Source organism: Phycodurus eques, chromosome 1 (assembly GCF_024500275.1).
Source record: "Phycodurus eques isolate BA_2022a chromosome 1, UOR_Pequ_1.1, whole genome shotgun sequence".
Taxonomy (NCBI): Eukaryota; Metazoa; Chordata; class Actinopteri; order Syngnathiformes; family Syngnathidae; genus Phycodurus; species Phycodurus eques.
The window spans coordinates 5,496,726-5,753,926 of NC_084525.1; the positions used below are offsets into that span (position 1 = coordinate 5,496,726).

At 41.7% G+C, this 257,201-nt stretch overlaps 15 protein-coding genes and 1 long non-coding RNA gene across 34 annotated transcripts; 7 read left to right on the forward strand and 9 right to left on the reverse strand.

The window, feature by feature from the left end:
• The first annotated feature begins 8,750 nt into the window (after positions 1 to 8,750).
• On the forward strand, positions 8,751 to 10,172 carry trh (thyrotropin-releasing hormone). Its single transcript, XM_061669981.1, has 3 exons — positions 8,751 to 8,817; positions 8,922 to 9,142; positions 9,573 to 10,172. The coding sequence occupies exons 2-3, from the start codon at positions 8,950 to 8,952 to the stop codon at positions 10,124 to 10,126; spliced, it is 747 nt and encodes a 248-aa protein (XP_061525965.1). The 5' UTR covers positions 8,751 to 8,817; positions 8,922 to 8,949; the 3' UTR covers positions 10,127 to 10,172.
• Positions 10,173 to 13,130: 2,958 nt separating this feature from the next.
• LOC133401118 (rabenosyn-5) lies at positions 13,131 to 26,260 on the forward strand. 4 transcript variants are annotated; one of them, XM_061673690.1, is made up of 14 exons: positions 13,131 to 13,208; positions 13,298 to 13,350; positions 13,693 to 13,857; positions 13,968 to 14,221; positions 15,409 to 15,543; positions 15,645 to 15,745; positions 15,828 to 15,873; positions 15,939 to 16,100; positions 17,634 to 17,878; positions 18,784 to 18,854; positions 18,978 to 19,064; positions 19,134 to 19,236; positions 19,908 to 20,012; positions 21,158 to 24,667. In XM_061673690.1, the coding sequence occupies exons 4-14, from the start codon at positions 14,056 to 14,058 to the stop codon at positions 22,196 to 22,198; spliced, it is 2,262 nt and encodes a 753-aa protein (XP_061529674.1). In that variant the 5' UTR covers positions 13,131 to 13,208; positions 13,298 to 13,350; positions 13,693 to 13,857; positions 13,968 to 14,055; the 3' UTR covers positions 22,199 to 24,667. The 4 variants fall into 4 exon arrangements, 3 of the variants coding, with proteins under 3 accessions (XP_061529674.1, XP_061529665.1, XP_061529656.1); XR_009768379.1 differs by lacking the exons at positions 13,131 to 13,208; positions 13,298 to 13,350 and adding an exon at positions 25,086 to 26,260 and having other exon boundaries at positions 13,565 to 13,857; positions 21,158 to 23,349; XM_061673681.1 differs by lacking the exons at positions 13,131 to 13,208; positions 13,298 to 13,350; positions 13,693 to 13,857 and adding an exon at positions 13,554 to 13,638.
• Positions 26,261 to 26,811: 551 nt separating this feature from the next.
• On the reverse strand, positions 26,812 to 41,896 carry LOC133401163 (6-phosphofructo-2-kinase/fructose-2,6-bisphosphatase-like). The gene is made up of 14 exons (XM_061673772.1): positions 41,839 to 41,896; positions 33,906 to 34,031; positions 33,727 to 33,823; positions 33,585 to 33,651; positions 32,675 to 32,749; positions 32,517 to 32,573; positions 31,910 to 32,031; positions 31,635 to 31,842; positions 30,794 to 30,940; positions 29,761 to 29,865; positions 29,060 to 29,189; positions 28,927 to 28,989; positions 28,787 to 28,851; positions 26,812 to 26,871 (listed from the first exon to the last, which is right to left on the reverse strand). The coding sequence occupies exons 1-14, from the start codon at positions 41,894 to 41,896 to the stop codon at positions 26,812 to 26,814; spliced, it is 1,380 nt and encodes a 459-aa protein (XP_061529756.1).
• Positions 41,897 to 43,508: 1,612 nt separating this feature from the next.
• On the forward strand, positions 43,509 to 54,613 carry LOC133401136 (UDP-glucuronosyltransferase 2B20-like). Of its 2 annotated transcripts, XR_009768383.1 has the most exons (3): positions 43,509 to 43,558; positions 44,279 to 46,656; positions 54,505 to 54,613. XR_009768383.1 is itself a non-coding variant. In XM_061673707.1 (2 exons), exon 2 carries the CDS (start codon positions 44,281 to 44,283, stop codon positions 45,877 to 45,879), a length of 1,599 nt encoding a protein of 532 aa, XP_061529691.1. In that variant the 5' UTR covers positions 43,509 to 43,558; positions 44,279 to 44,280; the 3' UTR covers positions 45,880 to 46,768. The 2 variants fall into 2 exon arrangements, 1 of the variants encoding a protein (XP_061529691.1); XM_061673707.1 differs by lacking the exon at positions 54,505 to 54,613 and having other exon boundaries at positions 44,279 to 46,768.
• ccn5 (cellular communication network factor 5) lies at positions 48,228 to 80,701 on the reverse strand. 5 transcript variants are annotated; one of them, XM_061673730.1, is made up of 8 exons: positions 74,634 to 80,701; positions 74,475 to 74,553; positions 73,618 to 73,694; positions 58,119 to 58,250; positions 56,722 to 56,938; positions 54,446 to 54,694; positions 50,841 to 51,058; positions 48,228 to 50,702 (listed from the first exon to the last, which is right to left on the reverse strand). In XM_061673730.1, the coding sequence occupies exons 2-8, from the start codon at positions 74,512 to 74,514 to the stop codon at positions 50,424 to 50,426; spliced, it is 1,212 nt and encodes a 403-aa protein (XP_061529714.1). In that variant the 5' UTR covers positions 74,515 to 74,553; positions 74,634 to 80,701; the 3' UTR covers positions 48,228 to 50,423. The 5 variants fall into 5 exon arrangements, with proteins under 5 accessions (XP_061529714.1, XP_061529732.1, XP_061529723.1 ...); XM_061673748.1 differs by lacking the exon at positions 74,475 to 74,553 and having other exon boundaries at positions 80,271 to 80,701; XM_061673739.1 differs by having other exon boundaries at positions 48,228 to 50,699; positions 74,475 to 80,701.
• A 1,347-nt stretch (positions 80,702 to 82,048) lies between these two features.
• On the forward strand, positions 82,049 to 97,471 carry ada (adenosine deaminase). 2 transcript variants are annotated; one of them, XM_061673786.1, is made up of 11 exons: positions 82,049 to 82,172; positions 84,308 to 84,369; positions 85,782 to 85,904; positions 88,015 to 88,158; positions 88,242 to 88,357; positions 92,179 to 92,303; positions 92,920 to 92,991; positions 94,145 to 94,246; positions 95,310 to 95,377; positions 95,471 to 95,600; positions 96,670 to 97,471. In XM_061673786.1, the coding sequence occupies exons 1-11, from the start codon at positions 82,128 to 82,130 to the stop codon at positions 96,772 to 96,774; spliced, it is 1,092 nt and encodes a 363-aa protein (XP_061529770.1). In that variant the 5' UTR covers positions 82,049 to 82,127; the 3' UTR covers positions 96,775 to 97,471. The 2 variants fall into 2 exon arrangements, with proteins under 2 accessions (XP_061529770.1, XP_061529780.1); XM_061673796.1 differs by lacking the exon at positions 84,308 to 84,369 and having other exon boundaries at positions 82,084 to 82,172.
• On the reverse strand, positions 89,199 to 95,459 carry LOC133401188 (uncharacterized). The gene is made up of 2 exons (XR_009768388.1): positions 92,093 to 95,459; positions 89,199 to 90,391 (listed from the first exon to the last, which is right to left on the reverse strand). It is a non-coding gene; the product is annotated as an uncharacterized LOC133401188 (long non-coding RNA).
• Positions 97,472 to 97,770: 299 nt separating the features above from the next.
• pkig (protein kinase (cAMP-dependent, catalytic) inhibitor gamma) lies at positions 97,771 to 128,374 on the reverse strand. Of its 3 annotated transcripts, XM_061673844.1 has the most exons (4): positions 128,359 to 128,374; positions 127,956 to 128,295; positions 101,163 to 101,344; positions 97,771 to 98,357 (listed from the first exon to the last, which is right to left on the reverse strand). In XM_061673844.1, exons 3-4 carry the CDS (start codon positions 101,314 to 101,316, stop codon positions 98,278 to 98,280), a joined length of 234 nt encoding a protein of 77 aa, XP_061529828.1. In that variant the 5' UTR covers positions 101,317 to 101,344; positions 127,956 to 128,295; positions 128,359 to 128,374; the 3' UTR covers positions 97,771 to 98,277. The 3 variants fall into 3 exon arrangements, with proteins under 3 accessions (XP_061529828.1, XP_061529818.1, XP_061529838.1); XM_061673834.1 differs by lacking the exon at positions 128,359 to 128,374 and having other exon boundaries at positions 127,956 to 128,343; XM_061673854.1 differs by lacking the exons at positions 127,956 to 128,295; positions 128,359 to 128,374 and adding an exon at positions 111,099 to 111,326.
• Positions 128,375 to 132,723: 4,349 nt separating this feature from the next.
• ttpal (tocopherol (alpha) transfer protein-like) lies at positions 132,724 to 139,508 on the reverse strand. 2 transcript variants are annotated; one of them, XM_061673820.1, is made up of 6 exons: positions 139,420 to 139,508; positions 138,897 to 139,105; positions 138,005 to 138,248; positions 136,491 to 136,684; positions 135,407 to 135,517; positions 132,724 to 133,455 (listed from the first exon to the last, which is right to left on the reverse strand). In XM_061673820.1, exons 2-6 carry the CDS (start codon positions 139,086 to 139,088, stop codon positions 133,174 to 133,176), a joined length of 1,023 nt encoding a protein of 340 aa, XP_061529804.1. In that variant the 5' UTR covers positions 139,089 to 139,105; positions 139,420 to 139,508; the 3' UTR covers positions 132,724 to 133,173. The 2 variants fall into 2 exon arrangements, with proteins under 2 accessions (XP_061529804.1, XP_061529794.1); XM_061673810.1 differs by lacking the exon at positions 139,420 to 139,508 and adding an exon at positions 139,234 to 139,411.
• A 2,923-nt stretch (positions 139,509 to 142,431) lies between these two features.
• Positions 142,432 to 151,665, reverse strand: hnf4a (hepatocyte nuclear factor 4, alpha). The gene is made up of 10 exons (XM_061684330.1): positions 151,578 to 151,665; positions 149,867 to 150,041; positions 149,646 to 149,740; positions 148,662 to 148,768; positions 148,422 to 148,577; positions 146,936 to 147,023; positions 146,661 to 146,813; positions 145,122 to 145,358; positions 143,724 to 143,846; positions 142,432 to 143,298 (listed from the first exon to the last, which is right to left on the reverse strand). Exons 1-10 carry the CDS (start codon positions 151,663 to 151,665, stop codon positions 143,156 to 143,158), a joined length of 1,365 nt encoding a protein of 454 aa, XP_061540314.1. The 3' UTR covers positions 142,432 to 143,155.
• Positions 151,666 to 180,234: 28,569 nt separating this feature from the next.
• On the forward strand, positions 180,235 to 184,058 carry ormdl2 (ORMDL sphingolipid biosynthesis regulator 2). The gene is made up of 4 exons (XM_061673926.1): positions 180,235 to 180,301; positions 181,726 to 181,899; positions 182,412 to 182,563; positions 183,403 to 184,058. Exons 2-4 carry the CDS (start codon positions 181,726 to 181,728, stop codon positions 183,536 to 183,538), a joined length of 462 nt encoding a protein of 153 aa, XP_061529910.1. The 5' UTR covers positions 180,235 to 180,301; the 3' UTR covers positions 183,539 to 184,058.
• Positions 184,059 to 184,468: 410 nt separating this feature from the next.
• nemp1 (nuclear envelope integral membrane protein 1) lies at positions 184,469 to 195,639 on the reverse strand. Of its 5 annotated transcripts, none has more exons than XM_061673912.1 (9): positions 195,497 to 195,639; positions 194,048 to 194,169; positions 188,927 to 189,143; positions 188,768 to 188,840; positions 188,535 to 188,568; positions 188,369 to 188,423; positions 187,994 to 188,219; positions 186,527 to 186,703; positions 184,470 to 186,010 (listed from the first exon to the last, which is right to left on the reverse strand). In XM_061673912.1, the coding sequence occupies exons 1-9, from the start codon at positions 195,603 to 195,605 to the stop codon at positions 185,818 to 185,820; spliced, it is 1,206 nt and encodes a 401-aa protein (XP_061529896.1). In that variant the 5' UTR covers positions 195,606 to 195,639; the 3' UTR covers positions 184,470 to 185,817. The 5 variants fall into 5 exon arrangements, with proteins under 5 accessions (XP_061529880.1, XP_061529862.1, XP_061529896.1 ...); XM_061673887.1 differs by having other exon boundaries at positions 188,369 to 188,483; positions 188,568 to 188,661; XM_061673904.1 differs by having other exon boundaries at positions 188,535 to 188,661.
• Positions 195,640 to 199,234: 3,595 nt separating this feature from the next.
• cd63 (CD63 molecule) lies at positions 199,235 to 219,807 on the forward strand. The gene is made up of 8 exons (XM_061673975.1): positions 199,235 to 199,387; positions 199,979 to 200,064; positions 209,813 to 210,001; positions 210,073 to 210,147; positions 211,099 to 211,197; positions 211,364 to 211,507; positions 218,104 to 218,187; positions 219,432 to 219,807. The coding sequence occupies exons 2-8, from the start codon at positions 199,999 to 200,001 to the stop codon at positions 219,495 to 219,497; spliced, it is 723 nt and encodes a 240-aa protein (XP_061529959.1). The 5' UTR covers positions 199,235 to 199,387; positions 199,979 to 199,998; the 3' UTR covers positions 219,498 to 219,807.
• On the reverse strand, positions 219,560 to 226,120 carry letmd1 (LETM1 domain containing 1). 3 transcript variants are annotated; one of them, XR_009768391.1, is made up of 10 exons: positions 225,978 to 226,120; positions 225,719 to 225,858; positions 224,726 to 224,841; positions 223,678 to 223,760; positions 223,417 to 223,603; positions 222,477 to 222,578; positions 221,767 to 221,919; positions 221,597 to 221,693; positions 220,722 to 220,822; positions 219,560 to 220,642 (listed from the first exon to the last, which is right to left on the reverse strand). XR_009768391.1 is itself a non-coding variant. In XM_061673958.1 (9 exons), exons 1-9 carry the CDS (start codon positions 226,091 to 226,093, stop codon positions 220,594 to 220,596), a joined length of 1,062 nt encoding a protein of 353 aa, XP_061529942.1. In that variant the 5' UTR covers positions 226,094 to 226,120; the 3' UTR covers positions 219,560 to 220,593. The 3 variants fall into 3 exon arrangements, 2 of the variants coding, with proteins under 2 accessions (XP_061529942.1, XP_061529934.1); XM_061673958.1 differs by lacking the exon at positions 220,722 to 220,822 and having other exon boundaries at positions 219,560 to 220,670; positions 221,776 to 221,919; XM_061673950.1 differs by lacking the exon at positions 220,722 to 220,822 and having other exon boundaries at positions 219,560 to 220,670.
• Positions 225,976 to 229,136, forward strand: LOC133401254 (uncharacterized protein C6orf226 homolog). Its single transcript, XM_061673989.1, has 2 exons — positions 225,976 to 226,506; positions 227,503 to 229,136. The coding sequence occupies exons 1-2, from the start codon at positions 226,367 to 226,369 to the stop codon at positions 227,768 to 227,770; spliced, it is 408 nt and encodes a 135-aa protein (XP_061529973.1). The 5' UTR covers positions 225,976 to 226,366; the 3' UTR covers positions 227,771 to 229,136.
• Positions 229,039 to 256,082, reverse strand: LOC133401224 (DNA (cytosine-5)-methyltransferase 3C-like). Its single transcript, XM_061673938.1, has 27 exons — positions 255,960 to 256,082; positions 252,069 to 252,196; positions 251,821 to 251,966; positions 250,824 to 250,995; positions 250,659 to 250,729; positions 249,458 to 249,563; positions 249,248 to 249,303; positions 247,832 to 247,937; positions 247,430 to 247,492; positions 247,267 to 247,328; positions 246,741 to 246,800; positions 246,493 to 246,642; positions 246,263 to 246,370; positions 242,299 to 242,428; positions 242,086 to 242,205; positions 239,371 to 239,415; positions 239,198 to 239,277; positions 238,787 to 238,899; positions 238,434 to 238,617; positions 237,540 to 237,624; positions 236,416 to 236,561; positions 236,206 to 236,296; positions 235,382 to 235,530; positions 235,198 to 235,283; positions 234,464 to 234,533; positions 234,268 to 234,383; positions 229,039 to 233,528 (listed from the first exon to the last, which is right to left on the reverse strand). The coding sequence occupies exons 2-27, from the start codon at positions 252,190 to 252,192 to the stop codon at positions 233,387 to 233,389; spliced, it is 2,781 nt and encodes a 926-aa protein (XP_061529922.1). The 5' UTR covers positions 252,193 to 252,196; positions 255,960 to 256,082; the 3' UTR covers positions 229,039 to 233,386.
• Between the last annotated feature and the right edge of the window lie 1,119 nt (positions 256,083 to 257,201).

A 257,201-nucleotide genomic window follows, 5' to 3' on the forward strand; every position in this document is an offset into this window, starting at 1 on the left:
TACGCTAAATTAACCCTCCTGACCTTAACAGCTTTCAAATTATGGGTAAAAAAAAAAAAATGCTGGAGCCTTTTCTTACACGGCAGCACTTTGAAACCGTAATCCACACCTTCATCACATCTCGGCTTGATTACTGTACTTTATTACTACTTTGGAGTCAGCCAGTCCTCCCTCATACGTCGCCAGTTGGTTCAAAATGCTCTTTCTTAACTAGAACACGTAAGAGCTAGCACATAACTATTCTGGCCCCCCTCCACTGGCTGTCTGTGTACGACTTCTTTATTGTTTTTTAAATCCTGTTATGTACAGTTTTTTACAATTTTTATTCATGTACTGCATTTTGTTTCAGATGCAGTTGCTTTGTATCAATCAATCGATCAACCTTCACGGCTCCCAGTGCAGAGGGCTCCTACTAAGGAAACACTGACGATAATTACCTGATACTAAAAATAAAATACAATGCATTCTTTGGCTTTTCCTTAATTGTTATATCTTGCAATTCATAGCTGTATAGGCCAAGCCTCTTGGTGAGGAACAAGGCAATTATTTCTTACTGTCACTTCACATGTAAACTATCAATTCAATTTTTTTTTTTTTTTTGAAGAAAATGCTTTGAATACTGAATCCAGGAGACAAAATGAGAATAAAGGATTATGTGGACAGAAGGGGGTGACATGAAGTCAAAAGAAGACATCTTGTTTCCATTGAGGAAGAAAGTGTGACTCGGCTCTCACTCGACTGATTACGGATGGAGAGGACTCGGTGGAGTTCTTCTGCAAGTTGCTGCTGCCTCAATGTTGAGTGTGCCTGATGCGCTCTCCCTTCCATTATGGCACACAGTTCACAGCCAGCACACACACACACGCACACACACACGCACACGCACACACACACACAAACAGAATAAAAAGCGCTCATATCTTTACCGCTTTAATTCTCCCCTGCAGATGTCACACTGCTGCTGCCTCCAAACAATGCGAGAATCTTCTGGCCCTTTAACGCTGGTCCTGTAATTCATGTAAAGTAACACCAGGGATGTGGCTGTTGTCAGGGAAGCCTGTTAATTATCTGTTATTGTACATGCAAGTCTCTGCCTCACAGTTCTGTGGATCAGGGTTCAAATCCCGGCCCCGCCTGTGTGGAGTTTGCATGTTCTCCCCGTGCCAGGGTGGGTTTTCTCCGGGCACTCCGGTTTCCTCCCACATCCCAAAAACATGCGCGGTAGTTTGATTGAAGACTCTAAATTGCCCGTAGGTGTGAATGTGAGTGCGAATGGTTGTTTGTTTGTATGTGCCCTGCGATTGGCTGGCGACCGCTTCAGGGTGTATCCCCCCTCCAGCCCGAAGACAGCTGCGATAGGCTCCAGCACGTGCGCGACCCTAGAGGGGATAAGCGGTACAGAAAATGGACGAATGGATGGATGGATGGACATGCAAGTCCACATCACTTCTGCAAATAAATACCCAGCAAAGAACCTCGACTAATGTTCATGTTTTAGACAGAGGAACATCATGAAACAGGGAGAAAACATGTCTTCAAAATCCGTACAAATGAATGGACGAAACACTGGAAATTCATTTAAATGAGAATGAAATGTATCTGTACACTATGTATTCTGTAATGTGCGTTTTAGAGTGTCTTCTAAAGAATCCTCCCAGGTCTGCTGAGTCACTCTGTCTGTCACTGGACTCCAATTGTTCCTCCGCGCCGTCACTGACGGCGGGAAGGCCGGGGCAGCGGGTCAGTGACATCTGAGTGACGGGAGGCTGGGGAGGCAGTCATGGAGCCCGAAGTGCTTTGGCCACTCTGATGTTGACTTGCACGCGTGTGCATAAAAATGCTTCAGGGTGATCCAATTCACAAGCCAAATGTAAACTTGGGGTTTCGTTGTAATTGCTCAATTTCATCGATGCAATGAAACCACTTGCAACACGAAGCTCGGCCATCATCTCAACTCTGCACTCCAAAAGCCCATTAGCGTTTTGACTGCAGAGTGAGACTCAATCTCACTGGGCGCGTGCAGCAGAGTGGTAGTCTTTGACTGGACGTCTGAAACTAATCGCAAAGCTATTATCTAGGAAAGTAAAATTACATCAACTTTAGAAAACCATCCATGTGTCCTTCGGGCCAAAAGCCCTATTCACAGAAATGAGAAAAAATGATGAAGGACGCAAAACACCGCAGGAATACTTCTTTTTGACAGAAGCAGGATTTATTTTTAGTGTCACGTTGTCCACTTCAGAATAATTGCATTATGTGTGGATGGGAAGTGGCATGGTGGCAGCGTGTGTGTGTGTGTGTGTGTGTGTCCATACTTACTACATGCTCCCTGGTATTTCATAGGGATAGGACAAAATATCCATGGCAGTATTTTTCACATAAAGTATCCATACACCAGCATCAGATCTTGATATTGTCGCTCTCCATCCCCCAACTAATTGCAGTAGTGCACTTGGGTTAGAACACGTTTCATTTACGTATTTTCTCCTGTCAAGACTTCTCACACAACCACTACCCGTAAGTTGGGAATGACCCCGGAAACACCAAAGAGGCAAGATTCACTGAGAACTGATCGTGTGTTCACACCGGGCGCACATTTAACCAGTCGCCTAGCGTGGTTACATACAATGTGCGAATAAGCATGAATTTGTGCCAGGCGACGCGAAAGACGGATTTGACGCGACACGAGTCAGGCGAACACACACCAATTAGTTTCTTTGCAGGTTTAATCGGGTTTCCAACTCTGGCCGCAAATTTGCATGACGCCGCATCGTGATTGCCGGCAATTTAGGAATGAATGAATAAATAGCACAATAATAGCATTGTGGGGTTCAATTAATGAGGTTTTTCTTTTTGTGAAAAAACAGGTGTCCTACAGGTGGCCTTTATTTCTCTCTGACAAGCTGAGGAAATTGCTCATTCTAGACATTTTTGAAAAGCACAGTGCACTTTGATTAAAACATAGATTGGAGAAGCAAATATGAGGGTGCTTGGCTCAAATAATATCCGGTGCTGTAAAATGGAATGAAAATTATGTAACTGTACTAGAAGGTGCTGGGAGCCAAGAAACAAATGGTGAATGGCAGCCCTGAACTGGTATCATTATCATTCATTACCAAGAGCCTCATGCGGTGCGGTATTAGGTTTCAAGAAAAATTAGCTCATGACCTGCTCGATAATGACAACCCAAAACCCCGAGCCGAAAAATATCATTCAGCAAACACAATTTTCTTTCATCACGGCTCCTTGTACTCACCCTACAACACATTCGAAGTCTTCCCACCGAAAACAAATTGGTTCTGTTTGAGGATTGCGGCTTCCGTTTGTTTCATCCATCTCACTTTGAGCGCTTATCAATTCTCCTTTATTGGAGGTAAACAAGCGCTTAGTCGCCGAAATTCAAATAACTGTCGACGCGTGACCTTCAGAGGCTCCCCGAACATTGCAGAGACGCTTTGCATCGTCATCCATGCTTGCGGACAATTCAATTGGTGGGACTGATGAGCCCGTCAGTGCTGCTCTTTACTGTAAACAACTGCTTCGTCATCCCGGGAGAGTCGAGATTTATCGGATGTGTACAATACGAGCTAAATCCAGATGGAATGTCGATGGCTGCGGAAAAACCCAACGCAACCTTGTTACCGAAGACAAAGCTGAAGAACAATTGTCTCGAGCAAATGGGGCCATTGTTTGGTTTAAACCTAACTCGATGGGACCAATGTTGTGAGCACTGATAGAGGTGCGGATGTCTCGCTCAGGAGGAATGTGTGCTATTGTTTTCTGGCGACAGCTCGTCCTCAACCTTCAGAGCAGGCTGGACCGGACCGCGCTGCCATCTCCAGGGAAAAGGTTACTTGTGAGTACTGAGTACCACAATCCGTTGTGATCTCATTGACAGTCCAGGTGGTCTATCCAAGCATGACACAGCAAAATGTTTTGAGAGGAAGAGCTAGTCTTACAATTAAGTGATGCAGCAAGTCTTTAATGACTGGATGAGTTCAGCTAAGTCTTCGGTCTAAGTCGTGAGGTGTGCGGCAGGAAAAGATCCCATTTGACTTAATTGGTCTGAAAATGTTATAACAAATAATGTATCCTCGTTCCTCTATCTACACCAACGATATATAATGACAGGCAGAACAATGAAATGCTCTTCCACTAGACGGCGAAAGTACAATTAACCCATTTGTGACATTTCTTGTTTGGTGGTGTGCCATGTGTTTTTGCCATGAAGGTTGGCAAACACTGACATGCACCACTGTACTTTCACAATGCTGTGTACTTAATTGTAGCTGGCCAATTTTTGCCTCCGTTGTTTTTTGTTTTTTTTTTAGGGGCGGGGGGGATTAAAGTAAAGTAGTGAGGTGGCAAAAGCTTGATTTTGAGACTGAGAGGTTGATGAGTCACCCTGTCCATCGCATCCATTAAAGAAACCATCGCTTGAGCCCCTGTGCATCCGGGGGTCGGGGCTGCTGGGTGTGGTTTCAGTGGCAATTAAGCCGTGTATCCACCTGTTGCCCTTCATACGACAGAATGATAGCTGTGTTCAACTAAACTGGCCCAATGATGATCTTGTCTCAATTGTATTGCACCGAAAGGAGGCTGTGATGCTTTCTGTTTGCCTTCAGATCATGCAGCTTGAGACTCTTTTTAAAATTCTCTTTTGACATTTTTCTGCGCGTGTGGTACACGTCAAGCCCGATTCCTCATAGATCACTGTCATAAATAGCTAGTTGCCCCGTGCTTTAGAGAGACACAATCAAGTCGTCTTTGGCGTAGCCCCTGATGACCACTCCATTCAGAGTTTGAAAAAAAGCTCCAAACTCAAACTGGTGCGAGTGCATGTCTGTCTTTGCCATGATTTGCTTCTTCGAGTGGCAGAGCGTAGATCGATGGACAAAGTAGGCAAGTAAACACCTGCGCATTTTGAGAAGTCTAAAACGAGCAGCAGCGGAACCTCTGATATCGAACACAGGCCCTTACGGGACGCTGATCAAACTTGGGCTTGTTTGGATTTGGATATTTTTTCATTGTTTCCCACAAAAGATAAGAGAGAGAGCGCAGCTGTCCCTCGGCTCAATCAGCAGGCGAGACGTGTTCGGACAGGTGATTCACTTTATTTGCAGATTGGTACCATCAGAAACCGCGTGCAGTCGTCAAACGCCGTGAGAACTAAACACAAATGAAAGCAATGTCAGTTCCAGGATCAAGACAAACAACTGAAGCGTACAACTGTCACCGCTTGCGTTGTGCAAAAAAAATGACCTCGTCCCACTTGCCGAGGGTGCTAATTTAAGTTTCTTCTTTCTCTAGCGAACATTCAAAGATTGAAATGCGAATAATGGAATGATGAACACAAATACATTTACGTATGAAGTAGTACAGTTTGGAGATTCAGGACTTTTCTTTCCTTGCTTTCTGTCTCCAAAGTCAGAGATCAATCTCTAGGACCTCTTAGTGACATCATCAAAATGTATGATAGAGTCACTAACAAAGAGAAATATTTGGTGGTGAGCTGCGAGTGGTGAGGACAATGCCTTGCTCAAGGGCACCTACACAATATCTTCCGTCACTCTACAGGCCATTTAAGTAACGTTTCAACATTCGAAATGTACATACATTTGTCATTTATACAAGAGTTCACCGAATTTAGCCACTTAACATTATGACAAAATGACTTGTATCACACAGACCGTTCAAGTCCGGATTTGTCTGGCCTTCTTCTGGGATGCTGCTCTGTATAAATGCAATTATACTCACAAAGATGCTAAAAAGGCAAAAAGAAGCAAAATTCCCAAGCATAGCCGGGTTTTCTTTTTTTTTTAGGGAGGTAGTGGAGAAGAAAGGCAAAAGGCCATGAGTGATTTCAACTTGCACTGGGTCTCAATGAGAAGCATTAAACTACACTCAACATTCTTCACTCTGGACCTAAATGAGCTCTCCAAGTTAGAGAAACCCAGGGCGATAGAGTTTAAGTCAATGCATCCTCAGAAAAATAAACGAATAAGCTGCCGTAAAATTCTAAACGAGGCCGCAAGTCAGTAAATTGGCAAAGTCTGCTGCAACCATGATAAAGACTCAAACAAAATGCGCCTGCATGACAAGAATGGAATTTTGAGGCTCAAAAACCCCAACTGTACACTCGGATACATATCTACGTTATAAAAAGAAACGATAATGAAAGATTCCAAATATCCCTATTTATTCTAAATAAAATCTGACATTTCTCAACTGCCTTGTTCTAAAGAATTTCACTTTTTCCACTTCCATGAATGAGAGGGGTGGAGGGTGACGAGTGAGGCGACAGGGAGAAGAGATTGCGAGGGTGGAGGACATGAAATACTTGGGGTCAAGCGTCCAGAGCAATGGCGAGTGTGGTCAGGAAGTGAAGAAACGGGTCCAAGCAGGTTGGAACGGGTTGAGGAACGTGTCAGCTGAGTCTCTGCTAGGATGAAGGGCAAAGTTTATAACACAGCGGTGAGGCCAGCCATGATGTACGGATTACCGACAGTGTATGAGTATATTGGTAGAAGGATGATGAGGATGGAGGTGCCAGGCAAGAGAGCTGGAGGAAGACCAAAGAGAAGGTGGATGGATGTCGTGAGGGAAGACATGAGGGCAGTTGGTGGTCGAGAGGAGGATGCAGGAGATAGGCTGACATGGAAAAGGATGACGCGCTGTGGCCTGCTTGAACAAACATATTTATAAATCTGTATTTATCAGTAAACCTTAGGTGGTAAAATGATTTTTTTTTTTTTGCAGCCATTTGAAAATATCAATAACGACTAATAGTCATTTTGATGGCATGGTTAGGATTCTTGTAACGCTCCCGGCAGACATGACGCCGAAAGGCCAGCTCGCGCTTCTGCAATGACGACCGGTGCTGGAGGGTTGCGCTGACGACAAGGGCGAACGCGCCAGCGTGAGGATAAGTGAGCTCTACTGTGTGATTGTGACTCTTTAATCAGGTTGAAGGCTGAAGGAACACAAAGGCGCCTTGCAGGTTATTGACAGATAATAGGATTTCCTGTGCAACAGACACGAGCCGAAATGCGAAGAGAAATAGCCATGCAAAATCCCATTCTTCTACTGGGTGTGCGTCTTTGGGCGAAATGAGCGCGACTGCAAGTCGCTTTGTGTGACGGAAAATGGCGACATATGAGTATAGTTGTTTGAAGAATATATTTCTTTGCACTTACCGAATGTACTCAATGTCAATCATAACCAACATCCAAGTTTTTATGAAATTTTAGCTCTCATTTTTCTCAAAGTGCTACTAAAGGGTGAACATTTTTCTTGTGACAGCGCTCCAAATGACTACAAATAGTTGCAGATCCTGGATACTAAGTTTTACCAATGTATTATTTTATTATTCTTATTATTTATTTTATTGATTATATTATTTATTATTTTACCAATTATTTGGACCAATTAGAGCTCAGGAACAGATCTCTTCGCCGCAGAGTATTTATAAACTTAACAGTCACTTCAAACCACATTCATTTTATATCATAAAGGTTTTACATCATCGTCGTAAGTACCGTACCTCCAGACCACAAATCATTATTTCCATTTAGTGTGATGTTACAAATGCGTGTGCGTTTAAATCCGCATTAATCAAACAAATAACCCATTGCCTGTTGACCCACAAACTACGTATGACAAATACCATCTGGGGGTACATACGCCTTTTGAATAAAAATCAATAGCACATGACTTCCACGTTGGCCAGTCTGAGACGGGCTCAGCAGGAGTCAAGGTCTCGCGAAGTATCGGACGTGACAGCCCATTGAAAGCGTGTAATTACGGTATTAACGAGTCGGTTCACACCAGAGGTTACGCGACACTTCGCTGGTGGAGGGATATGACTCCACGTAATTATTATCACAGCTTTCACACAGGTTATTTTTAGACTTTAATAAAGAAAGTCACAATTAGTGAATGCAGACAGCATTGGCATCAAAAGATTGCATGCACAGTATTAGTCGCCTGTGTGCTACGAGCATAGGCAGTATACACAGGGGGGGGGGGGGGGGGTGAAAAAGTCCTTTGAATTTACTTCATTCGTACATATACATCAGTTACGCATGATTCAAATGTGTTAAACTAAATTAAAATATGTGATTATTTTCTCGGAAAAGAGGGTGTAAGTATGTCAGTTTACCATACTATAATCACGTGCAACCGAAAATTAAGTACTGCCGCTGTAACATTATGCACAGTTGAAACATTAATGCCGCATCGAACCGTGGGAAAATTGTACCACACAGTTTCATACAACTGAACTGTACTTGGGGAGAGTGATTCTTCTTCCACAAGAGTGAGTGCCACACTTTGGAAATCACTGCACGGGATAGTAGAAGAGTCTGATTTTCGCCAGCCAATCAGTCAAGAAGAATACTGAAAACTGTAGAACGAAGCAGCCGTAGCATATCTAAATAATCCCAATAATTGCGAAGGCTCTTTTGGGAATTTCCATGTATTTCAATGAGCACTTTAGAAAGTTGAACACAATCATAACTAGTTGCAGTTAAAACTGTCCAAATGACACCTCAGTTCAACCGCCTTGTTTTTCAAAAGCTGCATTTATCGACATCCCCTCGAGGACGACGGACTGTTGCGCACGACTTGATGACATCAACCGGGACCGACGACGGATCCCGAAAGAGGACTCCGGCGTGAGTGTGACGACATCCAGAGCGTCCAGTATAAAAGATGAGACGCAATGTTGTGTGCCTTACTGGTCAGTGAGCACCACTTTTGGAGGCTGGGAGCAAACATCATCCACAGATCGCCGCTGTCCACTTCAAGAGGAGTGAGGTGAGATGACCTTTCTTTCCTTACAAAGTTTTTGCACATTGCATTTCTTAATATCCCCCATGTGGAAAGTCTTCATTTTCCAAGGACTTGCTGACTTGCCTCAGGTCTCAACAGGCTTCCAAGGGAGACACCATGAAGGCGACATGCCTGTTCTTCCTGGCTTCTGTCTTGGTCTGCAGCTGGACGATGGCGTGCGGAGCTCGCAGCATCTCCGCCGAGGACGAGCCGGACCCGGGAACCGCGGACGACCTCCTCCTACAGAAAGCCGAGAGCCTCCTGCTGCGCTCCGTCCTGAGAAAGATGCAAGCGGAAGACCGCAACGGTGGTGAGCGAATCATAAAACAGAATAGAACAGGAAACAGCATGAGATGGAATGGAATAGAACGGCAAATGTGAAAGTGGAATTTGTTCAATCAATGGAAAGTGGAATAATATGATAAGAAAAATAGATCCAAATGTGATCCCAATTGTTATAGCAATAATTGGGACTGGGGGGGGGGGGGGGACTTAGCACACAGAACAGCGATGAATGAGCATCCAGATGTTAAAACAATATTGAGACCTAAGAAAATATTGCACTCGGGCGTGCACGCCTTTCACTGAAATTGAAATTGTTTTGAAGAGAGTGATGAGCATGAAATATAAATCTCGAACTTTTAAATGACAAAAATGGTGCATTCCATTTCAAAAAATGCCCATAACGCCAGCAGCTTAAGGAAAACGTGACTGCCATTTCCCCTCCTCGCCCCTTGCAGGAGGACCCTCCTCTCAGACGGAGTGGATGACGAAGCGGCAGCATCCGGGCAAGAGGTACCGCGAGGATTTGGACGAAGAGGCTGACGGTGATGGAGAGGTCTTGCCGGCTGTTGAAAGGAGACAGCACCCGGGCAAACGCTCCACGGCGGGACACCTTTCGGACCTTCCCGTGATCGTCGTGCAGGGCGAACTTTCCAAGCGGCAGCACCCGGGCAAGCGCTACTTGGTGCTGCGCAGCCGGCGGCAGCACCCCGGTAAACGGCAACCGGGGGAAGACGAGGAGGAGGAGGAGGAGGAGGAGAATGAGGATGAGGGGGATGATGAGGAGGAGGAGGACCAGCACCCCGGCAAACGCTTTTGGGATCGTTCGGCTCGTCCACAACTGGCCACTATGAGTCCATGTGAAGACGTCTCGGACCCTGTGACGTGCGCCAAAAGCAATCTGCTGCTCGACTTTTTAGACAACATCGGCGTGAAGCACGCCGACGAGAAGCGACAGCACCCGGGCAAAAGGTTTGCGCCTCCTCGCTACGTTTTAGAGGAGTCAGAGTAGATCCATTAGATCCCCTATGCGCCCTTGTTAACGAAACAATGTGTACGGAATGATTACTCATCATTAAAATGAACTAAAAAATACAATACAAATAAAAAGTCTTGACAGATACATTTAGTGTGTTTCATCACGTTGGTTTCTCGGGAGAGCCCGTGCGTAAATGTAGCTGGACTGTGACATGCATATGAATATGAATAAGGTATTGTCATCATTATTGACATAAACTGGGCCACATACATGTCACTGCGCGTCGCCATGGATGCAACGATGGCCAAACGTTACGCCAATTAAGAAAGTCCTTCATCGATGAATTGTTCGTCATGTATTTTCTACTCGTGGAAAATGATAATAAATATGACGCAATTATAGTTTGTCCAAGTTCATTTTGAAGTGCAGCGTCGATGTGTTTCAAATTGGAATGTCGCCGATGTTCTGTTAATGAAGGAATGAATGCATCAATAAATAAGTGCATGCATTGCTTGGAGCCTGGTAAACGTTCCGCAAACTATCAATCAAGTCAACTGATTTAAAATTTTAAAAACATTTTTAAAAAAGTCTGATGATGACAAATTGAGTTTTTTTTTTTTTTTTTTTTTTTTTTTTTTTTTTTTTTGCAACACGGGGGAAATTTCAACACAATACAAATCATCATAATTGAAGTACCTGTCGGCATACGTCACTGGCACATAGATAGATGAACAAATTGACAACACGTGTCGTAAATAAATAATCATTTCGGACCAATTTTGTTAATTATCATGCTAATGTGGCAAATGGAGTGAAAAATCGGTGTGTAGTGAAATCATAAATTGATTTCATTTTAACTGCAATACAATGCAATAACACCTTTCAGTTACAGACACCTGTGACTTAAAATGCCTTTAAATACAATTACTGTGATCAGGTATGAAACATACACCTAGAGGATCAAATTTAAGCCAATATTTCTTTTGGAATCTGAGGTTCTTTTGTAAAATCATGAAAATATGAAAATGTACTTGTGTAGCTTTGCATTAAAACAAAGGGAAACTCTCTCACTTCACTCCGTTTCAATTGATCACAAATTTGTATTTATCCACTACAAATAATGTATCTCTGACGATCCATGTATGCCAGCGACATATAGTGACAGGCAGAACAATTTGATGTTCTTCCATTATCACCATATTTGATCATGTTTTCAGTATACTTTTTGTGACATTTTTGTTTGGCGGTGTACCGTGAGATTTGTCTTATGTAAATTATGCATCTTACCTCCATCAAGGTTCGGAAAACACTGATTTTCCATTCATGTTATATACTAGAGTATTTAAAATAGTATGAGGGTCATTCCAGAATTGGAAGACAATTTAGGCATCCGCATTTTTGAAAAACGAACCACTTAGTTGATATTTGTTTTGTTTCCAAGAAAAACAGGGAACAAACCTTCACAGGTAAAGGCTGCTCAGAAGATTGTGGGGGGCAGCCTCCACATTATCACAGACATCTTGACCAGCAGGTGCAGAAAGAGGGCTCTCTGCATCAGCAAAGACTCAACACATCCCCGCTCACCCTCTCTTCCATCCGCTCCCTTCGGGCAGGAGGCTACGGAGCATCCGATGCAGGACCACCAGGCCGAGGAACAGATTTATTCGGGAAGCTGTTAGACTCAACCCGAACAGTGCTCTGTAGCGCCGCTATCCATCCCGATGCATTCCTACACGTTAGACATTTTATTATTTTACAGCACAAGGACGATGGAAATATCATGTACATATCATGTGCAACTGAAGCCTCCAGCATTTGCATTTCCGCTGCATCCAAATCTTTGCACACATTCACAACTGCAAATACATATTTCTATCTAGGTTTTTTTCATGTTGTTTTTATTTTGTCTTATTTTCATACTCCGTTTATATTTCACAATTCTTGAGACTTATTGGGCTAATCTTGGACCTTAGGTATCAAATTTCGTGCCATACCATGTGTAAATGGCTGTTGGCATGACAACATTGCAAAAGTCCTTGAATATAATTTGATTCTTCCAGCTCAACCATCAATGGTACACGTTTCATGATCTTAGTTGTATAATAAATGTAACAGGTTCGCTTTAGTTTGAGTGAAACACTCCATTATAGCTGAAAATGATGAAAAAAAGTGAAAAATAGAAAAGAGGACTTACATTCGGTCTACCCATGGTCAAACCCCCCAAAAAGCAGCATTGGCTTGATGATGAAATTTCTTTAGAGTCATGTCGTCCACTTGTTTTCTCTTCCTCTGGATCACGGGTGTCACGCTCATTTTTGTCACGGGGCACATTGTAGCTATGGCTTCCCCCGGAGGGCCGTTATGACTTTGAACCCATACAAACGTTTGGTCGCCTCATTATTATGTACACAACAAATTGTTGAATAACTACGTAGCTGTGAACTCAGATGTTAGTTTAAAAGTGATGGCAATTTGCACTTTTGGCATTTTAGCAAGAAAGATGAAGTTGGCGGACAGGATTTGCTTTAAAAGGAGGCGGCGGGCCGGATCTGGCCCCAGGGACTTGAGTTTGACACGTGCTAAAATCGATGGCTAAAATGGTTTTGTAACAGCTGTGTGTATGAGCGTACTTACTACGTCTGTGATAAACAAAATGTTTGCACGATTACAAGGATAACCTATAATTAAAATCATAAGAGGTTAGGGTTAAGGAGAAATGCTGATTTAAAACGGATTTTTATGGACTGTATGCGAAATGTAAATTTCGCCAGCAAGAGGGAAGGACGATAGAAAAATAAACACATTTTTGCGGGTGGTCGAGAGCTATTTGAGATTTTAAAAAATATTTACGAATATTTTTTAATCTGTGGTTACATTTTCTCTTAGGACAATTATAATTTACAGAACAAATGCTTGTTTTGGAAATTTGCAAAGCTATAAATTGTAAATCCTGCCATCTTTGATGTGACTCGGAGAGGTTTGTCTCCGCGAGGATTCCGTACGCCTGTGTGTCACACGACCAGGCAGGCAGGCAGGCAGGCAGGCAGGCACATAGATATCCTCAATATTTAGATACGACGCGTCCGTTTGGTTACGTGCCTACAGCGATGCAAAGGTAATGGGGGCAAAAAGTGGGAACGGTCAATGTTTGTAGACGGCACTTAAACTAAAACAATAACAATTTTTGCAAATTGTGCTGCATAGGGTTACCAACGACGTACAATCAACACAAGGGAACTGTGAATAACCTTTTATAGGTGAGAATATCGTGACTCTTTTCTCTAACTGTTCTTTATTAATAGCACACACTTTAACGTTGACCAAAAAATAACTCAACCTCGTAAAATCGGTTGAGAAATTAGCAAATTATTACTTCATTTCAATGTACATGTATTGCCTTTAAGGGAACATTGTCCCTACCAACATGGCTACCAGCTTGCTAGCTAGTTTTCTCTACAGATCTGTGGGCAGGCAGGCTCGCTTCAGGCCAGCTCAAGTTGTCTAGCTGTCACACAGACTCGAAACACTTACTTTATGATTAATATGTAAGTATGAAACAGTTGACAGTGACGATTGGTCTGTGCTTGTGTGTTTGGTAGTGAGGCGACGACCTTGTTTTGGCCATTCTTTGCTACGGCGAAAACGAAGAATAGGGAGGGCCGTGGTTAGCATCCCCAAGCTAACGTCGGTCGCCAACATATGAGCTCCATCTTAAGACAGCCGCCCGTCTCAACTACCTTTTAATGAATTCGATTTTGCTTGCAGTTGAGTGAAATCAATATATTATGGGGTTATTTTCATAGCGTGCTTGCTTCCAGTGCAACGCGAGCAGTCACGTATTTATGCATTCAAACACGTTTTGCTTGCACCCCAGGGTGAAGGTGGAGGAAACATGGTCCGCTTTCCTCTCACCGCCGGCGTGACACTTGGAGGAGCCCAGCGGGATCGTGGCACATCGCGTCATGGCTGCTAGCAGCTACACGAGCCCTTTTGAGGGCACGGGTGAGGTGAAGGAGGGCTTCCTTTGCCCGCTTTGCTTCAAGGACTTGCAGTCATTCTACCAACTCCAAGAGCACTATGAAGACGAGCATTCTGGGGAGGGCCGCCACGTTCGAGGACAGCTGAAAAGTAGGTCAAGTCCATGCATTCACCCGTTTATTTTCTGTAGCCTTTGTCCTGTTCAGGGTCACGGCTGAGCTGGAGCCTATCCCAGCAGGCAGACGACACCCTGTACCGGACGCAGAGCACATAATAAAGACAGACGACCATTCACGCCGTCACCGAGTGGGAAGTGAACCCACGGTGCCTGCCTGCACCCATGTCAGGCCAACGGACCGCTGCACCAGCAGTGATCCTAAATAAACGAAACGTAGGCGGAGTTCAGGGCGGCAGCACGGTCGGGTCGTGGTGAGCCCGTCTGCCTCACAGTCGAGAGGTCCTGGGTTTGAGTCTCTGCCCAGGTCCCTGTCCTGTGTGGAGTTATTTAACCAACCAGATGTGTGATAAATGAAGTAAAAATGTGTACGTTTGGATATTTCATGGTTTCAAATGTAATTGTGTAATACATTCCTTGTGTCTCTTGTAGCATACGTGGCCAACAACGCTGAGTCAGATAAATCAAGGTGGCACCGTGTGTTGGCACATCCACCTCACAGGTTCTAAGGTTCGAACCTAGAGCCCGGGCTTCCTATGTGGACTTTTCTTTTTACCCCAGTGCTTGCGCGGCTTTTCTCCACGTGCGACATGCATGTTAGGTGAATTGAAGACGCTAAATTGTCCTATAGGTGTGAATGGTTGATTGTCTGGATGTATCATGTGATCGGCCGGCAGCCAGTCCTGCCTCTTGCCTGAAGTCAGCTGGGAAAGGCTTCAGCTCACCCAAGTGACACTAATAAGATAATGATCGGTAGACAATACATCAATTAGCCAGTTATTTACGAAGATAAATGAATTACAAAAATAACTTGGATGACCCAAGTTTAAGAGAAATGGCTTAAATGACTGTAACAAATACAACAGGATTCTTGATAATGCTCAGTTGTTTGGATTTTGGAAAGGAGCAGCCCGTACTTTACCCTAGCTGTCCTCTCGATAGTGCATGAGTGTGAATGATTGCTTGTTTCCGTGTGCCCTGCGATTGACTGGCAACCAGTTCATTGTGTACCCCGCTTCTGGCCTCAAGTCAGCCGGGCAGGCTCCAGCTCACCGGTGACCCTAATGAGGGCAAGTGCTATAGAAAATGGACAAATGGCTGATCTTTCATACAAGGCTTAGGAACTGAAAAGGGAGATTCCAAATTGTCTGCACGTGTGTAGGTTTGGTCCAGAAGGCAAAGAAAGCCAAAGACAAACTTTTGAAGAGGGATGGAGACGACAGACCAGATGCTGGCAGTTATGAGTCCTTCTACTACGGCGGAGTCGACCCGTATATGTGGGAGCCTCAGGAGCTGGGTGAGACTGGAAAAGTGAACCATAAAAGAGCAATACGTCAACCATTTGCTGACTACGATTGACAGAAAATCAGTGGAGACGTAATTGACTGTGTCTTGCAGGAGCAACAAGAAGTCACTTGGACCTGTTTAAGAAGCAGCGTGCCGCCAGGATTGATCACTATGTCATCGAGGTGAACAAGCTCATCATCAGACTGGAAAAGGTTTGCTTGACTCATCACAAAACAGTTATTCACACTGTCATTATTTTAGCTGAAAAAAAAAAAAAAACAATTGTCCTTTTAGCTGACATCCTTCGACAGGACCAACTCTGACGCAGCCAAAATCCGAGGTTTGTGCCAGAGGGCAGGCTGCTCGTTGCGGCGGCAGAATCACTTCAAATGTCCTCCTTTACAGCCGTCGAGAAGTCGGTCGTGTCCTGGGTGAACGACTCCGACGTCCCTTTCTGTCCCGACTGCGGAAGCAAGTTCAACATTCGGAACCGACGGCACCACTGCCGTCTCTGTGGCTCCATCATGTGCAGGAAGTGCATGGACTTTGTCCCCTTGCCACTTGCTCGTATGTACCAACTCCAAAGTCCCATTGACATGACCTGCAGTCACTGGCCGCTTTATTAGGTACAGCTTCAATGGTTTTGAACTGCACTGCATCATACTGAGAGCCAGTGTTTCTAATGTTTGACATGAGAGGCCTCGAATTGGGCTTTTGATTAGATTGGAGTGCGTGAGAGATCCCTCCAATACGCAGGGATGGGTTGTTGTCGTCGATAGCCGCACACTTCCACGTGATTAATACATTGATTAGGTTGTTGTAATTTGCACTTGTGTACAATTACGCTGTATCACACTAAGACACGTTTCTAATAGGGCCTGACCGATTAATCGGTTGACTGTTTTAATCGGCCAAAATTAGCCCTTTTCAAATCGGCAAAAATCGGCCAATTTTTAGCCAATTATTTATTAATTTTATTACACTAACAATTACAACATAAGACAAACATATTGACATTCAATTGACAAACAAACATAAAAATGTCAGATTTTTGCTGGTTTCTCTTGTAAAGTTGAACAAATACTGAAGGACAAGGTATTTTAAAACTAAAATATTCTGCCTGTAATTCATATTATTTTCGGCAGCGTTACGGGACCAAAAAACAAGTCATTTTATTCATTATATATTTTTAAATTAATCGGCCAATTAATCGATTGTTGAAATTTTATTCTGCCAATCGGCATTGAGCTCAAAATATCCTTATTGGTCAGGCCCAAGTTTCTAATGTATGTGGTTAAGTAAGCAGTGCAGTACAGCACTGTAAACTACAACCGTCATCATTTTTGTTACTTGATTTAAATTAATACCTCTCTGACAGTGTCAAGTGAAGAGATGGTGAATTGCTTGTCAATTTCCAAGGAATTTTGGAAATAATATGCATAATAATAATAATAATAATATGCATAAATATAATACTGTTTTTGTCCTAAAACAACTGCAAAATAATACAATTAAAAAGCATGAACATTTTATTTTATTGAACAATGAAATATGTCTCTGAAAAACAAACACACAAATACCATTAAAGATTACTCAATCCCCTAAAACAACACATTAACTAAAAATAAACAAATAATAAATTGACCCCCCCCCCAATCCAAAAATACCATCAAAGTCTCATTCACAATGTTAAATGAAAAGAGCCCCTCTCACTCCCTCCAAAAAGATTTCAAATGCAAATAACATGCATCTTCCCTCAAGCTTCACAAGCCTACCCTCTGCGTTTTTACTAAACTCCTTCAGGCAACAGGCTCTTGATTTTCAACTGGACTAGCATGAAATCGACTTGGTTTTTGTCAGGATTAAGCTCAAATATACTGTACTTTCCCCAAGAGCCAACCTTCAGTTTAGTCAATTCCTGGTTTATCCCCATTACTTCTCATAGAAAGTTTCCATCTTTGACAATCCTCAGAGGTTTGTGATCTTAATCTTATCAGATTGTGCATTACGGGTGTATTCAGTCCATTTTCATTTTACTTGCGTGTTTTATTTTTTATTTTTTTTAATTAAAAAAAAAAAAATCTATATATGAACTGACAGAAAAGCTCATCAATGGGACGCGTGAGGCTCTGAGTGTGCCTTGTAGCCGCAGTCAGTCCCAGTCTCCCGGCGGGATGAGTTCCAGGAGAGGCAGCCTGAGCAGCCTGAGCAGCGTCACCTCCATGCTGGACGAGAAGGACGACGAGAAGATTCGCTGCTGTCGTCACTGTATGGACACGCTGTTAAAGAGGCAGCACAAGTTGGAGGAGAGAGATTTTGTGCCTGATATAGTCAAGCTTTACGAGGTTGGTCTAACCAGTGCTTCTCAAACTGGGCTCCTCGAGCCATAATTTGCAAAAAGTAAACTGTTTAAAAAAAACATACCTGCATATGGGGGCCAGTGCGCAAAAAAAACAGACATACCAGACCAATTACTCCTCCATACCTTAGTTTGGGCCAATTTTAAAAGCTCAGATATGATTGTGACATATCGCGTATGATAAAACATCCTTTATTGATTCATATAGGAAAATTCAGGTGTTACAGCTGTAACAAAACAAATATAATAACTCATAAGAAATCATAGATGCACAGTAAATAGATTTTTTTTTTGCAAAAAATATTCCTCTTAATAAAACATGAAACCAGCCATTGACATTGAGACACCCTTGCTGAGCTTCTACTGTGTCTAGATATATAGATATATAATTGTACAGGTGAGGCAAGGCTCCCTCTGCAAAAGTTTCCAACGTTGCTGAATGAGCGCGATAGCCACATCCAATATAAACGGGCACCATGTCTTTGCCATTGACTCGGTGGTAGCCTTGCAGCGGACTCCTTTCTTGAAGTGTAAAAATGACTGCTCATGTTGTGTGTTTCGTCGTTGGAATTTATGCCTCAGTTGTCAACACTTTCTGTGCTTTTGTAAAAAAGCTCTCCTCTCAATTCGCAGCCATGTTAGGGAAAGCAGTACACGTCAGCTAGTAATGATGGATAAATATTGGATAAAATTCAATTGACTTGGGTTGAATATTTAATATATATACAATTAAACCTAACCTGCATGTTGGTTTAATTGTTCTGATTATGTGAGCGTCCCTCCTGTAAGGGGTCCCTGGACCGTAAAGTTTGAGAAGCGCTGGTCTTTGGGTTCCGATGTGAGGACCTAACTGTCTTGTATCCTTCCTGTGTGTCACCCTGGCATGCATAGAGGCTGAGAAAGTGCATGGAGAAGGTGGATGAAAAGGCCCCAGAATACATCAGGATGGCCGAGTCGCTCAAGTAAGTCCCGTTCAGGCTCAGCTTATTGCACGTTTCCCATTTTAGCAGATGGCCATCAAATGTCACAGCTCTGCGATGTAGCCTCAATTTGTGACAATTTGAATTGTCTGCATTCTTCCGTAGCGCCGGAGAGACGACGTACAATCTTGACACAGCGGGTGGACTTAGACTGGAAGTCCAGAAATACTATGAACTAATTGATGCTCTAAGGTAAATGTCTGTCTGTCTGTCCTACATTGCAAAATTCTATCAGTGTGACCGTGGTGGTCTTTTTTTCAGCAAGAAGATTCTGACTTTGGGAATGAAAGACGAGCCACAGCCGCATCCAAAGGTGCTCCAGCTGCAGAGGATGGTGCGCTATACAGCTACGCTTTTTGTCCAGGTAAATAAAAGCTCAAAGCCAGGGCCTCTCAAACATTTCAGGTCCAGTCTCAATTTCTTGTGTACCCCTAAATGCCAGAAGAAGGAAAATTTGGCCTCTTTATAAAAAAAATTAAAAAAAAGTTTTTAATTTTTCGAGAATTATTATTTTTTTGTCATTTTATGAAAATAAAGACAACCTTTTCCAGGTAGTTATCTTTTCAGGACATTTTTTTAATTAAAAAAGTTGTAATTTTATAACAATAGTTGTACTTTCCCAAGATATCAGTTAAATTTAATTTTTTTAAAAAAACATTCTGGTAATATTACCCTGTTTATTCTGAAAAAGGTGCTTTTATGATCTAAAAAAAAAAAAATAGGACTGTTTCTGACTAAATACACCCTTTATTCTCAGAAAAAAAAAAAGATGTGATGTCAGATTTATCTGATGATGTCACAATCATATAAATAAATTGTCCCAAAGCAAAACTAGGGAGGATTCATTGGTGGAGTATGTTAGCTTTATGGCCCGGTCCTCATATAAAGTTATGCATTTTTTGAAATGATAAAAGATAATGGCGTATTGCAATTTATTTTTGCGGAACTCAGTTAGAGAACCACTGCTCTGAATAAGATATCAATTAGGTGTCATTAGTACAGCAAATTCACCCATGTGTGTCGTCTTGGTCGTAGGAGAAGCTGCTCGGGCTCATGTCCTTACCAACTAAGGACAAATATGAAGAGCTGAAAGAAAAGAGAAAACAGGAACAAGAGAGGAGACTACAACAAGAGCGACTGGTGAGATGCCAGGACCCAACTTCTTGCTTGTTGTTGATGATAAATTTGAGTAGTGTTGGGAATGGGGACTTTGGAAAGGTAGTTACAAGTGACCCCTTTTCAAAATGTAATAGTTGTGTAACTATTTCAATTACTTTCTCAAAGTAGAACTCATTACATTTGATAACATTTTGATGACCTTTCCCCATTCTGAATCAATGCATTATGTGGATTAAAATCATAGATTATTATTTTGGATTCAACCACATATTAGTTCTTTACACAAATATACAGTGATAACAAAATGTAATGAAATGTAATTACATAATTAAAAATGTTTGTTGCATTATATGTGCACAGCATGTGGAAAACCACCATACCATGTTGACCTAATGACAAATGTCCACAATTGAGCTGATATCACTTCATATGACAACTAGTGAATGTTCCACCAAAAAGTCCAAAATTAGATACAACTGTTCAAAAGTCAATGTTCTTTTATGTGTTCAAAAATGTAACCAATATTCTTTACTAAATCTCAGACAAACTAATATATTGCACCACAAGGTGGCACTTGGATGTCATAGAGTGGATCCTGGCATACTTGCAGTTTGGCACCTGCAGATTCACCTGTTTGCAGATTTGTTTTTTTCAATTTTATTTTTAATAAAAAAAGGGGGTGCGGCAACAAACCACCGTTTTTCATGGAAAATGCTTATTGGTGGTCTATTCGCTTATTCGTTAATTTTTGGATGCATGTATTTTTATATTTTTTATGGGATGTCAGATTTGTGTTGTAAATTATATATTATTTTTTGGGGGGGGGGGGGTCTACTGTATTTGGAAAAATTTCATGTTTGAGACTACAGCAGAATGGAACATGAGCAGAGAGCCAATTACAAGCGTCGGCTTTAGAAGGAGGAAGTGATATGAAAAAAATAATTGAGCTTTTAGTTACATTTTAAAAATAGACTCCTTTTTTTAAAATGTAACTAAAATTGTGATTGTGGAAATTTAGATTTTAAATATAGAATTTAGAATTTAATTTTAGTTACACATTTTATTACGTCATTTAATGGATTACAATTACATACGTCTTGTAATTAAATAACGTAATCTTGTTAGATGTAACACTGAATTTGAGGTTGTGTTTTCCTGCTTCACAGGCAGCTCAGGAGTCCGAGAGGAAGCGTTCACCCGCCGGCACCAATGGAGAGCTGCCGCAGGGCCCCCGAGCACCGCGCGTGACCAAAGCCGGAGGCTGGCTGCCATCCTCTGACCCCGGCCGTGCACGCGGCGATGCGCTCGAGGACCCCCTCCTGCAGCAGATCGACAACATCCGCTCGTTCCTCCGGCAGGCGCGCGAGGCCCGCAGGACGGACGAGGTGGCGATGCTCGAGGAGAATTTGCGTCAGCTGCAGGATGAGTACGACAGGCAGCAGACCGGCCTGGCCATCGCGCTCTCGCAGAAGCTGCAGGAGGAGGAGAACTTGCGACGGGATGAGCTGCTCCGCCTGGAGGCCCGGGAGATGGAGGAGAGCGAGCGAAGGGTTCCCGCTGGGCCGGCCTTCGCCTGGGAGGCCACTTTGGAGAATAGCCGTCCTGAAGGTCGTTTTCAGGAAGAGGCCTGCACAGAAGAGGATTTAACCCCAAAAGATGAAAGCTCTGTTGAGAACCAGGATGAGCAGTCCCCTCCGAGGCTCAGAAGCTTAGGCGGCCAGCTTACGCCCCCTAGCGGAGATGGACACAAAAACCCTTTCCTCAAAGAAGGCTCGACTCCCACCGAGGAGGATCCGTCTAATCCCTTCTCTGAGGACATCAAGAGGGAGCACAGAGAAGTGACCAACGGAAAGAAAGAATACTACAACCCTTTTGAGGAGGACGAGGAGGAGGAGGACATGCAGGCTGACCGTGTTCCCGGCAACCCCTTCGAGGAGGAGGCAGACGACTCCGACACGGACAGCGGTAACTGCGGTAACCCCTTCACGGAGGATTCCAAAGCTGGCCCCTCCACCAATCCCTTTGACTGCGACGACGACAACGTGGACTTGATAGAGGAAGAACTGTTGCTGCAGCAGATAGATAACATCCGGGCCTACATGTTCGACGCCAAGCTCAGCGGTCGGCCGGACGAAGTGGCGCTGCTATCGGAAAACCTGAGAGAGCTACAGCGCACCCTACAGGAGCAGAAAAGGAACAAGCAGTGAAGTGGCCTCTTCAAGCATATATCCAATATCGTTGACATCCAGCTTAAGATCAATGTACTAGTATGTTCTTTGTCGCTAGTAAGACAATTCAGCGCACTAGTAGAACCATCGTGTATTGTTGTTCGACGAGAGTTTAGAAATGTTATAAAGTTGTGGAAACTTGTAAAAGACAATTGTTCCACGAGTGCACTGAATTGTCTTACAGGCTGACAGCACAACAGCTGGATCGACCACTCTCCTTCATATCCAGCTTAACGTCGTCCTAGTAAGCCGAAAGTACTTGCATTGCAAGAAAGAAACTGGTTCTACTAGTTCGCTGAACTTTACTAGTGAGGAAAAAAGAGCATAGTAGGTGAAGCTGCTAGCTATCAAGATTAGGGCCCAGCCGATTTAATTGGCCAAGAGGAGCCCTGTTCAAAATCGGCCAAAATTGGTAAACTTTTTTTTTTTTTTTTTTTTTTTTTTTTTAAACAAGAGAAATATGACATTCAAACAAACAGAAAAAAATCTGCAAAAAAAAAAAGTTGTGAAGTTAAATACTAAAGGAGAAAGTCTTCTAAAGGAGTAAAAGGTTCTGCCTGTATTTCAAATCTTCATTATTGTAAACATTAAGGGACCAAAAACATTTTACTTTATTCATTATATACTTTTTAAATGCTTCGGCTATCGGAATTTTATTCTGACAAATATCAGTATGGTCAGTTGGGCCCTAATCAAGGATATGGAATAAATGTTCTGACGGCATTCCGTAGGCCGGCGGCACGACAACGGATCGAGCGCTCTCCATGTCTTGCGGCTTTCCCTTGTTGAAATTACGTTTATTAACAGGAAAAATCAAATGATGCCACAATATTAGTTATTTGCACAGTTATGAACAAGTTTGAAGAGCACAGCTGGAAAAAGGACACGAAAGAGTTTGGTATGAAGATTTACCCGCACGGCGAGAAGCGACGGGCGTCCGCTCCCCGCCGCTTCTTCTGTGCGACGTGGGGGAGTTAAAGACGCAATGCGCACGACGACGCCTTTCATGTGGAACTGGGATGGCGATGGCTTGCAGGGGGTCATCCGAGCTGAAGATCCGAGACAAGTGCAGCAGCAGCCAGAATGTGATTGGCTCTGCAGTCGAAACTATGAGTTGCTTTGAACAAAAGGTGAGGGGTGTCAAAACATGACGCCGGTTTGCCAAGTCAATGGTTGGGGTGGGGGGAGAGTATTTGTATCCTTCACGGCCGGTGCTGCTATTAATCCAAATGTGCACTCCTGCTTTTGGACACTTGACCTCAAGATGTTCAACGAGCAGTGAAGACAGTGTGGGTCAATATCACTATGATGTGCCTTGGGGAAACTCATTGGATGTACAAAACGTCATTTTGGCTCATCCCATACACTGCCAACTACAGTGTGTAATAATGATACATGATAAATGGTACACGATCAACAATATTTTACATTCTTTTACTCTACCCGCGAAGTTATTGGATAAAACGAGTCATTCGGTTTCGATCGTGTATTCGGTTTTCATGGTCATGTTGAACCATTTCACTTATCGTGGGGTCAGGCGGAAACCTCGCACCTTCAAAACCACCACTTTTCACGAAACCCCGACAGCAGCGTGTTTGTTGAGCCATTAAAATTGTGGCATCGTTAAAGAGAGCAAATTGTTTTCAACACTTCATATTGGTCAGTCATTTGTAAAAATACCAGACCCATGTGGGAACTGACCAATAATATTGATTTGTGAAAAAATATGAAATTGAGCAAATTTGGACATAGGTTTTGGTCCAACGGCAGTGGTTTGTCCCTGAAATTGCTGTCCACCCTGTCGTCATGGGGTAAACTTAACGAAATCCTCTGAACTGAATCGTGTTGCTAAGTGAAGGTCAACCATGTGCTCTTCAAATGCTAACGTGAGCCAAAAATGTCCACCCTGTCAGCAAGCTCGCATATTTTGCAGTCTGGTTGCGGTTAATATTTTATTTATTTATATATATATATATATATATATATATATATACACACACACACGAGCGCTTGACCAATATGCATTTCGAACAGCATATCATCTACTTGAATTCAATGGAAAATCTGGGGGGTGAAATGGGGAATTCGCAAAGGCACCTTATGCTGATATTGACTTGTGAATGGATGCATGTATTAACATTTGCCAGTGTACTTTTCTTGTTTTGTGCTCGTGGGTGCGTGCGTAAAATACTAAGTGGTGACGACCCCGCAGCTGACACTGGCGCACGTGTACGCTACTTGCTGCTTTCTGAACTGACGCATGCACACAAAATGAATGCCAGAAAGTATTGTCACTGACTCACTAAATGTTTTCTAGCCCTGCAAACAACTCTCAGAGCCTCTTCAACTGCTAACACTTGTGTAGGGTATTACTGTTTGATATATTGGAGAATGACAACATTTTGGACAGTTTATTCACCTGTGCGCACAAGTAAACAAATGATTTCATTTTAATGTGTGAACATTGTGTCGACTCTGCTGTACATGGTGTGGCAGAAAACTTCCAGGTTTGGTGTCACTAAAGGTGTATTTCGAATCCAAAAAGTGCCACATTTTCTCTGCTTGATTGTCTGGGCCACATAGAAGAGGAAAACTCCTCGTTTGGGTTTGAAATTTACTTCTGGCCGTTTCAACCTCTGAAAATATCAGAACGATCACCGCAATATTTTAAAGTTTACGGATGTTAAGCGTTTTCCTATACGCTTGTACTGTAAAGAGAAAAAGCTTAACGTCACAAAATCGATCAATTGTCACGTTTTATGTGGACATGCTCACTTCAACCTCTGAAAATATGAACGAAAATTTCAGAACGATCTCCCCAATGTTTTTAATTTTATGTACGTTAAAGGGTTTTTCCTCATTACAGGACTTGGGTTTCTGATCGGGCGTCCGCTCCCCGGCAGTCTCGGCGACATCTCCGCCAGTGAGATAGGCCCTAAACACCGGCGTGGTACCAGGGAAGGGCACCTGGCCGTCCACCTCACAGATACATTCCCTCACAATAGTACTTAATTTTGCCAAAGTTGGTGGGTTGGAGGCCTGCATCTTGGCTTGTGCTTCTCCCTTCAACGCCGTTCGAGTTATGCATTTTTGGCCCGGGCCACAGTGTAGTTATGACTTCCCATGGAGGGCCATTATGACTGTGAACCCATATAAATGAATGATCACCTCATATAATTACAATATATGCAGTAAATTAATGGATAACTAGTTTTGAAACCAGAAGCCTATGAAAGGGTTTTTTTTGGTTTAGTTTTTAACTATTATTACATTTCTTTTAAAAGGGGGATTAGCAACAGAAAATTCTTGCAATTTCTCAACGTTGTTACAAGTGAAGACAATTTGCAATTTTTGGTGTTTTCGCAAGTAACATGAAGTTGACGCACATGACTTGCTTTTGCGGGCCACATAAAATGATGTGGCGGGCCGGATCTGGGCCACAGGCCACCAGTTGGACCCCTGTTCTCTATAGAATTGAATTCAGTGGAGGGGCGGGACCATCGCGGGACTCCAAGCTTCATGTTGAGATATGGACCAAAAGCACCATCCATCCATCCCTATTCTGGGCTGCTTATCCTCACTCGGGTCGCGGGCGCGCCGGAGCCTATCCCAGCTATCTTCGGGCGGGAGGCGGGGTAAACCCTGAACCGGTCGCCAGCCAATCGCAGGGCACATAGAGACAAACAACCATTCGCACTCGCATTCACACCTCCGGGCAATTTTGAGTCTTCAACCAAAAGCACCTGTTCCACATATTCTTGATGACTTCCAGGAAAGTGTTGACAATAAAGCCAAAGAATTCAAAGCCAGCGACGGTGCCACAATGGAAGCAGAAGCCGAAGGAGGTGCAGGAAATGGAGGCTTTAACTGCCCAGCTACAATTGAGATTTGATGTCTTTGTGAAGATAAGATACCACTTCAACTGAAGGGAACTCCACACTATGCTGTAATGTCTTAACTGTCCATTTATGCACGTATTTATTTTTCACTCATTAGCTTCGTTCAGTTTTCTAGGCCCCGATGTGTTTTTTTTCTTTGTCTTTTTTTATACATATTCTATGTTGTTTTCAAAGAATGTTCTGTTATGTTTTTAATGATAATAATAATAAAAAATAAAACAAATCTGAGAGCGTTTTGAGGCCCCCGAGGACACTGTGCAACATACATTACAAAACAGAATGAACAAGAGAATAAAACAAATGTTTCATTAAAAAAAAAAAAAAAAAAAAACTATATCAGCAAATACCTCAGTAGCAAACATGAGTACACATGAGCGTGCTCACAAAAGCCATAACATAACGGACAGTAGGTGTCAAGTAGACGTGAGCGCAGTTGGGACAGCCCAGGACGGCCATGTTCTGACAGACGAGAACCGATCCCTGCAAGATAGCATTTGCCTTTTGTACTCCATATTTACAAGTTATGTAGAAAGTGCCGTCGCACAATCAACCTTCCAGCTGCTACACACTTGACGTAGTGTACAGTATTTCACGCAGCTCGTCACAGGAAGAAGGTTGAGGCGCAGGCAACCGCTGTGTGGATTCCACACAATGAGGTCCAACATGTCATCAGTATCGTATCTTTGCCTTAGTTTAAATGTGATCGGGAGCCGTCTGCAGAGCTTCCTCTGGGTTTCTGCTGACGTCCACGTTCTGCAACGTGAACACACGCAATGTGATTTCAACAAGGACAGTTAAAAGAGGAAGTTTGCAATCATCCCCCTCCGCCCCCAACCCCCCCCCCCCCCCCCAGAAAAAAATCCCTTTGTCATATTTTGTTAAGTAGTACATGATAAATATGATCTGTTAAAAAAAAAAATATATATATATATATATATATATATATATATACACACACACACAAAAGTGTAATACTAAATGTGCATGATAAATGATTGATTGATAACACCTTCAGGCACTGATTTGGTTGTTTTTCCTCAGGCGTGGTGGTTTTGTGTATATCCGACGGCTGATTTTATTTTTCATATTCATGTTTGTACTACTGTCAAGTCATAATGGCTGTTTTAACAAATGTGACCAAAAAAAATGTAAATTGCAATTACCTCCTTTAATGAGGCAACTGCATTTCGCATTTGCTTCTCAAACACATTTTGGGGGGAAGGAAACGACCATTAAATCAGAGCAAAATGTCTAGCCTTTTTAAATTCATTTTTTCTTATTTAGCTGCATCGGTGATTCCCAACCACAGTGTGCCATGGGAAATGATCCAATTTCATTTTTTCAACGTTGTGTTGATTTATACTGACCTTTTGCCTTTTTTTCATTTTTTTTTTGGTGCCAATTTTGCACATCTCCGTTCTGACATTATTACTGTATTCATTGTCGGCGCTTCGTCACTCTGCATTATTTGCATAATTGTTGTTGATCAGTTTTCCACACGGCTTGACACTTTAAATGGTTTGAGGACTCTGCGCGATTTGTACAATTGTTGTTCTATCAGTATTATTACTACTGGTCAATTGCTCAATGAAACTGTACTTACAGTATTGTCATAATAACTTGGTTACTGTAGTACTAAAGTGGCTCCAACTATTAGAGACCTTGTGTGTTTTAACATAATCGGCCAATAAAGATGGACAAAAACATAACAATTAAATGGTCTTCCACCAGATGGCAGAAGTTAGAGATAACCTGTGCGTTATCATTCATATAACAGAATAATCGCTTTGAATTAGAATTTGTGAGTAAATTGAGACGAGGTCATCATTATTTCAGTGCTGCATGAATGTTTTGTGACATTTTTGTTGTAGATTGTAAAAGATGTGCCTTGGCTCAATCAAGGTTGGGAAACACCGAGCTACATACATTACAGACTCAAAACTTGTACACCACTGCAAACTACTGTTCAACCTCCGTAAGAAATACACTGTGCAAATAACACTCCTATTTAAAAAAAATCACAACTGGGCATCAATGGTCTTCGGACATTTGATACAGCCGTCACGTTTGATTATATTAGATTGTACACCTTGTCATGACTGCTATCTTTTCTCCATAAATGTAGAAACTTGAGTTAAGTTTATTTGAACTTCATGTTCACAGTAAACACTGAATTGACGCAAGAATTTACAAAGTCAGCGATAAAACTACAGTGGTGCCTTGAGGTAGGCGTTTCATTTTATGACTACACTCGTATCTCGAAACACTTGTATTTCAAATCATCTTCCCCATCGGAATGAATGGGGATGTAATTCATGAGTTCCAGCCTCCCCTAAAAACATCCCTGTACAAATGTTTGCTCTCCAAAAACACTGTCCCCAATGTATTGTTCTTCCTTGTTCTTCTACTTCTGTTGGGGTCTATTGGCGGTTGCCAACGCAGCCTTAACGGCGCATTACTGCCGCCAACTTCTGTCTCGTCTCAAATATGACATGTTTTTCTAAATATGACCACGAAGTGTTACCTTGTGGTGCAATCTGTTAGTTTGTCTGAGAATTTTAAAATGTTTTCCATGGTATTAAATCCAAGGGTCCTGTTGATGCATTCATTCATTCATTCATTCATTCAGTCCATGACACTAATTACACTATTGTTGGTCTGTTCTTACCGTAGGCTTCTCTCTGTGTGTGTTGACTGCCTCGATATTGAGGTAAAATGGCTCCACTTTGCAGCCTACAAACGAGAAGAACACGAGGACATGAAGACACAGGGATTGCGCCGTTAAAGAGTCAAAGCGTGACCACTGACCGTAGGCTATTGGTGTGAGTTTGAGCACGGTGTGGAGAGGGCATCTCAGATAGGGGAGCTCGTCTTCAGAGAAAGCAAAAGAAGACTGATTATGGAGGAATGCAAACGACGGTGAACAAGATGACTCGTATACCTGCAGGTTTGTCCAGGAAGTAGGCCAAGAGGCAGCGCATGACAGCTTGGTGGCAGATGACCAGAACATTCTCCTGCCTCTCCAGCTCCATGATGACAGGCTCCAAACGATGGACCAGGTCTTCATAGGACTGGCACATCGAGAACTTTATGTCACACAACTTTTCAATACTCTTTCAAGGCAATGTCACCTAGAATTAGGCTGCGAGTTTCTAGGAGGAAACTAGTTCTCTCTGAGACTTTGGAAAGAAGAGCTTCAGGATACAACAATCCTGAATCTCAAGACAAACCAAAACCAAAGCACCAGAAAGAGGAAACAAAGCTAAGGTCTTGAGTCTGAGTCTGAGCTTAGCTCGCATGCCGAACCAGGTAATTTTCTTGTGTTTAAAAAAAAAAAAAAAAAAAAAAAGACAGTTGTATGCTTCACTTTATTTAATCCTGATCTTGAAATTGAGCTTGTGTCCATTTGGTCTTAGTTTTCACGTTATCCGTAAATCAAGTGAAGCGCCTGTCCGTAAACGTCTTGCCTACACATTGAGCCGAGGGAAAGCTGCACAGTCATTCCACAGGTCACCATTGATTTAACCAGATTCCCAAGAATTCGGACTGGCAGAATACATTTCCACACGAAGCACATGCAAAGTCAACCAGTGTAGACTGCCTTTCGAAAAAGGAATGAAGTGTGTCGAGGGGAGCACTGACCTCACCCTTGGGGTAACGGTAACGGAATTTGTCCTGGTCCCTCAGCGCAAACTCTTCGGGGAAATGCTCCTGTATCTCCTCATAACTTAACTCCTCACATACGCCCTGTACGAGGAAAACAACACCAGTGATGAAGAATTTAGGGGAGGGTGTCAAGAGTGTGAGAGGACACTTTACATTTGACTAAAGTTGCTGTTTAACATTAAAGGAGAAGTCAATGGGGTCAATGAGCAAAAGTGTTAAAATTTGCTTTGGTTTTCGTCTGATAAATTGTTTTCGTTACTGCTTGATTGCGCATGTTTGTTTTGTATTTCAGTGCCACCTAAGCCTGTGAGCGTTGGGCACCTCGTTTGGTGTATGAAATAATAATACATCTGCCACATCTGCCTCACGGTTCTGAGGATCGGGGTTCAATCCCCGGCCCCGCCTGTGTGGAGTTTGCATGTTCTCCCCGTGCCTGCGTGGGTTTTCTCCGGGTACTCCGGTTTCCTCCCACATCCCAAAAATATGCATGGTGGGTCAATTGAAGACTCTGAATTGCCCATAGGTGTGAATGTGAGCGTGAATGGTTGTTTGTTTGTTCATATGTGCCCTGCGATCGGCTGGCGACCAATTTAGGGTGTACCCCGCCTCTCGCCCGAGGATAGCTGGGATGGGCTCGAGCACACCCGTGACCCTAGTGAGGATAAGCGGGACAGAAAATGGATGGATGGATGGTGTACTGTACAGTATAAAGGCAATTTTCCCCAGTCTGCGGTTGTGTTTTTGTGTGGGTTGGAGGTCTCATTTACTGTATTACAGAGTCTGCGACTGCCAATCTCCTGACTGAACAGTAGTTACAGTACATGAACATGAGTAAACCTGTAGTTTTGTTACACTGTCGATCCCTGGTTCTAAGATATTTGACAAAAGCCTCGGTGCTAGTTTGTTATAAAGTTACAGGTTACGTCTGCATGAAAAGCAGAAGATGGAGGACTACTTTATCATTTAACTCAATTAAATAATCAGTATTATTGTGTCGAATGGAACGTACTGCGTCTATCTCATTGAGAGCTTTCCACTGCTCATGCTGGACACCCAGAGTGTGTGCAGTCTGGATGGTTCTCTTCATGTGGCTGGTCCACACCTTCAGGTCATGGATTTTCTGACTCTGGATGAAGGTCTTCAAAGCAGCAGCATACTGTGGACAAGGAATTCAGCTTCTTGATTAGTCTAGCGAAGTCAGTTATATGTACGACATGAGCGTGAGCGAGCACTTTGCAACGGAGGCAAGAAAACACTCTCTCTAAGGAGGAACCATCCAACAGAAGCCAGACTCTGTGGGGCAACCGGTTGGATTGAGATAGAAAGTGGGGAGATAAAGAGAATGAAAACAGGATCGAGGGGTTGAGGACTGAGAGAAAAAGAAATACAACAACAGCTGTATCAACAACAGGATTACCGCTAGTTTAAATTCGGTCTAGTACACACATTACGAAAAATTTTTGTCCATATTTTGCCCCTTCCAGACCAAGCAGGACAAACGCCAGACTATTTTATGTTTTATAAGATTATCCTGTGAAATTATCCTGTGGTCTGAGGTGTGTTAAGAGAGAATTTATCCCGATTGTAGGGTCCAAAACAGGTTGGGCCCGACAATCACAACGAATAAAAATCTTCATGTGTGTGGGGAATGCCAAGGACTCCCGAGTCACGACTCCGTGAATTGTGACGCGAAACGAAATGTAGCCGATGAAGAAGCGACCCATATACTTTTTTTTAATCTTCACATCTGGAACAGATCATCTCTTTAGATTGAAAAAAATCATGACGTGTGTAGTGTGTACCAGGCCTTGGTCTTCTTCCACCCAAGTTTTTCGGTGCACGTCACTCACTTCATGTCCTCTGGAGGACAAACAAGAATCTCCGCCGATTCGACCAAGAAGATTGAGTTCGCTCTCCCCGTGGCGGCTCAGGTAGATGGACCTCGGCGCAACGTGGATGTTCATTAGGTAGTAGACGATCCTGCTCTGTATGTGGTCCTGGACAAAATTCACCAGGTACCTTTTACCCACTTCGTAGATTTTGATGTAGGAGAGCTTCCTGTTGAATGTAAGCAAACTTTAGAGCTGCATTTAGTCAGACAATCAGTTCTGTCCTGGCTCGGCACCTGTCTTTCTCATCGTCCATCGGCATGTAGCTTGACTTGTAGCACTCAATGCGCTGCAGAAAGTCTTCCATGGCTTCCTCCATGCTGCGATTCACGTAATCTGGACTCCCAAATTTCACTTGCTGCAAAGGATGTGCAGTATGGATGTTTAATGGAGGGGCGTGGAGGATATACATTAATTATTCACAAAAAGTCAGGCATAATTGGCTTCGGTGGGGAAATTCAGGATGAACCTAAAATGCAGTGGAACCTTTTTACCTTCTCCAAACTTTTCAATGTGCAATTGTTCAGGGCCCTGTAAAGACCCTTGTGCTTGGCGTCCTGGACGACCTCCTGAACCGCTCAGCCAAGCACCTCACCTCGGGTGGCCTGGATGGCCACCAGACTGACCTGAGGGGTGGACTCTGACTGACTCTCTCAGCTCCTTGTTGTCCAACAGGGAGTTATGAGTAGTACTCAAACATTAACCAGCTGGACATTTGCATTCAAAAGTTCAAAACAGAAGATCAATTTAAGTTTGTATTTTAGGTTCATACTGCATTTTTACCCGAAAGAGGAATATCCTGAACTTTTCTTGAGTAGTTTATAAACGATCCGGAGTTCTCACCTTGACATTCTCTGCAATTATTTCTGGGTCATCACAGATTGACTCCACAAAGAAAACCTGCGTACAAACATTTTTAAAAGACGTGCATGGAGACACCCACACACAAGACATAACAGAGTATGGTCGTGGATCCTTATTTTCCACCCACTTCCGCTTGCCTTGTAGCCTTTCTCTTTGGCAAAACCGAGGATGACTGCCCTTCTCTCCCTGGTGGTGTTAGTGGCATCAAAAACCTGCATGAGACATATTTGATATCAATGCTTTGAGCTTAATGCGTGTTAAATAGCCTGGCATCACAATTAGCCTGAGGCACTAGGTTTCCATACCGGTGATAATGCTCAAAAAAAAAAAGTGAAAATAGATTCCTACAAAATTATTACTAATGGGAGGAAGAGGGGGTAATTTAGCTGAGCAAAAAAAAAAAAAAGAGAGGTAATGAGAGGTAATCTTGAGTTAAAGTGGATATAAAAGTTCAAATGCCAATTCCAAATTAATGTGATCAATAACCTTTAAAACTCAATGGTCATTTTTTTAAACATCTTTTTGAGAGGGGAGGTACAAAATAAACAGTGGACATAATGTGGTTGCACAAGTGTGCACACCCTCTTATGAATGAATTAACTCAGGATCAGAATCAACCATCCATCCATTTTCTGAGCCGCTTATCCTCAAAAGGAGTCGCGGGAGTGCTGGAGCCTATCTCAGAATCAACCAATCATATTCAAACTTATGTTCAATGGGAGTTAACACAAAACTTCCAGAATTTAAATTGTCTCTAATTCACCCCAAACAATTTCCAGATGTTCTAGTAGGCTTTTCCTGATTTTGCTGACTTTTTTTGGGGGGGAGGGGGGTTAGCAGAAGCACCAATGCTGACTGGTAAATGGAAGAGTTCATAATTCCCTTCACCTTAAGAAAGGCCCCAGTTCCATCTGAAGAAAAGCAGCCCCTGTTCATGATGCAGCCACCCCCATGATTCACTGTAGACATGTATATTATGTAGGTATGGCTCGTACATATTGTTTCATCTCACTGAGGTTGTGATGTTTAAATGGTCTTCCGACTCACCGCCACTTGACCTTCCTCATTTGCAAAGTACGTAGCGACGTCTCTGAGGGCGACTGCCGCACAGGCCCTGCGAAGCAACAAGCAATTGTGACACCTCTATAACACCATCGTTAGGTAGCTTTTCGCTCTCGAGGGCCCTCACTTGCGGATCTTCATGGCGTCCTCGTTGTCGGGTTTAAAGAACTCAAAGTTGTCATAGATCTTGACGGCCTGCCGCCGGTACTGGCCGACATTGAACGCTGGCGGGAAAGAACGGCAATAAGCAAGGGTGGAACGCACATAGTTGACCCGTAGTCATGTGTTTGTCTCTGTAAAGCAAACTTTTTGTGGGAACTCCGATCCAGTTCAGGTAGCGGGTGAGCTTTTTGGAGATGTAGGTCTTCCCTCTGGCTGGCAGGCCCACCATGACGATGAGTGTAGGAGAGTTGCAGAGCTGCGGCACTGATGCTGGACACGGGAGGCACAAAGAGACAGTTTAAGCCAATGACGCATCACACGCATCGTTGATAAACAAAATATGCAAAATTAGACAATGATAAGTGAAAGGGGGAATATCTTGCTCCTCCAAATCTTTTGTGTCAAATACTCTCCGGGTCATGATCCTCCATGTCACTGCTGTCCATGTTTTTTCCCACCTCAAGTGGCTCAATCATTCAATCAATCAAGATCTCTTCTCTCTGTTTTCACTCATAGAAGTTGAAAAAAAGGAACGAGCCTATTTTGACAAAGTAAGGAGAAGAATGCGCAAACGTTGCGATTAAAAGTAATATATCATCAAAAAAATGAATAAAAATGCAGTCAGCTTCGGACCGTCACCCTTCGCTGTTGTTCTTGAGCAGACAGACTGGAGTCTCTTCTTGTGAATTCAAAATCAATGTTGCAATTCACTTAAAGTTAAAAAAATAATAATTAAAATAGTTCTACAATATCAAATATGAAACTTTTCCATGACACAAAGCAGTAGACTTTTTTGACTTTGTGTTGTAATTTGACCTTATGTGTTTTCTGCAATTAGAGGCTCAAGATGGGTTCAGAAACGACTGATTTTTTCCCACAGATCACATTTATCACGTACTACTGTCAAAGTCATTGTGACTGTTTTAACAAATATAACAAGTAGTGATTTTTTAAAACAAAATGTTAAGTCCCTTTAAGTTGACAAACCATAGAGATGACAGAAGACGCGTGTGTGTCTCTCTCTTACCCAGTCGTGATTCTTCTGTTGCGTGCGGTGATTTAAAAAAAAAAAAAAAAAAAAAAAAGCTCCAGTCATTTATAAGGCCGCCTGCAGACGTGTGTGTCGCCAACGAACCCGGATGGCTCATGTGTCTGTACACGGCCCGGCTGGGGAGCTTGTCGGCCCCCAGGCTGTTCAATTATCAATGGATTACGCCGCATCGTCAAAATGTTGAAAGGGCCGCGTCAATGACTGAGCCTACTGAGACTCAGTTCGGTCTAGTCTGGCTGGCTTTTCACCAACACTGTCTGGATCCCCCGACAGCATGTGAGGGATGCAGAATGAAGACGCATCATCCATTCAACATGAAATGAATCAATCTGTTTACGGTGGCAAACAACAGCCAGCTATCTGGTGCCTTCTGTACTCTTTGAGCCGAGGCACCTATTTTACATGAGAGAAATCTCACGGGCCATTACAAAACAAAAATGTAAAAAAAAAAAATGTAAAAAAAGTACATACAGTAGACCGAAACAATTATCTTGTCAATTTGCTCACGATTTTCTTTTTCCCCACCTTATAAGACCCCAAGAACTCCACCAATGGAGATCTCAAAAGCGGTCGACTTCACCTCTCTCTGCATCTTTTTTTTTGTTTTGTTTTATATTGTACAACCCCAATTCCAATGAAGTTGGGACGTTGTGTTAAACATACATAAAAACAGAATACAATGATTTGCAAATCATTTTCAACCTATATTTAATTGAATACACTACAAAGACATGATATTTAATGTTCAAACTGATAAACTTGATTGTTTTTAGCAAATAATCATCCATCCATCCATCCATTTTCTGAGCCGCTTCTCCTCACTGGGGTCGCGGGTGTGCAGGAGGCGGGGTACACCCTGAACTGGTTGCCACCCAATCGCAGGCAAATAATCATTATCTTAGAATTTTATGGCTGGAACACGTTACAAAAAAGCTGGGACAGGTGGCAAAGAAGACTGAGAACGTTGAGGAATGCTAATCAAACACCTGTTTGGAACATCCCAAAGGTGAACAGGCTAATTGGGAACAGGTGGGTGACATGATTGGGTAGAAAAGGAGCTTCCCTGAATCGCTCAGTCATTCACAAGCAGAGATGGGGCGAGCGTCACCTCTTTGTGAACAAGTGCGTGAGAAAATAGTCGAACAGTTTAAGGACAATGTTCCTCAATGTAGAATTGCAAGGAATTTAGGGATTTCATCATCTACGGTCCATAATGCAGCCCTATGGGGGGCACAAGTCAGTGCAAACTGTAGGCCGGTCCCAAGCCCGGATAAATGCAGAGGGTTGCGTCAGGAAGGGCATCCGGCTTAAAACCTTGCCAAACAAATATGAGCGTTCATCCAAAGAATTCCATACCGGATCGGTCGTGGCCCGGGTTAACAACGTCCGCCACCGGCGCCGTCAACCTGCGGGGCGCCGTTGGAAATTCAGCTACTGTGGGTCCAAGTCAAAGAAGAAGAAGAGGTGGAAAGCGGGTTCTTCGGCAGAAAGAGAAGAGGAAAACAGAGCCTGGACCTGAATGTGGGGACTTTGAATGTTGGGACTATGACAGGAAAATCTCGGGAGTTGGTTGACATGATTATTACGAGAAAGGTTGATATATTGTGTGTCCAGGAGACCAGGTGGAAAGGCAGTAAAGCTAGAAGTTTTGGGGCAGGGTTTAAATTATTTTACCATGGTGTAGATGCGAAGAGAAATGGAGTCGGGGTTATTTTAAAAGAAGAGTTGGCTAAGAATGTCTTGGAGGTGAAAAGAGTATCAGATCGAGTGATGAGGCTCAAATTTGAAATTGAGGGTGTTATGTGTAATGTGATTAGTGGCTATGCCCCACAGGTAGGATGTGACCTAGAGGTGAAAGAGAAATTCTGGAAGGAGCTAGATGAAGTAGTTCTGAGCATCCCAGACAGAGAGAGAGTCGAGGCACGAACATAGGGTGACCTACAAGAGCGGAGGTAGAAGCACACAGGTGGATTACATTTTGTGCAGACGATGTAATCTGAAGGAGGTTACCAACTGTAAGGTAGTGGTAGGGGAGAGTGTGGCTAGACAGCATAGGATGGCGGTGTGTAAGATGACTCTGGTGGTGGGGAGGAAAATTAGGAAGACAAAGGCAGAGAAGAGAACCATGTGGTGGAAGATGAGACAGGACGAGTGTTGTGCAGCTTTTCGGGAAGAGGTGAGACAGGCTCTCGGTGGACGGGAGGAGCTTCCAGAAGACTGACCACTGCAGCCAAGGCGATCAGAGAGGGAGGCAGGAGAGTACTTGGTGTATCTTCTGGAAGGAAAGGAGAGGAGACTTGGTGGCGGAACCTCACAGTACAGGAAATCATACAAGGAAAAAGGTTAGCTAAGAAGTGGGACACTGAGAGGACCGAGGAGAGTCGAAAGGAATACATTGAGATGCGACACAGGGCAAAGGTAGAGGTGGCAAAGGCCAAACAAGAGGCATATGATGACATGTATGCCAGGTTGGACACTAAAGAAGGAGAAAAGGATCTCTCCAGGCTGGCCAGACAGAGGGATAGAGATGGGAAGGATGTGCAGCAGGTTAGGGTGATTAAGGATAGAGATGGAAATATGTTGACTGGTGCCAGCAGTGTGCTAGCTAGATGGAAAGAATATTTCGAGGAGTTGATGAATGAGGAAAATGATAGAGAAGGGAGAGTAGAAGAGGCAAGTGTGGTGGACCAGGAAGTGGCAATGATTAGTAAGGGGGAAGTTAGAAAGGCATTAAAGAGAATGAAAAATGGAAAGACAGTTGGTCCTGAAGACATTCCTGTGGAAGTATGGAAGCATCTAGGAGAGGTGGCTGTGGAGTTTTTGACCAGCTTGTTCAATAGAATTCTCGCGCGTGAGAAGATGCCTGAGGAATGGACGAAAAAGTGTACTGGTGCCCATTTTTAAGAACAAAGGTGATGTGCAGAGCTGTGGCAACTATAGAGGAATAAAGTTGATGAGCCACACAATGAAGTTATGGGAAAGAGTAGTGGAGGCTAGACTCAGGACAGAAGTGAGTATTTGTGAGCAACAGTATGGTTTCATGCCTAGAAAGAGTACCACAGATGCATTATTTGCCTTGAGGATGTTGATGGAAAAGTACACAGAAGGTCAGAAGGAGCTGCATTGTGTCTTTGTAGATCAAGAGAAAGCCTATGACAGCGTACCCAGAGAGGAACTGTGGTACTGCATGCGGAAGTCTGGAGTGGGAGAGAAGTATGTTAGAATAATACAGGACATGTACGAGGGCAGCAGAACAGCGGTGAGGTGTGCTGTAGGTGTGACAGACGCATTTAAGGTGGACGTGGGACTGCATCAGGGATCTGCCCTGAGCCCCTTCCTGTTTGCAGTGGTGATGGATAGGCTGACAGATGAGGTTAGACTGGAATCCCCGTGGTCCATGATTTTTGCAGATGACATTGTGATCTGCAGTGAAAGCAGGGAGCAGCTGGAGGAACGTTTAGAAAGATGGAGGCATGCACTGGAAAGAAGAGGAATGAAGATTAGCCGAAGTAAGAGAATAAATGTGCATGAATGAGAGGGGTGGTGGGGGAAGAGTGAGGCTACAGGGAGAAGAGATAGCGAGGGTGGAGGACTTTAAGTACTTGGAGTCAACCGTCCAGAGCAATGGTGAGTGTGGTCAGGAAGTGAAGGAACGGGTCCACGCAGGTTGGAACGGGTGGAGGAAGGTGTCAAGTGTGTTATGTGACAGAAGAGTCTCTGCTACGATGAAGGGTAAAGTTTATAAAACAGTGGTGAGGCCAGCCATGATGTACGGATTAGAGACAGTGGCACTGAAGAGAAAACATGAAGCAGAGCTGGAGGTTGCAGAAATAAAGATGTTGAGGTTCGCTCTTGGAGTGACCAGGTTGGATAAAATTAGAAATGAGCTCATCAGGACGACAGCCAAGGTTCGATGTTTTGGAGACAAAGTTAGAGAGAGCAGACTTCGATGGTTTGGACACGTCCACAGGAGAAATAGTGAGTATATTGGTAGAAGGATGATGAGGATGGAGCTGCCAGGCAAGAGAGCTAGAGGAAGACCAAAGAGAAGGTGGATGGATGTCGTGAGGGAAGACATGAGGGCAGTTGGTGTTCGAGAGGAGGATGCAGGAGATAGGCTTCCATGGAAAAGGATGACGCGCTGTGGCGACCCCTAACGGGACAAGCTGAAAGGAAAAGAAGAAGAAGATCATCTACGGTCCATAATATCATCAAAAGGTTCAGAGAATCTGGAGAAATCACTGGTTGTAAGCACCAAGGCCGAAAACCAACATTGAATGGCCGTGACCTTCGATCCCTCAGGCGGCAATGCATCAAAAACAGACATCAATGTCTAAAGGATATCACCGCATGGGCTCAGGAACACTTCAGAAAACCAAACATATGCTGCCATCCAAGCAACGTCTTTTTCATGGACGCCCCTGCTTATTTTATCCAACACAATACCAAACCACATTCTGCACGTGTTACAACCTTGTGGCTTTGTGGTAAAAGAGTGCGGGTACTAAACTGGCCTGCCTGCAGTCCAGACCTGTCTCCCATTGAAAATGTGTGGCGCATTATGAAGCGTAAAATATGACAACAGAGACCCCGGACTGTTGAACAGCTGAAGCTGTACATCAAGCAAGAATGGGAAAGAATTCCACGTACAAAGCTTCAACAATTAGTGTCCTCAGTTCCCAAACGTTTATTGAATGTTGTTAAAAGAAAAGGTGAAGTAACACAGTGGTCAACATGACCCTGTCCCAGCTTTTTAGGGACGTGTTGAAGCCATAAAATTCTAAGTTAATGATTATTTGCTAAAAACAATAAAGTTGATCAGTTTGAACATGAAATATCTTGTCTTTGTGGTGTATTCAATTAAATATAGGTCGAGCATGATTTGCAAATCATTGTATTCTGTTTTTATTTATGTTTAACACAACGTCCCAACTTCATTGGAATTGGGGTTGTATCAACTCAACACAGACAGAGGTTGAAAAAAGTAACAAGCATATTTTGACAAAGTAAGGAGTGGAAAGTACACATTCGTATTGAAATGTAGCTATTAAAACTAAAAGGTCACCAGACAAAATAAATTTGCAGGAACAGACACGGTAAAAATTAACTTAAGCACAGTAACGAAGTATTTGTGTTTTGTTACTTCTTGCCACCGCACAAACAATAATGTCACAATATGGCGTATACACAATATAGCGTAATTTCTCATTTACCGTGGGGGTTATGTTCCAGAAACCCCTCCACAATAAACGAAATCCACAAAGTAGCGATCATCATGAACGTTTCTAACCCATTTTGGCGGTACTGAAGCACCCCTAAAATAAATCCCAACACCCCTCAAATTTGATCGATTCCCCCCAATTTTTTTTTTTAACTGCATGTTGTTATTAAAACACCTAGAAAAGTGTAAAGCAACCGTACTTGGTGGTAACAAGCTGTAAGAACGGTGCTTTTTTTTGTTGCTCTTTGTAATAAAAGGACACTGTCTCTTTATGCAGAGAACTTTAATTTTTATGATGTACCAAGTCATCATAATAGGTTTTGCATAGGCAGACAGACAGACAGACAGATAGAGTTAAGGTTAAGGCTTTTTCCTTTTGTACTTAAAGGGTATGTAAGTTTTTATTCCTTGTTCGCGCTCCTGCCCCCTCTGCAGCTGTCTCGTGTATCTGCATAAAGAAACGCCCCCAGCTCACTTGACGGGAAAAAAAACAAAAAATCCCAGGGAGACAGCGGCTCTCGTGCTCGGCTGGAAGTCTGCGAGTGCTCCTCGGTCGGCCGGGTGCGCGTGACAAACCGCTGAAGGAGCGAGGACGGCTCAATTGGGTGCTCAACTGCGGCTGCTTCACTCCAGAGCACCAATGTTAAACAACATGTTGCTTATTGTTTAATGTTGCTTATTTTGGAATGTGCAACCAATTAAAAACATAATATCAACTTTTCTGACGACTCGTCATTTTCAAAAGACCCATTTTAATAATATTCTGCTGTCAGGCCATAACATATGACAAAAACCTTTTACCTGCAAATTCCAGCTTTAAGTACATTTCATAGGCCATACTTTTTGACTTTTATTTACGAGTAAAAGAGTTAAAAATACTTTTCTTTTCTGTCCTTTGAGTCAAGTACAGAGCGTGAGTACTTTTGCCACGAGCGTGCCAACCGAGCGTTTGACACGCTCGGTTGGGTCCTTCCCCAACTTTAGTTGGGGAATCAAATGGATTCTTTGCTCCATGATGTTTGTGCAGTGTGCTTGGCACAGAGTGAGAGAGTTGAACAATGTCCGATTGGAATAGCGGCATTTGGCAAGATGTTGCGCAACGCTGTGACGCAAGCAGTTAGGTGATTGGCATTGAGTTTGACTCATGAACGTGGCTGCCGCAGTCTCGTTTCTTCTTTGTCATACCGCGTGGGTGATGCATGGTTTTGGTCTTTGCAAAGACATCTTAAACACCAAGGCTGCCCAATTATCTGCACTGATAAAGCGGAATCATTGCTGCACTTTGCACCTCGGGAAAAGCTGACGCGCACTCTTCGATAGATGACTCAATCGTCACTGTGTTTAGATGCATGATTACAGGCAATCTTCTTACTGCGAGTATTCTCTTTTGTTTTGTCGGTTGTGCATTGGGAAATCGCAGGCCACGTAGAAACAGGCAACCATTCGCACTCACATTCACACCTACGGGCAATTTAGAGTCTTCGATTAAACTGGTTTATTTTGGAGGTCTGAATTTTGACAGGATGTGTTACGTAGATGTTGCCCAACTGTTGCCGAACAGACCGGGAGTCTTGTTATTGACGATTTAGAGTCTTCGTTGAAGCTAATAAGGATATTTTTGGAATGTGGGAATCTGGTTTTCGCCAGGTGCTCTGGCAAAACCCACACAGGAAGGCCAGAGCACAGATTCAAAACCCCCAACCTCAGAACTTTGCTCCCCAAAATACCAGGTCCCACCCAAACGCAACTCTTACTACACGGCTACTACGAGGACGATGCTCTCTGCAGCTCACGTCCGTACTCACCTGTGCTGCTGTCACACCTGCTGCGTCTCACCGCGTGTTCCACCTGGGGAAGCTCCATTGCGTGCAGCCGTCAGCTGAGCTCACGCAACCCGGGTGACAAGAAGAAGTGATGCTCTTTTTAAAGACATCAAACCCCTCGTGCCCAAGTTATTTGCCAGCCGACCCCGCTCCCCCACTCACCGCAGCCCTACTTTTCATGACACATGGACATACGATAGCAGCGCACTGGTGTTGTCCTTTAATGTTTGCCAGGGCTGGAGTTCACAACACACACTCACACACACACACAAAACACACACAGTCAGCATGCAGAGGGCGGGTCCTAACTAGTGCAAAGGTCACTAAGAAAGTAAGAAGTGTTTCTACGTGTATATACAGACAGAAAGAACGAGACAGCTACGTCTGTTTTTCTGCACGTTGAATGGCTGACCAGTGGGTGGCAGTGCATGGGTTGCCATACCAGTGTTCACTGGAGTAACTTGACAACAAGAGTTATGCATATAAAAGAAAACAGTGGCGAGAGCTGGTCCACACTCAATGAAATTGGATTTTGGGGCCCTCTATTTCTGTCCGTATCCCTTTTCATCATTAGTCATAACACACGTACTGGCCCAAAAATGTAGATGTCACCACTAGTAAACAAAACCCTCTATGTCATTCAGCAAACAGGGAGAATGGCTTGAGTTAGGATTTTAGCCATCTTCTCTATTGCCGTAGTTTGAATGTGTGAAGAAAAGAAGATGATGTTACGTGAGTTGAATTGCTTGGATGCAAGACAGAACACAGGCTGTAATTTATATTTTGATAGGTAGGTTCATTAAAAATAGATGTAGTTGAAACTCAGATATAGTTAGCATGATCATTGAGTAACTGGCTAATTAATTGACTTTTTTTGTTGCTCGGATTAATGGCAAAGGCGTGCTCACCGTTATGTTTTGCAAAATTCTAAAAGACAACACCAACCCTAAATTTGTAGACATACCTGTGAGAAAATGCCTTGTGAAAACCCGATGACTGAGATTTGGTTCCCTTTAGAAGTGGCCAATGCCGTAGAAAACAAAGTCTGGACACTCTTTGAACTCACTGGACTCTTACGTCATTGGTCAAATCTACATCACATGGTTTATGATTCTGAACGGCATGTTGCCAGCCAGGGTCCCCAATTCCAGCATTGCTTTGTGTTAGCCTTGGTCAGTTTTGGGCCTTTTGTAAGTGAATTTATGGCGATATTTGGAAAAATGGTTGATCAGGTTGGACCAGGCGTGCGGATGCATCGTTAGAGTATTTAAGGTTGCCGACCCTTTCTATCTTCTGTTGCTCTATAGGTCGCCTTTTGTATCCCAATGCTTATCTCGAGCGATAAGGAGTGCAGATGAACTAGATTCATCTTTAAACCCTGCAAAAACCGACGAGTCAAATATTGACCATGTGCGTTGAGGACTTTCATACAACCACTCCGAAGACAAAGAAACGATTTTATTTGGAATGTTGTTTTATTGTGTTCAGTGGAGAGTTGATGAAAATGATATCCAGATGTTGTTGCCGGCGGAGAGGAATTTGTGGAGGAAAAGCAAACCGGTGCTTTCTGGAAGGGGTTTAGAAAAGGAGGAGGAGATTGCAGTTATACATTGACCTCCACTCGGAGCCCAAAGTCGACACAAACGTTACATGATGACAACAGATGCGGGAGTCTTCTCTCCTGGAGGGGTGACGAACTGAGGTGAGCATATGCTTCACTGCCAATATGTGGAAATTGTTTCGTCATTAGTAGGCACTACTTCCATCATCGGTTTGCATTGGTTTGACATCCTTTTCTATTTGATTTGACAACATTAGAAAGATAAGAGGTTGACAAAACAAACCGGCCCGACCAATTAACGGAAGAGATTTGGTCTACAAGATTGTCTCAATGGACTGCTTTGAATTAGTATACAGCTCTGGAAAAAAAAAACAAAGTAAGAAACCAAACACACAAAAAAACATTGGGCCTTTTGTGGTATTTTGATCATTTTTCATTTTCTGCAAATGAAGACAGTAAGACAGGCCAAAATCCAGATGCCAGAGTGTAAGGCAGGGCAAGAGGCACTTTGCATACTAGGTATGGTTTAACTAAATGTGAAAGTGTAAAAACAAGTTGAGATTCAAACATTTCTATTGAGGTCGCAGCCCTAATTTTTAGAGTTATGGAACCCAAATAGAGAATGCCCTTGAACCTGCTCTCTTCTTTTTGTATTTATAAAGGTACAAAAAATACTGGAACCAGTTATATGATATCAAATATGACATTTTCCATGAGCGATTGAGACTGTTTTTGATAACGTTTGCTCTGCTGTTGTTTCTGTCCCTGTACTATGTCCTAATGAAAATGAGGGCTTGCCTTCAATGATTTTTCGAGATTGAAATAAAGGTTTGAAACGAAATGTGTGTGTGTCCTCTTCAGCAATGACACCATATCCAAGCCTGGCACTCCTGGTGGTGTTTTCAGCCACTTGTTGGGGTGGGAAAATTCTGGTCTACCCTTTTGATGGCAGCCACTGGATCAACATGAAAATTTTGCTGGAGGCGCTTCACTCTCAAGGCCACGAAATCACAGTGCTGCGAACCTCCACCAGCTGGTACGTATCGGAGAAGTCGCCCCACTACACCTCCATCACCATCGAGCTGGAGCAGTCCCAGAACATCGAGAGCCAGAACTACATGACCTCCTTCCTGGAACGATCCATCGAGATCCAGCGCCACAGAGGCTCGCTGTGGGCGTTTGTGGAGTTCTACAGGAACCTTTTCAGTCTTATTGGGGAGAATCAGGTGGCTGTGGCAAACATGATAGTCAGCGTATTTGAAAATCAAACTCTAATCAAGAAACTGAAAGAAAGTAGATATGATCTTTTCTTGACAGACCCGGCCTTTCCGGGCGGAGTGCTGCTGGCTCACTATCTGGACCTGCCCATGGTTTTCAATGTGCGCTGGCTTTTCAACGGAGAGGCACACTTTTCCATCGCACCGTCTCCTCTTTCCTACATCCCTCAATTGTTCTCCCATTACTCGGACAGAATGGACTTCTCCCAAAGAATCAACAACATCATCTATCACGGTGTCCTGCTTTACATGTACCACTACGTGTCCAATCCGCCTTACCAGGCCGTGTGCGATCGCTATTTCGGCGGTGACGTCAGCATCATGTCTCTCATGCAGGGAGCCGATCTGTGGCTGATGAGGGTGGACTTTACCTTCGAATTCCCTCGACCCACCATGCCCAATGTGGTCTACATCGGAGGGTTTCAGGGGAAGCCCTCCAAGCCTCTGCCGGCGGATTTGGAGGACTTTATGCAGAGTTCTGGGGATCACGGCGTGGTTGTCATGACTTTGGGGACGCTCCTTGGCGACCTCGGCCCTCAGCTATCGCAGATCATCGCCTCTGCTTTTGCTAGTCTCCCTCAAAAGGTGGTCTGGAGACATATTGGGAAGAGGCCCGCCACTCTGGGGAACAACACCCTACTGGTGGACTGGTTGCCTCAGAACGATATACTGGGTCATCCTAAGACCAAAGTCTTTGTCACGCACGGGGGCACTAACGGCATATACGAGGCCATCTACCACAGCGTCCCGATTTTAGGGATTCCGCTCATCTTTGACCAGCATGACAACATGGTGCGGATGAAGGCCCGCGGAGGCGCCGAGTTTCTGGACGTGGCGGCGCTTGACGTGGAATCTTTCAGCGCTTCCCTGAGGAACATTCTCGATCCCCAGAAACCTTACAAGCAGAACATGATCAAACTTTCCCGACTTCATCGCGACAAACCCATGAAACCCACCGACACTGCTGTCTTCTGGATCGAGTACGTCATGAGGCATCGAGGTGCGGCACATCTGCGTACAGAGTCTTATAAATTGCCATGGTACGCCTATCACTGTCTGGATGTGATCGCTGTCCTTGGGCTTTTCTGTTTTCTAGTTGTTGCATCAATGTGGGTTTCCTGTAGATGTCTCTGTAAGCACCTAGTGAAGGCAAATAATTCCAGGTTCAAATCCAAGAGAGAGTAATTTTAGAACTACTCGTCGGGTACTCCTGTTTCCTCCCACATTCCAAAAATATGGTTAAAATATGTTAGGTTAATTGAAGACTCTAAATTGCCCGTAGATATGAATGTGAGTGCTAATGGTTGTTTGTTTCTACGTGCCCTGCTATTGGCTGGCGACCAGTTCAGGGTGTACCCTGCCTCTCACCCAAAGATATCTGGCAAAGGCTCCAGCACGCCCGCGACCCTAGCGGGGATAAGCGGTACAGAAAATGGATGGATGGTCTGAACAGTATTTATTTACTGCAAATAATGTATCTTTGTTCATTTATGTCAGTGACCAGTGGCGAGGTCAGCCATATTTTAGGCGGGCTCGAGCCCACCCAAAAGTTGTCTTAGCCCATTCTATGAATTCGTCCTGTAATTAATTGGAGAGAAAAAAATCTATATACATATATATATATATATATATATATGTATATATTCGTTTTTATTATCAATGTTCTATTTTACCTTTTCAAAATTTTATTTTATTTTATTGGAAAGAATGTTATGCGGTGATAAAACACGCTTTGGTATTGACCCAAAAAATTTTAACCTCGTGAAAATCGGTTGAGAAATGTACAAGGTATGACTAATCTTCAATGTCCAACGTCTTTGAAGGGAACATCGACCTTTCCAACATGGCCGCCAGGTAGGCACGTCCGTTAGCAGGATTTCTATAGCGCGCTGGCGTATAGTCTTAATATCTGTGGTCTGAACCGCTACACACATTTGCAGCTGTGTTAACGCCAATGACCAGGTAATGCTTGATTTACAAGCCTGACACAATCTATAAAATGACATTTGACCGCACGGCGATGCTTCAATTCCTTCTCTTGAACTGCTCTATGTTATGTGTCGGCATTGACTCGGCGGGGCTTGCAATGGTGCGTACTGCGTAACTATAAGCTAATAAGCTAATTGGCGACTTGGAGCTATCGTTAGCTAATTGAATAGCAAAGAGTTTATCTTATGCCAAGATACGGCGTGTTCATATGTGGTGTTTTTTTTTTGTTTTTTTTTAAGAGTATAGGGCAGAAAGAAAAAAAAAAATTGACATGCCCTGCAAAAACTCAGTCTTACCAATAATATTTTATTACGAGTCAAAATTAATTACAATTAGACGCATCACGTAAAAAAAAAATATATATATATATATATATATATATATATATATATATATATATATATATATATATATACTTTTGGTTGTCCACCAAATGGTCTTTTTCAAGGTCTAAAAAGTTTGATGACATTTCCGTAGGGTACTATCCAAATTTAGGTCATGGGCTCAGGCCACCCACAGGACTTGACCTAGACACACCCCTGTCAGTGACGTATAGTGACAGGCAGAAAACAATTCAATGCTCTTCCATTCGGTGATAGAAGATACAGTTAACTTGTGTATCCCCATATTTTATTGATTTTTTTTAAAATCTCATTTGTTCAGACAAAGAAATCGCTTACCTTGCTGACAGTTTCAGCTGTCACTTCAACCTTCGTCAAACGGTCAGCGCAAGAGAAATCTTAGAAAAACAAACTATTAAACAGAATATAGACATTATACGTTCACGTTATAGACCTATGTGTGTCCACCTGTTTCCATTCAGACAAAAGAATAAGTTACGGCCTTCCGGTGAATATACTGTATCAGTATTGCGTTCAATTAAACAGGCACAGATTTGACACTCCGTACATTTATGAGGAAATTGAAATAAAATGATCATTATTTCAGAATTCATACTTTTCGTGACATTTTTGTTTGGTAGTGTGCCGTCAGTTGTGTGCTGTACATCTACCAATGTAAAATTGGTGCCTTGGTTCAATTAAACTGGTTCAAGTTCCATGGAACAGCAGACCTACCGATTGTCAAGGCCCAGTGCAGATGAGTTTTTCATGGCAACACGTACTGTAGAGGTTGCAGATAGGACATTATTATTACTATTATATTATGATTGTATTCAATAAAAAAGTATTTAAATTTAGGAGCGTGTTACAAAATAAAAATACAGCAGTGCATTTAAATGTTTTAAACATTTTAAAATCTGTTGTTTCAGTCTGAAAGGTGTCAGACTCAGAAAAAAACCAAAAGACTAAATGTAAATTAGGTTTGTCTTTTTCAGGGTACAGATTTGGAAGCTCTGTGTAGGCCACACAAATGTTTAATTGTGAACGCCTCGTGTGCCTGAGGGCCTATCACGGGAATGTGTGAGTTGACAGATTAATATGATGTCATTTTACAGTATGTTAGTAATTCTCTACCTCTTATTTGTAGATTCATTCAGACTCATTCTGATGCAAATAGGATTAAAAACAGGGAATGTGCTGCCAAATTTGAACACAATTTTTATTATGAAATGCGTCGAAAACCTAAAGGTAAAAAAAAAGTCATGAGAAATGTACAGAATGTTGAAGAGGATTTTCACTGAAATAGAAAAGAATATATACAAGCATGTCAATGAAACCTTGACTCAAATATGCCACACTGAAACAAACAAAACGAAACAACTTGATATACTACAAAAATAAAGTCCCAACATTATGAGAATAAAGTTGTAATGTTTGCACAAACATTTGCACAATAACTTTAAAGTCCCCATTCCGATCGTAATCTCATTCTGTTGTGAACATTTTATTCTATTTTATTTATTTTTTACAAAAGTAGAACTTGAGGAGATTCTCCACATTGCTCATCTTTACGTAGTCAACCAACAAACTCATGCACTGATATCCATGTCCCCTTGTAAAATTAATTTAGTAACATCATATTATACCTTTCCCCCCCCCTCAATGTTTCTTTAAGACTAATTGAACACAAATATCCTCCATTTATCTTTAGCAGAATAAAGACCGTTTGTTGAATGACAAAGCAACATAAGGTAGGCCCGGTTCAAGTTGAAGTCATTTTTTTGTTTTTTTTGAAGTCCACGTGAGGTGGCGCTACTTCATCTCAGTGCACATGTTCTTCAGTTGGCTTTCTTGCACACACATTCCACTATATCCCTGTACAATATACACGTAGGCCTGCACTACTCTCAAAAACGTGAGGCTTAAAAGTGACATTTCTGGAGGAACTTGAAATGCACTATAACCTTTACAAGTGATCTTAATTTGACCTGTAAACATCTGAGTGCGTGTCCAACTGTTCAATGTTTGAGTACTTTTGGCACAACTTGCGGTTTGACAACAAGGCGCTGAACATCAAAATTCGCAACAGGTGTTTGGTCCACGAATGAACGAACACAGATTCTGTCCAAAGCCTGGCAATGGTGATCAGTTGTTCTGTGTCGTCTTGCCCTCGTGATGTCAAAAGGAGGACGAGGACTGTTTCGAGAGCAATTCTCATTGAACCAGGCAATATATTGGTCAAACACCTGTTGTATATTTTGCTATCCCGCTCCGAGTTGTCAAACCGCAAGTTGTGTCAGAGGTAGTCCGACACTGAACAGTCGGTCATGTGCGTTCAAAAGTTTAAAGGTTAAATTAAGCGAGCATTTTCAGTTCATCTTGAAATTTCACCCAAAAGCCAAATGTCCCGGACGTTTTGTAAGTACACTGGTGCCCCCTTGAGATGCGAGTGTAATTCATTTCGCTACCATACTTGTAACTCAAAACACTGGTATCGCAGATCATCTTTCCCTATTAAAAACCTTTATATTGTTTTTAATAAGAAAAATAACACTCTATAATATTGTATTTTATTAAAACAATAACAGTAATAATAATAATAATACGTAGTAACATTAAATAGAAAGTAAAATAATTAAGTTTGTGCATCATGATTTAATGCTTCAATTCAGTTCATTGTGCTTCTCCTTCTGGTGTGCCTGCCTTCGCCACTGGGGGCAGTAAAGTCATAGAGACAATGGAAGAAGAGAGTGGCTCTTCTTCGTTTGTCTGTATTCAGATCGTCACTATTCTCAGTGACTCAAGAAGCTGCAATAATATTAATCTTTTTTTCCCCGCAGAGGTTCAAGACTATATGCCTGTGAGTATTGTGATATTGTCCCTACATGTGTTGCGTCACCATTTGAGTTCAAATATTCGCTGGCTCTAAAACCGCGACTATGATGCTAATCGTTAGCAGGTCAATGCCATCTTCCATTTTATGTTAGCATTAAGCGAAGCCTATCTTTTGTCAGTTTTTTTGTGTGCTTGTTTTAAATACACAAAGTGTAATTCAATTTGTTTTATGTTTCATTTGAGAGTAAACCTCAACTGTGAGTGCTCGTATCTTTAGTTGACGCAAAAAAAAAAAAAAAAATTGCGAAATGTCAACCAGTATCTTGAAAAACCTGTCACTCGTATCTCAAGACACCACTGTAGTATACATCTTATCCTTTGCAACATAATTCCTTCCCAGCGCACGCAACGGTAAGCATCTGTGCAGAAATATACGGCTTTGTTATCGACAATAGATGGATCCGTGCTGGCCAATAGATGACGATGGATCCGTGCTGGCCTTAGTGAATCCAGCTTCCAAATCCAGCCCACCAGTTCCAAGTGTGGCATTATCATGGCGACTCGTCAGGGTCTGTGTCCCCGAAGAGCCGGGTTAGTAAATGGCACGTAGGGGCAGTTGCTGTGGCAGACGCACGAGTGGATCACCATCACCGCTCGCTGTCGTAGATTTCCAGAGGGGCAGCGGAAGGCCACGTCGATGGTGGAGGTGCGGAAAGGCGTGCAGCAGCGAGAGTCGCCGCAGCTGCCGCAGTAGCGCAGACGGAAGGCGCGCGTGCTGCTGCAGCCGTGGTGAACCAGCCGCACGGGTCCGGGTGACGTGTAGCTGGCCGTGCACTGACCCTGCTGATGCAACAGCACACAAGCACACTGCAGCGCATTAGTCCGGCATGGAGGTCAAGTCACATCAAATCAAATCAAAACCTTTATTTAAAGTAGTTCCACCCCCGCTGCACTTGAAGAACTACAGCAAACAAGACTCACCGTGGGTCTGCTTGGCATGGGTAGTTGCGCATGGCACGGTCGCACTTTACAAAGACGAGTCTCCATTTGGAGCTTGCAGGCCGGATTGCGGTTGGAGACCCGTGTGGAGATTCCGGCCCCGCAGCTCTGGGAACAGGCGCTCCATTGGGTGCTCTGCTCCGTGCAGACGGAGGCGGCTGGCAGCGGTGCTGGTGGCTGGAGAGAGTTTGCTCTCATGGCTGGCAGGAAAGTCACAAAAACACAAAGAAAGTGGAATAAAAGGGATTTTAGCATTGGTAACCAAGGTAATTAGGGTTAGGATCATCTTTAATAATTAGACATTCCGGATTCCCAGATGGTGTTATTGTGAGAAAAAAAATGCAGTAGTCCCTTGTTTATCGCGGAGGTTAGGCTCCAGAACCCCTCGCGATAGATGAAACTCCGCAAAGTAGCGACCATTTACACTGGTGTCTTGAGATACGAGTGTCTCGACAAACGGGTTTTTTTAGATACGAGCCGTCGTCCGAGCCATTTCTAACTTTGACTTGTGAGCACAGACTCGTAAGCTACGAATGCTGTATGGTGGCAGTGAACTCAACTCAACACACAACAGCAGCACTTTGGCAAATTTTGAACAATTCTTCACGATGTTCTTCAAGATGTATAAAGTCGAAATGTATAAAGTCACTTCCAGTTGAAGTTTACTGTCAAACTCATTATTTAAGTACTACAAATAATCAGTGTTTGGGAGTAACTAATTACATGTAACGAGATTACATAATTTAATTACAAGATTTATATCGCGCTAATCCACTACATTACTGGGTGAAAATGTGTAGTTAATTAAATTACAGTTGCTTTTGAAAGTTTACACAATTACAGTCTTAGTTACATTTGAAAACTAGACGCCTGAGCTTCGATCCTAAAGTCAATGCTTGTGATTGGCTCTCTCATGGGCCATTCTGCTGTAGTCTCAAACTATATGTGTATATATATATATATATATATATATATATATATATACTGTATATATTAAGCTTTACACAATCAGGATTTTTGGGGACGATCAGCGAGTTTAAAAAACGATAACCGATTACCTATCTGATCACAAGATGGAGCAATGTATCTATTTAAATGACCTGTTGACAGAAATAATGGGTGCTAACTTACTGTAATTAAATTACTTTATTTTTAATTAAATTGCTTCACCCAGACTGAAACTTTAGAGCATGATTCGACAGAACGGCGGCATGTTTACGTCCAACCGTTCGTGCTACCACTAGCTTGCTCGGCTACATAACGGTTTGTTGCCTGCTTGCGAGCCGCATCGTATTCAAAGTACGTGAAGCAAGCCTTAAACGAACGTCCTCTCCTGTCCTGAGCACCGATGACCACCAACACACATTTTCCCCAATTTTGTGCTTATAATACCGTCGGCGCGCTCTACTCTTGTTGTCGTCGCCACGGTAACGAGTGACAAGTTGACAAGATAAAGCCCAATGATCGTAAAAAACGGGATGCGGTGGTATCGGAATACAAGATTCTATTGCAGTAGTTTGACAGTACAATCGTGAAAGAGCAAATTTGTATGTATATATATATATATATATATATATATATATATATATATATATACAAATAATGTGTTTGTTAATCTCTTTCTTCTCGCGACATATAATGACATGCACAACAGTTAGATGCTTTTCCACTAGATGGCAAACAGCACATCCATGTTGCCATTCACATGTAGCTCTGCGTTCAACTAAGAGGACCCAGATTTTACACTGAGTATGCCAATTTGTGAGTAAATTGAGACAAAATCATGTGCCTTGGTTCAATAAAGGTTGGTAAACACTGCTGTATAGTGACAGTTCAATCCAAAACAGCCAAAAAATGTTGTCCAACTCCAAATTGTACAACGTCTTGTGGTGTTCGAACTAAATGAATATTTAACAAACAGGTGGGAGACTTCGACTTATGTAACACTACGCATGGAAAAGAAATCAGCTTATTTTCCAGCATGTCAAGGTATTCTGTCAAACGTGAACCAACTTAATTCCGAGCATATTTCCCATGCACATGTTGTTATTTCTGCAAATATTAGTGAAATCCTCCCTGGTGGCTCCGTGATTGCTCGTCCATATGGCAGCATGACACATCATGAAGGGTCATGTCTGCAAGTTTTTATTATGCATTTAACTGGGCTGCGTCTGGCCAAATACGAGCCACATTTCTATGGGGAGGAAGGTGCAAACAGTTCCTTTAATAGCTCTTCATAGCAACAACCAGCTGTGTGGAGATTAAACACTTGTGGATGTTATTCTACTGTGTTTGACTGTGAGAAAGAGAGAGAGCAGACGGAGAAGGGATATGAAGCCATTAGAAAAACATGCGAAACTCCAAACAGTGTCTGACTACATTAAAGGGACAAGCAGGAGAACATTTTGTCCTTGAATATCTGCCCCACGATACCTGCATGCCGATCGGCTACTTAATATTATGGTGTATGCGTGTTATTTTTGGAAGAAACTACCATCGTCAAGCCTTTCCAACTCTTTGTAGTTTAAATCAAACTAAAAAAAGAAAAATCCTCCACTGAGCCACCAATGTGATGTCGTTGAGCTTGATGAGCTCTTGGAAGGTGAGGTTAGAAATTACACCTCCCTATTTTTGGTCTGAGTTGAGCATGAATAATCTAAATTTGATCCAATTTATGACAACATTGTGTCAAATTCTTAATAGTGTCCAGTATTGCATACGTTACAAAAATCTTCTGGCACAACGGCAAACAGAAATGTCACAAACACATTGCTATTATTCTGTTGCATGAATGGCAACAGGTTAATTGGACATTCTGCCATTTAGTGGAAGAGCATTTGATTGTTCTCGCTGTAACTATATATTAATAGCATAGATATATGGAGAAAGATTCATTGTTTGTATTAGATAAGGAAATAAGTAATTTCCGGAACCAATCAAGGGAAATTACATGGGGGGAAAAAAAACGTTTTGGCCTGCAGCAGCTCCTTGTGAGTGATCTTATTTGGTATTTGTGTGTTTGACTATTTGTACCGTACGAGCCTAAAACATTACAACTATAAAAAAAAATATATAAATAAATAAACATTACACACATTGCATTACATCAAGAGTTTAAAATGTGTTTAAGAGTATATAAAGTGTTTATAAGAGTATGGTAGAGGTTAATAGGAGTGTGGGGAAGCGTAATAAGTATGGGGAGGTTCATACGGCTTTAAAATATGTATAAATAATAAAACCAAATAAGTGGACGCTACTTTGTAGATTTCACCTATTGCGGGGGTGGTCCTGAACCTAACCCCCTGCGATAAACGAGGGAATACTGTAAATTAAGATGAGCTCAGTACACTATATATATATATATATATATATATATATATATAAGATATATAAGATAATGTTTTTTTGTTTGTTTTTTTTGGGTGGTTTGCAGGTATATTATTAGAACGTGCCTGTAGATGCCAAAAAAGCAATACTGTTATTTCTTTGGCCTGAGCACAGATAAGTTTAAAAAAAATAATAATCGGCCAATAGGCAAACCTGAGAATGCCGAAGCGCCAATATACTGTTGACTGTAATGTGTTTACCTAAGATGGCGTCTTGAAGCACAGTGTTGTCCAGGTTCTCACAGACCCATTCCTTGCAGCACTTCCCCGGTAGCCGGACATGTTGCGGATGAGGGCAGTCCGCAGCGGGGAGGCGGAAAGTCAGCGGACAAGCAGGCACGCAGCTCACGCCGCCGCCTCTGCAGTGGCAGTGGACATCGCACGAGGGCTGAAAGGACTGGCCGTCGTGGTAGCTGATGCCGTTGACTTCGCATGTCAGATCTTCCTGAGCTAAGGGGCGCAATTGATCTGGAAGTTAGTATTTATTTACGACATATCATGTATCTTGTTCATCTATATATGTTAGTGACGTATATTGAAAGACAGAACAAACAAATGCTCTTTCACTATATGGCAGAAGGCACAATGAAGCTTTCAGAATAATAGCTTTGTGTTCAACTAAACAGGCCCGGATTTCACAACCAACAATCAATACAACTGTCGTTAGGCAGTGATTGTTTCAAGTACCACCAGAAGGAGTCCACGTACCACTTTGAGAATCGCTGCAGTACAGTGTACCCCCGCTATTTGCAGGGGATAGGGACCAAGCCCGACCGTGAATAGTGAAAATCCACTAATATTTGACGTGTCATATAATTTTGGGGGGGGCACAAATTAACACAGCATCGGCGGGGGGGGGGGGGAAACACGCAAATAAGTGAGGCTTCCTGTGAATAATTAGGGATAGGTAGTAAAAAAAGTACATGCTCGGAAAAAACAAAACATTTTTTTTTAATAAAGGAATGCCACAACTATACAAAATTAATATAAAATGATTGTAAAGAAATAAACTGTTTTGTATATATTACAATTAAGCGTAAAGTCACACTAACATTGACGTGCTGGTGCACGTGTTGGTGTGCCTTTAAGGGGCGTGGCCTGCCTAGCGAGTGACGTTAGGAGCTCTGACTCCAGCTCCAACTGACCATTTTCCACATCAGCTCCATGCTCCTTCCGAGTGTTTTCATTTTGTATGTGAGTGTTAGGCTGATTGTCCCGTTCAATAAACAACTGAAAGTGCATTGTGACGGTGGCTGTCTTTTTTTCTCCCCCCATTTCACTTCATTCACTGACTGAACGATCTCCTCCATTCTCCTTGTGAGTGTTTTCATTTTGGATCTTTTGTATCTGTCATTTTTGATTGTTTTCAGAAAAAAAACAATTTCAACAAACGAGAAGAGTCCAGTTGCCTTGATTCAACCATTGTGGATTACCATGACCTAGATGACTGACAATCGCAGACATGAAGCAAGCACAGCCGTATTTATTATTGATATTGTGACAGCAAGTAAAAAGTGACTTGGGCAATTATGTTATTCGGCTAACGATTTGTGTGTTTGGCTGCTTAAAGTGCATCAGTGATTGTGGTTCTCCTCCTTCACTGACAGAACTAACGTCTCCTCCGTGCTCCTTGCAAGTCTTTTCCCGCGGCGTGCGTGTGTTTTGCCACTTTTGCCTATTTAATGAATGACTGAATCAAAATCAAAAGTGTACCGTCCGATTCATGTGGCCTTTAATACAGTGGTGCCTTGAGATACAAGTGACTAAAATTGGAGGTTTTTGGAGATACAAGCCATACGAATGTTTGCTATGGGACAGGAACGCTGTACGCTGTATGGTGGCAGTGAACTCTACTCACCTGACAAAAAGCAGCAGTTTAGCAGACAGAATTAGTGAACAATTCTTGAAAAAAGAGGCTTCAAGCTGTTTAATGCTGCTCCTAGTTTAAGTTTACTGTCAAACTCAACAAAACAAAGATAATTACACCTTGTGTATTTAAAACAACTATAGCTTAGCCTTTCTGTCTGCTAGGTTGATGCTAGTGCTAAATAGTGTCTACGTTGCAATGCTACAACGGATTGAAGACAAACAGCGCAGCAACAAATGTAGACATTACAGACATTACAACAGTACTAAAAAAGTCATACGTTCTTTATCCTCAGCGAAGATCGCCTCATATTAGTGCCATACTGATTGGTATAGAGGAGTTCAGACGTCTAACTGAACAGTATATCCATCTGTCTGTCTTATACTGCCCACAGGCGGCCATGTCAGGAACACCAGAAAGAGCAGCACAATGGCCATTCAAATGATACAGTGTGTCAATTTCTTCTTAATTTTTGTTGCAGACCGGATTAAATCAAGGTTGACATCCCTGGCTTTTGAGGGTGCAAGTCCAGTGACACGCCACTGGAGCCCAAGCGATACCACCAAGAACCCGCATTCCAAGATGTTGTCCCGTCAGAGGAGCTACTCACCGACACACTCTCCGGGGCCTCCGGGGAAGCTAACGCTGTAGTCACATGTAAGCCCTCGCTGGCCGTCGCACGGGAACTTCTCAGTGCACGACTGGCCCCGCTGTCGCGCACACACATGGCAACACCGGCAGCTGTCCAGCACCAGGGGGACTCCGAGGGGACACTGGGGGGCGGGACGGGGGCAGAGGCACGGCCGATCACACATCTGACACAAAACCTGCGAGAACAAGATGAGTGAAGGCTTCTGATCAAATAATTATCGTGAAAGGTGGGGGGGGGAACTGTCTCCACCACTGCTTCAAACACTGATACGATGTGTACCGGTACAGCTCAATAAATTAGAATATGGCAGAAAAGTCCATTTATTTCCATAATTTCTTTTATCCTTTTTTAATTTTTTATCCTTAAATATTTCACTCTGTGTGTAGTGCCTCTCTATAAAATGTCCACGTTTTGAATTGAACTACGTAACTAAACTGAACTTTTGACACCACTCACATTTACTGAGATGTAACTGTATTATTAATGGTTATTAATAGCTATGGTGGGAAGTAACAAAGTGGAAATACTTTGCTACTGTACTCAAGTCGATTTTTCAGGTACAGTGCAGAGCATAATGATGTCACTCATGCCAGTTCAGTCATGTACACAACAAACCAGCATGGATTGAATTCGGAAGTATGGCGGAAAAGTAACGAAGCGGCGGAGTTGCGCTCGTGAGAGTCAGACATAGCACAAACAATATAGAGCATATTAATAATCCACACGATGGGAGATCGGCAGTGACATTAAACCACAGCGGAAGTAAAGAAGTGGAGCGTACTGATTGTAGCTTCACTGGAGACGGGAGAAAAGTACAGTGCTCCGGAATTAGCAGCAAGCTAATTAGCAAGCGGTGTATCGGGGAGCCGAGTCTGAACAAATGGGTTTGAAGTCCAGCATTCATATGAGACAATTTGTTGCCATTCTCTTTTTCCTGATTTTATTCAACACACACAGTACAGTAATGCTTGAATCCAAATGTGTTATCTTCGGACCTCCTTCCACGATACTGAGCTCATAGTGCTATAGAAAAGAAAATTAAATGAATAAATACAATTGGATATAATTGTGAAATTATCAGAAACAATGAATAATTAAAGTGATTTTAAGTGAACTTTTTCTTTTAGCTGAGCAAATCTCAAGCCTCAAAATTGGTGACTTAAGTCTGACTTGAGTCAAGGCCATTCACAAAAATATATTTTACAAAAATAAATAAGGAAACAATCAGTGAAGAAAAAAAATACTTTTCCACTTATTTCCAGCAGACATGATGTCATACTAGGGCAAGTCTGTTAAATCTTCCCTGTGTATAAATGAGTGGGATTTCCTCCCCAACACCCGCGTGTGAGGCTCACCTGCGAGGCCACAGCGAGCAGCAGTAGCAGGGCCGAGGCCGTCACACAGTCACACAGCGGTCGGTCCATGAGGGCGAGAGCGTGCGTCCGTCTGTCTCCAGGCTGCGTCTGTCTCGCCCGCCGCTGGCCCTGCTGTTGACATTTATAAGGTCTGCTGCATTCTGATGTCACGCCACGCTGACTACTGTGTAAACAGCCACTGGAGCACCATCACAAATGTTTCCCATTCCTCCTCCCGCTGCCTATTTCCACTTCTTTTTCTCCTCCCCTCCCTTTCTTTCCAGCCATGTGATGTTCCAGCTTCACGTAGCTCAACATGCAATGAGGGGAGACACGGGTGTGGTGACGATTCCAGTCTAATTGGTGAATGTTTTATAATGCGGATGTTTTTACACCAGGCAGTCACACACTTTTCCACTATTCCATTCCTCAAGTGAGACAGACCTAAACGAGATTCGATTAGTTTCTTCCGTCTGCTTTCCATGGCATTACGCCAGCATGCGAGACTGGAGACAACTCGATCCGATCATCTCATCTATTGGCGAAAAAAAAACGAGGCAGATGGGAGCCAGAAGTCTCGTCTGGGAGGCAAAAGAAGATTTCTGGATAGTCAATTATTGGAAAAGTTTGTCAAGGAAACAGTCAAAATTGCGTAACGTAAACAAGCCTGCCTGTAAAGTCATTTTCATTTTATTTTATTTTTTTATACATTAAATAATTTTGAAGGTAAGCGCTGAAAATGTGCAAAGACTGACAACAATTTAGTACTGAATTGTTGAGGTATAGTTAAACAGTTTTTCAGTTTCTCAGTTGTCCGGATTTTTTGGCCGGGGCTAAAAACTGGCCCGATAACGCAAGTGGGCTGAGACGTATACTTTCTGGCGTGAGTCGGCCCTCCCCTACAATATAAGTGCTGAGCGCCGTCTGTGGCTATAAAATAGCTTGGCCCATTTCTACCGCTCAATCGTGTAGTTAGCCATCACGCTATGCCTGCACGGTGAAAATGTATCTTCCCTGAAGTGTTATTTGTCATTTGGGCTACAGTGCCTCTGTTGTGGTGACCCACACGCGACGCGAAGTGGCCTGCTACTGGCGATTAGTCTTAGTAGATCCACACAACAGAGACAATTAGGGGAAAGTTAACTTTTTATTACATTCGCTAGCCCACGAGCTTATGAGCAAATGAGCTAACGAGCTTGCTCGACCGCGGAGGACATCCAAAATGGGAAATGGGACATGGAAAGGTTAACTGATTATTAATGTGCACTAGGCAGCTGCTCAATGTAACTAATAACTTTTCAAATCAATTACTTTTACAATCAAGTCATCGGTAAAGTAGCGAAGTTACTTTTTCAAAGAGTAACAACCGCAAGAGGAATGTGCGCGACAATGTGGGGCAGCTAGCTAGCCTTTGAGACAAATTTGAAATGTGATTGGCTAAAGAAACAGTCCCATTGCTAACAAATGTTATGTTTCATAGGCCAGCACTAGTTAATTGTGAAGGCCCTGGGCAGATTAGATTGACATGGCAACACATGGAGGCTGAAATCTATTAGGTACATCTGGTCATTTATGCTGTATAAAAAAGATGTCTTTGAAAGATCATCCGTTTTGATAGCTGTTTATAAAAATAATAATAATTGTCTATAATGAGAATGAATGAACAATAGATAGCAGAGAGAAATTCAGGAAAGTAGACCAGTTAGCAAAAAGCTTGCTAACATTTCCAGTTCATTGCCATTCTTCAATTCAACACTGAATGGTCAATCAAAAAAAGGAGTTCACATTCAGCATCGACTTGACCACCCACAGCATCCATGTCAGGATGATGTCATCGCTAGTATGTACACAACGTGTACAATGTTAACAAAGTCAAACGGGGGAGAAAATAAGATTTTCTGGGTGGGCAGTGGCAACACGGGTTATATATAGAATCAGACAGACTGATTGAGAGACATTAAGCGTGCGTGCGTGCGTGCGATGGACAAGGTGGGCTCCAGGTGGGAGCTAATGTAGCATTACCGCAGACCTCCAGTGGTGCGTTCTTGAAAAACTATTATTTCCTGGCCACCTCCATGAACGACAGCTACTGCCGTCATTGAATTATAAATGCCAACATTTCGGTAACAAACTCGAAAACAAATCTCAACTATTGTTTGCGTCACACTTTCCGGTGAAGTCTAATAAGAGGTCGAACAATATTTCCCAAAACAGACTGTTGTTGCTGTAAAGAGTCTATGCTTAACTTTAACAGCATTTCTGGATTTAATAAGACCTGTTTCAGCATGTGTAAAATCTGGTGTGCGTGTGCCTGTATGTGTGCAGGTTTGCTCCTTGCGGGGTCAGGCAAAATGAGGAAATTATGCAGTGTCCAAATGTTCAAAAGGAATTCACTGATGTGAAAAATTCAAAAGAACTCGACCAACTCTGTCACTATTGCGGAGAAAATGGCCAGCACGTTTTGAGAATTCAGTTGTGACTCGACCGAATGGCAGCACAAGTCTTTGAATTGTGCGCCAAACACGATAGGCCAGGCCAGGCCCAGTTGTGCTGAATATGAAGCCCACTCATACACGAACCCGTCCCCGACTTCCTATTTGATTGGCCGGACACGTCGGGCGGCCGAGTGAAATCTCTCCAAGAAGTGACGTTCTCAAAATCATCAAATGAGTCGTATCAAAAAGTGAATCCAAATAGAGTGAGAAAGAACTGAGTCACACAATAACCAGAATGAAGTCGTAACTGTCAGAAAGAAATTGGAATATTACGATCATTTTGCAAGAAAAGTAAGTCATTTATGAAGAGCCCATAAATAAGATGACATTCTTATGAGAAATAAAAAGGGGAATATTAGAGTGGGGCCTTGAATAACAATTCGGTACGTGACTCAATTGTAACTCAAAACACTTCCCCACTGAAATGAATGGAAGTACCATTAATTAATTTAAACCCACCCCCCCCCCAAAAAATATATATAATTTGTCATGTTTTTTAATAAAACTAGCACTCTATAATATTGTGATTTACAAAAACATAGAATAATAACCACAAAATAAATAGAATGTAAAAAAAACTGTTTGTGCGTGATGATTTAATGCTTCAATTCAATTTATTGTGCTGCTCCTTCTGGTGTGCCCGCCTTGACCACCTGAGGGCACTATAATACAGTCACAGAGACAAACAAATGAGAGTCACCACTAATGTATGCTGCTTAAAGGGTTATAACGCCACAACTATGGATGCTAATCATTACCCGTCAATGGCATTTTCCATTATATGTTAGCATTAAGCTAGGGGGCATTCCGAAGGCCAAAATGTCATTGTTCCCCGTCATGCTTTTTTTTTTTTTTTTTTTTCCCCCCCACTTAGGATGCCAATGCTTGAATCCCCTTACACAGTACATCTTTACAGATTTGACCACTTGATGACACTATAGAAGCAACTACAAGCTCATGAAAGTCAATTATACACACACACACACACTGTTTTGGGTGTATTGTAGATCATATTGTGACAACATGTATTTTGTATGACAGGTAAGTCTGAAAGACTACTATCTAAGCTATCTGGGATGCCACCGGGCTGTATTTGGCTGAAAAAAAGCAGACAGAGAGAAAGGAACACACAAAAGACAACAACTTCTTTTCCTTTGGGCTTGTCCTTTGAGGGGTCACCACAGCGTGTCATCCTTTTCCATGTAAGCCTATCGCCTCCATCCTCCTCTCGAACACCAACTGCCCTCATGTCTTCCCTCACGACATCCATCCACCTTCTCTTTGGTCTTCCTCTAGCTCTCTTGCCTGGGAACTCCATCCTCATCATCCTTCTACCCATATACTCACTATTTCTCCTCTGGACGTGTCCAAACCATCGAAGTCTGCTCTCTCTAACTTTGTCTCCAAAACATCGAACCTCGGCTGTCCTTCTGATGAGCTCATTTCTAATTTTATCCAACCTGGTCACTCCGAGACCGAACCTCAACATCTTCATTTCCGCCACCTCCAGCTCTGCTTCCTCTTGTCTCTTCAGTGCCACTCTCTCTAATCCGTACATCATGGCTGGCTTCACCACTGTTTTATAAACGTTGCCCTTCATCCTAGCAGAGAGTCTTCTGTCACATAACACACTTGACACCTTCCTCCACCCGTTCCAACCTGCGTGGAACCGTTTCTTCACTTCCTGACCACACTCACCATTGCTCTGGACGGTTGACTCCAAGTACCACCACTGCAAACAGGAAGGGGCTCAGGGCTGATCCCTGATGCAGTCCCACGTCCACCTTAAATTCATCTGTCACACCTACAGCACACCTCACCGCTGTTCTGCTGCCCTCGTACATGTCCTGTATTATTCTCACATACTTCTCTGCCACTCCAGACATCTGCATGCAGTACCACAGTTCCTCTCTGGGTATTCTGTCATAGGCTTTCTCAAGATTTACAAAGACACAATGTAGCTCCTTCTGACCTTCTCTGTACTTTTCCATCAACATCCTCAAGGCAAATAATGCATCTGCGGTACTCTTTCTAGGCATGAAACCATACTGTTGCTCGCAAATACTCACTTCTGTCCTGAGTCTAGCCTCCACTACTCTTCTATAACTTCATTGTGTGGCTCATCAACTTTATTCCTCTAGAGCTCTCAACTTTATTCCTCCACAGCTCTGCACATCACCTTTGTTCTTAGAAATGGGCACCAGTTCACTTTTCTTCCATTCCTCAGGCATCTTCTCACACACACAGTTTGCACTGGCTTTTGCCCCCCATAGGGCTGCATTACAAAAGACAACAACAACAACAGCAATATGTTGGTACTGCTTTGAGAAGAGACAGCCAGAGAGAAAAGACAACCAAAAGTAATGGTAAAAGATGACAGCAACAACAAAACCTACAGGTATGTGTACAGTATGTGGGGACAGGCACAGAAAATATAAAACAAAAACAACACCTGTCTGTGTGGGGTTATGGAGGGGATGGACAGAGAGAATGGAGACCAGAAAAGCCTTAACAAAAGCAGCAATGCCTGTTGGTATTGGGTTGAGACGGGACAAACAGAAAAGAAAGAACAAAAAACAAAAAAAAACATCTGCAACATGTGGTTTCGCACGGTAGGGGGGCGACAGGGAGAAAAGAGAATAAAAAGCAAGCGCAAAAGACAAGAACAGCAACAACACCTGCTGGTAAGTATAGTCTGTGGCATGAGAAGGGACAGAGAGAGAGAAAAGAGCGAACACAACAGCAAAATCAACACTTGCCAATATGTGTTTTTGGAGAGGAAAATAAATTGTTTCTCTGTCTCCATTTGGTGTTATGGTGCCCAGTGGCCTTTTACAAGCAACATTCCAGCACACTTGAATCTGAAAAGTACATTTTGTGTGCTTCCAACATTTGTGGCCTCACAATATTCCGGTTGGTCAGTTTGTGGTTTCTGGGTGGTGCCAAGAAGCCGTAACTGATTTGACAGTGACTCAAAGCAAACAGACGCAATTAACAGACACGCGGGGCGTACGCAGAGCGACTCCGAGACGACTCCGTCCGATGATGGCTGCCTGACGTTTTGGCACCTGCTGATGGTTTTCCACAGGTATCCTCGAGTCTAGGCACAGATCCCAACCCACAGCGAGTATAAGATGACAGCATTTTTCAAGAATGCTCGTTTTGTTATGGCTATCAACCTGGACAACTTTTACGGCATTTACTGTAGTAAGCTGGGCAACTTTCCCGGCCTTTTGGGCTAATGCACATGTGCTAATGCAAATATTGCACAGCACGCCACCACACAAAAATGTCCCAAAAGTAGACAGTGGTACTTTGACTTACAGCTATATGACACCAGCAAACTTGACAACATCCGACCACCATCAATTCACATTACTTTCTTAAAAAAAAAAAGATGTATTGAATACTCAACAGGGCTCTCTAAAGTCCAAACAAAACACAACATAATCATAAAAAAATCCTAGCAAAGCTGGGAAACCCATTTTAGAAAAATTCTCTCAGGAATGCTGGAAAATCCAGGCATGAAAAGTAGCAGCAAAAAGATCTCAGTAAAAGTGGAAGCAAAAAAAAAAAGAAACTACAAAAAAACTCAGGATGCACTTGAAACACTAACATGGACTCTTGGAATCATACAAAAAAAAGTCAGTCTTACTATCATGGCTGATTCTGGACATAGCAGGAGACAAGAGAATCCGACAAAGGGTGGGTAGACGCAGACGATTGGAGTGGAATGGGACACAGGTGGAAACAATCACTACAACAAGGAGACACGAGGGTAGAAAGTGAAGCGTCTGAAACGACAGGAAACAATACCATCAAATAAAAGCAGACGTAACAGCATGAAAGACGGGACTAAAACCTCACAACTTAACATAAATCACCATACAACGACAGAAGTCTCTCGTTTATAGACAAAAGTCAACCAAGTAGTCGCGACCATATATTATTATTTATATTTTAAAGCTTTATGCATAATATCAAATACCGATCGAGAATATGCATGTGAGGGGCCGGTATTATTTCTGTCCACTTGGAGTCACCGTCCTCACATTCTACACTGTAGTATCTGTGACTTTGAATGTGTGTTTGTGTGTTAAGAAGCTGGGCCTGGCCTACTGAGTGACATGGGAGTCACTCAGTGGCGGAGCTCGACTTTGATCCTTTGGGTGGCCGGGGGGTGGCCATGGGGGTCCCAGACTATGACAATGAATTTGTTTCTCGACCAATCAATTGCAATCAGAGTCTCTAAATGTTGCAATGTACATAATAAGCACACAAAAGATGAGGTTTGTGCGCATAAATTAAAGTTTATTAACGTTTACAACACAATGTACACACAAACACAACTTCAACAACTGCAACGATTTTTCGGTGATCACAGAGTAACCCGCTCACACACACACACACACACACACACACACACACACAAGCTATTCACGCACACTCTCTCTGTCCACCTTACCGTTACCCAACTTGCTTCTTGTCCCCCTGTCTTTTCATTTCTCAACGGGCCCTATGAAAAAAAATAGGCCAGTTTTGTTACTCTTAGCATCCCTTGCAATTGCACAAAGTTATCAAATCCCCACTTCAAGCCTAAAAAATGTCAGGGGAAATAGACCACTGTAGATGTAAGTTTAACATTCAAACTTTCAGCTACTCAGTGGTTCCCAATTGGTTTTCGCCTCAGGACCCAAAATTTAAGTCACAACCCAAATTTTTGACATTCTTTAGCAACTCAAATTTATTTCACAAAAAAAAAATAGCCCAGATATATATATATATATATATATTTTTTTTTTAATTTTATTTTATTTTATTTATTATTTATTTATTTATTAAACAAGCTAAACTGGTGATACTGGTGAAATTTCAGAAATCAAACTCTAAAATACAAATGCAGAATTAACTTGAATTACAGTACTTCTGCTTTTTAAACCAGTTACACTGGTGAAGCTCATTAACAGCACTTTTGTGATGCCCTCAACTCCTGAAGTTTTCTTTGAAAGCACTCCACTAGTTTTTCTTAAAAGTGTTTTTATCACCCCCCGTCACGTTATATTTCATTGAAGCCAACAGAGCTGATTGTCTGCAAGTTTCATTCCTCTCAAATCATTGGACAAACACGTCAATATATGCAGCAACCCGAATTAAATGTACACGTGGGGGTTCCAATCAGATTTCGGGTGGGTCCGGTGCTACCACGGCCTCCCCTCTGGCTCCGCCCCTGCACCTATGGAGGGATTACAATTGGTTCCAACTAGCAATGCTAGGCTATATCAAAGTAGCTAACGATTACTTTGCGATAGACATGCAGTTGCTCCTCGTGCAGCCCTGGGCTCGTCTGATCACTGCTTAATTCACTTAATACCGACTTAATGACTTAAATGTGCGAAGCCTACAGTGAAAACATTCAAAAAGTGGACCAATGAAGCAAAGATGGAACTTCAAAGCTGTTTAGACTGCACAGACTGGAGTGTCTTTGAAAATTCAGCTGGCAGCCTGGATGAATATACGGACACTGTCACATCCTATATCAGTTTCTGTGAAGAGGTTTGTGTACCAACAAAATCATTTCGGACATTCAACAACAACAAGCCGTGGTTCACGGCTAAACTTAAGCAGCTTCGCCAAGCTAAGGAAGATGCATATCAGAGCGGGGACAGGGCCCTGTATAATCGAGCTAGAAATCAGCTTACTAAAGAAATTATCATTGCAAAGAGGATCTATGCAGCAAAGTTGGAAAAACAGTTTAGCGCGAACGACTCAAAATCAGTCTGGCATGCATTCCAATCGCTGACTAATTACAAGCGACGATCCCCCCAAGCTGAGAACAATAGCACACTAGCCAACGACTTGAATACCTTCTATTGCAGATTTGAAAAGGACAGTTTCACACCACAAACCCACCCGGCCGCACCCGCGACCACAACCACACCTCTGACTTCTGCGTTAACCATCCATGAACAGGATGTGAGACGCATCTTCAAACAACAGAAGATTAACAAAGCAACAGGACCGGATCATGTGTCCCCATCCTGCCTCAAAGTCTGCGCGGACCAGCTCGCTCCAGTCTTCACTCAGATCTTTAACAGATCTTTGGAAATGTGCGAAGTTCCATCCTGCTTCAAACGCTCCACCATCATTCCAGTCCCCAAGAAACCTGCAATCTCTGGTCTGAATGACTACAGGCCTGTCGCTTTGACATCTGTGGTCAAGAAGTCCTTTGAACGGACTTCATGAGGTGCTGGACCACCTCAAGAGTGTCACAGGTCCCCTGCTGGACCCCCTGCAGTTTGCCTACCAAGCGAACAGGTCTGCGGATGATGCAGTCAACATGGGACTGCACTTCATCCTAGAACACCTCGACAGTGCAGGGACCTACGCGAGGATCCTGTTCGTGGACTTCAGCTCAGCGTTCAACACCATCATCCCTGAACTCCTTTCAACCAAGCTTCTCCAGCTCAGCGTCTCACCTGCCATCTGCCAGTGGATTTACAGCTTTCTGACGGGCAGGACACCGCAGGTCAGGCTGGGGGAGGCCACCTCATCCACACGCAGCATCAGCACTGGGGCGCCCCAAGGTTGTGTCCTCTCTCCGCTGCTCTTCTCTCTCTACACGAACGACTGCACCTCAGCGAACCCGACTGTCAAGCTCCTGAAGTTTGCAGATGACACCACTGTCATCGGCCTCATCAAGGACGGTGACGAGTCTGCATATCGGCTTCTTCCCTCTTGCGATCAACTTCTTAAACACCTAACCTATAATTCCATTACAACAAGCTGGCAATTTTTTGACTTGAGTTCGTTGTCACATTTCTGTGGGGCCAATTATTTATTACTTGTGCACTCACTGTAGTTGTCTCGCCATGCTGCACTATTTGCATATACTGGCCACTCATGCCAGAGTAGCATCTGCTCCATTTGCACACTGATTGAGGAGTATCTGTAACATTTGCACAACCGACATTGTCCCAGATGATCGCACTACTCGTCACTTTAAACCGCATACACTCCTTGAAGTCTCAGCGCCCTTTGCACAATGGTCATTGCACCGGACTATTGCAATATTAGTCGTTCGAACTGCTCTAAGTGCTCGAGGACTCTGCATCTTTTTGCACAATTGTTTTTTGTCAATGTCTTTATATCCCCAAAGTGTTCTGTAAATTGACTGTCTGTTGTACGAGAGCGGCTCCAACTACCGGAGACAAATTCCTTGTGTGTTTTGGACATACTTGGCAAATAAAGATGATTCTGATTCTGATTCTGATTCTGATAAGCCAGTTCTGCTTTGCAGTAGACACATTGGGCTTTTTCATCTTTTTTTTTTAATTTTTTTTTTTTTGGAAGTGTGAAATTAACTTTGGACATTCTGTGTCATTTTACACATTCTTTTCCCTTCGTTTATTGCTACATGAGGCTGTAGTGTCATTAGTCCGTGCATTGGCAAGTGCGAAGTGTGTTACCTATCTATGCTAGCGATGTACAGTGACAGGCGGGCAATTAAATGCTTTACCACTAGATGGTAGAAGGTACATAATTAACCGATTAAACGATTTTTGAGACATTATTGTTTGGTGGTGTGCCGTGGGATTTTTTTTTCCGAATGTAAAATATGTGCCTTGGCTCAAAGAAAAGGTTGGGGAACAGTGTTTTACATTATAATGCTCCACTTGAATAAATCTTTTTTTAATTGAGGAGGGAGGAGATTGCTGATTAGTTGTGGCCAACAGAACGATCCCACAGCTGTTATTTTTCTCCCCCGTTTGACATGCACATGAATTCCATTTATGATGTCGCAGTGACTCATGATTCCAGGCAGCATTCGGGAAACGATGGTCATCGCTGCATCAACAGCTCTCACCCTACAGAGGTCACTGACTCTCCAAATCTTTTCAAAACACTCAAATCTGTCTGCCTCTCCTTCAACACCCACCATGTCAAATAGTTTCCTCTTAAAGCAACATTTCTTTTTTTTTTTCTCTGATCAACATCCTCTCTGGAAAGGCAGGGACCCGTGACGAGACTCACGGAATGACCGCATGAGGACATTTCAAGTTCCTCATCAGACAAAAATGTAAGAAACAAGCTCTATCCGAATAACAAAGGGAAAGCCACCCCAAAAAATCTTCCCATGTAACATGCTGACATTGTTGCACCACAGGAAGGCGGGTCTGGGTTTGAATGGGCATCAGGGATAGATTGCGCTGTTTTCCCCCCTCACTGATATGCCTTTTCTGTTTAATACAGAACAGTGATTCAATTGAAACATGAATATAAATGAACTAATTAGCTGATTAGCACATTCTGCCTAGCAACAAGTGTAAGGCAAGCAGTTTTATGAAGAAAAAAAAATGGCGTATATATATATATATATATATATATATATATATATATACAGTATATCTCGACATGTATAATAATGAATATACATACAGGTACATATGAATACCCCTCCTTGAGCAGTCACCTTGTCGTGGTGGAGGGGTTTGTGTGTCCCAGTGATCCTAGGAGCTAAGTTGTCTGGGGCTTTATGCCCCTGGCAGGGTCACCCATGACAAACAGGTCCTAGGTGAGGGACCAGACAAAGCACGGCTCAAAGACCCCTAATGATGACGACAAACAATGGACTTCGTTTTCCCTTGCCCGGACGCGGGTCACCGGGGCCCCCCACTGGAGCCAGGCCTGGTGGTGGGGCTCGAAGGCGAGCACCTGGTGGCCGGGCCTGCACCCATGGTGCCCGGCCGGGCACGGCCCGAAAGGGTAACGTGGGTTCCACCTTCCCATGGGCTCACCACCTGTGGGAGGGGCCATATGGTTCGGGTGCAGTGTGAGCTGGGGGTGGCTGAAGGCGGGGACCTTGGCGATCCGATCCCCGGCTACAGAAGCTGGCTCTAGGGACGTGGAATGTCACCTCTCTGGCAGGGAAGGAGCCCGAGCTGGTGTGTGAGGTCGAGAAGTTCCGACGAGATATAGTCGGACTCGCCTCTACACACAGCTTGGGCTCTGGTACCAGTCCTCTCGAGAGGGGTTGGACTCTCTTCCACTCTGGAGTTGCCCACGGTGAGAGTCGCCGAGCAGGTGTGGGTATCCTTATTGCCCCCCGACTCGGCGCCTGTACGTTGGGGTTCACCCCGGTGGACGAGAGGGTAGCCTCCCTCCGCCTTCGGGTGGGGGGACGGGTCCTGACTGTTGTTTGTGCCTATGCACCAAACAACAGTTCAGAGTACCCACCCTTTTTGGAGTCCTTGGAGGGGGTGCTGGAGAGCGCTCCCGCTGGGGATTCCATTGTTCTGTTGGGGGACTTCAATGCTCACGTGGGCAATGACAGTGAGACCTGGAAGGGCGTGATTGGGAGGAACGGCCCCCCCGATCAGAACCCGAGCGGTGTTCTGTTATTGGACTTCTGTGCTCGTCATGGATTGTCCATAACGAACACCATGTTCAAGCATAAGGGTGTCCACACGTGCACTTGGCACCAGGACACCCTAGGTCGCAGTTCGATGATCGACTTTGTGGTCGTGTCATCGGACTTGGGGCCACATGTCTTGGACATTCGGGTGAAGAGAGGGGCGGAGCTGTCAACTGATCACCACCTGGTGGTGAGTTGGCTCTGATGGTGGGGGAAGATGCCGGTCCCAAACGTATTGTGAGGGTCTGCTGGGAACGTCTGGCAGAATCCCCTGTCAGAAGGAGTTTCAACTCCCACCTCCGACAGAACTTTGCTCATGTTCCGGGGGAGGCTGGGGACATCGAGTCCGAGTGGACCATGTTCCACACCTCCATTGCTGAGGCGGCCGACCAGAGCTGTGGCCGTAAGGTGGTCGGTGCCTGTCGTGGCGGCAATCCCCGAACCCGTTGGTGGACACCAACGGTGAGGGATGCCGTCCACGACGAAGCAGAGTGTGGGTTGTCTGAGGCGGGCTCTCCCATGTCTGGGACTGAGGTCACCGAGGTGTTAAAAAGCTCCTCGGTGGCAGGGCCTCGGGGGTGGATGAGATTCGCCCGGGGTTCCTAAAGGCTCTGGATGTTGTGGGGCTGTCCTGGTTGACACGCCTCTGCAACATCGCCTGGACATCGGGGACAGTGCCTCTGGATTGGGAGACTGGGGTTGTGGTCCCCCTTTTTAAGAAGGGGGACCGGAGGGTGTGTTCCAACTACAGGGGGATCACACTGCTCAGCCTCCCTGGTAAGGTCTATTCAGGGGTGCTGGAGAGGAGGGTCCGTCGGGAAGTCGAATCTCAGATTCAGGAGGAGCAGTGTGGTTTTTGTCCTGGCCGTGGAACAGTGGACCAGCTCTACACCCTCGGCAGGGTCCTCGAGGGTGCATGGTGAGTTCGCCCAACCAGTCTACATGTGTTTTGTGGACTTGGAGAAGGCGTTCGACCGTGTCCCTCGGGGAGTCCTGTGGAGGGTGCTTCGGGAGTATGGGGTGCAGAACCCCCTGATACAGGCTGTTCGGTCCCTGTACGACCGGAGTCAGAGTTTGGTCCGCATATCCGGCAGTAAGTCGGACTCGTTCCCGGTGAGGGTTGGACTCCGCCAAGGCTGCCCTTTGTCGCCGATTCTGTTCATAACTTTTATGGACAGAATTTCTAGGCGCAGCCGAGGCGTAAAGGGGGTCCGGTTTGGTGGCCTCAGTATTGCATCTCTGCTTTTTGCAGATGATGTGGTTCTGTTGGCTTCATCAAGCCGTGAGCTCCAACTCTCACTGGAGCAGTTCGCAGCCGAGTGTGAAGCGGCTGGGATGAGAATCAGCACCTCCAAATCTGAGACCGTGGTCCTCAGTCGGAAAAGGGTTGCATGCCCTCTCCGGGTCGGGGATGAGATCCTGCCCCAAGTGGAGGAGTTCAAGTATCTTGGGGTCTTGTTCACGAGTGAGGGAAGAATGGAACGGGAGATCGACAGACCGATCGGTGCAGCGTCTGCAGTGATGCGGACTTTGTATCGGTCCGTTGTGGTAAAGAAGGAGCTAAGCCGAAAGGCGAAGCTCTCAATTTACCGGTCGATCTACGTTCCTACCCTCACCTTTGGTCACGAGCTGTGGGTCGTGACCGAAAGAACGAGATCCCGGATACAAGCGGCCGAAATGAGTTTCCTCCGCAGGGTGTCCGGGCTCTCCCTTAGAGGTAGGGTGAGAAGCCCGGTCATCCGGGAGGATCTCAGAGTAGAGCCGCTGCTCCTCCGCATTGAGAGGAGCCAGATGAGGTGGCTGGGGCATCTGATTCGGATGCCTCCCGGACGCCTCCCCGGTGAGGTGTTCCGGGCACGTCCCACCGGGAGGAGACCCCGGGGACGACCCAGGACACGCCGGTGAGACTACGTCCTTCGGCTGGCCTGGGAACGCCTCGGGATCCCTCCGGAAGAGCTGGATGAAGTGGCTGGGGAGGGGGAAGTCTGGGCGTCCCTGCTAAAGCTACTGCCCCCGCGACCCGACCCGGATAAGCGGTAGAAAATGGATGGATGGATGGATGGTACATATGAATATATATATATATATATATATATATATATATATATATATATATATATATATATATATATATATATATTCAAGTGAACTTTATTTTGGGTTAATCCGAAGCACTTTAAATGGTGGCAGGTGTGTACTGACTCCCATTTAACATGAGATGGAATGTGGTTGGTTCAATCTAAACACAGCCACATCCCAATTATACTCGAGGGGTGTGCACACTTCACACGCTTCCATTGAGATGTTCAGGGAGATGTTTTTGCGAGCAAAATTGAGTCCACCTGTAGATATTTTAGTGGTGAAATGATTTCAACTTCAATGTCAAGAATTCCTGTCTGTGGATTCCGAGATATGGAACCTTTTTAAAGGTTGAAAAAAAGATGTGCAGAGCAGTTGTTTCTTATTTTTTGGGTATGTCTCATAAGTCTCAAACTGGAAAAGTTGAAAGAGACGAACACTCAGGCAGCTGGAAAACAAGGCACATTTACGTAACGTCGGAAAGCTTTCCACGTGATTCCAGTAGAATGAATACTTGGATTGAAGACAGTTACAGACAATATTGCAAAGAGTGCTGCAGAATGTGCTAAGCAACACAATCACAGTAACAGTGACTGTCACCGAGGCCTTACGACCAGTAATTAATTTTTTTTTTTTTTTTATCATACCTAAAGGTGGCCACAGTACTCATACTCTGTACTTAATTTGAAGTACAGCTCCTTGAGATACACATGACCCAATGTTTTTTTTTTTGTTTTTTTTTTGTTCACTTCCCAATAAGAAGCAGTTTGGCAAATAGTGAACAACTTGTTCAAAGAAGAGGCTTCAAGCAATTGAATGCCCCTCCCAGTTGAAGTTTACTGGCAAACTAAACATCAAACAAACAAACAATACTCTACCTTGTGTACTTAAAACAACCACAGAGCTTTGCCTAATGCTCACAAACAACGCAAAACGCCATTGACATGCTAACGTTAGCATCGCTCGTCACGAAAAATGAAGTGAAAACGACTCATATTACAGCATCTTACGGAGTCACTTACAGTGGTAGTAGAATAAGAAATACTATTCTTCTTTGTTTGCGTCTGTACGACTGTATTGTATTGCCTCCTAGTGGCCAAAGCGGGAACACTAGAGGGAGCAGCACAATGAATTGGATTCCAGCATTAAATCATCTATTTATGTCTTTTTTTTATGTTGTGTCATCAGCTGCAGATGTTGAAAAAAAAAAAGTAACTAGAACTTCAGATATCAGTTTTCAAATGTAGGGGCTAAAATCAAAAAGTCATCAGAAAAATAAATACTCAAGTTAAGTACAGATACCTAAAAAAAAAAATTTGACTTAAAGACCCTGTAAAGGGAACAGCTATATACAGTAATATATACAGTACAGAGACAGCTATATACAGTAATATCATATAATACTCTTCAGACAGTGGAACTCAAATACTTTCCCAACACTGAAGTTGTCCAACTCAGCCCAATTTTATTGATTTTATTGATTTTTTTTTTTTTTTTTTTTCAAAAGTAGCACCTGCAGTTCCAGCCATTCCAGTTGAACGTGTGAAAATCTCACCGGGCTGCCGCAGGAACGCTGGGGACGACGTCGCCCTGAAAACGAAATTGCAGAAGTTCAATTCAAAAAGTGAATCTCATTTTACATACATTTATTAAACACATGGGAAAAATACTTTTCACAATGCCAATTTTTGATTTCTACACTAGAAATCATTTTGATTGTTTATTCAATTTTTTAGAGACGGTGAATGCGGGTGTTTCGTTAGTTATAAATTATAATCAACAAATTATTATATTATTATATCATTTTATAATTACATAATTGTAATATAATATAATTATATGATGTTATTAGTGAATCTATACACCTATGAGTTGCACATGAATTAACCTACTGATTTAATTTAATTTTTTTTTTTTAAGTTTATGGACAATGTGCACAGACAATATCACATGACATGAAGAGACGCTTGTACCAGAATTAACAGTTTTTCGAGGTAAATCATCAATTTTAATTACATTTTTAATTCTTTACGATGCACCTGTGTATATTTAAAGAAAAAAAAAAGTCCAGCATAATTATTTTTTTTTTGGTATCATTGTTACTTGGTTTTTTTTTTACAATTCTTCAAGGCTTTTGCCATAGCGAGCCGGATATATACGGCTTTGTATTTCGATAGGTAAGACATCCCTCTAGTGGTCATATTGTATTACTGCTGCCTACTGCAATGTTTTTGTTATCATTTTTCATTTTTATGAAAACACATACATTTACTCTCAGAGGCAATGTTAATCTTTATTCATAGCCACCGGGATCTAGAAATAAATCAGGCAGGTCATAATGCACGTCATTATCATCATCACTGTCACTACCTTCAGAGTCAGGGCCAAGTAAAGGATACATTTGAGCCATCCGGGGTTCTCCATGGGTGAGATTGATGTTGTTATCAATCTATTAATGAGAGAACACAGACAAGGAATACAACAAAATCCACACAAGGTCTAAATTCCTGTAAAAACAGCGATTGTTACCAAAATTTAGGACACCGCGGCTTTGTATTTTCCAAAGGCTTTCATCCAGGAGTTCCACATGGAGGTGTCAACACCATTTTACCATTAAGGGTTCGGAGTCCCTCTATGGCCTTGGTGAGACTGCCATCCGTAGCTGTGTTAATGTGCAGTATTGTCCTCCGGAACATACCACATACTCCTCCTCTCTCAACCAACAACATGTCAACAGCTACCCTGTTTTGGAATGCCATAAGTGATGTGACTGATAGCTGTTCAAGTGCAGCTTCAAACCCACTCGGTGTCCAATTGCCCAATTGTTTTTGTTTTGTTTACATTGTAATGGATGTAGTTGATTCTGTCTACGTTTTTGTTGGTTGTGCACCACCAAGAGATGGAGGACTCAAATCCTGCAGCTATTTGATTCTCGAATTGGTACTCACTTGAAACACCATGGGGAACAGCAACGGCGTCAATGTATGTTGGACCATTGTGGTCCTGCCAATCTGCTACTCTTTTCTCTGACGTCGCCAATGTTCTGGCATGACAGTAGATAACCTAGCTGTTAACTCTTATACAGACGTAGGATGTGCTGATACCGGTAACAACAAGTTCACTAGAGCACAGAGACCTGTTACATTCTTTTGCAATTTTTCAAATAGCATAGCATCTCCACACCACCACCAGATGTTCCCTCTTGGCCTGAAAGAGCTACAATTTTAACAACGCGTTAAATGTCAACCAATTGATACCTAACAGAGGAGTCGATACATTGTACAGAGCTCCGGGTCCGCAGCTACGCTTATCCTTGCCTCATCGAGGACAGCGCAGACTGAACAAAGCTATCTGTTCTTGTATGGAATCGCCGTCATCTGATTTGTCCATGTTCCCATCCGACGTCCTCATTGTCCTGTAGAATGATGACCATTTGCAGCTTGCTCCAGGTGCGGTCTTGCACAGTGGCTCCTTGCAGCCACTTCCTCTCCGACATCTGTCCTTTGTGGTCTTCACATGTAGCCTGGTGGGGGCTTTCCTGCAATAAACTCCTACACCCTTATCTGATTTCCACTTGGTACTATACTGCAATAAACACCCTTGTTTACTCCCAGACCTTTTTGGAAAACAGGTTCGTGCTTATCAACTCTAGTCACAGGAAACACGTTGTCCCAACTCATACAAGTAATTCCTAGGATTAGTATTATTCATAACATCAATGACACAATTTTGCGGAATGATGGCTGGTATTATCTGTAATAAGGGTCTAGGGCCCATGCACACTGCACAGTCCTCGTTTTCCAAGTGTTATCTTTTTATGAAAGTACTTTACCTCGTGACTTTGTCCTATGGACCAATAGTCACCCTCTTGGGTATTAAGTCGAGAATTCCAACTCAAATCTTATACATGTCCTGTAAGGTGCCTCCAATACGTCTCATAATCTTTTCCAGTTATCTGTTTGGTGTTTGCAAATCCCTTTAAATTCGTAATTTGGAAGCCTCAATTTAGTTGTGTTTGGTGCTATGGTTACCCTAATTGAATTATTATATGCCCATGAGACTATACAGGGAATGACAGGAATTGGTGTTCCTGACTGTCCGCTACTATGTGTAATCCTACGTAAGAGTAAGGGTTTAGTGGTTACTTTATGGTCCGCTCGTTTAACCTCGGGTGATTCCCACAAATACCATACTAACATAAAAACTCTAAATAACAGATAGCGTTGACATCCAACACCCCATAGCTGATTTTAAACACTTTGGGGTCATTCTGGTTAAAATATCTCCTCTACCTTAGTTTGGTGTCTTATCAAATCTTCACTGACTTTCAGGTCTTCCCAGATTCTAAACGTCTGAGGCCACCCTATTATCAGACTTTTGCTCACCTCCCTTGTCGGAGTTTTCAACCAAAATGACCTTTTTACAATGTGTCAAATGAATCCGAGTTGACCTCTCTGCTATCTTTACAGCTACGGGGGTTGTCGACATACTTACCATACTTGGAATGGGCCTTAATTTAGTCATTGTTTTCCTAAACATTTTCTGCATGTAGTCTGCTAAATTAGCTTCATCATTTGTTTCCCATCGCTTCTTAAATTGAGGTAGTATATAAAGCCTTCCAAACAATGTTTCATAGGCTGTTGGTCGTGAAATACTTCTTTTTATATGCAGCTTTACTCATTCCAAACACTGTGTCCACGGCCTTTCTGTTTCTTCAATGCACTTTTTTAGTCTGTTTTTTATTTTATTTTTCCATTCATCCTTTCCACTAATCCAGCGCTTTGAGGATGGTAAGCACAATGATTCGTTATATCAATGTGAAACATTACTCCTATCTTTTTCACAATTTGGTGAACAAAATGGGTACCGTTATCACTGTATATTTTTTCAGGAATATCATATCTTGGAATGATATTCTTACAAAGTGCTTTTCCACTGTCAACGCGTCTGGATATTTGGTTAGAAGATTTCTATCCATTTTGAAAAGGCGTCTATGATGACCAACCTATAATTTTTCCTCACTTTGATTTAATTCAACAAAGTCCATATGGATAATTTGAAACGGGTATTGAGGTGCAGGAAATGTTCCTCTCCTGGGCCTCAAATTGCCTTGTGGATTATGCCTAGCACAAATCATACAGGCTCTACAAAAGTTGTTGTTTTTTTTTAATAAGAATTAAAGCCACAGGTTGTATATCTGTCTTACCATCCCTCCCTGTTGAGACACGTGTTGAACCATGGCTCAATACTGCTGCCCATTTATATAAGTTTTTTGGTAAGACAGGTTTATTTGATTTTTTTTTCTTTTGTAATGTTTAAGAATTCTGCATGTGTAACCAATTTGCCTGTTGATGATATCATTCCTCCATTTTTCCAATAGTGTGCAAAGGGGTGTACTGTGGCAAATGCATATTGACTATCTGTGTAAATAGTAACATCCTTTCTTCTCTTTATTTTACACACTTCTGTTAACGCTGCTAATTCTGCTACCTGAGCTGAGTAATTAAATGGTAACCGTTCAGCTTTTATTAGTGTCTTTAGTCACTACTGCATAATCTGTTTGTGTTTTCCCTAGTTATTTTTTCTGAGATGAGCCATCTACAAATAGGACCTCTCTTTTTTCTAAGGGCTGATCTTTCAGGTCACTTCTGCTTTTGGCTGTTGTTTCTGCTAACTCTTGACAATCATGTTTGATTTCACTAAAAGCTTTTTCTGCTTCATCAATCCACTTTAAGGGTGATGTCATTTTGAGGTCTTCCTCATTCATCATTTTACTCAGGCGCGCAATGATTTCCGCATCATTTTGAAACTCAGATTCTACAATAATTTGTTATCTTCTGTTGCTCACACGTCTGTCCTGCAGCTGCTTTTTTTTTTAATTTTTTTTTTTATTTTTATTAAGGCTTGAGTAGGTGTTATCACATTCCACGACCTTTTAAGGATGTGGTCAATGCCTGGAGGTGTGGGGGCTTTATTGCCTTGTGGCAATCTAGTAAGAGTGTATCCCCATCCTCCAAACACAAATGCAAACCAAAACTGACCATCCCCATCTATGGGTACAGAAAACAATGCATCGCTGATATCTACTACAGTAAAGACTATAGCATCTGTATTCATTTTTTTGGGTGTTTTTTTTCCCCCTAATTTGTACTTCCTTCAACAAATCTTCCTCATCCTCCGTGAACATTAAGTCTCATTTTTGCTGGGAATGTAGGTGTATCCCTTCTTATGCCTGAATTGTCCAAAATAGTACCTCTTTCTTTCTATTCCTGTTGAGGCACTTGTTTCTGTATTGTTTGAAAAGGTAACACCAATCAGTTGCTCTCTCACCTTGTTCAACTATTCTCCCTAAGTCTTTCCATTTTTTTATGTCTATTATTTATTATTATTATTATTTTTTTTTTTTACAAAAAGATGCGGGGTGGAATCCACATTCTAAACCGTGCTTCCATCTTTTCATTTAATGTTACTCCCGCAACTGCTGTACTTTCTGACTCTGGCTGGTGTTATTTTTGCCAATTTTCTCTCATATTCCACATCTGGACCAGGTGTCCCTTTGTACCAGAGTGTAATAGGCAAATCATTCTGTGACATTTTGTCTTGTAATTTGGGGATCATCTTTCTCCCTTCAGTCATTAACGCTGTTACTGTTTCTTTTATCTTTTATTATTTTATGTATTATCTATTTATTTTCCAGCATGGAGGGCGTGATTTCCATACTCCTCCAAGGTGGCTGTTGGCAGGCCAATATAATGTTTGTTAACCCAGCTGCGAATTGCGTCTTTTAAACCTGCATGGGGAGCATTCTTCAACTGCTGTTGAAATGGCTCATTTACATCTCCATCCTCCTGCAGGCCGCTGTGAGTCTTGAATACAGTTGTCATTCTTACTCTGCATTCCTCAAAAAGGCTCATCATCCTTTTTTTTTTTTTTTTTTTTTTTTACTCCTGCTATTTCAGTGTAATTTGCTCTCTGTCTGAAACGCTGGGTTGCTCTGTTAATGAATCCTTCCACCCGGTGTCCCAATTTACGACTATCATGGGCCAAAATCCCATTTGCATCTCTTGGATTCCATGGTCCTCGAATATTATGCCAATCTGGACCCATGGATCCACACTTGTTGGACTTCTGCATCATTTAAGTTATATGATCGTCTTGAAATTTCCCAGTTCCTCAACAAACTGGTTTATCTCAGCTTTATGTGGTCTCAGTCCTTCTAATGTGGAGGTGGAGGTAATTTAGGCTAAGGGGCGGGGGGCAGTTACACCTCCCCCGTTTTCACTTACTCCTCCAACTCTCTCTTCTCCTCGACACTGATCCTATCTCATCATGAATTGTTCTTTTTCCTTTTCTACATATTCTCTGTCTTTCTTTTCACATTCATTTTCCTTTCTTATTTTGTCTACATTCTCTTTCCGTTCTCTGTTTCCTCAAAATCATTTCCCTTCATTTTGTAAGGTTTTTCTTTTTTTTCTATAATTGATTCCTGCAACGCGGCTATTTTTGTGTATTTAACCAATCATTAAAGCCGTGTTCAGTTATCCATGTGTCTAAATATTAAATTTTATCAGGATCCTGTTTTTTTTTTCTTCTTTTTAAAAAAAATTAATTGAATGAACTTCCAATCTTTAGACTGCAGTGTATCCCTGAGTTTTATTTTACTACTTCCTTTCCCCATTTTAGAGAATTTGGTCCAGTTTGTCAACACCTAGGATGTTCGAAAAACTGGTTTCTTATCAGTGGGACAGCAACTCAAATTTTCTGTTGTGGTAATTCTCACTTCAACCTTTTCAGGTGGAGAATTCTTGCCTTCGCATCCACAAAAGTCTGCTGTTTACAACCCCACTGCTTTGGTATGGAATGAAAAACCGAGTGGTTTGCCATTTCCCGTTTACACTCTCATTCAAACAGTTTTCATTCACACTGGCTCGTTAGAGGACTCCGCCGTCCTATACGGAATTTAACTACGTCTGTCAACAGCTCGTTAGAGGACTCCGCCGTCCTGCACGGAATTTAACTACGACGCCACGAAACTTTCCTAGTTTCTTTTCTGACCTGCCATTGACTAGTATTCACAGGGTTTTTCTCAGGTTTCGCAAACCTTTTCCTTATTCATTCACCTTTTCCTGATTCATTCATACCTTTTTAAATGAAAACTCAACTCACCCCCGTCCGTCTTCTCAGAGTACCGTCAACCTTTGGATTCCAGCTGGCGGGCCGATTTCAGTCCCGGAAAGGGTTTTTTGGACTCACTTTAAACGGAGTCCGCCATGGCCACGGTCTTTATACTGCAATCCACCCGCCCGCTGGATTCGTCGGGTATGTTGGCATCCGGCTCGAAGGACCATTTAAATGTCAGGTTCAAGACACCTAAAACACTTGTAAAAAAAAAAAAAAAAAAAAACAAGACAGACACCGAGGTAGTTCAGTTTTCAGACTTGCAAGGGGAAACGGACGAGAGTGTGTTTAGTTACAGTCTCAACACCGCTCTGAATTCACTCTGTCCGTCCCCTCTCTTTTTATTTCCTTTTGGGCAGTTCCTAGTTACACAGCTGTTGTTGCTATTAAGTTGGGGGAGCACATCGCATCATCGTAAACAATCACATATACGACTCTGTGTGGAGATGTGTTCTTCCTCAAGGTTATTGCTCCAACCTTTGACCTCTGACCGCAAAATGCTCCAGCCGCCATCTTTGGAATGAGGGCGCACATGTTTGTTGTAACTCATGTGTTCAGCACATAACGCTCTTTGTTGTGGTCCAGATAGCAGAAGAGTTATAGCCTATTTATCAAGAAAGAGCAAACTCCTCTTCACAGACATCAACTTTTATGATACAATCAACATACTGCTAAATGCATGCTTTGAAAATACTATAAGAGTAAATATGGGATAACAATGTACTTGTATTCTAACATTTAGTGGCCACACCGTTGAGTTTTACAGCTGACGTTGACATTTTTGCAACCATAAGGCTCCGCGCCGATAAGGAATTTATGACGTGTAAAGGGTCCTTCCATAAGCTGTTCTCCATAAATTCCATGACACTGCTTTATGTCCATGTCGCGTTTAACGTCGTTAGGCACAAATTGGCCCTGGGAAACCTCCAGGTGGCAGAAAAGTGATTGACTACTGCTGACATTATCTCAAAATGATGACAAATCTTGTTTTTTGAGCTTCCACTCATATAGGCCCAAAGATTTTGTTGTTGTTTTTATACACTTTTTTTTTTTTGCGTGTGCAGAGTGACGAATAAACAGTGTTGTGAAGATGACTTTGGAAATGTAGTTGGTTTCGATTACGTGTAACTATTTGAATGACTCTCTCCGAGTAACATAATGACAATAATAACTCATGACGTTTGATTACATTTTGATGACTTGTCTTAATTTTGAATGAATGCGTGAGCAGCAGGCCCCTTGGATGTTCCCTCGAATATAGCGTGTTAAAACCCTAGATCATTGGCGTCAAACTCAAGATGCGGCCCGCCACATCATTTTTAAGTGGCCCGCGAAAGCAAATCATGCTCGTCAACGTCCGTGATTTTTGCTCAGATCTGTACCCGAATTCCAAATTGAGTTGAGATATTGCATTTTTCTGTTGCCAAACCCTTCTTCTACAGTAACTTAAAAAAATACTTGAACAAATTGTTATCCTTGTCTTCTGGTATGGCCCTCAAAAAAAAAATGAGTTCCACACCCCTGCCCTAGATCATTATTTTGGAATCAGACCATCGAGCCTGTTCCCTCAATGGCTGTGCCTTGGCCGAATGGCCATTGCGCCACCAGGAAGTCGCTGTGACGTCACGGCGAAAGGCTCCACACTCGCGTGCGGCGCAGTCGCAGAGGCGCGCGTGTGAATGCGCGCTTATATTAACGAGTGTCACTCTGCTTGCTTGCACTGCTCCTCTGCTCCACGCACGCACGCCACCGCGTCACGTTCTCTCTCTCTCTCTCTCTCTCGCTCTCGCTCCCCCCCACCCACCCCCCCACCCCCACCCCATAACCCTCCACCCCGGCCGCAGCATGTCCGAGCTCCCGATCCGGAAGGTGGTGTTCGACAAGCCCAAGGTACGTCCGCTCAATTTGACGCTTTTTACGCACGACGCCAGAAGAACATGGTCCGGAGAGCGCACGTTTGATCGGTGGTCTTTACGATTGCGCCGACATCCGACGTTAGGAGAAAACGGCAGGCACGCTCAGTTAGCGCCGTAGACTGTGTTCTTTTCCATTTATGGCATACAACTGCTTAACCGTGATTCTGACTTCATGTATTTGCTTAGCTTGCATGAGTATTATGGACAATGTTTAGAAAGAAAGATGTCTCGCCTTCAAGAAGATGACTCAGCAGGAATCATCAGAGAGAAGGACGTGGCCGGGCACGACGTGGCAGGTGTTGGTGGCATGTTTTCACCTTGAAACCCTCCCCTTAGTGTGTTGTGTCTTGTAAACTTAGAAACCTCCCTATTTTCAAATAAATGCAGGAGCGACGGGAGAGATTGTTTAGAGCGTGTTGAGAAGCTGTAACCTGAACAATCTCCCATGCGCCCTCCTCAAGAGAAAAAGAGACCAGCGTCCTCATTCCTTTTGTGTCAAACCATTATAATGTTGGGTAAGATAAATCCAACACTTCGCTAACGCTTTAGCGCAGGGGCGGTTTTTGATATGGGCGACAGGGGCAGTCGACCAGGGCGGCATTCTTGTCGAGGCCCACCCCACCCGTGAAATATTGAACGTGCATCGTAGGCCGATTAACAGCATATTTGGATATTCCTGTATCAGAAACAGAATTACTTTGGGTAAGGGACTTGCCCCTTACCCCCCCCCCCCCAAAAAAAAAAGAGAGATCAGTGCCAGATGAGCGAGGCTCCTTTGAGGCTGTATTTTTTTAATGAAGTTGTTTTATAAAGTTTTACTGTATTATATTCGTTTTTTTGTAAATGCAGTTGTCATGTTCATCCTCAGTTTGTCTGAAAGGTACTTTGAACATGTAAGCATTTGTAGTTATGTTTAAAAATATCAAATGTGCATTTTGCAAGGCAACTTTTGAGTAATACATTTTCCTTAATGCGCTTCTCTAAAAGTGGGCGACAATAGGAAAAGTTTTTCTTTACCAGAGGGGGCGCTATAAAAAAAAAAAAAAAGAAAATCTCATTTTCATTTTTTTCCATTCCTTTCATTCACTTTCTTTTTTGTCCGTTTCAATGTGAACTCAGCAGCGGTGGCGCGGGTGCGTGTGTATGTGCGTATACACACTGCGCATGCTTGACAAGGCGACTGGAAATGACAGAGACTGCCAGAGAAAGACGGAGAGACCGAGGAGAAGTGTAAAATGACAAACCTACATGGGCGGATATAAACTCATTAAATGTGAATTAGCCGTCGGGTCAGCATCCAACCTTCATGCTGTCATCCAATTACAGGATGAGCTCCTGGCTGTCAAGCTGGAGCACAAGAACGCGTTTCTGTTGCCTGCGCATGGGGCAAAATATTAAGAACAGGATTACACTGTACTGTATGCATGTATGTATGAGTTTATTTAAAAAAAAAAAAAAAAAAAAAGAACATCCTTTTTTTTTTTTTTTTTATATATATATAAATACCGACGTTCAAATTATTTATGGGAATGACATTGAACCCACAAGAGTATTTTCTACACACGTTATTCATATTCCGTAGCCCAAAATAAATATCTGTAGTGGCTGATGTGTGTACACCGTTCCCTCGTGGATTCAGCGCATTGCAGATTATTATTACTATTATTATTATTTTTTAACAAAAGAAACTTCATTAAAACACATATTACAAGCAATAAAATGTACATAGTGCAAAATGCTACTGTGCATTGCTGTATGTTTAGGAGTTTAAAAGGAGTTTAAGAGTATAGAAAGTGTTTCTAAGTGTATGGTAGAGGTTAATAGGAGTGAAGGGAAGACTAGTCAGAGTCTCGGGAGGTTTCATGCAGGTTTAAAATGTGTTAAAAAAAAAAAAGAATCGCACCAAAAATGGGGTTTCTATTTCGCGGCTTTCTGTAGCCCAACCCCCACTATAAACGAGGGAATACCGCATATTCAAAAGGTGTGTGAGCTATGACCCTCCTTCCAGCCCCTGAAGAGAACTACTGGTGTCACCAGTCGGGATACCCCTCGCCGAATCGTGTCATGGAATATTTATTACTAATATATCGACCGCTCACCCACCCACAGGTTGAGCTCCACGTGCACCTCGATGGAGCCATCCGAGTGCAAACGATTTTTGATGTCGCTAGGTGAGTCTGTTTAAGCCCCACTTTTTTTTTTTTTAATGATTCCATATTATTATTATTATATAGATATAACCCCTGCATGTCGGACGATGACAATTACCAGTCGTAGATAACAATGACATCACTTTATTACATTATACCACCTTCTCATCTGGCTTGCTCCATCTTGCGTTGTTGCTGGCATTTCTTTGACTAAAAGATGGACAAATGCTATCTGGTGGACATGGGGCTTATTAGGCAAATGTTTCCCGAACATTCAGTGAGCGAAGGTATGTCGAGCGGTGCCTTGACTTACAAGTTGAATTCGTTCCGAGACCACGTTTGTAACTCCAAACACTTGCATCTCAAACCATCTTTCGACACTGAAATAAATGCAATAGCCATTCATCTGTTCCAGCTACACGTTGTGCTGCCTCTGGTGTGCCTGTCTTGGCCACAAGGGGGCAGTATAGTACAGTTTTGCAGTAATATGAATCTTCTTCACAGAGGATAAAGAATATAGAGCTGTGAGTATTGGTATATTGTCTGCCTACGTGTGCTGTAGCACCATTTGCGTTCAAATATCTGTTACTGAAAGGGTTTCATTAATTACCACAATATTGATGCTAGTTTCAGTAGCATGCCTATGGCATTTTGCAGTGTGTGTTGGCATTAAGGTTCTGGACTTTTGTAAGTTACAGTATGTGGTTTGGTTCAATGCACAATGTGCGATTGTCTTTGTTTTCTGTTGAGTTTGTCAGTCAACTCAAACTGGTTGTGGGAATAAAAGCTCGAAGCCTCTGTTAAAGAATTGTTTACAATCTGCCAAACTGCTGCTTGCTAATTGTGTTGAGTTGAGCTTGCTGCCACAACCGAGCACTTGTTACTCAAATTTTTGCCCGCAAGTCGAACCAAAAAAAAAAAAAAAACATCCGAGCGACAGCTCATATCCGAAAAATTTGTCAGTCAGGTCACTCAAAACTCAAGGCACCACTGGATTTTGCTTTTTGTTTTTTTGTTTGTTTTTTATCTCAAGGCACACCACGAAACAAAAGTATATACTGTATACTGATATAAATAGACCGATGAGAAATAATCTACAATAATCCACAAATCGAAGGTATGCTCAAGCATGTGTGCGCACAGTGTACCTGTCAAAAAACTATGAAATCGCGCTGCTCATTTTTCCTATGATAACCACTACCGTACGCAATAGCCAAACACAACAGATATAATAATTAAGCACAAAGTCAGCAAAATTGCATTAGTCCAGCATGATGTTAGCCTCTTCCATAATTCCTCTTTGATTGTTTTTAAATGTGTAGTATCAATGTTCTCTTGCAGTTTATTTTCCCTTCATTTCACTCCACTTTCTAAACACATCTTTGTGCTGCTGCTGCTGCTGTTGTTTTATTTTATTTTTTTTGTCCTTGCAGGAGACGTGGCATCCCTCTGCCAGCCAACACGGCAGAGGAGCTGAGGCATCTTATTATTCTCCAAAAGCCAGCCACGCTCACAGAGTTCCTGGGCAAGTTTGCCGAGTACATGCATGTGATTGCGTAAGTGCCTTTCCTGTCGCGCTGTTGACTTTGCCTCACGATAAGCGTTGCAAATTTCCAGGAATTTTCAATAAATACATGAGAATCCATTAGGAATTTACCAAAATTGAAGGTTGGAAAATATACTTTATCATCAGAATCCGAATCATCTTTATTTTGCCAAGTATGTCCAAAAAACACACAAGGAATTTGTCTCCGGGCGTTGGAGCCGCTCTAGTACGACAACAGACAGTCAATTGACAGAGAACAATTTTGGGGACATCAAGACAATGAGAAAAACACTGAGCAAGAAAAGGTTGCTAGTAATCTGGTCATGTCTGTACTTTTTTTTTTTTTTTTTTTTTTGACAATTGCGCAAAAAGATGCAGAGTCCTCTAGCAATTAGAGCGGTTTGAATGACTAATATAGCAATAGTCCGGCGCAATGACCATTGTGCAAAGGGCGCCGAGACATAATCCTGAATAAAACAAGTACAGTGGTAACTTGAGTGCCCCAGATGACTTCCTTTTCCAGTTACAAGCGGTCACATGGTCAATTTTACACTGGCAAGCCAAAATTTGAGTGAAAAGCAAGCTTCAGATATGTCACCCCTCAAGTGAAGTAAAAAAAAAAAAAAAAAAAAAAAAAAATGGAATTACTAAACTACTGTATTGTCCTCACACGTGGGCAAGGCATCGATTTGTAGTTCGATTTGCAATATTAAATGTTTATATTTGAATATGATACCTGTCCATTAAATTACCCTCAATTACTAGTTAATCCCTTTCAAATTCCCATTCATTCGCCTGGAAAGTTTCCAATTTGGAAAATTTCTATGGACATTTCCGAGAAAGGTCCTGCCCTTTGAAACCCTATTCACGATTAATGAATAACATTCATGAATAATAATGTGACTCAGGCGCTCAAGAGTCACGGTCCACCTCTTGAGCAAAGATCTGCAGTGAGGGTGAAAGTTCCGTCACGCAGGCTGGTTATCACACACATGTGGATTATTTCATTAATTCAGTCACCAGGGCAACCAAAGACTATTTCCCTGTGGGATTGCTCCATCTGACAGCTGCGAAAGCTCCAACAATGGCGACCTGCTCCATTGAATGGAGCCTCTTTCCTGAGCCTCAGTACGCAGTTGACAATATATGGAACACGCCAGCTGAGTATAGTGCATGTACATTATAGAAACGGCGTTTCGAATGTTTAGGGAGCTCAGTGAGACAACGGCAGGGCTTCAGTGTAAATGCTGGAAACTGCGTCGGTCGGCCTCCGTCACGTGACACCGCCGCAGCCGAAAGTGGGAGTCTAAAGCTCACGTGAGCTGCGGTTCTCCTCGTAAATAAACAAGAATAGCGGCAGTCCCTCTGACAAAGCCGTCCATCTACCTCCAGTATGCCTGTATATCCCACCCTGTATTGAGCCAAGGCACGTATTTGACATTAGAACAGTATCGCAGAATATTATGCTCTGTGACAATATAAGCACCGAACGTACCAAAAAAAAAAAAAAAAAGATACGATTTTTTTTCTTCTTTTAACAGAATAATTGTGTCCTTTCTCCGTATCATGTACATAGACAGCTGCAGGTCTCCCCTACCTTGTAAAGTTCTCGGTTCATACTGCCCAATCCAGTTCTGGCTGCACCTTACCAACATTTGTGAAGTGGTGAGATAAAAATTCCATGCACAGTAATATGACAAAACCTAAAGAGTTAGCCATGGATTTTAGAAAAAAAAAACATAAATATATATATATTTTTTTTTTAAAACATCCTAACCCAGAAGCAAGCATAATACAGTTTTGAATTTGAATTTCACAAAATCAATCAACTTCAAGTTTGATTAAAAAAAAAAAAAACCTCCAAAGAAAACCAACAGATACACTACCGGTAATTGTTTTATTCCTTCTGCCAACAGATTTCTAAATGGTAACTGTGACGTGGCCCATGGTGAAAACAAGTTTGACCCCATTGCCTTAAATGATCGCTCATTTCGAAAGATGCCACAGTTCAGATGAGGCATCAGTAGTAGCAAATCGTTTTGGTGGAGTCATAGAGATAACGTTTATCAGCGGCACCGAAGGCCAAAGTCATTAACTGTGTTTTTCTTTCTTTTCCCCAGCGGAGACCGAGATGCCATCAAGAGGATCGCCTACGAGTTTGTGGAGGACAAAGCAAAGGAAGGCGTGATTTACGTGGAAGTCAGATACAGTCCTCACTTTCTAGCCAACACCGACGTGGATCCCATCCCGTGGCACCAGGCAGAGTAAGGCCTTACTTCAAGAACATGTACTTATGCATTTCAAGTGACTACGTTGATTTCACTGCTTATTTATTTCTTGCATTCAGGGGTGACCTGAGTCCGGATGACGTGGTACGACTGGTCAACGAGGGTCTCAGAGAGGGGGAGAGGGTCTTCGATGTCAAAGTCAGGTCCATTCTATGCTGCATGCGCCACATGCCAAGTAATGAAACTGCCTTGTAAGATAAGCTTCTCTGAAACTGATGAGCTAACCAAGCAAGCTCATAGCTCAAATTCCACAAATCCATTACCAGAGATGGCAAAAGTATGCTCAAACTCTACTTAAGTAGAAGCACAGATACATACAGTGTAAAAAATAAATCCTTAAGTCAAAGTACTCCTGGACTTAAGTAAAAGTAAAAAAGTCCAGACTCTGAAATGTACTTTGCGTAATTTCTCATGGATAATAGGCTTTTATTTTATTTTTTTGTGAAAAATGTCATCGAGGGTACGTATTATACATAGGTGTAAGAAAAAAATACCAAAATGAGTTAGCCTTATGCTGGCAAAACTCAATGCATCAAACTTTATTGCTCCCACCACTGAGCAATATTAGCTTATATAGACAAAAATCAATACGTAGGGGTGTTTGACGTAACACGGCATCGGATTTAGCGTTTTAGTTAACTAGGTGGCATACACGCTAACACGTGGTATTGTAATATACCTTGCACACGCGTGTAATTATAATTCCTTTGACTAAGTAATTAGTTTCGTAGACGGAAGTATCGGTGTCGTCAGCGCACGCGCACAGAACAAGCCTTTTCTGCTTTTGTTTTGTTTGGCGCATGCACAAAGGCAGGAAAGTTTACTTCAGAGAACTTTGAAATGTATTTGAAAAAAACAAATAAAATGAAAATTGCGATTCCTATAATACTCCAATTTTTGAGCATGGATTCCAGCAATTCTGGGGTGTGTGTTACATATAGGTAGAAGGAATATTCAGCTCGAAAGTGCGATTTTGGGTGTGTGTATTATACTCAAGAGTGTATTTTTTAGGAGAAATTACGGTAATTTCAGAAGAAAAAAATACTTTCCACTGTGAATTATTTACAATACCTGTTACTTTATATTTGTTCATGCTCCCTGGTTCACATTCGTCCATGTCTCTGCTGTCCCATTTTTTTCTGCCTTGTAGTTCCCCAAGATCTTAAACAATCATCTGCAGACTTTGAAAAAAGTGACAAGCCTATTTTGTACATCCAATGGAACCTCGATAAAACGGACCCCGATATAATGGATAAAAACCGTCCGGACTGAACAATGTGTCCAAAAATAGTTTCCATTTGTCACTTGTAATGCCTTTAACAAAGTATGTCAGTTCCAAAATTGGCCGCTGTTGTTTACCGGCGGTGTGGCGCAATGCAGGCAAAGAATGGGACTGACATATTTCCAGGTCACAGATATACAATATGACTAGATCAAATTACAAAAGACGTGCGTCCAGTGCCTACATGGCGGCCATGTTGAATGAGGGGCATTGATGGGGCGGCCATGGTGTAATGGTTCTATCTATTGTCTATTGTACATAGAGCACTGGCAGAAAGACAGCGGCATGGGTGCGGCGTTAACTCTGAGGGATACAAAACATAAGTCTTTAGAGTCTGGAACATGCTATTTTTGGTACAGTTTTTTCTGTCACGCCGTTCACCTTTGGCCACAGATTTGGATCTAGGAAGCACACTAATTCCTCGCGGCTCATGAAAGCGACTCACCTACACTGTACTGCACCATGACCAAACACACCGGCATGGTAAGTTTGGATAAAATGTGAAACTTTCAAACATTTTTAAACTTTTTATATTTTTATTTACAATAACTTTGTACTGTATTGGGCATTTTAGACCATGAAAAAAAATCCTGAAAAAAAACAATTTTGTACTGTACACTACAGTAACATGGGTGCAATATGGCCCGGAAAAAAAAAAAAAAAAAAAAGTGCTTCAATGGCTATATCAGACGACCCCCTGCCCCTATTAGTCCGTTCTATTGAGGTTCCACTATATATGTTTTCAAATGTAGGGAGTAGAAGGAAAAAAAGGGCAGTCAGGAAAGTAGATTCTCAAGTACAGATACATTCTGAAAAATTTACTGAAGTACAATAGCAAAGTATTTGTACTCACTCAAGTGTTTGTACTTTGTCACTTGCCATTAGTGCCCCCATCTGTGGGCTCAGGATGACACCACAATTCAGTGACTAAGAGAAATGATGTAATGCAATCAAATAAACAAATAAATAAATACATGGATACACACACACACACACAAAATGTTACAACCCCAATTCCAATGAAGTTGGGACGTTGTGTTAAACATAAATAAAATCAGAATACAATGATTTGCAAACCATGTTCAACCTATATTTCATTGAATACACTACAAAGACAAGATATTTAATGTTCAAGCTGATAAACCTGATTGTTTTTAGCAAATAATCATTAATTTAGAATTTTATGGCTGCAACACGTTTCAAAAAAAGCTGGGACAGGTGACAAAAAAGATTGAGAAAGTTGAGGAATGCTCATCAAACACCAGTTTGGAACATCCCACAGGTGAACAGGTGGGTGCCATGATTGGGTAGAAAAGGAGCTTCCCTGAATTGCTCAGTCATTCACATGCAAAGATGGGGCGAGGTTCACCTCTGTGAACAAGTGCGTGAGAAAATAGTCTGACAGTTTAACGACAATGTTCCTCAACGTACAATTGCAAGGAATTTAGGGATTTCATCATCTACAGTCCATAATATCATCAAAAGGTTCAGGGAATCTGGAGAAATCACTGCATGTAAGCGACAAGGCAGAAAACCAACATTGAATGCCCGTGACCTTCGATCCCTCAGGCAGCACTGCATCAAAAATCGACATCAATGTGTTAAGGTTATTGCCACAGGGGCTCAGGAACACTTAAGAAAACCAATGTCAGTAAATACAGTTCGGCGCTACATCCATAAGTGCAACTTGAAACTCTACTATGCAAAGGAAAAGCCATTTATCAACAACACCCAGAAACGGCGCCGGCTTCTGTGGGCCCGAGCTCATCTAAGATGGACTTATGCAAAGTGGAAAAAGTGTTCTGTGGTCCGACGATTTCAAATTGTTTTTGGAAATTGTGGACGTCGTGTCCTCCGGTCCAAAGAGGAAAAGAACCATCCTGACGCAAAGTTGAAAAGCCAGCATCTGTGATGGTACGGGGCTGTGTTAGTGCCAATGGCATGGGTAACTTAAACATCTGTGAAGGCACCATTAATGCTGAAAGGTACATACAGGTTTTGAAGAAACATATGTTGCCATCCAAGCAACGTCTTTTTCATGGACACCCCTACTTATTTCAGCCAGACAATGCCAAACCACATTCTGCGTGTGTTACAACAGCATGGCTTCGTAGTAAAAGAGTGCAGGTACGAGACTGGACTGCCTGCAGTCCAGACCCGTTTCCCACTGAAAATGTGTGGCGCATTATGAAGCGTAAAATACGACAATGGAGACCCCGGAAAGTTGAACAGCTGAAGCTGTACATCAAGCAAGAATGGCAAAGAATTCCACGCAAAGCTTCAACAATTAGTGTCCTCAGTTCCAAAACGTTTACTGAATGTTGCTAAAAGAAAAGGTGATGTAACGCAGTAGTAAACATGACCATGTCCCAGCTTTTTTGGAACTTGTTGCAGCCACAAAATTCTGCGTTAATGATTTTTTGCTAAAAACAATCAAGTGTATCAGTTTGAACATTAAATATCTTGTCTTTGTAGTGTATTCAATTAAATATAGGTTGAACATGATTTGCAAATCATTGTATTCAGTTTTTATTTATGTTTAACACAACGTTCCAACTTCATTGGAATTGGCGTTGTATATTAAGGGCAGTATTGCAATTGGAAAAATAATAATAATAATAATTGTACCACGAGCAAGTGGTTAGTCTTGCTAATCCAGGCGAGACTGGGAGGTAAAGTGCTCCGTGTCTGATGCGTCCAATTCAATTGTGCAGGCTGGTCCGCAGACGTGCTGGAGCTTTGTAAGAGATATCGTCACGAGGGGGTGGTGGCCATCGACCTGGCGGGTGACGAGTCACTCAACTGCGAGGCTTACCCGGGACACAGGAGAGCTTACGAGGTTAGCCTCTCTCTGAGCAAACGCCACCATGGGCCACTTTCACAAACAGGCCGTAGTTCGAAGACCCTGTAAAGTCAATTCAGAGCTTGGTTTCAAAATACATTATACATGTTTGAAGATCAATTTTGGAGATATAGCATTAAACTCTTTTTCACCGTTTGTTTTCCTGATTTTTTTCGGCGTGACTAAAACGATACCCAGTGACGCACTTCGGTATCCGGAATGAGTCACCCCTCGACCTCTGTACAAGAACCATCTTCGTTGGTATCAGCGGCTATCTGGCGCAATTGTTCGTTATTTAGTTATAATTAAGATGCTCGACTTAAGAACATATTTGATTGACAGTTGACAGTTTCTTCACACGCGGTCGCCATGGTAATGAAACCTGTACTCCAGTCGTACATGGTGGCAGGAGGAGCAGTGGCGGCCCCCCAAAACAGATGAATTCCAATTTAAGTGTAACAAGTGGATGAAAACTGTCTTGAAATTCTGTACTTCCAGAGACCTTTTTTTAAGACACCTGGGAAATGATGAACCAACAAGATTTAGCTGTGCGTAAATGCTCTTATGTCATGTGACCTGACCATACTTTGCTTTGATTTGATTCCATTGGCAGGAAGCAGTGCGCTGGGGGATCCACCGGACAGTTCACGCGGGCGAGGTGGGCCCGGCCTCAGTGGTCAAGGAGGTAGGCCATTGGACCATAACCACGGTGACACATTCCTGACAGGGGTGGCACAATGTTTCACACTTTCAGCTGAACAGACAAAGCTTAACAGTTGAGTCATGATGAATTGAAGCAAGATAGAACAAACCAGAGCAGCGCTTCCTGATCTTTATTGAGCCAAGGTATATATTTTACACGAGAGAGATATCGCAATAATATATACTAAAAAAAATTATGAGCTCGACTCAATTTACCCACAAATTTACTTAGTGGGAAATGTGGGCCTGTTTCGTTGAATACAAAGCTGTTGTAGAGCTATACAGTGGTGCCTTGAAATACGAGTTTCATTCATTCCGTGACTACAATCGTCAAGTAAAACACTCATATCTCAAATCATCTTTCCCCATTGAAATGAATGGAAGTCCCATTAATTCGTTCCAGCTTCTCTGGAAGAAGAAAAAAAAAAAAACTTTTGTAGACTTGTTTGCTCAGTAAAGTAGCACTGTAATATTGCACTTCATACAGACATACAGTCATAAGATTATTAAAAAGAATGTAAAGAAAACATTTTGTGCATCATAATTAAATGCTTCAATTCCATTCATTGTGTGCCCGTCTTGGCCACCGGGGGCAGTATAATACAGTCATATAGACAAACAAAGAGTCACCACAACTCCCAGTGACTTGGTAAGCTGCAATAATATTAGTTGGAGGGTTTTCACTGACGATAAGGAATACATGCCTGTGAGTATTGTTATATTGTCTGTCTATAAGTGTTGCTTAATAAATTATTGGGAGTCAATACATTTTCGGGAAAATGAAAAGGGAAATTGGATAATGGACAGCATGGTGGAGGTTAGCACATTGACCTCACAGTACTGAGGTTGGTGGTTGGAATCCGGGCATTGCTGTGTGGAGTTTGTATGTTTGCCGGTGTACCCGGAGAAAACCAAGCATGCAAAGCACGGGGATCCATGCTTACGTGTTTGGGTACGCCGGCTTCCTCCCACATCCCAAAAACAAGAAGATGACTATAAATTGTCCATAAGTGTGAAGGTCAGTAGTTATTTGTCTATCTGTGCCCTGCGATTGGCTAGCGACCAATCCAGGGTGTACCGTGCCTCTCATCTTTTCAATGTTGTCATGCGCTGATGGGTCCCATGTGACATTTCAGGCTGTCGAGGTGCTGAAGGCCGAACGGGTGGGGCACGGTTACAGGACCCTGGAGGACCAAGTGCTTTACACGCAACTATTGGCTCAAAACATGCACTTTGAGGTGAGAAAATGTCCAAAATGCCTCCTGAAGTAAATTGGCTGCATTCATGATGCTTAAGTCAGTTTTTTTCCCTCCAATCTTTCAGCATTTTTTTTTTTTTTTTTTGAAATTATTGTTACAACGCGACTATAATAATACAGAACCCCAGACATGACATGCACAGGCAAGAAATACTAATTTGTGCATTTTATAATCATTCACATGAATGTCTTGGGAAGCAAATGGGGCACACCTTTAATAGAAACTGCAACACAAGATGTCATCTGCCTTGCCGTTTCTAGAGGAGGTGCGCTTGATTTGCTCACCCAACTCTCCAGGAATTATATAATTTATTTATCTCATGTTCTGCCTAATTTGTGGTCACAAATTTGCCTTTGGTGCGCACGCGACAGCTACAGAGTGGGTAAATAGTAACTAGGTGTTAAAATTGGTAATAAACAGACATTTATTGAATTATATGTTTGTTGAAACAAATGTCCCATTCTTTGTTACATGGGAAAATGGAACTCACGATAAAAAGAAAAAGAAAGTAAGCTGCTACTTAGCTGGCTCCTGAAGAGTCACCTGACCGGCCATCTGGAAAATAAATTAGACAAAGAGAAACCCGTTAGTGTTGTCTGTTTAAAAATAATAATATTTCGTAATGACTTCAGTGATACTAAAAATACTATAAACCCACACCCCATTTAATGTTTGGGGAACTGTATCATAATAATAATCATAATTGTAATAATAATAACATTGGAAGTTTGGGGAAAGCCAGCCTGTCCTCTCGGGTGCAAATGTCAATTTTGGGTACGAGCATGTTTGAGTATTGTGTTAGAGAGCATTTCACTAGTGTTTACGAGTAAAACAAATTTGAGTAATGTGTGTGAACATTTCACTAGTGTTAATGAGTGTGTGTGGGGGGAATCTCATTCTGAGAGTGTTTCACTTGTGGACATGAAAGCATTTCACCAGTTTTTTGAGAAAAACAAATTACTGTAATGTGTATAAGAGAGTGTTTAACTAGTAAGTGTGAGAGGTAATCCTGAATTATTGTCCCTAACGGCTCTTCATCCAGGTGTGTCCCATCTCCAGCAAGCTGACCGGTGCCTGCGACGCCGACTTCACCAAGCATCCCGTCGTCACGTGAGCGCTCCTTTAATTTGCCGTGACGACCGAGAAGCACCGAATTGTGTGTGTGCGCGCGCAAGCGCGCTCATTTGTGGATGTGACGTGCAGGTTCAGGAAGGACAAAGCCAACTACTCGCTGAATACTGACGACCCTCTGATCTTCAACTCCACCCTCCAGCTGGACTATAGCGTGGCACACAAGCACATGGGCTTCACCCAGGAGGAATTTAAGAGACTGGTGAGGGCATTTGCATTATACACCACTCACAAAAAAAAGTTTGGGATAATAGTAGGATTTCGGCTGAAATTCCAGGCTGAACCTAAATGTCCAAATATTCCATTTGTTTACAGTACTTTTTGCCCAACTTGTTTTGCTTGAACACAATGGTTCTCTAACATTTTACACAAAGTACCACCTCAAAAATTACTCAGCTCTTTATGTACAACCATCACGACCAACATTTAAAAAAAAAAAAAAAAATGTAGCATAGTAGGCCTCGGTGTTCATCAATATAAAGGCAGAGGTTTTATACTTAACTAATATTATTGTAAGCCCGTGTAATTATGCAGTGTGAACATCAACTCTGTGCTTAAATATAGGAAAATTTTAAAAATGACTTAAATGAAACATGAACGTTAAATATAAAGTGTACCTAAATAAAAATGTGAAATTAAAAACTAAAAAAGAAGTTTAAAAAAACTAAAGAAAACAAAGAACATCAAGCAAAATTGTAGCATTTCATTCAGTTTTTTTTTTTTTTCCACGTACCCCTAGAGAGAGCCCACGTACCACTAGTGGTGCTAGTACCACACTTTCTAAGACACAGATAAATGGCAAAATTCCAAGAGAGTTTTGATCCATGAATCGGCCAATGATTATCCAGTTCTATGCCTTTCTAGGACTCCTTCAGTCTCTCTCTATCTGATGCAACTTGCTGATGACAGTCTAAACTCAGTGGCCACTTCCTGTTTGAAGCCTTGTCCTGTTGGTCAACTGTTGGTGTGGTCTTGGTCTCATGATGTCAAAACGTGAACGCATCATGAAGACGACTAAATAGCAATTCTAATTGAAGCAGGAAATGCTGATCATGCATCTGTTGTGAATTTTGCAGTTCAGCTTCTTGTTAGAGTACAGCAAGGTGGGCAAGTAGTACTGAAACTTTGAACAGTTAGATAGATGCATGTAGTATTCCAAAAAACTACAGAAGGCAACATTTTAATTATAAATTTTTGGGGCAATCAGTATGTTTTAGTCACAAAGGTTTACGTGATACACACAATAATGGGGTGGCTGTGTTGTTTTGTAGAACATCTGTTCTGCAGCATCTTGCTTCTTACCTGAGTCGGAGAAGAAAGAGCTACTGGGCAAACTCCACGAGGCCTATGGGATGATACAGAGCACGGCCTTTTGAAGCCCGACCTCCCAAAAGTTCACAAATCTTGACCTCCATCGCCGACACACGAGAATGTCTTAATCCACTTCTGCCTGCTTCCCTTCACATCACTGCAAGCACCTCAACGTGTGTGCGACGTTCATATATCAGTTTACACAGAAGCGGTGCAGGATTTGCTGCTGCTGGGAAAAAAGGTGGAGATTTTTTTTAACAGCGTTGTTACGCACTATTTTAAAACTATGCATGCACGCATTCTTGCGTTTACATCAAGAGACGTGTCAGGAATGCATCTGATGTGCGAATAGTCAACTTTGGACAGAAACACTCGGCCGGTCCAAATGAACAATGTATTCAAGTAAACAACACGTTGCCGTGAAAACTGGAAGGTGGGAAGCGGTGAGATGTGCTGACGCTTTATGAGGGAGAAACCATTCACTGTGAAATAGGAGTTTTAGGGATCCAGACCAAATAGCCTCAACAGGATTTATCAGGTACATAGTACAAAACCAAATGTCTTACTGTTAAACACGAGGTGGCGTACCACTGCCCTCCATTTAGTTTTCACACTATCCGCTCAACTTCTTGTTCTTGTGGTGTATATATTTATTTATAAACATCTTTTCTGACAAGAGAAAGCACTCAATTATTGTGGCCACATTGAAAACACAACAAAATCCACCTTTGACCAGAATAAAGCTGTTCTGTGTGCAGCCTACCTCTTTTTGTTGTTGCTTGTCTTCCTTCCCAGGCAGAAGAGGAAGTAAGGCAAAAGAAGAGAAGCTCCTGCAGTACAAACTGCTGTGTCATCTTGCATTTCTGTAAGGTGAGACCATGGGGAGACAGCGGGCCATGCAGGGTCCACAAGTAAACCGGCTTCGTGTCGCCACCTAACGTATACAAAATTCAATATTTATGGCAGGAGTGCCGAATGCCACTCGGCCTCTTTTTATCTGCTGCGATCAGCGCGAACCTGCTAACTGAGTCCCACGGAAGCATAAAAACACCAACATAACGTTGGATTCATAAGCTTTTTTATTACACAAAGAAAATAGCTATCACAAAGTTATCACTGAACAGTTAGCAATAAATACAGAGTCCATACACGACAGTATCATGGAGACTAAGTTGGATATTGGGGGGGGGCAACACTTGATAATGAAACAGGTCAAGAGGGTTACAAACAAACACACGCACACGTATAGAAAGAAAATGACACGTGGTTATGAGCTCCCCCTCCGTGATACGGCTGGAAATTGTTTGGATCGTTCAAATGTTTTCAGCTCAGTCTCCACATAAGCCCAAAGTCTATTCGCCTCCTCATCTCATGGGGAATATTTAAGTGACTAAACAGAGTCCAAAGCAGAAGAGAAGCATCTCAAATGGCAGTTGGACTTCCCAGCGGTTGCCTGCCCTCACAGCATCTGATCCAATTGGTGCCGGCGGCCAAGCTCCAAACGAGCCATCACTGAGGGATAGCGTTTCTGTCTCCATCTCCCTTCGCTATGTACCACCGCCTCCCGCTTAGGATGGACCTCCGCCTCCCTGGGCATCTTGACTGGTGGAGCCCTCGGCCTCAGGGGCCGGAGAAGACTCGGGCTCTCCTGATGGAGGCAAGACGGAGTTCAGTGTCACACGACGTGCACGAGCTGTCTGGCACAGCTGAGTTAATCTCATTGAATCATTCAGTCATCATGGAAATATAGCAGAATAGTGACACGCTAACGTCTTTTTTTATAAGTGGTCAAATATTTACACACACACACTAGTACAATGATAAGCCTCCTGAAATGAGTTTCCTTCATTTAATAATTAAAAAAAAATAATAATGTCCCCATTGAAAATAAACAGTATGCATATGTCTCTCACACTGCTCTGGTAACTACAGTGTGCGTAAAAAGTGGTTAAATGATACAAAATCAAAAACATCTTTCCATGGTTTTATTGTCCACAACAATTTTTTTCATTGGAAAAACATAAGCACTTTGTTTTGCCCCCCCCCCCCCCCCCAATGTGAACCACACCGTGAACGTAAAACCAAAGTATGTACTGAACCGGGTTTTTTGGCATACTATTACACCCCTAGTGATTACACATTTATGTGCGTTCAATGTCATAAACAGCCACCTGCGGGAAAACAATGTGGCCCAAGAAGACATCCCTGCTGTCGGGTTTGCCATGGAGTGCTGCAGGAAAAAAGATTTGCTCTCAGGGCTTACAAGGAAACAATAATGAGAAACTGCGCAAGGAAATACAACTCCCTATGGTGACAATATGACATTTAGAATTCCAAATGGGAGATTTCCTGCCACACAAGCGCTTAAGAGTGGAATGATAGCGTTCAAAATTTCACACAGTTGTTGCTTTGCGCATTAAGATAACAACGTGGGACAATTGCCTTCAACAGAAAATGGCGTTAACTTTATCTTTAGCCGAATGTCGCCTTATTATCGGCTTGACTTATCCCGATCCGATCACGTGATCAGAAATCGGCACGGATCAATGTCATTTTCAGTTGATCAGATTGCTTTTTTTAATTAGTTTATTTTTTTAAAGCAGCCGGCTTCATGCAGCAGTCTGTGCGTCTGGTCTGATGGAAACATTTTGATTACACAGCCCAACAGTCAGGATGCTACATAGATAAGATCGATACACAGTGCCATGAAAAAGTATTGGCCCCCCCTTCTCAAATTCTTAGATTTTTGCATAGTTTCCTCACTTAAATACGATTTAATATCAACAAACAAAAGTAAATATCAGACAAATATAACCCAAGTGAATTTAAAACGCCATTTTTAAATTGTGACTTCATTTATTAAGGAAAAAAAATACTTTTCCTATTACCTGGCCCTGTTTAATAAAATAATGGGCCCCTAAACCTAAGAACAAGTTGGCCATCCTCAGCGGCATCAACTGAAATCAAACATTTTCTATAACTGGCAATGAGTCTTTCACCTCTCTGTGGAGATATTCTGGCCCACTGTTCCTTGGAGAATTGGTTGAACTCAGCAAAAATTGAGGGTTTTCGGCATGAACGGCCTTTTGAGGTCATTCCGCTGCATTTCAATCGGATTCATGTCTGGAGTTTGACTAGGCCACTCCAAAACTTTCCATTTTTGTTTTTGTTTTTAAGCCATTCAGAAGTTGACTTGCTGGTGTTATTTTGCTGCAGAACCCACGCACACTTCAGTTTGAGGTCACAAACTGATGGCTGAACATTGTACTTCAGGATTTTCTGTTAAACAGCAGTATTAATGGTTCTATCAATCACGGCAAGTTGTCCAGGTTCCTAAGGAGAAAAGCAGCCCAACACAATCACACTACCAGCACCATGTTTGACTGTTGTTTTCTGAAATGCTGTCCTACATTTACGCCAGATGTAACGAGACACACACCTTCCAAAATGCTCAACTTTCATTTTGTCAGTCCATATAAGGAAGACGTGCCTTTGTTCTTTTTGGTCAGCAGTGGTTTTCTCCTTGGAACTCTGCCATGGATGCCATTTTTGCCCAGTCTCTTCCTTACTGTTGTGTCATGAACACTGACCTTAACTGAGGCAAGGGAGGCCTGCAGCTCTTCAGAAGTTGTCCTGAGTTCCATTGTGGTCTCCTGTATGAGTCATAGGTGTTCTCTTGTGGTAATCTTTAGAGACTGGCCACTCCTGGGAAGGGTGACCACTGTTCTATGTTTTCTCCATGTGAGGATAATGGCTCTCCCTGAGGTTTGCTGGAATCCTAAAGCTTTAGAAATGGCTTTTTAACCCTTTCCAGACTGATAGATGTCAATTACTTTATATCTCGACTGTTCTGGAATTTCTTTGGATCGTGTCATTTTGTTGCAGCTTTTTTAGCTCTTTCAGTTTTGTGAGACTTGATTTTGTCGGGACAAATTCTGATTAATTGATTGAACAGGTCTGGAGGTAATGATTTAGTAGTGAAAAATAACCACAAATTTCGATTAGCCACAATAATAAATGCATGATTTAACAAGGGGGTAATTACTTTTTCCACACAGGGCCAGGCAACTGAATCGTTTTTGTTTTTTTTCCTTAATAAATGAATTGGCAATTTAAAAACAGTACTTTAAGTTCACTTGGGTTATTTGTCTGATATTTATATTAGTTTGATGTTCTGAAACAAAGTGAGGAATCTATGCAAAAATATAAGAATTTGAGAAGGGGGCCAATACTTTTTAACACCACTGTAGATATATAAGATCAAAGAGACTACAAACTAATAATCGACAAATCATTTGTTGCAACCCGAGAAAACCTGTTGCAGAACCACACACACTGCACGATGCGGCTGAATAGCACGGTTCCATTTGGTCACGTCACTTGGTGCGCAGCTTGCTACAAACAAAGTGGTCACGACCGTAGTAACATCAGGTTGAGAGGCGGAACCGCTGACCTGCATCCTTTAAGTCCATCTCTGCCAAGTCTTTGGTGACGTCACTGGTGCTGGCCTCCCCTTTGCCCTCACCTGCGATGTCGGGCACCGCGTTCCTGCGGCCAGTACGATCACAGTTGATGAAGTCCGAGTACGACGTCTCCACGTCCATCATCTGTCCATGACCAGCGCTCTCATTACAGCTGTAGCAGGCAGGGAGTAGAGGTCAGGTTTCAAGAAGACTTTCTCAGTTGCCTCACCAGTTGGGTTATTATCGAGTAAGCATTTCTATTTGACTACAGCTGGCATAACATCCAATGCTGGAACACACATAACGCTGATTAATAGACGTTTTCATCTTGTTTGGAAACAATGGGTGCTGGATGGCAGAAAGTGAGTGACTACCGCTGACCTTAACTGAAAACAACGACAAAAAAAAGTTATGTTTGGGGTTGCACCACCAGATGTCTAAATCGATGTATAAATCAAGTGGACGTCGCAAATAGTTGTGCAGAGCCTGGAGGCGGAGTAGTTGGTTCTTCTTCCTTACTGATTTTAACAACTACCGCCCTGTATTTAACTGAACATTTTACTTAAAACTTTAGGAAAAACGTGTTTTTATTCAACTCACTGACTTTTAAGCAAATTTTAACATTCTTGAAAAGTACAAGTCTGGTTTTAGGGTGAACCACAGCACCAAGACTACACTTCTCCAGAGTTCAAATGATTTAAGAGGCAATCTTGACAGTCCTAAATTAACAGTGTTGGTTCTGCTGGATTTCAGCACTTCCTTCGTTATGGACGACCACACTATTCGTTTAAACAGATTAAAATACCTGGTTTGCCTCTGTTGCTACACACCATTTTTTTTTCTATCCTTCCCTGACAGAACCTTTATGGTAGGTTTTGATATGTGCTCCTCAAAAATTCATTCAATAACGTGGTGTGTCACAGGGATCAATTTTAGGCCCTGTAAAATTGTATTTAATTTAATGCTCCCTCTTGGCAGTGTCATCAGCTGTCACGGAGTGACCTTTCGCAGCTACGTTGATGATATGCAGCTGTACATCTTCGTGTCTCCTGATGACACCAGTCCAATGGATAGTCTTTTTTAACTCTACTTTAGACATCAAATCCTGGACGGCAAAGAACATTCTCCAGCTTAACCAGGACAAAACTGAAGTTTTAGTCATCGGTCCTGATGCCCCAAGCGAGAAACTTATGACTAAATGACAAGTGCTGTCCTTAAAACCTTCCTCGCTGGTAAACAATTTATCTCTCGTAACAACAACTGACATCACACATTTACACTACGGCGATAGATGGCCCGTTTTCTCAATCGCTCTGCCTTGGTCAATGACATGGACTACCTAGTTTACTAGTGTTGCCATCAAAGTTCTTGTCACCTGGAAATACATGAGAACTTGTGAAGTCACGGTGAAAGGCTATATTTAAGTGGCAATGTGACAAGTGGCTGCCATCGTTTTGGAATTTTCTAAAAAACAATGAGCATATCAAACAAATCCTCCATGATGAATAAATTAAGAAACAAAATATGATTACTGTAATACATTACCTGTTCTACCGCCTACACTGCTATTCTCATGAATAATATTCAATTTGAGATCTCTCGTGAGTTTTTACAGCAAGTGAAGCCATCTGAAAGGGTCTGGTAATTCTGATGCGTCGTCTTGGAGAACGCTGAATTTCGGCACGTATGAGCTGATTTGTAAATATTTTTAACTGAAACTTGTCAGACAAGTGAAGAAGTTCCAAGAGTAGCAGACGAAACCAGTTTCGTGAAACTGTTTTTACTGTAATTTGAAGGCATTTTTTTAACCAGATTTTTTTTGTGGGCGATATCATGCAAAAATGACAATTGTTTCCACACACAAAAAAAATTCTCCAGAACTCATCATCCGATTTTATAAAGTCTTGGTGCGTTGTACTCAAGTTGAAGTGGCCTTTCCAATCAGACTCAGCATTTTGGCAGACTGTCATTTTTGGGAAATATTGTCACTTTGCTAATTTAAGAAGCACAAAATGATGGCTGATTTTTGTTACGAATGCAAAAGAATAGTGTTCAATGCATTTTCTATTTATGCATGGCAATTACAGTATTGCATCCCTGACAGCCAGACCCGTGTGCCAATTAAATGTCCTAATTACATCCCAAAAAACTGAAAGTTGCTCCACATCTCCAGGGGCTCCTGCATGCACATTCAAACCACTGAGTCAATTTTTCCAACCCTGATCAATATGAAGAGCCCGAGTGAAAGAGCTTCAAACCATTCAAAATGACAAGCAGGCCCAGAAGCGCCTCCCCTCTTGGCAATTCATGCCTTTTCTCTTTCCTGCTCTCATTCCACTGTATATTAAAGTAGGTCAGAATCCTGTCAAGCGCTACCACATGACAGAGGAGAACAAACCAGAAACGATGTCAGAAACCTTGTTCAAACAAACCTCAGTCAAAAAGATTTCTGTCTGTCTCTTAGCACGATTAGCTCGCATCTGGAAATGTGAGTGGGCAGCGGTAACTGCCCAGAGATAAGTGGGGAAGGGGGTCGAAACTGTCGCCCTGTGGTGTCGCTCTCTGAAGATGTCTTCGGTAGCAAGAGGGAGGTGTGACCCCTTACCACTTAAAACATGCAGTGACTCGACAGCTGAGCAGTGATGAATTGGCGGCAGCCATTAGTGAGACTCATGGGGAAGGAATCGGGACGAATAAAAAAATCAGCTGGCAGACGCGGTTATAACATACTGACCCGGGGTCAGTCTGTTCTCAGACATGTTCACTCACATTCCCTTTGTAACATGAAACCATCAGCACACTTGTTTTCTTCCTCTACTGTCCAGTATGTGTGCACTGTGCCAAAAAGGAAGTTGCCAGAGTCAAGCCCACAGAGGTCACACAGATGAAGGCCACATTGTTTGGGGAAAGAGAAGTTTTGCAGTGGGGGAACCTGGTCTTCGATATCGGAAAGTTTGTGTGGGTGTAATCATCTGTTAAATCAATTAAACCACTCATTCCAATCCACGTCAACAGGAAAATCATCCAATTTCACTTAATTGGTCCAAAGATTGTTCATTTACTATAAATAATGTATCTTTGTTCATCCATCTAAGTCAGTGTTGTATGGTGACACCACAACTTTCTTCCACTAGATGGCAGAAGCTACAATAAACTTGTGCATCCACCTGTTGCCATTCATACAACAGAATAGAAGCTGTGTTCAACTAAACAGGCCCTCATTTCACAATAAGTACATTTGGGAGTAAATTGAGATGAGATCATTATTTCAGTCTTGTTGCTTGGTAGTGTTCCGTGAGGGTTTTGTAATGTAAAATATGTGAGCCCCTGTAACATTATCCAGGTTCAACAATTCTGCTTAAATGTAGAAAAATGGACAAATATATACTTAATAATGAATGACTTGAATACAACTTAACAAGTGTACTATACTGGATGGAAAAAAGGTTGAGGCCGCTGTAACATTGTGATTCTTTTGTGAGCCTGCTTACCACTTGTGGTACTAGTATCATATTTTGAGAATTACCATATTGCATTGCAGTTGCATGGTTTAATCAGCCCTCCCTCAGCTGGGGCGAAGGTATTTCTCTCTCAGGTCTCTTGCATCACTCTATTTCAAAACTTTGCAGCACACAAATGATCATATTGACAGCACAGCAGATGCTAATGCTTGTGTTAGCGTCACAGATGGCAATGACGAGCGTGTTCACAGCGGGAGTACAGACAAAATTCCACAATGGAGACTCAGACACACTAGTTCCATTTCCGCTCAACAGACGCTGAATGGCACTTCCTGTCTGAAACAGAAGTAAGATTCTCACATCATGCTCATGTGATTGAGTAATTTTTTTCTGGTTCGACTTTGTTTCGTTTACTGCAACAGCTCTGACGAAGGCAATAAAAACAAGCAGTGCTGTGCCTCTGGTGCTGTTTATCTTTTCTACTTGACTGGCCCAGTTGGTACGTCGCTTATGGGAGTTCCCGACATAATTGCCATCTGTGTGGACAATTAGTCACCTTGCCTGCTCATGTGGATCAAATCCTACCATGAGCTCATTAGCAGTTTTCCATGGCAGGATGACGACTATGACGATGCCCTGCCACTTCAGCGTGTGCGTCCACTATTTGCCACCATGCTGCCAGATCCCTTCTTTGAAAATAATTAAATAGTTCACAAAAGACAGCTAACTGATAAGATACCATTTGAATTAATTAGGTGTCAGCTATAGTTTTATCAAACCCCGAGGGATACAATGGTGCATTGAGATAAGAGTCACTCGTTTTTCAAGATACGAGCCGTCGTTCGGCTGATTTTTTTGCTTTGACTTGTGAGGGCAAACTTGAGATACTAGCGCTGTATGGCAGACCCTCACGTGACAACAAGCAGCAGGTTGGCAGATAGAATTAATGATCAACTTTCAAAAAAGAGGCTTCAAGTTGCCACTTCCAGTGGAAATTTACTGTCAGGGTAAACATCAAACAAAGAATTACACTGTGCATTTTAAATTTTAAATGCTTGATGCTAATGCTAACAACTAATGGGAAATGGTGGCGTTTTAACTTTTGAAGTAACAGATATTTGAACACAAATGGTGGAGCAACACATGTAGACAGATACTAAGAATACTCACAGGCATATTCTTTATCTTCTGCAAAGAACATATTGCTGAGGAGTTGTAACATCTCCACTGTCTCCATGTGTATCTGTTTCTCTGTATTATACTGCCCCCAGGTGACCAAGGCACACATAGCAGAAGGAGCAACATAACCATCGAATTGAAGCAAAACGTGTGACAAAAACGGATAAATTCTTTCCATTCTTTTTAATTGTCATTACTGCATGTTTTTATAAAGTCTACTATATAGAGTGCTATTTGTCCCCTCATTAAAATACACATTACTGTACAAAAAAAAAAGTTTTTTTCGCAAAGGCTGGTAGTGATTATGGCATTTCTATGAATTTCAAAGGGGAAAGATGATTTGAGATACAAGCGTTTCAAGTTACGAGCATGCTCACGGAATGAATGAAACACTTACCACACGAGACCACTGCACCAAACATATCTACACAGATCAAGACAGAAAATGGTGGTTTAACTGGTGGTGTGCAACAGCAGAAACAAAAATTGTATATAAATCAGCCTCGTCACTTTCACAGGCCCCATTAGAGGCTAACTGCCATCTCGTTGGAGCCTTTTACGCCTGATTTGTCTGGAAAAAAAACTTTCTGATTGCTAAGGGGAAAAAACACACAGAGCATTTTCATTACTTCAGCTCATGAATTTATTGTCTTTCAACCAACTCTTCTGATGCTATGATGAAAAGATAAATCAAAATGCCGTCACACTAATGACAACAAAACACTAATTTGCAGTCGCTTAGGATTCCTGCTTGTTTACAACAACAGATACCTAAGGTGACAATGTGTAAGCTCCTCAACAAGCTACCCGTAGTCTATCTTGGCTTGTAATACCACTTTAATCCAAAAGTAACAGTGAGTCACAGTAGTGTGGACACGATGCCTGTGCCAGAGGGCTTTTACTGGGCTAAATTTATAGATGGCCTGTCTAACTACAAGAATCACAGGGAAACAATGGCAGTGACTCACCATTGGAAGGTAGAATGTGTGTGTAGAATGACACCGCAACGTCTCAGGGGAATAAGAAATTTGCTTTACCAATGTGAAAATTATTAGGGTACCAACTACCAAACTAACCAAGCAGTAGTATTCAATGAGTGAGCATCTGCTGCCCATTCTGGACACCTATGACTACGCCTTCAGCTCATAGTGTACATTGGAGATTCACGTAAACAAATCCCACTTTCTGGCAAGGACCTAGTGCTTTGGTGTTAAAAGTGCTGCTACGACGAACTGTACCAGTTGAAAACCAAGGAGAATAAAATATTCTCAATGACATTTTTTTTAGATACAATTCAAAGATTACCTTCATGTGGTTTAAAGTCATAAAACGCCAGCGGACTGACGAGTCTCCAGTCGCCTTTTTGTTATCGGCTGCTGCAGCTCAACACTATATTTAAATGGAACAAAAAAAAAAAATTATAATAATAATAATAAAATAATAATCTTCCTGCGGGAAAAGGTGGTGTCAAGAGCTACTTCAGTGCAAGCAACAACGAAATGACGGTACCATAATACTTGCTGCACGGCAGTTCGTTCTCCTCTCAAGCCACGCTTCAATGTGCCCTGGGCACCGGCTATTCACATAATGTCAGCAGCTGCTCGGCTGATAGCAAGCCCAGTTCAAACACAAGGGAGCTGTATTTCCTTGTTGGAACGGTTGCAGGCTTGCTGGTGTTCCTGATAAATAATTTAAAGTCCTCCCCATTCAGCCGCGGTGCATATATTTGCACCCAATCCTTCCCAGCGGCTGGGTGTGAAGGCCTGACATCACTTACTGAGGTGAAAATTGACAAACAGCTCTAGCCTGGTTAGCTAGCTACAGGAGGCATTTATGCAAGACACACAAACATCTGGAATTCAAGGTTTGTACAATTCATATCGTTCATATTAAGTCTGCATCTTGTCTTTTGGACACGTAGAAATACAACAGAACCGATTAGACTATTTTAAAACCTCAATGAGCTACAAAGGTGAGAGACATTCTACCAGCCTGGCTCTACTGCAGTCCTAAATCAGCCTACTAAGCTCGTCTGCAGGAAGGCATAATGAACAGCTGAGGAACAGACAGTAAAAAGCCTGACCGAAATCATTAGCATCAGATCCTGTGGAAATGACTGGAGTGAAGTGAAGCATTAAACGAAAGTCTGCTACCGCAGAAGACTACAGCAAAATCAAAAATCGATCTGGCTGGTACAGATCTCTAGCTCACAACTCAAAGCTATTCAGAGATCAAGAGCAAATATATGAGTTACATGCAGGCAACACAAGGGTAGGATTTTCTCCAAAAAGAAAGAAGACGACTACTACTTCCATTCCGTTTTATTCTGCATGGCTGAAATTATTAAATAGGTACCAAGCTATTGCATTTGTCTGTAAAATGTCCATTAAAATGCAAATTTCCAAAACAAATCCACTGTGACAATGACACCACTGATCACATTTCATTCTAAGCTTTGAAGTACCCTGAAATTTAAGTCCAGGGTAATGTACAAAGTTGCACGACTCAAAAATCCAAGCTACAAGTTCAAGACAGATATACTGTACTAGAGGCTCAGCTCCTCTCTCAGCATCTCAGTACAGCTGTAATATTAGTTGTTCTTCACAGATCACATAACAAACACATGACTGTGGATTGTTATGTGATCTGTGCACATGTGTTACTCCACCATTTGTGTTCAGATAGCCATTCTCTAACGGGTAACAACATTGCCACAGATGCTAATTGTTAGCCCGTGCGCCAATGGTGTTTCGCGCGTTGTTCGTGTTTAGAATTATGGATAAAATTTGAGCAGAGCAAGCATTTGTAATGGTGTCGTTGTTTTTAACACGACATTTAACACACATTTCAGTGTCGATAGAATATTCACTGTGAGTATCACATTTTCTGTACAACACCAGACCGCTCGAAATCCCCAGTGGCAGTCCCGAGCCCAGATACTGTGAAAGGGAGAGGTTGCATCAGGAAGAGCATCGTGTGTAAATAAACTGAGCCACAAAAATCATGAGCGTTGGAAATATGACTCACTGTGGTGAGCTCCGATGGGAGAATCCAAAAGGGAATATCAAGCTAACGTTCAATGTATTGTAAAATGATGACAAAAACTAGGGAGGAAAATATCACGCCTATATGATGGAGTGGTTTTAAGGAGCCACTGGAAATCCTAACTGCATGACCTTTTATGGTCAAAATGTTCCTATGTTTACTATGTTTACCCCTGCAAGGCCTCAGGCTTCTGGGAATCCCCTGGTTTGTATTAGTTTGTATGTGTGTGTCAAGCCTAAGCAGGTGCCTTAATTCGGCCTCGAGATTATTGTGAATTCCGCTGCAGGCACGACAAACAAGTTGTTTTCTAGCAACTGGTTTAATGAAGCCATCCAATCTCCATCATACCTTGAAAATTAATAATGATACAACTGATATAATTAGGAAAAGACAAATGCATAGCTAACAATTTCAATGGTGAAAATAACATACTTACAAATACCTCGTTGGTCGCTGCCGCAAAAGAGGGAACTGAAGTGTCCTGGAATTTTCCTTAATGTCTCTCTTATCTTAACTTATAATGTTTTCTAAGTACTCAGAAATGTCAAGACAGCCATCCGTCATCTTGTCATGTTCAGGAATAACGTGCCTCTGCTGTGCCTCAGACTTACACTTGTTACTTCAAAAAGGCAACGGAACTTTCAAAAAGGCAACAGCACAAAGGTCCCAGCAACAGCTGACATGGAACAACACAACAACACATGACACACCAATCAACAACTGACATCAAACAGCACAACACATGACACACCAATCACCCCAAAGTTGTACAAACATATCAATGAACATTACACCATCATAAATTTACAGTTATGCATGTCACACCGAGCTGGTGTGAGTGCTGGTTCAGAGCTAGAGCCCAAATGACCAACAGTTCTTTGAATTTGTGCCATTCTCACCAACTCTTTAGTGGTCCACAGGGAACGCTCCTATTACATCAGTGGCCTTGGTGCCTACAGGCCCCTTCGGCCAACATTCAACCCACCATTTTACAGCAAGAAGCCATTAAACTCTAGTTGCTCGCTGCTTTGTAAACAGAGACTCATCTGCAATGTCAGGACATAGCTCTGCGTTTGCTCTCTGACTGTGTGAAGACGATTATTTTATTGTTTATTATTTCCAGCAGCGTGCTACGACAGTTAATTTTCAATTCTTCACAGTGTTGCTCTGACAACAAATTAGTAACCAGAAGAAAAAAAAATGTATGACTAGATATATAAAAAAAAAAAACTAAGACATACTGGTTGGCGGCACGGTGAGCAACTGGTTGGAGCGTCTGCCTCACAGTCCTGAGGACCGGGGTTCAATCCCCGGCCCCGCATGAGTGGAGTTTGCATGTTCTCCCCGTGCCTGCGTAGGTTTTCTCCGGGCACTCCGGTTTCCTCCCACATCCAAAAAACATGCATGAATTGGAGACTCTAAATTGCCAGTAGGTGTGAATGTGAGTGCGAATGGTTGTTTGTTTGTATGTGCCCTGCGATTGGCTGGCAACCAGTTCAGGGTGTACCCCGCCTCCTGCCCGATGATAGCTGGGATAGGCTCCAGCACGCCCGCGACCCTAGTGAGGAGAAGCGGCTCAGAAAATGGATGGATGGACTGACTGGTTCTCTACTCAAATAAGAGATTACTGTTCTGCGTCAATCTATCACCAAATGGACTTTCTTGACATAGATGTGTCAGAAAACGTCCAAGACTGCCGTCACAAAAGATATATTTTAAAACCAAACTACAAATACGAGTTTTGACCTTGAATGTCCAGAGGCAAAGTATTGTGCTTTTTAACATACGTTTTTTTCTTCTTCTTTTTTTTTAAACAGTCAATAAAAAATAATTTTGATTCTGATCATCTATGTACACATTAGTTTCAGGTTGTTCATGCAATCAAGCAATGTATCAATATCGGGAGCAGTCATACTGGTATCGGTCTGAAAAATAGTGATACCGAACATCGCTAGTTGTATGTCAAGACAGAACATTCAGCACCACGAATTACAAGTGAGGTGAATGTGTGCATTTGTTTGAACCTGTGTGTGTAATTTTCACCAAATCATTAAAAATTTTATTTATAAAAACATAATTTAACATGTACATTGTACATTATCATTCAGTTCTAAGGAATAAAGCCACAAATTAATGACATTCACAATGTAAACTTCTGACTAGAACTGTGTATTTGAATACCAATGTTTTAATATTACTTTTAGAGACAAAGTGATGTTGTGGTGTAGGATGTTGTACTACCTGTCCGTCCTATCCACTTTAATTCTACTGCAAGGTTGCCCAGTTCTATTTCTGTCCACACATTTAACAAGAGACCTCAGCAGGAAGCAGGTGGCTTGTTTGCCTGTGTTGTTTATGCCCAATCCTTCTCCTAGGCTCTGTATTCACACACACACACACACACACACACACACACACACACACACGCATGTGCGCACACGTGGCTGAGATGGGTGCCTTGGCCTGATTAGGCAGGAGAAAAGGGAGGATAATTTGATGAGTGTGAGGAGGAACGGATAGGGAATAGACTATGAAAAAAAAAAAAAGGATACGATGGTAGGAAAATGACGGTGAGCTAAGGAGAAAGAACGGATGCATGTGTATCATGATAGCTACATTTCCCCTCAGTCTATTTGCTATTTTCACAATCATCAACATTTGACTAAAGATCTGGCGGCAGGATAATTCTCTGGACTTGATAATACAATAACAAACGGCGGCAGAAAAGGCATTATGCTAGAAACTCAATTAGTCTAACCTCTGTCGTTTATTACGCCGCGTCCAGTCATTTCACTCAGCTGCATGATCACACTTTGCTGCCTCATGCCATGGAAGATAGGAGCGGCATGTGATTGGATTTGCAGAGTTAAAAGGGGGAAACGTATGGGGGATCCTTCCCCTCAAGCGAACTCAATCAGCACTTTTTTCACAGCAAGATAATAAAACCATCATTCGCCATGGTAAACAAAATAAAACCAAAATAATCGGCTAACGCACAAATACATCAGGGGTATTTTTGTTTTTTGGGGCCCGAAGCATATTCCTACAATCAAATTATACACGGCCCTTCATGAGAACCTCACGAAGAAGGTTTTGGTCCATACAGAAAGGCGTCCATACATACTGGATCCTCAATTTGCTGTACTCCGTTTAGGGCTGAAACTAACAAATATTTCAATGATCGATTTTATTTTTTATTATTTTTTTCTATTAATCGATAAATCGGATACAAAATATTTCCAGCCCCTTATTAAAAAACAGGATATTATTTCAAATGCACAAACATACAATTATTTTGAAAGAATCACTGGTTTGGTACTTAACATATCAGAAAATGGGCAAGAATTTGGATCACTCTTTTCCAAAGTAAAAACAGATGTGTTCAAATGTATTAAATTGGTCAGTCACAAAGATAAGCATTCTGCTTTCATGAAGGACTACAGAAAACTAAAAATATTTACTGCTGAGAAGCTGAAATTCCAAGGATTTAGACAATTATTAATGTCTCTGAACAATTAATTAAGTTGGCTTTTAATTTGATCATCGATTAGTTGTCAGTGAATCAATTGTTGCACCTCTAACTCTGTTCTGTTCGGACATGAATAGTTGTCATAATCTCAGGCGTCGTCTAAAAAAACGACTGGTAAACCCTGGCAATTATCTTTCTTTGAAAACTCTACAAGTAGGTTGTGTGCACTGTAGTTTTTTCTGTTGTACAAAGTTGTGTATGCATGCACACTGGCAGTACTGTATTTATAATTATGGGTGAAAGACAGAAAATGTGATAGAGCATTTAACTGGGTGTAAAATTAGGAACATCCGTGGTCCGCAGTCTGAACAATTTCTAATTTGCAATGACAGCCTGACGATTGCCAGAAGACACTACAAGAAGGCAAGAAACGGGTGCTGGCTTATGGTTGGTGCACTTGTAACATTAATAAAATGCACGTATGAATATTTGTGTTAACAATCAAATCTTATACAAAACAATCAAAACAATTGCACATGCGGTAAAGTAGACTTGATCTGATCGGTGTGATCGGTATCGGCTGATAATTAGCATTTTATGTTGATCGGCTTTTTTGTCATAATTCGCCGATCCGATCAATGATGTCATCGATCAGCTCCGCACAAGGCATTTAACTCTGCATCGCCGTTGCGTTTGAATCCAAAAGCTAGTTTATTTTTAGCCTTGTCACATGTCTTGTGGCACAGTACTGTAACTATCTGACGGCCAATAAAGTTTTTTTTCCAATCTTGTCAGTTAAAAAACACGTCATCAGTCTGGGACTATTTTGCGGTGTCTCAGACAAACAACACGCAAGTTATTTGCAGTCTGTGCACAACTGAAGTATGTTGTGGGGAACGTCATCTAAATGTTTCAACACAAATTTGATCGGGCACCTGAAGAATGTACACAAGGAGGAGAATGCCACGTTCAAGCAACGCAGCATGGGGGGGAGAAGAGAGAGAGAAAAAATAAAATAAAATTAAAAAAATAAAATAAAATAACCCCAACCGGACGCAAACTCTGGACAACACCCGTCCATATAGCCGGGACAGTGAGAAAGAGTAAGCATGTCATTAACAGTATTTATTAAAGTAATTTAATTTCAAGAAAGTAATCTAATTACAGTAAGTTAGCACCCATTACTTCTCTCATGTTGTAATGTTGATCTGACCTAAACTTATTTCAGTGGCCAATCCTTGAATGCCCCCGAAAGGTCATTTATTTTTTAACTTTTGTCTAAAATGCAAGAGAATAATTTTGAGCTGGGATGTGCTCCAGCACGCCCGAGACCCTAGTGAGGATAAGCGGTACAGAAACCGGATGGATACAGTACACAAATGTATCCCATAAATGAACAAGTCATGAAGTACACGAGTATATACAATAAATGAACAAGTCATGTAAATGGACAAATTGCTCCATCTTGTGATCAGTTATCATTTTTTTAAACTTGCTGATCGGTGATCGGCCCCGAAAATCCTGATCGTGTAAAGCGAACATATTTAATATAGGGTGAATTAGGAGACATTATTAATGCCAATGCCCTGTAATATAGTATCTGTGAGCAGTCTTGTATCAATAAAGCTCGTCACTTTCCCTCTGAGAGTTGAAATAAAGGCCTGTTTGAGGAACGCAATGACACACTTTAAAGCAGACCAAGCCTGAAAATTCCCAAGGTGGAAGACTACAAAGCACAAAGCAGATCACAAGCCAATTACTCCTTGTCACAGTGAACTGTTCCTCATAGCCTTGAGCATTTTTCCATCTCATCACACTTTGAATGCTCACTGATCTTAGCACTTTATTTACATCAAGATGAATTTTCTTTTCTTTTTTTCTGGGATCAATCCTTCCACAATAAATCTTGCACATTGAATTCCTTTAGGCCCACAGTCTCCTCTGATTCTCTTAGAGGCCAAAAAACGGACATCAATTTTACTTCCAAATCAATTCGCATGAATGCAAAACCATTATCATAATACGGCTTGATTAAAAAACCCTATCAGCAAATAGATAGAAATGTGTTTATTGAACTCCGAGACCCTGCCTGTGAAATGCATGCTAATGTGTTCGAAAGAGAGAACAGCATACTACATTGTCTTGGCAGTAACTTTAGCAGGTACGCCCAGATTTCCCTCTCCCCAGCCACTTCATCCTGCTCTTCCGGGGGGATCCCGAGGCGTTCACAGGCCAGCCGAAACCGATGCCCCAGCCACCTGAGAATCATCTTTATTTGCCAAGTATGTCCAAAAAACACACAAGGAATTTGTCTCCGGTAATTGGAGCCGCTTTAGTACGACAACAGAAAGTCAATTGACAGAGAACACTTTTGAGACATAAAGACATTGACAAAAACAGTCACTGAGCAATTTTTTTTTTTAGACAATTGTGCAAAAAGATGCAGAGTCCTCAGTTCAAATGACTAATATTGCAATAGTTCGGTGCAATGACCATTGTGCAAAGGGCGCCGAGACTTCAAGCGAGTAGTACGATAGTATGGGACAATTTTGATTTTGCAAATGGAACAGATGCTACTCTGGTATGAGTGGCCAGTATTGGTCAACAACAGATATGCAAATAGTGCAGTGTGGCGAGACTACTACAGTGAGTGCACTAGTATGTATAATTGGCCCGACAGAAATGTGACAACAAACTCAAGACAAAAAGAAAAAAATTGCCAGCATGTTGCAATGGAATTGTAGGTTAGGTGTTTAAGAAATTGATTGCAAGAGGGAAGAAGCTGTTGGAATGTCTGCTAGTTCTAGTTTGCATTGATCGGTAGCGCCTACCTGAGGGAAGGAGCTAGAAGAGCTGGTGACCAGGATGTAGAGGGTCTGAGAGGATTTTGCACCCTCTTGTCTTAGTTCTGGCAGCGTGCAAATCCTCAAGGGTGGGTAGGGGGGTACCGACAATCCTTTCAGTAGTTTTGATTGTCCGTTGCAGTCGGAGTTTGTCCTTTTTTGCAGCAGCACCAAACCAGACTGTAATGGAAGAACACAGGACTGATTCGATGACCGCTGTGTAGAACTGCCTCAGCAGCTCCTGCGGCAGGCCATGCTTTCTCAGAAGCCGCAGGAAGTACATCCTCTGCTGGGCCTTTTTGAGGACGGAGTAGATGTTGATCAACAAAAACATGTTGATGTTGTCATCTGGCTCCTCTCAATGTGGAGGAGCAGCGGCTCTACTCTGAGCTCCTCCCGGATGACCGAGGTTCTCATCCTCTCTCTAAGGGAAAGCCCGGACACCCTGCAGAGGAAACTCATTTCGGCCGCTTCTATCCGGGATCTTGTTCTTTCGGTCATGACCCACAGCTCGTGACCATAGGTGAGGGTAGGAACGTAGATCGACCGGTAAATTGAGAGCTTCGACTTTCGGCTTAGCTCCTTTACCACAACAGACCAATACAAAGTCCGCATCACTGCAGACGCTGCACCGATCTGCCTGTTGATCTCTCGTTCCATTCTTCCCTCACTCGTCAAAAAGAGCCCAAGATACTTGAAATCCTCCACTTGGGGCAGGATCTCATCCCCGACCTGGAGAAGGCACGTCACTCTTTTCCGACCGAGGACCATGGTCTCAGATTTGGAGGTGCTGATTCTCATCCCAGTCGCTTCACACTCTGCTGCGAACCGCTCCAATGAGAGTTGGAGATCACGGCTTGATGAAGCCAACAGAACCACATCTTCAAAAAGCAGAGATGCAATACTGAGGCCACCAAACCTGACCCCCCTCTTCACCTCAGCTTCGCCTAGAAATTCTGTCCACCCCAGACTGCCAATCCAGAGGCACTGTCCCCGATGTCCACGCGATGTTGCAGAGGCGTGTCAACCAGGACAGCCGCACAACATCCAGAACCTTTAGGAACTCCGGGCGAATCTCATCCACACCCGGGGCCTTGCCACCAAGGAGCTTTTTAACCTTCTTCTTCCCCCACCATCGAAGCCAACTCACCACCAGGTGGTGATCAGTTGACAGCTCCTTCCCTCTCTTCACCAGAGTGTCCAAGACATGTGGCCGCAAGTCCGATGACACGACCACAAACTCGATTATCAAACTGCGACCGAGGGTGTCCTGGTGCCAAGTGCAAGTATGGACACCCTTATGCTTGAACATGGTGTTCGTTATGGACAATCCATGACGAGCACAGAAGTCCAATAACAGAACACCGCTCGGGTTCTGATCGGGGGGGCCAGAGAGTCCAACCCCTCTCAAGAGGACTGGTACCAGAGCCCAAGCTGTGTGCGGTGGCGAGCCCGACTATATCTAGTCGGAACTTCTCGACCTCGCACACCAGCTCGGGCTCCTTGCCTGCCAGAGAGGTGACATTCCACGTCCCTATAGCCAGCTTATGTAGCCGGGGATCGTCTCGCCAAGGTCCCTGCCTTCGGCCCAGCTCACACTGCACCTGACCCCTATGACCCCTCCCACAGGTGGTGAGCCCACAGGAAGGGGGACCCACGTTACCCTTTATGGCTTTGCCCGGCCGGTACCCATGGGTGCAGGCCCAACCACCAGGCACTTGCCTTCGAGCCCCACCTCCAGGCCTGGCTCCAGAGGGGGGCCCCAATGACCCGCGTCCGGGCAAGGGAAAATGTCTTCCTGAAGTTTTCATCTTCATAGACGTTTTTTGGAGCTGTGCTTTGACTGGTCCCTCACCTAGAACCTGTTTGTCATGGGTGACCCTGCCAGGGCCATAAAGCCCCAGACAACTTAGCTCCTAGGATCATTGGGACACACAAACCCCTCCACCACAATAAGGTGACAGCTCAAGGAGGGGCTTGAAAATAAAAAGATGAAAACAAAAAATAATATGAAAAAGACAGAAAAAGAAAATGTAAAAAATAGAAAAAGAAAGAAAGGTGTACACAAAGGAAAAGAAGTCCCGCACTCAATCTAGAGGTGCTACAATGAATCGATTAATTACCAACTAATTGAATATCAAATGATCATTTTGATAATCTATTTAGGACCAGGGCGGCACAGTGGACGACTGGTTAGAGCATCAGCCTCACAGTTCTGAGGACCGGGGTTTAATCCCCGGCCCCGCCTGTGTGGAGTTTGCACGTTCTCCCCATGCCTGCGTGGGTTTTCTCCGGGCACTCCGGTTTCCTCCCACATCCCAAAAACATGCATTAATTGGAGACTCTAAATTGCCCGTAGGTGTAACTGCGAGTGCAAATGGTTGTTTGTTTATGTGTGCCCTGCGATTGGCTGGCAACCACCTCAGGGTGTACCCCGCCTCCTGCCCAATGACAGCTGGGATAGGCTCCAGCACGCCCGCGACCCTAATGAGGAGAAGCATGGATGGATGGATATTTAGGACCATTGTTTAATTGAAAATTGTCCAAATCCTCTGATTTCTGCCTCTCAACAGTAAATATTCTCTGATTGCTTTAGACCAAAAGCATGATTATCGATGCACTGGTTAACTTTGTGTTGAGCTCAATTTTATTTTGGAAATCAACTATTCGATTAATCAATGGAATAATCGATACAGTGGAGTCTAAAAATATTAAATAGTTGCAGCCCTGGCACACCTAGCAAACCTGTGCCATTAACCTGACCAACACAAAAGTCAACTAGCTAGTCCCTCAATGATCATGTTAACTACTGTATGTCTGAGTTTCCACCACACAATCAAATTATGCCGGAGAAGAAGGTTAAAATCATTGACACCCTGTTCTCTCAGTGTCTCTGCCTTGGTCAAATGGCACCTAACGATTTGTCTACTAGTGCTGCATAAAATTGAGCTCATTGGTGCATTCGGATCACTTGAGCTTTTGCCACCCGGAAGTATGTGTGAAGTCATGGTAAAATGTCCATACAGCGTTGTGAAGACGATGAACCTACAGGAACATTTCGCTGTTGTCGGGCAGAACCCTCGCATTGGCAATAGCATCACTTTTCAGGAAAACAAAAACACGTCTTTGTTGAACATGATTACAGAGAACATGGCATTTTCAACACTTAAAAATTTGCCAAAATAATAAACTCGCGTGGGGACTGACCAATAGTATCTATTTGTAAAAAAAAATATATATATATTAAATTGATCAAATTTGGACATAAAAATTTTACGCCCGACAGTGACGACAGATATAGCACTTTTATTTGTCTTACTGTCTCGCTCTCTCTCGCTCTCTCTCTCTCTCTCTCTCTCTCTCACACTCTCACACACACACACTCACCCGGCAAGAGGCGTATGCTGGAATAACAATTGGGATTGAGTGTCTTGACCAAGGACACGTGCACAAGAGAAGCAGGCGAGTGGATCGACCTGCAAATACTGTTAGTTGACAACCTACTTGATCAGCTTAGCTGCCACTGCTGCCTCCACTTTCAATTGCTTTAAGCCTTCAAAGGAATGTAAACATCTTTATTTCTAGCTTCAGTAGGGGTAAAAATCGATCAAACATTCATCAATGTGCAATGCATTAATTTCATCAGAGGCAAAAAGTCACGCGTGACTATGGTCGACTTCATTAGATTTACTTGTTCGATGTGATCTCCAACACAGTATTAGGAGTAGTAAGGCCACACTGAAAAGAAAGAAATATACAGTACTATGTCAAATTTTGGAGTGACCAAGACAATGTTTTCCATGAAAACACACCTCTGTATATTCAGTACCTGTTTACACACTACCATTCAAAAGAGTTGGGGGGTGGGAGTCAATTTGAAATGTCCTTGTTTATTTTGTGTATTTGTTCCATGCCATAATTTTTTTTTCATGATCTTTGATGCCCTTTTATTGAGTTTGCAAGACAATTTGGGTTGGAAATGCCCAGAATGCCCTTCTTTTTCAAGCTATTCTAGTTCGCCTTTTAAGCCTGGCAACTGAGACTGGTTGGAATGGCCATTTCAACGTAAGTACAATGCACCAAAAATCGGATAATGAGTTCAGGAGAAATTCATTTTTTTGTGTTGTGGGGGTGGGGTGAAGACCTTTTTGGGGAATGTTTGTGTGATATTGCCGAATGAAAACCAGGTCAAGAAACGCCTTCAGAGTAAAAGCAGTATAACTTGATTATTTCTCAATAAATCTCCTCGAGCCTTTGGGTTCCTCTGCTAACACCTCCTCCAATTGGCTGACAAGTTTCAGTTAAAATGAGCTTGTACGGGCCAAAACTCCTGAGGCGTTCTCCATGTAAACGTCTCAAAATTACTGTGACGCTTCAAATGGCATCACCTGGCCAAAAACTCTATATAAATAGTGTAAATGGACAATTATTCGTGAGAAGAGCTGTTTGGGCAGTAAAAAGTACTTAAGTCATCGACTGTTTTTTTTCTTCCATTTGTTATGGTGAATTTCAGAGGCAGCTGAAGTCTATCTGTAAAAATAAATAAATAAAATATTTTGAAGAAACCACAGTGCCCAAAGAAAAACAACCAACTGGAGGCTTGACTGACACCGTGTCAATCATTTGACGTGCACTCATAGCAGCCACATGACGCGTCCTCGCCCTGTCCTATTGCCTTGAGTTTCAGGAGTTTTTTTGAAACTATGGATGGATTATTCACCTCCGAAAAAAATTTCCATCCCTCATTTGCTCACAACAGGGGATAAAACAAGCAAACAGAAACAGAGCAAACGGAACTCAGGCAGCCGAGACGATTCAGAAGGACCACAGAAGTAGCACCATTTGTGCTCTCCGGGTACGTTTACCACCACTTTTTGATTTTTAAATGATTGTTCATTCCAAAAAAGAAAACTTCAACAACAAGCAGCATGCTTACTATCCTCATCAAGCAGTAATTTTCATTAAAAGGAATTTGGACACCATTTCTCATTCACTGGCACGAGAAAATGTGTCCAAACTTTGACCGGTCGTGTACAAAAGTAGTATTAGTTGGCAATAGTACAACTATCTGCTTAGCTCAGATGGAAGCATGACGTGTGTGAGTTTTTAAAGCCACTTGTTAAAATATGACTCCCTTCCTTGCTAAATTCTGACTTTAAGCTTGTAATATCATAACTTTTCTTCCTCAGAGATAAATACTCTAAAAACGCTATTTTCTACAACCCCAGCAAGACGATGCCCATTGGCATCGTCTTGCTGAAATAAGCAGGGGCGTCCATGAAAAACACGTTGCTTGGATGGCAGCATATGTTTCTCCCAAACCTGTATGTACCTTTCAGCATTAATGGTGCCTTCACAGATGTGTAAGTTACCCATGCCGTTGGCACTAACACAGCCCCATACTATCACAGATGCTGGCTTTTGAACTTTGTGTCCCTAACAGTCCGGATGGTTCTTTTCCTCTTTGGCCCAGAGGACACGACGTCCACAATTTCCAAAAACAATTTGAAATGTGGACTCGTCGGACCACAGAACACTTTTCCACTTTGCAACAGTCACTTTGCATTAGATGAGCTCGGGCCCAGAGAAGCCGGCAGCTTTTCTGGGTGTTGTTGATGAATGGGTTTTGCTTTGCATAGTAGAGTTTTAAGTTGCACTTACGGATGTAGCGCCGAACTGTATTTACTGACATTGGTTTTCTGAAGGGCACGGTGGCCGACTCCCGGCCACGCCTGTGTGGAGTTTCCATGTTCTCCCCGTGCCTGGGTGGGTTTTCTCCGTGCACTCCGGTTTCCTCACACATCCCAAAAACATGCGTGGTAGGTTGATTGGAGACTCTAAATTGCCCGTAGATGTGATTGTGAGTGTGAATGGTTGTTTGTTTTGTGTGCCCTGCGATTGGCTGGCGACCGGTTCAGGGTGTACCCTGCCTCCCGCCTGAAGATAGCTGGGGTAGGGTCTGAAAAACAATCAAGTTTATCAGTTTGAACATGAACTATCTTATCTTTGTAGTGTATTCAATTAAATATAGGTTGAACATTATTTGCAAATCATTATATTCTGTTTTTATTTATGTTTAACACAACTTCCCAACTTGATTGGAATTGGGGTTGTATGATTGATGTTTTCCCCTTGAGAAAATATTACATTGCTCTGAGATCATAATGACTATGTAGAGAGAATATGACTATTCCCAAAAGATTCCGACTTTTATAGGAGGGGGAAAATTTTTTTTAAAAAAAATAATAATAAAATAAAAATATCAACACTCATATGATGAGGACCATCAAGAAACTATGACTGTCAAATGATTGCAATTTAATAAAATAATTTATTTTCTTTTGACTCCCACGGGAAAAATAAGACGATATTCTTGCACAATTACAATTTATTTATTTATTTTAAATCTTAAAAAATAATAAATAAATAAAATAAATAAAAATCTGACTTTATTCTTTTAAATTTAAAATGTTTTCCTGAAAAACTACTACTTGGACTTTGAAACTCAGAGCGGTTTACAGTGAGGCAGCTCTTCTACTGCACATGGTCTTAAAAAAACAAGTGAGACACACTGATGCCACAACAATTTGTTTTCCTCATTCTTGTATTATAACTATCGCACGAAAATATAACTAATTTCAAGAATTATGATTTATCCATCAATACAACGTCATTCTTGTATGACAGCAACTACATTGAGAAAATACGACAATTCTGAAAAAGATTACAATTCAACAAAAAAAATGAATAGGCCAATATTTTATCTCTTAGGATTCCCACAGGGAAAAATAGACACTCATAACGATCTGATGACTATCTTGACAAAATTTTAACTTTTCTCAAAACAATATGACTTATAAAAATACTTCATTCTCAAATGATAACGACTTATCAAAAAAACATGACTTTATTCTCGTATGATTACGACTTTTTTTCTTGAAAAAAAATAAGCTTGCTCTCATAAGATTACAACTTGAATTTCTCCATACATGTACAATCGAGATCTGCCTTGAGCAAATCCCGCATATGATGTCCTGAAGCATGCATGGAGGACACGCATTCCTCTTAAATAATAGAAAATGAATGTGCTAGTTACAAGCTGAGTTCGTCGGTGACTTGTGTAATCAGACAGCTCAAGCGATGGCTCTCATCTTCTCTTCATGGGGAAGTCCGGGTGCTAAAAACAGAAGAGCTTAAGTCCTCAGTGCAAAGAATGGAGTTGGAGGTCAGAGCCGTTGAACCAACAAATCCCCGTCTGCAAAATATGGACCCATTAACGACATGATTACACAGCAAGAGGCATTCAAAAATAAGCCATAGGCAGTGCTTTCTTGTCGCATCGAAAACTCTTACTACCGCCGCAATGGAGACAACCAGACGCCCTGTGCATCTGCAAAGTTTCTGGGATGGACTTAGACAGTGGACATGATGTCACCTCAGAAGTCTACGGGCGAATGATCCACTTCAAATAATAGGATGCCATTTTGAAACACAGCATGCGACTTCATTGTGGAGAAGCTTTAATCTAGCTGTCCCAGACAGAATAGGAACATCTTTTAAGAAAGTATTTCACCTTCAGCACGACTGAGGCGTATAAATTATCATATCATCACTCATACGACAGCATGGACAAGGTGCACTGAGACCTGACCATGAACTTCTACTCCTTACATGGTGACTACACTTCACATTTTTTTGTAAAATACAGCGGTTGAAATAAGTATTAAACACGTCACAATTTTTTCTCATTAAATGTATTTCCAAAAGGTCCTATTGAGATGAAAATTTCACCAGATGTTGGTAACAACCCAAGTAATCCATACTTACAAAGAAAGTAGAACACAAACGCTCAGAAATTAAGTTGTGTGTAATAATGTGAAATGACACAGGGAAAAAGTATTGAACACGGCAACTGGTATTTATTTAAGACTTTGTACAAAAGCCTTAGTTTGCAATGACAGCTCCAAGACGCCCCCTGTATGGAGAAACTAGTCGCATGCATTGCTCTGGTGTGATTTGGGCTCATTCCTCCACACAAGCAGTCTCCAAATCTTGAAGGTTCCGTGCGGTTCTTTTATGGACCTTGAGTTTCAGTTCTTTCCTTAGATTTTCGATTGGATTGAAGTCAGATGATTGCCTGGGCTATTCTAGCAGCTTTATTTTTTTCTTTGAGAGTTTCCTTGGCAGTATGTTTTGGATCATTATCCTGCTGAAATGTCCACCCTCGTTTAATGTACGTGCTGCTCGTAGATGACAGCAGATTTTTGTCAAGAATGTCTCCGTACATTTGCCTATTCATCCTTCCTTCAATAATGTGAAGTTTACCAGTACCATTTGCTGAAAAGCAGCCCCACACCATCATGTTGCCATCTCCGAACTTCCCTGTTGGTATGGTGTTTTGAGGGTGATGTGCAGTGCTATTTCTCCTCCAAACGTGGTATGCATTATGGCATCCAAACAGTTCAGTTTTGCTCTCAACAGACCAGACTATATTCTTCCAGTATTTAACTGGCTTGTCCAAATGTTGTTCAGCAAACTTCAAATGAGCTTTGACATGCTTTTTTTCCAGCAATGGGGTCTTGCGTGGTGAGTGTGCAGACAGGCTATGGCGGTGGACATTACTCACAGTTTTCCTTGTGACAACAGTCCCTGCTAATTCCAGGTCTTTTTGAAGCTCGCCACATGTGGTCCTTGGCTCTTTGACAACTCTTCTGATTATTCTTTGCACTCCTCTGTCAGAAATCTTGAGAGGAGCACCTGGTTGAGGCAAATATATGCCTCTCTGCCGTTACCCATCATGAGATGTGTCTTGACTCACACCTTGGCAATGAGACCTTTTTGTAGGCCATCAATTACAATAGGACTGAACCAGCTGATATTCATTTCCAGTGACAAGAGGCTGGAGTGCTGTCTGATTATTGATAGAGTTTAGGTGTTGTCTTGGCTTTCCATTCCTTTTTGCACCTCCCTTTCTTCATGTGTTCAATACTTTTTCTATGTGTCATTTCACATTTTTACACGCAACTTAATTTCTGAGCTTATTTGTTCTACTTTCTTTGTATGTATGGATTACTTGAGTTGCTCCCAAGATCCAGTGAAATTTTCAGGTCAGTAGCACCTTTGGAAGTATATTTTGTGAGAAAAATGGTGACCTGTTAAATACTTATTTCAGCCGCTATACAGTATATCCATGAAATATACTTATGCAAAAGTGAACTCTGTGACGCATTGTGTAACCCCATAACCCTGGAGCTGGACTTCTCCTCGGTACCTGCTCTGAATTGAAATCAGACTGTCACAGACAGGCTTTCTAATATCAACATGTTCTGTGGTGGCCAAAAATCATATTAGCAGCATGACAAGATTTCCCAAAAATGAGTCTTTCAAAAGCTGAGTCTGGTTGCAATAGCCACTTCAACCGGAGTACAAATCAAACATCAGATGATGGATTCCAGAGAAATAGATTTTTCTGTGTCAGGAAAAAAAAATCTTTTTGGGGAACGTTTTTGTGTGATCAATCACCTATTGAAAATCTGGTCAAAAATGTTAAGAGTAAAACCGTATACTACCTTGATTATTTCTCAACATATCTCTTTGCCCCCTTTCATTTCATCCGCTACTCGGGGAAGCAGTTCACTGGCTGACAAGTTACAGTTTCAAATTTCCACTAATAAAGTGGGGGTTCTCCAAGTCGACGCGCCAAAGTTACATTGACGTTTCAGATGTCACTTGCCCTAAAAATAGCAAAGTGATGACATTTGCACAAAAAAAAATACAGTCTGACAAAATGACCACTTCAACCTGAGTATTACGCAACAGGAATTTATTTATTTATTTTTTTTTTTTTTAAATCGGATGTTGTGTTCCCGAGAAATTTAGTTTTTTGTGTCGGGATGAAATTCCAACACATCCATGTGTCAAAATTTGCCCTAAAACCTCGACTTAACTATCGCAAATGGAACATTATTGGTGAGAATAGCAGTGTGGGCAGTAGAATAGGTCATGTACTTTCGTCAAATATTTTTTTCCTAAATGTATTTGTTATGGAGGATTTTAGAGGCGTTTGAATTACTCATTCAATGTTTTTTCACTACTTTCATGCAATTAGTGGTGGGTTTCAACTAAAAAAATAAATGTTTTTGTTGAATCTTTGTAATTAATTTAGATAAATCACCTTTTAATAAACTCAAATTGGCTACCGGTATTTTCAAGTTTTTGACTCACTGCCTTTAATGTCTTTAGACGTCAATTACGATTTCAGCAGGGAGGGGTGGCAGAGGATCTGGCACGGTTTGCCTGTGAAATTCAATCTTGTACACACTAGTCATGCACGGAAATGACAATTCTTGGCCTAACCCGCAAACCAAAAATGAGGAAACCAAGGCCAAAAGCTGAAACACCAAGAGAAATACCTCCATCCATCAATTTTCTTTACCGCTTATCCTCACTAGGGTCGCGGGCTGCTGGAGCCTATCCCAGCTATCTTCGGGCAGGAGCGTTATTGTGTATTTTCTCTCCAGACACTTATTCATTTGCTTTCTATTTTGCGCTTCAAAGTTGGTTTAACCTCTGCGGTTCCGGGCAGACCTATGTGACAAGTGTACTGTATCCCCCAATCACTTGTTACTGTGTTTTGCAACTACATGTAACAATAGCTTAGACATTAACGTGGCTTCTCCGTCTTCCTCCTCTTAATTACTCCTTGTCCTTCCTTCATGATAACGATACTTGTCAGAAACGTAGCTGTTTCGCTGCCATGGAGGGAATGATTAATTGCATATGCTGCATTGACACCGGACGCGAGGTGAACTTAGCAGTGTTATCGCTAGCTAGTCGTAGCTCGTAGGTAGCTGGGGCAGTGCAAAATAGCATGCAACAGGCATTCCCCAATCGGAATAGCAGAAAGCAAGGAGGTTGGGCAATTGTTTAATGTGGACGCGGCATTTGAAAATGTATTTATTTATTTTTAAATAATGTGTAAACAACAATGCTCTGGCCGCTGTTTTTGCTTGTGTCATCACAACATCCTAATTCGGCAGTTTTATTTCAGTGACAAAAGTCTCTCGGCTCACTTTTCGGTCATTTCCAATGGCCGAAGATTTGACACATTATTATAAACAGAGTATGTGTCTTGGTCCTTAGTAGAAAGTTTGTGTTGTAAAAAGATAAGAGTTCAAGAAGTGAATGACAAACACCATGTAAATAAAAATAAAATAAAAAAAGCCACTAACATTCAACTCGGGCAATGTGATGAGTTAGCGTCGCTCAGAGTGCGTTTCTTAGTTGCACATCTGCAAATAAATTATTTTACCATCAAAATCCGTTTCCTCAGTCTTGCTTTTCTTCTTTTCCAGTCTGAGGTGTCACACAAGTAAAATAATATTGCCGCCAAAGTCACTGTTCTGCTTGACATGGCTGTGTGAGCCTTGTCTTCTGTTCAGTACAGTAAGCCAGCAGGGCAGCCATACAGGGTGTTGTTCAAGGTCAACAGGCCATAAATTATTTTTTTAGCGATAGCAGCTTTTTTTTCCCCTAACATCACTGACTTGTGTGTTCTGTCTGCTTCCCTTCCATCCCCCCAGGCCATTCTGAAGGTTTGGCTCAGGGTTTCAAGACAAAAGATGCAGTCAAGAGCTCGCATTATGGAACAAATTTCTCACACCCACATTGAATTTCAAATCCATCAGGTTGTTGATGCAACAAATGTGAAACAAGTGATTTATTCATGTCTCTATACTGGTTGCCCCGATTTAAGCAACACATTTACCACGCTCTGTCCTTGGTGTCACCTTTTCAACTGCTTTATCAATGGTCCTGAATACAAATTGGCAGCAAGTAACTTGCGTCGTGTGCAATAAAATCACTTGTGATGTGCAACAGTTTCCCCAAGCCATGACAGTTGCCAAAGCATCAACAGCTTCATCTTTTCCAAGCGAAAACATCCCCTAGGTGGTACACTGCCTGGTTAACTTGTGATCACCTTAATTTCTTCTCCTTTTAATGCACAACAAGGATGTTTCATCGCAACATTGCTGTGTTAGTTATCGTGAGCTAAGCAACTGGGGGGGGGAAGAAGAAGAAAAAAAACAAAAAAAGAAGAGCAGAGATGCAGGCAAGAAGCCAGTGTTTATAGTCACTCATGCCCAGTGATGCTGGCGCTTGCCCAGCAACACTCGAGCAAAGCGGGGGTCCCTGGTGGGGGCTTCCCAAAAATTTCCCTTTAGGATTGGCTTCTGTTATAGTGGGCCAGCGTAGTCTTTTTTTTTTTTTTTTTTTTTTTTTTTTTTTTTTTTTTTTTTTTTTTTTTTTTCCCCCGGTCAGCAGGCACGATGTTGCGTGCAAAGCTACCAATGCAAAAATAATAATAATAATAATAATAATAATAATTTTTTTTTTTAATGAAAAGATGAAGCGTATGAGCGAACCGACTGTGGATAGTCAATTGCAGACGCTAACAGGCAGCTAGCATGTTGACCGCAAGGCGAGCACAATTAATTAATTGAAATGTCGTCATTTAACATTATGGCACGTTTAAGCGAAGGTGGAACATGTGAGGACAACGACGAAGAAAGGAAGGAAGGAAGGAGGGAGGGAAGGAGCGAAGGAGCGAAGGAGCAAAGGTGTACGTTATGGCTTGTCTGCTCGCCCCGGAACGTTCGCCACCGCTTCGTGACCACACAAATTCACCTCCAAATGAGACATTTGAAAAGCATTCTCACAGCGACAACGAAGACGATTACGCCGCGCCGCCGGACGCGACATTACCGAACCGAGCGCTTCACTAACCTTGATACGTTCGCCTCCTCTTATCCACTTGTTACAATGGAGATTGAACACCATGGATCCCCGCTTAAGTTTCCTGGCACTCGGAAGCAAAACAACAAAACTGGCCGAACCCGAAGCTGCAAGGTGACGGTAAGGATGAGCAAAGAGCTCTTTAAAAGCCGACGGCGTCTTGCCTTCGTTGGTTCGGGTAGCGTCGGCCAACAACGGCGAAATAAAGCTTGTGTGTGTGTGTCTTCTTCCAACAGCTGTTGTTCCAAAATGGAGTTAGTCGAGTGACAGCCAACCAGAGTGGAGGCTCCCACTCCAGTCCTCCTTCGTGGGTTGGAGCCTAACCCCCTCTCTGCAACTCAACATCACACGCTTACACAAAAATCATATTTTTGAAGGGGGGCGGGGCTCTTACCGTGTGTTTCGTGTGTTCCCTTAACAGCTTTTAGTGGCGCATCGAACCAGTAAGTAGACACCCACCTGATGAGGCTTCCTCCTCGGATTTGTATTATATCATCCATCCACGGAGGATGCTCGATCAAATGTAAGCAGTAAATGTGATGATCATTTCTGTAATCCACCATGAAAGATGACTGATCGTTTTAGTGATTAATCCAAATTAGACATTCGCAAACATTCGCTTTTACTTTAGAAATAGATATTTTTTTAAATGTGCATATTTTCTGACATGTCACGGACCAACCCAGGAACTGAATCATAGTCAATTTGTTTTTGCATTTTCTGCGCTATCATTTTGAAATAATGTCCTGTTTTTGAATAAAGAGATGGAAATGATTGTTTTTATTCGATTCATGGATTCATCAAAAAAAAAAATTGACACGTTAATCGATTATTCAAATAATTGATAGTTGTAGCCCTAGTTTTGCTCGTTTGAGATGCAAAATAGCAATTGTCAAAGGGGAATTTGCAATTACTTTTTTAATCAATTTTTGTCATAAGTGGTCAGCTACGCCTTCTGTCGCTGATTGTTTGTTGATTGTTTTTCCTCAGGTGCAGTGGTTTCTCTTACAGTGGACCCCTGCCTTTTTGGGGTTTGGCATTTGTGAATTAACCTGATCGCAGATTTCTTTTTGGAACCTATCCCCAGTTTATCGCGGAAAGCCCCTTTTATTCGAGTTTAAAAAAAAAAAGAATAATAATAATGTTGTTTTTTTTTTTTGGGAGAATTTCCTTTTTATGGCAATTATAATGACCGTCAATTATTCATAGATTTTTGCTATTCACGGTCGGCCCCTCCTCGGTTTAGAGGTGGTTTCTCAATCTTAACGTCACGGACTAATGTTACTGCAGACCTCCGTAGCAATAAGAATGAGTGCGTAAAAAACAGAGAATGTACAAAGTTTGGGATCATGTCACACTTTAAAAAGACGATAAAATGTCTACTGCCAATCAGAACGACTGCACATCTCCGCTAAAGTAAACATTGTTATCTTATTTAATGTAGCCTACCACTGCTCGCTAGAATGGATTGTAATCCCTCCACAGTTGATCAAGGATAGGCACAGCCGCCAGTGCACTTTTAATCAGTTTATTGAACAAACAGTAATAAAATAAACATGTAAAAAGGACATTCATAGGTAACAACTGACACCCAACATGCAGACAAGCTAACAGGTTAGCCAGTAACTAGCCAGTGGCTAACCTGAGCCAAATCCACACTCTCAATTGCTGACTCCCTTGTCACTCACAAGGCCAGGCCCTGCCCTTTAAAGGCACACATACATTCAAAGTCGCAGATTTTACAGTGAGGATGGCGACCTGAAGTTGTACAAAATAATACATGCACCACACATATATTGTGTCATGCATCAAGCTTTAAAATATATATAAACAATCAAATAAATATATGGTTGATACATCTCGGCTTTTCATCTATCGCTGGAGGTTTTGGAACGTAAATCCCGTGATAAACAAGTGATTACTGTATTTGATTACAAACATTAAAAACTCAGTATTCCATAATGTATCCCCTTTAACTTATGGCATCACCAACAACAATGCATGAGGAGAAAAAAAACTGCAGTTAAGATTGCAATGCCCGTCTTCTCCACTTTCTAAATGTGTTCCTCTCTCTAACACCAATTTTTTGTTAAATGTCAACAACAAAAAACTCAAACTGTGAGATTACATCACAATTTTTTATTCCAGAGGGAACCACTGAATCCACCAGCTGGATACACATTCAACCTGATTTTTTTTGTGGCATTTTATAATGTTGTAAATGGAGTAGAGGACACTGTTTACTGAAAAAAAAAAAAAACATAATGGAAATGGAGCATGTGGAGATAAAATGCAGTCAAATCCATATGACAGAGGCCACAAAGAAAGAGCATGAAAGAGCTGAGTCCTAGCTGTGTTAATGTTTCTGTGGCAACCGTCCAAAAGCAGTCCTGCGGACTCACATGCCCGCTCTATTTTCATCCAGACGCGGACACTGCACTGATCAATGCACTCCGTCAATCCATTATGCCTTTCCTACATTCATTGTGGAGATCATTATCAATAGCAATAGTTCGTCTGAAGTCTGGCCAACACCTGATGTTAAGACGCGTTTGCTCGGCAATCACTTTTCTAATGTAATTTTCTTTCTGTCGTATTATTTCTACAAATGCACATTACTTTATCGGCGGAGAGACTACAAAAATGTGCAGGTACTCATAAGAACAAATACAGTGGTGCCTTGAGATACAAGTGACTCCACTTAGTCTTTTTTCATACAAGCTGTATTTTTGCTTTTTCCAAATATTCTAAAATGAGCTCTTTGTGGTGGCAGTAAACTCAACATCATGGGAGACGCCACAGACGTGCTAACACTTAGCATCTCCAGTATGTGGTTGTAATAAACCTTTAAGGAACCGATACTTGAACACCAATGGTGGAGAAACACATGTAGCCATACAACAACCGTCACAGGTATATTCTTTATCCTCTGCAAAGAATGATTTATATTACTGCTCTAGGGAGTATTGCAAATTGGGATTAGGTTATATCTGTCTGTATTATACTGCCCTCAGTTGACCAAGGCACACACACCAGAAGCAGCAGCATAATGGACAGTGAAGCAAAAAGTGTGACAAAGATGGTTTTAATTATTTAATTTCATTATTTACATTCTACTTGTCATTGCTGTATGTTTTTATAAAGTACAATTCTATAGTGCTATTTTTCCACATTAAAGCAAACATTTTTGTAGTTTTTGTGGGAAGGCTGTAACAGATACATCCCTTTCCATTCCTATCAATAAGGATTTGGGATGTGAATGTTTTAAATTACATGCGTGGTCATGGAACGAATTTAGTTTACTGTATGTCAGTCAAACAGCTGACTTATTTTTATTTTGATTGTCTACAATTAGTGAAGAACGAAACCAGTTTGGGTAACTCAAGATCTTTTCAATAGCAGTACACTTGTACTAAAAAATAAACACAGGCTTCATCATTTGAATTAGACTTTACTGTTATATTCTGCTACGCAATACACTGATAGGAACAGACATGCACAAAATATAAAAGACAAGCAAGCTATTGCTCAAATAAACAAATCATAAGGAAAGCAGATGCAGCATTATGGCGCTGCTCTGCACATGACAGTGGTATATTTGGCAAAGTCAGAACGGAATGTTCAGTTTCTGCTGCATTTCCCCATTCGACTTGTGTGATCACCAAGGGCCTTTGAGATGGAAACAAACAAACAAAAAAGACATATGGGTAAAATGGCTCGAAGAAGAAAAAAAAAAAATCCGCTATTACAGAAATAATCCTCTCTGAAGATTTGAGGCAACAGAAAAGTATCATCAAAAAAGGCCCGGGAACACTGTGTGAAGTTACATCTTTCTAGAACACACATCCCAGTACATCCCATTCATGAGAATACACATGAATACAGCTTTGGCTAGTAGTATGCTACTATCAATTTAAGGCAACGTAAGAGCTGTTTACATTTGATACCAGTGTGATCCAAATTATTTCATTCGCTGCTTGAAAATATTTTGGTCATATTTACATTTAATTTAAAAAAAACAATTTCTGCCGGCGGAGCGGTGAACAACTGGTTAGAGCGTCTGCCTCACAGTTCTGATGACCGGGGTTCAATCCCCAGCCCCGCATGTGTGGAGTTTACATGTTCTCCCCGTGCCTGCGTGGGTTTTCTCCAGGCACTCCGGTTTCCGCCCATGCATGGTAGGTAATTTAAGTCTCTAAATTGCCCCTAGGTGTGAATGTGAGTGCGAATGGTTGTTTGTTTATGTGTGCCCTGCGATTGGCTGGCGACCAGTTCAGGGTGTACCCCGCCTCCTGCCCGATGATAGCTGGGTTAGGCTCCAGCACGCCTGCGACCTTTGTGAGGAGAAGCGGCTCAGAAAATTGATGGATGGAAATTGTTCTGCCTTTTATTTCAATATGAAAGAACATTGACTGGCGGAACGGTGGCCAACTGGTTAGCACTTCAGCCTGACAGTTCTGAGGATCGGGGTGCAAACCCCAGCCTCGCTTGTGTGGAGTTTGCATGTTCTCCCCGTGCCTGCGTGGGTTTTCTCCAGGGACTCCAGTTTCCTCCCACATCCCAAAAACATGCATGGTAGGTTAATTTCTAAATTTCCCATTGGAGTGAATGTGCATGCGAATGGTTGTTTGTTTCTCTGTGCCCTGCGATTGGCTAGTGACCAGTTCAGGGTGTACCCCGCCTCCCGCCCAAACATAGCTGGGATAGGCTCCAGCCCGGCTGCGGCCTTTGTGAGGATAAGCAGTACAGTAAATGGATGGATGAACATTGACTTAATCCACACTTTTTTTTTTTTTAACAGCAGCATTATGGGAGTGTGGGACTTGAGAAAGACTGAGCACTTTTATGCCTATACACAGTAAAGCAACTTGAAAAAACATCCATTAAAAAAAAAAAAAAAAAAAAAGTGAAGCGACCGGTTACGGCATATTCCTCATGCGTTTTTTTGCCATGCTCGTGTCACAAGCCGCCTGCAGCTGGTGACTGACTGAATGAGCCGAGTGCCAACTACACAACACGGACAATCCCTCTCCAAATAGTGCTTCTGTCGCCCCAAATCAGCTGGGATACGCTCCAGTTCACCCGCGACCATAGCGAGGATACAGAAAATGGATGGAGAGTATTAGCAGAAAACTAATATCAGCAATTTGCCCAACTAATACTAATGCCGTCGTAACAGGGAATGTCCCGGCAGTGAATGTCCAGTCTTTCAGTAACACGAGTAAAGTTGAGAGCGCGCCCCCCTAAAAGCGTCATTGTCCTGCCCACGGTCGGCTTCATCGCTTCGGAACAGCATGGACTCGGGCAGCATGGCGCCCTCCAGTGGGTCTGGCTGGCAGAACTCCACTATGAAGTCCTCCTCAGAGTCCAGCAGCAGTCTGGACCAGGCACGCATGTCCAGTTGCACGGCCGTGCCGCCGTACTCCTCTGGCAGGACAGAGCGGGGAATGTTCCGGTGCAGGGAGCGCAGGTCTGAGCTGTGGAGCATGTACTGGAAATGGAAACAAGAAAAGGGCAGCAATTAATTATAAACAATTACAGTGGTGCCTTGAGATAAGAGTGACCCAACTTACAAGTTCTTCAAGATACGAGCTGTCGATCGGCCAATTTTTTCTGCTTTGACTTGCGAGCGCAAACTTGAGATATGAGCGCTGTATGGTGGCAGGGGACTTAACTCGCAGTTTGTCACATAAAATGTGTAAATATTCTTCCAAAAAAAGGCTTCAAGCTGTTTATTGGCACTCTCAGCTGAAGGTTACTGTCAAATAGTCACATAGCCTCCGCTACCTTAATGCTAACATACAATGGGAAACTCTATAGACACACAGGGCTAACAACTAGCGTCTAAGTGGTGGTGGTGGTTACCCTTAAAGCAACGGATATCTGAACACCAATGTTGCTAGAAAACAAGTCTAACAATTTTCACAGGCATGTATTCTTCATGCTTTGCAAAGACCAACTCATATTAGTGCTGTACTGATGAGCCCAAAGTAAAATCAGTCCGTTTTATACTGCCCCCAGGTGGCCACGGTGCACATACCAGAATGAACATCACAATTGAAGGAGAAAGTGTGACAATTAATTACTCTTATGTTTTTATAAAGTATATTATAGAGTGCTATTTTTTGTAAAAAGGTTACAAATTTAGTAAAAAGATGTTTTGGGAAGGCGGAACGCATTAATGGTATTTCCATTCATTTCAATAAGGAAGGATAAAAGGTGTTTTGAGTTACGAGCGTGGTCTAGGAACAAATTAAACGCCTATCTCAAGGCACGACTGTATGTTAACAGAATGTTTACCAACCTTTACTGAGTCAAGGTACCTTGACGCATGAGATTAATTTGTTCCGTGACCACGCTTGTAATTCAAATCAGTCTTATCAGTTTCCCAAATAAAAATGCCATTAATCCATTCACTCAAGCTCCATTAAAAAAAAAAAAAAAAAAAAAAACACACACCAAAAAACATTTTTTAATAAGAAAAATACCACTCTGTCGTCTACCATGCCGCAGTAGTAAGTTATTTTTCATAGAGGATAAAGTAAATATATGAGTATTGTTCTATTGTCTGTTCCATGTGTTGTTCCACTCTTTGTGTTCAAATATATGTTGCTTAAAGGATTATAACACCGCAACATCAACGCTACCTTCGTTAGCCCGTCTGTGGGATTTTATTAGCATTAAGCTTGCAGACTTTCATAAATTATGTGGTTTGATTAAATACACAATTTGTAATTTGTATGATGTTTGCTTTTACATTAAACTTCAACTGGGAGTGGCAATAAATGGGTTGGCGCAAGCACACTTGGCCTCTTTTCTGAACTGTTCACTATGTGCCAAACTGCACATGGCACAACCAGGGAGGGCAGAATAAACATCAGAGATGACGTTTCTTCTCAGTTCTCACTTTTATAGGACCCATGGTGAGAAAATAAGTACACTCGTAAGTCAAAGTTTTGCTCCAAGACAAAGACCCCGCCTGACTTCAGGCAAGAGGCGGGGTACACCCTGAACTAGTCGCCAGCCAATCCAGGAGACAGGAAAAAAAAAAAACATTCACACCTACGGACAACTTCTAATTTTCATTTACCCTACCATGCATGTTTTTGGAATGTGGGAGGAAACTGGAGTACCTGGAGAAAATGGGGAGAACAGGCACAGAGAGAACATGCAAACTCCACACAAGTGTTGAGGCAGATCTGCTAACCAGTCATCCACCATTCCACCGCTACGTTAACAAATATACGTTATTTGTTGTAAATAAATAACTTTTGGACCACATTTGATAATTCCCTGCGGTACTCCTGCACAACTCTCACAGGACAGTGGTTGGGAATGACTGTGGTAATGAATGTAAAATCACCCCCTCAAAGAGATTGTTCTAGAATACTACTTTCATGTCCTTTGTTAGGACCTAAAAAGGATTCAAAGACAATAGTTACCCTCTCTGCCATCTTCTCCTTCAGGAAAGGTTTAATTACAGCAAAGATGCCTTTGAAAATCCTGGGTTCATTAATTATGTTAACAGCCTTGATTCTGATTGGGAAGCCATCCTGTAAATAACAAAAGAAAGTGTTTTTAGAGCAACCCCAACTAAGTTGTATTTTTTTGAGTACATTTGGAAATTCACTCAGGCACGCTCTCTACACTCCGGAACATTCTGAAACTCAAGAGCATCGTTGGGAGTGGGCCGTTCGGTTATTCAGCGCGTCACACTCTGGGAGCGCCGGAGCACAGCCCCGCCGCTCTGACTGAGGAGACATAGCGGCTGGAGCGTCAAGCAGGACGAAATGTTTATCGGCAGAACTTACAATATGGTGGACGCGCTGACAAATCCCTACCAATGGCCAACATGGTCGTTCATAAATTCATAGAAAATGGAGTGCGCTCTGCCTCTCTGAACACTGCATTCTCAGAGCGCAGTGAGAGCGTCAGACTGAATTTCCGAATATACCCAATGTGCAAATACAGATCGCAAATTGCTGTGAGAACAAAAGATGAACAATGACTCGAATGATAATATAAAAATAGAACATGAAACCCTTGTTTTTTGCTTCCATTTTTCATGAGCTGACCTCAAAAGATCTAAGACATTTTCCTATGTACACAGAAGGCCTATTTATCTAAAAAGAATAATTAACAAATATGTCTAAATCTGTGCTGATGAGCACTTCTCCTTTGCTGAGATAATCCATCCATTGAACAGGTGTGGCATATTAAGATGCTCATTACACAGCAACAAATTATGTGAAGGAGATGTGTTAAACACAGTCAACCAGTCACACACCAATACAGTAAAAGTGCACATTATAGAGTGGCCTTTTGTTGTGTGCAGCCAAAGAAACAAAAATAACAGTGTCTCATCACCTTCTTGCTATGCCACACCTGTGAGGTGGATGTATTACCTCAGCAGAGAAGATTTAGACAGATCTGTGAACAGTATGTGAGAGAAATAGTATCTTTCATCAGTATAGCATTAGGGAGGGAGGGAGAAAGAAAAAAAAAAAAAAAAAAAAAAGTTCTTACCTGAAGAATGCTCACAACTTTTTTGGCGAGGAAAGGGCCTGGATTGGATGCCTGTGACATACCAACTCCAGTGTAGTCCGCTAAGATAACGATACCGTTCACTTGCGTCTCCTCCGGCTGGATCAGCTTCTCCAGTGTCAGATACATGGCCCTCACATTGTCAACAAATGGGTAATCATTTGCTTTCCATTTTCCTGTACAAGAAGACAGATTCGTTAAGGTTGACTTAAGACTTAAACACAAATAGCATGAATGGTAGTTTTTTTTGGTTTAGAAAACTATTAATTCTAATTTGGAAAACAATTTAAATGCTGAACTAATGGTTGATATGCAAATTACTAGGCAAATATAGGATTTTGCAGGAATTTTCAAGATTGCTTGGTTATTATATGATTGTAAATTTAGCATAAGCTTGGTTAAAACTACCACATTTTATGCACATTCAGATTGCTACCCTGCACTGAACATCCCTTAAAACACGTTTCTGCAAATTTACTCTAGGTGATCTGCTCCTTGGCAATCCTTTAACAAAAGGATGTGTAGTAGTAGTCTTTAGTAATGAAAAAAGTAACTTATTTAAACACATTTTTTAAGGAGTTGGTGAAAATTCCACTAGACTGGTCACCATGCATGTTTGACCTTTTAACTGAACAAAATCAATGAAATAGGACTATGGGAAACCCAATGCTTCAATCTGTGCAGATTTGAATAAAAAAAGTTATTTGAAAAATACAATTCATGAACAGTAAATATGAGCATGACGCTCATGGGTTGCGAAAAATTCATAAAAATCGCATATCTTTTTTTTTTGTTTAGTTTTTGGCGCACAGTTGAAAAATTAGGTCGCACCTCTAGAGGCCTGTGTTGGTCACTTCAGTGGTTTAAAAACCTGAATTTCACAGACAAGCAGGACGAGACCCTATACCAAACCTACCGGTGAAAAACGTACTTGACGAATATATTCGTCGGTGGCAGTAAACGGTTGGATACCAGTTGACGAATATAATGTACACGGCAGTGAATGGGTTACGGGTCATGTTGTAAGGAGTTCATTTTATTATTAATAATGATATTTACAGTTTACTTTAAACTATTAATGTAGCTTTTTTATATAACCTTCTTAGGCAGTGGTGTTAATTACCCATAGGTCTTTACTATTCACGGCAGGGTTTGGTACCAATTGCTCACGAATAGATGTACTTACAACATATCTTATCTATGTTTGAAATTTTATGGGCAAAATGTAAAGATTTCAGACCTGAATGTGTTATTGCAATATGCAGTAGTGCGGACGCTGCTTTAGATTGATAAGGGTTTCAAATGACAAAACGGTGAAAATGATTATCTTTGCAAAGGCCAAATGTACCCTCATGTGGCCAGTGACTGGATAAGACGTGAACTCCCATCCACTTCTCGTTTGTGGACGACAAAGATGAATGAATACATTTGTGATGATTGCTCCTGTTTAAGTTATCAAAACAGTTAAGAAGTGCCTTCTTAATGCAGATACCAACCTGGCCGGAGACAGAGGATGTACCTTCCGTTAGGGTCCGGTCGAGGAAGGACTGTGAGAAAGCCCAAGTCCAGCACATGCTTCACTGTGGATGGCTTCAGGTCCTGAAAGACCTCAGGCCAAGCCTTACGTCCTGCGTGGTAATTAAGCAAGAGCTGCAGGGCTCGGTCATAGTCAAACTTCCTGGCCCGCAGGAAGCGCAGGAGAAAGGAGTCGTCAAGCCTGGTCCTGAGATTGGGCTGCTCCTGCACATTCCAGGAAAAAGAAAAAAAAAAATACACAACAAAGGCAATTTACTAAAATGAGTGTGGCTGCTCAGAATATCCTTACATCCATTTTCTAAATGGTGGACCCCCGCTTGTTTACATGGCCGTCAGCTCATTGTGAAAATCCACACAAAAAGGGGTGTAATTGCCCACGGATTAGAGAGCCACCGATAAATTGGCGGGATGATTAATCATGACAATTGTAGAGCTTCACCTATAAATTGACATCTGTCAATATCTAAACGATGTATTGACTTTTTTTTGCCATACCGAGATTCTGTCACTCTGCTCCTGTGTGTCTTGTGGTATATTTATGGTTCAAATTATTAAGATAGCAATTATTAACAATTTTTTGGAGGGGGGGGGGGGGGGGTTTGTGGGGGTCTGGACTGATCACCAACCAATCGTAGGGCACATATAGACAGAAAACAAAAAGCATTCAGACAAGAACATATGGAAAATTTTGAGTCATAAACGAACCTGACACGCATGTTTTTATAATGTCTGAGGAAGCCGGAGTACCTGGTGAAAACCAAGTCAAGCAGACGGGGTCCCCATGCTTGTGTGGGTTTTCGCCGGGTACTGCGGCAAACATGCAACCTCGCAGGAAATAGAACATTAGGAAACCTTTAGTATCATATCTCGTAGAGCTTGTACATCCCGTAGACGCCATTCCGGTTTCTCCTGGAGCTCCTCCCGTGCCTTCGCCACCAGCTCAGAGCTCAGGGTGCAGGCGTAAATAGGTGGTGGGGGTCCAGGGAACCAACTGTGCTCTGACGGATTGACTGGATCAGACCTGAGAGCTGCAGACTCAGCCATGGACTGACTGGATGAAGCTGTTTGGAAAGCAACGCACTGTCAAGGGCGCAATGTGTCACACCGCCGTTTACAAACACTTGCAGTAAAAATAAACAAATATATACATAAAAAGCAGAAAATCCCCACAGACCACGTAAGAGCCCACCATTTCTTCGAAGTCGAACGTGTCAGTGCAAGTTCTAAGCATCACTCGTCACAAACTGCATGGCTAATTTAGCATCACCCTAGAAATAAAGACGACGCGACGAAGCTCGAATAAGACAAAACGGGTGAACTTGAAGCGGCATTTGAATTATGATTCGTATGGGACGCTTTGACGCTAAATACTCGCCATCAATATCCGTCACGTTGATCCCAAATCACTGCGACAAAAATCACAACCGGGCTGGCGGCTTGGGCTACACAGTTAACAATTTCCGGGTAGAAAAATGACGAGCTCTCATTGGCGAATGGTCGTCACGTGATACACGACGGAAACGACTTCGTTTCCCCCCCCAAAGGTATTTTTTTTGTTTGACTTTTGTACATCAAAATAATATGTTCTTACATAGGATAGATCACAAAAATATCATTATCTATTGCATACACATACAAACAAATACAACTATAAGTATGAAATAATGATGGAAATGTGAGATCTAGATAAAACTGACTAAGATAAAAGCACAAAAAAACAGAAAAGAAAGCGTCATCTACTTATCAAATTTGTGTCTGATGGAAATTGTTTTAACAATATTCTCTGGAATACGAGTGGTTTTTATGGCCTTTCTATTTTTCTTCATCATCTTTAGAGCGCTATACACAATTTTTTATTCAGATTAAAACGTGAATATTGGATTTATATAATATCACTCTAGATTTGTTAACATGAAATTTGCCTAGTAGACAAAGACGTGATTTGTTTTGCTGCGCATGACGCGTTATTATGAATCCCACGTGGTTTCTAGGAAGGCCATGAGTCCGCTGCAATATGATTGGCTGCTGCATCCAGGCCGGACACGCCCGAGGCTCCGCAGATAAAATGAGATGACCATTACAATGTATGCTTTACTTACAAAATAAAAACAAAGTCACATATTGCCCCTCCAGTCTGGATGCAGCAGCCAATCACTCTGCAGCAGGGGCGTGTCCTGCCGAGAACTCAGTGGGATTCATAATAACACGCCTGAGCATTGACGCAGATTAGCTTGAAATGAAAAAACAAAAAATAATAATAATCAAATATATATACTAATAACAATAATCTCTCAAGACAATATCAACAACAACATGTTGACCCACTCTCAGTCATAGAAATGTTTTCCCCATTTTTAAAATGCGATTAGGCACTTTCAGAAAAGTACACGAGAGCACGACTGCATTTCTTTCGTGGTAAGGGCGGGAAGCTTCTTTTTGGTTTTTACATTTTAGACCTTAAAAAAAAAAAGGGGGGGGGGGGAAGAATCGGAAGTATATTTGTATAAAAGAATTTGTATTTGTATAAAAGAATGTATGGCTGAGGTAATTTTTCAGAGAGCAGAATCTGCGTTGCTTTGGAGCAGACATATTGACCTTCAAGAACACACCTCAACTACTAACAAAAAAGTAAACCTTTATTATCAGAGAAGTACAGTACATACAAATGAAATTCAAAGTAGCAGCCACAAACCTTTAGCAACATATTTGCAACACTTTCTAATTTGAGAAGTAGGAGTGGGATCTTGGTAACCTAGCACAGTTAGCATTTAGGGAATGCTGACAGCAGTTGATGATGAGTTGAGTAAAATGTCACTACGTCACAATGACGTCACGCACACTTCCGGGGGGCAAACGTGAATGCTTACTCATAGTAAACAAAGACTTCCATGTCATTTGCGAAAACAGGCTAAATGGCTTGAGTGATGATTTGTGCCTTGTTCTTTACCGCTTTAGTTTGACTGTGTGACGTGGTCGGAGAAAATGAGGTAAATTAGAGCACGTCAGCCGTGATTTACATTTCAACGGGTAAATTCATTCTGAAATTTGACAAAGTTAACATGATGATAACCGAGTGACAGCTAAATAAATTGACTTTTATGTTGCTCTGATTAATGGCTCAGATGTGCTCTTTTGACGCTGAAATGGATAGCATGCTTATAGAGCTCGAGCTAGCAAGCTATCCATTATGTTGTGCTAAATTACTCAAAAGACAAAGCAATCAAATATTTTATCTATGCCTGTTAGAAAATGCCTTCCACATTGAGGTTTGGTTCCCAGTCTGTCCCTTTCAAAGGCAGCCTTGTCGTCGTTGCACAACTGTACAGAACATCCATTCCATATTTCCTCCTCACCCACAAATTATGATTTTTTTTTTTTTCCTGAAAAAAAGGGGGGGAACTAAAACCATTCTGGCGGCGTAAGCCCAAACACAACACAGGTCAGGTCAGCGAGTCACTGGCACCCAGAAGTGGTGCCTATGGTTTACAAACATTATGAAAAGGTCTATGCCAGTCATTCTCAAGCCTTTTATACCAAGTACCTCTCCTACTACTAATACTACCTTAATGACTTACATCAAAATACAATATAGTGAAGTGTTCATCAAAAACAAGACTGAGGTTTCATTCCTAACATGTACATTTTAAGTTATTGTAAGCCACTGTAACATTCCGCACAGTTTGAATATTAAATATGGGGGAACAAAAATGTACGTAATGATTCAATTAAAACTCCTTAAAATACAACTAAACAGTACTTAGTGATTCTTTCGTCTACCACTAGAGGGAGCCCGGGTACCTCTTGTGGTACAAGTACCACACTGAGGATTACTGGTCTATACGATTTGGATTTGGATTTTGTTTCACTGGCCTGAATGGTGTGAAAATTAATGCGTACTATCCATCAATCCATTCATTTTCTAAAGCATTTGTCCTTATAGGATGGGTGAGCTGGATCATATCGCAGCTGCCTTTGGGCGAGAGGCGGGGGACACCCTGGACTGGTCGCCAATCAATCACACTGGACTGGCAATGACATTATGTTCATGTTCAAATGTTTTACCTATAGGCATTTTAATTGCATTTTTAATATGCCTTTTTTTATTTGGGGTTGTAGTAATAGAAAATATTGAACATGCCTACTCTATCAGTGAAATGTTTATGATGCATATCTCTTCTCTTTAAATTTGTGCAGTGATTTTTATGGCTGTTTATCTTTGAAAGCAACATGTTATCAGTGACCGAACAGCACTGCCACGTTGCACCATTCTGAAAAAATAATCGTATTCAGAGTATCCTTCATTTTCTGTGCGGTTTGTTTATATGGTGTACTGTTTACTGTGAGTGAAGAATATACAACTGCAAAAAATGTAAAAATAGACCTTGATTTATTATTTCATCTTTACATTGTACGGCAACGCATTGCCCGCTTTTAAGGCAGTAAAGGTCACAAGGCACACTTTATTATCTGTTCAAACATGACATGAAAGTACTAAACACAAAATATACACATTTAAAATAAAACTGAAAAACCGACTCGGTGTGCCTGCTTATGAAAAAGTAGTTTGAACACTTGACTTCTTTCTAGTAAATAAAACATACGGTATGTTTTAGTCTCGTCAGCAAGATAAGCAATCTCTCATACGCTGTTTTTCTTTAGCTGGAATGAAATGCATTTGTGACTTAACAGCATTTCTTTCTTTTTTTTTTTTTAATCACAGATGAACTCAAAATATAAAAAAATGAACAAAACACTAAACAGAATGCAAAGCCCTGTAACATTCATAAAATACTGACATGGTCCCGTTGCCATGTCGACCATGAGCTTTTGCGGCGCACACTGAGGACATGCAAAAGAAAGCCACGTTGGCCATTCAAGAAACTATTTACACAACAACATTCTAAATGCCAATCATATACAACAACAGTTTTTTTTCCCCCTCTGGTATTAAACTGCAATTTAAGTAGTAGACTCAAAATGGAATCATGTAATTACTTTCAAGGCACTTAGCTACTTCATGTTTCCGTCATCTTGACAGCTTTAAAGATGTTTATTTTGAGAAGTTGGAAGAAAAAAAGACCCAAATGGTCAAATGAAGACTCCGAGGGTCATTAGATGGCCTCTTGCTTGGTAATGGTCGTCTGAGGGATGGAGGTTGGCTGCTTCGGGACAGTGGCTATGACCCCTTGAGCTATTTTATAATGTTCTGAGCTGGATGCTGTAGGCGGAGACGGTATTGGGGTTTCCGGAGTGGCTGGAAAGTAGATCACAAAACAACAGGTACCAGTTAGAAAAAAAAAGGGCGAGCGAGAGAGCGGACTCGCAGAATAAAAAGGCCTATATTTGCCTCCTGCAGTGGAACATATCTCAGGGCAATACCATTTTCAGATAAAGAACAAGCACTTTTGGGAAATTTCTCAGCGCATTAAACATGTTAAGAAAGAATAACAGGAGTTTTCTTTGACAAAGTAAGCCAGATTAGTTTGCATGAAGAATTTAAAGGATTATTCTGCCAAGCCCTTTCAGCTACAAACATGACGAGGCTGCACAGAGAGTTGGGAGAGGAAAAACCTGAAATGCATTCAACAGCAGCACATTTAGATGAATCAAAATCCATCAGTCAGAGAACTCTCAAACTATTCTATTTACTCTTAATTTCAGTTTTCTTTTTGTACGTACAGATTTGTCCATTGTGGATGGGCGTCGGCATGTTGTTGGACACAATGACGTTGCTGCTAAGGTGGTCCTGAACCAGGTGAGGGTGAAGAGAATGAGGTGCGTGTGGCGCTTCATTGGCAGAGCCTGGAAGACAAAAGCACACATATCTTAAAACTGCCGCGTTAAACTCTTCTGATGGACATGGCCCCAGTGTCGGCATCAGCACGGGAGGCAGTGGGTGGCGCATACTGCCGATTATTCAATGTTTGCCTGTAATAATTTTCTGTCAACTACTACACCAAGTCACCAATCCAGCTCTTGTATCAAGACACGCAAAAGCGCCCGGTGCATAGCTTGACTTTAGAAGTGTTATAAGTGACGAGTCTGGGTACTTTTATATTTATAGTATATGAGGCAAACCCTCCCAGACCACGCGTGCCATGCCAGACCGCAGCTGAACGCAATGCTCAGTATCTCGCCAGGCCCGTTTTGTCCACTGTGGCCTGAGGCGTTAATGGCAAAAAATTTACAGACACTTTTCCTGGACATGAATTTCATATTCATTTTCAACTATTTGTATAGAGTAAATATTTGTATAGTGTATATATACTATTGTGTGTAACAGTTCTTTTTCTAGGGTGGAATTATTATAACAAATACATCTATATATATATATATATATATATATATATATTTTTAAGAAAAAAATTTGCACAAATTTGATTTTATTATTCAGTTTCTCCGATCTCCTTGTACATACAAGCTGAAATATATAGATACATTCACGAATGTCTTGTGGAATGGTGCTGAAGGTTCAAGATTGTCTTTTGAAAGCCTTTCTTGTAAGTGATTGTGATTGACTGCTGCTAGTTTCTGTTTAATAGCATAAAAACTATTAGTTTGACAGTGTTCATTGGCTCGACCAATACTCAGAACAATGGCAAAGTCCAAGGAACTAAGTCTCAGTAAGATCTAAGAAGTAGAATTGTACATTTACAGTACAAAAGTTGGAGACAACCCAAACTATCAGTTGAAAGCAAATTGGTTTGGATGTTTAGGAGCAAACCAGGACGCACGAGTGTTAGCAACCACAGTGAAGCGGGTTTTACATGGCCAAGGTCTGAGGTGCCTTCTGGACAATGGTTTTATGGTCAGACAAGACCAAGCATCGTACTCCATTTTGAATCCTCTCTCTGTTGTAATATCTCAGAATTTTATTGAATTTGTTTTCTTTTCCATTGTACCATAGATGAGACAATTCTCTGTCAACCAGTTTTACTTAGTCCTTCCCGATGAAGGAGTTTTACTTAGTCCTTCCCCACTATCCCAACAAAATGGCAGAGGGGCTAAAAGCACTCACACTCTGTACTTAAGGAGAAGTTCAGATATTTATGTGTACAATGTGTTAGGAGGACTCACCTCCGAGAAGCATCTCCTGTAGGAGATTGTCAATCTTAGCCATGCCAAAAAGTTTGACGAACTGGATTTGTTCAATCATCTGCCAGGTGATGCTCTGCAAGGTCGGCAGCAGGAGGAGCAACTCCCCGAACCGTCCGCGGGAGTCGTATTGCCGGTCGTTGATATAGTCCTCCAGGCTGACCTGGACTTGGTATCGCATCCGTTTGATCTTTCCGGGGTCACTCAGACCTTTAGCGTCTGTGGGCAAACAGGAGCCATGTATTTACCGAGGGAATTTGTCACAACTACACCGTAGTCGTCTTATTGGCTCAACTTGTAGACCTTTCCACCATGACGTTACACACGCACAGCAGGGTAAATTGATTAAATGATGATTTCAGCATTTTTCTGTAATCTTGGAATGTGTGAAGTGTCAGTCGAAAAGAAGATGCTACGCTGGCTCGGCGTAATTTGCATTTCAACTGATAAGTTGATTCAAAAATAGACATGGTGGAAATTCAGACATAGACAAAGTCCCTGTAAAATGAAATTAAATGTCTTTAAATTTGACACACCTCAGAGAAGAGTGTCATTAAAAACCCTGCCAAATTTGAATGATTGTGGAAATCGCCGAGTCTATGAAATGACGTTTCAAATCAGTGAAAAATCAAGCCATTAAATTCGCTGAAACACCCCACCCACACACACCTCTCAGCTGTCAACTGTCAATCAAATACCGCTTTTACGACCTGAAAAAAGATGTTCTTATGCCTACACATAACTTCATATTTGAGCCACTTGGAGCCTCCAGTGGCTGGAATACAGTAGATCTCACTTGTGTCATCATGGGGCTTTTCCATGCCGCAACAATGAGGCATTCTAAACCCACCATAGCCAGTCCCAGTCCACACCCTGGCCATCAAGCCAAGAATAAATACAAATTCCACCCTCCTTGCTCTCCTGTTTTTCTGGGGGTGACGTGCACGCACTCGTGCCCACGCTGGCAAACTATCCAAAGGGAAGATGCGTTTTTGGGGTGTAGCCATACTGTATGTTGCTCGCCCATGGCTCGTCGCAGTTGAGCTTGATAACCGCTGTTGTGAACGAAGGTGCCCGAGTTCTTATATAGTGGGGGAGAGGCAACTCATGCTGGACGCTGTCACTGGGTGCCGTTTTAGCCACCCCCCCCCCCCCCCCCAAAAAAAAAAAATCTGGAAAACTGAAATGGTGCAAAACTGTTTTAACACCATATCTCCACAACTGAGTGTGACATAGCTCTCAGTCTGTGTGCATGTTTTCAGCAATTATGTCACAACATGTATAATGTATGGAGAACCCAATCTCTCAGTTCACTTCAGAGGGTCTTTGACATGATCACTGGCTCATTCACTGACTGGTCTGTTTCTCAGATTAATGCTGATTTGACAGTAATTTGGATAGTGCTGTCATCTACTAATAGGCTAGCCAATACGTTTTGCTCGCTTTTCACACGTTCTGTCACCAGAAGTACCCCAGCCCCTCTTGTTGACAAACATTAATAATTGAAAAGATTTGCAGTACCTGGATCAAAGAAAACAATGGCCTTCAAACAGGCATATTCATTGTCATCTATTTGAAGCTCCTGGAAGGGAAGCACCAGCTCATCCAGGATCCTCACAGCCACCCGGCCCACTTCCAGCTCTGGGCAGTTCCTGGGAATTATGTGATCATTTCCTGCAACAGAATCGACTCTTACTGTGACCACAAGATTCAGGCGGGATCATTTTGATGACAGGATTAGACTCTGTAATAAGAGAGATGACAGACAAAAATGTCATTGAGGTGCTCGTTTTTACCTAATAAGAGGATATCTTTGTAGAGAATGGACCTCTTTGCAGCTCCGAGCAACAGATGTTCTCCAGCATGAGCTCGAAGCAGTGCCACCTAAAATGGTTGAGCTGTTTTGAATTCATTTTGACAAAAATAAAAAAATGGAAGAAAAAAAAAAAACCGGTTCTGTAGGGACCACCATACATGCCAGGAGGGAAAAATTACATTGTGGCCGCATTCTGGATACAACACAACACAAAATGATCATTTGTGACCACGAGATACTCATGTGCGGTCACAAAAAACTAAATTGTGGCCCCAAAATATGTCTTTCATGTGCATGCGATATGTATTTCATGTTTGAGTCATAAACTAAATTGTTGCCACAATATATTTATAACTAATCGGTATAACGTGTGCAAGAAATACTACTTTGGGGGTTTAATATCATTCACATGAACAACTTGGACATCTGGGAAAGTAAACGGAGTGCACCTTCGCTAGAAACTGCAATATCCAATGTCCTCTATGGGATTTTGGTTTTTGCTTAGGACCTTTCGATGACTATCCGAGCGAGATGACCCGGAAGTACTTGGAGTAAAGGTTGTTCAAATTCTAAAAATGCTTAGGAAATGTGTCTCCATGCAACTTTTAAACTACATTCAGCATTGGTTATTCATGACCAACCTTTACGAAAGAAAAGCAGATATTTGTACCCATAATCCTTTACGGCAGCAGCATTTAAAGCGACACACCACTGATGGAGTTTGCCTTAATTTCAAGCTCGAGACCGCCATCAGCATTACTCGCGTCGAATAGGAAAAGTGGAGTTGAACTGATTTGAACAGCGCTGTGTTTTCCGATGTTCTTTTCATCTTGCCTTGACCCGATGACCTTTTCCACAAAGGTAAAGGAAAGCTTTTCGAAGCACGTATTGCTTCTTACCTTTTCTCGAGACAGTGTGCTCAATTTGTTGCCCAACTATCCGGGAATGACATAGATATATTTTGGTCACACATTATACATAATTTGTGGCGACAAATTCGTATTTTGTGCGCATATTCCTATTTTGGTCACACACACACACAAAAACATCCCCATGTCATTTTTGGGGATCCATCATTGTATCCTTTGGAGGCTCCGAAGAAAACAAATCCTTTCCCAATACAATATCAGCAAATGAGTTACCAAGAGCTGGTGATCACACTGTTAATGATTCAGCACTTTTTTTCCAAGAAGGGATATAACTTTAAAACCGGCTCATCATATTGTAACTGAGGATTAAAATACATTAACCACTCTGCATGGACAGTGCACGCTTACGAGTGATGAAAAAACCCTCTTCCTCCTCTCTGTAGATTTTAATCATTTAGCTTGATTTTTTTTTCACCGCATGTTTGGAGACAACTTATTTGGGTGGATGTCTGTGGATGGATGTTATCCTAGCAGTGGACTGGTTGATGAGTGACCAGTGTGTCTATACAACTATGTACAATGTGTCTTGAGTCTTACCTGGTCATCTAGGGGCAAGTCGCAGAAGGCCGGGATGTACTTGGCCCACTCCACGAGCACCAGCAGCTGCTGTTTCATGGACTCGCACACGTCCGTGATGGTGGCGATCTTTTTGGTGCGGATGTCACCGTTCAGAATGGGAGCGGGGGAGGTGATCTGAACGAGGCGGGATTAAACGAGCGTGTTAGAGGACTTTGCTATTGAGGGACCATTAGTGAGGGCCGTAGAAGAAGGCTTTACCTGTCTTGACAGCACATCTGCTTGGATGAGTGCATTGATGGAGGGTAAACTGCTGTCTTCGTAGCTGGATCTTCTGGTGCTGATTCTGTCTCTTTCATTCTGCACGGCTGCACACATTCATACGTGTTACACGTGCGCTGAATGACACAAACAAGTCATCTCAAGGCTCGTATCTCAAGGCACCACTGTAATAATAATTCCTCATTTCGTAGTTTTTCTCTTGACTGTGCTGCTTCCAATACATGTATGTTTGATTTGATCTGATTTTTTTAACTAACCAATCAGATTTCAGCCTCTATGTGCTGCCATGTCTAATCTGAATCAGCAGTGCTGGCCCATGTAACTGAAATGATATTAGCATGTGCCTCACAGCTGGGCCACAATAACAGCACCATTTCTCTGTCCTCCACTTGGTTGGTCAGAGCAAGCCCAGTTCGACGAGAAAAACACACTTGTGCACATTAATACATTTAATAATCAACATTTCTAGCAAGTATGATGTATTGTATTTAGTTTTTGTTATCTTTCAATCATGTTTTTAGATAAATATTGAGTGTAAACTCCTCCTGATGATGTAAGTGGCACATTTGCGTGCCGTTATATTTATTTACTTATTTATTTTAAGTAGCATTGACGTTTTTTTTTTTTTTTTTTTTTTTTTTATACAACTGGGACGAGATGAAGTCCCCGCTGCCACAAACGCACTAAAACCCAAAGTTACTGCGACTGAGGCCGCTGAGTCATTTACAAAGAAAAATAAGACTTCCAAGGCTGTCATGTTTATCAGTATATGGCTATTATTGCTCTGAGGTGTTTGCTCAGCATAAGCTGCTCACAGACTTCATCGCTCCGTGGAGTGATCATTAACAAAGAGCTCCTCTTGTTGGTTGCGACACACCCGAGCTGAGCGTCGTCAATTGAGTGAGGGACGCGCATGTTGACATTCAGTCTTGTCAAAGACACACAACGCTAAGTCTGTCGTACCTTCTTTTTTCATGCCAGCCCTAAAGCACTTCTTCAGCCTGCAGTATCTGCATTGATTTCTCTTGTCTTTGTCCACGATACATTGTCTGTTGAACCTGCACAGTCAGTTGGATACAATTTGTGCTGTTATTCAGTCATGAAAGACACTCAACACTTATTCCTCTGAGGGAGGGAGGGAGGGAGGGGGAGGGAGGGGGGGGGGGGGGGGGTTTGAATCCCACCTGCACGAGTACATGTGATTTTTGCGGACGCTTCGCCGAAAGAAGCCTTTGCAGCCGTCGCAGCTGGATGCGCCGTAGTGCTTGCCCGTGGCTCTGTCCCCGCAGATGGCACACAGGCTGCCCGCCGTCAGGTGGCCGGTGGCGCTCATGTTGGTGCTCTCAGCCGGCGAGGAGTCTGTGGAAACGGGGGTCAACTTTCAAGTTCAGACAGATTGGCGTCACGTGAGGAAGTGTGAATTAGATTGCAAAACAGTGGAAAAGTTCTCGTAATTTTCTGGAAAGTAGTCTGGAAATCACCATGGGAAGTTAAGCTGGAGAATTTTGAAAATATTCCATATTGGAAATTTATGGGAATTAACTGGAAATTACAGGTAGATTTAATGGAGAAATGTCATAGTCAAGTGTAAATATATTTAGTTTTGTCATAAGCAGGCATCCATGCAAAATAGATAGCTCTCCTTGTCCACATGCGAGGGCATTGCAGTAATGGTGGGTATCTGAAGCTTTGGCGTAACTCAAATTATTTTAGTCATGATTTTGCTCAAATATATTTCCCCCAACTATATTTAAGTTTTCTCTCAATTCAGTAAATCTATTCTGATCAACTCGTGTTTATTCCTATGAATTCCCATGGAAAGTTTGCAACTTGAAAATTCTATGAATATTGCAAGCCTAGGTGTAAACAACAGCAGCAAATATGTAATAAATATACGCTTATAAATGATCAAAACCATCAGTCATGAGAACCTGTGGTGATGGTTTCCTCAGATAAGAGTCTGTGAGTCAACAGCAGAGGTAGCGAAAGTAACTTCAAAAATACACCTTACTTGTATGTTGTTGTGATTTCTTTTTATTAATTTTTTGGCTGGGGGGGTCGGGGGGGGAGGGGGGGGGAGGGGGAGGGTGTTAGACAGGAGCTGGTGTTTTTCAGTCTGGCACAAGACATTTTTGTGGCCGACAACATAAAAAAAAACACTCTTGAAAAAGGCCCATGGATGAAGAATATCTTCTTCATCCATGGGCAGGAGTTCCTGTTTGTCTGCCTAATACAACTAATTCAATCAAGATATCAACCGCGGTAGACTTTACCTCCCTCTATTTACGTCTTTTTTAAGTCAAGTTGTCGTCCATCGAGGTTGAAAACAGTAACAAACCTATGTTGACAAAGTAAGGAGTAGAAAGTACAGATATCTCCAAATCAAAAGTCGTCTGAAAAATGAAAATCTACCTAAGTACTTCCCACCACTGGTCAACGGAGCATCAATAATGTAGGTTGGATTCAATCTGTAAAGGCAGATCAGTGGCGACAATTTTCCTGCAGTCTCCAGACTGGCTTTATCAATCAAAAAAAAAAAAAGAAAACGGCAGGCCTGGCATGAAACGTAACTCCTGGGAAAATATTTCCAACTTGTTCACATTCAGGATCCCAGCCAAGCGTCATGGGAGAGTGCACGTTTCGAAAAGGTAGAAGCACTTAGGGTATAAAACAAAAAGCAACCCCTTAAAAAAATGTAATGATTATGGACTTGGGTAACAGACCATTTAACAGGAGAGGAACTGTTACGCTGCTCAAACTCACTCAAGCTGGTGAAATCAATCCAACAGCAACTGTGTGTGCACTCATAACTGATAAACTCAGGCTCATCATCGCTCTGAGCGTGGAGCAGATGACCCTTGAGGTCTCGGCAAAGTTTGAAAAAGTTTAGCTCACCTGCGCCCATGGCCAGCACATGCATGTTTTCGAACTCCAGCGTGGTGTACGCTGGGTCCAGGGCCTCGCTGTAGTCTGCCATGTCCATGTCTGCCAAACAAATTCTCCACTACCTGACAGTGTGACGGAAAGACTTGTCCAAGAAGCTAATGTGCCCCCCCCCCACCACCCTGCTCCTTCTTCTTCTCACACCCCCGCACACCTCTGGCCACCCCCTCCCTCTTTTTGCCCACTGGCTCCACCCAGACATGAGGTAGCTCCCTGACTTGATGGGGACCTGACAGGAGACTGACACGAGCTGGCCTCCTTCCCTCATACCACGAACCAGCCAAAAGGTGGGGTGGGTGTCTCCGGTTGATGGTTAACTAACCTCTTCAATGGTGAATCACTGTTTTGTTTTTTCTCTCTCTTTGAAGAGATAGCACAACTTTGATATCTTCCATCCTCTTGTCTTCAGAAATGGTTCAACAATTCCTCCGTGAGAGGTGAAAGCACAGCCAAATCGCTGTTGTACATCATTTTATAACCCAGCATCATGCTCATGGCGCATGCAAGTCCAGCATCCACTTGAGGAGGACTGAGGGGCTGTGTCATATCGGTCCATCATATTATGGAGCTCCTTTGCTGCTAAATCTGAGCTAATGCCTGCATAATGAACAGGCGAAATATCTCTGTTTGTAAAATGACGCACAACAGGCTTGTAATTATTCGGAACAAAACAAAAACAAAAAAAAGACACAGGAGTTGATGTTCATTTCTCTGAGTCGAGCCAATGGTGAATGGAATTACCTGTCGAAATCAATCAAGAGCAATGAGTTCATTGTCCTTTGCAAGTCCTGCGTATGGTAATAAAACATGAAGCATATTTTTTAAAGCTGCGATTTTGGTGATATGGACAGCTTCTTTTATCACTCCAGCTTGAGCATGAAGTATCCGTCAAAAAGATTATCCCATTACTGACCTGGTTTCACCCTGCATCATCATCATTCTTTTTTCTTTTTTTTTTAACCGATTACAAAAATACAAACGGTATTATTGACAGTGTTGTCAGTGATACATTCAAACTGCAACGACAGTATATTGTTTGGTGTGCTTGAATATGCTGCTCAACTTTGAGCTGCCAAACTGCGTTTCATTGTTCTGCAACCATGGCAATAAACTCTTTTTCCATTCCATTTTATTCTATTCAGGACTATTAAAAAAAAATGCATTTGCACAAATTCAAACTGGAGACAAAAACAAAAACTTTTTGAATTACAATTTGCTGAAATAAAATGTTTTAGACTATAAAATGGATGGATATATATACGTTTTACAAATCACTTTGCAATGTGAGACCAGGATCACTCAATAATATTTTATTGTGAATCAATGAGCACATGGAGAGGAGGATTATGCACGTCTCTTTGTTCAAAATGAATTGATTTGCCATTATATGTTTTAAGGAAGGGAATAAATCCTATACTTGTCTTCAGAGTAAATGTGGAATCCATTTGCGCTCAAAGAAAATAATAAAAAAAAAAAAAAAGTAATTAAAACATGTTTTCTTCCATATTCCATTGTTAGAAATGCCTTTGTGACAATAATGGTCGCTGAGAAAAGAAGTCCAAAAAATATATATCTTTGTTTTTAAGGACAGTCATCATTATGGTTTGGTCTATTTCTTTATTTATTTTGATATTTTTCAAGGACTTGTGTGAACACACACATAATCAATATGCTGCTGGTCATTCATTAAATAGAAATCTTGATTGAGGTTTGTTGTGGGCATGTAACACAACAAAGTAACAATTTTCTAATATACAGTGTTACGCTCCACTCCGAATCTAAATAAACTCTACAATACTGTACTGCACTGTGTACATAGCTTATTTCTTCCTTGTAATTTTATGTATTATTAGTGATTTTTAATACAGTTTTAATTTGTTACTATAGAGTGAGAAGCGGTATTCAGATTTTTCTGGATGTGCTCGATGTATAGAGCATTGACAATTCATTTTTTTTTGTTTTTTTGTTAAGTCATCGAATCCAAAAGAAAATCAATTTAATTTAATATATGTTTGTCCTGTGATTTCTGTAATTGACTTTCTCTAGTCAATCCACAGATGTTCTACAATCAAGCCTGTTTTTGTGTGTGTGTGTGTGTGTGTGTGTGCATGGTGGCCTCATGTTGCATGTACCACAGCAAACAGTAGTGGTGTATTTGAAGAGAAAGTGCCAGTACACAGAAGCAGGTCAACGATCTCGAGTTCAGCGAGCAGTAAACCCCCAGGTAGGCTTGAACTTGTTAAGTGCACTCGGGCTACACTGAGGCCTCCCTCGTAAAAGTATTTTTCTTCCTACCAAACAGTAAACACTGTAACGCTCACTGTGAGATGATGTGCTCGATGATTGGATGTTGACAAAGCTGCCCCCACTAATCCAATCACAAACTGAGGTGATTAAAACCTACAGAATGCCACGAGACTCATGGGCACATTCACGTTTGCGGTGATTAACTCATGTAAAATTGAGATTAACTCTAAAAAAAAAAAAAAAAAATAGATTACAGTTGGCTCTGATTTTGGAGTTTGCACCACCCCCCAAAAAGACAAAGTTACATCTTTGGAGTTCACACCAAAATTACACTGCATGTGACATCACCTTGCAAGATTACTATCAAAGGATTATTTATTTATTCATTCAATTATCGATGTATTTAAACCTTTATTCATCAAGGTAAGGCAATAGAGAACGGATTCTCATTGGCAATGCCGACCTGGCAGCAGACAGCAGAGTAGAAAAAGCAAAAACAAAAATCAACCAACTGTACAGTCTAATATAGTTATATACAGTAGTTATAATAATTACATTACATCACAGTGCATGGTGAATAAAAGGTTCGAAACAGACTAATAACGTACGGCAATCATGTAAAGTATGACTTAACTTTTTAAACGGATTTGTTGGAGAGTGGTCCACTTGTTTGGGTCAGATGATCAACCAAAAGTAATGCGGACTTTGGGAACAAAGCAGTTAATAAAACTGCTGCAATGCAGAGTGAGGGTGGTGGTATGCATGGTGACCAGAGAGCCAACATTGGGTGGTATCTTGCCAACTCTGCCAACTTCTGGTACTGACATTACAAATGCCGGCGGATTCTGATTTTTGTACAAGCACAAGGCTCGCTGCTCGTGTTTGCCAATTTAGTAGACCGGTCTGTGCCAAGCTGGGTGTTCTGGTGCAGCGAGGGTGTGTCCTTGGAGGTGACAATTTGGTGGCAGAAGTCAGTCCAAACTTTACACCTGATCAGACCGCATACTAGCGCAAGGTAGAACGCTGGCCTAACGCAATTTTGGTGTATTTGATTGTCAGTGAATGAAGTCAGCTGTAAACACTGCCGCCCACTATCAGATCCGCTGGGCTGTGCTGGTCTATGAAATTACCAACGCCGGTCTAACCCGCGCCTTTGCGCCGCCCACCGCGCTAGATTTACACCAGTCACAAAAACAGGGCCCTTAGTGAATTTTTGCCACACTTTTTCAATGCTGGTAAGACAAGAATATCCACCAGATGTTGGTACACCGTGATGCACCGATAGCGTAGTGGTTCACTCACATGAGTTCTGAGCGTTGGGTCTGTTCCCAGTCAGTGACCTTGTGAGTGTGAATGCTTTGAAAAAAATACAAACCGGAAAAACAGGCCACAGGACTGAATTTGATTTTAATATTTAATTGGACTGATTTATGTGACCCGGAAGTTTGGGAACAAGGGTCAGTAAAGATATGTTAGCTTGTTAGCAACCATAAACAAGCTTTATTGTTGTTAACAGAATGGTTAGCTTCTTCTTCAACAGTTAATCAAGATTATATGATGGCACAGTTTGTTATTGTAAGAATAAGTCATCCAATGGTAAATTTAGTTTTAAAGTCGCCCAAATGGAGTTTTTACCAACAGCAAGTTACGGGTTGTGGTGGAAATTCGAGGCAGCGCACGTCGATAAAGATTTGTGTGCACAAAAACATGGCCAGACAATTTTGCGTGTGTGTACAGAGGTCATCTCTTACAACATGTTCGATCTGCTCTTCTGCAATGCTCTTATTTGCTCAAGAAGTGCGCTGATTATTTCAAAGTGAGGCTGGGGGAGGGTGTGTTGGGGCGAGGTCGAGTCCGAATCAGCTTTACATGAGTCATCACCGAAGAAAATCTTATCTCACCTGTCATGAAAAGGTTTTTATTGCTGCTCCCATCTTAGTTTTCTGTGAACTCCTCAAGGAACAGTCATATACTGTAGAGGACTATAAAATATAATCTGCACAGTTATAGCTTTCTTAATCATGATCTGACAACCTGTTATGTGGTTTCAGATACTGCCGGGTTAACAAGCCTGAAATTATACCATGTCGTCCATGTCTAATCGCCCACGTCCTATGTTGCACTCACACTAGAATGTAAGGTGTATGGATGTCCCAATCCCATTTTTTTGCACCTGAGTCCGAGTCACTGGATTTTAAGTTTCTGCCGATACCGAGTCGCGATCCGATACCTCGGCAATGCATTAAGAAGAACAAAAGAGCGTGCGGCCAAAATGACATCTAAATCAGACCTAGTTTGAGGCGTCTTTCGGTTTGGCCAGATTGTCGGCCGTCTACCATGCGCCCTTATCCCATGCAGCGGCCTTATTGATAATAACTTTTATCCCATTTATACCACTACAGAGTACAGTTTGCGGAGAGAATGCACTTTCCCAACACTGACAATACATAGAGGAACTAATTATCCTTTATAAAACCAGTTGATTTCTTGACATTTTCTTTTACTGTTTTTATACAATACAGTGTTATTTTTCTTTATGTAAAACCTTTAACCGAAAAAGGGTGGTGTTTTTTTGGGGGGGGGCGGGGGGGGGGGGGGGGGGGTCTGGAACTATTAATGGCATTTCAATGGGGAAAATTGATTTACATCAGATACAAGTCCCGTGCACAGAACTAGAGGAGTGTTAGCTAATGAGCTGAGTGTGTGTTGTGCACTTTGGCGCCCGCTCCGCATCCATATGACATCACTCGTGTGCTGTTAAAGGGCGAGTGGGAGGGAGGCTGCCATGTTGAACTGCGACGGGCCAGAAAGCGCTGTCTTATAATCAGTCACCCAAACCCCTGCCCCGGGGGCTAAAAGTCAAAGGACCGCCGAGACCTGATGTAACACATGTGCGAGTCTCCCCTTTGAAACTTCAAACTCCAGTTTGTGAACAAAGTCCTGTCTATCTAGTCCGAATAGGAATCTCCGACCACTGACCAAACTCCATTTGCAACCACTGCCTATTTGTACCGTCTCCTCAATGGGCGCGTTTCATTCCCACAAGTCTCATCTCAAAGGCGAACTCACGCAGCAGCGAAGCCGACCACACATTAACACCCAAAATACAGGAGCAAGCAGCGGGGAAACGGAATTACGGGGAAAAGGAATATCTCCTGTCCTCTGGACTTATTTTCTTCTCCTCACACCACAGGAGTCGTTTGTTTGTGAGGCGCATCCAACAGAGTGTTGATAAGAGCAAAGCGAGAGGAGGCAGACAATGTGCTGGCTGCAGCAGAAAGGAGGCTGCTGCTCTGCTGTCATGCAGTAGATGGAGCAGATAGGTGAGTATGGAGTGTCATGGCAGGGCCCGTGTCAACAGATAACTATCTGCAAATAACACTGCTTATGCAAGCACCAGTGGCTGACTAAAGGGGGGTGGGGGGGGGTGGGGGTAAAACAAAATCATACATTTCCCTAGCTCCCGGAATGCAGTGATTTTGCCTACAATGGTGTATGTTATGTTGAATTTGTGTGCTGCGAGCATTTTCTAACCTTCACAATAACAATGACGCATTTTATTTATATAGAGCTTTTCAAAGTACTCAGAGATGTCCTCAGAGGACTGTTATGACTGTGAAAATCATTATTTTGTGTACACGTAGGTTCCCTGCATTTCATTTTTCATTTATTTTTTTGTAATAAAAAATGAGTTTGAAATCATAGGCCACGGAAAATAGTTACAACCACTATTGGTGGAATAATGTTAAGAAGGGATTTGGTGGAAAAGTAGTTGTGATATCTGTAAAAAGTGAAGAAAACGTATAATTTAGGAACAGCTTTTCTGCCATAATGAGAAGAACAAAAAAATGTTTTGTGGCGTAATGGTGATAATAAGGATGATAACGATGATGGATAATGATGACGGAAATGGTGATTAAAAAAATGACCAAATATATATGTTCACCTTTTAAATCTCTTTCGATATATTTCTTTTTTGTATGCAAAATAGTTTTGTGTCTTTTTTGTTTTGATGTGGACATAATGAAATGCGTCTGTCAAATGTGAGATGCGAGTTACGGGAGGCTACACAAAAGCTTTTGGTTGGGTCCTTTGTGTTAACTTGCTGAGAGTGACCAATAAACATGTTCATTCATTCATTCATCTAGCAAAAAAAAAAAACATGAAGTAGACAAACTTGATTTGCTTTTATGGGCCCCCCAAAAAAACCATGATGGACGTGGCCTTCGGGCCGAGAGTTTGACTTGAGTTCAAACATTTGATCTCTTCAATGATGGCAGTCACTGAACAAAGCGGAGAGTTCGTATGCGTCTGTGCTTCAGGACAGAGGAACTCCTGAAGAAGTCTTCGTCATTATTAACATTGTCTCTCCTCTTGTCATTTTATGTTCAAGGGTAACGCTGGATCTAGAGAAGCTTTCCATAAATATGGCCAGTCACGAAATCAAACCTCACAGGAGTGTTCACATCGTTCTTACTCGTGACATCTATTTGGTTTCAGGCTAATCATAAACCACGAGGGCCTATTTAGCCTGGCAGTATCGCACCATATTACAAGATGATAAAAAGTCAGATAAAAAATGCACTTGGGAAAAGATATCATTGCTCTTTCCTCTCGGGTCACTCTTGACCTATAATATTTCAACAAATGCGATGCGTTCTTCCTTACGGTGGCTCGAAAGCACATCAGTTTGAGACTATGTCAAAATGCCTCTGTGTCACTTCACGTCAAAAGTCGCCTCTGTGCACCAAATAAGTAAACAATTGCATCAATAAACATGGAGAGCCATGCAAGACGTAAATCAATCACAGCCCACGATAAGGCCCTGAAATCATTAACTTTGTTTTGCTGAGGATTCATGTCCACTTGTGGCCCGTCTGTGTCAGCAGCTCGTCTTCAAGCCCCCTTATCGCCTCCGTACGGAGACCCTTCGGCCGAGCGAACCGCAGACATTTAACCAGCAAGGCTTTCGCTGCAATGTGCTCAAATAGGACACAAACGTTACCTTCACGAACCTAAAGAGCTCAAGACATGACACGATAAATCAAATTGGGATATTCTACATTGGTTCCTCTTAGTGGAAGGATTACAGTTTTTTTGTAGTACAGTACTGCGCTGTGAAATTGAATGAACTGCATCATACAGGCGGCACGGTGAGAGAGTGGTTAACACAACTGCCTCACAGTTCTGAGGACCCGGGTTCAAATCCGGCCTCGCCTGTGTGGAGTTTGCATGTTCTCCTTGCGCTTGCGTGGCTTTTCTCCAGGTACTCCGGTTTCCTCCCACATCCCAAAAACATGCATGGTAGGTTAATTGAAGACTGTAAATTGCCCGTAGGTATGAATGTGAGTGCAAGTGGTTGTTTGTCTATGTGTGCCCTGCGATTGGCTGGCGACCAGTTGAGGGTGTACCGCGCTTCTCGCCCAGAGTCAGCTGAGATAGGCTCCGGCACGGCCGCGACTCCGGTGAGGATAAGCGGTCCGGAAAATGGATGGGTGGATGCATCATACAGTGCTGTGAAAAACTATTTGCCCCCCTTCTCAAATTCTCATTTATTTGTTGTATAGTTTAGTGATCATCAAAACAAATCTAATTATCAGACAGATAATCTCAGTAAATGGTGATTTTATTTATTAAGGGGGGGAAAATATTCAAATCTGCCTAGCCCTTTGTGAAAAAGTAATTGCACCCTAAACCTAATAACTGGTTGGGCCACCCTCAGCAGCAACACCTGAATTCAGACATTTTTGTTATCACTGGTAGTGAGTCTTTCACATCTCTGTGGAGATATTTTGGCCTACTCCTCCTCGCAGAAATTTTAAAATTCAGCAACACTCGAGGGTTTTCAAGAATAAACGGCTATTTTAAACTTATACCACAACATTTCCATCAGATTCAAGTCTAGACCTTGAAAACCTTGATTTTTTTTTTTTTAATTGATTTTTTTTAAGCCGTTCAGAAGTTGACTCTCTGGTGTGTTTTGGATCGTATTCGTGCTGCAGAACCCACGTGCGCTTCAGCTTGAGGTCACGAACAGATGCCCAAACATTCTCATTCAGGATTTTCTGGTAAAGAGTAGAATTCATGGTTCCGTTTATCACACCAAGTCATCCAAGTCCAGAAGGGGAAAAGTAGCCCTAGACCATCACCATGTTTGACTGTTGATATGATTTCTACCTGAAATGCTTTGTTACATTAATGCTAGAAGTAAGGAGACACACACCTTCCACAAAGTTCAACTTTTGTCTTGACAGTCCATGGAATATTCCCTTAACAGACTTGGGAATAATTCAGATGGTTTTTTTGTTGTTGTTTTTTTTTACAAAAGTGACACAAACATTTATGTTCTTATGTCCTTTCTTTTTTCAGCAGTGGTTTTCACCTTGGAACTGTGCCATGGATGCCATTACCGGAGACAAATTCCTTGTGTGTTTTGGACATACTTGGCAAATAAAGATGATTCTGATTCTGATTCTGATTCTGATTTTTGCTCAGTCTCTTCTTAATGGTTGAGTCAGGAACACAAGACCTTAACTGAGGCAAGGGAAGCTTGCAGTTCTTTAGATGTTGTCCTGGGTTTCTTTGTGACCTCCTGAATGAGCCGTCACTGTGCTTTTGGAGTCATTTTTGTAAGCCGGCCGCTCCTTGGAAGGTTCACCGCTGTTCTGTGTTTTCTCCATTTGTGGATAATGGCTCTCACCATGGCTAAATGGCTTTGTAACCCTTTCCAGACTGACAGATGTCAGTGACTTTTATTTCGTTGCAGCTTTTTGAGATCTATTGGCCGACTTCATTTTGTCAGTTTCTATTTAAGTGATTTCTTGATTGAACAGGTCTGAAGGCTTGGGTGTAACAAAGGAAAATGAACTCATTTAATTTATGATTTAAAGGGTCTACGCCGCCTCTCGCCCGAAGATGGCTGGGATAGGCTCCAGCACGCCCGCGACCCTTGTGAGGATAAAGCGGTACGGAAAATGGATGGATGGATGGAAGGGGGCAAATACTTTTTCACACACGTCCAGGTAAGTAGCTTGGAATATTTTTTCGCCTTTGTAAATAAAATCACCATTTAAAAAATGCATTTTATGTTTATTTGGGTTGTCTTTGTCTGACATTTACATTTGTTGGATGATCTCAGACATTGAAGTGGGTGAACTATGCCAAACAAATAAGAATTTGAGAAGGGGGAAAATTAAAAATATTAGTAACGAAATACAAATACTTAGTTATTGTCGTTAAGTTTTGTTTTTTTTAGGTACCCGTACATGTGTATTTATTTTTCTGTCAACTTGTTACTTTTACTCCCTACATTTGAAAACAGATATCTGCCCGAAAGTATCTGTACTTTTACCTATGTACCGAGTATCAGTACTTTGCAGCTGTGCATTTGATATTATTTAATTGATTCATTTTGTTTCATTAATTAAATAAATATGTATTTTGTTTTCGCTGAAGTGCATTACGGTACTGTATTGTTTTTTTCCCCCTTCAATTTTACTTAAGGAGCTGAATCAGTACAACTTTTACCAGGGATTTCTGTTTGTTTGTATTTTACAGTATCTGTACTTCTACAGTACAGTGTGAATGGATATGTAAAAATGATCCCCCCCCCCATTTTATACTTTATTTGTTCTGCATAAATTCACATTTATTTTTTTACTTTTCTACTAAAATAATGTACAAGTTTCAGAATCTGTATTTGTTTATGTTTACTAAAGTAAAGGAATTGAATCAGGACTTTTACTGTTTACCAAAATCTTTTTTTTTTTAAACTCGAGTATCAGTACTTCTACTTCAGAAAAGGGTGTGAGTAGTTTTTCCACCTCTGAATCAGACATATAATAAACAAAGTCTGCTGTGCATAAAATGAAGCATATGGACTGATATCTTTGAATGAAGACTCTGCTGCCACCATGTGGATATACTAAATACAGTACTACTCAGCCATACATTCATTGGCTGAAATATTGTCAACTCATAAATAGAAATTGGTTGGTTAAAGATACATTTGTGTCTACACAACGTTTTTCCTCTTCTACTTGTTCTATTCCAGTAGCTTTTGCTTTCTACGCAGCTGATCTTCAAAAAGCACAAACAGAAACTCGTTCAAACTCTAGATAATCTGGAGGCGCCGGTTTACTCCCCAAAACGCAATATCCTTTCTTTTACCTGTGCTGGAGAAGCGCGGCGTCCCGTCGTAGCCGTACATCCCGGACAAGGCCGAGCCCGACGCTCAGCCGGCCTGCGGGGCTCAGCAGGCCCATGAGCTCGCGGGCAGCTCTGGCGGCCTGAGACTGGACACGGATGTTTGTCTGGGCCACGAGGGCCCGGGGCACTCTGTGGTAATCCTCTAATACCTCTCACAATGAGATTTGATTGGAGACTTGAACGCCGGGATTAATAGTGTCAAGTGAACGGGCAACACTTCCCTGCAGATGTGCGCAGATGGGGAGTGGATCGTGGAAAACATATTTGATTGAGTTACACTTGATTCGAGGAGGAGCTGGTTGACTTTATGGAACTTGTGCATAACATGAGTTTCATGTCCTTTCTAATCCTCTTTCATAGTACTGTACAAATGCTTTTAGAGCTCTTGTTTCATGCGTGTGACTAAATGCTGCTGCTTTGCAAATTTGGATTAGGTGAGACAAGAGTATGGAGCTCATTTGATAGCCAAACTTCACCAAAAATCTACCGCGGTTTTCACTTACCTACTAGCAAAGGTAAAGTAAGGACATTTGTGTCGCGATACAAAAACAACTCATTTAAAAAAGTTTATTTGTTCATTTTATTTCTTCGGTGTTTCCCTGAGATACGAGTTTATTTTGTTTCTTGGCCACACTTATAACTCAAAACACTTGTATCTCAAGTCATTGAAATGAATGGAAATACGATTGATCTGTTCCAGCCTCCCAAGAAAAACATTTTGTAATCTGTTTTTTTTAATGCTAAAAACATACAGTGGTGACATATTTAAATAGAATTAAAACAAATCTGTCCCATTTTCTCATTTGATTGCACATTGTGCTGCTTATTCTGGTGTGTGCGCCATGGCCACCTTGGGGCAGTATAAGACAGACATACAGATATACTGTACATGGATACAGAGGAGACGTCACTCCTCAGCAGGAATATGTCATTCTTCACAGAGGATAAAGACTATATGACTGTGAGTACAGTTATATTGTCTACATGTACTGCTGCCCTGTTTGTGTTCAAATGTAGGTTGCTCAAAGGATAATAACACCGCCACATACTCTAGATGCTAATCGTTGCCTAAAGTGTTTGCCATTATGTCATAGCATTAGCATTACGATAGTGGACGAAAGCCAAAGTAAGCTGCAGTATGCCATTGCTGTAAATACCGGGACACAATGTGCAATTCCTTTTGTTGACATTGACACTAAACTTCAGCTGGGAGTGGCAATTAAAAGTTTGAAGCCTCTTTTTTTTACATTTTCTCTATCTGCCAAACTTCTGCTTATTGTGAAGTGAGTTGAGTTTGCTGGCACCATACAGTGGCCGCATCAAATCAAAGAAAAAAATCGTCCGAACAACGGCTTGTATCTTGAAACCCTTGGAAGCCGGGTCACTTGAATCTCAAGGCAACACTGTTTTTCATTTTATGGGTGAGGAAACCGGAGTACCTAGAGAAAACCCACGCATACAGCCACATCCCCCCTGACAAGATGGTGTGCACACTTGTGCAACCACAAAATAGTTTGTTTATTTTCACTTCCCTTCTCCAAGAAAGTTCATCCATCCATCCATCCATTTTCTACCGCTTATCCGGGTCGGGTCGCGAGGGCAGTAGCTTTAGCAGGGATGCTCAGCCTTCCCTCTCCCCAGCCACTTCATCCAGCTCTTCCGGGGGGATCCCGAGGCGTTCCCAGGCCAGCCGAAGGACGGAGTCTCTCCAGCGTGTCTTGGGTCATCCCCGGGGTCTCCTCCCGGTGGGACGTGCCCGGAACACCTCACCGGGGAGGCGTCCGGGAGGCATCCGAATCAGATGCCCCAGCCACCTCATCTGGCTCCTCTCAATGCGGAGGAGCAGCGGCTCTACTCTGAGATCTCTCGGATGACCGAGCTTCTCACCCTATCTCTAAGGGAGAGCCCGGACACCCTGCGGAGGAAACTCATTTCGGCCACTTGTATCCGGGATCTCATTCTTTCGGTCACGACCCACAGCTCGTGACCATAGGTGAGGGTAGGAACGTAGATCGACCGGTAAATTGAGAGCTTCGCCTTTCGGCTTAGCTCCTTCTTTACCACAACGGATCGATACAAAGTCCGCATCACTGCAGACGCTGCACCGATCCGTCCGTCGATATCCCGTTCCATTCTTCCCTCACTCGTGAACAAGACCCCAAGATACTTGAACTCCTCCACTTGGGGCAGGATCTCATCCCCGACCTGGAGAGGGCATGCCACCCTTTTCCGACTAAGGACCATGGTCTCATATTTGGAGGTGCTGATTCTCATCCCAGCCGCTTCACACTCGGCTGCGAACTGCTCCAGTGAGAGTTGGAGCTCACGGCTTGATGAAGCCAACAGAACCACATCATCTGCAAAAAGCAGAGATGCAATACTGAGGCCACCAAACCGGACCCCCTCTGCGCCTCGGCTGCGCCTAGAAATTCTGTCCATAAAAGTTATGAACAGAATCGGCGACAAAGGGCAGCCTTGGCGGAGTCCAACCCTCACCGGGAACGAGTCCGACTTACTGTCGGACTCGTCTGTCGGACTCTATGCGGACCAAACTCTGACTCCGGTCGTACAGGGACCGAACAGCCCGTATCAGGGGGTTCGCTACCCCATACTCCTGAAGCACCCTCTACAGGACTCCCCGAGGGACACGGTCGAACGCCTTCTCCAAGTCCACAAAACACATGTAGACTGGTTGGGCGAACTCCCATGCACCCTGGAGGACCCTGGCGAGGGTGTAGAGCTGGTCCACTGTTCCACGGCCAGGATGAAAACCACACTGCTCCTCCTGAATCTGAGATTCGACTTCCCGACGGACCCTCCTCTCCAGCACCCCTGAATAGACCTTACCAGGGAGGCTGAGCAGTGTGATCCCCCTGTAGTTGGAACACACCCTCCGGTCCCCCTTCTTTTCATAAAGGGGGACCACCACCCCAGTCTCCCAATCCAGAGGCACTGTCCCCGATGTCCACGCGATGTTGCAGAGGCGTGTCAACCAGGACAGCCCCACAACATCCAGAGCCTTTAGGAACTCCGGGCGAATCTCATCCACCCCCGGGGCCCTGCCACCGAGGAGCTTTTTAACTACCTCGGTGACCTCAAACCCAGAGATAGGAGAGCCCGCCTCAGAGAACCCACACTCTGCTTCCTCATGGGAAGGCGTGTCAGTGGAATTGAGGAGGTCTTCGAAGTATTCTCCCCACCGACTCACAACGTCCCGAGTCGAGGTCAGCAGCGCCCCATCCCCACTATACACAGTGCTGGTGGTGCACTGCTTTCCTCTCCTGAGACGTCGGATGGTGGACCAGAATTTCCTCGAAGCCGTCCGGAAGTCTTTCTCCATGGCCTCACCGAACTCCTCCCATACCCGAGTTTTTGCTTCAGCGACCACCAGAGCTGCATTCCGCTTGGCCAGCCGGTACCCATCAGCTGCCTCAGGAGTCCCACAGGCCAAAAAGGCCCAATAGGACTCCTTCTTCAGTTTGACGGCATCCCTCACCGTTGGTGTCCACCAACGGGTTCGGGGATTGCCGCCACGACAGGCACCGACCACCTTACGGCCACAGCTTCGGTCTGCCGCCTCAGCAATGGAGGCGTGGAACATGGTCCACTCGGACTCGATGTCCCCAGCCTCCCCCGGAACATGAGCAAAGTTCTGTCGGAGATGGGAGTTGAAACTCCTTCTGACAGGGGATTCTGCCAGACGTTCCCAGCAGACCCTCACAATACGTTTGGGACCGGCATCTTCCCCCACCATCGGAGCCAACTCACCACCAGGTGGTGATCAATTGACAGCTCCGCCCCTCTCTTCACCCGAGTGTCCAAGACATGTGGCCGCAAGTCCGATGACACGACCACAAAGTCGATCATCGAACTGCGACCTAGGGTGTCCTGGTGCCAAGTGCATGTGTGGACACCCTTATGCTTGAACATGGTGTTCGTTATTGACAATCCATGACGAGCACAGAAGTCCAATAACAGAACACCGCTCGGGTTCTGATCAGGGGGGCCGTTCCTCCCAATCACGCCCTTCCAGGTCTCACTGTCATTGCCCACGTGAGCATTGAAGTCCCCTCACAGAACAATGGAGTCCCCAGCGGGAGCGCTCTCCAGCACCCCCTCCAAGGACTCAAAAAAGGGTGGGTACTCTGAACTGCTGTTTGGTGCATAGGCACAAACAACACTCAGGACCCGTCCCCCCACCCGAAGGCGAAGGGAGGCTACCCTCTCGTCCACCGGGGTGAACCCCAACGTACAGGTGCCGAGCCGGGGGGCAATAAGTATACCCACACCTGCTCGGCGCCACTCACCGTGGGCAACTCCAGAGTGGAAGAGAGTCCAACCCCTCTCGAGAGGACTGGTACCAGAGCCCAAGCTGTGTGTGGATGCAAGTCCGACTATATCTAGTCGGAACTTCTCGACCTCACACACCAGCTCGGGCTCCTTCCCTGCCAGAGAGGTGACATTCCACGTCCCTTGAGCCAGCTTCTGGAGCCGGGGATCGAAACGCCAAGGTCCCCGCCTTCGGCCACCGCCCAGCTCACACTGCACCCGACCCCTATGGCCCCTCCCACAGGTGGTAAGCCCATGGGAAGGGGGACCCACGTTACCCTTTCGGGCTGTGCCCGGCCGGGCCCCATGGGTACAGGCCCGGCCACCAGGCGCTCGCCTTCGAGCCCCACCACCAGGCCTGGCTCCAGTGGGGGGCGCCGGTGACCCGCGTCCGGGCAAGGGAAAACAAAGTCCATTGTTTGTCGTCATCATTAGGGGTCTTTGAGCCGTGCTTTGTCTGGTCCCAAAAATAGTTTGTTTATTTTCACTTCCCCTCTCCAAGAAAGTTCATTTTTTTCAAATGAATTGTACAGGTTAGAGGTCACACTAATGGTGGAAATAAAAAAAATATATTGTTCTTGGTTTTTTTTAGATAAGAAAAACCTGGCATTTGAACAGGTTTGTGTAGGCTTTTTACTATATCCATGGTACATGTTTTGACCAAAGTCGATGCTGTAAAACTAAAAACGTCTTTTGAATTATGTCATTGTCTTTTTGTTTTGCTATTTGTGAAGGGCCATTTTAGGCTGTATCGTCCAGTCCTTGTTTGCAGCCACACAAATAAAAGGTTTTTCTGCTCGTGCTTGTGACTGCTACTATTTAACGTCATATAGTGCGTTTATTATCAGAAGCTAATTTGCATCCAACAATACTGCAGCTCTGCATAGCTTTTGGCTTTGACATGGTAGCAGTTACTTTTAGTCCGGTCTTGCTTAAAGACACGTTTTTTGACAGCAACAATTCACACACATACAAAAAAGGACTTGGTTGTGTAAGGCACTCCAGAGACCCTCCTATACTATGCTATGCTAGAGTTTGCTTTATATTTGTGCAATGGTACAAATTAAAGTGTCTAGTAGAGCAAAATATAAAGCAAAAGCAAATGTATTTATATAGCGCATTTCATACACAAGGTAACTCAATGTGCTTTACATGATTAAAAGCATTCCAAAACAAAGGAAAAAACAGCTTATAAAGATTTAAAACAAAGAGACAAAAAAATAGAAGTACAATTAAAACAGCGTACAGTGCAAGAAATAGATTTTAAAAGTGGAAATTCGCTAAAAAGCATGAGAAAAAAGAAGAGTATTTAACCTGCACTTAAAAACATTCACACTTGGGGCTGACGTCACTTCTGTTGGCAACTTATTCCATTTGTGTGCAGCATAATAGCTAAATGCTGCTTCACCATGTTTGCTTTGGACCATGTGCTCCACTATTTGCCCTGAGTCTGTCGATCTCAGAGCCCTACTGGGTTTATATTCCATCAGGATTTCTTTCATGTATTCGGGACCTAAACCATTGAGTGATTTATAGCCCAGTAGTATAACTTTAAAATCTATTCTAAAGCTGACTGGGAGCCAGTGTAAAGACTTTAAAATTGGAGTAATATGCTCTGACCTCTCGGTTATGGTCAGAACCCGAGCTGCAGCATTCTGAATGAGCTGGAGCTTTTTAATGCTCTTTTGGGGAAGTCCAGTCAGAAGACCATTACAATAGTCAAGTTTACTTGAGATAAAAGCATGGATGAGCTTCTCCTGGTCTGCTTGGCACATGCAAGACTTCACTCTGGATATGTTCTTCAGGTGGTACAAGCCAGTTTTAGTCATTGATTTGATATGACTGTTGAACGTCACGTTTCGGACTTGGTCTTTGTTTTTTTTAAAGAGAGTGACTCCAGGTATTTACTAACAGCAATCCTCTTTATTGCCAAAACAATGATCTCAGTTTGGTTGTGGTTTAATTGAGCAAAACTTTGGCTCATCCATTTATTTATTTTCGACAGTGACACATCACCTCAATTGAGCTGTAGTCATCTGGAGACACTGCTAGATATAACTGTGTGTCATCTGCATAGCTATGAAGAATTTGACCCAAGCGTCGCATATACCGGCTGAACAGGAGGGGTCCAAGAACTGACCCTTGAGGAACCCCATAAGTCATTGCCATTTGATGAGATTGAACACTTCCAATGGTTACAAAATAACTTATTTTCTCCAAGTAGGACCTGAACCATTTATGGACAGTTCCAATTAGTCCTACTCCACGTTTCCAACCTGTTCAACAGTATATTATGATCTACCATATCAAAAGCCGCACTGAGATCCAAAAAGACCCGAATTGACACGAGTCTGTATTCAACCTTATATCATTTAGCACTTTGATAAGAGCAGATTCTGTCCTGTGATGAGTTTGGAAACCTGATTGAAATTTGTCAAAATGTCAATTTAAGTTCAAGAAATTGCTGAGTTGTTTAAAAATAACCTTTCTAACTGTATTAGATCTAAGAAATATTTATTTTCATTTCACCCGCCAAATCACCCACCTAATCACCTGTTTCTTTTCTTTTCTATTAGAAATGAATACTCATGTAGTTTCCACCTTCCGCGACTTGTTGCTTTACTGTATTTGCATTTGGCTCCACAATTTGAGGAGCAATTAACAATGTTAATATTCAACAGTGGTACTTTGTCAGCATTTTGATTCTTCTCTTATGTTTAACCGCCCCATAAAAAAACCACACTTATTTATTTCATCTTAGACATGATTTAGTCTACATTTAACAACATAAATCATGATAAGATCATTGGATTTCACCATATTTAATCATTACTTTGCTGTCATTGCTGTCAAACACGGACAAAAAAAAAACATTTTCTTCCTTGTTTGTATTTCAAGTTCAAGAACTATTAGGAAAACATTCCTGTCATTTGGGGATTACTGAGAAATGTCCTCATTTTTTAAAAGAAAACTGGTTTTAATTAATACATTTTTTACCACATTAATAATGTCTAGACTGTATTTTTTATGAATGCCCAGAATAACGTGCATGTTTATAAATACGTTTTTTATGTACACTGCACTACACTACACTACACTACCAACTCATGAAATTAAGACAAGACAAAAATACTTGACAAAAAAAAATGTTTAAAGTGGCTAACACAAAATCAGATATGTGAACACTTTTAACTACCCCATGGTTTGCTGTAATTTTAAGCAAGGTTTCATTATTTTGTCTTTTTACCATCAAGTGTACAGTGGGTACGGAAAGTTTTCAGACCCCCTTAAGTTTTTCACTTTGTTATATTGCAGCCATTTGTTAAAATCATTTAAGTATATGTTTTTCCTCATTAATGTACACACAGCACCCATATTGACAGAAAAAAAAAACGTAATTGTTGAAATTTTTGCTGATTTATTTTAAAAAGAAAAACTGAAATATCACACAGCCATAAATATTTAGACCCATTGCCGTGCCACTTATATTTAACTCGGGTGCTGTCCATTTCTTCTGATCATCTTTCTACACCTTCATTGGAGTCCAGCTGATTAGACTTGGGCGGCACGGTGGAAGACTGGTTAGAGCGTCAGCCTCCCAGTTCTGAGGACCGGGGTTCCATCCCCAAACCCGCCTGTGTGGAGTTTGCATGTTCCCCCCGTGCCTGCGTGGGTTTTCTCCGGGCACTCCGGTTTCCTCCCCCATCCCAAAAACATCCGTGGTAGGTTGATTGAAGACTCTAAATTGTTTTACCATTTTTTTTGTTTTTTGGACATACTTGGCAAATAAAGATGATTCTGGTTGGCCGTAGGTGTGAATGTGAGTGCGAATGGTTGTTTGTTTATATATGCCCTGCGATTGGCTGGCAACCAGTTCAGGATGTACCCCGCCTCCTGCCCGATGATAGGTGGGATAGGCTCCAGTGGTCCCGTGACCCTTGTGGGGATAAGCGGCTCAGATAATGGATGGATGAATGGATGGATGATTGGACTTGATTAGGAAAGCCACACCCCTGTCTATATAAGACCTTACAGCTCACAGTGCATGTCAGAGCAAATGAGAATCATGAGGTCAAAGGAACTGCCTGAAGAGCTCAGAGACAGAATTGTGGCAAGGCACACATCTGGGCAAGGTTACAAAAAGAAGTATTTTGCACTTAAGGTTCCTAAGAGCACAGTGGCCTCCATAATCCTGAAATGGAAGACGTTTGGGACAATCAGTACCCTTCCTAGAGCTGGCCGTCCGGTCAAAATTAGCAATTGGGGGAGAAGAGCCTTGCTGAGAGAGGTAAAGAAGAACCCAAAGATCATTGTGGCTGAGCTCCAGAGATCCAGTCGGGAGATGGGGAAAAGGTTCTAGAAAGTCAACCATCACTGCAGCCCTCCACCAGTCGGGACTTTATGGCAGAGTGGCCCGGGGGAAGCCTCTCCTCAGTGCAAGACACATGAAAGCCCGCATGGAGTTTGCTAAAAGACACCTGAAGATCTCCAAGATGGTGACAAATAAGATTATCTGGTCTGATGAGACCAAGCTAGAAATTGTTGGCCTTAATTCTAAGTGGCATGTGTGGAGAAAACCAGGCACTGCTCATCGGCTGTCCAATACAGTCCCAACAGTGAAGCATGGTGGTGGCAGCATCATGCTGTGCGGGGTGTTTTTCAGCTGCAGGGACCGGACGACTGGTTGCAATCGAAGGAATGATGAATGCGGCCAAGTACAGGGATATCCTGGACGAAAACCTTCTCCAGGGTGCTCAGAACCTCAGACTGGGCCGAAGATTCACCTTCAAAAAAGACAATGGCCCTAAGCACACAGCTAAAATACAGAAGGAGTGGCTTCAGAACAACTCCGTGTTTTTGAATGGCCCCGCCAGAGCCCTGACTTAAACCCAATTGAGCATCTCTGGAAAGACCTGGAAATGGCTGTCCACCAACATTCACCATCAAACCTGACAGAACTGGAGAGGATCTGCATGGAGAAATGGCAGAGGATCCCCAAATCCAGGTGTGGAAAAACGTGTTGCATCATCCCCAAAAAGACTCATGGCTGTATTAGCTCAAAAGGGTGCTTCTACTAAATACTGAGCGACGGGTCTGAACACTTATGGCTGTGTGATATTTCAGTTTTTCTTTTTTAATAAATCTGCAAAAATTTCAACAATTCTGTTTTTTTTCTCTCAATATGGGGTGATGTGTGTACATTAATGTGGGGAAAACTTGATTTGATGATTTTAGCAAATGGCTACAATATAACAAAAAAGAATGAACAATTTAAGGGGGTCTGAATACTTTCCATACCCACTGTATCTGTCTGCATGCAATTTCTATGCCAACTTACTTTTACCCTTCATTTTCTAATCAATGGAAACTAGCAAATGCTATAATCTATATATTTGACACGTCAGTTCTACTTTTAGCTTGTTTGTAACAGGTTGAAGTTGCACTGTGTAATCTGAATTGTGCCTATGAAATAAACGTACTAAATAGGTGTTTGTTTTTGTTTATTTAAATGGCAACTATATTCTGTTTTATCATTTTTTGAATTTCGTTTTTTCACGTGCAAAGTAATAAAACGTGTGTGTTGTAAGACAAAAAAATTGCATGTCGTATAGGTGTTTTTTTTTTTACCACAAACTGTTTGTCACTGTATCATCATGAGCAGAACCAAGTATGATGATCACCAGTAGCTGTCGCAAGGAAATGCTTGGTCGCAGGCTTCTAAATATTGACCAGACTGTAGGAGTCCTCGTTTTTTTTTTTGCGAGCAAACAGACGTGAGCCGAGCGGCTGCTGAACGGCTGTCGTCGTCGTGTTTACATTCGACACAGCTCGGCCGTTTGGGACCGTTGAGCAATTAAGACCACGCGGTCCACAAGGCTCAGATGGTGCTCCTCTCCTTCAGCTCTTGTACTCACACTCTGTATTGCAGTAGAAGTACAGATACATACATACTAACTCTACCCTAATGATTCCACTCCTGTACACACTTACTGTAAGTAAAGGTAAAAAAAAGTGCAGAGTTTGTGTACTTAAGTACAGAAATGATTGTATAATTCATCCATCCATCCATTTCCTTTACTGCTTATCCGCACTTGGGTTGCGGGCTGCTGGAGCCTATCCCAGCTATCTCCGGGCGAGAGGCGCGGTACACCCTGAACTGGTCACCAGCCAATCGCAGGGCACATACAAACAAACAACCATTCGCACTCACATTCACGCCTACGGGCATTTTAGAGTCTTCAATCAACCTACCACGCATGTTTTTGGGATGTGGGAGGAAACTGGAGTGGCCGGAGAAAACCCAAACAAAGTATTTGTAAGTAAGTATTACTTGCCACCACTGCACTGTTTTGCGCAAAGTCCAATCCAGTCCAAAAAGAAGCTTACAGTGGGCCGCTGCCAAAGAATGTATGTGTAACGTAAATGTCTTGAGATTTGACAGACTTTAAGAAGCAAGGCAACACCCAAACGACTGGCACCAATCCCAGTAATGCACACAGTAAATGTTGCTGATGTCAAAATCATCTCAGTCAGGTAACTTAAAGCAGTGGTTCTCAAACTGAGGCTCCTGAAACCCCCCGCGGTCAACGAGCCATGGCTTGGTTGTTATTTTTTGGTTTTCTTTTTAGAAAAATAGGCCTATTATACTGGAATGAATTCCTGTTGTTTTCAAGAACAAAAGGCATTTTCTTTCAAGAATATCGTCATATTTTTTGAATAAATAATGGCATCTTTTCTCGAATCAAAGGTGTAGTATTATGCGACTAAAGTTGTATTTTTGAAAGTCACTGCTGAAAATGGGACTCTCTTCACTTGTTAAACTTTGACTTGAATATAAATATATTATGTACATATATATATATATATATATATCATGTTTATAAATCTGACTTTATTTATAAGATTACTACTTTTTCCTTCCCAACAAAATATAAATGTATCGTAAAAAAATATTTACAAAAATAATAAAATAATATATATATTTTTTAAATATATATATATATATACATATATATATATTTTTTTTTTAATTTTTTTTTTTTTTTTAAATACTCAGTAACCAAAATTACAGTCTTGACGTTAATTTGGTCTTAAATAAGCTTTGAAAAAGTAGGACATTTCTAAGTGAGCCCCAAACTTTGGAACAGTCGTGGATATATACGACAGTGTGTTTTCATGGTAGACATGAAATTGTGGTGTATATGGCTTCTTTAATTCTAAATTTGTAAGAGTAGTACAGTAATGGAAGCCGGACAGCATACGAAGCACTGCCGTGACTATTCCACTATACAAACTGCAGAGGAAAAACATCTTATTCCGCCTGCATAGCGCCCCTATTTTTATGTAGATTTGTAGACAAGGAATTTGTCTCCGGTAGTTGGAGCCGCTCTAGCACGACAACAGACAGCCAATTGACAGAGAACACTTTTGAGACATAAAGACATTGACAAAAACAGTCACTGAGCAATAAAGGGTTGCTAGTTATCTGGTCATGCCGGTACAATTTTAGTTTATTTTTTGACAATTGTTCAAAAAGATGCAGAGTCCTCTAGCACTTAGAGCAGTTTGAATGACTAATATTGCAACAGTTCGGTGCAATGACCATTGTGCAAAGGGAACCCGAGACTTCAAGCGAGTAGTGCGATAATCTGGGACAATGTTGATTGTGCAAATGTTGCAGATACTCCTCAATGCAGTGACCACTAAAATGCAGGTACTGGTGTTAGGATGATAACTTCAAAAAGTATGTATGGCACACTCAATTTTATTGAGGAGAATAGTGTAGTTTCCATACCGACACCGGATCACCTACTTTATAGTATTATTGTTACACAAGCTAGTTCTAAAAGGGTGCATGTTTGTACGTATAACCAGTGTTTACCAACCTTTACTTAAAACAAGCTGTAAATATTTTACAGAAAACTATCATGGCAATCTTAATCTCAATTTACTCACCAAAGCAAATAAAGTATGTCTTCATGTTTCTTGCAAAGGAGAAACTCTGTAGCAAAATGTTAACATTTAACTGACACTGCTTCTACCCTTCTTAACATAACTTCAAAAATACTAATACTCTGGTTGCCACTATTTTCCATCACTTCTTCTACCAAATTCATTCTTTTTGTTAAAAATTGACAACATCATCGAATGGCCTTTCACTTTTCTACCTTAAAGGTACTCAAATCACTTCAACAGTGTCTCCTCATTCATGGATGGATGAGTGAGTGAAATTGACACCTTGTTTTGCACTTTTCTTCTCTCTACCCAGAGATTTGTAACAACTCAATTTGCATCCTGTGTTACATGCAAATGATTCTGTGAATGAACATTGGATCCAAAGGCAAACTTTATGATGTGTTTAGTTTGGCTGCTGCTGCTGCTGCTTATTCAGGCCTAAAAAGCCTTATTAAATGCTCAGTGCGCAACCGTACCAACAGATGCGGCATGTAAGCCAACGTATGACAATCGACTTTTATTTTTCTAAAGACTTTCATTTTACTCCCAACATTTGAAAACAGATATCTGTACTTTGTACTCCTTACTTTGTCAAAATAGGCTTGTCACTTTTTCCCACCTCTGCAGATGATATCAAAAAAGATGTAAAGAAAGAAAGAGGTAAAAGATGCGGTTTAGATCTCGTGAGGTGTATATTTTTCAGTTGTTATCATTAGCTCATTTACCGGTAGCATTTTCTATTACAGTATGTTGTTTTGTCTTGCCTGCGATTGGCTGGCAGCGTGTTAAAAACACAAGGAATATTCCTTCGGTAGTTGGAGCTACTCTATTACCAGAAACAAGCCGCTATAACAAAAGATATATTTGGGACATAAACACATAAAACACAAAACACATTCGACTCATTAAGCAATAAAAAGGCGACCAGTAGTGCAGTAATACTGATACAACAACCATTGTGCAAATAATGCAGAGAGTACTCAAGCAATTTAAAGTGTTCAGTCGTGTAGTAATACTGATCAACAACAGTTAAGCACGTAACGCAGAGTGACTAAAGCTACAACAGGAAGTTAATAATGTCACGACAAAGTGCAGAGACTACAACAATGAGTACAGTAATAATGATACTACAGAGATGTGCAAAATTGTTAAAAGTTCATCCATTTGCTGTACTACTGCTTATCCTCGGGTTGCGGGTGAGAGGCAGGGTACACCCTGACCGGGTCGCCAGCCAATCACAGGGCACATAAAGACAAACAACCATTCACGCCTACCCACAATTTAGAGCGCGTGTCAAACTGGTGGCCCTGGGCCCAGATCCGGCCCCTCCACATGATTTTATGTGGCCCACGAAAGCAAATCATGTGCGTCGACTTCATGTTTCTTGCGACAATATTGAAACTGCAAATTGTCTTCACTTGCAATACCGTTGGGAATTTGCTAGCATTTTTTGTTGCTGTTCCCAATCCCCCTTTTAAAATGTTTTTAATATTAGTTGGAAAAACATCAATACCGTTGGGAATTTGCTAGCATTTTTTGTTGCTGTTCCCAATCCCCCTTTTAAAATGTTTTTAATATTAGTTGGAAAAACATCCTTTTAAGGTCTTGTGATTTCTAAATTAGTTATCCATCCATTTGTTGTGTATATGCAATTATACAAAATGAAAATTCATTTACATGGGTTTAGAGCCATAACGGCCCTCTGAGGTCATAACTATGATGTGGCCCATTTTAAAAATGAGTTTGACACCCCTGATTTAGAGTCTAAATGAACCTACCACGCCCGTGTTTGGAATGTGGGAGGAAACCTAAGTACCCACAGAAAACCCACGCAAGCACATACAAACTTCACACAGGAAGACCAGGGCCCAGATTTGAACCCATGACCTCAGAACTGTGAGGCAGATGTGCTAACCTGTCATCCACCGTGCTGCCGAAAATTGGTCAAGTGTAACGATTAAATAATAGTTATTAAATTAATAACTGGAATGTCTGCTGGTTTTAATGTTGTGCTGAATTATCAACTCAATTTATCGAACATTTTAACAACAACGACAGCTGTAGCGAAGTGTTGTACATCAGATCAAGCATAAAACATAAACCAAAATATATAATAATAATAATAAATACAGTGCACCCCGCCTACTTGCAGTTTGGCACCAGTGCATTCACCTATTCGTGGATGTTTTTTTCTCGTTTCAAAATGTTTTCCCTTATTTTCTAGTTTTTTCTTTTGGGGGAGGTGTCAACCCCCCCCCCCCCCCCAAAAAAACGTTGATTGGCACTATATCTCTGCTTATTGAAGAATTTTTGGGGTTACATTTTTTTTTTTTTTTTAATGCAATTATAATGGACAGATTTTTGCTATTCACGGTCCGGCCCAGTCCCTATCCCGTGCAAATAGCGCGGGTCCAGTTCACATAAATAAATATATAACTCAATCAATCAATCATTATTATTTTCTAATTCAAATACTGTATATGAGAAAAGCTCCCTTCACATCAGTCAAAATGGATAATGCATGAAACTGACAGTGAAAATCATTACATTTTCGTCTACTTTTTAAATGTTTGACTATCGAAGTTGAATCAGTACTTTTTGAATCTGTACTTCCATTTAAGTATGGCGTGTGAGCACTTTTGCCACCTCTGTCCACATAAAAGTTAATCAAGCACAACAAGTGATGATCACTATCATCATCTCAAAACGACAACATCCATCATGGTGCCCGGCGACGTAAAGGGGGGGGGGGTCAGCTTCCACGGCCTTGTTAACAGGCTCCATATCTGTGACACACCTCCCCGATAAGAGCCGTGTGAAAAAGCCAGACATAAACGGCGCTGACATTGTCGCGCTCGGGCCCCGACCGCCGAAGAGTGAAAGAAAAGCGAGAGAGCAGACTTTCCACACAATCCGCTGAGCCAACTGAATTCAAACGTGCACTCACCAAATGGCCGTTCCATACTTGAGCTGACCTGTGTGTTTACATTGACCATGTCGTCGTCCTCCAAAGTGTCCTCGCAAAAAAGGATGTGTTGAATTCTCCTTTTCCTGCCAGTGTGAAATGTGAAAGTGTGAGAAGAGTGTTGGTGTAAGGTAAGGCCGGCGTGGCCGCTGTTATCTTATTGATTTTCCTAATCTGGGCAAATGTGGGTGGGGAGGTTAAACAGTAACCAGGCTCGTATGGACACCAATCTATATAGCGGCTGTAACTATGGCAACATGATGATAGAAACTCAAATAGACAAGTTATGATGTGCTTTCTCATCATCACCCCGCATCACAAGTCGAGACCTGAATAGGCTGTTATTTTTAAATTAGTCACAAAATCAATCACAAATACCAATAAAATGTGTTTTTTAATGTCTGTGTAGACTGTAAGTCATCCAGATCATGGTGATCCGCTTAAGTTGAATTAAGGGAACTGGATTCTCAAATTACTTTTTTCTTGTTGTCTAAAAACATTCCAAAATATATTTAAGCAGATGATGCTATTCGACTAACAAAATTAGGTTAATTTAGGGAAAGTTTTTTTTACAAAATAAGAAAGAAATGGTGAGAAGAAAGACAATGAGAAGTAGAGAATGTACTGTATTTTCATAACTCCCGCATCATTAGGGTAATAACGTAATTGCCCAATTTATTTTAACTTACTGTCACAACATCAATAAAACATTCCAATTATGCTTGTTTTGTCTCTATGTCATTCAGATCGTGGTAAGCTTGAATCGAGTCAACTGGACTCTTCATGTTTGTTGAATTTGTTTTGCTTTTTTTTTTTTCTTGTCTTCAAAAATGACTTAGGCAATCATGCTGTTAGGCTAACAAAATGAGTTCATTTAGAGAGCAAGTTTATACAAAAGAAGAGTGAAAGGGTGAGGAGTGCATGAAAGAGGTTGAGGAGTGGAGAATGTACTGAGGGTGGCAGTCAACAAACTCCATGATGGCTGACCTCATGCCTTTTTTGTTGTTGTTGTTGTTTTGTCCACGGTGCTCTGCTGAAAAATATCAATTTAAGACAGCAAGCCCGACATTGGATTCAGTTTTACCCATTTTTTCCCCTTGTGGGTTAGAGTTAGTTACAACTGTGTCCGCGTTCCATGAGCCCATTTGCGGCTAATGACAAAGCCGTCCAACTCTCTGTCGGCACACCACAACGATGATGATTTATCGAGTCCGGAAAAAAAATATTTTGCCCATTTTATATATCGAACGATAAATCGATATAGTCGTTATCGTGACAGGCTTACCAATGACTCCTCCCTACCTTAGCTTTGAGCCAATTCAAAGCTCTGATATGATTAACTATGCTCGTAGTATTTCTATCTCGCTCACGTTTTTTTTTTTTTTTCGCATGTCGAGTTGTACAGCTGAAGCAAGGCGACCTCGGCAAAATATTTGTGTCTTGGAATGTGCTCCCAAGGCTCAAAACTTTCCAACATGTGGATAAATCTCATAAATGGGCACCGTGGGCCTCGGGTGTTTTATGTCACTTACATGCTGATGTTTTGAAATGTACGTAAAGGGCTCTATTTCCGCCACTAGCGCAAATCCGAAGTGGTGAGTGGCATAACATTGTGAGGGGGCGTGTTAGACCAGCTTGTCGTAATTTCGCACAAAACTCAAACGCCCGTGGGAGGTAAACGCTATATTAATCAAATATTACTTCAACAAAAATCTAGCATAATTACTTTAATTAGATGAATAATTTATTTTGTATCAAAAATTAGATATTTTTTTCCAAAACAAGTGTGCACGCCAATGCACGCCCTTCCCCGTTTTGATGGCCTCGTTTAAAAAAAACACAAAAAATACTGTTGTCTTAATAATTGGAGCCTATTTATTTTATCCTTAGTTATCATAAGTCTACAGACATTTGCGTAATAAAAAGTCAGAAGAAGAGTTATCAGAATACAAGGGTGTTAGGCAGAGACCAAGGACAACAAATACTATTTTAAATTGTATAAGATTATCCTATAAGATTATCCTGTGGTCTGAGGTGTGTTAAGCGTGAATTTGTCCCGATGGGTCCGAAACGCGTCGGGGCCAACAATCCTAAATATTAATTGTGTCGAATATTTATGACCAAAAATCGTCTTGTGTGGAGAAAGCCGACTTCTCCCAAGTCATGACTCCCGTCAATTGTAACGTGGAATGGAGTGTCGCCAGTCGAGGAAGCGACCTGATTAAGGAATAACAAAGTGGCCGTAAATAGAAACAAACATGTCTTACCCATTTTTTAATTTTATTTTTAAAAGTGGTTTCTCCAGATGGCAGTATTTTTTTAATGATTATTTTAAGTCTTTATTAACAACATTTTCCATTCTACAACACTCCTGCCTCTGATCCCTTCGCAAACACTCGGGAAACATCAGCGCAACGTATACCGGTTGTGTTTGTTCTTCATTTTTGTTGGACCATGTTTGATCATGCAAGATTTCTGTCTTTGAAGACTAGATTCTTGATCAAAGGTGGAGCAGAATCTTTGTGTTAAGATTATAGGAGCAGACCACACACAGTACAACCAAAACTGTTAAATGCCTTCATTTTTATTTATGAATTATTATTATTATTATTATTTTTTATCTCATGTGTGTGGGGGTTTGTAACAGATAATCAATATTTTAAGATTTGAAAAATCCTTTTGGTTGTGTGTTTACCAGCTCTAAGTTGAAAAGGTTGTGAGAAGAGTGAATGACTATTGTTTGTGCTACACAATAAAGCCGCGACGAAGTTTCCTTCAACAAACATAATTGACCAGAAGATGGGGAATTAAATAACGTCGTAGGTGGAAAGTCACTGTTGCTCATTGCTTCGGTTTGGTTTCAGGAGTTTTGGGCTCAGAGTGAGGCGTTTGACACTTGATTAAGGGACAGCCCAAGAGGGCGGGGTCTAACCTCAATTTATTTCCTGGTCGGCAATAACAACACGAGAAGGTAAAGTTTAAAACCTAGCAAATCTACAAGAGTTGACCACGCTACGTTACCATTTAGAGGCAGTTTTCCACGCTCACGTATCACCACCCGACCGCCACTTTTTCTACTGAATCCTAAGTTTCAGTCAGTTTTGACCCGTCCTTTGCTAACTTTAGCTAGCTAGCATGCGAACGACGGAACGAGCTCGAGTCTTAATTGTGGGGCTGAATTCACGTCTCAACCCACTCGAACAGATAACACTTAAGCCCTGTGCATATTTAACGTTGTTAATTTATAAAATGTTTATTTATTGTTTTTGTGAGCACTCTTATAGGGAGTGCTTGTTTTCAGTCCTAGTAGAGCTCTGGCGGGCGGAGTCGTTCGTTCGTCACAAATTTAACATCAGAAAAACCACCACCAAAACAAATTTTTTTTACCACAAAACATTTCATATATATACTGCCACCGCGACCCGACCTCGGATAAGAGTTAGAAAATAGATGGATATATATATATACACACACACACACACACATACATGGGGGGGGGGGGGGGGATGGTTTCAAAGTATGTTGAAGTGATACATCAATATTAATTATCTCGTATTAGTTTTCTCACTAATGCACTTGCTCGCATCGAAATGTGGGCGTGTTTATTGAACACAGGTTAGTACCTTCTGGCTGTCACTGTATGACGCTGGCTTAGAAAGATTGACTAAAATAGATGATTTGTCGTACATAGTAATCTATGAAACGTTAAGTTTAAGGGCCACATGAGTTTTTTTTAAAGGGCTGAGTCATTATTGGATGAGGTTAAAAGAATGTGTATGTAAAATTGTTTCTGTAACTAATTATTCAATACAATGAATGTTAATGTATATGTGTAATTGTATGCAAATGTATTTATTATTTGAAAGAAATAATTATTTAATTAAAAATAATGTTAAATGAGCATTTTATCAAAGTGTTTTTTATATTTTTTATTTTTATGTACACTAACCGATTTTGTAGAACAAAATTTTAGATTTAGATAGTTTATTTTACTATCTTTAAAATTGTATTATGTAAAATTAATTCACCAAATAATTTTTTTTTTAAAAACGATCAAAAGGTTTTTTACTTATATATTTAATTTTTTTAACAGTAATTAACCAATTATTGAATGTATACATTCATTAAATGTTAATGCAAAATTGTTTATTGTTGTAATGTATTATTATTTACAATAAATCAGCTAAACACATAATGAGATAAATGGAAAAAAATGCAATGAATGAACATTTTCCATGACCAGTTTTAGGAGTAAAAAAAACCTACTAAATTAATGCAACAAATGTGATAGGACTCTTGAACCCCTTGAACTAGATCCTTTATTTCCTTTTTTTTCCCGATTCATCTTCTATTGTTGATTGCGCATGTGACATGTTTGTTGTGTCTGTGTCCAAGATGAACGTGGGCGTGGCTCACAGCGAGGTCAACCCCAACACGCAGGTGATGAACAGCCGAGGGATCTGGCTGGCCTACCTGCTGCTAACTGTCGTGCTGCACGTGGTCCTGCTCAGCATTCCCTTCTTCACCGTGCCACTCGTATGGACCCTCACCAACGTCATACACAACCTGGTCAGTTCCACCAGGCGGCTTCGCGACCATCTAGACTAGACTGAGGGTACAAAATTGATGCAAAATCTTTGGTTAATTTCCAAGGGCAGTTAAACTGGGGAATTTTGGAAGTATTTCAAATTGGAAGGATGAATTGGAGGGTGGCGTGCCCTCTCCAGGTCGGGCATGAGATCCTACCCCAAGTGGAGGAGTTCAAGTATCTTGGGCTCTTATTCACGAGTGTGGGAAGAATGGAACGGGAGATCGACAGGCGGATCGGTGCAGCGTCTGCAGTGATGCGGACTTTGTATCGGTCCGTTGTCGTGAAGAAGGAGCTAAGCCGAAAGGCGAAGCTCTCGATTTACCGGTCGATCTACGTTCCTACCCTCACCTATGGTCACGAGCTGTGGGTCGTGACCGAAAGAACAAGATCCCAGATAGAAGCGGCCGAAATAGGTTTCCTCCGCAGAGTGTCAATCATAGGTTGTGGTCAAAAGTGAGTAAGTGTTTTCTTGTCTCCCCCCCCCGTGCAGGTGATGTACCTGTTCCTGCACACGGTGAAGGGCACGCCCTTCGAGACCCCCGATCAGGGCAAAGCCCGTCTGCTCACACACTGGGAACAGATGGACTATGGCGTCCAGTTCACAGCTTCGCGCAAATTCCTCACCATCTCGCCAATCGTTCTGTAAGTGCGCCTCTCCTAAATAAGCACTTTGTCAAAACTTTTGTTCACTTCTCTCAAAACGTAGTCATCATTGAACCTTGACATTTTTTTTTCAAAGGCCCCCTCATAATTATAGCTCATTATAATGACTGTAGTAATGAGTGTGATCAATTACATTTAAATTAATTGATTGATTCATTAATAATTTTAATATATAAATGAATAATCCAAACACCAGTTAAATCAAGTTAACCGTTAACTACCATGTGTACCTCTAAATGCATAGGAAAGAAAAATTAGTATTTTCGAGAAAAAAAATAATATAATGTAATATTCTGACATAAAATTTGGAGTAAAAGAAAGATGCAGAGGAAAAAATGTCAGGCAATACTTGGTTTGACTTAATCTCGGGATAAAAAATTGCAATTTACCAGAATAAAGTTGTATTTTTTGTACTCTAAAAAACAGGCCTTTATTTTGTAAAAATATTAAGTGAATTTCAAGAATAACTTTATTCTGGTAATATTACCTTTGATTCTGGAAAAGATTCCTCTATTTGCTGAAAAAAATAGGACTATAATCTCAGAGAAAATGGGATTTTCACAACAAAAAAAAAAGTTTATTTTGTTAAAAAAAAAAAAGACTTCATGCAGGTATTTCAGATTTATCTGATGGTATGTCACATATTACAACTTTGAATTGCCCACTTATTGCAGGTGGGTCTGGAAAGTATTCCCGGCAATAAATGGGGGTTTACTGTAAATGGTTTTTGTGGTCATCTTTTGTTTGGTGTTTGCTATTTTGTTATATTATCACCACTTTAACGAACAATGACGTGAATAGTGTTGCTTTCTTGGCAGGTATATTCTCGCCAGTTTCTACACAAAGTACGGCGCGACACATTTCCTCATCAACACGTGCTCGCTCTTGAGTGTCCTCTTGCCAAAGTTGCCTCAATTCCACGGAGTGCGAATATTCGGAATCAATAAATACTGACAGAACTAAATAAACCCTGGAATGTAACAACTCCAAACACTGGACTTTTTGTTTTGTTCTTACGTTATTACTCTTATGTATGAAATCTGTTTGTGCTGTCTGTGTGGAGCCATAAATGGAATTGCTGTTTGCGACGAGGTGCCGCTTGTGTTTCATGGAAATTTAATTATTCTTATCGGAGGGTTTTATTCAGTGACACATCATTTGTTCTTACTCTGGACGAAGCAACACTTAACCTGCAGATTTGATCATTACTTTAGGAATATTGCTCGCTAACTCTTTTTTTGCCCCATTTTTGGAGTTCTTCATCTGTTGTGCATATGATGATCTTGAAAGCTGATTTGAAATAGTTTGTCTACCAGAAAAGGGTCCAAGTTTGTAAACTGTACACACGTGACTATTAATGTGAATTGTTATTTCCATCCATTGCGGAATTGCAGCATTTTTGTGTTTTTCCCCAGCTGTTCAGTGAACTATTCCTGTTTGCATTTTACACATCAGCAATAAAGCTTCACTTTGCTATGATAGTCATCTGATTTTACTGTTCCTAAAATGATCAGTGAATGATTGAAATCATTGCGGGCCACATTGTAGTTAGGAATTACCCCAAAGATATGACTGAAATACATTTAGCTGTATATGATTCTTATTATTCCACAACCACATTTGCCCCAGAATTATGTAGCTCTGTAGAAAATTAAGACCTAAACAACACTGGGCTTTTTTTTTTGGGGGGGTGGGTGTCAGGGGTGATGTTGACTTTTTTGTTTTCTGCAAATGAATGACTTTGTATTTGGGTGTTATGTTGTTTTATTGAATTAAAAATGTCCATTTTACTTGCATACCTAGAAATAGCAAAATCATATAAACTGATGGTTTAACAACATAAAATTCTAGTGAAATATTTTCTGGAGTTATTAGTCTTTTCGGTGACTGACATTCACTCCCAGCTGCAGTCAGTGCAGATAATGTTCACCTGCCAAAAATCAGTTTTGCATGTTGTGATTTGTCAAGTACTCGTCAGATGTCACCCGAACAAAATTACAAAAGATTTACCGGTTTGTTTATTATACAATTGACAGGTGAACAGACATTCCAGAGACCAAACTATTTTTGTACAATCATTTAAAAAAAATAAAAATAAAAACAATTTTAAAAAAAAGTCTACAAACAGCACTGCAAGTCTTAGGCCACCACTTGCTTTGTTCTGTGAGCCTTTTTCACAGTAGCCAATATGACTAATAATAATAGGCCTCACAAATGTATACACAAATCTTAAGAGGAATGGCATAAATTTGAAGATAAATTCACACACACACACACATACATATATATATATATACACATACATACACACACACACACACACACACACACACACACACACACACACATATATATATATATATATATATATATATAAACACATACATACATACATACACACATGCACGCATATATAAAAGTGTATATATATATATACACACACACACACACATATATATAAAACTATATACAACTCAATCACTACACAAAGCAAACAAGATTTGATGATTTTAGTTTACAGCTAACTAAAACACAGATTTTACCATCTCCCAAGAAATTTGAATGTTACATAAGAAACTAAGATGTTAATATGGAAATGAGGTTGTAATTGGCCTTCTGAAAAGTATTGTGTTGAATGAATCAGTATAATTTAGGACTTTCACTTTTGGAATTGCAATGCTGAAGTACTCTCCAACAGTATTTTAACTTATTGAGCTGCATCTCTTCATGCTTTTTGAAAATGTCCAACTCCCAGAATGCTATTGGCACCTCCCATCTGTACCCCATCCCCTATTAAGCAGGAAGTAGCCTGCTCGTGAGCAACCAAAAGCAAATGCACAGCTCTATGAATTGTTTTCATTTATTAAAAGTTCACCCTTTGTGGACGTCTGCACTCTACTTAGTGGCATTGCAAAAAAGAAAACAAATGTAATGTGGCCTTGTACTTTTGCACAGTACTATATGTCCAATTTATTAAAAAAAAAAAAGTCCAGGGTGTTGGCGCGCCTCTCGCCCAAAGTCAGATGTCAGCTCACCCATGGATCGAGTTAAATGGCAGCCAATTGGAGCAAAGCCCCTACGACAGTGTATTCAAACTGTTTGGTTTCTTTTATACATTCATGGCCAGCAACCAATCACCCTCCGTCCGGCAACTTCACCGTGCACAAATGTGACCTTCAGCGAACAACGCTCGTGGACTTCTACGACGTAGTAGCGGCTCCCGAGTCCCAGCGTTAGTCGTGCTCCAGAGAGCCATCAAAGTTTTCGAATGGAGTCTGTGCCGGCCCACTCTGGTTTTGGCACAGGCTGGATGGATATTCCTCTTCGTCGTCAGTGTCAAAGAAATCTTTCCAACCATATTCCTGCGCGTGCACCGACACCTCGTTAGCCATCAAGTGAGAGGAGCCCTCGATGAAATCAGCAAACCTGGAGATTGGAGGTGACAGATTTGCTCTCTACCGTGGCAATAGGGTATGCATAATCCTGACTAAAACAATACGATTACATGCAAGTTCAATTGAAAAAAATGTTTTTTTCCATTTAAAGGGGAACTAAACCCAAGATGGAGAAACTTTGTTACATCTTAAATGTGCATAAAAAACACCGTCTTGATTGAGTTACCAAACACAGCAGTTAAAGTTGCTATTATAACTTTACATTTCTATCATATACTCAGGCCCATCAACACCACACCAAAATCATGCTCAATTGCTCATTTAATATGCTAAGAAATCACAAATGGATTACTCGTAAAATGGTATAATACGGCACCAGCTCTTGCCGGCTGACCACTTGAGTGTGGATTTTTTTTTTTTTTTTAGACGAGTAAAAAGTAGTTGGGAAGATTTGAGTAAGTTTGTTTTGTACAAAATAGATCGCTGTAAAGCTTCGGTAGGAACTGCAACTGTGTCAGCAACAAAGTAAAATCATCACAAGGGGCACCTCTTGGGGGACTGAAGCCTGCTGACAGATTTCCATGGGCTGCACTCCCTGCTGTTACAGAACTTCCGCAAATCGTCCAGAGCACGCAACGTCTCCTCCTCCCCTTGCTTCCGATACTCCTCCTCAGTCAGCAGGCGACGCTTCTCCGGCTTCCAGTGAACATACTGGCGGATTTTCCTGCACGATAAAAATGCAAAATGTTCAGAGCCGCAGACGTGACTTTCACAAACATAAAATGCTCATTTGTAGGTTAATATCATCACCATGAACAACTTGGACATCTGGGTAAGCAAATAGAGTGCTTTTCTGCTGAAGAATGACCTTTTTAATGAATATCAGTTGGGTTTTTGACCAAACCACAGCACTCTTGTTAAAGTTTTGAATCACATAATTCAAAAGAATGATGCTTCTGAAACCCCTGTGTTGACAAACAATCTTTTGATTGACAGACTGGAGAAGTGCTGTGGAACTTACTAGCATGAGATAAACTGGTTTAAATCATATTTACAAGCTCATGAGTTCTTTAACGCACTTGGTCATAATGAGTCTCACTGAAGAAAGATTACATGCGGGGTACCACAAGGGTCTATTCTCGGGCCACTTCTATTCAATATTTACATGCTGCCTCTCGCTCAGCATCATAGAACATCAAAACATCTTATCAGTTATCACACTTCCTGTATGCAGATAAACAGAGCTACATCTAAGAGGCACTACACCACCTATGTGCCTTACTCGCTCTGGCTGAGTGCACCAATCACATCAATGAGTGGATGCGTTAAAACTTTTCCAAAGACTAGTCATTGTTTACAGCCCTAAATCTGAGACGTCAGTACTCAACTTGACTACATTCCATTGACTGCTACAAATCAAGTAAGAAGTCTTCTTGGCATGATTATTAACTTGGACCTGAATTTTAAAAGTCTGAACAGCTCCAGAAACAAAAATCTTCTCTACAAACAACACAGAAAAGCTGGTTCAAGCGGTCATTTTCAGCAGTTTGGACTCTCATAACAGCGTTTCATACATCTGAACTAAAGAACAAAAAAAGTGACAGCTACAACTGATCCAGAATCCCACTGCTCGATCTCTTATTGGTACCAGGAAACTGGACCTAAAATCTCTACACTGGTTTCCTGTGAGTCATAGAATAGATTTCAAAGTCTTACGGCTGGTCTTCAAAGCCTGGAATGGCCTTGGACCCACATATATTCAACAGCTTTTAGTACCTATGACACTTCCAGACCCCTCAGCTCGGCAGGTGTCGGCATTTTGTCTGTTTTCAATTATCCTGCTTTTATGTTGGGCTTTATCTTTTGAGTCATAACAGTCCTCTGAGGGAAATGATGTGGCTCGCAATGGAAATAAGTTTGACACCTCAGTCATACATTAACGCTTTTTGGATGGATGGTGACGGCCTGTCACCAGTATGACAGCTCTCTTGCACCATCTAGTGTCAACACTCACCTTATTGCAACTAGTGCCATCATGATGGGGTACTCCAGATTCTTGGCAAACACGGCTGCCACGATGATCGCAAAGGAAACGTGCTGAATTTGAATTCCCAGATAAATGAGGAGCAGGCCGAACAACTGCAGCGTCCAGGACAGGATGTTGATGCTCTTGTCATCCACCAGCGGGCCATAACGGTAACACACGGCGAAACTGACGAAGCCGACAGTGCTCATATAACCTGCGTAGGGGACGAGACAAGTCTGATTCGAACAGCGCTATAAACCCTAAATAGCGTTTCAAATTTCTGTGAGTTTGGAATGTCTCCCCCGCAATGAAGGCGAGATGGGTGGGTGGGTGACTGCATTATCTTATCCAATTTGTACGTACCTAAAGCCACGTGCCAATGTTCTCGGAGGATCACGTTCAGGTTCCTGCAGACAAGCTGGATGGCGTACACAGAGAACGACCAGCCGCCGACAATCAATATGTAAAAAGGGCTTTTCTGTGGAAACATAAAGGGTATATGTGTTTTTAGACTGACGTGCATACTTACTGCTCGTTTCAGTAGAAGGTTGCACAACGCTACCCTTGGCAAAAGACGAGCCAGTATGAAAAAGAGAATGATGAGAGAAGCGATCATTCCTGTGCCCATGCCAGCTGAATAGAAGAAAACGTGACTCCTAATAAATATTAAAAAAAAATAAAAATACATTTTAATTTGTGACAAAACAGAACTGCCTCAAAAACCTTCAATAACTTAGTTTGCGGAATTTAGATCAAATGTACCTGCTGAGGGAGTCGGCAAAGACAAATAGCATTACTCCAACGAGGAAAACCAAAAACAAATATATGTCAAACTCTGAAAGGAAACAAAAAAACAATGTGTTAGCCCAATAATACAAACTCACTTTTTTCACATAAAACACGGACACTATTGCGACTTACTACGAAGCGACTTGACCGTGTATTTGGTTTTATCACTGGGCTCGACCTTGAAACACGTCTTCTTGCTGAACAGGTGGATGTTGATGGTGGTTTCATTGTGGCCTTCATGCAACAAATTCTGCAACCAGCTCCACACTGTGAAGCGCTCCAGCTGGAGCAGCTCCTCCTCACCTTGTACCGTCTCCGCCTTGAACACCTTGGAACTCCAAATTCGGACCTGTCGGATTCATATTATAGAGCTTAATGACTTGAGTGAAAACCACAACCATTTATTTGCCTTTGGCAAAGTAAAGAACGGGGAGGTGGAAAAGGGAACATACTATGGTAAACTGACTTTGCATGTTTATTGGAGAACCCGGAGAAAACTCCGGCTTCCTCCTACATTCCAAAAACATCCACGTTAGCTTCATTGAACGCTCTAAATTGTCCCATAGGTGTGAATGTGAGTTTGAACGGTTGTTTGTCAATATGTGCACTAGAGCAATGTGATATAACGATAAACAACAGCGGGTACGGAAAGGATGCAGACCCCCTTAAAATTTTCACTCTTTATTATATTGCAGCCATTTGCTAAAATCATATAAGTCAATTTTTTCCCCCTCATTAATGTACACACAGTACCCCATATTGACAGGAAAAAAAAATTAAAAAAATAATAAAAGAATTGTTGACATTTTTGCAGATTTATTTAAAAAAAAACAAAAAACTGAAATATCACTCAGCCATAAGTATTCAGACCCTTTGCTCAGTATGTAGTAGAAGCCTCCTTTTGAGCTAATACAGCCATGCGTTTTGGGGAATGATGCAACAGGTTTTTCACACCTGGATTTGGGGATCCTCTGCCATTCCTCCTTGCAGATCCTCTCCACTTCTGTCAGGTTGGATGGTGAACGTTGGTGGATAGCCATTTGCAGGTCTCTCCAGAGATGCTCAATTGGGTTTAAGTCAGGGCTCTGTCTGGGCCATTCAAAAACTATCACGGGGTTGTTCTGAAGCCACTCCTTCGTTATTTTAGCTGTGTGCTTCGGGTCATTGTCTTGTTGGAAGGTGAACCTTCGGGCCTGTCTGAGGTCCTGAGCACTCTGGGAAAGGTTTTCGTCCGTGAAATCCCTGTACTTGGCCGCATTCATCTCTCCTTCGATTGCAACCAGTCTCCCTGTCCCTGCAGCTGAAAAACACCCCGCACAGCATGATGCTGCCACCACCATGCTTCACTGTTGGGACTGTATTGGACAGGTGATGAGCAGTGCCTGGTTGTCTCCACACATACCGCTTAGAATTAAGGCCAACGATTTCTATCTTGGTCTCATCAGACCAGACAATCTTATTTCTCACCATCTTGGAGTCCTTCAGGTGTTTTTTTAGCAAGCTCCATGCGGGCTTTCATGTGTCTTGCACTGAGGAGAGGCTTCGGTCGAGACAGTCTGCCATAAAGCCCCGACTGGTGGAGGGCTGTAATGATCCTTGACTTTCTAGAACTTTCTCCCATCTCTCGACTGCATCTGTGGAGCTCAGCCACAGTGATTTTTGGGGTTCTTCTCCCCCGACTTCTCAGTTTGGCCGGACAGCCAGCTCCAGGAAGGGTTCTGGTCGTCCCAAAGGATTATGGAGGCCACTGTGCTCTAAGGAACCTTAAGTGCAGCAGAATCTTTTTTGTAACCTTGACCAAATCTGTGCCTTGCCACAATTCTGTCTCTGAGCTCTTCAGGCAGTTCCTTTGACCTCATAATTCTCATTTGCTCTGACATGCACTGTGAGCTGTAAGGTCATATATAGACAGGTGTGTGGCTTTTCTAATCAAGTACAATCAGTATAATCAAACACAGCTGGACTCCAATGACGGTGTAGAACCATTTTAAGGATGATCAGAAGAACTGGACAGCACCAGAGTTAACTATATGAGTGTCACAGCAAAAGGTCTGAATACTTTAAATATATCTGCAAAAAATTTCAAAAATTCCGTTTTTTTTTCTAGCAATATGGGGTGCTGTGTGTCCATTAATGAGGAAAAAATACGTACATGATTTTAGCAAATGGCTGCAATACCCAAAAGAGTGAAAAATGTAAGGGGGTCTGAATACTTTCCGTACCCACTGTATATCGTAGATACAGTATAAATACAATATAGCGGTATATCGTCTGTATCAGTTTGTTTGTTTGATTGTTTTTAGTTTATGGACAATTTGTAAATACTGTACATTAATCATTAAAAGAAATGGAGAGGCATGCACCAGATTTAGCAGAAAGTTAACTTCCATCTGTAGTCCATCTATCGTCCGATTTCCTGCGTCGCTACTGAGGGAATCCCATCGTTTCTTTTCCTCCACTAAATAATGTGCTTGCACAGAGTTGATTTATTTTATTTATTTAAATTCACATCATTTACAGCTCAGGACACACAGCCAACATGGCATCGACCTATCTACTTGTAAACAGTATCCATCTACACTATGACTATATTCTTCTTCGTGTCTTCGGGCTACATTCATGTACGGCAGTCTGAACTCTGCACCATCTCCATCTCATCTGCATACTCCTTTTCCACGGTGCCCCTAATGTTCAGACTGAGACACCACAGTCAGACCTTCAGAACAAGTTGAAAATCTTCCTAAAACTCAACCTCTGAAACAGTTCATTTATTAGTACTTTTACTGGACAAATGGTAGGCATACTTGAATGTTGCATTTATGTTAATTCTTTGCCCTTTACTGCCATCCTTGAAAAGTTGTTATACTACCAGATATTTTCAATGGTATTTTTTTGGCCCCTCGATATTTGTGTTTTATTTTCATAGTTATTTTTTATTTTATTGTGTTGTCAATTTAAAATGTGTATTTCACAAATAAACAGAAAAGATCACAGAAAATTGTCATTAGTAGTCAAAAAATACTACATCAGGATATAAAATTACCATATTTTCACGACCATAAGGCGCACTTAAAAGTCTTAAATTTTCTCCAAAATGGCCGGGGCGACCTTATAATGCGACACGCTGCTTATACAGAGGAAAAGCGGACGTGGCTGAGGACGGCGTGCGGCCGTTAAAGGGGGAAGGGTGCGCGTGAAGGAGGACGCTAAAGGCACGCCCCCAGTAGGTATATAGCGCCAGTATGTGCATTGTGCAAAACAACATCGGTTTGGCTAAGGACCCCCGAAAATGACTGCGGTCAAGCCAGCCTCCACTTGTAAAGTAGCAATCAAGCCATCCTCCACTTGTAAAGTAGCAATCAAGCCAGCCGCCCCTAATTTTGTTCATACTAGGCATTACGGTAATAAGTCGCCAACTCGCGGCAAAAGCCACCTTCAAAATAAAAGCTTCCCAATAATATGGACGTCAATGCTCTTCAGCTAAGGAATGGAACCAGCAAGGTTAATTTTAATCTCGAGTTGCATTAAAAAGTTTAGTTTATTTGTTTTCTGAGACTTTATTTTGAAATACAATATCAGATCGTCATCAAACCTCTTTTAGTGGAGTCCTTGGTGGTCTGTCACACAGATCTGGACTTGTCTTGCGATACCAATTGGATTATGTTGGGGTGGCTTTGGCTCAGTAGGTAGAACAGGTTCAAATCCCTGCTACGATTCTCCGCATGTCGAAGTGTCCTTGGGCAAGACACTGAACCCGAATTTGCTCCCAGTGGGCCTGGCAGTGCCTCGCATGGCAGCAGTCGCCCATTGGTTTATGAATGTGTGTGTGAATGTGAGGCTTTCTAAAGCGTAGATAAAGCGCTATATAAGTGCAGTTCATTTACCATTTATTTTTCACAAGATATCAAATAAACTACATTTTTTAATGTATCTCAACATTCAAATGAATTTTGCTGGTCGCATTCCTTAATCAGAATCATCTTTATTTGCCAAGTATGTCCAAAAAACACACAAGCAATTTGTCTCCGGTAATTGGAGCCGCTCTAGTACAACAACAGACAGTCAATTGACAGAGATCACTTTTAAGACAAAGACATTGACAAAAAAACAGTCACTGAGCAATAAAGGGTTGCTAGTTATCTGGTAATGCCGGTACAATGCTTTTTTTTTTTTTTTTGACAATTCTGCAAAAAGATGCAGAGTCCTCTAGCACTTAGAGCAGTTCGAATGACTAATATTGCAATAGTCCGGTGCAATGACCATTGTGAAAAGGGCGCCGAGACTTCAAGCGAGTAGTGCGATAATCTGGGACAATGTTGATTGTGCAAATGTTGCAGATACTCCTCAATCAGTGTGCAAATGGAGCAGATGCTACTCTGGCATGAATGGGCAGTATTGGTCAACAACAGATATGCAAATAGTGCAGCATGGCTACTACAGTGAGTGCATGAGTAATATATAATTGGCCCGACAGAAATGTGAGAGCTAACTCAGACAAAAAAAAATTTCCAGCATGTTGTAATGGAACTGTAGGTTAGCTGTTTAAGAAGTTGATTGCAAGAGGGAAGAAGCTGTTGGAATGTCTGCTAGTTCTAGTTTGCATTGATCGGTAGCGCCTACCTGATGGAAGGAGCCCTAAGAGAACGGTGACCGGGATGCGGAGGGTCGGAGAGGATTTTGCACACTCGTCTTAGTTCTGAAGGCGTGCAAGTCCTCAAGGGTGGGTAGGGGGGTACCGACAATCCTTTCAACAGTTTCTATTGTCCGTTGCAGTCCCAGTTTGTCCTTTTTTGTAGCAGCACCAAACCAGACTGTGATGGAAGAACACAGGACTGATTCGATGACCGCTGTGTAGAACTGTCTCAGCAGCTCCCGCGGCAGGCCGTGCTTTCTCAGAAGCCGCAGGAAGTACATCCTCTGCTGGGCCATTTTGAGGACGTAGTTTTAGCGTGCATGCATGCTACCGTATCTTTTAAGCTAGCATATCTTTTACCATGCCTTCGCCCAATAATACGGTGCGCCTTATGTACGCGTTAAATACAGAAATAGCCCCCATAACTGAGACTGCGCCTTTTAATATGGTGCACCTTATGGTCGTGAAAATACGGTACCTGTATCGTGATGTACATTTTTGTATATATCGCACCGCTCTAATTTGCACTGTGATTGACTGCCAGCCAGTACATGGTGTACCCTGCCTCTCGGCCAAAGCTCAAATTTCTCACTCAACATGGAACTCCTGATACAACCAACCTGAATTCTTGTCCAGGTTTGCCTCCAGTTTGGTACGATGGAGTTTGCGTAGCAGAACAGGTTGGATCCCGATAGTGTGTACTCCTCTCCATCCCTGAGATCGATTATTGGAGGCTTGCTACCTGGATTACAAGAGCAGAAACGTTCAAATGCCACACTACGACGGCATCGGCAGCACATTTTCCATCAAACGTTAAGCAGAGGTGTCAAACGTACGAGCCGCGGGGCAGAACCGGCTCGTCAGGGGGTCCAATCCCGCCCGTGAGCAGAAAACAGATTAACTGAAATTTTGCACTTAAAGTAACTGTTGTTGCTCATTTTGATTCATTACGAAACTGGCTGTTCTGCAGGATTTGACGCCTGATGTTGATGCACTTGCAAAGGCTAAAAGATGCCAAGTTTCAGGAGCAAAGCCTACTTCATATAAAATGCTGTGCCACCTTTGCACTGTGAATACAGTTCTGTGGAAATGAATACAGCCGTTGTTTGTTGTTTTTTTTATTGAACACAAGACAAGCCAAGACAACACCTAAAATCTATCAATAATCAAACAGCAATCCAGCCCCTTCTAAGTGCAAATGAATATCAGATGGTTCAGTCCTAATTGTTGGCCTACAAAAAGGTCTCATTGCCAAGGTGTGAGTCAAGACATCTCATGATGGGTAAGAGCAAAGAGCTGTCTCAAGACCATCGCAAACTAATTGTTGCAAAACCTAACAACGCCATTAGTTACAGCGCATATCTAAGCTTCTCAACATTCCAGTAAGCACGGTTGGGGCTATAATACGTTAGTGGAAAGCCAATCATATCACCATAAATTTGCCTCGATCAGGTGCTCCTTGCAAGATTTCTGACAGAGGAGTTCAAAGAATAATCAGAAGAGTTGTTTCAGTCACACATTTCCTAATGATTTACATGGATTTGTGAGCAAGTAATCCTCATCTGATTCTTACAAACTAGGGCTCATTTTATTCGTGCATCACTCCTCTATCCAATAAAGTCGTCCATTTACATATACAGTTATTTTGATAATTTTAGTCACATACCTATAATTAGGCCAGACCACAAATATACTGGTCTGGCCCACCCTTTCGCTAAAAGGTCATTATAAGTGGGCTGGATTGTTTTTAAAAAGAAAAGAAACGTTTTCAACAGTAGAACAAATGTGTTACAAACGTGAACTGCCCTTGTGGATGAATCAATTATCTATCTATCTTTTTTTGTTTTTTTTATAAATACAAGACACTGGCAAGTTATGTGTTATTTGCAATGCGCACAACTGCTGAGTTCAAATGAACTTGTATGGCTTCTGCTGTACAGGATCAACTACAAGCTAACTTACAGCGCAGGCTAAAGAAGGACACAGTCTCTTGTCGCGTTACGATATATATATATATATATATATATATATACACATGTATCTAAAGACGTCGTTATATCGCATATTACCTGTAGCTTCGGACGAGGTTTGTGGCAAACACAACAGCAGCCCCGTTAAAACTATGAAACGGCCTCCTGTCGTGATTATTCGGTTTCGCGCTTTCATGCATCCCGCCATGATGAGAGCACCAGCTTCATGGTTTTAGCCCCGCCCTTTCCGTGCCCGCTTTGGTGCGTCAGAAGAAATCCAACCAATCAGGAAGTCGCATTGCCAGGTCGGTTGTTTCTTTTTTTAAATTTATATTTGTCGTCTTAAACTTTATTCATCACCGTAAGGCAACATTTTACAACGGTCTCTTAACGAAGTGGTTGTTGTTGTTCAAAGATAACCGTTTAAAACATAAACAATAACGTCGTGTAGTCATCCGCATGTGGAACATCACGTGACAAAACCCGGAAAATGCAATGAAGTGGTTGTGGTTGTTCAAAGATAACCGTTTAAACGAATCTGACTACGGTTTCATTACATGATTGTTAGAAGCCGAACTTGATAGAATTTTGCTTTGTTCGTGGCTGGTGCCTATAGACAAAAGTGAAATACATATACATGCTTTATTTAGACAAATAAATACATATATATGTAAACACAACCGAATCCCACATATGTGATGTAGTCATTTTTGGTGGCTGTTTTTCTGCAAAGGGACCAGGACGAATGATCCGTGTAAAGGAAAGAATGAATGGGGCCATGTATATCATGAGATTTGGAGTGCAAACCTCCTTCCATCAGCAAGGGCACTGAAGACGAAATGTGGCTGGGTCTTACAGCATGACAATGCTCCCAAACACACCACCCGGGCAACGAAGGAGTGGCTTCGGAAGAAGCATTTCAAGGTCCTGGAGTGGCCTAGCCAGTCTCCAGATCTCAACCCCATAGAAAATCTTTGGAGGGAGTTGAAAGTCTGTGTTGCCCAGCGACAGTCCCAAAACATCACTGCTCTAGAGGAGATCTGCATGGAGGAATGGGACAAAATACTAGCAACAGTGTGTGAAAACCTTGTGAAGACTTACACAAAATGTTTGACCTCTGTCATTGCCAACAAAGGGCATATGAGAAAGTATTGAGATGAACCTTTGTTATTGACCAAGTACTTATTTTCCACCATAAATTGCTAACAAATGATTTGAAAATCAGACAATGTGATATTCTAGATTTTTTGTTCTTTTTATTGAAAAGCTCAATTTTCTATACCATACTAACAATTAATTTGATGTTATCTTCATTGTAAACAATGCTTTTCTTTTAATATAATAAGGACATTTCTGACCCAAAATCTTTGAACCGTAGTGCTGCATAGGAGAAGGAAAATGACAAGCTACAATTTAAAGGAACGGTAGGAGAGACTCATGTGGATAGTCTTTGTTGACGTCTAAATTTATACTTGTACACTTAAGGTCGAGCCAATTTGATAATATACCGTAATTAAAATAATAATAATAATAATAATGGCCAAATAAGAGTAAGAGCTATTTAGCCACATGTGTACCATTAGAGCCCATAAAAACAAGAAGATATGAATTTTTCCAAATACACATTATTGTGCAACAAGCTGAGTCACCACAGTGCAACAATATGGAGTAAGATCACAAAGCTATTACTTAAGAAGGTATTATTCAACAATTTGAAGGCGGTGCTCTTTATGAATGGATCAAACACTTAGGGAGGTGAGGTTCTTACCGAACAACCTGTCGCACAAAATAGTAACGACTCAATATTGTTGGTGGCATGCTAGTACAAAGCTGGCAACTTGGAATGGCTGTCTCACAGCGTTTATTTTGGCTTGACTAAATAACCCAGCAAAAACATAAGAATGTGTATTAAATGTGGTTTGGGATGGTTGCACGACTGCAAAAAGCCCATCCAGTCATGTGTGTATGTGTCACTCATCGTCAATGAATGAATGGAATGTCTTACATCTCACCCCACCTTAATTTAAATCTGAAATCCGAACTATACAGTGTTGTCTCATAACACATTTCATTTTTTATCAGGACACGTACAAATATTGTGGTGAAAAAATAATTTATTGGCACATTTACATTGGAAGTGTAACTCAGGTGGAGAGTTTAGACATGTTCCAATTTACCAGTCAAATATGATTTTAATTTCATAAATTTAGATTTGTTTTTATTTAAAAAAGGTTAAAAGTCTGAATATTTACAAGAACAAAATATTGTATGTGGGATATTTTCATGGAAAAAGTCACCACCTGGTCTATAGTGATCAACAGAACACAATCAGTCACATTTAGGGAGGGATTCATTTGACTTATTAAAAACTGAGAAAAGAAAAAAGGGACAAAAAATAATTACATAAATAAATCCTATGAGAATAAAGTTAGATTTTTCAGCAATTAAAAGCCTTACAATAATGAGAAATAAGTTAAAAACATTTGAAAAACCAGGTAGATATTTTCAAGAAAAAAGTTGGCGTCTTCTGAGAATTTTCAAGACAAAAAGTTATATACTGTATTGTCACAAAAACCTCAGATAAAAAAAATTAATAAAACGAGAATAAACGCAACTCAATTTGATTTCTACCGCACATTAACAACAACCGCAGCTATAACAAAGTGCTTCCCAGAAACATAAATGACAATAATTAAAACAATAATAATAACACAATAACAAATAACTAAATAAAATATTCCTTTCCAAATTAAAATATCCAAGCGCTCCCTTTACATTTACATACAGGGAATACAGAATTGTATTCACATTGTGTGTAGAAGTTAGTAGATGAGACAGGAGTATATAAATATATAACTAGAATATAAAAATAAAATAATAAAAGTACTATATACATATTTTTAGTTGGAATTTAAAAACTTTTTTGACACAAATTGTATTTTAAATTTTGTAATAATTCTATATCTGTTTTTACATTAAAACAAACAAAAAATATTCTCAAATAAGATGACTTTTCCAGAAAAAGAATAAAAGATGTATCTTGGAGAAATACAATTTTATTCTGGTAATGTGGTTTCAAATAATAATCCATATACATCCACATAATGCAGTCACTTTTAAATGGAGGGATTTAGGTTATTTATTAAAAGATGTGAAAAAACAAGATTGATAGTTGTAACGTTGTCCCGTAAGCGTAACAGCAGGCGATCCTCAACCCTAACCCTCATTTAACGAGGTGGCCATAAATGTAAAGTCATATTTTTTTGAAAAAAAATCTTATGTGAATAAACTAAATTGTATTTTAGAAAATTAAGTCATAACATTGCAAGAATTTAATATTTTTTGGACAAACCAGTTAAAAAATTTCAAGAAAATAGTTGGTGTCTTCAGAGAATGTTTTTGTGTGTGTGTGTGTGTGTGTGTGTTTTTAAGAGACATGCGCTTGTAAAATAAACTGATTACAAAAACCAAATCAGAATCAAGTATTTTCTCTTAACGTTACAACTTCTTGTGGACAAAAAAAATATTAGAAATTTTGTAATACTAGTTTTTTTAAACAAAAAAATAAAACTTAATTCTCATCATATTATGACATTTCAATCCATAAAAAAATATGATTTATCTTTGGAAAATCCGATTTCATTCTTATAGTGCGATTTACAATACAGTAATCCATATCCATCCACATTTTCTATTAACCGTTACAGAGGGTATTCAGGTGACTTATTGAAAACTGGGAAACCACAAACCCGATCAGTTGTTCCGCGAGCGAAACAGCAGGCCATTCTTCATTTACCGAGGAGGCCTTGAAGGTGTCACGTGCGTTCAGGTCAATACGTATATTGAAGGCGAAGAAGGGCAGCCATCATCCTCCTCGCTGTCGTCACTTGGGAGGTGCTAGCAAGTAGCAAGGACGGACACAACTTCTTCTAAACTTCAACGCTTTGTTCTGTTTGTTCTCCATCAACGAAATTAACATACTGCTGGAAGGTAGGCAATAAAAAACTAATAAGGTAACTCGTCTTTGCGAAAGTTTCTTGTTAAATGTGCTACGCCTTCTCCCAACTTGTTCAAAAAGTTTCCAAACACGGATGACTCGCTCCAGACGTCGTCGACTAATTGACACAGCAAACTCTTTAACAAATTCAATAAGGTTACTAACTAGCTTCGTTCGGTATAGTTTAGGCTCCGGACAAAGCTGGCATTATTGTCGTCGTCGCCGTCGTTAGTGGTGGTTAACGGTCCGACGCGTGCCTGAATTCCTCAACGGGCTAGGCGACGTCCTGCTCGGGTCACTTTGCTCGGATGGCGAAATCCCAAAATGTTTAGTACGTTAGACTCTTCGTATCGTTTTAGAATGAAGTTCAGTGAGGTTAGGCAATGTAAAAACAATCGATTTGTAGTTGTTCCTCTTAACTTCTCCAAGACCTTTTGGGAAGTAAAATGTGTCAACAGATTTGGGGAAATGACGCAGATGTTCTTCTTCGGGAACCAACTGCTTCTCGCACACGTCACCTGCACACACTTGTATTATGCTGGGGAGGGGAAAAAAAAAAAAATGTCTCCCCTTTCTTGATCCAGGAAGCTGATCCTCTTCAACCATGACTCTCGAGGGGGGAATGAGATGTGTCAAGTACTTGCTCTTCTTTTTCAACTTCATCTTCTGGGTGAGTCGCAGCTATTTTTAAGTAACTACGACTTTGTGGGTAAAAATAAGACAACACTGCAAAATGATTCCTTTCTCTGATTTTTGCTCTGTACAGCTGTGTGTTTGAGTAGATGAACTAGGGCTGCAAGTAATCATTTAAATATTTTTTTTTCTTTTGATGAATCAGATCAAACAAAGTTTTATTTTCCAAGTAAAAGCTAATGTTCGCAAATGTGTATATTCAACACGAAGATAATCAGTGTGCTTTCATGGAAGATGACAAAAATCAGAGAATCTTTACTGTTGAGACGCTGAAATTCTGAGGATTTGGACAATATTGGGTTGAACAAGGCCTCTAAATGATTAATTGATTATCAGATTCATTTGAGCTTTGATTAGTTGTTTGATTATACTGTTTCACTTCTTGAATGATTTTTTTTGTTTTATTCTATAAACTACAGGCAAGATTATTTTCAAATAATAATAATAATTAAAAAAAAAAAAAGTTTCAAGTACAGGAAAAAAGCCCAGTGTTTTTTGTTTTGGTCGCTTAATTTTTTCCAGAGCTCTACATTGTGTTTGCTAACAAAAGGAAGCAGGAGGGTTAATGTGAAAAACACTCCATCATTGTGGTGACTGCAAGAGAACAGGAAGTGACACAGCAGGGCTACTTTACTAATGATAACTTCATTTATATAGCACCTTTAAAAAACAATGTGTTTACAAAGTGCTTTGACATAAATAAAATCGTGCATAAAACGGCTTAAATGGTACCATTAAAATGAACCCGCCCCTCTCTTCCACTCTGACTTTGAACAGCCTGTGCTACATTATGAAATTAAATCATGGTTCACCACCTTCGGACTAGTTGTCCCCAAAAAGAGTGACTTAAAAAAAAAAAAAAAAGAAATTTAGGTGCGCAAATCATGTGTGTGTGTGTTAAGCGCTTTACAGCGAGTGCTGATGATGGAATGTGAATCTCATGACTAGATTTTAAAGTGTGTAACAGCCTCATGTGACTTTCTCCTTGTGATATGGAACTGCTTAAAATTCAAAGGTTGACAGGGAAAAGGAAGACATCAATGACAAAGGAAGATTTAAATTTTTTAAAAGCTGAAAGTCACTTCAACTGTGTTTGCCTTGGGTCAAAAAAGAAATTGCATAGTGGGAGAGAGTGGTAATTTTCAATGCCAAAAGTGTAGTTATTATGGCAGTCATATTTTATGTTAAGTTACATTATGATTAAATTGTATATTTCTGAGAAAAAGAAACTTGCATTGTGTTTTAGAGATTAAGTTGTAACATTTTGAGAAGAATAATGTTATTTTTTACTCCCAACAATCCAGTTTGATATTCTGAAAAAATGTTTGTTCTAGCATAATGCAGTATATTCTTTAAGGATATACAGTTGTAATACTGTGTTATGATAATAAACTGGTACTTATGAAAAAGTCCTAGTACCACAAGAATAAATTCACATTTTGTGAGGGGAGAAAGTTATTACTAGGAGACACAATATTTTTAATAAAATGTGATTTTTGTCACCAAATTACGTAGCTATTTTGAGAAAAATGAGAATAAAGCCATATTTTGAGAGATAAAAAGCCATAATATGAGAATAACAAGTTCCGCTGCAGTTACATTATAATTGACTGTGCTCATACATTTTGTAGACACGGACATGCTAACCTTAGCATTTTAGGCACAGGTACATACGAAATAATAAATAGTTAAGTATTGTAAAACATTTTGTACAGTACTGTATTGGTATGGCTTGGTGATGGGCAGCCTGTTGCTTCCTATCTGGAAACATATTTTGGTTGTGAAAGTTCACGTGATACGACATGGCATTTTTCATTAGCCGTTAAATCTGCGATGTTGCGAGTAGGGATTGAACGAAATAAGGCTTCTTTACACTCGCACGGACGGCGACCGCGCTGACGTCACTGCGGCTGTCCCACGCATAGTTTGCCTGTAAACTCGAGCGCAACCCACGTGCGCTGTTTTGAAAGTGTGCTGCAGTTCTCCTACAAGTCGCGGGTGTCGCTACGGCTGGTATTGGCTAAGACACCACAGGGTGGAGTTTCCTCTTCATTTTTTTTTTTTTGCCATTTCCGGTAGCCGTTTTTACTTTCCTTTCAGAAACAAGGAACAAAGCAAGGACAATGGCGACCGCGACAGAACAAATGAACCTAGATGACACGTTTAATTATGCTGCAAAATCGATCAAGAAGGTGGCGACGTAGATGGTATGTTGAACCAATGGGCACGCTGGTACGTCATCACAGCATGTGACTAAAACGGACCAATCACGAGAGATGATCTCCGTGGTGTTCGACGCGCAGCAACTATTTTTTGTCGACGCGCAGCAACTATTTTTTGTTGGGTGTGCGGCAAGCTACGCAGAGGTGCTGCGCGGGGCAATTCGTCGGTCACGTGATGCAATGCGGGCGTTGTCTGCCGCGGGAGTATAAAGAGGCCTTAAGACTTGAAATTTATGTGACTTCCCTATACTAGGCCTATACTTCATTGAAGTTAATACGTTGGGGATGATAGTTGAGTAGAAGACGACTAAACGATGACGTCATTTATACTTTTTTTTTTTTCTCTCCCCCCTCTTGTCTCAACTCTCTGTGCATGCCAACGTTAAATAAATTAAACAATAAAAAAATTGCTGTGGTAACTCCAAATACAAGCGCCCTCCCTCACTCACTCTCCCTGCTGTCCTCAGTGCACAGACCCCATCCCCGGACTTGTTTATCCAATCACATTCAGATACCGTCAAGGTCCAGTTGGAAATTGTACAACTTAACACGATTCATGTGACACAACTACAGGGTCGCTACGTGCCACACTATATAATATAGTATGTTGTTTAAAAAAAAAAAATAGAGGGAACGCTTTACAGTAAAGTATTGTAGCAAACCTTCAGTTGTTACTAGGCTTTACACCATCAGGATTTTTGGGGCCCATCAGCGAGTTTAAAAAAACGATAACGGATCCGATTACAAGATGGAGGAATGTGTCTATTAAAATGACCTGTTCATTTACTGTATATACTTGTGTACTTAATTGCTCAAATTATATTTAAAATAAATAATGTATCTTTGTTGATCTATTTATGCCAGTGAGGCATAGTGATAGACAGAACAAATGAATGGTCTTCTATAAGTTTGGCAGGAAGTGCATACAGTAATTAATGTATCCACTTTTTGTGACATTTTTGTTTGTTGGTGTGCCGTGAGATTTCAATTTTTCTGAGCCGCTTCTCCTCACTAGGGTCGCAGGCGTGCTGGAGCCTATCCCAGCTGTCATTGGGCAGGAGGCGGGGTACACCCTAAACTGGTTGCCAGCCAATCGCTGGGCACATACAAACAAACAACCATGCGCACTCACATTCACACCTACGGGCAATTTAGAGTCTCCAATTAATGCATGTTTTTGGTATGTGGGAGGAAACCGGAGTGCCCGGAGAAAACCCGTGCCGTGAGATTTTTCAATTGTAAAATATGTTCCTTGGCTCCTTAAAGGTTGGAAATCACTGCTCTAGTCAGATCGTGTATTCTAATCAGTCAGGTCAAACCAACATTACAAAGTGACGTAAATATTGGGTGCTAACTTACTGTAATTAAATTACTTTATTTTTAATTAAATTACTTCACCCACACCGAAAACTTTAGAGCATGATTCGACAGAACGGCGGCATGTTTACGTCCAACCGTTCGTGCTACCGCTAGCTTGCTAGGCTACATAACATTTTATTGCCTGCTTGTGAGCTGTATCGCATTAATAGTACGTGAACATACCTCAAGCAAGCCTTAAACGAACGTCCTCTCCTGTCCTGAGCACCAACACACGTTCTTCCCCATTTTGTCCTCATAATACAGTCGAGCCGGCTCGGTCCACTCTTGTTGTCGTCGCCATGGTAATGAGTGTATCCGGTCGCATTTGAGTTGACAAGATAAAGCCCAATGATCTTAAAAAACGGGATGCGGTGGTATCGGAATACAAGATTTTATTGCAGTAGTCTTACAGTGTAATCGTTAGAGCAAATTTGTCTTGTAGTCTGATCCGGCTGGGCATTACGTGTTGACTGTCTCAGACGTGTTGTCTGTCCCACACCGCTGACGTTTATTATTTTTATTTATTTAAATAACTTAATTGGCCGTCAGATATTTACAGTACTACGTCAAAAGACACGCGACAAGGCTGAAAATAAACTAGCTTTTGGATTCAAATATACTGTGCATGCGGCGACGCAGAGTTAATGTCTTTTGCGGAGCCGATCAATGACGTCATTGCAACTAGGTCATTGGTTGGATCGGCGAATTATGACATTAAAGCCGATCTGCATAAAATGCTAACTATCGACCGATACCGATCACACCAATCAAATCTGTGTGAAATCTAGTTGTTATGTGGATTGTTGAAAGAGTTTTCTAAGCTCTGACTTCCTCTGAGACCCTGGATGGCTCAAAGAATGCAGTCCCCTTTCTCTCCAAGCATAGGCAGTCTGTCATCAGAGAGAAGCACTTCACTAACCGTTCATTTTTAAAATAGAGGTTATTGATCGGCCATGGCTTGTCTTAGTTTGAGCCTTTTTACTGCTCCAGGAGGGCCTTTGGTGAATATGCTGACAGCTGATGTGAGGATTTAAGGCTGCTCATTAGCTAGGGTTAGCCTTTTCAGATGGGTGTTCGAAGCACTTAGATGATTTTCATATTTTACAAGTAACTGTGCTACCTGTCTCGTTTTTAGTAAAATATTTCCACACACTTGACTCGCCGTAGTTTGCTGCACCGACTAACAAAGACCAAGTAGATTTCATCAAAGCGTCTGAATCTAAAATATGTGATTAACAATTTGATGACCTCAAGCTATAACAGTAACTGCGCAGCGGTAAATTCGACGCCTCGACTAGTCTGTTTAATCCCTAGTTGTAACGCCGTTCACCTGCCATTAAAATTTCAATTCACAGCAAAACAAGTTGTCAACGGTCGGCCACTGATGAAAACTAGTTGCGGAATCCCGCCCACTGCTGGGTGGTTCAGTGGCATTCGGCCACGTGGCTTGGTGTACAGCGGGCTAAAGGCTTCTTTATACTGGCCGCGCTGGCGTCACTGCAGGCATCCGGCGCGTAGTTTGCCTTTATACCCGAGCGCAACCCACGCGTGCAGTTTTGAAAATGTACTGCAGGTCACCTCCAAGTTGGTGGTGTCACTACGGCTGGTATTGGCTAGGACACCACAGGGTGGAGTTTCCTCTGCATTTTTTGGGCCATTTCCGGTAGCCGTTTTTATTTTCCCTTCAGTAACAAGGAAGAAAGCAACAACAATGGCGATCGTGGAACAGTGTCTGCTAGAACAAATGGATCTAGATGACCAGATGATACGTTTAATTATGCTGCAAAATCGATCGAGAAGGCGGTGGCCTAGATGGTATGTAGAACCAAGGGGCACGTTGACTACGTCATCACAGCATGTGACTAAAACGGACTAATCACGAGAGATGATCTCCGGGGCTATTTTTGCCGTGTGCGTGGAAAGCTACGCAAAAGGGCCGCGTGGGGCAATTTGTCGGTCATGTGATGCAATGCGGGCGTTGTCGGCTACGCGACCATGGGAGTATAAAGATGCCTTTAGACTTGATTTATGTGATTTCCCTAACTTACTCCCACTGCTTGTGATGAAGTTCTGCCTCCATGAGGGGAAAAGCCCATGATGTCTTTAGTGAGAGCTCACTTTTTTTAATACTCTGGAGTCGGGGCTCAACACACAGCCACCCCGAACTCCGTAGCTCCTTGTCATGGTAACGAAAATACAGTGGAACCCCCCCCCACACACACACACACACACACACTCGCAGTTCAGGACCTGCGGTTTCACCTAGTCACAGATTTTCTTTATTTTATTTTATTTTTTTATTTCCCCACGTTTTATTTTTTTATTTTTTTTATTTGGGAACCCCGAAAACACTTATTGGTGTTTTATCGCTACTTATTCAATAATTTTTTGTTTCTAATTTTTTTTTAAAATGCAATTATAATGGGTGTCAGTTATCCGTAGATATTTGCTATTCACGATCGGATCCCCTGTGAAGAGCAGGGTTCCAGTGCAAATGGGGTAGGCTGAGCAGTGACTTAATTGCATGAGACAGGGCCACCTCCACAAAATAGGTTAATTTCAGCAAAACAGAAATGTGGTGTGTAAAGTTACTATAACTCTTGATTGTTGGGATATTTTGATGAAAGCATGAAACGGACATCGTAAGACACCTGGGAACTGTTTTTAAATTGTTAAATGCATAATGCCTCCTTTTAACTTACTGAGGTGGATGTTTTTTACAGTATCATATAAAGTTATAGAGTACATAATGAATGTCTAAAATTATGAATGTACTGAATAGAACTCTGAATCAATGCCTCGTCAACTTAATTTTGTTTGTTTGTAGGGTTTGTGTCATGTTTGCCTGGTCTGTTCGCTCCCTTTGTTTTCCTGCAGCACCATTAGCCCCTTTGACTCAAGTTCAAATATTTACATTTCTAGCGAGCTCCTTAGTGAGGAGGGCTCAACAAATGGAACAAAACAAACGGTACAAGGCATCTAAAATACTATACTTGCTAATAAAAGACAGGTAAAATGATTTGTTTACTTAATGGCCCTCCTGTGTATTTACAGTCCACCACTCCTGTCTGTGTTCCCCTGGTGTTTTCATTTATTTTTGGTAGCCGTGGTTGATTGCTTGGTCACGTACTCTACTGATAATCAACACGATTGCTCTTTTTTCTGATTATTAACGATAATTGCCACATTGCCCAATAGAAATAAACATACAAACTAGAAATGATATTTAGTAACAGGATTATAGAGAAACTACACCACTAGGAAGCTTTGTAGAGAGGTGCTGCATGTTGCTGGGAACAATCCATTACATGGAGATGGAAAGAATTGATTTTCACTTTGCTGTTAAAATCCACACATGAAAAAATGCTCATGTAAATCTTATGTCACCATTGTAGTTCAATTCTTTGAGTTCTAGCCGGTGGATCTTGGTTATGATCGTTTTTGACCACCACCTTCATACAGGAAGCAGAGTAGTAGTAGAGCAATAGTTTGTTTCTTGAGACTTTGTGCTGTAGTTGCTACTGGCGATGTCCTCAAGCTGACTTTAAATATTTAATATAGGGCTTTTAAATATTCAGAAATGCTGAATGTGGGAATATTTGTCTGACTCTGGTGACGCTGTGGGATTATTATTTTTACTCATTTGCATCATTCTCTATTAAATTTTGTCCTTGCATGCTTTAGTTGTGATCCACCCCTCCCACACGCCCCAAAAAACAACTAGAAAATAATTGGTTTAACTGGATTTGACTTCATAATGGAAACAATAACAAAAATATCATTTGACAGCACCGCTGCCCAACAAGAACCGAACGGACTGGTATAACAGACATGAACATGGTAAATATTGTGGTGTTAGTTTTTCACAAAGGTGAACACACTTTGTTTGAAGAAAAAAAAAAAAAAAACACACCAGTGAGTTAAAAAAATAGAAAGAATTTTACTACACTATAGAGACTCTTTTTTTTAAATTATTGTTATTTATTTATTTATTTATTTATTTTTTAACCCCCTTAATTGCGCTGGGTGGATCCATTTGACTGTTTGACCGAAGACTTTTCAATTGAATGCTTGTGATAACATTGAATTAAGATATGAACTTCAGACATCACCGTGACGTATTGCAGACGAATAATTACAGTGGTCCCTTGAGCTATCAATCACCCGACCCAATTTATGAGTTTTTCAAGGTACAAGCTGTCATTTGGATGCTTTTTTTTTTTTTTTTTTTTTTTTTTTGCTTTGACGTGCGAGAGCAAATTTGAGATACGAGTGCTTTATGGTGGCACTCAACTCACTTCACAATAAGCAGCTGTTTGCCAAATAATAAACAATTCATCAAAAAAAGAAGCCTCAACCTGTTTAATGGCACTCCCAGTTTTTGTAAATATAAAACAAGAATTGCATGTTATTTAAAACTGACTTTCTGTAGTGTGTTTTTGTCTCAAAAATATTTTTTGTCAAAATGACTGTCTATTGTCGTACTAGAGCGGCTCCAGCGACCGGAGGCAAATTCCTTGTCTTTTTGACATACTTGGCAAATAAAGGGGATTCTGATTCTGATTATTATTAAGCAGTACTGCCACCCAGCGGCCAAGGCAGGCACACTAGAAGTAGCAGCACTGAATTGGATTGCATCTTTAAAATTTTTAGCGATTATCTTCAAACATGGCTCATGTATTTTGAATCAAAGCTCTGAAATCACTTTACAGGGTCTTTAACAAAATTACGGAGAAGACTGTACATTAGTAACACACTTAGCATGGTTGTGATTGTCTCCTGTTACCCCAAGATAGGATCAGCTCATTGAAAAGAAACAATTGCAGGGCTAGCAACTAATTACATCAACTACATTCATCGTATTGGTTAACTGTATTTGTACTCCTTTCATTTACTTTACGTGAAACCGGTTCGTGGTGCAAAAATGGTCGGAGCGCTGTTCCAGAAGACTTGCCTTTGTGACTGTTCTTGATTTAAGCATTGTACAGATTGACCTCCCAGCAAAGCTTCACGTCAGTTGAGGTGATCTCACTTAATCGGACAGTTTACCGTCACAGGGTTTGCGAAAGATGTCATGAGCTGCTCGCTAATTCATGAATTTCTGACTGTTAACGTGTACATGCAGACAAATGGCAACCGCAGGAGTATTGCAACTTCCTTCCATCTGTTTGGTGTCCTTTTGCTTACTGATCACGCTTAACTCATGTGTGATAAGCAAAGTTCTGTGTAACTGGGCCCATGAGAAAGTCTTATCAAAATGGCAAATTACGGTATTTATTATTTATTATATATTAATGTATTATTATTACAGTTAGTATTCTGTGCCCACGTTATACTTAGTTTGTGGTTACAAATTTGTATTCTATGTGTACATTATACATTATACCTATTGCTTGGCCACAAGTTTGTATTTCATGCGCGTTATACCGATTTCATGGCCACAAATTTGTAATCTGTGTGCACGTTGAATCCCCCCATGACAAGTATTGTATTCCATATATACGTTACACATACGGTATACCACCTTTGTGGCCGCAAATTGGTATTCCGTGCATGCGCTATACCCATTTCTTGGCCACAAATGAGTATTCCGTGCGCACATTATACTTACTTTGTGGCTGCTAATTGGTATTACTGGTACATGCGTATGTCATGCCCATTTTGTGGCCACAATATTGTTATAATACACGCACCAAATACAAACTCGTGGTCATGAAATTTAAATAACTTACGCAAGGGACACACATTTATATCCGCGTAGCAAGTATGTTTGCACTGATTGCGAAATTGTGGCCATGAAATCTGTATAACCCATGGATCGAATTCAAACTTGTGGCTGCAAAGTACGTATAATGTGCACAAAATACTCATTTGTGGCCACGAAAAATAAGTATTGCATACGCACTTTACACCTACTTCGTGGCCACAAATGAGTATTTTGTATGCACATTATACTTACTTCGTGGCCACAAGTTTGTATTTCATGCGCCTTATACCGATTTCATGGCCACAAATTTGTAATCGGTGTGCACGTTGAATCCCCCCCATGACGTCTCTGGTGCGCCGTACAAGTGTCATATTCTGTGGGAAAAAATAAAAGCAAATACGCCAGTTTGTCCTAAAACCCTGTGTTGTCGTTTTCAGTTATGCGGCCTGGCATTGATCGTCGTGGGAGTCCTGGTTCAGGTGTCCTTACATCGAACTGTCATGATACAGGACGCGTCGGCCTCTGGAGCCCCCATCGTCGTCATCTCCATTGGCGTGGTCATTTTCTTCATCTCCTTCTTCGGCTGCTGTGGCGCCTGGAAAGAGAACTATTGCATGGTCACCATGGTAACTATTTGTGGGATACCAAATGACAAAAATGCTGTAGTGATGTTTCCTCTTTTATTTCTCTCCCACAGTTTTCCATCCTTCTCTCATTAGTCATCCTTGTTCAGATTGCAGCGGCAATCACTGGTTACATCTTCAGAAAGAAAGTGAGCCCCCAAAAATGTTTTTTGCAAAATCTGTGTATCTGTGTTTTTTTTTTTTTTTTTTATATATTTTTTTTTTTTTTTTTTTTTTTAAATGAGACGGTTAGTGATTGTTTTCCATTCATCCATTTTCTACGCCGCTTACCGTCATGAGCCTATCCCGGCTAACTTTGGGCGAGAGGCAGGGTACAACCCTGGACTGGTTGCCAGCCAGTTGGAATCTGGCCCTTCCTCTGAGGAGTTTGCATGTTTGCCGGAGTATCAGAGAAAATCCATGCAAGCGCGGGTTCCACGGATTCCAAAAACAATGCATGGTTGCGTCACTGAAGATGAAATCGTACTTAGGATTGGTTGTTTGTAGATGTGCATCAATGAATCGACAACTACTTTGATAATCGATTAATCATTCAGAGCCCTTTTTTTAACTTAAAATTCTCCAAATCCTCAGAATTTCAGCCTCTCAATAGTAAATAGTTTTAAAATATTTTGTAAATTCTGTAGCCCTCCATGAAAGTAGACCGACTATGTTGATGTTTAATAAAATAAAACATTTTCAAATCTGTGTTTACGCTGGAAAACAATGATCAACATTTTTGCTTATTTTCTGACATGTTACGGACCAAACGTAACTGAATCATAATCAACTTTTGTGCATTTTCGGCACTGTCAATTTGAAACTTTTCCATTCATTTAAAAAATAATAATAATAATCGACAGGTTAATCGATTATTAAAGTAATAAATTAGTTGCAGCCATAGTTGTTTGACTGTGTGCCCTGCGATTGGCTGGCAACCAGTCCAGGGCGTACCACACTACTTGCTGCGACCCCAATTAGGATAAGTGCTATAGAAAATGGATACATGGATTGATTTTTGATTACCATTCAAAAATGGAAAGAATGAAAGATGCACGACAGATCTTTATTTTGAACCCTACGTCGTGTCTCCTGCCAAGGTCGCCAATGTTGTCCAGGACAGTCTTGCTGACATGATTTCCAGATACAGCAACAGTTCAGCTGAATTCAAAGCCAGCGTGGATAAACTTCAGGAGGATGTGAGTGGAGTTATTGTCTTAATGTCCGACTACACCGTGGCGTACTGGCTCTGCATCCTGGGGCGGCGCCACTGTTTCAACACTATGTTGTTTGCCTTCACATCCTGTGTTGTCATAAGTCCGCGCCAAGCATTCGTCACCAAGCCCCTTCCTTTTGTGCTTCCAGTTGAAATGCTGCGGCATAAACGGCTCCTCCGACTGGCTAAACTTCCGCCCGGACGGGAACTCTGTGCCCGACTCGTGCTGTTTGAATGTGTCTCCGAATTGTGGCATTGGGGCCATGACGGACTCTGCCAAAGTGCACCAAGAGGTAACTGTGGTTGCATGGCATCTAATGATTCAGTTGGGAAATATATTTTCCCGATCAATTGAAGTATTATTTGTATATAAATACAGGAAAGTAGTAAAGAAGTAGTGTTGTAATGTTTTCTAAAATCTTCATCCTTTTCAGTAGGGCTGTGTGATATGGCTTTTGAAAAAATGTATCATATTTTCCCACCCTTTTGATGATAAAAATATGACTCAAAAGTTTTGCATTTTAGTCCCGACTGGTAGTTGCTTTGTTTCTAATTATACCAAGTTTCGAAACATTTCTTTTGGCAATTACACCCACACATTTTAATGTACATATGTCGTATACTTGTTGATTATTGTGTTACAATAACGCTTTTCCTCGTTTGATTTAAAATGGCTGCTTTTAATGTGTGAGTGCTGTAGGATATGACATAATGGTTGGCCAATCAGAAGCCGTGTCGTGTATGAGGTAGGGCCAGGCTGGCTCGTCTTATCAAGAGCGAGACGCCATTATTCGGACGCGGATGCTGCCGAATAAATGTGGCTTTCGGGCTAAAGCGCAGTGGATGTGTTTACACTCCTGGACTCAAGACAGAGTTTCAACACCGCTGCGTTACAATCTGAAATGTATATACGGTTCGTTGCAGGCAGGATGGCCGGATAGTCGCGTTTAAGCTCCCCTGCGCCGGTGTACCTAATGAGGTGTCCAAAGGGAATGAAGGAATTTAATTGTCGTCGTGAAACTCGTGTCATAAATATGCACTCCAGACTACACATAAGTCAGTAAAATATTTTGAATTTTTTAAATATAGGTACATCTCAATAAATTAGAATAAAGTTGAAAGGATTTTCTTCGGTTCCATAATACAGGAAGTCCTCGCTTTACGAACGAGTTCCGTTCCAACGCTGGCGACGTAACACGATTTTCCGCGTAAATCGGATTACACCGTTAACGTCGAAATTTACGTCGAAATACTTCTGTTACGGATATTGTCCCACGTGATTGTGACAGCAAGCTCAGTGTGTGTGGGCGTGTGCGTCGATGTGTGAGTGACCGGGGAAGAGTAGCGATTAGCGGAGGACCCGTTGACGTTGAATGTGCAGAGGAGCTAATAAAGCCATTAAAGCAGCAAATCGGTGCTTCGTGCCTTTATTGTTGCCGCCACCCTGCTCAGCTGTGCAACGAGAGAAGGGAGTTAACCCCTGCGTCTCCCGAGCACGGTCAGGTGACCGTAACAGGAAAGGTTAACGCTTCGTAGAAAGAAACTAAAATAAATTAAAATAAAAAAAAATAAAAAAAATAATGTACTTACCATTACTGCTGAGAGTGTGGAAAAGGGCAAAGATACTCCTGCCGCACAAACACAGACAAGCACTATGCACTAGCTAAGCAGAAACACTATGGTGCTGAGGACAAAATGGCGGACGAGGCACGGTCGTCGTAAAGTCGAAACGTCGTTGGTTGAGTGCGCTGTAACTCGAGGACTTCCTGTACTGTCTTTCCACTGCATTAGAATACTTTTTGTGACTGTTTTTGCTTGGTTTGCCATGAGATTATTCTCATGTAAAATATGTGCCTTGCCTAAAAGGTTGGGAAACACTGAATTTTGTCTGCTAATCTGGAAATTTGTTTTTGTCTCAGCAACCAGCCAAACGTCTTGACAAACATGACTTTGTTGCAGTGCGCATGCGTTTCATTTTCTCATCTTTGTTGATTTGACTGTTCGCTGACGACACCGCAGGCTGTACCCCCAGGTTACACACCTGTTAAGCAACTAATTCACTATCGTATCCCACCTCATGAATATATTTGTTGGATTTATCTTGCCCAACATTATAAAAAATAGACACAAAAGGAATGAAGACGCTGGTTTCTTTTTCTCATGAGGAGGGCGCATGGGAGATTGTTCAGATTACAGCTTCTCAACACGCTCTAAACAATCTCTCCCGTCGCTCCTGCATTTATTTGAAAATAGGGAGGTTTCTAAGTTTACAAGACACAACACACTAAGGGGAGGGTTTCAAGGTGAAAACATGGCACCAACACCTGCCACGTCGTGCCCGGCCACGTCCTTCTCTCAGATGATTCCTGCTGAGTCATCTTCTTGAAGGCGAGACATCTTTCTTTCTAAAAATTGTCCATAATACTAATGCAAGCTAAGCAAATAAATGATAACTTCTACAATATATCCAACATTTCCCTCCTGTTTATCATGTATTTGCACAAATTCTCATATCATCTTACAGTCACTTCATTTCGATTTTTTAACTGTAGAATCATTTTTATGAAACAAATACATTTACACTCAGAGTAAATTTGTCATACATGAATTTTGTAGTTTAAACATCGTAATCATCTGAATCAGGAAACAAATCAGTTAAAGCAAAATCATCATCATCATCATTATCTTTATCATCAAACAGTAATGGATACATCAGCTCCATACGGTTCTCCATGGGGGTTATGGCTGTGGTGATTAATTTACTGATTAAAGCCCGAATGCATGGGATACAAAAACATCCACAAAATGTCAGAATGGATGCAAAAACAGCAATTGATATTAATATTGGTGAAATTAGGGTTTTATATTTACCAAAAACGTCCATCCAGCTGTCCCACAAGGAGTGTTGATTGAGGGTCCGTAGACCATCGATGGCTCTGGTCAAGCTGCCATCTGAAGCAGTATTGTTTGTTCTCCAAACATACCGCAAACACCTCCCTCACTTGCGAGGAGCATGTCGACAGCTATGCGGTTTTGGAATGTTCTTGAACTGCTCATGCACAGCTTCCAACCCACTCTGAGTCCAATTTCCTAATCTCTGTACATTGAAGTGGATATAGTTTATCCCATCGACATTTTTATTAATCGTACACCACCAGCATATGAAGTACTCAAATCCTCCTGCAACTTGGTCAGCTAATTTGTATTGATTAGGAACCCCACGAGGAACACCTATGGCGTTGATGTATATTTTATGTTGGATAATTTTGCCTCTGCCAGGATAAATCTATTTTTTGTCTATGTTCTAGATTGGACAAAAACATTGGTGCCCTTTCCATTAAATCTTGAACAGGCATAGGGTGTACTGACACATGCAATATCAAAGTGATAATAGTGCACAATCCAGATTTATCTTCTCTATCAAACAGTCTATCATCTCCGGACCACCACCAGCTGCCGCTCCGTGATACTGGCATAAATTTTGGTCCGACTTTTAAGGTTACTTTACACTGTGTGTCGTTAAATGGTCCTATTTTTATTTTTTTTTCCTTTACTAATCATGTTTATACAAGTGAAATTATTTGGTGCTACTAAAGTAGAAAACATTGGTTTGTATTTATCTGCTTTTGTTACGGGATATATAGGATCCCACGATTTACACCTCTCAGTTTGTACAGTAGCGTTCATTAATGGAATAATACAATCTTGTGATAATTGTGCCGGAACTATGCGCAACAAAGGCCTGGGACCCATGCAAACCACACAATCTTTTCTCGCTACGTTTGCTGCTTGTTCCACCAATAGTAACCAATTGTTATTTTGTCCTGAAACTCCTGTGACTACAAGGAACCAATCATCAGTAGTTATGTTATTAACCATTAAAATGTGTTCACTTTTCTTTGACGTTTTTTAATGGCATTTCTGGTTCAACACGGTTGCCATAACACAATGCTACTCGGAAGTGGGGATCTTTTCCGCCAGAATATGCCCACAAACTCATCATCAAACACACTGGGTGACTTGATTTGTATTTCAATATTAAACTATGGGCCGTTTTGCTTATGTTAAACTTCTTTCTATATTCTTTTGCTATTTTTTGTGACCAACTGGACCAATCATAACCTGTTTCACCAATCCCCAATTCTGCTTATTCTCTTGAGCATCATTGGTGAGAGCCGCATATGGAATTATGATTAAAGTATCTTGATTTTGGGGGGCACAAAATATTAAACAGTTTTGCCGCATTTGGAGGTCATGCCCACATTTCTGATCATCAACTGTACTCCTTTTGATACGAGTTAATGATTCCAAATTTTTTATTATTGGGTTGGTCATATTGGTCCAGTTGGTAGGTGATTTCCTATCTAAAAAATGCGTTGTATCATTTAGGGTGGGACGTCCCATGTACCACAAAACAAAATCAACACTATAGTAACCAAAGTTGCTACGTAACAACTCATCGAATCTCGTAACCAACGTGGGTGTGCCATTCTGCTGAGTTCTCACTAAACGGGTTGGTGTCTTTTTTCTTCACTGACCAGCAAGCGTTTTCAGAATCTACACATCTGCTCCCGCTCCGTTATCAGACTTTTGCTCACCTTCCCTATTTGAGTACTGCTGAAATGACTCTTTTACAGTGTGTTAAATGAACCCACGTGTTTCTTTCTGCTATTTTTTATTGTCCCATTCATTCTTTCCACTCGACCTGCACTCTGAGGGTGGTAAGCACAATGGTTTTTCAAATGGATGTGGAACATGGTTCCTATTTCATTGATTATTTGATTTACAAAATGAGTCCCATTATCGCTGTAAATGGTTTCAGGTATGCCATATCTTGGAATGATGTCTTTACATAGTGCTTTTGCCACCGTCAGAGCATCAGGTGATTTTATTGGGAATAATTCGATCTATTTAGAAAATGCATCTATGATAACCAAACAGTACTTCTTTCCTTCACTTTGACTTAATTCTATGTAATCCATGTGAATGCGTTGGAAAGGGTATGTAGACACTAGAAATTTACCTCTAGTAGGTCGCAATTGCCCTTGCGGATTATGTCGTGCACAGATCATGCATGCTCTACAATAATTCTTTGAATATAAATTAAAACCATAGGTTGTAAAGTGTCGATGTATCTGTGCCACCATCCCTCCTGTTGAGACATGTGACACACCATAGCTCAATATAGCAGCCCATTTGAATAGTTTTTTTTTTTTTTTTCTCTCTTTGCTAATGTAAATTTCATTTTGTAGTTTTGCACTTTGAATTGCGTTCTTGTTGTGGAACCCTCATACTGGCTATCAGTATAGATTGTACCATCTTTATTTATTTTTAGTTTGCATGCCTCGGTTAATGCTACTAATTCAGCAGTTTGTTCGGCCAATTCCTGACAATCATGCTGCGTGCCTTCATCAGGTAAGGGTGTTAGCGTGGCTGGATTTAAGGTTGTGCATCGCTCAACGGTCAAATGTGGTTGTGACAGCAAGATGGCCATGCAAGACAAATGTCTTGCAGGTGATAAAAACGCCATATTGGTTTGCAATAGGAGAGCAGACACTGTATGTGGGACCTTAAGAGTTAATGGATGAAATAACACAATCGTGGAACTGCTCTCTATTGCCATCGAAGCTGCCACAACTGCTCCGACACAATGCAGTAATGCACACGTCACGTTGTCCAATTTAGTCAAAAAATAAGCCCATAGTCTTGGCATATCCCCGTGTTGTTGTGTAAGTACGGAGGTCATGTCATAGCTTTTACAATCTACCATTTGAATGAATGTTTTATCATTAAATTTGGAAGGCCGAGCGCAGCACTGGACACCAAATGTTGTTTAATGTCACAGAAGGTCTTTTCCGCCTCTGTATTCCATAGAACAGGTGATGTCATTTTAAGGTTTGCTTCATACATCAATTTTGACAATGGTGCAATAATTTCTGCATAGTTTTGAATCCATGCTCTCCCTTAATTTGTCAGACCTAAAAATGACATCATATGTTTCTTTGTTTGTGGTTTAGGGTTTTTTAAAACTGTAGCTTTTCTGTCTTCTAATATAGTCCTTCCTCCCACACTTAGAATATGTCCTAGATATTTGACTTGTTTTTTACACCATTGCAATTTATTTTTGTTAACTTTATGTCCCTCCTCTGCTAGATGACGCAGTAAGGCTAATGAATCTTTGCATGTCGCTCCCTCCTGGGGGAGTGAATTTGGACATGCTTGTTATTATTACTTGTGAATAAATGGTTGGACTTTCACAGTAACCTTGTGGTAATCTAGTAAATATATATTTTCTCCCTCAAATTTAAATGCAAACCAAATTTGACTGTTCTTTTCTATTGGTATAGAAAAGAAGGCATTGCTTATGTCAATATTTCAGTGAGGATCATTTGGTCCAATCATACAGGATGCATGTGTCTCCCTTCATCAGCCTGCGTTGTCCAAAACATCGCATTCCTGATTAGACCAGTTGACGCACTGTATTCCAGTTTGTTTTCTATTTGTCGCCAATCATTTGTCTCCTATCCTTGTTTCAGTAATGTTCCCACAATATTTAAAGTGTGTAATACAAAATGCAGTGCCTGGTTGGAATGGCCACTTCAACCGGAGTACAATGCACCAAGAATTTTGAAAATCGGATGATGTGTTCCAGAGAAATGTTTGTGATATCGCCAATAGAAAATCTGGTGCTCACTCAGTTTTTTTAATTCCACAAAGGTTGTGGCCACTTGTCACATTGTAAACTAAGATACATATTTTATAATAAATACATTTTGAGTTTTCTTTTTATGATTGTCTTTTTTTGTATCTTGACTGATGCTCAGTGTGGATAAAGAAGAACATGACAGGTTCTGTCAATTTGACACATCCTCTTCTGCTCTCCCCCAAGGGTTGTCGCGATGCACTTGAGGAGTTACTGAAGAAAAATTCCCTGTGGGTGATCATCGCAGCTCTTGGTCTTGCTTTTATTGAGGTACGTATGCAGTGTATAAAACAGTTGGCCGAACAACTGCTTTGGGGGGGGGGGGCATTTGCATCACATACTATAATTAACAATTGACGTCACCTTGACTGCTATTGTTACTACTCTTAATAGTAATATTGTTTTTTTGTAAAGCTTTTCTAGGTATGAAAAGAAATGTTACAACTAAAATAGTACACAATTTCTATTCGTAGCACCCGATTAGTAAAAAAAAATTTCAGTTAGAGGTGAAAAATTACGTGAATTGTTTGTTTGTGGCACTGGCCAACACAAAATCTTAAAAAGTCCTTGACTGTAATTTTTTTAATGATATATTAAAGATCTGGAAAATAAGAGACCACTGTTAAATTATCCGTCTCTCTGATTTTGCCATTTACACGTATGGTTGCGTAAAATGAAATGAACAACTCACAAATACTGTAATTCATTCTATTTGCAGAAAATGACATGGTCAAAATATTTAAAAAATAAAAAAGTTCCCCCGCCCCCCCAGAGCTGTATAATACAGATATGCTCATAAGTTTACTTACCCAAGCAGAAAATTTTAGTGGACGACTGACTCAAATAAATTTGACTTGTGCCAGTGAGATGGGAAAATTGTTAACCCTGGAAAATGCATTTAATTGCATTTCAATACAAAACAGTAGGTAAACGAATAGAAAATATCCCTGGCCAACATGGAACATCCTAATGTTAGTGCCATTTTAGGACAGTTTATTTAGAAGAGTATTGCCTTTAAATGGACTTCTGCGTGGCAGTTGAAATGCTTCGCATGCTGCACAAAATATTTTTTAGAAACTAATTTGTTTGTAATTGTGTTAAACGCCCCACCTGTAGTTTATCCCATCAAAAATAAAAATGATTTGCCTGATCACTCATGCTTTCTTTAAAGAACGGTACACATTTTACAAATTCTGCCAACTTAAGAGCACAAATGTATGAGATTTTATAAATTGCTTCACATATTTTCACCTACAATGATGGATTGGTTTGAACATGTTACTGTAGTTTCATTTAAAGTCGATGTATGTCTGTGGCCCTTGGAAGAAAATGTTTGGACACCGCTAGTATAAAGTGAAGATTGATTCCTGTCACTTGCCGCATGACTCTACCAAAATGCAAACATTGACTCTCGAACTAGTCACGTGACCCACATCCTGTTGCCGGGTGGCGTTTTTAAACGGTTGGATGTGTTCAAATAACCTACTATTGTGTTGCTGTTTTTCCTCTTGTAGATCATGGGCATCGTGTTCGCCTGCGTGTTGATGAGAGGCATTCGTAGCGGCTACGAAGTCATGTGAGTCGCTCGGCATCAGAGTGGACGACCACTTACTTTACGAGCGCTTCACATTTTTTGGGCAAATATAGTGCACAGAACATTATCTCCCTCCTTTTAGTCCATCTTTTCCTAGGTCAGGAGTTTTTGTGGTTTGATAGGCATGCAACATCCATTTCTTCTACACAACACTCTCTACTCTCGTCGCTAATGTTTTTCTTGATGGTTGAGGAAATTGAATATCTTTGCTTGTTACATTAAGAATTTGTGGATTTTTGTTTTTAAAGCTTGTTTGGTTCCCAGGTTGTTTTTATTAAAGAACCTTTACATCTGAATTGGTTTTCAGAGTAAATGTATTTATTTTTTGGACATTCATTTCAATATGGCACATCAACACATCACTGAACATGAGTAAATGCACAACAAAAATATGCCTACAGCCCATTTGAAATACGAAACCTATTCCATCAGTCCTTGCAAAAGGCACAGAGTAATTAAGTTATTAATTTTTTTAAACGTTAAGTAAACTTGTCAAATGCCATCACTTATCAGTTGGTTTCACTGCAGGCCAAACAATACTTTCAAAAAGTTGCATTTTACCACAACCATGCAAGTAATCACAAACCGTAATCTTTTTTTCCCAGTCTGCTTGGGCTTTAATAGCTCTTTTGCTATTGTTCCCTTACATTAAGTACAAATGTTTGAAAATAAATAGGAGTGCACACACTGAGGTAAAACACGGGAAGAAAACACAGCGGGTGTTTGAGCACATGCTGGCAAATGGAATGTCTGAACAAATAATATCCAGCTTTGCCATTAAACCAATGATAATTTCCCAAAATTTAAAGAAATTAATGTACCGAAACCAGTGATAGTGAGTGACTGACAGTGAGTTTCAGTCTGTGAAATGTGTAAACTACACTCCGCAGAGTCAAAGTAAACGCCTATTAAACACTGACAGATACTGCACACTGTGTAAGCTTTTAAGCGAACTCCGCAATTGTAGACTTTTTTTTTTTTTTTAAATCTGAAAATGCCAATAAAAACCCATTTTGAAATAGTTTTCCCATCAGAAAACGAACAGATGCTGACAATTCTCTGTAAGAAGTCCTCCAGGGTTCTTATGGGCGGCTGATGCTATTCGGGTAGTTGGCGGAGAGGAACATAAGGCTGTGCAAAAGGAGTGACACATCTGAGTCTGGGGAGCAAAAAGACAACAAAAACAAGCCAAATATATTTAAAGGCTTACAAACGTTGGGAGCCATTCTGGAAATAGTTAGCCCCCTGCATGTTCACGGTTCACTTGTCACCTACTAGCGTCTGTTACAGTTCAATCAATCCATTCATGCCCTTTTGGGGGAAAAAAAAAAAAAAAGTTACATTTTTACCAAGGAAATATAGCACTATGAATAAAACAAAAAAATGTGGTATTGGGTGTAATTACTGATTACATGATTTCTTCAAGTATAAAGAATATAACTGAGTACTGTTTGTATTCCAATATCCATTGCTTAAAGCTACATTTCTACCACAGCGACGCTAATTCTGTTACGCTACGGTGTTTTGCATTTGCGTTAGCATTAAGCGAGCAGACTTTCCTCAGTTATATAGTTTGATCAAATACACGGGTAATTATTTGTTTGAACACTGACAATAAATAGCTTGCAGAAAGCACTTGGGAGTCTTTGTTGTTCACTTTCTGCAGCTTGTGAAGTTTGTTACCACCATTTAGCACTTGTACATTTTTGCTTGCAACTAACCCAAGACAAACTTTTTTTTCTTTTTAAATGATCTATTAGTTGGATCACTCCTAAATCGAGGTACCCCACAGTACTGTCGTGCCCATGCAAAAGGTTTGTAATAGCCTATAGATTCCACAAGATGACAGAAAAGCACTTTTCCTATTAGAAAGCATAAACGAAGCTGGTCTGTTCACTGCAACATAGCCGGATGGTACAAAGGTGCCAAAAGATAATGCCAAAGCAATAGTTTTATTGGCTTTGGCCTGAGTACAATGTGCAAAAAAAAAAAGTGAATTTTTCAGTGAATTAACGGAGGATAGGTTCCCGCAAAAAAATCCACAAATGCTAAACCGTGAGTATTCAGGGTTTCACTGTACATTACCTTTCAGTGAGGAGGACAGCTGAAGCCATTGGTGCAACCACTCCCGACACTGGTTGACACTGAGACGATCTGAGTTGAGGCCTCTCAAGTAGCAAGCCTGAGAAGAAGAAGCTTCACTGTAGGTAGCAGCTCTTCAAGCACAGCACGTCATCTGGGGTCAAGGGTCGCACCTGTCTCACTTCTGAGTCGCTGAGCCGGTGCGGACCCAGCTTGCTGAGGGCTCGGTCCAGATGGAGCAGCTCCAAGGCGTGATTGGTTAGCCGGCGGCCAATCAGGAAGCCGGGTAGGTGGGGTGTCAAGAAGAGCAGATGGCTTATGTCTCTCTTCAAAAAATAATAATGTTCTTCCATTTCAGTAGAATTCAAGTGTGAGAAGTAGGTAGCACTTTACACATAGGGGTGATAGAAAATGTTCAAAATATTTGATTTTCGAGTCCCAGCACCCTTGCATCTCTGCCCAAAGAAATGCCCCCAACTCACTAAACTTGGACAAGAAAAAAGAACAACAAAGAGGTCGACGCGTCCCGCTTGCGTGGCAGCCTCGAGTGCATGACGAGCACGTCGACGGGCTGCTGGAATTGGCATGGACGAAGGGACCGCCCTCTACACGTGCACCTCTCTCAGCTGCGAGCGTGCGACGTTACACAAATGTTACCGGTTTGAAGTAATTTTTGGGAATGTAATGTAAATTAAAAACACAAGTTGATCAGATGACTGAGAATGACATATGAGGTGGTTTTGGCTTAACCTGTTTTTTGGTTAGTTTATTTTCATCATGTAATTGTTGCAATGCTTTCAGTGTGACTTTGTGTTTTATTATTGTGATATTTTTGGTGATGGAATTTTCATCTCTCGCGTTAACACTCTGAGCTTTTACTGACCCTTTGATCCACAGTAAGCTTGCTCAAACCCAGAGGAGTCCCGCAAAACAGGCTCCGCACTGCAAGGATTTCCAACACTTTGGGGTTTGCTCCATTTTGCACCTGTAAATTGAATAATGAACACAAATTTTAGGATCATTTCACCAGATTATGTTGGTTTGCTATTTGCCCTGCCCAAATTGCAAAAAAGCACAACTGATACCCCCAATGATTGCCTATATGAATACTGTCAAGCATAAATATACAAAACTATGATCCTGAAACACTTAAAACATCATTTCAAACTCATCTTACAAATTTACCTTCGAAAATAAATGGCTTTAACTTTTGAAAAAAAAATGCACCGAAAGTGCAGGTGAACATGCGGCAAAGACTCATAATTTCCATTAACAACCCTGGCCAAACTGAACTACTTTCCCAACATACAAAGCTCTCAGTGCCTTAATCCCAACAATACTTCCTTGATACCAATGACTACTTTCCAATTAGCCAGGGCTTTGGTGTCATATTGTGGCATTTTAGGGTGTTACAACAGAAAAGAGCAAATATGAAAATAGGTGCATTTTTCAGCAAATAGGAGAGGATAGGTTCCACAGAAAAAAATGTGAACTGGTAAATTTGTGAATCACTGTACAACAAGCGTTTACAGCCTTTGAATTATAGTGGTGACCTGACTTTGAAGTTGAATTTGTTCTGTGACCACTCTTATCTTAGATTATCTTTCCCCATTGAAATAAATGCAAATGACAATCGGGTCCAGCCCCACACTTTGCTCCTGCTGCAGCACGCCATGGCCACCAGGGTGGGGGCAGTATAATGTAGACGTATAGACACAAGGGGGGGGGGGAAGGTTTCGCAACTAAGGAGTAAGGTTGTTAACCACAACAAAATGTGGAAAACGTAAAGCACTGCGTATAGCTTCCAGATGCACCGTCCGTACCTGAGAGCACAGGCTCTGAAGGCGACTCCGTAGCTGAGAATCTTCCACCTGGCCACTCACATGCTGGACCCCTCGCAGGACGGGCCAATGGTGTCGAGCCCTGAGCGAATGATACAACTGACGAAACGCTACCTGCTGCTTTGGAGTCCAGAAATGAGGGATCAGCAACTGGCGGGGGAACAAGTACCTGGTGGGGGAGGATACAATCATTCATTCATGCAATTATTTTAGGGTGTTCTGTCATTTGGGAGTCAGACTCACATTAATAAGAAAACCAGGTAGTTGGCAAAGGGAGGAATAGATATTAACACCAATGGGATGCCTTTTATCATGTCTCGGCGAAACTGTGGCACACAGGAACAGAAAGAATATGACAGGCATACATGAAAATCATTGTGAATTTAAAGGAAAAAGCAATAAATTAGGCTTTGGAATGATTAGATCACAATTCATGAAATTCTAATTGATTAGAACTGACACAATCTATGTTTCCCAACTGAAATGTAATCGTTGTTCCCCTTAAGTCCTGTAGGTGTCGATAGCTCGTTTCCAAACTGTTAACGACTGTCAAAATAAATCAAGAAGACGACATTTCAGCCGTCTGTGGAGTCAGAGCACACATGCTAACAATAAGGCCAACAACCTTCATCCTTTTTGCCAACCAAGAGACCAAGGCGCATATCAACACACGACCCATTTTGTTTTGCATTAATGTGACAACATAGGCTTAAAAACACAGTCAACAATTTCACACACAACAGTGAACCCTTCCAACAGGCACTATTTTTTAAGTGGGTGGGTGATTCTCAATTCTCATGAGGGCTCCCTCTAGTGGTACAAGAAGTATTGCTGAATTAAATGGTGAAACTGTGCATAATGTTACAGTGGCAGAAAACAACAAGCATCCAAGAAATTTTACCTCCACTGTCCAGCATGCAGATATTTATTTCACAGTAACTCCTGATGAATTCGTGGCTAAAAAGTTACTAAATCGATTTCAAATATTTATTTCACAGTAACTCTTGATGAATTTTTGGCTAAAAAGTTACTGAATCGATTTCCAGCCAATGAATGGTTTCAGATCGTATCGTTCGAAATGAACCAATATCATCCTTGAATCCAATCAGCAACAACGAATCGTGATATGAATCAAAGCGTTGCCAACACGAATCGTTACACCCCTAAGAAATATACTTAATATAAATATACTTATATAAGAATAAAACCCTGTCTCATTTTTGAAGAATGTTGGTCATGATGGTGGTACTTGGAGTAAAAAGTTTGAGAACCACTGTTTTAATCAACTCACCTGTCTGAGTTTCTCCATTTCCCTGTAGGACAAATCTTGGAACTTGATTCCATCACTTGACATCTTTGTTTTGATCTTGCCGACGTCTTTGGCATCTCGGAAAAGAAGCTTGAATCCTCCATTGAAAAAAAAAAACATACAATGCATTAGGATACACTCACCAAACTGTCATATCATCATTTTGCTATATTGCTTGTCCTCAAGGTCGCAGGTGAGCTGGAGCGAGAGGCAGGGTCGACCCTGGGCTGGTTGCTATCCGATCGCAGGGCACACATAGACAAACAATCATTGACACTCACAACTATGGACAATTTACATTTGTCAGGCGTGTGGAACCTTCGCATCTTTAAAAAAAAAAAAAAAAAAAAAAACATTAGGAAAAACAAACCCAGCATATTCTTGTTGAGTTATTAAACATTGTGTTGTTAAAGCTCTCGAGCTATTTTCAACGCATTGGATTTAATAATAGATTGGATAATAATATATATATTGTTTTAAATTACGGACCCATATGTGGACTGGCCAATAATATCAATTTGTGAAAAAATACAAAATATCAAAAGTGGACAGGTTTCTGCCCGACAGCGACAATTCTGATCCGAGGATTATGTTTCTGATCAAATCGAGAGAGACAGAACGGCTACATGCAAATGTTTACAAATCAAAGATATGAAATAACAACTATGAAGTCAAACTTCATCCACCACTATAAAAACCACAGGTCATTTCATTCTCAGGGCACTGAACCGATCGCTCCTGGAAAGAGTGACAAAGAATATGCAGATTGTTTTGGAACCACTTAAAAAAATATATATATATATATATATATATATATATCATGTAAATGTGTTAGTACAGCTAACTAACCCATGTATAGTTAACGTGTACAAAAGTGGCTAATGTGCGAATATATGTTGTGACTTAAACCAAATAATGACTTGATTTTTATTGAACACAGTAACTTGGGATTCCCGCCTCTGGGCTGGGCCTCACCTTCCCTAAATGTATGGTAGAGCAGATAGAAGCGTGGAAATCGCCTTTTGAGGAAGCCTTCGTATTTGGTGTTGGCCCACTGCAGCCTGGACGTCACATAGCGACCGAGACCTCGTCGAACTTTGGACGACGAGAAATATCTACACAAAAAAAAAGATGGGGGGGGGGGGGGGGGGGATACGAAGGTGTCAAACTCGGTAAGCGTCAAGTGACTACACCCAGCTCAAGGACACGTCACCTTCAGTAGTTGAAAACAAACCTGGACCGGTGACACACACACGGCGAGTGCAGTCCATTCGCAATTTGGTTTGTTCTGACACTCCACAGTCGAATCGAAGACAAATTAGGAGTGAGCCTCGAACAGGACAGCGCCATGTCTGAAGGCGACAACTTCCGCCCCAACCTACCATAATGACGTAAACGCAGAGAAAATATCAAAGGTGCGTCGGAAATATTTCCGGAACGAGTACTGAGATGAAAAGGCACTCGTACTAATTGTAGTCCACTCGTCCATAAAGATTTAAATATATTGTACAACGTTATTATCAGTGACAACGGTTTTAAGGTCACCGTTTATGCTGCTATGTAGTTTGTCCGAGTGGTGTTGCCGTACAACTTGCTTCCGCAAAACATCGGTGAGCTTTCGCGATGGATTCTGTTTTCTTGAGGTTCGACTCGTATGACTTCGGAGCGGATCAAAGGTTCCTGCACGGCCTGCAGACATTACAAGCCGGCGCCTGTGGCGAAGAAGCAAAGATACTGGACGCTAAACTCTTCTTTTATAACAGGTGCAAATCATCCACAAGGCTGTCGATTGAAATGAAATGAAAGGAGCCCTCGTAAACCACTTAAACAGAACCACCATGTGCACCCCTGAATGCCATAAGAACTGGAGGATTAAAAAAAAAAAAAAAAAAAAAAAAACTTATATAGATATATATTCGTGACCCGTTTGAGAGGAATGAACTCAACCAATTTAAATGGAAATAAAGTTAGTATTTTTCCGTTGTGGCTAGCTGACGTGCACTGCTTCCACTAACAAGTTGTGAGCAATGAACATAGTTAAGTTTACAAGCACAGTCAGTGTTGCGGGTTTATTTCATCATTATTTTGTTGTTGTTGCTGCTGCCATAGTTATTGACTTTTGCAACCCCTCTAGCAATGATGTAAAAAAAATAATGAATACAAAAAAAAGCGAGTAGTAACTTGAATTTCTCCTTTAAAGTTTAGTTTTGCTATTTTAAGAGACTTTAGCAACCACTCGACCGACAACTAGTTACTTTGTTACTTACAACTAGTTACCAGTTACTTTAATTTCTGCTATGAAATGTATCCACACGGTAGACATTTTTGATCTGAGCTAAGTGCTACTAAGCCGTAAAAATGTTACTGAGGCCACCTTGCCTGACTTGCACACCTTTGCATGAGACATTTTGCAGACTGCCAAGCTACAGGGTCCTGCCCCCCCACCCAAAAAAGAGGTCGTAGCTTTGTAGCTCAAGTCAGCGTTCTTTGTCAATTGCATCCATCAACAGTTCTGCCTCTAAAGAGATACTCAGTTTATATTTCAGTATAATTATTGTGCTTTTAGTACAGTGATAAGTTTGTGATAGTTGTAGAAAATACAACATCAGGGATTTGGTTATCATATTTAGCTTACACGAGAGGGACAAAATAGTGTAATTGTACACCGATACAACTACAGTACTAAACACTATATTGGCCTCCTTGTGGAAATAAAATGAAACATTCTTCTGTCATAAATTTCTCCTCTGCTCTCGCAGGTTTGTGGAGCCCGTGGACTCCATCAGCTACAAAGCGTGGTCCAGCTCTGGTTCCAGCGGGGAGCCTTCAGCTGGTCGTGACGCTGAGAAATCTGAAGAGTCGCAGGGAAAGTCGCTTTCCTTTGCTGAGGTGATGCGACTCGTCCAAGAAGGCCAGGAAGTGCCAGGAGTGACAAAAGTGGAAATACAAGCAAGCAACCAGACTGAAACGCCGTCACAAATGGAGAGAATACGCAAACCCTGGGAGGGGGCGTCAGCGTCCAAATGACACGTCACTCGCTGTCGTGTTTTAAACGTGTGCGCGCATACGACCAAATGCTCTGAATTTGAACGGGTTCAAGTATGGACTCAACATCTTTGTCCATTGAGAAGTATCAGTACATTAGAACAGTGTTTCCCTACCTTTCGAGAAATATCCCTCAATACACTACCAAACACAAATGTCACAAAGTGTATATATATATATATATATATATATATATATACTGAAATGATCAACTCTTCTTAAATGACTCACAGAATTACTTACTCAGCGTGAAATGTGGGCATGTTTAGTAGAACACAAAAGCAATTTTTTGTTGTTGTATGAGTGGCAACAGGTTAATTGTACCTTCTGCAATCTGGTGGAAGAGCATTGAATTGTTCTGCCTGCCACGACACATCGCTGGCAGAGATACGTGAACAGAGATGCATTATTTGTAGTAAATCAATGATTTTAAATTAAGTGCGTTGTGGCCAGCTACTGTATTCAAACGCTGTATTGGTTGTGTACTACATGTGAGTCTTGATGTGAATGTAGTGCAGCAGTCACTACAGTGGATATTGCTTCCTTGCGCTGGCGTTCTGGTCTTTCGTCAACATTTCAACATTTGTGCAATGCAGTTCACAGTCTTGGAATATGTTAAAATATGTGAACAAACCAATAATTAAAAAAAAAATAATAATAATTATCAACACCAAGAATATCCCATAATTCACGTTATTGTTGTTTATCCAAGGTTAAAACGTTTTTCCACATCCCACCAACCTCTTTGAGTAACAAAGGATTCTGAAGTCCTGAGGTTATCAGTGTTAATGAATACAAAGGTAAAATTCCAGGGCATTATGTCTTGTATCATTATCATTTATGAAATGAAGTTGGCAAATAATAATCCATCCATTTTCATGACCGCTTATCGTCACTAGGGTCGCGGGCTGCTGGAGCCCATCCCAACTATCTTCGGGCGGGAGGCGGGGTACCCCGTGAACCGGTCGCCAGCCAATCGCAGCGCACATTGAAACAAACAACCAGTCGCACTCATATTCATACCTGCGGGCAATTTACAGTCTTCAATCAACCTACCATGCATGTTTTTGCGATGTGGGAGGAAAGCGGAGTGCCCGGAGAAAACCCACGCAGGCACGGGGAGAGGATGCAAACTCCACACAGGCGGGGCCGGGGATTGAACCCCCGTCCTCAGAACGGGAGGCAGATGTGCCAACCAGTCGTCCACCGTGCCGGCAGCAATAATAATAACAATAAACAAATATGTTTAACAATTGTTTGGTTGAGAGTTTATTAAAAATGAATCCTATGAAACACGTCCAATTCCTTACAAATTGCAGTTCTCATTAAAGACAAAGCATCTATCTAATATGACACCAATTCCAAATTATGTTGTTGTTTTTTTTTTGTCCTGTTCGGCTGTTACATCAAGCAGAATGGAAAATCTGTGTCCCTTTCATGCCGTAACACTTTTACTGTGTCAGAAAATAATACAAAACACAACTACATTTAGCCCAGTTGGTATCGCAACACAGGTTAAAAAAAAACAAAAACAATAAAATATAGACAAACTATGAAGTTCGGACATACACAAACTGGGACAGTAAATGTGTCACAGAAAGTAATTCTTTAATAAGGCAGCAAACATTTATCAACTTCCAGTCACAGTAGAATGCTTAAAATAGCAATGATCAATCCAGTAACATGGAGGCACACTAGACAGTGTATTTAAAAAACAACGAGGCAGTTCACACATTTTTCAAATATTACAAATCAACACGTACATCACAAACATCGAGATTATATATAAAAAAAAAAAAATTAAAAAGTGGATTTGCACACATAAAAAAACACAGCACCGGCATATTGCATTTTCATCGTCACGCTCACAGTGGCTGGTGTGGCATCCGTGATGGATAACACACACGTGTAGAAAAACACATGTACAGCTGAAGTCTTGAAAACTGAAGTTTACATATATCATATAAAAAGACACATACGCTTTTTCCCCCCTCATTGTCCTAAATGAAATCATACTAACCCTTTCTTGTTTTAGGTTCATTAGGATTGCCTGAGTAGTGACAGAATGATGTTTTTCTTTGGACAACCTCTCATTACTTTCTTGAAAGTCACACGTCTGCATACAGTGGGGCAAAAAAGTATTTAGTCGGCCACCAATTGCGCAAGTTCTCCCACTTAAAAAGACGACAGAGGCCTGTAATTTTCATCATTGGTATACCTCACCTATGGGAGACAAAATCAGGGGGGGAAAAAATCCAGAAAATCACATTGTGTGACTTTCTTTAAAGAATTTATTAGCAAATTATGGTGGAAAATAAGTATTTGGTCACCTACAAACAAGCAAGATTTCTGGCTCTCACAGGCCTGTAAGTTCTTCTTTAAGAGGCTCCTTTGTCCTCCACGTCGTTACCTGTATTAATGGCACCTGTTTGAACTCGTTATCAGTATAAAAGACACCTGTCCACAACCTCAAACAGTCCCGCTCCAAAAGCCACTATGGCCAAGACCAAAGAGCTGACAAAGGACACCAGAAACAAAACCGTAGACCTGCACCAGCCCGGGAAGACTGAATCTGCAATAGGTAAGCAGCTTGGTGTGAAGAAATCAACTGTGGGAGCAATTATTAGAAAATGGAAGACGTACAAGACCACTGATAACCTCCCTCGATCTGGGGCTCCACGTAAGATCTCACCCCGTCATTTTGCACAATTGGTGGCTGACTAAATACTTTTTTTCGCCCCACTGTATATTTTACTAGTATTGCCTTTCAATTTTTAAGCACTTAGCCAATTTCAAAAGCAAGTTACGATGTAAAGTAATTTATTATTATTATTATTATTATTATTGGTAAACTATATGACTTGAGTCTCCTTCCACAAGCCAAGACGTCATCTTCTGGATTTTGCTCAAAGCCATAGTAATCGTACTAGATGTAAACTTTTGACTTTGAGGAAAGCCATGAAAAATTGTCTTTTTAAAAAAAAAAAAAAAAAAAATTCTCATTATTCTGGCATTTCGCAAATGGAAATAATTTTGGTAATCCTAATTTCCTAAAACAGGGAAAGGTCAGTGTGATTTCATGTCAGACTGAGGGGAGAAAAAAAGCGCGTCTTTTTATATAGTGTATGGAAACATTTTTGTTTTCCAATGTATTACCCATTTATAAATTAAATATAAACTATGAAAATAAAAGAGTAACCAAAGAATTGAGGTAGAGACCAGCGGCCTATGTCAGTAAGCCAGTCGTGTTTGGGCGGGACTAAAGGGGGAACATTCAACATGATATCGAAAAATGACAAATGTGGTACTGTTCGTTGTACACTAATAACAATGACAAAGTTTCTAATTCTAAATTAATGTTCTTGAATTGTCTTTTTGTTAATTCATTCTTTGCCGTGGACATTGCCGCCGACATACGTGTTCATCAAGTACGCTGTTCTGCGGGTAGGCATGGAAGAGGCTCTCGCCCAGAAATTCCGGTTTGTATGCCAACCTGTGAAATGACTCAGAGATCCTGGTAGGTGGCGCCGTTGCATTGCTTTGGATTTGAGCTCAGCACAGCGTTTGAGTAGAAGATAGAGATTAGGCGGTGACTCTCGGCTTGTCACGTCGCGATCGTGAGAAAAGATGTTGCGAATGCCGTGAGCCATGCGGTAAGTCTCCGTGGCCCACAGAGCACCTCTTTATTGTCAATACTGCTTATCCCAGCCGACTTCGGGCGAAAGGCAGACTACACCCTGAACTGGTCGCCAGTTGAGCCGCAGGGCACGTATAGACACGGACAACCACTCGCGCTCACATTCGCACCGCTGCCCGCACCGAAGTCAGGCGAATGCATCACTACTCTTTATTTTATATCAGTAAATAAATGATTTTGCCATTAAAAAAAAAAAAAAATGAAATTTCCCAGTTTTTGTTCTATACATGTCACAAAAGCAAAACCTATTGGCGTCAGTCACTGTTGTGATTGACATGTTTCTTTTCAGAAAAAGCTAATTTTCTCTGCTTTTTGGTCAGAAAGCATTGTTGTTGAAGCCAACCTATTTTCTACTGCTGATTACTAAAGAACAGAAAAGCTAGAAACAAACTTTTTTTCCTTTTTTTTTTTTTTTTTTTTTCCCCCCCTCTCTCGAGAAGAGTCTACTCTTTCTTTTGGTAGGTTCAGTGCACAGAGCACAATATTCTGTGGGTCTCGAACGATCAGTTAAAATGCTCTAAAGCGCCTGGCAATGTCTCGTCTTTTGAAAACGGCAAGCAGTCGACGATTTAATGGATAACAGCCAAAAATATTTTGAATGCGTTGGCTCAATGCAGCTGTGCTGAGGGGAGGGGGGGGGGGGGGGGAATAGTACGTGATTTCAGCTGCCTTGTAACTTGATGCACTAGCATTCCACTGAGGTATTTAAAGAGTTCATGGCGGTGTAAACATTTGTTAGGCAGCAATAATCATCACCCACCGTCAGTGCGGTCTGTTTGGAGACTGCCGACTGACGCCCTAAAAATACTTGATGATACAGGCCAGCTGTTATTGTTCACATTATACAGTAGATTATAGCACCATGTAAAGGGGAGTTTGCAATTTAAAAAAAAAAAGTCATGGCTTGACCCAAAATCATCTTTCCCTACTGAAATGAATGGAAAGGAATTCAACCATCCCACACCCTAATAAAAGAGAGAAAAATTGCACTCAACAGTATTGTACTGTATTAAAACACAGTAAAAAGATTTGCTGTCCACATAACCTGCAAACGCCTAAAAAGTGAGTGTGAAACACGACTGTAGCTAATGTATTGCGCTTCCACTGCAAAGAAACCAATGTGAATTGATGATGGCGGGATATTGTGAAGTTGGCGAGCGTCATCTAGTGGTTAGCGGGTAGTGAATGATTCCGCACGCAGTAAGCATTCATTCATTTTTTCAGAGGCACTATCTAGGTCCACTATATCAAAATCCGTGTATACTGATCAGGGAAAAGATTCAAATTTGGCTCGTACATCGCAATACAAAAAAGTAGTCCAGTGATGGCTCGTATGTTAAAGCAAACTTGGAAATCAAGGCACTTATACCTCAAGGCAACACTGTCCTAAAAAAGAAAACCCCGTGCCCGAGTGGAGGGAAAAAAAACTAAATCAGTGACAGAAGGTGTGACTTACGACGCGTCAATCTTTTGTCGCACACCTTCGACAATTGATTAACTCCTCGTAAGTCGCACCTTTTCTCTCTGATTGGTTGTTTTTCTCGGGTGCAGTGGTTTCTTGTATATCAAATGAAAGGCACAAGATGGGGCCAGAGACATAAGATTTTTTTCCCCCATTGACCATCGTTAGTAGTACTGTCAAGTCATACTGACTGTTTTAGCAAATATGAAAAAAAGGGATTTTTTTTAATTTTTTTTTTTTTAAAATTGCAAACTCCTTGTTCAATCAAAAAACATGAAGTTTCTAAAAATCCTGACAGTAAAAACGGATCCCCGTGCTTGTGTGGGTTTTCTCCGTGTACTCTGACAAACATGCAAACGTTCATTCTTTCTGACCAGGCCTCGTGTGAGTATGCCCTTTAAAACTTGGAACTCTGGCAGGTTTACTGACTTCACCGCTGCTACTCGCATGCGAAATAATCCTTGAGCGGCGCCAGGAGGTGGCGGACGACCGGGACGCTCCAGGAGCGCCCCAGGACCTTCTGGCGCTGCATGCGGCCCATGTTGTTCACGTCCGTGTAGTGTTTGGGGAAGCCAAAAATCCTAGAGAGACAGCAATGAGGCACAGTGTTATTCTGGATGTGTTCACTTAGAATGCTCAACTGCATTTTTTTCCCCCATTGGGCAGTTTTGGAGAGGGGAAAAAAAAACACAAAAAAACATCAATGTCAAATCATGTTTCTTCATTGAAATGAATGAAAATGCCATTAATCTGTTCCATTCCCACATTGCGTTCTATCGGGTGTGTGCACCTTGGCCACCAGGGACAGTATAATACAAAGACGCACAAACGGATAGGAGTTTCACAACTGACTCGGTAAGCTTCAATAATTGTAAAATGAGTTTTATGCAGAGGATAAAGAATATATTCCTGCCGGAGTATTGTGATATTGTATGTCTACATGTTTTGTTGCTTTTTTTTTTTTTTTTTTTTTTATAAATAAAAAGTAGTTCACACATTTGTGAGCATTATGCCTTTGTGGGACGAGCAGCAGAGCTAAGTAGGCGGTGGTTTGAGCCCATGACATATGTGCCGAAAGAAAAAATGGGGAACACACATACACCTTGTTCATCCCAAAAATGTATGCTCTTTACAAATGTGACATTCATAAGGGAACTTAACAGAATTTACTACGGTCAAAGATTTATTGCCAAGAAACAAATCATCTACCAAACACACATTCCCTTACTTTTTGTGCTATAGTCTCTCAAATGCATTGAGACAAACATATTGTTACTTTGTCTGTTACATGTGTACAAGAAGAAATGTACAAATTCTTACTGTTCCATTTCGGTTAACCACAGGAAGTCTTCCTTGTCATTCATGATGACTGGAAGCCCCAACTTCCCCTGCTTGAGGGAGTTTGACTTTGTTGTGATGGTTCGCACCTTCTCCAGCTGCACAAAGAGACACACTTGGAATCGGCAAAGCCTGTGCACTGTGCAGATCGACATTGTGGGGTGAAAGCTTCTCTCACCTTTGCCACACGGCCAACTTCCAAACAATCCTGAAGAGACAGTTTTTGATCCAGCGATGTGGTCAGCGGTCTGAAGAGAAAAACGAATTGTCATTAAAAACTGTCAGGTGGCTGAGGCGTGAACACCAGAATGAGCAGCACAATTGGAGAAAGTGTGACAAAAAGTGTTCAGTTCCTTTTAATTTGATTTACAGTAATTATATCATTACTGTGAGTGCGAATGGTTGTTTGTTTCTGTGCCCTGCGATTGGCTGGCGACCGGTTCAGGGTGTACCCCGCCTCCTGCACGAAGATAGCTGGGATAGGCTCCAGCAGCCCATGACTATAGTGAGGATAAGCGGTGAAAGAAAATGGATGGACGGATGTTTTGTATAAGTATAATATTATAGCGTCCTATTTTTCTCATTAAAAACCACAGTAAATATTTTTTTGGGGGGCGGGGGGGTGTGCTGGAACGGATTAATGACATTTCTATTTATTTCAATGGGAAAAGATGATTTGAGATGTGTGTTTTGAGTTACAAATGTGGTCCAGAAATGAATTAAACTTGTACGTCAAGGCACCACTGTAATTCAAGTTGGTCTTTCTGTCCATCTTGTGCGCTTACAATCCAATATTTACATATTTGGTAGTCTGGGTGTCTAAAGTAAACCCATTCACAAAAATAAGTGGGTAAAACAATGCACCTAAGCAAAGCAATATCACAGAAGAGGAAAGAACATGACTTGACATACCTGCTCATGCCTGGGAGGTTTCCCCAGAAGTAGCGTGCTCTGTGTGCAGGGCTGACACTCACAGCATCAATGAGAACTGGATTGCACTGAAAACAATGAGAACAGGACAGTTTAGCACAGTATCTCCACCAATGGTGACTATTTGCTACCAAAGTGGCTTTTGCCAGTAATCACAGACAATCACCTCCAGGAATCGACAGATGTCCGTCTTGTCTCTGGTGGACATGAACACCACGTTCTCAAAGAGCCAAAAGAACGGCCGGTCGTCACCCTCCTTTGGCTTCAACAGCGTCAAAATGCGATAGAATTCAAAGAAGAGCCTTCCGGTGCCCTCTGCGGGATTGAGACGGAACCTACAATTGTCTTATTTTTCCCCAGCAGTACAGTGAACCCCCACATATTCGTGCTTTGCTGTTCATGCCCCCCCCCCCCCCCCCGTGAAACCTATCCACAGCTTGTCACTAAAACAACTAATATTTTTTTGTGTTCATTCCAAAATGCTACAAGATGCCACCAAAGCCCTGACTTAATGGGAAAGTAGAAATTGGTGTCAAGGAAGTATGCTGAAGTGATGCGTCTCAATTGTTATTTTTTTACAGCTGCTGTTATTTTTTAAAAAATAATCTGGATGACTGACAATGTACACAGACATACAGTTCACTCTGAAAAGCATTTTCCCAAGTGTTTAATGAAGCTATATAATGTATGAGTAATGAAATAAATTGACTTTTCTACCATATTGTAATTTATTGAGATGTACAGTCTCCTCCAAAAGTATTGGAACGGCAAGGTCAACCCCTTTTGTTTTTGTTGTATACTGAAGACATTTGGGTTTCAGCTCAAAAGATGAATATGAGACAAAAGAAAAATTGTAATAACTTTTATTGGGCTGGGGTCGCGAGGGGGCTTGGTCCCTATCGTCTGCGAATAGCGAGGGTTCACTCTAGTACTCTCATGTAAAGGGTACACACGCAGCCCAAAAGTAGCAAAGGTTCGAAGCGGGCATACCAAACAATCCTTTTCGCAGGGGGTTGACGATGGAGAGGTCATTGCACGGACTTCCTCCAATCAGCAGGTCGAACGGCCCCCATTCAGTCAACTGCAACACAACTACTTCCTGTTCATTTGTTCATACAAAAACTCCCAACAAATCATGGTTCTATAGTATTTGTTGTCATGCATTGGATAGAGCGGCTTGCCCACTAAATGCCCACGCACGTGTTTCCTTGTGATGGTGCGGACATCATTGACGTATTCAATCTTGCCCTTGTGCTTGACCATCCCCACCGCGATGGAGTCTTCGCAAATCTCCGAGGCGATGTAGCGCTCCAGCTTGAAGCCGAGGTCTTTGAGCACCAGGTATCCTGTCGCGGTGGAAGCAAAGAGCTGCTTACAGAATAAAAGACGTGTAGTATGACTTCATAGGTCACGCCATCCCATTTACATTTCAAGTGACACATGTCCGATATCACTTTTTTTTTTTTTTAATGTTGTAAATTCTATTTGTATTTAATTTGGAGATTCTGTCGCATAGCACTCGTACCACACTTTGAGAATCCGGTCTATACACCTAAATTATCATATTCACATCAAATTTAACTGTTTGCAGACAGCAAATGTACCATATTTGCATCATACCTAATGTCTAATGTGCAATGTTTACATAATATTTAATGGTCAATCTACGCTTTGCTCGATCTTAGATTTACAGCGAGTGTGTTTTAATGTATATCTGTGTCGTCCGTGTAGACATGGTAATGATTGGCATACCGTGTATCGTTAAAACTTTTTTTTTTTTTTTTTTTTAGCTGCCGTCATCCACAATCCGGTACGTGCGCAACCTACTTCAGCAATTGGCAAAACGGGTCGAAGCACTTCCTCCCGGCTGGGATGAATGGCGAAGGGGACAGTGACAAAACACACGGAGGAATTTTAAATGGCTACAGTGTCTTTTTTAATGTCACTACAAAAGGCCTTGTTTGTGTTTAATTATATCATATTTGTATAAATAAATGATATACGGTACATGCATTTAACTTTTGTGTAAAGACGGCAGTTATAAAGAAATTTTTTTTTTTTTTTTTTTTTAAGGTTCGGGGTTCAAACCATTACGTCATCAACCTGTTGTTACGCTAGTTATTGTGGAATACACGGGTCCGCTAACCTGTTTTCCGGGTTTGGTCACGTAACCTTCTGCATATGGCGGATTGTGCCACTTGGCACCCCCCAAAAAAAAAAAAAAAAAAAAAAAAAAATCTGAAGTTTATCAATTGAAGCCGGTGTAGTGTAAATGCAGCCGAAGTAAGCTTGAGCAAGATGCGATTTATTTGACCTTAACTGACCTGTTGCAATGCCGTCAAAGAGCGAAAGAACCTTCAGGGGTTTGCGTTTGTCAGCGGCGATGGACGGGTAAACTCTGTGAGGCTCCTGTGAACAAACATAGCGGTCCATGGAGGAGAAGATGGGCAATTAAAAAAATAAAAGTTTTATGGGCCTCTCAGTCATTCCAGCTCTGTTTTTAACCATCGACATTCGGTGAGCGGTGCGTTTTGAATGTCTGACAGAATACCCGCTAACATTTTCGTCCAGTCCCGCCTCGTCAACGAAAACTCTCATCAAAGAGACATTTTTAGCTTGTCACCGTTACGTTATCGTCATGACAATAAGGGCCGTCAACAAAATCATTTCGTCATCGTTGATGAAAGCAACACTGGTGATATGGCATGACTCCTTCTTGTGACCGGCGAAGAAGTCTGCCATGAGATCAGGAGTGGGCAATTCATTTTCCAAAATTGCCTTGTGTGGAACTGGAACTGGAACATTTGTCACGGGCCACTACAACATGATTACGTACATCAATTCTGTTCCATATTCATTATATATATCTATTTAAAGCATTACGGTGAATTGTTCTCATCAACCTGCTACTTGTGTATAGGTGGCACGGTATGTTTTTCGAATTAGGAAATAAAAAAGTAAACACACTTTTTTTTTTTTTTTTTTTTTGCTTTTGAATAAATGAGGCCCTCAGACTGTTATGTGTGACTGTGAGAGGACTTTTGATCTCATCGACATTTTGTGTGGTTTCATTCACAATGAATATACAGTAGATCTTGCTCGGGAGGAAGATAAGATATAGGAAGCTCAGTTGACAAATGCATGTCATCGAGGGTAAATCAGAAATTTGGTCGTCGTCTAGTAATCTGTAAATGAGTAGTGTGACACGTTATACTCACGAAGTCCATGGCACTGTTGTTGGCAAAGAAGTCTTGGACCCTAACGCTCCAGTCCGGCCTGAGTTTGAGGTTTCTCTGGCACTGTGCCGGCTGGCATACGTAGCAGCTCCAGGGGTCGACTTCTTTCAGCTTGTTAAAGGTTCCCCGTTCCACCAGGATCTCCACACACTCCTTACAGAAACATCTGCCGTGGACAGCACACAACGCGAATGTAGCTTTTTTTTGCACCGGTGTCCCGAGGGAAGCTCAGAGTGCAGCTCTCCAATAGTTGAAAAGTTAGAGCGAATAACAACTCTTGTGTTTCTCGAAGTACTATACTTTATTTAAAAGCTGGCCCCCTGAGCTCTATTTACCTGCAGCAGCCGGTGTTACCACAAAGAATGACCTCCGACCCCCCGCAGCACACGGTGCAGTATGACTGGTAGCCATCTTCATCGTAGCGATACAGCGTTTCTGTGAAGTTCTCCTGCAGGCAATGACCATGTCATTTTTGGGGCATTTTGGGATGTTAAAGCAGTGATTCCCAACCTGTGGGCCTCAGGGGCACATATTGTGACAGAGCTCATCATCAGTGATGCGGAAAATGATTAAATTGAGACGAAATCATCATTATTTCAGTATGTATAACATTTTTGTTTAGTGGCGTGCCGTGAGATCTACCTTGGCTCAATAAAGGTTGGGAAACATTGTGTTAAAGGCTTTGGATGGAGTCTTTGCAAACTGGACCAGAATGGAGAAGAAAGAGTTTGCACACTGTGGCTTACCTTGCATTTGAAACAAAGACCGCCGTCAAACAACGGGTGTTGCGCGTCGATCTCAGGGGACCCGCAACACAAACAACAATCTGTAACAGCAAGCATTTCCTTGAGAATTTGGAATAAAAAAATAAAAAATAGACGGTATAACCCAGATATCATGATGCTTCGGCAGAACTGACCTTTGATTTTTGTGCCTTTGTCTTTAAGTCGCTTAATTAAAATGTCTGAAAGTGAAATATCAAAGTAAATCAGTCCAATTCAGACAGTTCAAACAGTTGAATGTTTCTCCTAACTCTTTTCTGTCATCATCAGTGCTTTTTTTCCTCTCTCAAGGTCACTGGATTGGGTCTCTGTACTGTATCTTCATACACTGCACCACAATTTTTGTCAGCGCTACCAGAACCGTGCACTTCCTATCCAGATATAAGGCAAAAATGGCATTTTAAATTAGGACAAAATATGTGCATCTCTTTTTTTACTGAACCAATGTGCTGTGTATTACAGTTTTCCCACTTTTTTTTTTACAATGCTAATTACATGAATTTTATCAACTACAAACGCCTCTCTGCTGTGTTATATTTATGTATTTTAAAAACTTGTGCCGCGTTTGTTCATTCTCAGCTCTTAATTGCATGTTTTGAGTGCAGCATTCTTTAACTTTGGAATGAATGAAAAATGATTAACATCGTTATGTTTTCTGATTATGTGTTTCGGAACCTTTCCTATGATAGCAACCTTTTGAAAATGGGATAAAGATTTGAGAAAGGCATTGCTAACTGGCAATGATTAGTAGGGGGGAAGTTGGAAAGAGGATGTAAAATGGAAAGGCAGTTGGTCCTGATGACATTCCTGGGGAGGTATGGAAGCATCTAGGACAGTTGGCTGTGGAGTTTTTGACCAGCTTGTTCAATAGAATTCTAGCGCGTGAGAAGATGCCTGAGGAATGGAGGAAAAGTGTCCTGGTGCCCATTTTTAATAACAAGGGTGATGTGCAGAGCCGTGGAGGAACGATAGAGGAATAAAGTTGATGAGCCACACAATGAAGTTATGGGAAAGAGTAGTGGAGGCTAGACTCAGGACAGAAGTGAGTATTTGCGAGCAACAGTATGGTTTCATGCCTAGAAAGAGTACCGCAGATGCATTATTTGCCTTGAGGGTGTTGATGAAAAAGTACAGAGGTCAGAAGGCGCTACATTGTGTCTTTGTAGATCTAGAGAAAGCCTATGACAGAGTACCCAGAGAGGAACTGTGGTACTGCATGCCGAAGTCTGGAGTGGCAGAGAAGTATGTTAGAATAATACAGGACATGTACGAGGGCAGCAGAACAGCGGTGAGGTGTGCTGTAGGTGTGACAGACGAATTTAACGTGGCGGTGGCACTGCATCAGGGATCAGCCCTGAGCCCCTTCCTGTTTGCGGTGGTGATGGATAGGCTGACAGATGAGGTTAGACTGGAATCCCCGTGGACCATGATGTTTGCAGATGACATTGTGATCTGCAGTGAAAGTAGGGAGGAGGTGGAGGAATCGTTAGGAAGGTGGAGGCATGCACTGGAAAGCAGTGGAATGAAGGTTAGCCGAAGTAAGAGAATAAATGTGCATGAATGAGAGGGCTGGTGGGGCAAGAGTGAGGCTACAGGGAGAAGAGATAGCAAGGGTTGGAGGACTTGAAATACTTGGGGTCAACCGTCCAGAGCAATGGTGAGTGTGGTCAGGAAGTGAAGGAACGGGTCCACGCAGGTTGGAACGGGTGGAGGAAGGTGTCAGGTGTGTTATGTGACAGAAGAGTCTCTGCTAGGATGAAGGGCAAAGTTTATAAAACAGTGGTGAGGCCAGCCATGATGTACGGATTAGAGAGAGTGACACTGAAGAGACAAGAGGAAGCAGAGCTGGAGGTCGTGGAAATGAAGATGTTGAGGTTCTCTCTCGGGGTGACCAGGTTGGATAAAATTAGAAATGAGCTCATCAGAGGGACAGCCGAGGTTCGATGTTTTGGAGACAAAGTTAGAGAGAGCAGACTTCGATGGTTTGGACACGTCCAGAGGAGAAATAGTGAGTATATTGGTAGAAGGATGATGAAGATGGAGCTGCCAGGCAAGAGAGCTCGAGGAAGACCAAAGAGAAGGTGGATGGATGTCGTGAGGGAAGACATGAGGGCAGTTGGTGTTCGAGAGGAGGATGGAGGAGATAGGCTTACGTGGAAAAGGATGACGCGCTGTGGTGACCCCTAAAGGGACAAGCCCAAAGGAAAAGAAGAAGTAGAAGAAGAGTGACTCTAACATGGACTTAGTATAAGAGTGTCAATTTCATAAAAAAAAAAAAAAACACCCTGGTTTTGTGATACGAGTGTCCAGAAAAGGCCCCTCTGACAGCTACTTCTGTTTGACCCAGTTTTGTATCCGCTTAGTCCATATTTGTCTAAGAACGCCCCTTTCCGTGATTGGTTGCCTCCGTGTAGAAGACCCACTTGTGAGAGCACACGTCTTTATGTTGACAGTACTGGCGTGGGAGCGGAAAGAGAAGGCGGAGATCTTCCCCGGTGATGTAGGTAAGCTCGAGAAATTCGAATGACCTGATTTCAGTCCTCTCGGCAGATAAAACATCTGGAACTTAGGAATGCGTGGAGGACTTTAATTCATATTTCACACGTTTACTGAGAAAATATTACATCCCAAATACTACTATTATTTTGATGGCAAAAAAAAAAAAAAATTGATTTCCAGAGAAACGCGCTGTGAGCGACACTGACTTACCGCACGACTGGTTTAACTTCAGTGGCTTTTTTACATGGTGTTCCTCATTCATTCAATGAACTGTCATCTTTTTCTCACGATCGCGACACACCCTTACGTCTTTTACTTTGAAGTTACGATCGTGGATTACCAAGTGTACCTACCTCTTGTGAAGGTGTAGCTGGAGGTGCTTGCCCTACTCTTCGAAGCAAATTTCTTTTTCACTGGCGGCTGCCAGTCAGAATGAGCAGAGTCCGTATCTAATTTTGCGGCGTCTTGAAGAGCTGAAGCGAAGAAGACGGAGAGGAAAATGTTTTTAAGAAGCGTGTTTGGAGTCCAAAAGTGCAAAATCCGCTGGGCCGCTGGTGTGCACTTACAAACGGGTGCGAATCCCTCCGGTCCTGTCGGCAGAAATCCTTTCAAGGCCCAGTCCAGCATCAGATTTAGTTCTTTTTCTTTATCTCCTTTTGCCTCTTCAAAGGACTTGTCACAGCGTTCACTTGCCAGCTGGAGGTTATAGTTTGTGATTAGCACTTGGTACATGCACTGAATCGGATGTAACATGAATTTTGCAACAGACAGTAGTCCTCTGTAGGAAAGTTAGATTATGACGATATTTAAAGATAAGTGAGGAGATGCCAACCGGTGAGCTCGGAGGCAAAGTTTGCTTCAAAAGTCACCCCAATTGGACTTTTGGAGAAGAAAAACGAAAGGGAGGGGGGGGACAAAAAAAAACCCCCAAACAGGTCATTTGCATCTAATGCAGCGCTGAACTCTCTTTTCATCAAAGCACAACAGGTTTAAAATATCATTTTAAAGCAAAATGTGCTACTGTGATGAATCTGATTTTTTTTGAAAAAAAATTCATCAGTTCAGAATCACCGGCAAACACACGACACAAGACCAATGAATCAGCATCCAGATAACGTATCTATAGTTCAGATCGGCTTTGAAAAACAAGCTTTGAGGAGCTAATCTGGTTTTGTTTTTGTCTGTCTGGAAATGATCTGGTCTGTTTGTTGAAGATTCTCTCAGGAGGGACCGACGTTGGCGCGGTGCACATTCTCCGGCAATTCAGCAACAGCTGTATTAGACACGCCGGCACCTTCGTCAATATTTTTTTCTGCCTTTGGATTGTCAATAACATTGAAACGTGTGCAGCTTTCTCGTTTTTTTCCCCCCCGTAATTACTCCTTATCGGTGCCGTCGTTTGCTTCTCGCGTCGCCCTGCGGGATTCGAACCAACCGTCGACCCGTTGGTCAATGGATGACTCGCTCTATAGCCCCGCGGAATGGGGAGCGCTAAAGAATGTCTGTATGCAAACAAACGAAGCTGCGGGATCAGTCACCTCCTTGTGTGCACTGCCTTGTCCGGACCTTGTCCTCCTCTCGCACTCCGCTTCCACCGAGCCCCAGCGTTGGGACGACCCGCTTGCCTGTTGCGCAGCGACCTCAGCGCGCATAGATATACTTTTGTCGTGTTCTTTGGGATGCGCGCGTTTCAGATGGTTAAACAAGTTGGTGGTGTTGCCCCCGCATGTTTTGACAGACCCCCTGCACACTTTGCAGATCACTGTGGCTTGAGCGCTGTCGTCCGGCTCAAAACCAAACCATTGCCAAACCACAGAGTGCGAACCCCTTTTTGCCACTAAATTGTCTTTGGCCGACATACTAAATTTTGCTTGTAAAATGAAAAAAGATTCGCAATTCTTGTTTGGTTTGTCAAATTACTTTCGTCCCGCTAACACATACTAAATGATGTTTATTATAAGGTAATAATGTACTGTTACTGTTTTTTGGGGTTTTTTTTCAAATTAGTTTTGTCCCAATAACACATACTAAATGATGTTTATTATAAGGTAACAAAGTACTGTTACAGTTTTTTGGGGTTTTTTTTCAAATTAGTTTTGTCCCACTTGTCTAATTGTTTTCAAATTAGTTTTGTAATAATGTACTATTACTGTTTGGTTTGTCCAATTAGTTCTGTCCCACTAAAACGCGCTAAATTGTCCCACTCAATCCTTTGCTGACTAAAAGCTAATAATTGACAAGACAGTTTGGTTCGCCCATTGACTTTTTGTCCAAATGGTGCAACAACCAATCAGGAATCGGTTCAATTCAAGCGAGTTGGGAAATGTTTTAAACCCCTCATGCCGAAACTGGAGAATCTATCAAATGTCAAATGACGGCGAATGATTTATCATGCGTTCATACGGACGACAAAGGGAGAGAAATTTAGCGCGACTCAACCGATTTCAAAAGACGTTTACGAGCCAAGTGGGCTCAACTTACGACCGCAGTTAGCAAAGATGTGCAAATTCGAGTGAGTCAAACTACACGCGCAATCTGCTTTTCGCTCGGTGCCGGAGAACGAACGCGTCGACTGTCATTGAAAAATCCAGCGATCGGTGGCTTTGTCTCGCTCCTTTGTCGTCCGTGTGACCGCACTTGTGGTTGTAGTCGAGGCTCTACGGCGACGCGCTCCACGAGGCATTTGAACGCAACCATCCACTCTTCGGATGTTTGGATGGCGTTTCTTTTCGGCGGCGGGAGGGGTGGGGGGGGCGGCGGTGGAGGGGGGGTGGGGGAGGAGGGAAAAAAGGGGCAAATTTGCGATGATCTTCCACGTTTCCAGACCCCGAAAGATGTTTTTCTCGGCGGCTCTCAGCGGAAGTGAGGAAAAAGTGCCCCCCCCCCCCCCCTTCCACATGCCACCGACAGGCTGCCGGAAGACTGGGGGGCTCGGGTGGGGGGCTGAAAGAGACCCGGTGCAAAGGGAGGGCCAACGGGGTCGGACAAAGAGTGGACTCGCTGCATTTTTCTTTTTTTCTCTCTTCCTTTCACTCAAGCGTAGGCCTTTCTAACACCCATTTTTTTTTGGGGGGGGGGAGCTGTATTACCCTTAAAATAAATCCCAGCACCCATAAAATTAAAAGGGATCAAAAACATCTATAAAATAATCATAATAATAATAAATAAAATAAATATTAATTACAATTAAGCGGTCATTTGGAATCAACCAAGAAAAGTGTTAAAACCATACAGTACTTGTTCGCCCCCCGAGGCATCGACCTTAGGAGGAGGCATCCAAAAAGAAATGATCAATGAAATAGATGTATTCAAAATGTCACCTTCATAAATATCCGCAAATCGTGTACATTATTACCACACGTGAGCCAGGAGGAGTCTATAAAGTCTTAAGTGTGAATCCTTATATCACCAATGTCGATAGTTTGTTCCACAAGACAGAATACACACATTAATGCATAACTGTTGTGCTGAATTTTAATTTGAAGATGTGCAAAATAAATGTTTACAAATTTTAAAATTACATTTTGGCTTTGTTTTTGTGGTTGATATCAATTTAGCTTTAGAAATATATAACCCATTCAAAAATCCTTCCATTATAACTTTTACACTTATGTATACACTATATTGTGATATATATACCACAAATATTTTGTTACCACAAAAGGGATTCACTTTATACTGTGATAGACGCACCCCTAGCTGTCACTATTTCCCTAGTTTCTGTTTTCAAATTTAATTTGTTATGAAAAAATATACAACCAAATGCAAGCCTTGTTGTTTGTATGTAAGTAAGTATATGATGAAGTTATTATACATTTATATGATTTTCACAGTCGTAACGGTCCTCTGAGGGACGCGTTACACAACTAGGATGTGGCCCGTGACAAAAATGAGTTCGACACTGTACCCTCCTGTAGCGCCAGAACAGACAGTGCTATGTATCTCGCTAATACAGTTGCGCTCGCAGGTGTCGTCACCTGGCAGAATTTGTCAAATGTGCACCGTTATTTCAAGAAGACCAAAAAAAAAAAAAAAAAAAAAACATTTTAAAGCTAATGAAATAGGAGTTTGAAATCACACTAAATTGTTTGGTGATCGTAGTTTATGGTATAGTTACAGTTTGAACTATTACCATAGGCAATTGTAAATATTGAGTCGTCGTCGTTTGCGGCAGACATACGAAATGCAATAGACATAAAAGACAGGACAGTACAGGTAGCCTTCCTGCTTTGTGGCCTTTTTAAGTGGCAAGTGTAACATCAACTGACACTTGACACATTCAAACTGCGGTGGTAGAAAAGGAGGCTACCGGTAAACGCGTCATTCAAGCCATTTCCTCTGTTTTCTTTTGTCAAACGAGGTCATTTTACAAGTGGTGACATTGGAGTTTTTTCCACCCGGAAATATGCGTGACAGCGTCGCTGTTGGAAGGTCAATAGTGAAAAGACTACTTCAGGTCGACTGTTGTACGCATACACGTACAGTACTGTGTTGTTTTAATAACTGCTGAATTGCAGGTTGACCTCTCACCTCTATGACCTGGAAGATGGCCTCCTTGTAGGTGGGCAGGCTGGCAAATGAATTTTTGCAAAAATTTCCAGTGAAATCATGGAACGGCAGCAAAGCTTCCGTTTTGATCTGCGATAGAAAATACAGTATGTTCTAGAAATAGACTTCCAGCACACTGCAGCACAATAATTCCCCAATATATATATATGATTAAAACAAATCATAATACTACATCTGAGCAGTAGTCAAACCTTTGAGAACGTTCCGTCTCCAAACCATTCGACCCGCCGCAAACCTTTAGGTGCAAACGTCTTTTTCCAAGGAATGACCAAACCGGGCCACCAAGGACACCCCTCAACTCTCCCCCACACAAGCTCACCAGTCAAAAACCCTTTCCCATCCTGATGGGGAAAAAACAAAAAACACAAATTTGAGCTCAAACAAGGGTCAGGGTATTTTCAGCGATAAGTCCAACTCGATTGTGATCTTGTAAACTTACCTGGTAAGCCGCTTTTCGTTGTCCTCTGGGCGCTTTATGGGGGGGGGAGGTCATTTCCTCCTGAAAATTAGGGGGAAACAATCAGTAGGTTGACCTTAAACTAGGTCCCTAATGTGTGTATTGCTACCTTAAATTTGTATTTGTTTATAATAATAACAATAGTCCAACAAATTATCAATCCAATTTGATCATTTGAAAACAATCTATTCAACCTGAAAGTGAGGACGCTGGCACGTTTTGGCTGCCGCGTCTCCCTCCGGAAAAAGTTTGGATTTAAGGTTTTAAATGGCTTACTTTACAGCGGAGGGGGGGAGGCCATCGAACTCGAACCCGCATCAGAGCACGAAAAAGGGCCAAGAAGTCAAGTGGGCTCAAGCACGGCAACCATTAAATTGATTCCCAAACTTACTTAATCACCGACCGGGGACAGAAAAGAGCGATAGAATGGTTCACAAAATAACATTAATCCATTTAACTTATCTTATGTGTGCAAAAAAATATATGGATAGAAGAAACGGAAATATACCCTTTCATCAGAGTCGTCGCTCTCTCCAAGTGGGTCGTCATGTATGTTGTTTATGTTTAGGTCTAAGGAAACATACTTTATTGGTAATTCGTTTGCAGTAACATGGACATGATACTAGGCAGATAATTATATTATTTTATTAGACTTTACATGTATTTCTTACCTTTTAATTTGGTAAGGAGTACGTGACACGGCTTTATAGCTCTCATATAGAGCTCATTCCGTTCTGGGGGGGGAAAAAAAGAAAAGAAAACAGTGGCAATATGTAACACCTGATGAGAGAACACTTATTCAGCAACTTCAAAAACGTAAATATATGCAGCACTCAAAAATAACTGTATATTGTCATTTTTGTTTAATTTACAAGCTGCTTCTATACAGATGTAATCGTTTTTTTTTTTTTTTTTAAGTTGGACGACATCAAAAATAAATAAATTGTGACAGTCATGCTTCAAGTTAAGCAATTTCAAAGATGTCAAGAACACATAAACCCCATAAGCCATTACCTCATTAAATGCAGTTATGAAATGACAGTCGCTGCAGTTTTTCGACGAAATTGCGTTACCTCGTGGCACTTTTTTGTTATCGGTGCCGTCTGACATGGGTTCATCATTGCTCTCTGTCAAGCCTTCACTGTCACACAGAGATTCTTCATCTCCAATGGCCAGGGTCTTAAACAGGAAATAAGTGCAAATGTTTTGGATAAACATCATGAAAAGGTCTATTTAAAAATACAGAAGAACTCTCTGCTAAAATGGCCACGTTTGATCTCTCTCAACAGTCCAACCCACGCTCAAGGCCACACCCTAAACCTGGTCATCTCCAAGGATGTTGACATTAAGGACTTGGCTATTTCTAATTATTTCTGTGTGTTCTTTGAATTACAGATCCTCCCAAATGTTCAGCTCTGTGTCTATTAGTCCGAAACCTTGATGTTCTGATAGAGTCCGACCTGACTTTCAACAGTCATATCAAATCAATTCCTAAAACTGCCTTCTACCATCTGAAGAACATACCCAGAGTGAAGGCTTGCAATGTGGCAAGCAGACCAGGAGAAGTTCATCCACGCTTTTATCTCAAGTAGACTTGACAATTGTAATGGTCTTCTGACTGGACTCTCCCAAAAGAACATTAAACAGCTGCAGCTCCCGGTCAGCTTGAGAATAGATTTTAAAGTTCTGCTACTGGTCTATAAATCACAAAATGGTTTCGGTCCTGAATACATGAAAGAAATGCTAATGGAATATCAACCCAGTTGGGCTCTGAGATCGACACACTCGGGTCAAATAGGGGAGCGCAGAGTCCAAAGGAAACATGGTGAAGCAGCATGTAGCTTTTATCCTGCACACAAATGGAATAAGTTGCCAACAGAAGTGACGTCAGCCCCCAAGTGTCAATGTTTTTAAGTCCAGGTTAAAAAACTTTTTTTCTTCATGCATTTTAGAGCATTTCCACTTTTAAATGATATTTCTTGGACTATATTTTTTCTCTTTGTTTTAAATGCTTATAAGCTGTTTTTTTCCTTTGTTTTTAAATGCTTTTAATCACATATAGCACATCGAGTCACCTTGTGTATGAAATGCGCTATATAAACCAATTTGCTTTGCTCTTTAAAAAAGGTAAAAAACTAAACTCCAAATATACTATGACCTCTACAGACAAAGTCTTTGTAATTTTAAACAAGAGCTAGTCAGGGCTCGTCAGCAACATTTCTTCCGACATCATTAGTAAGAATCTCAACAATGCTCGCGCTCTGTTAGCTGTGGTTGACAAGCTCACTAACCGCCCCCCCCTAATCAGATAGCTCCACTGCTTAAATCAATTCCCAATCATTTGCTTCATCACCGACGGTGGACCGAAAAACAAATAATTGGATGATTTGCAAAATAACATTCATCCATTTCAGCCATCATGCACAGGTCACAGATTGTTGGTACATAGATATGTAAAGAATGTATGGCTAGAAGAAACGGAAATATACCTTTTTCCAAGAGTTGCCATTCTCTCCAAGTGGGCCGTCGCGTATCTTGTGTATGTCTGAGACAAACATACTTTATTATCTTGTCCTTCACATGTTATTACCTTTACGAGCCACTCACAGCACACTGCTGTTGGGTTGTTAATTTCCTTCCAGTACTTATTTAATTACATGCAGTTATGAGATGACAGTTTTTCGACTTAATTGTGCTACCTTGTGGTACTTTTTTATTATCGGTGCCGTCTGACATGTGTTCATCGTTGCTCTCTGTCAAGCCTTCACTGTCACACAGAGAGTCTTCCTCTCCAATTTCCAGCTCCTTAAATAGGAAATAGGTGGATTCAATTAAAACACATAGAAAACAAGCAAGTCATGTATATACAGTATAGTAACACTTCTCTTAAATAACGTTCGGAACGCTCTGCACGGGACAATATGCCCTTATGGATTTTTTTGGGGGGGGGGGTTTGCAATTCACTTGGCATTGACGCTCGATGTGTGTGTGTGTGTGCCTGTTGCTTGCCTGAAAATTTGAAGAAGCACCGCCATCATTCAAATCTCCAGCGTGGGTTCATTTTGGTTTCCGCGGTAAATACAACAAACAGGGAGCGGAAACAGTTGACAGACATTTTACCGTCTGCAAGTGTCACTTGAAACATGTCGTGCACTTTTTAAGAAAACAAGAGCAATATAACCAAGCTTCTCCTGTGTTCCTTTCCTGATCCAGAGCTTGCTGGACACATGACAGTCGAGCGAAAAGGTAACACCAGCGAAACAACGAGTGTCTAGTTGACAGATGCTCTTGAACGCACCTACCGTGCTGCTTAAGATAAACATAACTAAACCTGGGAAGTGGAAGCATTTTTTGCTAAAGATTTGCAGTACTTTTCCATGGTTTTGTCACTTGCTGAAAACGTACGACCCACGTTACGTTGTGCCCTGACAAATTTCAGCAATTTTGAAATTCCCAACCTAAGCGTGACGGTTGGATTAAGCGTGGGTTGTTTGGTCATGCCTGCAGAGTGGCGCGCAGGCATGGCCAATCGAGCCACACGGACTCCAACAGTTAGACAACTAGTGTTTCTGTGTACATTTTTGTACTTTTTGTATGCATATTTTATACTACTGTTTTGTCACATCTATAAAATTAACGGTAGTCAAAGAATAAGAGGCACTTCACCATTTGAAAGAGTTGTGTAAAAATAATGGTTACATTGAAAAAGGGTATTATTCAGAAAATAGATCATTTTGAGAGAGAGAAAAAAAAAGTTGTTCTCTTTATGGACAAAAACTTTGATTTTAGGATCTGGCTTTAGCCACCCAGAATTACGAAAAGGTCTCTGATGTCTCTCCCTTCGTTGAGCATCCCGAGACAGCGTCAGAATGTTCTGGAATAAACCTGAGCGCCAGCTACCTTGCTGGGGGCCAGTGGCTCGGTTTTCTTAAATCTGCTGTCTTTAGTGGAGTGGTCCGGTTTAGTGCTGCCTAATAAACACAAAATGCAATTCCGGTTAATACTGCGACCAAAACATACCCACATCCTTATATTACTGCCACAGCTGCAAAGATAGGAAATTACATTTTGTAGAGTAGTTGGATGGCAGGTACAGGCTGATATCACGGTTGTTGCGAGCATTCACGGCATCGTATTCTTCATCTGTCACATTGGCTGTGTAGAAGGCTTTGAACCATAAGAGGAACTCAAAGTTGATTTTAAAATCCCCCTTTATGAGTTCATCACATGGAATGTTCTAAAGGAAAACAAAGAGAGTGTGAAAGATTTAGCTCCTCGTGTCATTCAATCAAATATTACAACCAGCACAAATATCTAATTACACAATAATGTTGATGTTGTTTATTCTGTACAAGCCAATTATAAGTTGTGCTCCTATGGTAGTAGCTGTCTGTCATAAACCATTTAATGTTGTAAATAAATAAATAGAATTTTAAAAAAAAATTTAAAAAAAGTTTTCTGCGTATAGAAAAAGGGGTCACCAACCTTTTTAAAAGTGAAAGCAAGAGTTTTGGGTTAGTAATTAATGTGAAGAACTATTACTTTAATACACACTTCAGAAATAACACATTTGCTCAAATTACCTTCAATTATCTTATTATGAATAGTTAATGATATGCATCTATGTGAATACACTTATCATGTTAATGATTTGTCACGATAATTACCAACAATGATTTATCAAGGTGGGAAACAGAAAAATATCACTATCCAACAATAAATATCAGTATATAATATAATAGTGTTTACATTTTCAAATGATAACTTCTACATCATTCCGAGGAAATCTCAATGTCGCATCATGGGTGACTGGTGAGCAATTATTATTATTTTTTTTTTTTTAACAACAGGCCAACATGTTGGCGACCACTGATCTGGAGAAACCAGCTTTTGTAATCGCATTATAACATTCTCACAATGCAGTTAACACTTTTGCAATATGGTCTAATTTGTGAGCACATTAGTTCAACAACATCAAACATGTGATCAATACACCAACAGGGCTACCTAAGCAATTCCTTTAAACCCCAAAAGTGCAGATTGAAGCGAATTAACACCGTACCCTTGTGATGCGGTTCTTGGTGAAGGCCTCTTGGAGGAGACTGAAGTTGTGCTTGCAGTCCTGCTCGGCTTTTGCATCAAACTTCACCTTGGTCATGTCGATTGAGCCTGGTATGACGCAGTCCATGATCTGGCAGTGACACGCACCTGTAATATATATTACATGAGAACACACACGAACAGTGTGAGACCACCATGGAAGTGTAGTTTTGGTTAAGGTGGTCAAAAGCAAAAGAAATGATGAAGTACCTGAACACGTGTGCTGGACGCGTCGGAATTTGGTCTTCAAAAGAGTGTTGAGCCACGTCAGCGAATTTAACCAGTCCGTCTCATCAGGGAACGAGTCCGGGCTCACGATCACTCTTTTGCTCATCTTGCTGATCGTCGGGAAGGAAAAAGACAAAGAAGCAAATGTTAGGGGCAGTGCCAACGTAATACATAGGCTATTTTTCTTTATTTATTACACAGTCAATTGTGAAATGATTGCATATGAATAATTTTTCTTTCTTTCAGGTGTGTCTTTTACTGTGTGCATGTCATCAGCGCCGAGTTTGCCATTCAAACAGCTTGCCAATGACATTTGCCAATTTCCGCATCAGCCCAACCTTTATTGAGCCAAGCCACTAATTTTACATTATAAAAATCCCACAACAGACCACCAAAATGTAGCAGAAAGTATATACAGATTATCTTTCTCAATTTACTCACAAATGCACTTAGTGTGAAGTTTGGGCCTGTTTAGTTGAAACCAGTATATTACTATGTTGTATGAATGGCAAGAGGTTTATCGTACAATCTAGTGAAAGAGCATTTAATTGCTCTGCCTGTTGCTATACATTGCTGACATAGATAGATAAACAAACATACATTATTTGTAGTGGATTAATAAAAATGATCAGAATAATTATGTAAAATTGGATCATTGCCCAAGATAATCTCTCTCTCGCACCGTAATGCAATGTAACACAATGAGTGTTGCACCAAGTACCAGTAGCAAAACCGAAATGTGAATTTTAGACGGCAACATTTTTTTGGTACCACAATTCGTAAAGACTGGTGTTCGACAAAAAAAAAAAAAAAGAATGCAGCAACAGCGCGCCAGCTCTGTGTCAGAAGGGGGCGGCGCCCAGTCGCACAAATACATAGACAATGGACAGAAGTGGCCGCAAACGCTCACGCTCTTGCAGTTCATACTCACATCAGTTTACGAGCATATCTGCCACATCCAATATGGCGGATGGCTGACATATCCCAGTAACTGGCCAACCCTTAGAAATATACTTCTTCTTTTCCTTTGGGCTTGTCCCGTTAGGGGTCGCCACAATGTGTCATCCTTTTCCACGTAAGCCTATCTCCTGCATCCTCCTCTCGACCACCAACTGCCCTCATGTCTTCTCTCACGACATCCATCGACCTTCTCTTTGGTCTTCCTCTCGTTCTCTTGCCTGGCAGCTCCATCCTCGTCATCCTTCTACCAATATACTCACTATTTCTCCTCTGGACGTGTCCAAACCATCGAAGTCTGCTCTCTCTAACTTTGTCTCCAAAACATCGAACCTCGGCTGTCCCTCTGATGAGCTCATTTCTAATCCTATCCAACCTGGTCACTCCGAGAGCGAACCTCAACATCTTCATTTCCGCCGCCTCCAGCTCTGCTTCCTGTTGTCTCTTCAGTGCCACTGTCTGTAATCCGTACATCATCACCACCGTTTTATAATCTTTCCTAACCTCATCTGTCAGCCTATCCATCACCAGTGCAAAAAGGAAGGGGCTCAGGGCTGATCCCTGATGCAGTCCCACCTCCACATTAAATTCGTCTGTCACACCTATAGCACACCTCACCGCTGTTCTGCTGCCCTCGTACATGTCCTGTATTATTCTAACATACTTCTCTGCCACTCCAGACTTCGGCACGCAGTACCACAGTTCCTCTCTGGGTACTCTGTCATAGGCTTTCTCTAGATCTACAAAGACACAATGTAGCTCCTTCTGACCTTCTCTGTACTTTTCCATCAACATCCTCAAGGCAAATAATGCATCTGTGGTACTCTTTCTAGGCATGAAACCATACTGTTGCTCGCAAATACTCACTTCTGTCCTGAGTTTAGCCTCCACTACGCTTTCCCATAACTTCATTGTGTGGCTCATCAACTTTATTCCTCTATAGTTCCTCCACAGCTCTGCACATCACCCTTCTTATTAAAAATGGGCACCAGGACACTTTTCCTCCATTCCTCAAGCATCTTCTCACGTGCTAGAATTCTGTTGAACAAGCTGGCCAAACACTTCACAGCCACCTCTACTAGATGCTTTCATACCTCCATCAGGACCAACTCCTTTTCCATTGTTCATCCTCTTTAGTGCCTTTCGAGCTTCTTCCTGGTCCACCACACTTGCCTTGTCTACTCTACCTTCTCTCTCATTTTCCTCATTCATCAACTTCTCGAAGTATTCTTTCCATCTATCTAGCACACTACTGGCACCAGTCAACATATTTTCATCTCTATCCTTCATCACCCTAACCTGCTGCACATCCTTCCCATCTCTATCCCTCTGTCTGGCCAATCTGTATAGATATTTTTCTCCTTCTTTAGTGTCCAACCCGGCATACATGTTATCATATGCCTCGTTTGGCCTTTCCCTCCTCTACCTTTGCCGTATGTCACATCTCCATATATTCCTTTCTCCTCTCTTCAGTCCTCTCAGTGTCCCCCTTCTTCTTAGCGAACCTCTATTCTTGCATGATTTCCTGTACTTTGAGGTTCCACCACCAAGTCTCCTTCTCCCCTTTCCTACCAGAAGGTAGACCAAGTACTCTCCTGCCTGACTCTCTGATCGCTTTAGCTGTCCTGGTCCAGTCTTCTGGAAGCTCCACCTATCTCTTCTCGAAAAGGCGCACACCACTCTTCCTTTCTTAGCTTCCACCTCATTGTTCTCTGCTCTGCCTGTGTCTTCCTAATCTCCTTCCCCACCACCAGAGTCCTTTTACACACCACCATCCTATGCTGTCTAGCCACACTCTCCCCTACCACTAATTTACAGTCAGTAACCTCCTTCAGATTACATTGTCTGCACAAAATGTAATCCACACAACCCTCTGCATTTATCCGGTCTTGGGACCGGCCTACAGTTTGCACTGGCTTGTGCCACCCATAGGGCTCCATTCAACCCATAGAAATGAATACTACGTAGCTACAACATGCCCCATTGATCTGCGTGCCCACAGCGACGCAAAGCTAGTGGGGGCAAATTGCAGGCACATTCCATTTTTGTGGAAGGCACAAAAAGCAAATTGACAAGAATGTCTGCACATTGTGCATTGTACACAATGCCGTACAATCACAAGTGAACTCTGAATAACTTTTTACAGGTACAAATAGTTATTTGGGCTGTTTTCTTTTAATGTTCTGTTTTGATAGCACACGCTTTGGAATTCACAAACACACACAAAAAAAAGTACACCTAAAGAAAATCTGTTAAGAAATGAGCACGTTGCCCCCGCAAACATGGCCGCCACGTAGGCACGTCGGTTAACCGATCTACTCCAACACGCATATGTCTCTACATATCTGTGGGCCAACCCGCTCAGGGCAGTTTTCATCTTTCAGACTATTTAGCTCCGAATCGCGTACCTGAAGTATCGCGAGTTTTGCTTGTCTGTTGCCGCGAGTTTCCATCCTGATACAAAATACAGAAGGACACAAACGTTGAGTTATAACTCGACCGAAACCCGAAGTTGACAACGTCAACCTTGTTATTGTATTCCGTTGTACAACCGAACGTTGTAGTGATTCTAAGTGTTTCCCTTTACTTACTTGATTTAAAATGGCAGAAAAAACAAAACACAAAAAAACTTCAACCCTGTGGCCAATGGCCACTAGGACACGTGCATACATACGTTATTACACGAACCAGCGTGAACACAATCAAAAGTACAATGAAAGATTGTATTTCGTTTCTGCGATTCAAAGTACATTTCTCCCCAAGTTGTTATCAAAATGCAAACTTCGTCTTGGGGCTTTTTCATGTGCCAGCCGGTCTTTGTTACAGCGAGAGTGAAAAGCAGAACAATGAAACCGATGCGATCATTAATGTTTGGTTGTGTGGAAATATCGGCTGAAATCATAGCGTGAGACTTACACGTTGCCTTCGCCTCGTCCAGATAAAAGGTCCTCCTGACACTCGTTCGACGAGTCCCGGCAGGCCGTGTATAAGCACTTGGAGCTGGGTCGACCCTCCTCGCTTTGCTGTGGAGCTCCGGAAAAGAAGAAGGCGGCAAAAACAAACAAAAAAAACACTCACGCACACACACGGACACACACGAAAAAAGGAAAAAGGAGGGCGTGACCAGTTTCGCTTTGACCAGGGGTCTCCAACCCACGGCACCACAGCCGTATGTGGCCCTTTCATTCTTTTGCTGTGGTTTCCTGTGACTTTGGAAAATAAATCACGAGTATTTAATTTACATTGAAATTAGTTATTTTGTTCTTCTAACTTTGAAGTGCTCTGTTGTTGTTTTTTTTTTGGTCACTCAAAATACTGTATGCGTCAACAGGCATGTGTGACACTTCAGGCCAAGATTTTGGCTATTCAAGCCTCAAGAAAATCCAGGGGAAAAAATGTTTCTGGAGAAAACAGAACGTTCAATGCTACATGAACTATTAAAAACAAGCATCGCCCACGCCTCACAGATCAAACCTTACAATCGTGTGAAATGACGACGCTGAGGTTCAGGAACTAAAATTACAAGTAGAATCCATCCATCCATTTACTGCCGCTTATCCAAGGCCAGGTTGCGGGGGCAGGAGCTGAAGCACGGAAGCCAAGACTTCCCTCTCCCCAGCCACCTTGTCCAGCTCTTCCGGGGGAATCCCGAGGTGCTCCCAGGCCAGCCGGGAGATATAGTCTCTCCAGCGTGTCCTGGGTCATCCCCGGGGCCTCCTCCTGGTGGGACGTGCCCGGAACACCCCAACCAGGGAGTTGTCCGGGGGAATCCTAGCCAGTTGCCTGAGCCACCTCAACTGGCTCCGCTCTATGCAGAGGAGCAGCCGCTTTACTCTGAGCCCCTCCAGATGGACCGAGCTTCTCACCCTATCTCCAACGGAGAGCACGGATAGCGTGCGGAGGAAACTCATTTGGAGGTGCTGATTTTCATCCCGGCCGCTTCACACGTGGCTGACTAACTGCTCCAGTGAGAGGTGAAGATCGCGGCTTGATTCAGCTATCAGAACCACATCATCTGCAAAAAGCAGAGATGTAATACTGACGTCGCCAAACAGGACCCCCTCAACGCCTTGGCTGTGCCTAGAAATTATGTCCATGAAGGCAATGAACAGAATCGGTGACAAAGGGCAGCCTTGACGGAGTCCAACCCTCACTGGA

What these genes read in the sequence shown, in the direction of transcription:
- trh (XM_061669981.1), top strand. Translation starts at nt 8,950, where the DNA reads ATGAAGGCGACATGCCTGTTCTTCCTGGCTTCTGTCTTGGTCTGCAGC. An exon ending in AGCGGAAGACCGCAACGGTG is followed by an intron (nt 9,143 to 9,572) that starts GTGAGCGAATCA and finishes CGCCCCTTGCAG; the next exon opens with GAGGACCCTCCTCTCAGACG.
- LOC133401118 (XM_061673690.1), top strand. Translation starts at nt 14,056, where the DNA reads ATGGCTGCTAGCAGCTACACGAGCCCTTTTGAGGGCACGGGTGAGGTG. An exon ending in GTGGGAGCCTCAGGAGCTGG is followed by an intron (nt 15,544 to 15,644) that starts GTGAGACTGGAA and finishes TGTGTCTTGCAG; the next exon opens with GAGCAACAAGAAGTCACTTG. An exon ending in TGACGCAGCCAAAATCCGAG is followed by an intron (nt 15,874 to 15,938) that starts GTTTGTGCCAGA and finishes CCTCCTTTACAG; the next exon opens with CCGTCGAGAAGTCGGTCGTG.
- LOC133401163 (XM_061673772.1), bottom strand. Translation starts at nt 41,896, where the DNA reads ATGGAGCTTCCCCAGGTGGAACACGCGGTGAGACGCAGCAGGTGTGAC. An exon ending in GACGCCATGAAGATCCGCAA is followed by an intron (nt 33,652 to 33,726) that starts GTGAGGGCCCTC and finishes GTTGCTTCGCAG; the next exon opens with GGCCTGTGCGGCAGTCGCCC. An exon ending in ACCGTTACCCCAAGGGTGAG is followed by an intron (nt 29,190 to 29,760) that starts GTCAGTGCTCCC and finishes TCGATGTGCCAG; the next exon opens with TCCTATGAAGACCTGGTCCA.
- LOC133401136 (XM_061673707.1), top strand. Translation starts at nt 44,281, where the DNA reads ATGACACCATATCCAAGCCTGGCACTCCTGGTGGTGTTTTCAGCCACT.
- ccn5 (XM_061673730.1), bottom strand. Translation starts at nt 74,514, where the DNA reads ATGGCTCAAATGTATCCTTTACTTGGCCCTGACTCTGAAG. An exon ending in ACTTGGCCCTGACTCTGAAG is followed by an intron (nt 73,695 to 74,474) that starts GTAGTGACAGTG and finishes TTTCGTTTTCAG; the next exon opens with GGCGACGTCGTCCCCAGCGT. An exon ending in TGGAATGGCTGGAACTGCAG is followed by an intron (nt 58,251 to 73,617) that starts GTGCTACTTTTG and finishes AAATGTCAACAG; the next exon opens with CAGGGCCAGCGGCGGGCGAG.
- ada (XM_061673786.1), top strand. Translation starts at nt 82,128, where the DNA reads ATGTCCGAGCTCCCGATCCGGAAGGTGGTGTTCGACAAGCCCAAG. An exon ending in ACGATTTTTGATGTCGCTAG is followed by an intron (nt 84,370 to 85,781) that starts GTGAGTCTGTTT and finishes TTGTCCTTGCAG; the next exon opens with GAGACGTGGCATCCCTCTGC. An exon ending in AGGAGGAATTTAAGAGACTG is followed by an intron (nt 95,601 to 96,669) that starts GTGAGGGCATTT and finishes GTTGTTTTGTAG; the next exon opens with AACATCTGTTCTGCAGCATC.
- pkig (XM_061673844.1), bottom strand. Translation starts at nt 101,316, where the DNA reads ATGATGGACGTGGAGACGTCGTACTCGGACTTCATCAACTGTGATCGT. An exon ending in GATGGACTTAAAGGATGCAG is followed by an intron (nt 98,358 to 101,162) that starts GTCAGCGGTTCC and finishes TGCCTCCATCAG; the next exon opens with GAGAGCCCGAGTCTTCTCCG.
- ttpal (XM_061673820.1), bottom strand. Translation starts at nt 139,088, where the DNA reads ATGGCTGAGTCTGCAGCTCTCAGGTCTGATCCAGTCAATCCGTCAGAG. An exon ending in AAGTTGTGAGCATTCTTCAG is followed by an intron (nt 135,518 to 136,490) that starts GTAAGAACTTTT and finishes TGTTATTTACAG; the next exon opens with GATGGCTTCCCAATCAGAAT. An exon ending in AGGAGAAGATGGCAGAGAGG is followed by an intron (nt 133,456 to 135,406) that starts GTAACTATTGTC and finishes TTCCATTTCCAG; the next exon opens with TACATGCTCCACAGCTCAGA.
- hnf4a (XM_061684330.1), bottom strand. Translation starts at nt 151,665, where the DNA reads ATGGACATGGCAGACTACAGCGAGGCCCTGGACCCAGCGTACACCACG. An exon ending in ACTTGCCCCTAGATGACCAG is followed by an intron (nt 147,024 to 148,421) that starts GTAAGACTCAAG and finishes CAACCATTTTAG; the next exon opens with GTGGCACTGCTTCGAGCTCA. An exon ending in CATCCACAATGGACAAATCT is followed by an intron (nt 143,299 to 143,723) that starts GTACGTACAAAA and finishes TCTACTTTCCAG; the next exon opens with CCACTCCGGAAACCCCAATA.
- ormdl2 (XM_061673926.1), top strand. Translation starts at nt 181,726, where the DNA reads ATGAACGTGGGCGTGGCTCACAGCGAGGTCAACCCCAACACGCAGGTG. An exon ending in CCAACGTCATACACAACCTG is followed by an intron (nt 181,900 to 182,411) that starts GTCAGTTCCACC and finishes CCCCCCGTGCAG; the next exon opens with GTGATGTACCTGTTCCTGCA. An exon ending in ACCATCTCGCCAATCGTTCT is followed by an intron (nt 182,564 to 183,402) that starts GTAAGTGCGCCT and finishes CTTTCTTGGCAG; the next exon opens with GTATATTCTCGCCAGTTTCT.
- nemp1 (XM_061673878.1), bottom strand. Translation starts at nt 195,605, where the DNA reads ATGGCGGGATGCATGAAAGCGCGAAACCGAATAATCACGACAGGAGGC. An exon ending in CACGGTCAAGTCGCTTCGTA is followed by an intron (nt 188,841 to 188,926) that starts GTAAGTCGCAAT and finishes GTTTCCTTTCAG; the next exon opens with AGTTTGACATATATTTGTTT. An exon ending in ACATTGGCACGTGGCTTTAG is followed by an intron (nt 188,220 to 188,368) that starts GTACGTACAAAT and finishes TCCCCTACGCAG; the next exon opens with GTTATATGAGCACTGTCGGC.
- cd63 (XM_061673975.1), top strand. Translation starts at nt 199,999, where the DNA reads ATGACTCTCGAGGGGGGAATGAGATGTGTCAAGTACTTGCTCTTCTTT. An exon ending in GTTACATCTTCAGAAAGAAA is followed by an intron (nt 210,148 to 211,098) that starts GTGAGCCCCCAA and finishes TCTCCTGCCAAG; the next exon opens with GTCGCCAATGTTGTCCAGGA. An exon ending in TGGATAAACTTCAGGAGGAT is followed by an intron (nt 211,198 to 211,363) that starts GTGAGTGGAGTT and finishes TTGTGCTTCCAG; the next exon opens with TTGAAATGCTGCGGCATAAA.
- letmd1 (XM_061673950.1), bottom strand. Translation starts at nt 226,093, where the DNA reads ATGGCGCTGTCCTGTTCGAGGCTCACTCCTAATTTGTCTTCGATTCGA. An exon ending in TTCAGAGCCTGTGCTCTCAG is followed by an intron (nt 222,579 to 223,416) that starts GTACGGACGGTG and finishes TTCAATTTACAG; the next exon opens with GTGCAAAATGGAGCAAACCC. An exon ending in GCTGTCCTCCTCACTGAAAG is followed by an intron (nt 220,671 to 221,596) that starts GTAATGTACAGT and finishes TTTGCTCCCCAG; the next exon opens with ACTCAGATGTGTCACTCCTT.
- LOC133401254 (XM_061673989.1), top strand. Translation starts at nt 226,367, where the DNA reads ATGGATTCTGTTTTCTTGAGGTTCGACTCGTATGACTTCGGAGCGGAT. An exon ending in AAACTCTTCTTTTATAACAG is followed by an intron (nt 226,507 to 227,502) that starts GTGCAAATCATC and finishes CTGCTCTCGCAG; the next exon opens with GTTTGTGGAGCCCGTGGACT.
- LOC133401224 (XM_061673938.1), bottom strand. Translation starts at nt 252,192, where the DNA reads ATGAGCAAAAGAGTGATCGTGAGCCCGGACTCGTTCCCTGATGAGACG. An exon ending in TAACAAAAAAGTGCCACGAG is followed by an intron (nt 247,493 to 247,831) that starts GTAACGCAATTT and finishes TTCCCCCCCCAG; the next exon opens with AACGGAATGAGCTCTATATG. An exon ending in TGGTTAACCGAAATGGAACA is followed by an intron (nt 233,529 to 234,267) that starts GTAAGAATTTGT and finishes CTGTCTCTCTAG; the next exon opens with GATTTTTGGCTTCCCCAAAC.